This window comes from Haliotis rufescens, unplaced genomic scaffold (genome assembly GCF_023055435.1).
Source record: "Haliotis rufescens isolate VD_foot unplaced genomic scaffold, xgHalRufe1.0.p SCAF_9, whole genome shotgun sequence".
NCBI classification, from domain to species: Eukaryota; Metazoa; Mollusca; class Gastropoda; order Lepetellida; family Haliotidae; genus Haliotis; species Haliotis rufescens.
In genome coordinates, this window is record NW_025964383.1 from 16,306,514 (window position 1) to 16,594,871 (window position 288,358).

Genomic DNA, 288,358 nt, shown 5'->3' on the forward strand with positions numbered 1-288,358 from the left:
ACCAATAACCATAGACACTGAACCTCACAACACCACACCAATTCAAAACAAAACTAGGAAATGGAACAAAAGAATATCTCAGGAATATACTGCTGCTGTCAACACAGATGAAATCAATCACATCAACCAGCAACTTATAGAGGTAGGATTAGGTGTAAACAAAGAAAATAGCCTTAATGATATTGTGGATAAATTAAGTGAAATTTTCATCAAGGCAGCTAAAGATACATTTGGAACTAACACCATCAGGTAATCGAACACTGTAAAACATGTTAAATTAATTAAACCATGGTTTGGCAAAGAGTCCAAATTAGCACGAGGGAAGTACCACAAGGCCAGGACATTCTTTAATAAAGATAAAACAACACAAAATAAAATGAGGCTCGTAAATGCAAGCAGAACATATAAAACGACTCTCGTCAAATATAGTAGACTCCATAGAGATGTGTTGCAAAAGAAGATAGATAATCTGCAACAACATGATACTAAATCTTTCTGGAAATTGTTAAAACGTGGAACACGAAATGATAAATCACCACCTATTGATGAGCTTTTTGAATATTTTAGGGCACAGAATGAAAATAGTGAGATTGAAACAGATACGAACATTGACTTTAATACAGACTCTCATGATACTGTTCTGAATCAGCCAATAACAACACCTGAAATATTGCATGCTATACCACAGCTGAAACACAACAAGGCAAGTGGAATAGACAACATTATAAATGAATATATCACAAGTACACAACATATTATGCTTAAAACTTATGAACTTTTGTTTAACAAGATACTTGACAGTGGACATTTCCCCAAAACATGGCTAAAAGGAATCATAAAACCAATTTACAAAAACAAAGGAGACATTAATAATCCAGAAAATTACCGGCCCATAACATTAGTCAGTTGTCTGAGTAAACTATTCACCTCGGTTCTTAATAACAGACTTACCACATTTTTGGACTCAGTAGATGCTATATCAGAAGTGCAAGCAGGATTTAGGAAGGGATATTCGACAATGGATCACATATTTACTCTTTATAGCCTAATAAACAACTTGAAGAATCGAAAACAAAAATATTCTGTTGTTTTATAGACTTTGAAAAAGCATTTGACAATATTTGGAGAATTGGACTTGCGGGTAAACTTATTAAAGAAGGTATACACGGTAAATGTCTGCAAGTTATCCTCAATATGTATAAAGGAATTAAATCATGTGTGACTAACAAAGATGAAACCAGTCCAATGTTCTCATGTATTAAAGGTGTCAGACAGGGAGAGAACGTATCACCTCTTCTCTTCTCCATCTTCCTAAATGACCTTGAACCTTTTCTTATATCTCAAGACTGTGAAGGTATAACTGATACTAATGACTGCCAAGAATCAATTATAACTACATCAATAGTTCTTTTTGCATTATTATACGCCGATGACACAGTACTAATAGCAAACTGTAAGGAAGACCTACAGAAACTACTAGATGGATTCACACAATACTGTAAACACTGGAAATTGAAAATTAACGTTAAATAGTCCCAAGTAATATTTTTTGGAGGAATCAAGAAACACTACGAAACCAAATTCTCTCTGTGCAATAAACATTTAGAAAACGTTAAATCATACAAATACTCAGCTATTATATTTAATAAAAACTGTACATTTAATGTAAACAAGAAAGAACTGTGAGAGAAGGCAGCAAAGGCAGTCCATTTTATCTTAACAAAATCTAGATATTATAGTTTATCTATAAGTTGTCAGTTAAAACTATTTGATGCTACTGTTCTACTAATTTTAATATATGGATGTGAAGTATGGGGTTTTGAAAATTTATTTATGATTGAAAATGTACATTTATCTTTTTTAAGAAAACTAATTCCTGTAAAGAAAAGTACAGCTTTATATATGATATACGGCGAAACAGGACGAAAACCTCTGTATATTACTGTCATGACAAGAATCATTACTTTTTGGGGAAGAATGTTATCTGGAAAAGCCACCAAACTTTCTTTAATTGTGTATAAAAATTTGTATTATAACTAAACTGTAAATAATCAACACCAAAATTGGATAAAGTTTGTTAAACATATCCTTGTTATGACAGGTGATAACAATGTTTGGATAAATCAGTCATTTTCATCAGTTGATTGGCTTACATGTGTGATTAGAACTTGTCTGGAAGATCAGTTTATACAACGATGGAATTCTGATGTCACAAATTCAAGTACAGGAAATTTTTATAAAGTCATTAAAGATAATATCTCACTGGAAACATATCTGTGTAATTTACCAAAACGAGTGTACATACCTCTACTACTTTTCAGAACTTCTTGCCATTATTTACCGATTGAATGTGGAAGATTGAATCACACACCTTTATTAGATAGAAAGTGTACTGTTTGTAAAAGCCAAGACATTGCGGATGAATATCATTATATTTATAAATGTGAATATTTTAAAGAAGTAAGACAACTATACATACCAAAGACTCTTATTGTACATCCATCTATGTTTAAACTTCAACAGATGTTTCATTGTAAAAATAATATCTTCTTGAAAAAATTATCAAAATATTGTAAAATAGTAATGGCTATATTTAAATAACTATTATAGCTGCCATCACTTTCATACGTCACATCTCCTGTTAAACCTCAACATGCTACTTTTTGTAGCCTTGGGCGTAATAGTTCTGTTCTGTTCTGGTAGTTTAGGGCACTGGTTGCACGTACAGTGCCCAACACACTACGGCTGGTCACGCCATGGAAATTTCAGTTTTGAATATTTCCTTATATTGAACATAGTTATTATGGAAAACATAAGATTTTGAATACATTATAAATCTGCCCAGGGTCCTATGCCAGAAGGCATTGTTGACCTCTATTTAGAGAGAGAGAGAGAGAGAGAGAGAGAGAGAGAGAGAGAGAGTGAGAGAGAGACTGGGCGACAATGCGACAACGAGACATATTCTGACCTTGACAATGCCATAAATGGCCAAAATGTCGAGTTACCGCCTTGTCGCATTGGTTAATTTTGACCCGTTTTTCTTGTTCGTTTGTTGTTTTTTTTGTCAGGGCGACAGTGCGACAAAGCGTCAATGTCCCTTCTATAGGATTCCACAGTAATCCGTACAAATAAAACTGAGTTATGAAATAGAAGCCTAACATGCCAATTAAAAGATAAAATGTCAAATTGCACTTTTGCATATATCTTCAAGAAGGATTATCAATAATGGGATTGGGATGAGTTCAACTGCATGCCGATGTCAGAGTCTAAACCTTCTGATTAACCATAATTCTCAGAGTGAATACATCTTGCCAAATGTGTGATATGTATTATCTGTACGAACACATTATAGATCCCCGTCCATATCTTTGACGGACAAAATGTTTTTACAGGCTTGAACCACTTCGGGATTTTATCCCACATCAATCTGATACGCCATGATATAATTGAAATAATGTTCAAAGTGGGGTTTAATTCACTCACTGTATTATGTGTTACTGCAACTGTTAATATTATGTGTAGTGATGTTATGCAATATGTACAAGAAAGCATATTCAATTATCCAGTTGATCTTATTAGACTATACTTGCGTCAGTGTATTTTATTAACGCCCAAAACCGAGCCATGCGACGACGTTCCACTCCATTAAGGTTGTTACACTAATGAACACATACAAGTCAATTCTTATGATTTTGTATATCACTATTTTATACCTCGAGGGATGTAGCGCTAGATCTATACGTGTGACTTCTTGTTTACGCTGACAGCCACAAAACAGCAAGTTGTGTCGCGGAATAAAATAGTTCCCCAAAAAGAGAGGTTACACGAGCGTATATATGCTCAACTTGTTTTACGAGAACATCTGTTTCAGTTTGTTTACAACAAATGTCTTCTAATCATATTCTTATTTGATTGGAAAGGTCTGTTGAGAACTACATCGGTAAGCCCATCACAATGACAAAGCGTCGTATTACATTTACATAAAGAACAAGACGTCAAAATGGCCGGCACGATAAACGTGACGAGAAAGATTTCCGAAGTTATTAATGAACCTGTGTCTATTTCAAGTGTTAGTCATCACTGACCAGCTTGCCGGTCATTGGAAGGTGATTGTAAAGATGTGTCAAAAAGATACTAAGGTAAGTTCCTAGATTGCTGTATACTGTCATTGTTGTCTGTACACGGATCGAGTCGATACTACGATAGATGGACTTTCCTCAGTTTTGTTCTCTGGGATGGATTGTACCGAGGATATCCTTGAACGGGCATGCAATCAAACTCTCTGACTTATTCCGATCCAATGTATGCTAAAACGCTAAGTTCAAAATTAAAGTATCTAAATGATTAGAAACAACGCTTCTGTATTCTTTCGTGCTAAGGAATTCCCCAGGAATGTGAAAGTAGTCCGTCAATGTTCACCTCATTTCAGGAATACAGTCTCGTGAAATACGTATGGACGTCAAAATATGTCGTTCATACACTTATGAAATTCAATTTCGAGGTCATGAGACCGACCTCGCGTCCAATGGAAAAGCCGCATATCGTGTAAACTTCACATTAAAAAATAATTTACTGTTATACCCAAACTCATTGTCCGATAAAGGTAACTGTGAATAGCGGAGGGATATGTTATTTCAATAAACTACGTAACATGGTTTAGTTTGACTTCTTGGCGCGTGTCTGAATTCCATTAACAGATTTCATATCCTAAAACTGACATAACAGGTTTCATATCCTAAAACTGACTTTTCAGCGTCCCGTGAAGATCCGGGTTAGAATAGATCTTCAGCAACCCATGCTTGCCGTAAAAGGCGACTATGCTTGTACGTAAGAGGCGACTAACGGGATCGGGTGGTCAGGCTCGCTGACTTGGTTGGTGCATGTCATCGTATCCCGATTGCGTGGATCGATGATCACGTGATTGTCTGGTCCAAACTTGATTATTTGCAGACCGCCGTCGTAAAGCTGGAATATTGCTGAATGCAGCGTTTAACAAAAAACAAAAAAACAAAACAAAAAACATAAATCAGATATACCTCTTTATTTATGGATATGTATATGCAGACAATCAATGACGTGATCTCGGGCGTGCGTTGCTACCACCCATCCGTTAACTGCCGTTGTGCGAGTTGCTGAAAAACACGATAAGTCTAGTGTATTATATATCTATATCATTAATACATATATAAACTAGCCGGCAAAAGAAACGCCGCCAAACAAATAATGGTCGTCAGTTTTCAACACATTTGCCATACAGCACGATACCAGTTTGGAACACACAACTGGAATGCAACTTACCTATTCCCTGTGAACATGTGCACGTGTTTCACGTGATTTGCGAGAAAAGTGAATTAAATCACTGATAATGTAAAATGTGCACAAAGTTACCCGTATGAAATTCTAGTATAAAACATGAGCAGGATTTCTCTCTCTCATCACATTGAAACTGTCTAAAACAACGAACATGCATTGACTAACCGCAGAGCAGAGAGGGAGAGCCATCGGTATGTTGCAAATGGGAGCGACGCAGGAGCACGTTGCCAGGATCACGGGCTGCTTCAAGTGCATCATTGCGAGACTTGTCACGTGTCACAGGCAAACTGTCAGTACTGCAGACAGGCCGAGGAGTGGAAGACCCAAGGTCACGACCCCACAGGAAGACCTGTATTTACGGGTGCTTCACCTAAAGTCCAGATTCCTAACTGTGACGTCATCATCCGCAAACAGCCCTGGAGATCCAGTCTGCAGAATGACCGTTGCTTCACGACACCGCCTGTATGGTGTCCGTGCCTATCGACCTTTCAAGGGCATGACGTTAACGTTTCCACACCGACGTCGCAGGCTGAGATGGGCCAGGACTGCACAAATCTGGTCATCATCGACGGCAACCTCCCTGCTCGTCGTTACATTGATGAGGTTTTGCGGCCTATCGTACTGCCTTTCCTGCAACGACATCCGCTGTTCCAGCAGGACAACACCACCCCTCACACAGCTCGAGTCACTAGCGAATTTCTGAACGCCAACAACGTGACCGTATTACAGTGGCCAGCCAGATCACCGGACCTGGGACCAACTTTGACGCAAGATTCGGAAACGTCAACAGCCGCCATTGACTAGAGATGCCTTGGCAATTGTCCTGCAGGAACAATGGCGTAGGATCCCTAATCAGGATGTCAGGAGACTCGTGTACTCAGTTTCACGTTGTATTAGGGCCTGCGTCTATCCTGGAGGGAGGTCACATCCGATACTGAGCTATGTGTTTAGCACAGGACTTTAAAAGACATCAACGTCGATTCTGAGGGTGTCATCGAATACTGGACAGTGCACCCAGCATGATCTTGTCATTTTCAAATACCGTTTTGGAATAATTGTTTTTAAAATAAAACATCAACTGATACTAAATTTTGCTTCTGTTTTGTTTTAGACCAGAAATTTTTTTTTGCCCTTTAGTTTACTACTATAGCTTGGTTGTGGACAACGTTCGAATGACACGATGTCGGGTTCCAATCAAATTACACTCCATATGTCTCCAGCAACCCATGCTTGCAGTAAGAGGGGACTAACGGGGATCGGGTGGTCAGGTTTGCTGACTTGGTTGATGCATGTCACTTGATACAGCATCCGACCCATGCTTGTAAAAGACGGCTATGCTTTCAAATTCGTAAGAGGCGACTGACGGGATCGGGTGGATCGACTTGGTTGATGCACTATGCTTAATGACAGATGAAATCTGTTAGGGAATATTACCTAGGTTAGAATTGATCCTCATTCACATCGTTACCATGACTGCATGATTAGGGGATAACCAATCACTGTGTGCCGGGATATTTCAGTCTTTATTTGTAGGATGATTTTAGGATATCATCATAAATGTGAATACACGAAAGACGTCGACAGAGAGAAGGATTTCAAGTTTGAAACATATAGCTTGACATTTCGAACCTTTCTTTAATCAAATGTAACGTCATGAATTTTTATGCTTCCCATTGAGCAGTGATTTTCTTTAGGTTTGCTAACTGTTGGCGTAAGAAGTAGGTGTACTGTTCACTTCCAATGCCTGAGATATAAACATTTAACAATGAGCATTCAGTGCCTTACGTGTTTTTCGTTGATTCGGTAATTCATATTGACAACCTACTGAAAACAACGGGCTCATCCAATGCCGCATCACTAGCGTTTAATGGTAGATTTGAGATGTTTCCCTTAGATTAAAGCGTTAGGTTGGATTTGGAACAGACCATTCAGCTTTTAGTGCCGTAACAACATCAATTGGTAACATAGCTCTACATTGCAGATGTAGAATGTTTTTCTCCAAAGATAATTTAATATTTTCTGTGTTGGGGCTGGGATTTTAGAAAAAAAATAAGAAATGTCCAAGTTAATTTTTGAACCAATAATAATGCTTCAGGCTGTTGAAAAAAATATATTCAGGATCATAGTTTTTATTAATAAATATCTTGTGTTGCAGTGACAGCTGAAAAGAGTCTAATCTCGAGACAAAATCCCAGCCCCCAGCCACAGAATAGTAAACGGTCAGTCCCAGAATGAATGAGACTGAAAAGTGAATGACTATTTGTTTGAAACGTTACATACATTCTCGTGAAGTTCCTGGATAGATAAAACACTTCACTACGATAAAGTAATGATACCCAAACTTTGGGAATATTTTGTTTGAAAGTTGGATGATAATGATCAATATAATTGTTTAACTTACCGTTAATTTGGGGCCAGAGTGAAGGCACCTGAAATAAATAGTTGTATTCGTAAGTACTTTAAGCACATCAAACATCGAGTTTAGTGTGTGCCACAGACAGCAATATCACGGTGGCAAGTAACCAATCGAATTCCAGTATTAATTATTCGCTGAAACAGATTCCATTGGCGTCAGGGGCAATATGGCTGTGGAAATTATATGATAGGAGCACACAAAAAATCAGTGATGACACCAGGTGCTCGTAAACTTTAAAGATTTTGCTGCCTATAAGTAAAGAAAAACGTATAATAATATAAATATAATAAACGTTTAACCTATTCTTATTCTTAGGTACATGGAGAGGGGGGTATAGCTTGAATACTGCTGGGTGCGGCGTTAAACAACAAATAAACAAACAAACGTAAATCCTGCTGGAAACAGAAGCACCGTTAGTCCCAAAGCGAGGTGGCCTAGCTCTGTTCGTTTGTGTACTGGCTACCTACATTACCGTTTGAATTACTTACTTGAACAGCAGACCTGACCAGTTGGACACTGTCGAGCCTGAACGATTCCATCAGCGTTACAGACAATCGAAGGAACACATGAGAGTATCCCGGGTAAATCGCAAGCTGAAATGAGAGATATGTCAAAGCAAATATGTTCACGTATGTTTTGAATGTAAAGCGTGGGACTCTTTTGAAACAATTCTTTGTTTCTTACGTCTCACTCAGCAATATTCCAGCTTTATGACGACGGTATGTAAATAATCGAACCTGGACAATCCATTGGTTGACATCATGAGCATCGATCTACGCATTTGGGACACGATGACATGCATGAATCAAGTCAACGAACCTGACCACCCGATCCCATTAGTCGCCTCTTACGGCAAGCATGGGTCGTTGAAGATCTAATATCGCCACGGGCTTGAAACAAGACAAAGATGTATGCTATGTGAACGTTTCTAGTTACCGGAAACAAATTATATCCTTATGACACCGACTGACATAATACTCATTAACTGACTCGTATCTCTTGATCCTGATTTAACTTACGTGCCAAAGTCGTTGTTGCCATTGGTGTTATAGTAAAGAAATCTGAATGGAAAGAATGAGATTTATGAACATAAAATAAATTCTTTAATTCGTGCGGCATAATAAAGACGTTGGTGTGTATCTTTTAAAATACTTTAAAATATGCTGAGATAACTGCACGAACACTCTTACAATATAGGAAACGGGACTGCTTGTCATAAGAAAGTCTCAAAGAAAAAGTGTGTAATTATCGTTCGCGGCAAAATTTAACACATAGTTATCACTAAGGGGTGATCTCAGAGGTCGTATAATTACTTACTTGAACAGCACACCTGACCACTTGGACATTGTCGAGCCTGAACGATTCCATCAGGATCACAGGAACTCGAGGCGATACATGAAAGGATTCCGGGTAAATCGCATGCTGAAATTTGAGAATTGTTAACTGAATTTAATCATGTCTAATGCATTCACAACAGGTTCTATGTCCAAACACGACATTGAGAGTACCCATCTTTTAATGTGACTTCCATCCTATTGAAATGCACGCTCACCGTAATGTTAATCGCTTGTTGTGGCCAAAATTGGAGGCACCATGATCGCATTAACTGGATCCGGACTGAGGAGGTCAATGTACTTCTATTCAGAATCGGAATTCATGTTTTACCCTCCACATAGGCTTTAATGAATTAATCACAGTGACCTCACAATGACCTCTGCAGCAGAGAGTTGAATACCTAACAGTGCCTTTGCGGATCGACAAAGGTAAAGGTGCCTCCCTAACTTATTTCTTTATAACCCTTAATGTACATATTCTTGTAACTTACGTTGCAAAGCCGTTGTGGTCATAGGTTGTACTGAAACGATAACAAATACATCCTATTATTTTAGTGGCGCATTCCGCTATCCGTGATTCTAGCAAAAGGCGACTATGCTCGTGGCATGATGAGCCCAACGTCGTCTGGCTCGCTGGTTGATGCATGGTTGATGCATGGTTGACGCATGTCATGGCATCCTATTTGCGTGGATCGATGCTCATTATATCAATCACCGGATTGTATGGTCCAAACTCGAATATTGGCAATTTTTTGTTTGTTGTATAACCCCGCACTCAGCAATATTCCAGCTTTATGTCGTCAGTCTGTATATAATCGAGTCTGAATCAGACAATCCAGTGATTGATATTATGAGCACGATCCACGTAATTGGGATACGACGACACCCATCAACTAAATCAGCGAGCCTGACCACCGCACTCAGCAATATTCCAGTTATATGATTGCGGTCTGTAAATAATCGAGTCTGGACCAGACAATCCAGTGATTGATATCATCACGCAATTTTGGGATCGATGACATGCATCAACCAAGTCAGCGAGCCTGACCATCCGATCCCGTTTGTAGCCTTTTACGACAAGCATAGTTTGCCTCACAGCAAGCATGGGTTGCTGAAGACCTATTCAACCCCGGATGTATCATAAGCACGGATTTCTGACTCACTACGAAATAGTGATCATAAGAGTTTTTTGCTAAAAGGTTACGTTGCAACCATCACATACACATGAAAAGGCACTTGATCAAACAAGGAGGAATATTGTGTAAATCATAACTAAGTCAGAAACAAGTGAATTCAATCAGACATCTGATTTGTCACTGATGCTTCAAAGTTGGAAAATGTTCAGCGTGTGTCTACCGTGAAACTAATTCAGAGCCTTACTGAGTCCTTGATTGCTGTTGCTGTAATCAAACAACACTTGAGCTAGACCCGTATGCTGCTTTATGAAATCGTCGAAAAATGAGCAGGTTCGATCGTACCTAAAACGTTGTGATATGTCGACACCAAAGACGAGACCGGTTGCAATACAGCTCAACATACCATCCTTTTACGAAGAACTTTTCCCCAGTACGCCACAGCTGGTCCCACCACTAGGCATTCGGATTAAACCCCACATTACAGCTGCCAATATTGATGAAGATAATACTTCTCCTTTCAGGCTTCTGTCTTGGCAACTTATCAGACCGGAAGTAGATGTCGTATCGACCATTGGCGTTATACACATGAATATTTATTAAAAGGTGGAGATCCTCCATTCTGTATCCCTTGTGTTGAAAGAATCACAGTCGAGCATGTCTAGCTTAACTGTATTGATTTTTCCGCCACAAGGGATAATTATTTTCAGGTTTCATCCATCAAGGATCTTTTTAATCAGGTAAGTACTCATTTAATCTGGATTCTTTTAAAGAAATTGGGTTAATAGATAATAGAGATTTTGATAATATGTCTTGTAAAATGTAAGTGATTCGAATTTGGTAGAAAGATAATATAACTGTAATTGTAAGTGGCCGTACCTTCAAAGGGGGTTGAAGTAACGTAAAATAAATGTCCTTCTGAGAGGGAACGAAAGTCCCATTTCATTCAAAGTATTTTTAATTTTCCGTGATTTTAATCGCAGAATACTTGCTGGTTGTTACATGCTTTTGGCTTAAACTTTCTAACAATCACCAGTTGCCAGAGGGAGGGTGTAAATCCTGCTGGGGTATCACGTAGGAACCAGATGTACCGTATGTCACCGTGGTGCCTTTTACGGTGGCTTAACTTTAGTTACCGGTGATCTCTAGCCAATTTTTATAATATATTGTACTGAATAGTCAATTTTTAATAGTTACTTACTAGTTTTATGTCTATAGCTATGTTGGTCTAGTTCTTTAACTGTCCTTTGTCGACAGTTTCTTTAGTCTATATTCATGCGTTATTTCTGTACAACTTGATTTCGTCACGATATGGCTGAAATATTGCCGATGTAACTATAAATCTTAACTCACCAACTAATTTCATCTCTACAAACTTATCTCAGTATGAAACAGATGAGGCTGTGTCACGGGTCTCTTCTATTTCCAATTCACAAGGGTAAATACATATCCAAATACTACTATGTTGGTCTTATTTTAATAAACCTATTTTGGGGTTATGATTCCAAAGCATCATTTTTTCTTTGGAGCCCAATTACACTGTCGTCAACAACAGTTATTATCAGTTGAAACTGTTTTTTTGTTTTTTTTTATGAAGCACCTTCTCTAAATGCCTGTTTTTAAATTTCGCCAATCCGTGCAGAACTTCTGATTCCTATGCATAAAGCAACCGATCGGGAAGAAGAGGGGCTCAATCGGTGACCATAACCATGCCTACTTCCTGCCTGATTGTCGTATTTCCAAATTTAACATAGCTGGTGTCTACGAGGAAGGCCAATATTTCACAAAAATTGTTGTCTATGTCATCTTCAGATGACATTTCCTTCAAATAATATTCTAAAGCACACTAGTGAATACATATGTTAACACTCTTAATCTACCAACAGTATAATATATTCACCCGCAATCCCATTGTTATTCCCCCTGTTGCCAAACAACATTAAACTGTACATGTAACTGTAAGTACATCTAAAAACATTACCTGTTCAAAAAAAATTATTTCGAAGAACATTGGGGAATGTTCGTACACTTCATCCCTTCACTCAAACCTTTGAGGAATTATCTGGCCTGAAAGTTATTTTCGATTCATAATGAATACACAGTTTGTATCTCCACGGTAGGTTGTTTTTAACATTCAAACGCATGGCTGATTGTTTTTACGGAATCGGATATTATAAGCAAAACGTGCTTTTTTGTATTCCCTTATACTCCCCACTACATAAACATCAGTGAATTGTGTCAAGCAGCCCTTGAGCCATAATGGCTGACACGCTAAGGTTCATTGGTGCCAATAGCATCGTATGTTATGGTGTCACTGAGAACTGAGAAATGTATTTGTACGCAGTCCATGTATTTCTTTAATTGCCCTCAATGTAGATAGTCTTGGTACTTACGTGCCGTGGTCGTGGGTGGTGCTGAAATTGTAAGGAATGTGTTAAGATGTCACTCATGTCACGCATAGAAACATGTCAGATTCACCAGGGTTTCAATAATGGTGTACAAAGTTTATAAAAACCTTCTTTTTTAGACTGAAAAAAATTAGTTAACACAGTCTAGTGAATTGTGTCAAGCAGACATGGGGCCATAATGGCCGACTCGCTGAGGTTCGTGTGTTGCTGAAAGCATCACACTTTATAGTGTCACTAAGAATTGAGAAATGTATTTGTACGCAGTCCATGTATTTCTTTAATTGCCCTTAATGTAGATAGTCTTGTTACTTACGTGCCGTGGTCGTTGGTGGTGCTGAAATGGTAAAGAAGGTGTTAAGATGGTGCTCATTTCTTCAGTAATGGTCTACATAAAAGCAACAAACCATTTCTATATTCAGCAAATTATCTGCTAAAATGAAGGCCCAATGTACGCTTCCAACTATGTCAACAACATGTTTTTTAATCACTGTAGAATGTTGATGATATCAGGTGTTCGTTGAAAGGTGAGACTGTCCTGACCCAGCGCATCAGCCACACACACATGTAAAGGTTCATTAATTTAACAAATTCCTTTCCACACAAACCTGTATCATGTACAAATACTATGAAACTACTAACTGCATAATATATTCATTCAGAAACAGATTCTGTCAAAACAAAATCACCGTGATGATGAACTATTTTAATTATACAAATAATTTGCCAAATCCTTCTTTGCCCAAGTCTTGTGGATTTGTTTTGCCGTCTGAAGTGTTACTCATGAATCTTAAATATGAAACAGTTGAGGTGGTTTTACTTGTCGTTTTTATAAAACAATTTCTAGATCAGACAGGTAAATAAGTGTGAGGGAATTTGTCTTTTGAGCTCAGAATTGAGAAAAAATAAGTGTATATTTATCTAAGTCGTCTTGTAACTTACGTGGCGGGGACGTTGTGGTCGGTGGCGCTCCTAAAAGGGTAAAAAGGGCGTTAACATGTAACTCACTTCTTCAGTAGTGCTTTGAAGTTAGAAGCGACAAAACCCTGTCCGTAAACATGAGAAAGCTCTGCTAAAAGGAGAGTCTATTGTACGATTCCTTTTACGGGACTACATAATGAGCATGAGTAGTTGAATAGTAGCAAAATAGTTCTTATGCCAGATGTTCGCTAAAAGGTGAGTGTGTTCTGCCCACCGATTGCACCCAATACAAACACACTCAAAGGTAAGGCAAGTGTTCACCTTAACATACACGGAATATATGCCACAAGTCAAAATATGAATTTCCATCGGTCATCATTTTGGTCACTGGTGCGTCAAAATAGAAGTGTCCTTCATGAAAATTTTGAACGTTTTACTTAAGCATTGAATACAGCATCATCGATCACAAGTTTTTAGAATGAGTCATATGACACTCTTTGAAAGAGACCATGTTCGATTGTACCTCAAAAGATGATCAATAATAAAGGATAGAGTTGCTGCAATATTACTCGTCATGAAGGAAAGTTTACTGTTGAATCTTTATACACTGACCCAAATATGAAACAGATCAGGCAGCTTCACTGGTCTCTTTTATTTCTAGTTTATATAGGTAAATGAATAGGAAGGCATGTGTCTATGTAAACAATATCAGATGATCGACCTGAAGTTTAAGTTAAACTTGATTCATGTGTTTTGATATTCCCAACCCGAAATTCTTATGCATATAGAAACAGATCAGCAAAGAGGGGATCACACTTTTAGCTCTTGTCTAAATGTCTCCATCATCAAAGAATCATCGACAATTTCTTCTAAAAGTCCTCTGTGCGAATCCAAACCCCCACAACATTAAATAAAACACATAAATTAAGAATCATGCTTGATAATCGAAAGTACAAACACTTGTCACCATCAGCGAATTCGCTCTGTACTTGCGCGTGCAACCAGGTCATTGCACGCTTACAAGGCCATGAATAAGAAAACAATCACACATGCAAAGTACACATGGAACCAAGTCCTGGTGTCTCTTCTGTGAAAAGCGACTTTGTTGACGACCAAACCGTATAACCGTTACACAGATACATATTTTCAGCAAATACGGAAGAATAAGATGCTTCGGAAAAAATCCGTATTTCATCAGAGATTTTTTCTGTCACTGATGCGCCAAATTTGTAAATGTCTTGCATGTGTCTGCCATAAACATTTAAAAAGGTGACGCAATGAGTATATCAAAGGTGAAGTTATTCCTCTTGTCATACAATGTTAAGAATAGATTTTTTGTTACTCGGAATTTAATGCATAGATCTATACATAAAACAGATTCGCCGGTTAAACGGCTCTCGTTTATTTCAGCTTCATTTGGGTAAATGTGTTAAAGGGAATAAGTCTATCGAAGTTTAACTTGTACTTCTTATTGAAATTCAGGCGATTATGCTTGTCATAAGAGGCGACTAACGGGATCGGGTGGTCAGGCTCACTGACTTGGTTGATGCATGTCATCGATCCCAATTGCCTGCATCATTGCTCATGAAATTAATCACTGGATTGTCAGGTCCAGACTTGATTATTTACAGACCGCCGTCATATATATCTGGAATATTGCTGAGTGCAGCGTTTAACAACAAACCAACTAACCGATTATTCAAATTCCTGTGTTTTGGTTTTCTCAATCTGAGCAGAAATTCTTATTCATGTGCATAAAGAAACCTGTTCTGTAGTTTTGCCGAAATGTTGTTTTCCAAGAGTCTACAAAGATATGCTGATGAAGCCATGTAATTCATGTATTGTTTCATCAGTAAACGTGAGATGACATTGTTTGAATAATATTCTATTCCCAACAAACTTGTACAATACATAAACATACTGCAACAAACAAACAGAAAAACACATCACCCTGAAGCAGATTCTGTCAAGACGAAATCACACTGATGATGACCTATCAATTAGTGACAATTATACAGATCTTTACCTGAAAAGAATAGAGATGGGCAAATTTCCTTTCGTAAATAACTTTCCAGCAATGTCATTGGCTGGATAACATCTTATGTAACTTGAGTAAACTCCGCATCCTAGGAGGACTTACCGACACAGCACATTTGACCAGCTGGACACTGGAGACCAGGTACTGGGATAGTACAGGTACCACTGGCAACACACCCGATGCCAGGAAGATTGCATTCTGAAAATGAGGATTTTTATCAACAACAGAACTAAGTTGAATACTTCTAGTGGATGCATTAATATTAGAGCGATACGGAAAACGTAATCTTGACATCCCTTCTCTAAAATCTCATGGATTGTGATGAATTTTCAGTCCTGAAAGTTAGCTTGCATTCCTTCCAAATTTACAATTTTCCACTCCAAGATAGGATGTTATCATTATTATTGAATCAAAGAATGTTAACATATACTATTTCATGAATGTCCTTATTTGATCATCCCTTTATGTAGGCATTATAGAATTCATGTTATCAAGATCGACTCAAGGCAATTACTGAATACTTCCAAATGTTATTGAGGACTGTGAAATTTAAATGTACATATCCCATTTATTTTTTAATTGTCTTTTATGTAAATAGATTTGTAACGTACGTGGCAAGGTCATTGTTGTCGTTGGTGCTGAAATTGTAAAAATTCCTCTCCATAATCATGAGAAATTTCTGATTCCCACTATATCATAATCAGATGTCGTTGAAGCGCTATAGAATAATGACGATACTATGTGTTTGCTAGAAGGTTAGTTTTTCAGAACACACCGGTTGTCCACATCATTTACATAAGCAAAGACAAGTCAAGTGTTTACCTAAACAAATACGGGAACATATGGTATTCTCAAATTTGCATAGAAACATGTCAGATTCACCAGGGTTTCAATAATGGTGTACAAAGTTTATAAAAACCTTCTTTTTTAGACTGAAAAAAATTAGTTAACACAGTCTAGTGAATTGTGTCAAGCAGACATGGGGCCATAATGGCCGACTCGCTGAGGTTCGTATGTTGCTGAAAGCATCATACATTATAGTGTCACTAAGAATTGAGAAATGTATTTGTACGCAGTCCATGTATTTCTTTAATTGCCCTTAATGTAGATAGTCTTGTTACTTACGTGCCGTGGTCGTTGGTGGTGCTGAAATGGTAAAGAAGGTGTTAAGATGGTGCTCATTTCTTCAGTAATGGTCTACATAAAAGCAACAAACCATTTCTATATTCAGCAAATTATCTGCTAAAATGAAGGCCCAATGTACGCTTCCAACTGTGTCAACAACATGTTTTTTAATCACTGTAGAATGTTGATGATATCAGTAGTTCGTTGAAAGGTGAAACTGTCCTGACCCATCGCATCAGCCACACACACATGTAAAGGTTCATTAATTTAACAAATTCCTTTCCACACAAACCTGTATCATGAACAAATACTATGAAACTACTAACTGCATAATATATTCATTCAGAAACAGATTCTGTCAAAACAAAATCACCGTGATGATGACCTCTTTTAATTATACAAATAATTTGTCAAATCCTTCTTTGCCCAAGTCTTGTGGATTTGTTTTGCCGTCTGAAGTGTTACTCATGAATCTTAAATATGAAACAGTTGAGGTGGTTTTACTTGTCGTTTTTATAAAACAATATCTAGATCAGACAGGTAAATAAGTGTGAGGGAATTTGTCTTTTGAGCTCAGAATTGAGAAAAAATAAGTGCATATTTATCTAAATCGTCTTGTAACTTACGTGGCGGGGACGTTGTGGTCGGTGGCGCTCCTAAAAGGGTGAAAAGGGCGTTAACATGTAACTCACTTCTTCAGTAGTGCTTTGAAGTTAGAAGCGACAAAACCCTGTCCGTAAACATGAGAAAGCTCTGCTAAAAGGAGAGTCTATTGTACGATTCCTTTTACGGGAGTACATAATGAGCATGAGTAGTTGAATCACTATCAAAATAGTTCTTATGCCAGGTTTTCGCTAAAAGGTGAGTGTGTTCTGCCCACCGATTGCACCCAACACAAACACACTCAAAGGTAAGGCAAGTGTTCACCTTATCATACACGGAATATATGCCATAAGTCAAAATATGAATTTCCATCGGTCATCATTTTGGTCACTGGTGCGTCAAAATAGAAGTGTCCTTCATGAAAATTTTCAACGTTTTACTTAAGCATTGAATACTGCAACATCGATCACAAGTTTTGAGAATGAGTCATATGACACTCTTTCAAAAAGACCATGTTCGATTGTACCTCAAAAGATGATCAATAATAAGGGATGGAGTTGCTGCAATATTACTCGTCATGAAGGAAAGTTTACTGTTGAATCTTTATACACTGACCCAAATATGAAACAGATCAGGCAGCTTCACTGGTCTCTTTTATTTCTAGTTTATTTAGGTAAATGAATAGGAAGGCATGTGTCTATGTAAACAATATCAGATGATCGACCTGAAGTTTAAGTTAAACTTGATTCATGTGTTTTGGTTTTCCCAACCCGAAATTCTTATGCATATAGAAACAGATCAGCAAAGAGGGGATCACACTTTTAGCTCTTGTCTAAATGTCTCCATCATCAAAGAATCATCGACAATTTCTTCTAAAAGTCCTCTGTGCGAATCCAAACCCCCACAACATTAAATAAAACACATAAATTAAGAATCATGCTTGATAATCGAAAGTACAAACACTTGTCACCATCAGCGAATTCGCTCTGTACTTGCGCGTGCAACCAGGTCATTGCACGCTTACAAGGCCATGAATGAGAAAACAATCACACATGCAAAGTACACATGGAACCAAGTCCTGGTGTCTCTTCTGTGAAAAGCAACTTTGTTGACGACCAAACCGTATAACCGTTACACAGATACATATTTTCAGCAAATACGGAAGAATAAGATGCATCGGAAAAAATCCGTATTTCATCAGAGATCTTTTCTGTCACTGATGCGCCAAATTTGTAAATGTCTTGCATGTGTCTGCCATAAACATTTAAAAAGGTGACGCAATGAGTATATCAAAGGTGAAGTTATTCCTCTTGTCATACAATGTTAAGAATAGATTTTTTGTTACTCGGAATTTAATGCATAGATCTATATATAAAACAGATTCGCCAGTTTAACGGCTCTCGTTTATTTCTCTTCATTTGGGTATATGTGTTAAAGGGAATAAGTCTATTAATCGAAGTTTAACTTGTACTTCTTATTGAAATTCAGGCAATTATGCTTGTCATAAGAGGCGACTAACGGGATCGGGTGGTCAGGCTCACTGACTTGGTTGATGCATGTCATCGATCCCAATTGCCTGCATCGATGCTCATGAAATTAATCACTGGATTGTCTGGTCCAGACTTGATTATTTACAGACCGCCGTCATATATAGCTGGAATATTGCTGAGTGCAGCGTTTAACAACAAACCAACTAACCGATTATTCAAATTCCTGTGTTTCTTATTCGTGTGCAAAAATAAACCTGTTCTGTAGTTTTGCTGAAATGTGGTTTTTCAACAGTCTACAAAGATATGCTAATGAAGCCATGTATTTCATGTATTGTTTCATCAATAAACGTGAGATGACATTGTTTGAATAATATTCTATTCCCAACAAACTTGTACAATACATAAACATACTGCAACAAACAAACAGAAAAACACATCACCCTGAAGCAGATTCTGTCAAGACGAAATCATATTGATGATGACCTATCAATTAGTGACAAATATACAGATCTTTACCTGAAAAGAATAGAGATGGGCAAATTATCTTTTCGAAAATAACTTTCAAGCAATGTCATTGGCTGGATAACATCTTATATAACTTGAGTAAACTCCGCATCCTAGGAGTACTTACCGACACAGCACATTTGACCAGCTGGACACTGGAGACCAGGTACTGGGATAGTACAGGTACCACTGGCAACACACCCGACGCCAGGAAGATTGCATTCTGAAAATGAGGATTTTTATCAACAACAGAACTAAGTTGAATACTTCTAGTGGATGCATTAATATTAGAGCGATACGGAAAACGTAATCTTGACATCCTTTCTCTAAAATCTCATGGATTGTGATGAATTTTCAGTCCTGAAAGTTAGCTTGCATTCCTTCCAAATTTACAATTTTCCACTCCAAGATAGGATGTTATCATTATTATTGAATCAAAGAATGTTAACATATACTATTTCATGAATGTCCTTATTTGATCATCCCTTTATGTAGGCATTATAGAATTCATGTTATCAAGATCGACTCAAGGCAATTACTGAATACTTCCAAATGTTATTGAGGACTGTGAAATTTAAATGTACATATCCCATTTATTTTTTAATTGTCTTTTATGTAAATAGATTTGTAACGTACGTGGCAAGGTCATTGTTGTCGTTGGTGCTGAAATTGTAAGAATTCCTCTCGATAATCATGAGAAATTTCTGATTCCCACTATATCATAATCAGATGTCGTTGAAGCGCTATAGAATAATGACGATACTATGTGTTTGCTAGAAGGTTAGTTTATCAGAACATACCGGTTGTCCACATCATGTACACAAGCAAAGACAAGTCAAGTGTTTACCTAAACAAATACGGGAACATATGGTATTGTAAAAATTGCATACATGTCAGATTCACCAGGGTTTCAATAATGGTGTACAAAGTTAAAAAAACCTTTTTTAGACTGAAAAAAATTAGTTATCACAGTCTAGTGAATTGTGTCAAGCAGACATTGGGCAATAATGGCCGACTCGCTGAGGTTCGTATGTTGCTGAAAGCATCATACATTATAGTGTCACTAAGAATTGAGAAATGTATTTGTACGCAGTCCATGTATTTCTTTAATTGCCCTTAATGTAGATAGTCTTGTTACTTACGTGTCGTGGTCGTTGGTGGTGCTGAAATGGTAAAGAAGGTGTTAAGATGGTGCTCATTTCTTCAGTAATGGTCTACATAAAAGCAACAAACCATTTCTATATTCAGCAAATTATCTGCTTAAATGAAGGCCAAATGTACGCTTCCAACTATGCCAACATGTTTTTTAATCACTGTAGAATGTTGATGATATCAGGTGTTCGTTGAAAGGTGAGACTGTCCTGACCCATCGCATCAGCCACACACACATGTAAAGGTTCATTAATTTAACAAATTCTTGTCCACACAAACCTGTATCATGTACAAATACTATGAAACTACTAACTGCATAATATATTCATTCAGAAACAGATCTGTCAAAACAAAATCACCGTGATGATGACCTCTTTTAATTATACAAATAATTTGCCAAATGGATGAGAGATGAGGGGCCAATAAACCTTTCAATTTCATTCCTTCGAAAAACTGATGTTATATAACTTGGGTAAACTACGTATCTTAGGAGTACTTACAGACGCAGCAAACCTGACTACTTGGACATTGGCGATTAGGAATTGGGATAGTACAGCTACCAGTGCCAACACATGCGATGCCAATAAGATTGCAGGCTGAAAATGAGGATTCGTCTTATATATTGAATGAAGTTACTTTGGATTGATATGGACATTATGATTGACATTTTCCCTTTTCTCATCCTTTGAGCAACCAAAACAGACATATACAGTTTAAATACAGTTACCTATAATAGAAATGGATACATTGGATTGGAAAACGTAAAATAGGGATCAGATCAAGGAAATCTTATGGATTGTGATGAATTATCAGTCCCTTAAGTAAGTGGCCATTAATTCTAAAATTGACATATTTTATTGATTCGGGAAAACATTTCATATATTTTCTTATTCGCCCCTTATTATACATATAAAAACATTATTTCAAGCTCTGGGGCTATCATGTAATTGTCTGTAACCAATAGCTTAATATCTCATACAGTCACATATGAATTATAAGTGGATGTCCCCAATAAATTCTTAAATTGGCCTATATCAAGACAATCTTGTAACTTACGTGGTAAGGTCGTTGTTGTTGGTGGTGCTGAAATTGTACAAATTCCTTTCTAAAATCATATGAAATATCTCATTCCTACTATATCAAAACCATATGTTTTTGAATCACTGTAGAATAGTGATGATACTATGTTTTTGCGAGAAGGTGAGCGTTTCGGAACCAACCAGTGGTACACATCATAAACACATGCAATGGCAAGTCAAGTGTTTACCTGAACAAATACGGGAACATGTGGTATTGTCACAATTGCATAGAAACAATACAGAATTTCGGCAGACATCGAATGGTTTCACTGAAGCGTCAAATGAGGAATGTTATTCATTCACATGTCCACCATAAGAAGGTCTTCAAACCTTTCAGTTATCAGTATGACGCTCTTTGAAATCCTCTTAGAGAGGGCATGCACGATTGACCTCAAAAGATTTGAAATGTAGACGCCAAAGGTTGAGGGTTACTGGAATATTGCTTGACATAAAGGAACAATAATGACTATTGCAAAGTTGAAGTTATCCCAACTTGTTACATACTCTTGTGGAAACTTTTTTGTCCTTCTCCTCAAACATCAAAATATGATAAAACAAATGGTGTGGTTTGGAAGGTCTTGTTTGTTTTTTAGTTCAGACAAGTTAACATAAGTGAAAGAGAATTAATCTGTTTGACCATTATTGAATTATATCAGATCATTGAAGCTTAAGATACAAACCTTAAGCTATACAGCTGTCGTGTTTTGATTTTCCCTGTTCGTTCAGAAAGTCATAAGTCTTATGCATTAGGAAACAGATCAGGGAGAAATGGAGCACGATTTGTGAGTATTGGTATTCCTACTTCGTTTTTGACAAATTGTCCCGAACCTCTGAAGATAGGTATGCATCTATGGTCACCAGGGTTTCAAACAAAAGCCCTATGGATCAAGGAATGAAGTTTTCCCTTATGTTTGTCATGTGGAATAAGGGTATAGAAAGTAGAAAAAACAAATATTTTGGCAGAGTTGTACTTGGTTCTTTTTTAAAATTGCAAAATATCAAGCCAAATCCTTATTTCCTACAGTCTTGTTGATATTTTTTTTCCGTCTGAATTGTTACTCATAAATCTAAAATATGAAACAGTTGATGTGGTTTGGTTTTAAAGAACAATTCCTTGATCAAATAGGTAAAGAAGTGTAAGGCAATTGGGTTTTTTTACCATTATTCATTTATATCAGCGCTTTGAAGCTGAAGTTATGAACTTTGTCAAAGCTCCAGTGTTTTCGTTTCGTCAATCTGTGTAGAAATTCTTATTCCTATGCGTAAACAAGCCATCGGGAAGAAGAGTGTCACAATCAGTGACCTTAAGCATACCTATTTCTTGCCTGAATGTCGTATTTCCAAATTACACATAGTTGATGTCTAAGAAGAAGCCCGTTATTACACAAAATTACCATCATCTTCAGATGACATTTGCTTCGAACAATATTCTAATACACACACGTGAATGCATATGTTAATACTCTTAATCTACCCACAGTCCAACATATTCATCCGTAATCCGTTGGTATTCCCCCTTTTGCCAAGCAACATATAACTGATAATGAAGTATTAATACAGCTTATAACCCAGATGCAAGAGAGATGAGGGTGAATTATCTGTTCAATAATTGATTTATAACGAAGAACATTTGAGAAATATGGTACACTCAATCTTGTCATCCCTTCACTCAAACCTCATGGATTATGATGTATTATCGGGCCTAAAAGTTATTTTCAGTTTATAATATATACACAGTTTGTATTTCCACGGTACGTTATTAGAATTCAAACGCATGTTGGATTGTTTTCTTTGAATCGTATATTATTAGCAAACATACTTTTATTTATTTCCTTATTCTCCCCTTTATATAAAACATCAGTGATTTGTGTCAAGCAGCCCTTGAGCCATAATGTCCGACACGCTGAGGTTAATATGTTGCCAATAGCATCATATATTATAGTGTAACAGAGGATTGAGAAACGTATTTGTACACAGTCCATGTATTTTTTTAATTGCCCTAAATGTAGATAGTCTTGTTACTTACGTGGCGTGGTCGTTGGTGGTGCTGAAATGGTAAAGAAGTTGTTAAGATGGCGCTCATTTCTTCTTTAATGGTCTACATAAAAACAACAAACCATTTCTATATTCAGCATAGTCTCTGCTAAAAGGTGAGCCCAATGCACGCTTCCAACTGTGTCAACAACATGTATTTTTAATCAATGAGGAATGTTGATCACTTCAGGTGTTCGTTGAAAGGTGAGAGGTGGGAATTAGTTTATTTCACCATTATTGAATTCTAACAGATGACTGTAGCCTGAGATATACACCTGAAGTTATACAATTGCCGTGGTTTGATTGTGCCCGTCCGTGCAGAAAGTAATGAGTCCAACGCAAAAGGAAACAGATCAGGGAGAAGTGGAGCGCAAGTTGAGTTCACGGGGATGCCTACTTTGTTTTTTACAAATTGTCCTGAACCTCTGAATACAGATATGTATCTATGGTCACCGGAGTTTTAAACAAAGCACAATGTATCAAGGAATGAAGTTTTCCCTTAAGTTTGGCATGTGGAATAATGTGTACAACGTTGTAATAAAATGTTTTGACAGGGTTTTGAACTTGGTTCTCTTTCTGAGATTGCAAAAAAACAAGCCAAATCCTTATTTCCTACAGTCTTGAGGATATGCTTTTGTCCGTCTCAGTTATTACTCATTAATTAATAAAATGAAGCTGTTGAGGTGGTTTTATTTTTCGTTTCTTATATTTAAAAAAGGCCTCTGGACCAGACAGGTAAATAAATGTAAGGAAATTTGTCTTTTGACCTGAGGATTGAGAAAATATATTTATGCAGTTTTATATTTATGGAGAACGTCTTGTAACTCATGTGGCGGGGACGTTGTGGTCGGTGGCGTTCCTAAAAGGGTGTTAAAATGTAGCTCACTTCTTCAGTAGTCTTTTGCAGTTAAAAGCAACAAAACCCTGTCAGTAAACATGAGAAAGCTCTGCTAATAGGAGAGTACATTGTACGATTCCTTTTACGGGTGTACATAATCAGCATGAGTGCCTATTCCAGGTGCTTATGCCAGGTGTTCGCTGAAAGGTGAGTGTGTTCTTCCCACCGATTGCACCCAACACAAACACACGCAAAGGTAAGGCAAGAGGTCACCGTAACAAACACGGAATATATCCCACAAGTCAAAATAAGAATTTCCATCTGTCATCATTTTGGTAACCGATGTATAAAAATAGAGTGTCCTCCAAAAAACTTTTTCAACGTCTTACTTAAACTTTGAATACTCCAACACTGATCACAAGTTTTGAGAATGAGTCATGTGACACTCTTTGAAAAAGAGCATGTTCGATTGTGCCTCCAAAGATGATCAATATAGACACCAAAGGGTAGAGTTGCTGCAATATTTCTCGTGATGAAGGAAAGTTTACTGTTGAATCTTTATATACTGATCAAAATATGTCTTCAGGTAAATGAATGGTATTTCTCTATGTGATGCTTATTGAACAATATCAGATGATCGACATACCTGAAGTTTAAATTTAACTTAATTCATGTGTTTTTACTTTTCCCACCCGAAATTGATATGCATAATGAAGCAGATCAGAAAGGAGGGGATCACACTTTTAGCTTTCGCCTAAATGTCTCTATCATCAAATATGTTCAAACAATCACGTCTAAAAGTCCTTTGTACGAATCCTACTGCACCAATGGGAAAAATCCACTACACCATAAACCAACACACGAAAATCTGTATCATGTCCTCGTGGAACTAAGTTCTCTTGTTTTAACTGTGAAAAACAACTTTTGTCGACGACCAAACCTTGTAAACGTTATGCGACGTCTATCTGAAAATGAGCGGTTGCATGCCACTGGAATGCTTGAAACCAAAATTGCACAAAACGTTGGAACTAGGCATATCGGTTGTCATTAGCAATAGACTCGAAACACTAGGGAGTACAGTCCTACGTACAACCCCCTTAGCAGTGCTCGATCTGAGCACATCTAAGATCTCTGTTGCTGTCAACACCAATTTTCTGGTGGACAATTAATTAACACACTGGGGGGTTGGGGTGAGGTGCGGGAGAAATTCTCCAGCATCTGGATGGTTTAGGATTTCTTGCTAACTTGAATAAAGATAAACAATCTAATTTTAGCTACAGTTAATATTCCATGGTTCTCCCACTTCGATTTGTTTTACTCTCCTCAACAAGCTGTGTACACACGTGGACATAGAAATATCTTGTGAGAGAATACATTTTATCAGTGAAGTTAATATATTCATCACACAAAGTGCTACATTTATGAGCCTGGATACATCATGAAGTTGGGTGAGTAATGTTTTAAGTTATTCCTAGTGACTTCTGTAAATATATATTTATTTAGAGATGTATGTGTATTGAGAAATGATAACATACACACCAGTTACCATTTACTTTCGAGAAAAACAGTTGAAACGTAAATCCAAACAGAATTATCTAACCTAATTATAATTAATTGTATATTTGATAAACTAATTCCTTGATAATGTATACACTCTTTGAAACCATATTGAAACTTAATTTGGGTATGAAAAAACAGCATAATACCAGCAAGCAAACTTTTTCTTTTAGGCTTGCTTAACAAGGATGTTTGGGCTGAGCACAATACCGGTTTTAGTTGATAAGGAGAACAAATGGATCAACATTGAGGACTTCTGTAAATTTTTGAGGACTGAACACCATGAAGAAGACAGAATAAAGATAAAAAAAGAAAATATCCGAAGAGAAGTTGCTTCCTATCGCAATAATTATATCAAGACAGACGGAAATGCAATTTTTCTCAATACAGTTGCAATTGTAAAATACATATGTCACCACAGTGATGACTTTAGAATATGCTCAAAGATAACACAGAGCATTCACAGCAGTATATTTGGAGGCCAACAGAAAACAAACTCAAGAACATTATTTGACTTATATAAACAGATTGCAACATCACAATTTACACATGATATCAATGACCTTATTGATTGCACTGCCATTGAATCAGATGTTCCGAACTTGGAAATATTATACAAGAAGCATTTCACAGAGAAGGAGTGGTCTAACATTTGTTTGTTTGAGTTGCACTTTGCAAATGACATTGTAGCGAATGAGCGTGATAATACCACTGACAAAAAATGGGAATATTTTGGAACAGTTGCCAGTGCAAAACATCTTAGCAGTGCTATACTGAAAACTGCAAAATCCACAATCACAAGACGACTAGACAGATATAGTTCGCACATTGAAGCAGAAGGCATTGAGATATACGCAACATTTCGTCATCGCCCTCATATTGTAGAAAATCAAATATTAAATGATCTAACTAACATTTTCCCTGGAGAAATACTATCAGTCACCTGCGTGAGTTGCCATTGTGTTTCAACCAAAAATCATCAAGATCTTGTGGAGGTGTTTGTGGAATGTAACCCAGCAATTGAGGAAAGAAATGCTGAACTTCTACAAAGGATCATTACCAGTAGACTGAATCAAGAGCACTGCTTACAATGTCATCTTATTGTGTTGTTTCCACTTGGATCACTTGAACCATATTACCAAAAGAATGGCCAAATTGCAAGGTTAAGTCTTCATGATGACTTTCGCATGAAGAAACTTCAAAGTGAAAACTTTCTGCAGCTCAATGCTCTTTCACAAAATGAAGTTACAGAGATTTCCCTCGATTCCCGTGAAAAATGTCGATCTTGTTTCACAGCAAATCTACCGAAACCACTCTCTGTCTCTAACTTTGAAATCCTTAAGGAATGGACTTTGGATGTACCACTGGTTGTGCAAATCGTCTTGGATACATTCATCAACAAAGATACCATTCAGCAATCTAATAACACCCAAAAGACCATGAAGAAGAAATTGGAACGACTCTATACAGCTTATGACCTGCTATTGAATACTTACAACAAGAATTTTATCGGAGTTCTGCAGGAGGCAACAACTGATGAGCTTCTAATGAACTACCATAGCATAAGCAATGTCTTCTCAATAACAAGTGCTTCTGGAATAACAACATCTTTGTCTCTTGCTGAAAGAAATTTAACAAGCAAATCCATTGATGACACCTTGTACTTTGCAACCTATGTCAAGGAACATCCTCTCACATATAATACCTTAGCAGGTGAAGTGAAGGGCATGGTGAGCATGAGAGGATGCCACATAGTGCTGATGCTTGACAATCTTGTCCGCCTGAAGTATCACAGTGACCCAAGCCCAGGAGAACATCGTTCGAAACAGCTCTGCATGTTGCCAATAACACTGCAAGGCATGCCAAAGGATTCAGTTGAAACAGAATCTTGGCATGATGCAAACATATGCGACGGGACACTTGCATGCCAATGCAAACGACAAATATCACTGTCAAAACCTGAAGCTTTTGATGTCATTCTGAATCCTTCCACACAAGAAACAACCAGTATTGGAATATTTCACAAGATTTGCCGATGGGGAAGTACCCGATTGTGGAGACTACTAGATGGTAAGCATAGTTACTTTTGTACTTGTAATAAGTCTTTCCCATTTTACATAAATACTTGAAAAACCTATACTCTGTGATGAGCAGAAAACCAAATTCATTTGCCTATATACAGTTACCTTCATAGTTCTATTCAAAGTTAATAATGTTACATCCACAGAATTAAATGAAGATTGTTACACGTTTCAGATGGCTTGTGTACGAAAACAGCATGGCTACGGACATATTTCAAGGAAATGACACCTGAAAAAAATGAAGATCTTCAGGAAGGCTGTGATGTACAGACCCAGGACCAAATAGATGTTGGTGATTCTGTTGCTGCAGATGTCACCATGTATGATGTGGAATCTCCATTGCAGGTGCGTGTGAGTGTGAGTGTGTGTGTGTGTGTGCGAGTGTGTGTGAGTATGCGCGTGTGTGTGTGCGAGAATGTGTGTGTGTGTGTGAGTGCGTGTGAATGTGAGTGTGTGTGTGTGTGGGGGGGGGGTGAGTGTGAGTGTGCGAGTGTATGTGCATGTGAGTGTGTGTGTGCATGCATGTGAGTGTGTGTGTGAGTGCGTGTGCGAGTGTGTGTGAGTGTGTGTGTGTGTGCGTGAGTGTATGTGCATGTGAGTGTGCGTGCGTGTGAGTGTGTGCGCGTGTGTGAATCTGTGTGTGCGCGCGTGTGTGAATGTGTGTGTGTGTGAATGTGAGTGTGTGTGTGTGTGAGTGTGCGTGTATGTATGTATGTATGTATGTATGTATGTATGTATGTATGTATGTATGTATGTATGTATGTATGTTAAAACAATTATATATGAAAAACGCAACTAACACCCAAAAAGTGTGGTCATAATTCAAAAATGTTTTTCTCCTTTAGATTGCCCCATGTGACCTACCAGAATGCATTGAAGGCCAGTCTGATAGTGAGGAAGAGGACTACCTTATTGATATAATGACAGCTGTTGATGTCCTAGAAAAAGAAGTAGCTGGTGATGCCAACAGTGCAGACACAACCATGGATGGGATTGCCACAGGTTTAGATGACTCCCTGCTAGAAACCTCAATAGATCAGTTGACTTTAGATGATGACACACCAAGAGATGAAAACATCATGACTGCATTTGGCTTCCAGAAGTATTCACCCCCTCCTTTGCTTACCAGACATCCACCTCCAGCTTCTGGCAGAGATGATGACATAAACAAGCTTAGGGAGATCTTGGATGATATTCTGATCAAGACTGAGCTGGATGATAATCTTGGATACGATGTTTGCCTTGACAGGATACTTTTAGGACCAGACAACAAAATTGGTATGAATTTGTTGTCCTTGATTAAGGAAAACAAAAAGTATGCAAAGTTTTTGCCAGAGTTCCCCCTCTTACATCTGAGAAAGTCAAAGGTGAATACTTTGTTTAGTGCATACAAACATGCTGGCCTTGTGGAGCTGCTCATGGTTATGAGAGATCAAGATGTCACAGAATGGTCAAAGCTACTAACAGCTGATCACATCGACACAGCAACAAGACATGTTAGAAGAATTGCTCAGGCACTGCAAATGGCATTCTTACTGAAATTTATACAGTCTTTGGGTGATGATGATGCGAAGATAATCACATGGCACTTGATCACAGGAAAGTCAACTACTGCCTCTGAGACATGGGATGAACGAATGATGCAATTCATGGATAAAGGAAGGCAAATGAATGCTACTTTTGCCCTCCATTATGACATGATGACACACTGCAATGAAGTAGTTGCTATTTCAGTCTCAGAACGGCTCGGGGGCTCCAAAGGATACAGTCTCCTATTGGGAACTGTAAAGTCATCATTGAAGTTTTCTTTCTTGAATGGTGCTACCTCGTATGCTCCGTATTGTGCAAGGCTACTGGCTCATCACTATACAGCAGGCATCTTCCACCAGAAGCTAAAGGAGACACTGTACTCAACACCTATTGGGAACAGTACGGTAAATTTTGCTTGTGATACCAAGAGGGAGATGGACCACAAAGATGCACTGAAGGGATTTAGATCGGGCTCATCTCTTGAATCTGCTTCAAGAAGGATGTCGCTTATTGATGCATTCAATGATATCCATTCCACCAAGGAGAAGACCAAAGAAAAGGACGGAGTACAGTGGTTATTTTCAAACATAGATGCTGAGCACATTTTCAGGGTAGTGGAAGTCATTTTACGCCAGAATTCTTTGTCTTTGGAGGCCTGTACCACTCCATTCAATATGTATTCTGAAAAGAGGTCTTTACTGTCCAGAGAAATTCTTGATGATGACACCAGAGCAATTGGCGAATATCTGATACAAAAGTTCATTTGTCATGACCAACTGTTTGGTTTATCCTCTGCTGATGTTCCAAGCCTTATGACAGTGGAAGGTCCTAAACCACTGCTCAGCAGAGTGAAGAGATCCAAAGGTGTTACCATCAAGAGAACAATCAAAGCCACTAGACACGTCCAACAGTCTGAACGAGATGAGAAAGAACAAAAACGATCCAAGGCCATCAGACGGGAAGTTAAGCAAACGGATTGCCTTTCCTCGGAAATGAACATGTGCCAAGCACTAGTGAAACCAGACTGCAGCAAACCTAAGATCCAGAAATCAACTTCTATGAAGAATGCTCTCATGAAATGCATTGAAGATTGTCAGGCAGGAAACAGGCATGGTGTCATTGAGTCTGTTAAAGGACCCTTGCCAATATGGTTGACAAGTAATGTAAAGTTAGTTACCCTTGAATTTGCTGGAGTGAAATTTAAAAGTAAAGTTATCACAGGAAAGCAATATCTGCACTATGTACAAAATGCTATATTGCGTCCCCTACCGTCAAAAATGCCAAATTTGGAGAGAATAGTGCTGTGTGAAGAGAAGTATTCCTTCACTCCCGATCAGTTTAAGGCAGGCACAAGGCAACAGAGAAAAAAGGCCTGCAGTGTATCTTCTATTACCCATCTGAAACCAGCTGATGATGCCATTACACAGCAGCGATTTCAACGAGATGTCATAACTGGAACAACATTTGGGAAATCTCTCATTAGCAAGTATGTTGCAGCTAACGCTAAAGACCTGCTATTGCCACCAGGCATTACACTTGACATAGACAGTGAACTTGAAATGCACACCTGTACGTGTGATGGAGCTTGCACATGCAAACATTATGCAACGCCAATCCGTTGTACATTTGACAAAGAAAGTCAAAAACCAACCATTACAGCTCTGGTGGATGTTCAACAACGTAAAGGTGAAGCAGAAATGTCACAGGTAGACTGGCTAATAGCCAGCAGATCTGATCTCAAAGCAGGCGGAAGAGTTGTCAGTTTGATTACATCAGGTGACATTGATGCTGTCTGCATTCATCTCTATGCCATATCCAAGCACTGGCCTCGTCATGACAATGGCTCTTTTATAAATGAAGTTTTTGTGGTTCTGCAGAAGCCACATATGCTTCATGATATCTACAACATCACAGCCATCATTCAACTTTTTGAGGATAAATACCAAGATCCAGACATAGGAGTGAAGCTGGCATTGGGTCTCTGCATTGGAGGGAATGACTTCATCCCCAAATTCAAAGGTATCTCACATACCCAAATTTTGAAGACATACCTCTCCAGCAGTCACTTTAGGCAAAATCTTTTCCAGATTTTGAAAGGAACACAACCCTCAATTGACAAAGATATTTATGAAGATTTCGTAAAACATCTCTACTGTCCAAAAAATGTATCTCCAAATTCTGTTACCGTAGAAGAAGTAAGAACGGTGAGCATGAAACTGAAAAAGAAATCCGATGACAGCTTTATCTCCCAGCTTGAGCTCAGAAATGCCGAAACATGGATGCCACCAACCAGTGCACTCCATCGCCTAGCTGACCTGATCCAACTCCAGGTAGAGTACCTGGAGACAGCAGGATACCACGATGCTGATCTGCCGGATTTCATGGCTTCCTCATGCCTCAAAATAACAAAAACAGGAGAGGTCGAATATGACTTTGGACCGGAGGTCCATTTGAATGTACAAGACATCCAAACTAAAATTAAAGATGGCAAGAGAAAACAAGAAGATACACCACAGAAAGGACAAAGGAGGAAGAGACAACTTACATCCACACCCAGAAAGAAACCTTGAAAATATAGTCAGTACCTTAATTGACATCATCAGACTTCAGACAATGTTGATAAATATTTTGAGGAAGATGTTATACATACCAAAGTTGACAATGTGAACAACATAATTCAGCATTTTGTTAGTACTGCTTCCTTCAAAGAAGAAGAATTCAACACATTTCACAAACAGTTTCTATCACACAATCAGGACATGACAGTTAATTTCTTGTGGATAGTGAAAATGAAAAGTCATTTTATGCTCATATTCTCACAGTGTATTTCAATAGTCAGTATTTTGTAGATATTTGTGCCTTGTATTTGTAACATCTACAATATGGATAGATATGTATCTTCTCATGACCAATTTGTATAAAGTAGAACATGTTCATCAAAATCATACTGTCAGTTTGTGTTTGTACACAGCAATGTACAGACATTTAAATCAGCATATGTTATGGCCAGACAACAGGCAGTACATGGACATGTTTTCACTATGTTGTGGAAAGTGATACAGATGATACTGTCATGAACACTTTGTACCACCACACAGTCGTGTGAATTACCATTATTTTATGTACTTATTTTATGAACACTTAACGCTGTAACAGTACATGAACATGCCATTTTTGTCGATGATTGAAAACGGCAGACACATGTATGTCATAGTGCATCAATGTGCACTACATTATTCACGGCTCGGGAAGATCCGGTGTACAGCAACCCATGCTTGCCGTAAAAGGCGACTAACGGGGTCGGGTGGTCAGGCTCGCTGACTTGGTTGATGCATGTCATCCCAATTGCGTGGATCGATGCTCATGATGTCAATCACTGGATTGTCTGATCCGGACTTGATTATTCACAGACCACCGTCATATAGCTGGAATATTGCTGAGTGCGGCGTTAAACAACAAACAAACAAAACATAATTGACACATCATATCAATCCATGATCCAAATGGATTCTTTCATTGACTGTATGAAGTGCCTTATAATTTTTTTCTTTTCCAAAATCATAATTCACAACGATGTGTATATAAGTAAGTATATGTAAATAGTTAACCGAATCTGTTTACAATTAGTTTAGCATAGTTTTCATACAATACTATTTGATGCTGAATAACTTTCAGAAAATACATGCCAGAGCAAAGTCACTGATTCCCCGCATGCAAATCGTAAATTTGCTAAGTATATTTACATGTATTTGATAACAATGTTCTGAAAATGTTATGAATTTGATGTTATTAAATGAATCTTATGAAATGTTATCAGTTGAATGCTATGAAGTGATCACTGCTAATACAAATCAATGCTGTAAATACGTGTATTGTCATTTGTTTTATCCAAGATAGCGGATATAAACACAAACATATACAACGAACAACGGATATAATGAACTGATTTCTCTGGTCCCTTGTAGTTCGTTTTATCCATGTTCTACTGTACTCGGAAGTTCATGCTCAGCTGTGTGCGTTCTGTTTTAAATTCATTTGATGTTTGCTATTCAATACATATTTATTGAAAGAACAAACCCTACTCTTTGCCTGGAGGACGCACTTTAGGTTCTCCCCTATTTCATTTACATTACAAAATGTTCATGCAAAGAAAATTTGCATCTCCTCTCTAGGCCTTTTTAATATTTGTATTCAATGGTGTATGTCAACTTTCCGTTATAAGTAGAAGTATACACCCTGCTCCCTGTGGGTATTTTTGTACAATAAATCTTCTTCTAATGTATAAAATATTATTGAATAGTTGCAAATTTTAGTGTAACTGTAAATCACTCCAATTCAACATAAACCATCAGTTCAACATTATACTCATTAATTAATCAACCATGTAATAATAAATACATTCAACTTTTCATTCAACTTGCTGAAAACACAGGCTACACAGAATAGTAAAGAATTCTTCAAATGACACATCTGGAAGCAAGGTCGTAGCGCTAATGAGAAAAGTCAAGGAATGGGGTCAAGAAAGGTCGTATGTTAAGGCCTGTTGGCTGAATTTATTTTGACACTTTACAACAAATACAAGTGATAGCTTATCGGGGCAAAATGCTGAGGAGACTGGGTTATACGTAGGACTGAGTATATAACTTCACGTCGACAAGAAGATCATATCTGTAAGGTAACCTGCAAAATCGGTTTCAGAATGCACCCTTGACAACACGCAGCATTCTTGGCCTACTTCCGATTAGTGCAAGGAGTGTGGAGAATAGATTACTGAAGCATAACATCCGACCACAATGTCTGTACTCCTTATTTCATGCTAAGTGGTCATACTGCACGTCTGGCCTTTCCATGTTATTTGACTTGTCCTATTCACGGATAAGTGGAGGTTTCTCCTTGACAGCAGTGATGGCAGTCGGTGTGTTGATCGACGATGGAGGGAACGTTACGCGACGCGTGTGTAGTTCAACGTTCTGCATTCAGTGGTTGGAGCGTTATGGCACAGGGATGCATAACTGCTCATCACAGGCCCCCTTGAGATGTCTTCTTTGGCAATTTTACTTGTGTACGGTACAGTGACGAAGTTATCTTCAAGTACCCCCGTTGCTTCAGACCCACAAATGACACATCACATGATATCATTGCAGCAGTACAATGGACACCCTCATGTTGCACGTGTGGTCATAGATTTGATGGGACAACACAACACGCCAACACTCATCAAACGTGTGGCATGAAATGAAACGTTCAACTCAACCAGGGACGTTCGTCCGACTGCAACTGGCCTTGGTTCAGATTTGGGATGGCATCTCACAAGACATCCTCAATTATCTGCGTCAATAAGGCGCCATTGTGAAGCTTGTGTCGCTGCTAATGGTACTCAAACCTGATTTTAACTTGAGAAATGACAATTGACGCCATGCCACTTTCAGCTTTATCTGATGTTTATAGAGGACACGTGTTGACACTATCATGAATTCTTGTTTCATGGGCAACACTATATTGTCCAAAATCCTTTATAATGCACCGGTTCTTATTTTCAGCAAATAAGAAGAAGAAGAAGATACTAGTAGTTACTGCATCGGAACAAATCCGTATTTCATCAGACATCATATTAGTGACTGATGCGCCAAATTCGGAAATGTCTTGCATGTGTCTTGCATGTGTCTGCCATAAACATTTTGAAAGGTGACGCAATGAGTATTTCAAAGGTGAAGTTATTCTTCTTGTCATACAATCCTGTCGATAACGGGTCTCTTTTATTTCAAGTTCATTTGGGTAAATGTGTGAATGGGAAATTATTTTATCTGACCATTATGGAATGATATCCGATTATCGAAGTTCAACTTATACTCCTTTTTCCAATTCTTGTGTTTGGTTTTCCCAATCTGCGAAGAAATCCTTTTCATGTGTATGAATGTTCCGAAGGAGAGGAGCTTAATGGGTGTCCAGGGGGATGCCTTAGTTTTGCCTAAATGTTGTTTTCCCAGAGTCCTCAAAGATATGCTGATGAAGCCCTGTCTTTCAAATATTGTTTTGTCAGTAAACTTGAGATGGCATTGCGTGAATAATATTCTATTCCCCACAAACTTGTACAATATAAAAACACATTGCAACAAACAAACAGCAAAACATATTTACCCGAATCAGGTTTTGTCAAGAAGAAATCACATTGATGATGACAATTATACAGATTATTACCTAAATAGAATAGAGATTGTTGGCAAATAACATTTTCAAAAAAAATATCTCAGCAATGCCATTAGCTGGATAACATATCATGTAACTTGAGTAAACTATGCATCCTAGGAGTACTTACCGACACAGCACATTTGACCAGTTGGACACTGGAGACCAGGTACTGGAATTGTACAGGTACCACTGGCAACACACCCGACGCCAGGAAGATTGCATTCTGAAAATGAGGAGTTGTCAAAACAGACCTAAGTTGAATTTGGTTTAATATGAACTATATGAATAGCATTCTCTCTCATTTGGTTAGCATCAAAACTCAGTTATTGGTAATCATTTTCCCTTCTTTCAAAATTAGAATGTGAATTACCTGTACTAATTTACATTCGAGCGATATGGAAAACGTAATATTGACATCCTTTCACTAAAATCTCATAGATTGTGTTGATTATTCAGTCCTGAAAGTTATTTTGCACTCCCTCCAAATTTACAATTTTCCACTACAAGACAGGATGTCGTTGTTATTATTATTATTATTATTATTATTATTATTATTATTATTATTATTGAATCAAAGAATGTTAACTCATACTATTTCATAGATGTCATTATTTGATCATCCCTGTATATAGACATTATAGAATTCATGACATCATGGCATAATGCTAGCAGATCGATTCGAGGCAATTATTGAATACTTCTGAGTGTTTTTGAACACTGAAATTTAAATGTACATATCCCATGTATTTCTGTAATTGCCTTTTATGTAAATAGACTTGTTACGTACGTGGCGAGGTCGTTGTTGTCGGTGGTGCTGAAATTGTAAACATTCCTTTCCATAATCATGAGAAATTTCGGATTCCTACTATATCATAATCATATGTCTTCGTATTATTCACTGTTTGCTAGGTGAACGGTTCAGAACACACCGGTGGTACACATCATACACTCAAGCAAAGACAAGTCAAGTGTTTACCTGAACAAATACAGAAAAATATGGTTTTGTCAAAATAGGAATATTTTTTTACATAAAGAAGCAATAATGATTATTGCAAAGTTATCAAAACTTGTCACATACTCTTGTGGAAACAAATAACGTGGTTTGGCAGGTCTCTTATATTTTCTAGTTTAGACGGGTACATAAGTAAAAGAAAATAAGTCTGATTGACCATTATTGAATTATATCAGATCATTGAAGCTTAAGTTATACACCTTTAGTTATACAATTGCCAGGGTTTGCGGAAAGTAATAAGTCTTATGCATATAGAAACAGATCATGTAGACGTGGAGCGCAAATTGTGTTTACTTCGTTTTTGACAAATTGTCCTGAACCTCTGAAGATAGATATGCATTTATGGTCACCAGGGTTTCAAACAAAAGCCCATTAGATCAAGGAGTGAAGTTTTTCCCTAAGTTTGACATATACAATAATGGTGTACAAAGTCGAAAAAACCGAATGTTTTGACAGGGTTGAAATTGGTTTTTTTTCATGAGATTGTATTATTATTATTATTATTATTATTATTATTCATTTCTATCAGAGCATTCAAGCTTAAAGTTATGCACCTTGTCCAAATTCCAGTGTTTGGATTTCGACAGTCTGTGCAGAAATTCCTATTCCTATGCGTAAGCAAGCAATCCGGAAGACAAGGGGCACAATCGGTGACCATTACCATGCCTACATTTGCCTGAACGTATTTCCAAATTTCACATAGATGGTGTCTATGAGGAAGGCCGTTATTTCACAAAAATGTTGTCTACGTCACTCTCAGGTAACATTTGCTTCAAATAATATTCTAATGCACACACTTGAGTACGTATGTGAACACTCAAAATCTATCCAGAGTATAACATAGTCACCCGTAATCGCATTGGTATTCCCCCTGTTGCCAAGCAACATTAAACTGATAATGAAGTATCAATACAGCTTATAACCCAGATGCAAGAGAGATGAGGGTGAATTATCTGTTCAATAATTGATTTATTTCGAAGAACACTTGAGAAATATGATACACTTAATCTTGTCATCCCTTCACTTAAACCTCATGGATTATGATGTATTATCGGGCTTGAAAGTTATTTTCAGTTTATAATATATACACAGTTTGTATCTCCACGGTACGTTATTAAAATTCAAACGCATGTTTGATGGTGGTTTTTTTAATCGGATATTTTTCGCAAACATGCTTTTATTTAATTCCTTATACTCCCCTCTATATAAACATTAGTGAATTGTGTAAAGCAGCCCTTGAGCAATAATGGCTGACTCGCTGAAGTACATATGTTGCCAATGGCATCATATGTTATGGTCTTACTGAGCAATGAGAAATGTATTTGTATGCAGTCCATGTATGTCTTTAATTGATTGACCTTAATGTAGATAGTCTTATTACTTACGTGCCGTGGTCGTTGGTGGTGCTGAAATGGTAAAGAAGGTGTTAGGATGGCGCTCATTTCTTCAGAAATAGTCTACATCAAAGCAACAAACCATTTCTATATTCAGCAAAGTCTCTGCAAGAGGACAGCCCAAATGTACGCTTCCAACTGTGTCAACAACATGTATTTTTAATCAATGAGGAATGTTGATCACTTCAGGTGTTCGTTGAAAGGTGAGAGGTGGGAATTAGTTTATTTCAGCATTATTGAATTCTATCAGATGACTGTAGCCTGAGATATACACCTGAAGTTATATAATTGCCGTGGTTTGATTGTGCCCGTCCGTACAGAAAGTAATGAGTCCAACGCAAAAGGAAACAGATCAGGGAGAAGTGGAGCGCAAGTTGAGTTCACGGGGATGCCTACTTTGTTTTTTACAAATTGTCCTGAACCTCTGAACACAGATATGTATCTATGGTCACCGGAGTTTTAAACAAAACACAATGTATCAAGGAATGAAGTTTTCCCTTAAGTTTGGCATGTGGGATAATGTGTACAAAGTTGAACAAAAATGCTTTGACAGCGCTTTGAAGCTTTAGTTATGAACTTTGTCCAATTTCGTGTGTTTTCGTTTCGTAAATATGTGTAGAAATTCTTATTCCTATGCGTAAACAAGCCATCGGGAAGAAGAGTGTCACAATCGGTGACCATAAGCATACCTATTTCTTGCCTGAATGTCGTATTTCCAAATTACACATAGTTGATGTCTATGAAGAAGCCCGTTATTACACAAAATTACCATCATCTTCAGATGACATTTACTTCAAACAATATTCTAATACACACACGTGAATGCATATGTTAATACTCTTAATCTACCCACAGTCCAACATATTCATCCGTAATCGCATTGGTATTCCCCTTTTTGCCAAGCAACATTAAACTGATAATGAAGTATTAATACAGCTTATAACCCAGATGCAAGAGAGATGAGGGTGAATTATCTGTTCAATAATTGATTTATTTCGAAGAACATTTGAGAAATATGGTACTCTTAATCTTGTCATCCCTTCACTCAAACCTCATGGATTATGATGTATTATCGGGCCTAAAAGTTATTTTCAGTTTATAATATATACACAGTTTGTATTTCCACGGTACGTTATTAGAATTCAAACGCATGTTGGATTGTTTTCTTTGAATCGGATATTATTAGCAAACATACTTTTATTTATTTCCTTATTCTCCCCTTTATATAAAACATCAGTGATTTGTGTCAAGCAGCCCTTGAGCCATAATGTCCGACACGCTGAGGTTAATATGTTGCCAATAGCATCATATATTATAGTGTTACAGAGGATTGAGAAACGTATTTGTACACAGTCCATGTATTTTTTTAATTCCACTTAATGTAGATAGTCTTGTTACTTACGTGGCGTGGTCGTTGGTGGTGCTGAAATGGTAAAGAAGTTGTTAAGATGGCGCTCATTTCTTCAGTAATGGTCTACATAAAAACAACAAACCATTTCTATATTCAGCATAGTCTCTGCTAAAAGGTGAGCCCAATGCACGCTTCCAACTGTGTCAACAACATGTATTTTTAATCAATGAGGAATGTTGATCACTTCAGGTGTTCGTTGAAAGGTGAGAGGTGGGAATTAGTTTATTTCACCATTATTGAATTCTAACAGATGACTGTAGCCTGAGATATACACCTGAAGTTATACAATTGCCGTGGTTTGATTGTGCCCGTCCGTGCAGAAAGTAATGAGTCCAACGCAAAAGGAAACAGATCAGGAAGAAGTGGAGCGCAAGTTGAGTTCACGGGGATGCCTACTTTGTTTTTTAATTGTCCTGAACCTCTGAACACAGATATGTATCTATGGTCACCGGAGTTTTAAACAAAACACAATGTATCAAGGAATGAAGTTTTCCCTTAAGTTTGGCATGTGGAATAATGTGAACAGAGTTGAACAAAAATGTTTTGACAGGGTTTTGAACTTGGTTCTCTTTCCGAGATTGCAAAAAACAAGCCAAATCCTTATTTCCTACAGTCTTGAGGATATGCTTTTGTCCGTCTCAGTTATTACTCATTAATTAATAATATGAAGCAGTTGAGGTGGTTTTATTTTTCGTTTCTTATATAAAAAAAAAGGCCTCTGGACCAGACAGGTAAATAAGTGTAAGGAAATTTGTCTTTTGACCTGAGGATTGAGAAAATATATTTATGTAGTTTTATATTTATGGAGAACGTCTTGTAACTCATGTGGCGCGGACGTTGTGGTCGGTGGCGTTCCTAAAAGGGTAAAAAGGGTGTTAAAATGTAGCTCACTTCTTCAGTAGTCTTTTGCAGTTAAAAGCGACAAAACCCTGTCAGTAAACATGAGAAAGCTCTGCTAATAGGAGAGTACATTGTACGATTCCTTTTACGGGTGTACATAATCAGCATGAGTGCTTATGCCAGGTGCTTATGCCAGGTGTTCGCTAAAAGGTGAGTGTGTTCTTCCCACCGATTGCACCCAACACAAACACACGCAAAGGTAAGGCAAGAGGTCACCGTAACAAACACGGAATATATGCCACAAGTCAAAATAAGAATTTCCATCTGTCATCATTTTGGTAAACGATGTATAAAAATAGAGTGTCCTCCAAGAAACTTTTTCAACGTCTTACTTAAACTTTGAATACTCCAACACTGATCACAAGTTTTGAGAATGAGTCATGTGACACTCTTTGAAAGAGAGCATGTTCGATTGTGCCTCCGAAGATGATCAATATAGACACCAAAGGGTAGAGTTGCTGCAATATAACTCGTCATGAAGGAAGATTACTGTTGAATCTTTATACACTGATCAAAATATGAAACAGATTAGGCATCTTCACTGGTCTCTTTTTTCTAGTGTCTTCAGGTAAATGAATGGTATTTCTCTATGTGACGCTTATTGAACAATATCAGATGATCGACATACCTGAAGTTTAAATTTAACTTAAGTCATGTGTTTTTACTTTCCCTCCCACGAAATTGATATGCATAATGAAGCAGATCAGAAAGGAGGGGATCACACTTTTAGCTTTTGCCTAAATGTCTCCATCATCAAATATGTTCAAACAATCACGTCTAAAAGTCCTCTGTACGAATCCTAATGCACCAATGGAAAAAATCCACTACACCATAAAACAACACACGAAAATCTGTATCCTGTCCTCGTGAAACTAAGTTCTCGTGTTTTAACTGTGAAAAACAACTTTTCTCGACGACCAAACCTTGTAAACGTAATGCGACGTCTATCTGAAAATGAGCGGTTGCATGCCACTGGAATGCTTGAAACCAAAATTGCACAAAACGTTGGAACTAGGCATATCGGTTGTCATTAGCAATAGACTCGAAACACTAGGGAGTAGACCTCCTCGAATAACTTCACGTCGACAAGAAGATCATATCTGTAAGGTAACCTGCAAAATCGGTTTCAGAATGGACCCTTGACAACACGCAGCATTCTTGGCCTACTTCCGATTAGTGCAAGGAGTGTGGAGAATAGATTACTGAAGCATAACATCCGACCACAATGTCTGTATTTCATGCTAAGTGGTCATACTGCACGTCTGGCCTTTCCATGTTATTTGACTTGTCCTATTCACGGATTAGTGGAGGTTTCTCCTTGACAGCAGTGATGGCAGTCGGTGTGTTGATCGACGATGGAGGGAACGTTACGCGACGCGTGTGTAGTTCAACGTTCTGCATTCAGTGGTTGGAGCGTTATGGCACAGGGATGCATCACTGCTCATCACAGGCCCCCTTGAGATGTCTTCTTTGGCAATTTTACTTGTGTACGGTACAGTGACGAAGTTATCTTCAAGTACCCCCGTTGCTTCAGACCCACAAATGACACATCACATGATGTCATTGCAGCAGTACAATGCACACCCTCATGTTGCACGTGTGGTCATAGATTTGATGGGACAACACAACACGCTAACACTCATCAAACGTGTGGCATGAAATGAAACGTTCAACCCAACCAGGGGCGTCCGACTGCAACTGGCCTTGGTTAAGATTTGGGATGGCATCAAACAAGACATCCTCAATTATCTGCGTCAATGAGGCGCCATTGTGAAGCTTATGTCACTGCCAATGGTACTCAAACCTGATTTTAACTTGTGAAATGACAATTGACGCCATGCCACTTTCAGCTTTATCTGATGTTTATAGAGGACACGTGTTGACACTATCATGAATTCTTGTTTCATGGGCAACACTATATTGTCCAAAATCCTTTATAATGCACCGGTACTTATTTTCAGCAAATAATAAGATACTAGTAGTTACTGCATCGGAACAAATCCGTATTTCATCAGACATCATATTAGTGACTGATGCGCCAAATTCGGAAATGTCTTGCATGTGTCTTGCATGTGTCTGCCATAAACATTTTGAAAGGTGACGCAATGAGTATTTCAAAGGTGAAGTTATTCTTCTTGTCATACAATCCTGTCGATAACGGGTCTCTTTTATTTCAAGTTCATTTGGGTAAATGTGTGAATGGGAAATTATTTTATCTGACCATTATGGAATGATATCCGATTATCGAAGTTTAACTTATACTCCTTATTCCAATTCCTGTGTTTGGTTTTCCCAATCTGCGAAGAAATCCTTTTCATGTGCATGCATGTTCCAAAGGAGAAAAGCTTAATGGGTGTCCAGGGGGATGCCTTAGTTTTGCCTACATGTTGTTTTCCAAGAGTCCATAAAGATATGCTGATGAAGCCCTGTCCTTCAAATATTGTTTTGTCAGTAAACTTGAGATGGAATTGCGTGAATAATATTCTATTCCCCACAAACTTGTACAATATAAAAACACATTGCAACAAACAAACAGCAAAACATATTTACCCGAATCAGGTTTTGTCAAGACGAAATCACATTGATGATGACAATTATACAGATTATTACCTAAAAAGAATAGAGATTGTTGGCAAATAACGTTTTCAAAAAAATATCTCAGCAATGCCATTAGCTGGATAACATATCATGTAACTTGAGTAAACTACGCATCCTAGGAGTACTTACCGACACAGCACATTTGACCAGTTGGACACTGGAGACCAGGTACTGGAATAGTACAGGTACCACTGGCAACACACCCGACGCCAGGAAGATTGCATTCTGAAAATGAGGAGTTGTCAAAACAGACCTAAGTTGAATTTGGTTTAATATGAACTATATGAATAGCATTCTCTCTCAATTGGTAACAATCAAAACTCAGTTATTGGTAATCATTTTCCCTTCATTCAAAATTAGAATGTGAATTACCTGTACTAATTTACATTCGAGCGATATGGAAAACGTAATCTTGACATCATTTCACTAAAATCTCATAGATTGTGTTGATTATTCAGTCCTGAAAGTTATTTTGCATTCCTTCCAAATTTACAGTTTTCCAGTCCAAGACAGGATTTTGTTATTATTTTTATTATAAATTTGACCATTATTGAATTCTAGCAGATCATTGAAGCTTGAGATATACACCTTAGGTTATACAGTTGCCGTTGTGCAGAAAGTCATGAGTCTTATGCATAAAGAAACAGATCAGGGAGTAGTTTTGACAGGTTTGAACTTGGTTTTGTTTTGTCCCACTGTCTGATGGATGTGTTTTTGTCCGTCTCAATTGTTACTCATAAATCTTGAATATGAAACAGTTCAGATGGTTTTACGTGTTGTTTTTGTGAAACAAATCCTAGATCAGACAGGTAAATTAATGTAAGGGACTTTGTTTTTTGGGCTGAGGATTGAGACATATATGTGAACACTTATATAGATCATCTTGTTACTTACGTGGCGGGGGCGTTGTGGTCGGTGGCGTTCCTGAAAGAGTACAAAGGGCATTAATATGAAGCCCACTTCTTCAGTAGTGCTTTGAAAGCTCTGCTAAAAAAGGCCATTGTACGATTCCTTGTTCAGGAGAATATAATACGCATGAATATTTCAATTAATATTATAAAATAGTGCTTATGCAAGGTGTTCGCTGAAAGGTGAGTGTGTTCTGCCCAACGATTGCACCGATCACAAACACACGTTGGTAAGGCAAGAGGTCACCCTAACAATCACGCAATATATGCCACAAGTCAAAATATGAATTTGCATCGGTCATAATTTTGTTCACCGATGCTTCAAAATTAGAAGTGTCCTCCATTGGATACTGCAACATCGATCACAAGTTTTGAGGATGAGTCATATGATTCTCTTTGAAAGAGAGCATGTTCGATTGTACCTCAAAAGATCATCAATGTAGACACCAATGGATAGAGTTGTCATATTCACCCATGATGGCCCTGAAATTGCGCATGCAACAAGGTCACTGGATGCTTAAAAGGCCATGAATAAGAAAATCATCCCATATGCAAAGAACACATGGAACCAAGTCCTCGTGTCTTAACAATGAAAAGCACCTTTGTTGACGACCAAACCTTGTAAATGACAATAGACGCCATGCCACTTTCAGCTTTATCTGACGTTTACAAAGGACACGTGTTGACACCTTCATGAGTTTTTATCTCCAGGGAGTCACTATATTGTCCAAGATTGTTTTGAGTATGCACAGATACTTATTTTCCGCAAATATTGAAGAATAAGGTGCAAGAAATAACTGCATCGAACAAATCCGAATTTCATCAGACATCATTTTTTGGCACTGACGTGCATCTTCCTGAGGCAAGACAGTAAACTGACTTTAAAAGTCAAGTTTCCACCCTTGCCGAACTATGCCCGAATTCCTGGGGTCGATCGTAACGCAACCAGTGGTTATTATGAGTTAGGTTCCTTCTGAGTCTCTCCAATCGACCAACCGATTCCATTACTTGAATTTGTTTCAAACAAAATGGCGGCGACCAGTCAAGACGAATTGATCGATAACAAAGATCTATACACTGATAAAACGGGTCTTACATCGCCAGGTGCATCAAATCACGCGAGCAACTTGATTGAAAACAGGAGCAGGTTTGGAAAATATCTGTTGACAACGAGTTGGCGGTGCACATGTTTTGCAAATTCTGCAATCGACCGAAATCTGCACGACAGTTTACGAACCGGAATTCGATTTTGTTGTGTGATTTTGATTGGACTATGCATAGACTCGTTAATCCAGCCGAAATGTATTTCCATAATACCAGCCTAGTTCTGCAAGGGTGGAAATTGTCTGCCATAAACATTTTGAAAGGTGACGCAATGAGTATTTCAAAGGTGAAGTTATTCCTCTTGTCATACAAATCCTGTGAATAGATCTTGTGTTACATGAAATTTTATGCATATATATGTGGGGTTTAATGGGTATCTGTTATTTCAAGTGGATTTCTTGCATGTGTCTGCCATAAACATTTTGAAAGGTGACGCAAAGAGTATTCACATGTGAAGCTATTCCTCTTCTCATACAATCTTGTGGATACATCTTTTGTTACTCGGAATTTAATGAATAGATCTGTACATAAAACAGATTCGGTGCCTTAACAGGTCTCAATGGGTGCCCAGAGGGGTGCCTTAGTTTTGCCTACATGTTGTTTTCCAAGAGTCTACAAAGATATGCTGATGAAGCCCTGTATTTCATATATTGTTTTCCTAATAAACTTGTGATGACATTGCTTAAAAAATATTCTATTCCGCACAAACTTGTACAATATAGAACCACACTCCAACAAACAAACAGAAAATCACATCACCCTGAAGCAGATTCTCTTAAGACGATATCACACTGATGACGACCTATTAATTAATGACAGTTATACAGATTAATACCTAAATAGAACAGAGATGGTGGGCAAACTACCTTTTCGAAAATAACTTTCAAGCAGTGTCATTGGCTGGATAATATATCATATCACTTGAGTAAACTACGCATCCTAGGAGTACTTACCGACACAGCACATTTGCCCACCTGGACACTGGCGACCAGGTAATGGGATAACACAGAAGGTACCAGTGGCAAAACACCCGATGCCAGGAAGATTGCATTCTGAAAATGAGGAGTTGTCAAAACAGACCTTAGTTGAATTTGGTTTAATATGAACTGTATGATTGGCATTCTCCCTTATTTGGTAAGCATCAAAACTCATTGATTGGTAATAATTTTCCCTTCCTTCAAAATTAAAATGTGAATTACTTGTACTAATAGTGGATGCATTTACATTCGAGAGATATGGAAAACATAATCTTGACATCCTTTCACTAAAATCTCATAGATTGTGTTGATTATTCAGTCCTGAAAGTTATTTTGCATTCCTTCCAAATTAACAGTTTTCCACTCCAAGACAGGATGTTGTTATTATTATTATTATTATAAATTTGACCATTATTGAATTCTAGCAGATCATTGAAGCTTGAGATATACACCTTAGGTTATACAGTTGCCGTTGTTTGATTGTCCCCGTCCGTGCAGAAAGGCATGAGTCTTATGCATAAAGAAACAGATCAGGGAGTAGTGGAGCACAATTAGTGCTCATTGGGGTGCCTATTTTGTTCATGACAAATTGTCCTGTTAAGTTTGTCATGTGAAAAAATAGTGTACAAAGTTGAAAAAAATGTTTTGACAGGTTTGAACTTGGTTTTGTTTTGAGATTGCAAAAATTCAACTACATCCTTATTTGTCCCACTGTCTAATGGATGTGTTTGTGTCCGTCTCAATTGTTACTCATAAATCTTGAATATGAAACAGTTCAGATGGTTTTACGTGTTGTTTTTATGAAACAAATCCTAGATCAGACAGGTAAATTAATGTAAGGGACTTTGTTTTTTGGGCTGAGGATTGAGACATTTATGTGAACACTTATGTAGATCATCTTGTAACTTACGTGGCGGGGGCGTTGTGGTCGGTGGCGTTCCTGAAAGAGTACAAAGGGCATTAATATGAAGCTCACTTCTTCAGTAGTGCTTTGAAAGCTCTGCTAAAAAAGGCCATTGTACGATTCCTTGTACCGGAGTATATAATAAGCATGAATATTAAAATAGTGCTTATGCAAAGTGTCTGCTGAAAGGTGAGTGTGTTCTGCCCACCAATTGCACCGATCACAAACACACGTTGGTAAGGCAAGAGGTCGCCCTGACAAACACGCAATATATGCCACAAGTCAAAATTGTCATATTCACCCATGATGGCCCTGAAATTGTGCATGCAACAAGATCACTGGATGCTTAAAAGGCCATGAATAAGAAAATCATCCCATATGCAAAGTACACATGGAACCAAGTCCTCGTGTCTTAACAATGAAAAGCAACTTTGTTGACGACCAAACCTTGTAAACTTTATGTATACAAAACGTTGGTATAAGGCATTTCAATGGTCGTTAGCAATATACTGGAAACACCATGAAGTTAAGGTCCACGAGTAACTTCACGTCGGCAAGATGATCATATAAGTCTGGTAACCTGCATAATAGGTTTCAGAATGCACATTTGACAAAACGCAACATTCTTGGCCTACTTCCGATCAGTGCAAGGAGTGTGGGGAATAGATTACCGAAGCATAACATCCAACCATAACGTCCAGATGTACTCCTAATTTCCTGCGACGTCAACATACTGCATGTCTGGCCTTTCCAGACTAGTGGACTTGTCCTCCTCACGGATTAGTGGAGGTTTCTCTGAGACAGCAGTGATGGCAGTCTGCATTCGGTACTAGGAGCGTGAAATGACAATAGACGCCATGCCACTTTCAGCTTTATCTGACGTTTACAAAGGACACGTGTTGACACTTTCATGAGTTTTTATCTCCAGGGAATCACTATATTGTCCAAGATTGTTTTGAGTTTGCACAGATACTTATTTTCCGCAAATATTGAAGAATAAGGTACAAGAAATAACTGCATCGGAACAAATCCGAATTTCATCAGACATCATTTTTTGGCACTGACGTGCATCTTCCTGAGGCAAGACAGTAAACTGACTTTAAAAGTCAAGTTTCCACCCTTGCCGAACCATGCCCGAATTCCTGGGGTCGATCGTAGCGCCACCAGTGGTTATTATGAGTTAGGTTCCTTCTGAGTCTCTCCAATCGACCAACCGATTCCATTACTTGAATTTGTTTCAAACAAAATGGCGGCGACCAGTCAAGACGATCTGATCGATAACAAAGATCTATAGTGTGATAAAACGGGTCTTACATCGCCAGGTGCATCAAATCACGCGAGCAACTTGATTGAAAACAGGAGCAGGTTTGGAAAATATCTGTTGACAACGAGTTGGCGGTGCACATGTTTTGCAAATTCTGCAATCGACCGAAATCTGCACGACAGTTTACGAACCGGAATTCGATTTTGTTGTGTGATTTTGATTGGACTATGCATAGACTCGTTAATCCAGCCGAAATGTATTTCCATAATACCAGCCTAGTTCTGCAAGGGTGGAAATTGTCTGCCATAAACATTTTGAAAGGTGACGCAATGAGTATTTCAAAGGTGAAGTTATTCCTCTTGTCATACAATCCTGTGGATAGATCTTTTGTTACTCGGAATTTAATGAATAGATCTGTACATAAAACAGATTCGGTGGCTTAACGGGTCTCATTTTTCTTCAAGTTTATTTGGGTGAATGTGTGAAAAGGAATTTGTCTATTGGGCCATTATTGAAATATTTCCGATTATTGATGTTTAACTTATACTCCTTATCCAAATTCCTGAGTTTTGGTTTTCCCAATCTTCGCAGAAATTCTTATTCATCTGCATAAAGAAACCTGTTCCGAAGGAGAGGAGCTCAATGGTGCCCAGGGGGGTGCCTTAGTTTTGCCTACATGTTGTTTTCCAAGAGTCTACAAAGATATGCTGATGAAGCCCTGTATTTCATATATTGTTTTCCTAGTAAACTTGTGATGACATTGCTTAAAAAATATTCTATTCCGCACAAACTTGTACAATATAGAATTACACTCCAACAATCAAACAGCCAAACACATCACCCTGAAGCAGATTCTCTTAAGACGAAATCACACTGATGATGACCTATTAATTAATGACAGTTATACAGATTATTACCTAAATAGAATAGAGATGGTGGGCAAATTACCTTTTCGAAAATAACTGTCAAGCAGTGTCATTGGCTGGATAATATATCATATCACTTTAGTAAACTACGCATCCTAGGAGTACTTACCGACACAACACATTTGACCAGCTGGACACTGGCGACCAGGTAATGGGATAGCACAGGAGGTACCAGTGGGAAAACACCCGACGCCAGGAAGATTGCATTCTGCAAATGAGGATTTGTATCATAAAAAGACCTAAGTTGAATTTGGTTTCATATGAACAGTATGATTGACATTCTCTCTCGTTTCTTAAGCATAGAAACTCAGTGATAACTAATCATGTTCCCTTCATTCAAACTGAGAATCCGAATTATCTGTACTGATAGTGAATGCTTTGACATATGGAAGACCTGATCATGGAATCCTTTCACTAAAATCTCATAGATTGTGATTAATTTTCAGTCCTTAAAGTTGTCATGCATTCCTTCCAAATTTACAGTTTTCCACTCCAAGACAGGATGTTGTTGTTGTTGTTCTTATTATTATTATTATTATTATTATTATTATTATTATTATTATTATTATTCAATCAAAGGATGTTACCACACCATTTCATTAATGTCATTATTTGATCATACCTTTATGTAGACATTATAGGATTCATAACATAATGGCATAATGCCATCAAGATCGATATCAGGCAACTACTGAATACTTCTGAGTGTTTTTGTACACTGTAAAATAAAATTATAAACTTTCAAGTAAATATATTTGTAACGTACGTGGCGAGGTCGTTGTTGTCGGTGGTGCTGAAATTGTAATCATTCCTTTCCATAATCATAAGAATGTTCTGATTCCAACTATATAATAATCATATGTCTTTGAAAAACTATAGAATACTGATGATACCACGTGTTTGCTAGAAGGTAAGCATTTCAGAAAACACCTGTGGTACACATCATATACACAAGCAAAGACAAGTCAAGTGTTGTCCTGAACAAATACAGAAACATATGGTATTGTCAAAATTGCACAGAAACAATTCAGAAAATCAGCAGACATCATTTTTTTTCAATGAAGCGTCAATTGAGGAAAATGTCCTACACATATCCACCATAAAAAGGTCTTCAAACTTATCAGCCATCAGTATGACGCTCTTTAATATATTCGTGGAAAGGGCAGGCACGATACACCTCAAACATTATTAACTGTAGACGCCAAAGGTGGCTGCAGGAATATTCTTTGGCATTAAGAGGCAGTAATGAAATTGCAAAGTTGAAGTTATCTCAACTCGCCTGCTTCGTATTTTGACAAATTGTCCTGAGGGTTTCAAACAAATGCCCTATGGCTTAAGAAATGAAGTTTTCCCTTAAGTTTGCCATATGGACTAATGATGTACAAAGTCGAAAAATACAGTGTTTAACAGGGTTCAACTTGGTTCTTCTTTTAGATTGCAAAACATCAAGCCAAACCCTTATTTGTCTCACGGTCTTGTGCATATGTTTTTGTCCCACTAAATTGCTACTCAATAGAGACGCACAATCAGTGACCATAAGCATGCCTACTGCTTGCCTGAGTGTCGTATTTCCAAATTTCACATAGATTGTGTGTATGAGAAATGCTGTTATTTCACAAAATTTTCATCAACGTCATCTTCAGATGACATTTGCTTCAAATAATAGTCTAATGACCGCACTCTTAATCTAAACACAGTATAACATATTCCCCCTGAATCGCATAGCTACTCCCCCTCTTACCAAGCAACATAAACTTATTATGAAATATTAATACATCTTATAACCCAGATGAAATAGGAGATGAGGGTGAATTATCTGTTCTATAATTGATTTATTTTGAAGAACATGAGAGAATTATGGTACACTTAATATTATCATCCCTTCACTTAAACATCATGGATTATGATGAATTATCAGGCCTGGAGTTTTTTTTCAGTTCATAATAAATACACAGTTTGTATCTCCACGGTACGTTGTTATTAACATTCAAACTCATGTCTGATTGTTTTTATGGAATCGGATATTATTCTCAACATGCTTTCGTTAAATTCCTTATCCTCCCCTCTATATAAACATTAGTGAATTGTGTCAAGCAGCCTTGGAGTCATAATGGCGGACTCGCCGAGGTTCATATGTTGCCAATAGCATCATATATTATAGTGTCACAGAGAATTGAGAAACGTATTTGCATGCAGTCCATGTATTTCTTCAATCGCCCTTAATGAAGATAGTTTTGTTACTTACGTGGCGTGGTCGTTGGTGGTGCTGAAAAGGTAAAGAAGGTGTAAATATGGCGCTCATTTCTTCAATAATGATCTACATAAAAGCAACAATACATTTCCATACCCAGCAAAGTATCTGCTAAAAGGTGAGCCCCATGTACGCTTCCAACTGTGTCAACAACATGTATTTTTAATCAATGAGGAATGTTGACCATATGGAGTGTTCGTTGAAAGGTGAGAGGTGGGAATTAGTTTATTTAGACAATTATTGAAATCTAGCAGATCATTGAAGCTTGAGATATACACCTTAAGTTATACAACTGCAGTGGTTTGATTTTGCCCGTCCGTGCAGAAAGTCATTAGTCTCATGCATAAATAAACAGATCAGGGAGAAGTGGAGCACAATTTGTGTTCATTAGGATGCCTACTTCGATTTTGACAAATTGTCCTGGAGCCTTGAAGATAGATATGCATCTACGGTCACCAGGGTTTTAAACAAAAGCCCTATTGCTTAAGGAATGAAGTTTTCCCTTAAGTTTGCCATGTGGAATAATGGTGTACAAAGTCGAAAAATACAATCTTTTGACATGGTTGAACTTGGTTCTTTTCTCCGATTGCAAAAAATCAACCCAAATCCTTATTTGTTTCAGTCTTGTGAATATGTTTTTGTCCGTCTGTATTTGTTACTCAAAAATCTAAAATATGAAACAGTTGGGTTGGTTTCACTTGTTGTTTTTTTCAAACAATTTCTAGATCAAACAGGTAAATAAGTGAAAGGAAATTTGTCTTTTGACTGTTATTCATTAATTTCAGAGCATTGAAGCTTAAGTTATGCACCTTGTCCAAAATTCCAATATTTTCAATTCGGCAATCTGTGCAGAAATCCTTATTCCAATGCATAAAGTAACTGATCAGGAAGAAGTGGCGCACAATCGGTGACCATATGCATGCCTACTTCTTGCCTGAGTGTCGTTTTTCCAAATTTCACATAGATGGTGTGTATGAAAAAGGCTGTTATTTCAACAAAATTGTCATCTACGTCATCTTCAGATGACATTTGCTTCAAATAATATTCTAATGCCCACACGTGTAAACATGTTAACACTCTTAATCTATACACAGTATAACATATTTACCCTGAATCGCATAGCTATTCCCCCTGTTACCAAGCAACATAAACTTATTATGAAATATTAATACATCTTATAACCCAGATGAAATAGGAGATGAGGGTGAATTATCTGTTCTATAATTGATTTATTTTGAAGAACATGAGAGAATTATGGTACACTTAATATTATCATCCCTTCACTTAAACATCATGGATTATGATGAATTATCAGGCCTGGAGTTTTTTTTCAGTTCATAATAAATACACAGTTTGTATCTCCACGGTACGTTGTTATTAACATTCAAACTCATGTCTGATTGTTTTTATGGAATCGGATATTATTCTCAACATGCTTTCGTTAAATTCCTTATCCTCCCCTCTATATAAACATTAGTGAATTGTGTCAAGCAGCCTTGGAGTCATAATGGCGGACTCGCCGAGGTTCATATGTTGCCAATAGCATCATATATTATAGTGTCACAGAGAATTGAGAAACGTATTTGCATGCAGTCCATGTATTTCTTCAATCGCCCTTAATGAAGATAGTTTTGTTACTTACGTGGCGTGGTCGTTGGTGGTGCTGAAAAGGTAAAGAAGGTGTAAATATGGCGCTCATTTCTTCAATAATGATCTACATAAAAGCAACAATACATTTCCATACCCAGCAAAGTATCTGCTAAAAGGTGAGCCCCATGTACGCTTCCAACTGTGTCAACAACATGTATTTTTAATCAATGAGGAATGTTGACCATATGGAGTGTTCGTTGAAAGGTGAGAGGTGGGAATTAGTTTATTTAGACAATTATTGAAATCTAGCAGATCATTGAAGCTTGAGATATACACCTTAAGTTATACAACTGCAGTGGTTTGATTTTGCCCGTCCGTGCAGAAAGTCATTAGTCTCATGCATAAATAAACAGATCAGGGAGAAGTGGAGCACAATTTGTGTTCATTAGGATGCCTACTTCGATTTTGACAAATTGTCCTGGAGCCTTGAAGATAGATATGCATCTACGGTCACCAGGGTTTTAAACAAAAGCCCTATTGCTTAAGGAATGAAGTTTTCCCTTAAGTTTGCCATGTGGAATAATGGTGTACAAAGTCGAAAAATACAATCTTTTGACATGGTTGAACTTGGTTCTTTTCTCCGATTGCAAAAAATCAACCCAAATCCTTATTTGTTTCAGTCTTGTGAATATGTTTTTGTCCGTCTGTATTTGTTACTCAAAAATCTAAAATATGAAACAGTTGGATTGGTTTCACTTGTTGTTTTTTTCAAACAATTTCTAGATCAAACAGGTAAATAAGTGAAAGGAAATTTGTCTTTTGACTGTTATTCATTAATTTCAGAGCATTGAAGCTTAAGTTATGCACCTTGTCCAAAATTCCAATATTTTCAATTCGGCAATCTGTGCAGAAATCCTTATTCCAATGCATAAAGTAACTGATCAGGAAGAAGTGGCGCACAATCGGTGACCATATGCATGCCTACTTCTTGCCTGAGTGTCGTTTTTCCAAATTTCACATAGATGGTGTGTATGAAAAAGGCTGTTATTTCAACAAAATTGTCATCTACGTCATCTTCAGATGACATTTGCTTCAAATAATATTCTAATGCCCACACGTGTAAACATGTTAACACTCTTAATCTATACACAGTATAACATATTTACCCTGAATCGCATAGCTATTCCCCCTGTTACCAAGCAACATAAACTTATTATGAAATATTAATACATCTTATAACCCAGATGAAATAGGAGATGAGGGTGAATTATCTGTTCTATAATTGATTTATTTTGAAGAACATGAGAGAATTATGGTACACTTAATATTATCATCCCTTCACTTAAACATCATGGATTATGATGAATTATCAGGCCTGGAGTTTTTTTTCAGTTCATAATAAATACACAGTTTGTATCTCCACGGTACGTTGTTATTAACATTCAAACTCATGTCTGATTGTTTTTATGGAATCGGATATTATTCTCAACATGCTTTCGTTAAATTCCTTATCCTCCCCTCTATATAAACATTAGTGAATTGTGTCAAGCAGCCTTGGAGTCATACTGGCGGACTCGCCGAGGTTCATATGTTGCCAATAGCATCATATATTATAGTGTCACAGAGAATTGAGAAACGTATTTGCATGCAGTCCATGTATTTCTTAAATCGCCCTTAATGAAGATAGTTTTGTTACTTACGTGGCGTGGTCGTTGGTGGTGCTGAAAAGGTAAAGAAGGTGTAAATATGGCGCTCATTTCTTCAATAATGATCTACATAAAAGCAACAATACATTTCCATACCCAGCAAAGTCTCTGCTAAAAGGTGAGCCCCATGTACGCTTCCAACTGTGTCAACAACATGTATTTTTAATCAATGAGGAATGTTGACCATATGGAGTGGTCGTTGAAAGGTGAGAGGTGGGAATTAGTTTATTTAGACAATTATTGAATTCTAGCAGATCATGGAAGATAGAGATATACACCTTAAGTTATACAATTGTCGTGGTTTGATTTTGCCCGTCCGTGTAGAAAGTCATTAGTCTCATGCATAAATAAACAGATCAGGGAGAAGTGGAGCACAATTTGTGTTCATTAGGATGCCTACTTCGATTTTGACAAATTGTCCTGAAGCCTTGAAGATAGATATGCATCTACGGTCACCAGGGTTTTAAACAAAAGCCCTATTGCTCAAGGAATGTAGTTTTCCCTTAAGTTTGCTATGTGGAATAATGGTGTACAAAGTCGAAAATTACAATCTTTTGACAGGGTTGAACTTGGTTCTTTTCTCCGATTGCAAAATTCAACACAAATCCTTATTTGTTTCAGTCTTGTGAATATGTTTTTGTCCGTCTGTATTTGTTACTCAAAAATCTAAAATATGAAACAGTTGGGTTGGTTTCACTTGTTGTTTTTGTCAAACAATTTCTAGATCAAACAGGTGAATAAGTGAAAGGGAATTTGTCTTTTGACTGTTAGTCATTTATTTCAGAGCATTGAAGCTTAAGTTATACACCTTGTCCAAACTTCCAATGTTTTGAATCGGCAATCTGTGCAGAAATTCTTATTCTTATGCATAAAGTAACTGATCAGGAAGAAGTGGCACACAATCGCTGACCATATGCATGCCTACTTCTTGCCTGAGTGTCGTATTTCCAAATTTCACATAGATGGTGTGTATGAGAAAGGCTGTTATTTCATAAAATTGTCGTCTACGTCATCTTCAGATGACATTTGCTTCAAATATTATTCTAATTCCCACACGTGAAAACATGTTAACATTCTTAATCTACCCACAGTATAACATATTCCCCCTGAATCGCATAGATATTCCCCCTGTTACCAAGCAACATAAACTTATTATGAAATATTCATACATCTTATAACCCAGATGAAATAGGAGATGAGGGTGAATTATCTGTTCTATAATTGATTTATTTTGAAGAACATTATGGTACACTTAATATTATCTTCCCTTCACTTAAACATTATGGATTATGATGAATTATCAGGCCTCAAGGTTATTTTCAAGTTATAATTAATACACATTTTGTATCTCAATGGTAGTTCTATGGATGAACAACTTCTTTATTACAATTAGTCCGACGTTTCGGTGTAGATCCCAACACCTTTTTAAGCAAGTGATCGGGATGCTTGATAAAGGTGTTAGGATCTACACCGAAACGTCGCACTTACTGTAATAAAGAAGTTGTTCATCCATAGAACTCGTCTTACTTCATTCAAACGCATGTTTGATTGTTTTAATAGAATCGGATATTATTAGCAAACATGCTTTTAGTTATTTCCTTATTCTCCCCTCTATATGAATATCAGTGAATTGTGTCAAGCAGTCCCTGAGCCATAATGGCCGGCTGGCTGAGGTTCACATGTTGCCAATAGCATCACATGTTATGGTGTCATTGAGAATTGAGAAATGTATTTGTACGCAGTTCATGTATTTCTTAAATCACCCTTAATGTAGATAGTCTTGTTACTTACGTGGCGTGGTCGTTGGTGGTGCTGAAAAGGTAAAGAAGGTGTAAATATGGCGCTCATTTCTTCAATAATGATCTACATAAAAGCAACAATACATTTCCATACCCAGCAAAGTCTCTGCTAAAAGGTGAGCCCCATGTACGCTTCCAACTGTGTCAACAACATGTATTTTTAATAAATGTTGAATGTTTATCATATCAGATATTCGTTGAAAGGTGAGAGCTGGGAATTAGTTTATTTGACCATTATTGAATACTAGCAGATCATTGAAGCTTGAGATATACACCTTAAGTTATACAATTGCCATGTTTTCTTTTTACTCGTCCGTACAGAAAGTCACGAGTCTTATGCATAAAGAAACAGATCAGGGAGAAGTGGAGCACAATTAATGCTCATGGGGTTGCCTACTTTGTTTATGACAAATTGTCCTGAACCTACATATATACATATGCATCTACGGTCACCAGGGTTTCAAACAAAAGGCCTATGGATCAAGGAATGAAGTTTTCCCTTAAGTTTGTCATGTGGAATAATTGTGTAATGGTAAAGCACAAGATCGGGAAGGAAGAAGAGGCGCACAATCGTTGACCATAAGCATGCCTACATCTTGCTTGAATGTCGTATTTCCCAATTTCACATAGATGGTGTCTATGAGAAAGGCCGTCATTTCACAATATTGTTGCCTACGTCATCTTCAGATGACATTTGCTTCAAATAATATTCTAATGCACACACATTAGTACATATGTTAACAATCTAAATCGACCCACAGTATAACATATGCACCCGTAAACGCATTGGTATTCCCCCTGTTGCCAAGCAACATTATCTTATAATGAAATATTAATACAGCTAATGTAACACAGATGAAAGAGAGATGAGGGTGAATTATCTGTTCAATAATTGATTTATTTCGAAGAACATTTGAGAAATATGGTACACTCAATCTTGTCATCCCTTCACTCAAACCTCATGGATTATGATGTATTATCGGGCCTAAAAGTTATTTTCAGTTTATAATATATACACAGTTTGTATTTCCACGGTACGTTATTAGAATTCAAACGCATGTTGGATTGTTTTCTTTGAATCGTATATTATTAGCAAACATACTTTTATTTTATTTCCTTATTCTCCCCTTTATATAAAACATCAGTGATTTGTGTCAAGCAGCCCTTGAGCCATAATGTCCGGCTGGTATGGTACACTTAATTTTGTCATCTCTTCACTCAAACCTCATGGATTATGGTGTACTATCAGGCCTGAAAGTTATTTTCAATTCATAATAATTCCACAGTTTGTATCTCCACGGCTGGTTAATAACATTCGAACGCATGTTTGATTGTTTTTATTGAATCGGATATTATTCGCAAACATGCTTTTATTTATTTCCTTATTCTCCCCTCTATATAAGCATCAGTGATTGTGTCAAGCAGCCCTTGAGCCATAATGGCCGGCTGGCTGAGGTTCATATGTTGCCAATGGTATCATATGTTATGGTGTCATTGAGCATTGAGAAATGTATTTGTATGCTGTCCATGTATTTCTTTAATTGCCCATAATGTAGATGTCTTGTTACTTACGTGGCGTGGTCGTTGGTGGTGCTGAAATGGTAAAGAAGGTGTAAATATGGCGCTCATTTCTTCAATAATGAATAATGGTCTACATAAAAGCAACAATACATTTCCATACCCAGCAAAGTATCTGCTAAAAGGTGAGCCCGATGTACGCTTCCAACTGTGTCAACAACACGTATTTTTAATCTATTCGGTGGGAATTAGTTTATTTGACCATTATTGAATTCTAGGATATCATTGAAGCTTGAGATATACCCCTTGAATTATACAATTGCCGTGGTTTGATTTTGCCCGTCCGTGCAGAAAGCCATTAGTCTTATGCATAAAGAAACAGATCAGGGAGAAGTGGAGTGCAACTTGTGTTCACGGGGATGTCAACTTTGCGTTGACATACTGTTCTGAACCTCTGAAGATAGATATGTATCTATGGTCACCGGAGTTTTAAACAAAACACAATGGATCAAGGAATGAAGTTTTCGCTAAAGTTTGTCCTAAGAAAATGGTGTACCAAGTGGAAAAACAAATGTTTTAACCGGGTTTTGAACTTATTTGCTACAGTCTTGAGGATATGCTTTTGTCCGTCTCAACTGTTACTCATAAATTGACGATGTGAAGCATTTGAGGTGGTTTTATTTGTCGTGTTTATATAAAAAAGACCTCAGGACCAAACAGGTAAATAAGTGTAAGGAAATTTTATCTTTTGAGCTGAGGATTGAGAAAATATATTTATGTAGTTTTATATTTATCTAGAACGTCTTGTAACTTATGTGACGGGGACGTTGTGGTCGGTGGCGTTCCTAAAAGGGTAAAAAAGGGTGTTAAAATGTAGCTCACTTCTTCAGTAGTGTTTTGAAGTTAAAAGTGACAAAACCCTGTCTGTAAACATAAGAAAGCTCTGCTAAAAGGGGAGTCCATTTTACGATTCCTTTTACGGGACTACATAATGAGCATGAATAGTTGAATCACTATCAAAATAGTGCTTATGCCAGGTGTTCGCTAAAAGGTGAGTGTGTTCTTCCCACCGATTGCACCCAACACAAATACACGCAAAGGTAAGGCAAATGTTCACCTTAACATACACGGAATATATGCTACAAGTCAAACTATGAATTTAAATAGGTCATCGTTTTGGTCAACGATTTATTGAAATAGAAGTGTCCGCCATGAAATACTTTGAATGTTTTACTTAAGCCTTGAATACTGCAACACGGATAGCAAGTTTTGAGAATGAGTCATATGACACTCTTTGAATGAGAGCATGTTCGATTGTGCCTCCAAAGATGATCAATATAGACATCAAAGGAAAGAGTTGCTGCAATATTACTCATCATGAAGGAAAGTTAACTGTTGAATCTTTATACACTGATGCAAATATGAAACAGATTGTGCGTCTTCACTGGTCTGTTTGTTCAAGTTTCTTCAGGTAAATGAATGACATTTGTCTATGTGACCCTTATTGGACAATATCAGATGATCGACATACCTGAAGCTAAGTTTAACTTAATTCACGTATTTTGACTTTCCCAACCCGAAATTGATATGCATAAAGAAACAGATCAGAAAGGAGGGGATCACACTTTTAGCTTTTGCCTAAATGTCTCTATCATCAAATATGTTCAAACAATCACGTCTAAAAGTCCTCTGTACGAATCCTACTGCACCAATGGAAAACAAATCCACTACACCATAAAGCAACACACGAAAACCTGTATCATGTCCTCGTGGAACTATGTTCTCTTGTTTTAACTGTGAAAAACAATTTTTGTCGACGACCAAACCTTATAAACGTTATGCGACGTCTATCTGAAAATGAGCGGTTGCATGCAACTGGAATGATTGAAACCAGAATTACACAAAACGTTGGAACTAGGCATATCGGTTGTCGTTAGCAATAGACTCGAAACACTAGGGAGTAAACGTCCACGAATAACTTCACGTCGGCAAGATGATCATATCCGTCCGGTAACCCGCAAAATCGGTTTCAGAATGTGCCTTTGACAACACACAACATTATTGGCCTACTTCTGATTAGCGCAAAAGTGTGGGGAATAGATTACTGAAGCATAACATCCAACCACAATGTCTGTATTCCTTATTTCATGCTAAGTGGTCATACTGCACGTCTGGCCTTTCCATGTTATTTGACTTGTCCTATTCACGGATTAGTGGAGGTTTCTCCTTGACAGCAGTGATGGCAGTCGGTGTGTTGATCGACGATGGTGGGAACATTACGCGACGCGTGCGTAGTTCAACCTTCTGCATTCGGTGGGGGGAGCGTTATGGCACAGGGATGCATCACTGCTCATCAGAGGCCCCCTTGAGATGTCTTCGTTGGCAATTTTACTTGTGTACGGTACAGTGACGAAGTTATCTTCAAGTACCCCCGTTGCTTCAGACCAACAAATGCCACATTACATGATGTCATTGCAGCAGTACAATGCACACCCTCGTGTTCCACGTGTGTTCATAGATTTCATGGGACAACACAAAACACCAACACTCATCAAACGTGTGGCATGAAATGAAACATTCAACCCAACCAGGGACGTTTGTCCGGCTGCAACAGGCCTTGGTCCAGATTCGGGATGGCATCAAACAAGACATCCTCAATCATCTGCGTCAATGAGGCGCCATTGTGAAGCTTGTGTCACTGCAAATGGTACTCAAACCTGATTTAAACTTGTGAAATGACAATTGACGCCATGCCACTTTCAGCTTTATCTGATGTTTATAGAGGACACGTGTTGACATTATCATGAATTCTTGTTTCACCAGCGTAACTATATTGTCCAAAATTCTTTATAATGCACCGGTACTTATTTTAAGCAAATACGAAAGATTAAGATACAAGTAATAACTGCATCAGAACAAGTCCGTATTTCATCAGACATCATATTTGTCACTGATGCGCCAAATTCGGAAATGTCTTCCATATGTCTGCCATAAACATTTTGAAAGGTGACGCAATGACTATTTCAAAGGTGAAGTTATTCCTCTTGTCATACACTCCTGTGGATAGATATTGTGTTACATGAAATGTTTTGCTTATATATGTGCGGTTCAATGGGTATCTTTTATTTCAAGTTCATTTGGGTAAATGTGTGAATGGGAATAAGTCTATCTGACCATTATGGAATGATATCCAATTATCGAAGTTTAACTTATGCTCCTCATTCCAATTCCTGTGTTTGGTTTTCCCACTCTGCGAAGAAATTCTTTTTTACGTGCATGTATGTTCCAAAGCAGATGGGCTAAATGGGTGCCCAGGGGGATGCCTTAGTTTTGCCTAAATGTTGTTTCCCAAGAGTCCAAAAAGATATGCTGATAAAGCCCTGTCCTTCAAATATTGTCTTGTCAGTAAACTTGAGATGGCATTGCGTAAATAATAATATATCCTATACAAACCTGTACAATATAAAAACACATTGCAACAAACAAACAGTAAAACATATGAACCTGAATCAGGTTTTGTCAAGGCGAAATCAAATTGATCATGAGCATTATACAGTGTACCACCTAAATAATAGAGACTGTGGGCTGGATAACATATCATGTAACTTGAGTAAACTACGCATCCTAGGAGTACTTACCGACACAGCACATTTGGCCAGCTGGACACTGGAGACCAGGTACTGGGATATTACAGGTACCACTGGCAACACACCCGATGCCAGGAAGATTGCATTCTGAAAATGAGGAGTTGTCAAAACAGACCTTAGTTGAATTTGGTTTAATAAGAACTATATGAATGGCATTCTCCCTTATTTGGTAAGCATCAAAACTCATTGATTGGTAATAATTTTCCCTTCATTCAAAATTAGAATGTGAATAACCTGTACTAATAGTGGAAGCATTTACATTCGAGAGATATAGCAAACATAATCTTGACATCCTTTCACTAAAATCTCATAGATTGTGATGATTATTCAGTCCTAATTGTTATCTTGCATTCCTTCCAAATCTAACGTTTTCCACTCCAAGACAAAATGTTCTTATTATTATTATTATAAATTTGACCATTATTGAATTCTAGCAGATCATTGAAGCTTGAGATATACACCTTGGGTTATACAGTTGCAGTGGTTTGATTTTGCCCGTCAGTGCAGAAAGTCATGAGTCTTATGCATAAAGAAACAGATCAGGGAGTAGTGGAGCACAATTAGTGCTCATTGGGATGCCTACTTTGTTCATGACAAATTGTCCTGAACCTCTGAATATAGATATGTATCAATGGTCACCAGGGTTTCTAACAAAGGCCCTATGGATCAAAGAATGAAGTTTCCCCTTAAGTTTGTCATGTGGAATCATGGTGTACAAAGGTGAAAAAAATGTTTTGACAGGTTTGAACTTGGTTTTGTTTTGAGATTGCAAAAAATCAAGCTACATCCTTATTTGTCCCACTGTCTAGTTGATGTGTTTTTGTCCGTCTCAATGGTTACTCATAAATCCTAGATCAGACAGGTAAATTAGTGTAAGGGACTTTGTTTTTGAGCTGAGGATTGAGAAATTTATGTGAACACTTATGTAGATCATCTTGTAACTTACGTGGAGGGGGCGTTGTGGTCGGTGCTGTTCCTGAAAGAGTACAAAGGGCATTAATATGAAGCTCACTTCTTCAGTTGTGCTTTGAAAGCTCTGCTAAAAAAGGCTATTGTACAATTCCTTGTACCGGAGTATATAATAAGCATGAATATTTGAATTAATATTAAAATAGTGCTTATACAAGGTGGTTGATGAAAGGTGAGTGTGTTCTGCCCACCTATTGCACCCATCACAAACACACGTTGGTAAGGCAAGAGGTCACCCTAACAAACATGCAATATATGCTACAAGTCAAAATATGAATTTGCATCAGTCATCATTTTGTTCACCGGTGCTTCAAAATTAGAAGTGTCCTCCATGAAACTTTTTGAAAGTTTCACTAAAGCATTGGATACTGCAACATTGATCACAAGTTTTGAGGATGAGTCATATGATTCTCTTTGAAAGAGAGCATGTTCGATTGTACCTCAAAAGATCATCAATGTAGACACCAATGGATAGAGTTGTCATATTCACCCATGATGGCCCTGAAATTGCGCGTGCTACAAGATCATTGGATGCTTAAAAGGCCATGAATAAGAAAATCATCCCATATGCAAAGTACACATGGAACCAAGTCCTCGTGTCTTAACTATGAAAAGCAACTTTGTTGACGACCAAACCTTGTAAACGTTATGGGACGTCCATCACAAAACGTTGGTATAAGGCATTCAGTGGTCATTGGCACTGATGTGCCTCTTCCCGGGGCAAGACAGTAAACTGACTTTAAAAACAATGTGATTGAAAACAGGAACAGGTTTGGTAAATATCTGTTGACAGCGAGTTGGCGGTGCACATGTTTTGCAAATCCTGCAATCGACCGAAATCTGCAAGACAGTTTTCGAACCGGATTTCGATTTTGTTGTGTGATTTTGATAGGACTATATATAGACTCGTTAGTCCAGAACAAATGTAACTCCATAATACAAGCCTAGTTCGGCAAGGGTGGAAATTGGACTTTTATAGTCAGTTAACTCCCTTGCCTCGGGAAGATAAGTGCCAAATTTGGAAATGAGTATTTCAAAGGTGAAGTTATTCCTTTTGTCATACAATCCTATGGATAGATCTTGTGTTACATGGAATTTTATGCATATATGTGTGGGGTTTAATGGGTATCTTTTCTTTCAAGTACATTTCTTGCATGTGTCTGTCATAAACATTTTGAAAGGTGACGCAAAGAGTATTCAAATGTGAAGCTATTTCTCTTCTCATACAATCTTGTGGATAGATCTTTTATTACTCGGAATTTAATGCATAGATCTATACATAAAACAGATTCGGTGGCTCAAAAGGTCTCATTTATTTCAAGTTTATTTGGGTAAATGTGTGACAGGGAATTAGTCTATTGGGCCATTTTTTTTAAAAATATCCGATTATTGAAGTTTAACTTATACTCCTTATCCAAATTCCTGTGCTTTGGTTTTCCCAATCTTTGCAGAAATTCTTATTCATCTGCATAAAGAAACCTGTTCCGAAGGAGAGGAGCTCAAGTGGTGCCCAAGGGGATGCCTTAGGTTTGCCTACATGTTGTTTTCCAAGAGTCTACAAAGATATGCTGATGAAGCCCTGTATTTCATATATTGTTTTCCTAGTAAACTTGTGATGACATTGCTTAAATACTAGTCTATTCTACACAAACGTGTACAATATAGAACCACACTCCAACAATCAAACAGCAAAACACATCACCCTGAAGCAGATTCTCTTAAGACGAAATCACACTGATGACGACCTATTAATTAATGACAGTTATCCAGATTATTACCTAAATAGAACAGAGATGGTGGGCAAATTACCTATTCGAAAATAACTGTCAAGCAGTGTCATTGGCTAGATAATATATCATATCACTTGAGTAAACTACGCATACTATGAGTACTTACCGACACAACACATTTGACCAGCTGGACACTGGAGACCAGGTAATGGGACAGTACAGAAGGTACCAGTGGGAAAACATCCGACGCCAAGAAAATTGCATTCTGAAAATGAAGATTTGTATCATAAACAGAACTAAGTTGAACTTGGTTTCAAATGAACATTATGATTGACATTCTCTCTCGTTTCTTAAGCATAGAAACTCAGTGATAGCTAATCATTTTCCCTTCATTCAAAATGAGAATGCGAATTACATGTACTAATAGTGAATGTATTGACATTGGAGTGATATGGAAGACCTAATCAGGAAATCCTTTCACTAAAATCTCATAGATTGTGATTAATTTCCAGTCCTGAAAGTTATCATGCATTCCTTCCTAATTTACAGTTTTCCACTCCAAGACAGGATGTTGTTGTTCTTCTTCTTATTATTATTAATATTCAATCAAAGGATGTTACCACACACCATTTCATTAATGTCCTTATTTGATCATACCTTTATGTAGACATTATAGAATTCATGACATAATGGCATAATGCCATCAAGATCGATTTCAGGCAATTACTGAATACTTCTGAGTGTTTTTGAACACTGTGAAAATAAAATTATAAACTTTTATGTAAATAGACTTGTAACGTACGTGGCGAGGTAGTTGTTGTCGGTGGTGCTGAAATTGTAAACATTCCTTTCCATAATCATAAGAATTTTCTGATTCCAACTATATCATAATCATATGTCTTTGAAAAACTATAGAATAGTGATGATACCACGTGTTTGCTAGAAGGTAAGCGTTTCAGAAAACACCTGTGGTACACATCATATACACAAGCAAATACAAGTCAAGTGTTCTCCTGAATAAATACAGGAACATCAAATTGCATAGAAAAAATTCAGCAAATCGGCAGACAACATTTTTTTTCAACAAAACGTCAATTGAGGAAATGTCCTACTTATGTCCACCATAAAAGGTCTTCAAACTTGTCAGCCATCAGTATGACGCTCTTTAAGATATATTCTTGGAAAGGGCATGCACAATTCACCTCAAACATTATTCAATGCAGACGCCAAAGGTTGGGGCTGCAGGAATATTGCTTGGCATTAAGAGGCAGTTATGACAATTGCAAAGTTGAAGTCATCTCAACTCGCCTGCTTCGTATTTTGACAAATTGTCCTGAAGATAGATATGCATTTATGGTCACCAGGGTTTCAAACAAATGCCCTATGGATAAAAAAATGAAGTTTTCCCTTAAGTTTGCCATGTGGAATAACGCTGTACAAAGTCGAACAATAAAGTGTTTTGACAGGATTGAATTTGGTTCTTTTTTGAGAATGCAAAAATTCAAGACAAACCCTTATTTGTTTCAGTCTTCTGAATAAGTTTTTGTCCGTCTGAATTTGTTACTCATAAATCTAAAATATGAAACAGTTGGGGTGGTTTCACTTGGTTTTTTTTGTCAAACAATTTCTAGATCAAACAGGTAAATAAGTGAAAGGGAATATGTCTTTTGACTGAAATTCATTTATTTCAGAGCATTGAAGCTTAAGTTATGCACCTTGTCCAAAATTTCACTGTTTTGAATTCGGCAATCTGTGCAGAAATTCTTATTCCTATGCATAAAGGAACTAATCGGGAAGAAGTGGCGTGCAATCGGTGACCATAAGCGTGCCTACTTCTTGCCTGAGTGTCGTTTTTCCAAATTACACATAGATGGTGTGTATGAGAAAGGCTGTTATTTCACAAAATTGTCATCTACGTCATCTTCAGATGACATTTGCTTCAAATAATATTCTAATGCCCACACGTGAAAACATGTTAACACTCTTAATCTACCCACAGTATAACATATTCACCCTGAATCGCATAGCTATTCCCCCTGTTGCCAAGCAACATTAAACTGATAATGAAGTGTCAATACATCTTATAACCCAAATGAAATAGGAGATGAGGGGAATTATCTGTTCTATAATTAATTTATTTCGAAGAACATTGGAGAATTATGGTACACTTAATATTATCATCCCTTCACTTAAACATCATGGATTATGATGAATTATCAGGCCTGAAGGTTTTTTCAATTCATAATAAATACACAGTTGGTATCTCCACGTTAGGTTATTATTAACTACAAACGCATAACTTCTTTCAGTGGCATTTCAGTTGGTGTGATGAAGCAAGACGAGTTCTATGGATGAACAACTTCCTTATTACAAGTAGTGCGACGTTTCGGTGTGGATCCTTACACCTTTATCAAGCAAGTGATCGCGATGCTTGATAAAGGTGTTAGGATCTACACCGAAACGTCGCACCAATTGTAATAAAGTAGTTGTTCATCCACAGAACTCGTCATACTTCATTCAAACGCATGTTTGATTGTTTTAATGGAATCGGATATTATTAGCAAACATGTTTTTTTTATTTTCTAATCTCCCCTCTATATGAATATAAGTGAATTGTGCCAAGCAGCACTTAAGCCATAATGGCCGGCTGGCTGAGGTTATTATGTTGCCAATAGCATCATATGTTATGGTGTCATTGAGAATTGAGAAATGTGTTTGTGCGCAGTTGATGTATTTCTTTTAATTGACCTTAATGTAGACAGTCTTGTAACTTACGTGGCGTGGTCGTTGGTGGTGCTGAAATGGTAAAGAAGGTGCAAAGATGGCATTCATTTCTTCAATAATGGTCTACATAAAGCAAGAATACATTTCCATACCCAGCAAAGTATCTGCTAAAAGGTGAGCCCAATGTACGCTTCCAACTGTGTCAACAACATGTAGTTTTAATCAATGTGAATGTTGACCATATCAAGTGTTCGTTGAAAGGCGAGAGGGGGGAATTAATCTATTTGACCATTATTGAATTCTAGCAGATCATTGAAGCTTGAGATATACACCTTAAGTTATACAATTGTCGTGGTTTGATTTTGCCCGTCCGTGCAGAAAGCCATCAGTCTTATGCATAAAGAATCAGATCAGGGAGTAGTGGAGCACAATTTGTGTTCATGGGGATGCCTACTTCGATTTTGACAAATTGTCCTGAAGCCCTGCAGATAGATATGCATCTATGGTCACCAGGGTTTCAAACAAAAGCCCTATGGCTTAAGGAATGAAGTTTTCCCTTAATTTTGCCATTTGGAATAATGGTGTACAAAGTCGAAAAATACAATGTTTTGACAGGGTTGAACTTGGTTCTTTTCTCCGATTGCAAAAAATCAACCCAAATCCTTTTGGTTTCAGTTTTGTGAATATGTTTTTGTCCGTCTGAATTTGTTACTCAAAAATCTAAAATATGAAACAGTTGGGATGGTTTCACTTGTTGTTTTGTCAAACAATTTCTAGATCAAACAGGTAAATAAGTGAAAGGGAATTTGTCTTTTGACTGTTATTCATTTATTTCAGAGCATTGAAGCTTAAGTTATGCACCTTGTCCAAAATTTCACTGTTTTGAATTCGGCAATCTGTGCAGAAATTCTTATTCTTATGCATAAAGCAACTAATCGGGAAGAAGTGGCGCACAATCGGTGACCATAAGCATGCCTACTTCTTGCCTGAGTGTCGTATTTCCAAATTACACATAGATGGTGCGTATGAGAAAGGCTGTTATTTCACAAAATTGTCATCTACGTCATCTTCAGATGACATTTGCTTCAAATAATATTCTAATTCCCACACGTGAAAACATGTTAACGCTCTTAATCTACTCACAGTATAACATATTCACCCTGAATCGCATAGCTATTCCCCCTGTTGTCAAGCAACATTAAACTGATAATGAAGTATCATACATCTTATAACCCAAATGAAATAGGAGATGAGGGGAACTATCTGTTCTATAATTGATTTATTTCGAAGAACAATGGAGAATTATGGTACACTTAATATTATCATCCCTTCACTTAAAAATCATGGATTATGATGAATTATCAGGCCTGAAGGTTTTTTCAATTCATAATAAATACACAGTTGGTATCTCCACGTTAGGTTGTTATTAACTACAAACGCATAACTTCTTTCAGTGGCATTTCAGTTGGTGTGATGAAGCAAGACGAGTTCTATGGATGAACAACTTCCTTATTACAAGTAGTGCGACGTTTCGGTGTGGATCCTTACACCTTTATCAAGCAAGTGATCGCGATGCTTGATAAAGGTGTTAGGATCTACACCGAAACGTCGCACCAATTGTAATAAAGTAGTTGTTCATCCACAGAACTCGTCTTACTTCATTCAAACGCATGTTTGATTGTTTTAATGGAATCGGATATTATTAGCAAACATGCTTTTTTTATTTCCTTATTCTACCCTCTATATGAATATAAGTGAATTGTGCCAAGCAGCCCTTGAGCCATAATGGCCGGCTGGCTGAGGTTAACATGTTGCCAATAGCATCATATGTTATGGTGTCATTGAGAATTGAGAAATGTGTTTGTGCGCAGTCGATGTATTTCTTTTAATTGACCTTAATGTAGACAGTCTTGTAACTTACGTGGCGTGGTCGTTGGTGGTGCTGAAATGGTAAAGAAGGTGTAAAGATGGCAATCATTTCTTCAATAATGGTCCACATAAAAGCAAGAATACATTTCCATACCCAGCAAAGTATCTGCTAAAAGGTGAGCCCAATGTACGCTTCCAACTGTGTCAACAACATGTAGTTTTAATCAATGTGGAATGTTGACCATATCAAGTGTTCGTTGAACGGCGAGAGGTGGGAATTAATTTATTTGACCATTATTGATTTCTAGCAGATCATTGAAGCTTGAGATATACACCTTAAGTTATACAATTGTCGTGGTTTGATTTTGCCCGTCCGTGCAGAAAGCCATCAGTCTTATGCATAAGAGAAACAGATCAGGGAGTAGTGGAGCACAATTTGTGTTCATGGGGATGCCTACTTCGATTTTGACAAATTGTCCTGAAGCCCTGCAGATAGATATGCATCTATGGTCACCAGGGTTTCAAACAAAAGCCCTATGGCTTAAGGAATTAAGTTTTCCCTTAATTTTGCCATTTGCAAAAATTGTGTACAAAGTCGAAAAATACAATGTTTTGACAGGGTTGAACTTGGTTCTTTTCTCCGATTGCAAAAAATCAACCCAAATCCTTTTGGTTTCAGTTTTATGAATATGTTTTTGTCCGTCTGAATTCGTTACTCAAAAATCTAAAATATGAAACAGTTGGGATGGTTTCACTTGTTGTTTTTGTCAAACATCTTTCTAGATCAAACAGGTAAATAAGTGAAAGGGAATTTGTCTTTTGACTGTTATTCATTAATTTCAGAGAATTGAAGCTTAAGTTATGCACCTTGTCCAAAATTTCACTGTTTTGAATTCGGCAATCTTTGCAGAAATTCTTATTCCTATGCACAAAGCAACTAATCGGGAAGAAGTGGCGCATAATCGGTGATGCCTACTTTTCGCCTGAGTGTCGTTTTTCCAAATTTCACATAGATGGTGTGTATGAAAAAGGCTGTTATTTCAACAAAATTGTCGTCTACGTCATCTTCAGATGACATTTGCTTCAAATAATATTCTAATGCCCACACGTGTAAACATGTTAACGCTCTTAATCTACCCACAGTATAACATATTTACCCTGAATCGCATAGCTATTCCCCCTGTTACCAAGCAACATTAAACTCATTATAAAATATTAATACATCTTATAACCCAAATGAAATAGGAGATGAGGGGAATTATCTGTTCTATAATTGACTTATTTCGAAGAACATTGGAGAATACACAGTTTGTATTGCTACGGTAGGTTTTTATTAACATTCAAACGCATGTTTGATCGTTTTAATAGAATCCGATATATTAGCAAACATGCTTTTATATATTTCCTTATGCTCCCCTCTATATGCATATCAGTGAATTGTGTAAAGCAGCCATTGAGCCATAATGGCCGGCTGGCTGAGGTTCACATGTTGCCAGTAGCATCATATATTATGGTGCCATTGAGAATTGAGAAATGTATTTGTACGCAGTCCATGTATTTCTTAAATCGCCGTTAATGTAGATAGTCTTGTTACTTACGTGGCGTGGTCGTTGGTGGTGCTGAAATGGTAAAGAAGGTGTAAAGATGGCACTCATTTCTTCAATAATGGTCCACATAAAAGCAACAATACATGTCCATACCCAGCAAAGTATCTGCTAAAGGGTGAGCCTGATGTACGCTTCCAACTGTGTCAACAACCTCTGAATATACCTAGGCATCTATGGTCACCAGGGTTTCAAACAAAAGGCCTATGGATCAAGGAATGAAGTTTTCCCTTAAGTTTGTCATGTGGAATAATTGTGTAATGGTAAAGCACAAGATCGGGAAGGAAGAAGAGGGTCACAATCGTCGACCATAAGCATGCCCACATCTTGCTTGAATGTCGGATTTCCCAATTTCACATAGATGGTGTCTATGAGGAAGGCCGTCATTTCACAAAATTGTTGTCTACGTCATCTTCAGATGACATTTGCTTCAAATAGTATTTTAATGCACACACGTGAATACATATGTTAACAATCTAAATCTACCCACAGTATAGCATATGCACCCGTAATCGCATGGGTATTCCCCCTGTTGCCAAGCAACATTAAACTGATAATGAAGTATCAATACAGCTTATAACCCAGATGAAAGAGAGATGAGGGTGAATTATCTGTTCTATAATTGATTTATTTCGAAGAACATTGGAGAATTATGGTACACTTAATATTATCATCCCTTCACTTAAACATCATGGATTATGATGAATTATCAGGCCTGAAGGTTTTTTCATTAGAGAATTATGGTACATTTAATCTTGTCATCTCTTCACTCAAACCTCATGGATTATGATATACTATCAGGCCTGAAAGTTATTTTCAATTCATAATAAATACACAGTTTGTAACTACACTGTTGGTTAATAACATTCGAACGCATGTTTTTTTTTATGGAATCCGATATCATTAGCAAACATGCTTTTATTTATTTCCTTATTCTCCCCTTTATATAAGCATCAGTGAATTGTGTCAAGCATCCATTGAGCCATAATGGCCGGCTGGCTGAGGTTCATCTGTTGCCAATAGCATCATATGGTATGGTGTCAATGAGAATTGAGAAATTTATTTGCACATAGTCCATGTATTTCTTTAATTGCACTTAATGTAGATAGTCTTGTTACTTACGTGGCGTGGTCGTTGGTGGTGCTAAAATGGTAAAGAAGGTGTTCCTTCAGTAATGGTCTACATAAAAACAACAAACCATTTCTATATTCAGCAAAGTCTCTGCTAAAAGGACAGCCCAATGAATGCTTCCAACTGTATCAACAACATGGATTTGTAATCACTGTGGAATGTTGATCATTGCAGGTGTTCGTTGAAAGGCGAGAGGGGGGAATTAGTTTCTTTGACCATTATTGAATTCTAGCAGATGATTGGAGCTTGAGATATACATCTTGAGTTATACAATTGCCGTTGGTTGATTGTGACCGTCCGTGCAGAATGTCATGAGTCTTATGCATAAAGAAACAGATCAGGGAGAAGTGGAGCGCAAGTTGTGTTCACGGGGATGCCTACTTTGTGTTTGACATATTGTCCCGAACCTCTGAAGATAGATATGTATCTATGGTCACCGGAGTTTTTAACGAAACACAATGGATCAAGGAATGAAGTTTTCCCTTAAGTTTGCAATGTTGAATAATGGTGTACAAATTTGAAAAAATATTGTTTTGACAGGGTTCTGAACTTGGTTCTTTTTCTGAGATTGCAAAAAAAAAAGCCAAATCCTTATTTGCTATAGTCTTGAGGATATGCTTTTGTCCGTCTCAACTGTTTCTTATAAATAGATAATATGACGCATTTGAGGTGGCTTTATTTGTCGTGTTTATACAAAAAAAGACCTCAGGACCAAACAGGTAAATAAGTGTAAGGAAATTTGTCTTTTGAGCTGAGGATTGAGAAAATATATTTATGTAGTTTTATATTTATCTAGAACGTCTTGTAACTTATGTGGCGGGGACGTTGTGGTCGGTGGCGTTCCTAAAAGGGTAAAAAGGGTGTTAAAATGTAGCTCACTTCTTCGGTAGTGCTTTGAAGTTAAAAGCGACAAAACCCTGTCAGTAAACATGAGAAAGCTCCTCTAAAACGGGAGTCCATATTACGTTTCTTTTTACGGGACTACATAATGAGCATGAGTAGTTGAATCACTATTAAAATAGTCCTTATGCCAGGTGTTCGCAAAAAGGTGAGTGTTCTGCCCATCGATTGCACCCAACACAAACACACGCAAAGGTAAGGCAAATGTTCACCTTAACATACACGGAATAAATGCCACAAGTCAAAATATGAATTTCCATCGGTCATCGTTTTGATCACCGATGTATAAAAATAGAAGTGCCCTCCATAAAACATTTTGAATGTTTTACTTAAGCCTTGAATACTGCAACACGGATCACAAGTTTTGAGAATGAGTCATATGACACTCTTTGAAAAAAGCATGTTCGATTGTGCCTCCAAAAATGATCAATATAGACAACAAAGGATAGAGTTCCTGCAATATTACTCATCATGAAGGAAAGTTTATTGTTGAATCTTTATACACTGATCCAAATATGAAACAGATTAGGCGTCTTCACTGGTCTATTTGTTTTAGTCTCTTCTGGTAAATCAATGGCATTTGTCTATGTGACCCTTATTGAACAATATCAGATGATTGACATACCTGAAGTTTAAGTTTAACTTAATTCACGTATTTTGACTTTCCCAACCCGAAATTGATATGCATAAAGAAACAGATTAGAAAGGAGGGGATCACAATTTTAGCTTTTGCCTCATCAAATATGGTCAAACAATCACGTCTAAAAGTCCTCTGTACGAATCCTACTGCACCAACGGAAAAAAATCCACTACACCATAACACAACACACTAAAATCTGTATCATGTCCTCGTGGAACTAAGTTCTTGTGTTTTAGCTGTGAAAAACAACTTTTGTCGACGACCGAACCTTGTAAACGTTATGCGACGTCTATCTGAAAATGAGCGGTTGCATGCAACTGGAATGCTTGAAACCAGAATTGCACAAAAAGTTGGAACTAGGCATATCGGTTGTCGTTAGCAATAGACTGGAAACACTAGGGAGTAAACGTCCACGAATAACTTTACGTGATCATATCCGTCTGGTAACCTGCAAAATAAGTTTCAGAATGCACCTTTGACAACACACAACATCCTTGGCTTACTTCTGATTAGTGCAAGGAGTGTGGGGAATAGATTACTGAAGCATAACATCCAACCACAATGTTTGTACTCCTAATTTTTATACCACGTGGTCATACTGCACGTCTGGTCTTTCAAGTTATTTGATTTCTCCTATTCACGGATTAGTGGAGGTTTCTCCTTGACAGCAGTGATGGCATCTCACAAGACATCCTCAATTATCTGCGGCAATGAGGCGCCATTGTGAAGCTTGTGTCACTGCAAATGGTACTCAAACCTGATTTTAACTTGTGAAATGGCAATTGACGCCATGCCACTTTTAGCTTTATCTGATGTTTATAGAGGACACGCGTTGACATTATCATGAATTCTTGTTTCACCAGCATGACTATATTGTCCAAAATCCTTTATAATGCACCAGCACTTATTTTAAGCAAATACGAAAGAATAAGATACAAGTAATAACTGCATCGGAAAAAATCCGTATTTCATCAGACATCATATTTGTCACTGATGCGCCAAATTCGGGAAATGTCTTCCATAAACATTTTGAAAGGTGACGCAATGAGTATTTCAAAGGTGAAGTTATTCCTCTTGTCATACACTCCTGTGCATAGATCTTGTGTTGCATGAAATTTTATGCATATATATGTGCGGTTCAATGGGTATCTTTTATTTCAAGTTCATTTGGGTAAATGTGTGAATGGGAATAAGTCTATCTGACTATTATGGAATAATATTCAATTATCGAAGTTTAACTTATACATGTACTCCTCATTCCAATTCCTGTGTTTGGTTTTCCCAGTCTGCGAAGAAATTCTTTTTCATGTGCATGTATGTTCCAAAGGAAATGGGCTTAATGGGTGCCCAGGGGGATGCCTTAGTTTTGCCTAAATGTTGTTTCCCAAGAGTCCACAAAGATATGCTGATAAAGCCCTGTCCTTCAAATATTGTCTTGTCAGTAAACTTGAGATTGCATTGCGTAAATAGTATTATATCCTATACAAACCTGTACAATATAAAAACACATTGCAACAAACAAACAGTAAAACATATGAACCTGAATCAGGTTTTGTCAAGGCGAAATCAAATTAATCATGAGCATTATACAGTGTACCACCTAAATAATAGAGACTGTGGGCTGGATAACATATCATGTAACTTGAGTAAACTACGCATCCTAGGAGTACTTACCGACACAGCACATTTGGCCAGCTGGACACTGGAGACCAGGTACTGGGATATTACAGGTACCACTGGCAACACACCCGATGCCAGGAAGATTGCATTCTGAAAATGAGGAGTTGTCAAAACAGACCTTAGTTGAATTTGGTTTAATAAGAACTATATGAATGGCATTCTCCCTTATTTGGTAAGCATCAAAACTCATTGATTGGTAATAATTTTCCCTTCATTCAAAATTAGAATGTGAATAACCTGTACTAATAGTGGAAGCATTTACATTCGAGAGATATAGCAAACATAATCTTGACATCCTTTCACTAAAATCTCATAGATTGTGATGATTATTCAGTCCTAATTGTTATCTTGCATTCCTTCCAAATCTAACGTTTTCCACTCCAAGACAAAATGTTCTTATTATTATTATTATAAATTTGACCATTATTGAATTCTAGCAGATCATTGAAGCTTGAGATATACACCTTGGGTTATACAGTTGCAGTGGTTTGATTTTGCCCGTCAGTGCAGAAAGTCATGAGTCTTATGCATAAAGAAACAGATCAGGGAGTAGTGGAGCACAATTAGTGCTCATTGGGATGCCTACTTTGTTCATGACAAATTGTCCTGAACCTCTGAATATAGATATGTATCAATGGTCACCAGGGTTTCTAACAAAGGCCCTATGGATCAAAGAATGAAGTTTCCCCTTAAGTTTGTCATGTGGAATCATGGTGTACAAAGGTGAAAAAAATGTTTTGACAGGTTTGAACTTGGTTTTGTTTTGAGATTGCAAAAAATCAAGCTACATCCTTATTTGTCCCACTGTCTAGTTGATGTGTTTTTGTCCGTCTCAATGGTTACTCATAAATCCTAGATCAGACAGGTAAATTAGTGTAAGGGACTTTGTTTTTGAGCTGAGGATTGAGAAATTTATGTGAACACTTATGTAGATCATCTTGTAACTTACGTGGAGGGGGCGTTGTGGTCGGTGCTGTTCCTGAAAGAGTACAAAGGGCATTAATATGAAGCTCACTTCTTCAGTTGTGCTTTGAAAGCTCTGCTAAAAAAGGCTATTGTACAATTCCTTGTACCGGAGTATATAATAAGCATGAATATTTGAATTAATATTAAAATAGTGCTTATACAAGGTGGTTGATGAAAGGTGAGTGTGTTCTGCCCACCTATTGCACCCATCACAAACACACGTTGGTAAGGCAAGAGGTCACCCTAACAAACATGCAATATATGCTACAAGTCAAAATATGAATTTGCATCAGTCATCATTTTGTTCACCGGTGCTTCAAAATTAGAAGTGTCCTCCATGAAACTTTTTGAAAGTTTCACTAAAGCATTGGATACTGCAACATTGATCACAAGTTTTGAGGATGAGTCATATGATTCTCTTTGAAAGAGAGCATGTTCGATTGTACCTCAAAAGATCATCAATGTAGACACCAATGGATAGAGTTGTCATATTCACCCATGATGGCCCTGAAATTGCGCGTGCTACAAGATCATTGGATGCTTAAAAGGCCATGAATAAGAAAATCATCCCATATGCAAAGTACACATGGAACCAAGTCCTCGTGTCTTAACTATGAAAAGCAACTTTGTTGACGACCAAACCTTGTAAACGTTATGGGACGTCCATCACAAAACGTTGGTATAAGGCATTCAGTGGTCATTGGCACTGATGTGCCTCTTCCCGGGGCAAGACAGTAAACTGACTTTAAAAACAATGTGATTGAAAACAGGAACAGGTTTGGTAAATATCTGTTGACAGCGAGTTGGCGGTGCACATGTTTTGCAAATCCTGCAATCGACCGAAATCTGCAAGACAGTTTTCGAACCGGATTTCGATTTTGTTGTGTGATTTTGATAGGACTATATATAGACTCGTTAGTCCAGAACAAATGTAACTCCATAATACAAGCCTAGTTCGGCAAGGGTGGAAATTGGACTTTTATAGTCAGTTAACTCCCTTGCCTCGGGAAGATAAGTGCCAAATTTGGAAATGAGTATTTCAAAGGTGAAGTTATTCCTTTTGTCATACAATCCTATGGATAGATCTTGTGTTACATGGAATTTTATGCATATATGTGTGGGGTTTAATGGGTATCTTTTCTTTCAAGTACATTTCTTGCATGTGTCTGTCATAAACATTTTGAAAGGTGACGCAAAGAGTATTCAAATGTGAAGCTATTTCTCTTCTCATACAATCTTGTGGATAGATCTTTTATTACTCGGAATTTAATGCATAGATCTGTACATAAAACAGATTCGGTGGCTCAAAAGGTCTCATTTATTTCAAGTTTATTTGGGTAAATGTGTGATAGGGAATTAGTCTATTGGGCCATTTTTTTTAAATATATCCGATTATTGAAGTTTAACTTATACTCCTTATCCAAATTCCTGTGCTTTGGTTTTCCCAATCTTTGCAGAAATTCTTATTCATCTGCATAAAGAAACCTGTTCCGAAGGAGAGGAGCTCAAGTGGTGCCCAAGGGGATGCCTTAGGTTTGCCTACATGTTGTTTTCCAAGAGTCTACAAAGATATGCTGATGAAGCCCTGTATTTCATATATTGTTTTCCTAGTAAACTTGTGATGACATTGCTTAAATACTAGTCTATTCTACACAAACGTGTACAATATAGAACCACACTCCAACAATCAAACAGCAAAACACATCACCCTGAAGCAGATTCTCTTAAGACGAAATCACACTGATGACGACCTATTAATTAATGACAGTTATCCAGATTATTACCTAAATAGAACAGAGATGGTGGGCAAATTACCTTTTCGAAAATAACTGTCAAGCAGTGTCATTGGCTGGATAATATATCATATCACTTGAGTAAACTACGCATACTATGAGTACTTACCGACACAACACATTTGACCAGCTGGACACTGGAGACCAGGTAATGGGACAGTACAGAAGGTACCAGTGGGAAAACATCCGACGCCAAGAAAATTGCATTCTGAAAATGAAGATTTGTATCATAAACAGAACTAAGTTGAACTTGGTTTCAAATGAACATTATGATTGACATTCTCTCTCGTTTCTTAAGCATAGAAACTCAGTGATAGCTAATCATTTTCCCTTCATTCAAAATGAGAATGCGAATTACATGTACTAATAGTGAATGTATTGACATTGGAGTGATATGGAAGACCTAATCAGGAAATCCTTTCACTAAAATCTCATAGATTGTGATTAATTTCCAGTCCTGAAAGTTATCATGCATTCCTTCCTAATTTACAGTTTTCCACTCCAAGACAGGATGTTGTTGTTCTTCTTCTTATTATTATTAATATTCAATCAAAGGATGTTACCACACACCATTTCATTAATGTCCTTATTTGATCATACCTTTATGTAGACATTATAGAATTCATGACATAATGGCATAATGCCATCAAGATCGATTTCAGGCAATTACTGAATACTTCTGAGTGTTTTTGAACACTGTGAAAAAAAAATTATAAACTTTTATGTAAATAGACTTGTAACGTACGTGGCGAGGTAGTTGTTGTCGGTGGTGCTGAAATTGTAAACATTCCTTTCCATAATCATAAGAATTTTCTGATTCCAACTATATCATAATCATATGTCTTTGAAAAACTATAGAATAGTGATGATACCACGTGTTTGCTAGAAGGTAAGCGTTTCAGAAAACACCTGTGGTACACATCATATACACAAGCAAATACAAGTCAAGTGTTCTCCTGAATAAATACAGGAACATCAAATTGCATAGAAAAAATTCAGCAAATCGGCAGACAACATTTTTTTTCAACAAAACGTCAATTGAGGAAATGTCCTACTTATGTCCACCATAAAAGGTCTTCAAACTTGTCAGCCATCAGTATGACGCTCTTTAAGATATATTCTTGGAAAGGGCATGCACAATTCACCTCAAACATTATTCAATGCAGACGCCAAAGGTTGGGGCTGCAGGAATATTGCTTGGCATTAAGAGGCAGTTATGACAATTGCAAAATTGAAGTCATCTCAACTCGCCTGCTTCGTATTTTGACAAATTGTCCTGAAGATAGATATGCATTTATGGTCACCAGGGTTTCAAACAAATGCCCTATGGATAAAAAAATGAAGTTTTCCCTTAAGTTTGCCATGTGGGATAACGCTGTACAAAGTCGAACAATACAGTGTTTTGACAGGATTGAATTTGGTTCTTTTTTGAGAATGCAAAAATTCAAGACAAACCCTTATTTGTTTCAGTCTTCTGAATAAGTTTTTGTCCGTCTGAATTTGTTACTCATAAATCTAAAATATGAAACAGTTGGGGTGGTTTCACTTGGTTTTTTTTGTCAAACAATTTCTAGATCAAACAGGTAAATAAGTGAAAGGGAATATGTCTTTTGACTGAAATTCATTTATTTCAGAGCATTGAAGCTTAAGTTATGCACCTTGTCCAAAATTTCACTGTTTTGAATTCGGCAATCTGTGCAGAAATTCTTATTCCTATGCATAAAGGAACTAATCGGGAAGAAGTGGCGTGCAATCGGTGACCATAAGCGTGCCTACTTCTTGCCTGAGTGTCGTTTTTCCAAATTACACATAGATGGTGTGTATGAGAAAGGCTGTTATTTCACAAAATTGTCATCTACGTCATCTTCAGATGACATTTGCTTCAAATAATATTCTAATGCCCACACGTGAAAACATGTTAACACTCTTAATCTACCCACAGTATAACATATTCACCCTGAATCGCATAGCTATTCCCCCTGTTGCCAAGCAACATTAAACTGATAATGAAGTGTCAATACATCTTATAACCCAAATGAAATAGGAGATGAGGGGAATTATCTGTTCTATAATTGATTTATTTCGAAGAACATTGGAGAATTATGGTACACTTAATATTATCATCCCTTCACTTAAACATCATGGATTATGATGAATTATCAGGCCTGAAGGTTTTTTCAATTCATAATAAATACACAGTTGGTATCTCCACGTTAGGTTGTTATTAACTACAAACGCATAACTTCTTTCAGTGGCATTTCAGTTGGTGTGATGAAGCAAGACGAGTTCTATGGATGAACAACTTCCTTATTACAAGTAGTGCGACGTTTCGGTGTGGATCCTTACACCTTTATCAAGCAAGTGATCGCGATGCTTGATAAAGGTGTTAGGATCTACACCGAAACGTCGCACCAATTGTAATAAAGTAGTTGTTCATCCACAGAACTCGTCATACTTCATTCAAACGCATGTTTGATTGTTTTAATGGAATCGGATATTATTAGCAAACATGTTTTTTTTATATTCTAATCTCCCCTCTATATGAATATAAGTGAATTGTGCCAAGCAGCGCTTAAGCCATAATGGCCGGCTGGCTGAGGTTAACATGTTGCCAATAGCATCATATGTTATGGTGTCATTGAGAATTGAGAAATGTGTTTGTGCGCAGTCGATGTATTTCTTTTAATTGACCTTAATGTAGACAGTCTTGTAACTTACGTGGCGTGGTCGTTGGTGGTGCTGAAATGGTAAAGAAGGTGTAAAGATGGCAATCATTTCTTCAATAATGGTCCACATAAAAGCAAGAATACATTTCCATACCCAGCAAAGTATCTGCTAAAAGGTGAGCCCAATGTACGCTTCCAACTGTGTCAACAACATGTAGTTTTAATCAATGTGGAATGTTGACCATATCAAGTGTTCGTTGAACGGCGAGAGGTGGGAATTAATTTATTTGACCATTATTGATTTCTAGCAGATCATTGAAGCTTGAGATATACACCTTAAGTTATACAATTGTCGTGGTTTGATTTTGCCCGTCCGTGCAGAAAGCCATCAGTCTTATGCATAAGAGAAACAGATCAGGGAGTAGTGGAGCACAATTTGTGTTCATGGGGATGCCTACTTCGATTTTGACAAATTGTCCTGAAGCCCTGCAGATAGATATGCATCTATGGTCACCAGGGTTTCAAACAAAAGCCCTATGGCTTAAGGAATGAAGTTTTCCCTTAATTTTGCCATTTGGAATAATGGTGTACAAAGTCGAAAAATACAATGTTTTGACAGGGTTGAACTTGGTTCTTTTCTCCGATTGCAAAAAATCAACCCAAATCCTTTTGGTTTCAGTTTTGTGAATATGTTTTTGTCCGTCTGAATTTGTTACTCAAAAATCTAAAATATGAAACAGTTGGGATGGTTTCACTTGTTGTTTTGTCAAACAATTTCTAGATCAAACAGGTAAATAAGTGAAAGGGAATTTGTCTTTTGACTGTTATTCATTTATTTCAGAGCATTGAAGCTTAAGTTATGCACCTTGTCCAAAATTTCACTGTTTTGAATTCGGCAATCTGTGCAGAAATTCTTATTCTTATGCATAAAGCAACTAATCGGGAAGAAGTGGCGCGCAATCGGTGACCATAAGCATGCCTACTTCTTGCCTGAGTGTCGTATTTCCAAATTACACATAGATGGTGCGTATGAGAAAGGCTGTTATTTCACAAAATTGTCATCTACGTCATCTTCAGATGACATTTGCTTCAAATAATATTCTAATTCCCACACGTGAAAACATGTTAACGCTCTTAATCTACTCACAGTATAACATATTCACCCTGAATCGCATAGCTATTCCCCCTGTTGTCAAGCAACATTAAACTGATAATGAAGTATCATACATCTTATAACCCAAATGAAATAGGAGATGAGGGGAACTATCTGTTCTATAATTGATTTATTTCGAAGAACATTGGAGAATTATGGTACACTTAATATTATCATCCCTTCACTTAAAAATCATGGATTATGATGAATTATCAGGCCTGAAGGTTTTTTCAATTCATAATAAATACACAGTTGGTATCTCCACGTTAGGTTGTTATTAACTACAAACGCATAACTTCTTTCAGTGGCATTTCAGTTGGTGTGATGAAGCAAGACGAGTTCTATGGATGAACAACTTCCTTATTACAAGTAGTGCGACGTTTCGGTGTGGATCCTTACACCTTTATCAAGCAAGTGATCGCGATGCTTGATAAAGGTGTTAGGATCTACACCGAAACGTCGCACCAATTGTAATAAAGTAGTTGTTCATCCACAGAACTCGTCTTACTTCATTCAAACGCATGTTTGATTGTTTTAATGGAATCGGATATTATTAGCAAACATGCTTTTTTTATTTCCTTATTCTACCCTCTATATGAATATAAGTGAATTGTGCCAAGCAGCCCTTGAGCCATAATGGCCGGCTGGCTGAGGTTAACATGTTGCCAATAGCATCATATGTTATGGTGTCATTGAGAATTGAGAAATGTGTTTGTGCGCAGTCGATGTATTTCTTTTAATTGACCTTAATGTAGACAGTCTTGTAACTTAAGTGGCGTGGTCGTTGGTGGTGCTGAAATGGTAAAGAAGGTGTAAAGATGGCAATCATTTCTTCAATAATGGTCCACATAAAAGCAAGAATACATTTCCATACCCAGCAAAGTATCTGCTAAAAGGTGAGCCCAATGTACGCTTCCAACTGTGTCAACAACATGTAGTTTTAATCAATGTGGAATGTTGACCATATCAAGTGTTCGTTGAACGGCGAGAGGTGGGAATTAATTTATTTGACCATTATTGATTTCTAGCAGATCATTGAAGCTTGAGATATACACCTTAAGTTATACAATTGTCGTGGTTTGATTTTGCCCGTCCGTGCAGAAAGCCATCAGTCTTATGCATAAGAGAAACAGATCAGGGAGTAGTGGAGCACAATTTGTGTTCATGGGGATGCCTACTTCGATTTTGACAAATTGTCCTGAAGCCCTGCAGATAGATATGCATCTATGGTCACCAGGGTTTCAAACAAAAGCCCTATGGCTTAAGGAATGAAGTTTTCCCTTAATTTTGCCATTTGGAATAATGGTGTACAAAGTCGAAAAATACAATGTTTTGACAGGGTTGAACTTGGTTCTTTTCTCCGATTGCAAAAAATCAACCCAAATCCTTTTGGTTTCAGTTTTGTGAATATGTTTTTGTCCGTCTGAATTTGTTACTCAAAAATCTAAAATATGAAACAGTTGGGATGGTTTCACTTGTTGTTTTGTCAAACAATTTCTAGATCAAACAGGTAAATAAGTGAAAGGGAATTTGTCTTTTGACTGTTATTCATTTATTTCAGAGCATTGAAGCTTTAGTTATGCACCTTGTCCAAAATTTCACTGTTTTGAATTCGGCAATCTGTGCAGAAATTCTTATTCTTATGCATAAAGCAACTAATCGGGAAGAAGTGGCGCGCAATCGGTGACCATAAGCATGCCTACTTCTTGCCTGAGTGTCGTATTTCCAAATTACACATAGATGGTGCGTATGAGAAAGGCTGTTATTTCACAAAATTGTCATCTACGTCATCTTCAGATGACATTTGCTTCAAATAATATTCTAATTCCCACACGTGAAAACATGTTAACGCTCTTAATCTACTCACAGTATAACATATTCACCCTGAATCGCATAGCTATTCCCCCTGTTGTCAAGCAACATTAAACTGATAATGAAGTATCATACATCTTATAACCCAAATGAAATAGGAGATGAGGGGAACTATCTGTTCTATAATTGATTTATTTCGAAGAACATTGGAGAATTATGGTACACTTAATATTATCATCCCTTCACTTAAAAATCATGGATTATGATGAATTATCAGGCCTGAAGGTTTTTTCAATTCATAATAAATACACAGTTGGTATCTCCACGTTAGGTTGTTATTAACTACAAACGCATAACTTCTTTCAGTGGCATTTCAGTTGGTGTGATGAAGCAAGACGAGTTCTATGGATGAACAACTTCCTTATTACAAGTAGTGCGACGTTTCGGTGTGGATCCTTACACCTTTATCAAGCAAGTGATCGCGATGCTTGATAAAGGTGTTAGGATCTACACCGAAACGTCGCACCAATTGTAATAAAGTAGTTGTTCATCCACAGAACTCGTCTTACTTCATTCAAACGCATGTTTGATTGTTTTAATGGAATCGGATATTATTAGCAAACATGCTTTTTTTATTTCCTTATTCTACCCTCTATATGAATATAAGTGAATTGTGCCAAGCAGCCCTTGAGCCATAATGGCCGGCTGGCTGAGGTTAACATGTTGCCAATAGCATCATATGTTATGGTGTCATTGAGAATTGAGAAATGTGTTTGTGCGCAGTCGATGTATTTCTTTTAATTGACCTTAATGTAGACAGTCTTGTAACTTACGTGGCGTGGTCGTTGGTGGTGCTGAAATGGTAAAGAAGGTGTAAAGATGGCAATCATTTCTTCAATAATGGTCCACATAAAAGCAAGAATACATTTCCATACCCAGCAAAGTATCTGCTAAAAGGTGAGCCCAATGTACGCTTCCAACTGTGTCAACAACATGTAGTTTTAATCAATGTGGAATGTTGACCATATCAAGTGTTCGTTGAAAGGCGAGAGGTGGGAATTAATTTATTTGACCATTATTGATTTCTAGCAGATCATTGAAGCTTGAGATATACACCTTAAGTTATACAATTGTCGTGGTTTGATTTTGCCCGTCCGTGCAGAAAGCCATCAGTCTTATGCATAAGAGAAACAGATCAGGGAGTAGTGGAGCACAATTTGTGTTCATGGGGATGCCTACTTCGATTTTGACAAATTGTCCTGAAGCCCTGCAGATAGATATGCATCTATGGTCACCAGGGTTTCAAACAAAAGCCCTATGGCTTAAGGAATTAAGTTTTCCCTTAATTTTGCCATTTGCAAAAATTGTGTACAAAGTCGAAAAATACAATGTTTTGACAGGGTTGAACTTGGTTCTTTTCTCCGATTGCAAAAAATCAACCCAAATCCTTTTGGTTTCAGTTTTGTGAATATGTTTTTGTCCGTCTGAATTTGTTACTCAAAAATCTAAAATATGAAACAGTTGGGATGGTTTCACTTGTTGTTTTTGTCAAACATCTTTCTAGATCAAACAGGTAAATAAGTGAAAGGGAATTTGTCTTTTGACTGTTATTCATTAATTTCAGAGAATTGAAGCTTAAGTTATGCACCTTGTCCAAAATTTCACTGTTTTGAATTCGGCAATCTTTGCAGAAATTCTTATTCCTATGCACAAAGCAACTAATCGGGAAGAAGTGGCGCATAATCGGTGATGCCTACTTTTCGCCTGAGTGTCGTTTTTCCAAATTTCACATAGATGGTGTGTATGAAAAAGGCTGTTATTTCAACAAAATTGTCGTCTACGTCATCTTCAGATGACATTTGCTTCAAATAATATTCTAATGCCCACACGTGTAAACATGTTAACGCTCTTAATCTACCCACAGTATAACATATTTACCCTGAATCGCATAGCTATTCCCCCTGTTACCAAGCAACATTAAACTCATTATAAAATATTAATACATCTTATAACCCAAATGAAATAGGAGATGAGGGGAATTATCTGTTCTATAATTGACTTATTTCGAAGAACATTGGAGAATACACAGTTTGTATTGCTACGGTAGGTTTTTATTAACATTCAAACGCATGTTTGATCGTTTTAATAGAATCCGATATATTAGCAAACATGCTTTTATATATTTCCTTATGCTCCCCTCTATATGCATATCAGTGAATTGTGTAAAGCAGCCATTGAGCCATAATGGCCGGCTGGCTGAGGTTCACATGTTGCCAGTAGCATCATATATTATGGTGCCATTGAGAATTGAGAAATGTATTTGTACGCAGTCCATGTATTTCTTAAATCGCCGTTAATGTAGATAGTCTTGTTACTTACGTGGCGTGGTCGTTGGTGGTGCTGAAATGGTAAAGAAGGTGTAAAGATGGCACTCATTTCTTCAATAATGGTCCACATAAAAGCAACAATACATGTCCATACCCAGCAAAGTATCTGCTAAAGGGTAAGCCTGATGTACGCTTCCAACTGTGTCAACAACCTCTGAATATACCTAGGCATCTATGGTCACCAGGGTTTCAAACAAAAGGCCTATGGATCAAGGAATGAAGTTTTCCCTTAAGTTTGTCATGTGGAATAATTGTGTAATGGTAAAGCACAAGATCGGGAAGGAAGAAGAGGGTCACAATCGTCGACCATAAGCATGCCCACATCTTGCTTGAATGTCGGATTTCCCAATTTCACATAGATGGTGTCTATGAGGAAGGCCGTCATTTCACAAAATTGTTGTCTACGTCATCTTCAGATGACATTTGCTTCAAATAGTATTTTAATGCACACACGTGAATACATATGTTAACAATCTAAATCTACCCACAGTATAGCATATGCACCCGTAATCGCATGGGTATTCCCCCTGTTGCCAAGCAACATTAAACTGATAATGAAGTATCAATACAGCTTATAACCCAGATGAAAGAGAGATGAGGGTGAATTATCTGTTCTATGATTGATTTATTTCGAAGAACATTGGAGAATTATGGTACACTTAATATTATCATCCCTTCACTTAAACATCATGGATTATGATGAATTATCAGGCCTGAAGGTTTTTTCATTAGAGAATTATGGTACATTTAATCTTGTCATCTCTTCACTCAAACCTCATGGATTATGATATACTATCAGGCCTGAAAGTTATTTTCAATTCATAATAAATACACAGTTTGTAACTACACTGTTGGTTAATAACATTCGAACGCATGTTTTTTTTATGGAATCCGATATCATTAGCAAACATGCTTTTATTTATTTCCTTATTCTCCCCTTTATATAAGCATCAGTGAATTGTGTCAAGCATCCATTGAGCCATAATGGCCGGCTGGCTGAGGTTCATCTGTTGCCAATAGCATCATATGGTATGGTGTCAATGAGAATTGAGAAATTTATTTGCACATAGTCCATGTATTTCTTTAATTGCACTTAATGTAGATAGTCTTGTTACTTACGTGGCGTGGTCGTTGGTGGTGCTAAAATGGTAAAGAAGGTGTTCCTTCAGTAATGGTCTACATAAAAACAACAAACCATTTCTATATTCAGCAAAGTCTCTGCTAAAAGGACAGCCCAATGAATGCTTCCAACTGTATCAACAACATGGATTTGTAATCACTGTGGAATGTTGATCATTGCAGGTGTTCGTTGAAAGGCGAGAGGGGGGAATTAGTTTCTTTGACCATTATTGAATTCTAGCAGATGATTGGAGCTTGAGATATACATCTTGAGTTATACAATTGCCGTTGGTTGATTGTGACCGTCCGTGCAGAATGTCATGAGTCTTATGCATAAAGAAACAGATCAGGGAGAAGTGGAGCGCAAGTTGTGTTCACGGGGATGCCTACTTTGTGTTTGACATATTGTCCCGAACCTCTGAAGATAGATATGTATCTATGGTCACCGGAGTTTTTAACAAAACACAATGGATCAAGGAATGAAGTTTTCCCTTAAGTTTGCAATGTTGAATAATGGTGTACAAATTTGAAAAAATATTGTTTTGACAGGGTTCTGAACTTGGTTCTTTTTCTGAGATTGCAAAAAAAAAAGCCAAATCCTTATTTGCTATAGTCTTGAGGATATGCTTTTGTCCGTCTCAACTGTTTCTTATAAATAGATAATATGACGCATTTGAGGTGGCTTTATTTGTCGTGTTTATACAAAAAAAGACCTCAGGACCAAACAGGTAAATAAGTGTAAGGAAATTTGTCTTTTGAGCTGAGGATTGAGAAAATATATTTATGTAGTTTTATATTTATCTAGAACGTCTTGTAACTTATGTGGCGGGGACGTTGTGGTCGGTGGCGTTCCTAAAAGGGTAAAAAGGGTGTTAAAATGTAGCTCACTTCTTCGGTAGTGCTTTGAAGTTAAAAGCGACAAAACCCTGTCAGTAAACATGAGAAAGCTCCTCTAAAACGGGAGTCCATATTACGTTTCTTTTTACGGGACTACATAATGAGCATGAGTAGTTGAATCACTATTAAAATAGTCCTTATGCCAGGTGTTCGCAAAAAGGTGAGTGTTCTGCCCATCGATTGCACCCAACACAAACACACGCAAAGGTAAGGCAAATGTTCACCTTAACATACACGGAATAAATGCCACAAGTCAAAATATGAATTTCCATCGGTCATCGTTTTGATCACCGATGTATAAAAATAGAAGTGCCCTCCATAAAACATTTTGAATGTTTTACTTAAGCCTTGAATACTGCAACACGGATCACAAGTTTTGAGAATGAGTCATATGACACTCTTTGAAAAAAGCATGTTCGATTGTGCCTCCAAAAATGATCAATATAGACAACAAAGGATAGAGTTCCTGCAATATTACTCATCATGAAGGAAAGTTTATTGTTGAATCTTTATACACTGATCCAAATATGAAACAGATTAGGCGTCTTCACTGGTCTATTTGTTTTAGTCTCTTCTGGTAAATCAATTGCATTTGTCTATGTGACCCTTATTGAACAATATCAGATGATTGACATACCTGAAGTTTAAGTTTAACTTAATTCACGTATTTTGACTTTCCCAACCCGAAATTGATATGCATAAAGAAACAGATTAGAAAGGAGGGGATCACAATTTTAGCTTTTGCCTCATCAAATATGGTCAAACAATCACGTCTAAAAGTCCTCTGTACGAATCCTACTGCACCAACGGAAAAAAATCCACTACACCATAACACAACACACTAAAATCTGTATCATGTCCTCGTGGAACTAAGTTCTTGTGTTTTAGCTGTGAAAAACAACTTTTGTCGACGACCGAACCTTGTAAACGTTATGCGACGTCTATCTGAAAATGAGCGGTTGCATGCAACTGGAATGCTTGAAACCAGAATTGCACAAAAAGTTGGAACTAGGCATATCGGTTGTCGTTAGCAATAGACTGGAAACACTAGGGAGTAAACGTCCACGAATAACTTTACGTGATCATATCCGTCTGGTAACCTGCAAAATCGGTTTCAGAATGCACCTTTGACAACACACAACATCCTTGGCTTACTTCTGATTAGTGCAAGGAGTGTGGGGAATAGATTACTGAAGCATAACATCCAACCACAATGTTTGTACTCCTAATTTTTATACCACGTGGTCATACTGCACGTCTGGTCTTTCAAGTTATTTGATTTCTCCTATTCAAGGATTAGTGGAGGTTTCTCCTTGACAGCAGTGATGGCATCTCACAAGACATCCTCAATTATCTGCGGCAATGAGGCGCCATTGTGAAGCTTGTGTCACTGCAAATGGTACTCAAACCTGATTTTAACTTGTGAAATGGCAATTGACGCCATGCCACTTTTAGCTTTATCTGATGTTTATAGAGGACACGCGTTGACATTATCATGAATTCTTGTTTCACCAGCATGACTATATTGTCCAAAATCCTTTATAATGCACCAGCACTTATTTTAAGCAAATACGAAAGAATAAGATACAAGTAATAACTGCATCGGAAAAAATCCGTATTTCATCAGACATCATATTTGTCACTGATGCGCCAAATTCGGGAAATGTCTTCCATAAACATTTTGAAAGGTGACGCAATGAGTATTTCAAAGGTGAAGTTATTCCTCTTGTCATACACTCCTGTGCATAGATCTTGTGTTGCATGAAATTTTATGCATATATATGTGCGGTTCAATGGGTATCTTTTATTTCAAGTTCATTTGGGTAAATGTGTGAATGGGAATAAGTCTATCTGACTATTATGGAATAATATTCAATTATCGAAGTTTAACTTATACATGTACTCCTCATTCCAATTCCTGTGTTTGGTTTTCCCAGTCTGCGAAGAAATTCTTTTTCATGTGCATGTATGTTCCAAAGGAAATGGGCTTAATGGGTGCCCAGGGGGATGCCTTAGTTTTGCCTAAATGTTGTTTCCCAAGAGTCCACAAAGATATGCTGATAAAGCCCTGTCCTTCAAATATTGTCTTGTCAGTAAACTTGAGATTGCATTGCGTAAATAGTATTATATCCTATACAAACCTGTACAATATAAAAACACATTGCAACAAACAAACAGTAAAACATATGAACCTGAATCAGGTTTTGTCAAGGCGAAATCAAATTAATCATGAGCATTATACAGTGTACCACCTAAATAATAGAGACTGTGGGCTGGATAACATATCATGTAACTTGAGTAAACTACGCATCCTAGGAGTACTTACCGACACAGCACATTTGGCCAGCTGGACACTGGAGACCAGGTACTGGGATATTACAGGTACCACTGGCAACACACCCGATGCCAGGAAGATTGCATTCTGAAAATGAGGAGTTGTCAAAACAGACCTTAGTTGAATTTGGTTTAATAAGAACTATATGAATGGCATTCTCCCTTATTTGGTAAGCATCAAAACTCATTGATTGGTAATAATTTTCCCTTCATTCAAAATTAGAATGTGAATAACCTGTACTAATAGTGGAAGCATTTACATTCGAGAGATATAGCAAACATAATCTTGACATCCTTTCACTAAAATCTCATAGATTGTGATGATTATTCAGTCCTAATTGTTATCTTGCATTCCTTCCAAATCTAACGTTTTCCACTCCAAGACAAAATGTTCTTATTATTATTATTATAAATTTGACCATTATTGAATTCTAGCAGATCATTGAAGCTTGAGATATACACCTTGGGTTATACAGTTGCAGTGGTTTGATTTTGCCCGTCAGTGCAGAAAGTCATGAGTCTTATGCATAAAGAAACAGATCAGGGAGTAGTGGAGCACAATTAGTGCTCATTGGGATGCCTACTTTGTTCATGACAAATTGTCCTGAACCTCTGAATATAGATATGTATCAATGGTCACCAGGGTTTCTAACAAAGGCCCTATGGATCAAAGAATGAAGTTTCCCCTTAAGTTTGTCATGTGGAATCATGGTGTACAAAGGTGAAAAAAATGTTTTGACAGGTTTGAACTTGGTTTTGTTTTGAGATTGCAAAAAATCAAGCTACATCCTTATTTGTCCCACTGTCTAGTTGATGTGTTTTTGTCCGTCTCAATGGTTACTCATAAATCCTAGATCAGACAGGTAAATTAGTGTAAGGGACTTTGTTTTTGAGCTGAGGATTGAGAAATTTATGTGAACACTTATGTAGATCATCTTGTAACTTACGTGGAGGGGGCGTTGTGGTCGGTGCTGTTCCTGAAAGAGTACAAAGGGCATTAATATGAAGCTCACTTCTTCAGTTGTGCTTTGAAAGCTCTGCTAAAAAAGGCTATTGTACAATTCCTTGTACCGGAGTATATAATAAGCATGAATATTTGAATTAATATTAAAATAGTGCTTATACAAGGTGGTTGATGAAAGGTGAGTGTGTTCTGCCCACCTATTGCACCCATCACAAACACACGTTGGTAAGGCAAGAGGTCACCCTAACAAACATGCAATATATGCTACAAGTCAAAATATGAATTTGCATCAGTCATCATTTTGTTCACCGGTGCTTCCAAATTAGAAGTGTCCTCCATGAAACTTTTTGAAAGTTTCACTAAAGCATTGGATACTGCAACATTGATCACAAGTTTTGAGGATGAGTCATATGATTCTCTTTGAAAGAGAGCATGTTCGATTGTACCTCAAAAGATCATCAATGTAGACACCAATGGATAGAGTTGTCATATTCACCCATGATGGCCCTGAAATTGCGCGTGCTACAAGATCATTGGATGCTTAAAAGGCCATGAATAAGAAAATCATCCCATATGCAAAGTACACATGGAACCAAGTCCTCGTGTCTTAACTATGAAAAGCAACTTTGTTGACGACCAAACCTTGTAAACGTTATGGGACGTCCATCACAAAACGTTGGTATAAGGCATTCAGTGGTCATTGGCACTGATGTGCCTCTTCCCGGGGCAAGACAGTAAACTGACTTTAAAAACAATGTGATTGAAAACAGGAACAGGTTTGGTAAATATCTGTTGACAGCGAGTTGGCGGTGCACATGTTTTGCAAATCCTGCAATCGACCGAAATCTGCAAGACAGTTTTCGAACCGGATTTCGATTTTGTTGTGTGATTTTGATAGGACTATATATAGACTCGTTAGTCCAGAACAAATGTAACTCCATAATACAAGCCTAGTTCGGCAAGGGTGGAAATTGGACTTTTATAGTCAGTTAACTCCCTTGCCTCGGGAAGATAAGTGCCAAATTTGGAAATGAGTATTTCAAAGGTGAAGTTATTCCTTTTGTCATACAATCCTATGGATAGATCTTGTGTTACATGGAATTTTATGCATATATGTGTGGGGTTTAATGGGTATCTTTTCTTTCAAGTACATTTCTTGCATGTGTCTGTCATAAACATTTTGAAAGGTGACGCAAAGAGTATTCAAATGTGAAGCTATTTCTCTTCTCATACAATCTTGTGGATAGATCTTTTATTACTCGGAATTTAATGCATAGATCTGTACATAAAACAGATTCGGTGGCTCAAAAGGTCTCATTTATTTCAAGTTTATTTGGGTAAATGTGTGATAGGGAATTAGTCTATTGGGCCATTTTTTTTAAAAATATCCGATTATTGAAGTTTAACTTATACTCCTTATCCAAATTCCTGTGCTTTGGTTTTCCCAATCTTTGCAGAAATTCTTATTCATCTGCATAAAGAAACCTGTTCCGAAGGAGAGGAGCTCAAGTGGTGCCCAAGGGGATGCCTTAGGTTTGCCTACATGTTGTTTTCCAAGAGTCTACAAAGATATGCTGATGAAGCCCTGTATTTCATATATTGTTTTCCTAGTAAACTTGTGATGACATTGCTTAAATACTAGTCTATTCTACACAAACGTGTACAATATAGAACCACACTCCAACAATCAAACAGCAAAACACATCACCCTGAAGCAGATTCTCTTAAGACGAAATCACACTGATGACGACCTATTAATTAGTGACAGTTATCCAGATTATTACCTAAATAGAACAGAGATGGTGGGCAAATTACCTTTTCGAAAATAACTGTCAAGCAGTGTCATTGGCTGGATAATATATCATATCACTTGAGTAAACTACGCATACTATGAGTACTTACCGACACAACACATTTGACCAGCTGGACACTGGAGACCAGGTAATGGGACAGTACAGAAGGTACCAGTGGGAAAACATCCGACGCCAAGAAAATTGCATTCTGAAAATGAAGATTTGTATCATAAACAGAACTAAGTTGAACTTGGTTTCAAATGAACATTATGATTGACATTCTCTCTCGTTTCTTAAGCATAGAAACTCAGTGATAGCTAATCATTTTCCCTTCATTCAAAATGAGAATGCGAATTACATGTACTAATAGTGAATGTATTGACATTGGAGTGATATGGAAGACCTAATCAGGAAATCCTTTCACTAAAATCTCATAGATTGTGATTAATTTCCAGTCCTGAAAGTTATCATGCATTCCTTCCTAATTTACAGTTTTCCACTCCAAGACAGGATGTTGTTGTTCTTCTTCTTATTATTATTAATATTCAATCAAAGGATGTTACCACACACCATTTCATTAATGTCCTTATTTGATCATACCTTTATGTAGACATTATAGAATTCATGACATAATGGCATAATGCCATCAAGATCGATTTCAGGCAATTACTGAATACTTCTGAGTGTTTTTGAACACTGTGAAAAAAAAATTATAAACTTTTATGTAAATAGACTTGTAACGTACGTGGCGAGGTAGTTGTTGTCGGTGGTGCTGAAATTGTAAACATTCCTTTCCATAATCATAAGAATTTTCTGATTCCAACTATATCATAATCATATGTCTTTGAAAAACTATAGAATAGTGATGATACCACGTGTTTGCTAGAAGGTAAGCGTTTCAGAAAACACCTGTGGTACACATCATATACACAAGCAAATACAAGTCAAGTATTCTCCTGAATAAATACAGGAACATCAAATTGCATAGAAAAAATTCAGCAAATCGGCAGACAACATTTTTTTTCAACAAAACGTCAATTGAGGAAATGTCCTACTTATGTCCACCATAAAAGGTCTTCAAACTTGTCAGCCATCAGTATGACGCTCTTTAAGATATATTCTTGGAAAGGGCATGCACAATTCACCTAAAACATTATTCAATGCAGACGCCAAAGGTTGGGGCTGCAGGAATATTGCTTGGCATTAAGAGGCAGTTATGACAATTGCAAAGTTGAAGTCATCTCAACTCGCCTGCTTCGTATTTTGACAAATTGTCCTGAAGATAGATATGCATTTATGGTCACCAGGGTTTCAAACAAATGCCCTATGGATAAAAAAATGAAGTTTTCCCTTAAGTTTGCCATGTGGAATAACGCTGTACAAAGTCGAACAATACAGTGTTTTGACAGGATTGAATTTGGTTCTTTTTTGAGAATGCAAAAATTCAAGACAAACCCTTATTTGTTTCAGTCTTCTGAATAAGTTTTTGTCCGTCTGAATTTGTTACTCATAAATCTAAAATATGAAAAAGTTGGGGTGGTTTCACTTGGTTTTTTTTGTCAAACAATTTCTAGATCAAACAGGTAAATAAGTGAAAGGGAATATGTCTTTTGACTGAAATTCATTTATTTCAGAGCATTGAAGCTTAAGTTATGCACCTTGTCCAAAATTTCACTGTTTTGAATTCGGCAATCTGTGCAGAAATTCTTATTCCTATGCATAAAGGAACTAATCGGGAAGAAGTGGCGTGCAATCGGTGACCATAAGCGTGCCTACTTCTTGCCTGAGTGTCGTTTTTCCAAATTACACATAGATGGTGTGTATGAGAAAGGCTGTTATTTCACAAAATTGTCATCTACGTCATCTTCAGATGACATTTGCTTCAAATAATATTCTAATGCCCACACGTGAAAACATGTTAACACTCTTAATCTACCCACAGTATAACATATTCACCCTGAATCGCATAGCTATTCCCCCTGTTGTCAAGCAACATTAAACTGATAATGAAGTATCATACATCTTATAACCCAAATGAAATAGGAGATGAGGGGAACTATCTGTTCTATAATTGATTTATTTCGAAGAACATTGGAGAATTATGGTACACTTAGTATTATCATCCCTTCACTTAAAAATCATGGATTATGATGAATTATCAGGCCTGAAGGTTTTTTCAATTCATAATAAATACACAGTTGGTATCTCCACGTTAGGTTGTTATTAACTACAAACGCATAACTTCTTTCAGTGGCATTTCAGTTGGTGTGATGAAGCAAGACGAGTTCTATGGATGAACAACTTCCTTATTACAAGTAGTGCGACGTTTCGGTGTGGATCCTTACACCTTTATCAAGCAAGTGATCGCGATGCTTGATAAAGGTGTTAGGATCTACACCGAAACGTCGCACCAATTGTAATAAAGTAGTTGTTCATCCACAGAACTCGTCTTACTTCATTCAAACGCATGTTTGATTGTTTTAATGGAATCGGATATTATTAGCAAACATGCTTTTTTTATTTCCTTATTCTACCCTCTATATGAATATAAGTGAATTGTGCCAAGCAGCCCTTGAGCCATAATGGCCGGCTGGCTGAGGTTAACATGTTGCCAATAGCATCATATGTTATGGTGTCATTGAGAATTGAGAAATGTGTTTGTGCGCAGTCGATGTATTTCTTTTAATTGACCTTAATGTAGACAGTCTTGTAACTTACGTGGCGTGGTCGTTGGTGGTGCTGAAATGGTAAAGAAGGTGTAAAGATGGCAATCATTTCTTCAATAATGGTCCACATAAAAGCAAGAATACATTTCCATACCCAGCAAAGTATCTGCAAAAAGGTGAGCCCAATGTACGCTTCCAACTGTGTCAACAACATGTAGTTTTAATCAATGTGGAATGTTGACCATATCAAGTGTTCGTTGAACGGCGAGAGGTGGGAATTAATTTATTTGACCATTATTGATTTCTAGCAGATCATTGAAGCTTGAGATATACACCTTAAGTTATACAATTGTCGTGGTTTGATTTTGCCCGTCCGTGCAGAAAGCCATCAGTCTTATGCATAAGAGAAACAGATCAGGGAGTAGTGGAGCACAATTTGTGTTCATGGGGATGCCTACTTCGATTTTGACAAATTGTCCTGAAGCCCTGCAGATAGATATGCATCTATGGTCACCAGGGTTTCAAACAAAAGCCCTATGGCTTAAGGAATGAAGTTTTCCCTTAATTTTGCCATTTGGAATAATGGTGTACAAAGTCGAAAAATACAATGTTTTGACAGGGTTGAACTTGGTTCTTTTCTCCGATTGCAAAAAATCAACCCAAATCCTTTTGGTTTCAGTTTTGTGAATATGTTTTTGTCCGTCTGAATTTGTTACTCAAAAATCTAAAATATGAAACAGTTGGGATGGTTTCACTTGTTGTTTTGTCAAACAATTTCTAGATCAAACAGGTAAATAAGTGAAAGGGAATTTGTCTTTTGACTGTTATTCATTTATTTCAGAGCATTGAAGCTTTAGTTATGCACCTTGTCCAAAATTTCACTGTTTTGAATTCGGCAATCTGTGCAGAAATTCTTATTCTTATGCATAAAGCAACTAATCGGGAAGAAGTGGCGCGCAATCGGTGACCATAAGCATGCCTACTTCTTGCCTGAGTGTCGTATTTCCAAATTACACATAGATGGTGCGTATGAGAAAGGCTGTTATTTCACAAAATTGTCATCTACGTCATCTTCAGATGACATTTGCTTCAAATAATATTCTAATTCCCACACGTGAAAACATGTTAACGCTCTTAATCTACTCACAGTATAACATATTCACCCTGAATCGCATAGCTATTCCCCCTGTTGTCAAGCAACATTAAACTGATAATGAAGTATCATACATCTTATAACCCAAATGAAATAGGAGATGAGGGGAACTATCTGTTCTATAATTGATTTATTTCGAAGAACATTGGAGAATTATGGTACACTTAATATTATCATCCCTTCACTTAAAAATCATGGATTATGATGAATTATCAGGCCTGAAGGTTTTTTCAATTCATAATAAATACACAGTTGGTATCTCCACGTTAGGTTGTTATTAACTACAAACGCATAACTTCTTTCAGTGGCATTTCAGTTGGTGTGATGAAGCAAGACGAGTTCTATGGATGAACAACTTCCTTATTACAAGTAGTGCGACGTTTCGGTGTGGATCCTTACACCTTTATCAAGCAAGTGATCGCGATGCTTGATAAAGGTGTTAGGATCTACACCGAAACGTCGCACCAATTGTAATAAAGTAGTTGTTCATCCACAGAACTCGTCTTACTTCATTCAAACGCATGTTTGATTGTTTTAATGGAATCGGATATTATTAGCAAACATGCTTTTTTTATTTCCTTATTCTACCCTCTATATGAATATAAGTGAATTGTGCCAAGCAGCCCTTGAGCCATAATGGCCGGCTGGCTGAGGTTAACATGTTGCCAATAGCATCATATGTTATGGTGTCATTGAGAATTGAGAAATGTGTTTGTGCGCAGTCGATGTATTTCTTTTAATTGACCTTAATGTAGACAGTCTTGTAACTTACGTGGCGTGGTCGTTGGTGGTGCTGAAATGGTAAAGAAGGTGTAAAGATGGCAATCATTTCTTCAATAATGGTCCACATAAAAGCAAGAATACATTTCCATACCCAGCAAAGTATCTGCTAAAAGGTGAGCCCAATGTACGCTTCCAACTGTGTCAACAACATGTAGTTTTAATCAATGTGGAATGTTGACCATATCAAGTGTTCGTTGAACGGCGAGAGGTGGGAATTAATTTATTTGACCATTATTGATTTCTAGCAGATCATTGAAGCTTGAGATATACACCTTAAGTTATACAATTGTCGTGGTTTGATTTTGCCCGTCCGTGCAGAAAGCCATCAGTCTTATGCATAAGAGAAACAGATCAGGGAGTAGTGGAGCACAATTTGTGTTCATGGGGATGCCTACTTCGATTTTGACAAATTGTCCTGAAGCCCTGCAGATAGATATGCATCTATGGTCACCAGGGTTTCAAACAAAAGCCCTATGGCTTAAGGAATGAAGTTTTCCCTTAATTTTGCCATTTGGAATAATGGTGTACAAAGTCGAAAAATACAATGTTTTGACAGGGTTGAACTTGGTTCTTTTCTCCGATTGCAAAAAATCAACCCAAATCCTTTTGGTTTCAGTTTTGTGAATATGTTTTTGTCCGTCTGAATTTGTTACTCAAAAATCTAAAATATGAAACAGTTGGGATGGTTTCACTTGTTGTTTTGTCAAACAATTTCTAGATCAAACAGGTAAATAAGTGAAAGGGAATTTGTCTTTTGACTGTTATTCATTTATTTCAGAGCATTGAAGCTTAAGTTATGCACCTTGTCCAAAATTTCACTGTTTTGAATTCGGCAATCTGTGCAGAAATTCTTATTCTTATGCATAAAGCAACTAATCGGGAAGAAGTGGCGCGCAATCGGTGACCATAAGCATGCCTACTTCTTGCCTGAGTGTCGTATTTCCAAATTACACATAGATGGTGCGTATGAGAAAGGCTGTTATTTCACAAAATTGTCATCTACGTCATCTTCAGATGACATTTGCTTCAAATAATATTCTAATTCCCACACGTGAAAACATGTTAACGCTCTTAATCTACTCACAGTATAACATATTCACCCTGAATCGCATAGCTATTCCCCCTGTTGTCAAGCAACATTAAACTGATAATGAAGTATCATACATCTTATAACCCAAATGAAATAGGAGATGAGGGGAACTATCTGTTCTATAATTGATTTATTTCGAAGAACATTGGAGAATTATGGTACACTTAATATTATCATCCCTTCACTTAAAAATCATGGATTATGATGAATTATCAGGCCTGAAGGTTTTTTCAATTCATAATAAATACACAGTTGGTATCTCCACGTTAGGTTGTTATTAACTACAAACGCATAACTTCTTTCAGTGGCATTTCAGTTGGTGTGATGAAGCAAGACGAGTTCTATGGATGAACAACTTCCTTATTACAAGTAGTGCGACGTTTCGGTGTGGATCCTTACACCTTTATCAAGCAAGTGATCGCGATGCTTGATAAAGGTGTTAGGATCTACACCGAAACGTCGCACCAATTGTAATAAAGTAGTTGTTCATCCACAGAACTCGTCTTACTTCATTCAAACGCATGTTTGATTGTTTTAATGGAATCGGATATTATTAGCAAACATGCTTTTTTTATTTCCTTATTCTACCCTCTATATGAATATAAGTGAATTGTGCCAAGCAGCCCTTGAGCCATAATGGCCGGCTGGCTGAGGTTAACATGTTGCCAATAGCATCATATGTTATGGTGTCATTGAGAATTGAGAAATGTGTTTGTGCGCAGTCGATGTATTTCTTTTAATTGACCTTAATGTAGACAGTCTTGTAACTTACGTGGCGTGGTCGTTGGTGGTGCTGAAATGGTAAAGAAGGTGTAAAGATGGCAATCATTTCTTCAATAATGGTCCACATAAAAGCAAGAATACATTTCCATACCCAGCAAAGTATCTGCAAAAAGGTGAGCCCAATGTACGCTTCCAACTGTGTCAACAACATGTAGTTTTAATCAATGTGGAATGTTGACCATATCAAGTGTTCGTTGAACGGCGAGAGGTGGGAATTAATTTATTTGACCATTATTGATTTCTAGCAGATCATTGAAGCTTGAGATATACACCTTAAGTTATACAATTGTCGTGGTTTGATTTTGCCCGTCCGTGCAGAAAGCCATCAGTCTTATGCATAAGAGAAACAGATCAGGGAGTAGTGGAGCACAATTTGTGTTCATGGGGATGCCTACTTCGATTTTGACAAATTGTCCTGAAGCCCTGCAGATAGATATGCATCTATGGTCACCAGGGTTTCAAACAAAAGCCCTATGGCTTAAGGAATGAAGTTTTCCCTTAATTTTGCCATTTGGAATAATGGTGTACAAAGTCGAAAAATACAATGTTTTGACAGGGTTGAACTTGGTTCTTTTCTCCGATTGCAAAAAATCAACCCAAATCCTTTTGGTTTCAGTTTTGTGAATATGTTTTTGTCCGTCTGAATTTGTTACTCAAAAATCTAAAATATGAAACAGTTGGGATGGTTTCACTTGTTGTTTTGTCAAACAATTTCTAGATCAAACAGGTAAATAAGTGAAAGGGAATTTGTCTTTTGACTGTTATTCATTTATTTCAGAGCATTGAAGCTTAAGTTATGCACCTTGTCCAAAATTTCACTGTTTTGAATTCGGCAATCTGTGCAGAAATTCTTATTCTTATGCATAAAGCAACTAATCGGGAAGAAGTGGCGCGCAATCGGTGACCATAAGCATGCCTACTTCTTGCCTGAGTGTCGTATTTCCAAATTACACATAGATGGTGCGTATGAGAAAGGCTGTTATTTCACAAAATTGTCATCTACGTCATCTTCAGATGACATTTGCTTCAAATAATATTCTAATTCCCACACGTGAAAACATGTTAACGCTCTTAATCTACTCACAGTATAACATATTCACCCTGAATCGCATAGCTATTCCCCCTGTTGTCAAGCAACATTAAACTGATAATGAAGTATCATACATCTTATAACCCAAATGAAATAGGAGATGAGGGGAACTATCTGTTCTATAATTGATTTATTTCGAAGAACATTGGAGAATTATGGTACACTTAATATTATCATCCCTTCACTTAAAAATCATGGATTATGATGAATTATCAGGCCTGAAGGTTTTTTCAATTCATAATAAATACACAGTTGGTATCTCCACGTTAGGTTGTTATTAACTACAAACGCATAACTTCTTTCAGTGGCATTTCAGTTGGTGTGATGAAGCAAGACGAGTTCTATGGATGAACAACTTCCTTATTACAAGTAGTGCGACGTTTCGGTGTGGATCCTTACACCTTTATCAAGCAAGTGATCGCGATGCTTGATAAAGGTGTTAGGATCTACACCGAAACGTCGCACCAATTGTAATAAAGTAGTTGTTCATCCACGGAACTCGTCTTACTTCATTCAAACGCATGTTTGATTGTTTTAATGGAATCGGATATTATTAGCAAACATGCTTTTTTTATTTCCTTATTCTACCCTCTATATGAATATAAGTGAATTGTGCCAAGCAGCCCTTGAGCCATAATGGCCGGCTGGCTGAGGTTAACATGTTGCCAATAGCATCATATGTTATGGTGTCATTGAGAATTGAGAAATGTGTTTGTGCGCAGTCGATGTATTTCTTTTAATTGACCTTAATGTAGACAGTCTTGTAACTTACGTGGCGTGGTCGTTGGTGGTGCTGAAATGGTAAAGAAGGTGTAAAGATGGCAATCATTTCTTCAATAATGGTCCACATAAAAGCAAGAATACATTTCCATACCCAGCAAAGTATCTGCTAAAAGGTGAGCCCAATGTACGCTTCCAACTGTGTCAACAACATGTAGTTTTAATCAATGTGGAATGTTGACCATATCAAGTGTTCGTTGAACGGCGAGAGGTGGGAATTAATTTATTTGACCATTATTGATTTCTAGCAGATCATTGAAGCTTGAGATATACACCTTAAGTTATACAATTGTCGTGGTTTGATTTTGCCCGTCCGTGCAGAAAGCCATCAGTCTTATGCATAAGAGAAACAGATCAGGGAGTAGTGGAGCACAATTTGTGTTCATGGGGATGCCTACTTCGATTTTGACAAATTGTCCTGAAGCCCTGCAGATAGATATGCATCTATGGTCACCAGGGTTTCAAACAAAAGCCCTATGGCTTAAGGAATGAAGTTTTCCCTTAATTTTGCCATTTGGAATAATGGTGTACAAAGTCGAAAAATACAATGTTTTGACAGGGTTGAACTTGGTTCTTTTCTCCGATTGCAAAAAATCAACCCAAATCCTTTTGGTTTCAGTTTTGTGAATATGTTTTTGTCCGTCTGAATTTGTTACTCAAAAATCTAAAATATGAAACAGTTGGGATGGTTTCACTTGTTGTTTTGTCAAACAATTTCTAGATCAAACAGGTAAATAAGTGAAAGGGAATTTGTCTTTTGACTGTTATTCATTTATTTCAGAGCATTGAAGCTTAAGTTATGCACCTTGTCCAAAATTTCACTGTTTTGAATTCGGCAATCTGTGCAGAAATTCTTATTCTTATGCATAAAGCAACTAATCGGGAAGAAGTTGCGTGCAATCGGTGACCATAAGCATGCCTACTTCTTGCCTGAGTGTCGTATTTCCAAATTACACATAGATGGTGCGTATGAGAAAGGCTGTTATTTCACAAAATTGTCATCTACGTCATCTTCAGATGACATTTGCTTCAAATAATATTCTAATTCCCACACGTGAAAACATGTTAACGCTCTTAATCTACTCACAGTATAACATATTCACCCTGAATCGCATAGCTATTCCCCCTGTTGTCAAGCAACATTAAACTGATAATGAAGTATCATACATCTTATAACCCAAATGAAATAGGAGATGAGGGGAACTATCTGTTCTATAATTGATTTATTTCGAAGAACATTGGAGAATTATGGTACACTTAATATTATCATCCCTTCACTTAAAAATCATGGATTATGATGAATTATCAGGCCTGAAGGTTTTTTCAATTCATAATAAATACACAGTTGGTATCTCCACGTTAGGTTGTTATTAACTACAAACGCATAACTTCTTTCAGTGGCATTTCAGTTGGTGTGATGAAGCAAGACGAGTTCTATGGATGAACAACTTCCTTATTACAAGTAGTGCGACGTTTCGGTGTGGATCCTTACACCTTTATCAAGCAAGTGATCGCGATGCTTGATAAAGGTGTTAGGATCTACACCGAAACGTCGCACCAATTGTAATAAAGTAGTTGTTCATCCACAGAACTCGTCTTACTTCATTCAAACGCATGTTTGATTGTTTTAATGGAATCGGATATTATTAGCAAACATGCTTTTTTTATTTCCTTATTCTACCCTCTATATGAATATAAGTGAATTGTGCCAAGCAGCCCTTGAGCCATAATGGCCGGCTGGCTGAGGTTAACATGTTGCCAATAGCATCATATGTTATGGTGTCATTGAGAATTGAGAAATGTGTTTGTGCGCAGTCGATGTATTTCTTTTAATTGACCTTAATGTAGACAGTCTTGTAACTTACGTGGCGTGGTCGTTGGTGGTGCTGAAATGGTAAAGAAGGTGTAAAGATGGCAATCATTTCTTCAATAATGGTCCACATAAAAGCAAGAATACATTTCCATACCCAGCAAAGTATCTGCTAAAAGGTGAGCCCAATGTACGCTTCCAACTGTGTCAACAACATGTAGTTTTAATCAATGTGGAATGTTGACCATATCAAGTGTTCGTTGAACGGCGAGAGGTGGGAATTAATTTATTTGACCATTATTGATTTCTAGCAGATCATTGAAGCTTGAGATATACACCTTAAGTTATACAATTGTCGTGGTTTGATTTTGCCCGTCCGTGCAGAAAGCCATCAGTCTTATGCATAAGAGAAACAGATCAGGGAGTAGTGGAGCACAATTTGTGTTCATGGGGATGCCTACTTCGATTTTGACAAATTGTCCTGAAGCCCTGCAGATAGATATGCATCTATGGTCACCAGGGTTTCAAACAAAAGCCCTATGGCTTAAGGAATTAAGTTTTCCCTTAATTTTGCCATTTGCAAAAATTGTGTACAAAGTCGAAAAATACAATGTTTTGACAGGGTTGAACTTGGTTCTTTTCTCCGATTGCAAAAAATCAACCCAAATCCTTTTGGTTTCAGTTTTGTGAATATGTTTTTGTCCGTCTGAATTTGTTACTCAAAAATCTAAAATATGAAACAGTTGGGATGGTTTCACTTGTTGTTTTTGTCAAACATCTTTCTAGATCAAACAGGTAAATAAGTGAAAGGGAATTTGTCTTTTGACTGTTATTCATTAATTTCAGAGAATTGAAGCTTAAGTTATGCACCTTGTCCAAAATTTCACTGTTTTGAATTCGGCAATCTTTGCAGAAATTCTTTTTCCTATGCACAAAGCAACTAATCGGGAAGAAGTGGCGCATAATCGGTGATGCCTACTTTTCGCCTGAGTGTCGTTTTTCCAAATTTCACATAGATGGTGTGTATGAAAAAGGCTGTTATTTCAACAAAATTGTCGTCTACGTCATCTTCAGATGACATTTGCTTCAAATAATATTCTAATGCCCACACGTGTAAACATGTTAACGCTCTTAATCTACCCACAGTATAACATATTTACCCTGAATCGCATAGCTATTCCCCCTGTTACCAAGCAACATTAAACTCATTATAAAATATTAATACATCTTATAACCCAAATGAAATAGGAGATGAGGGGAATTATCTGTTCTATAATTGACTTATTTCGAAGAACATTGGAGAATACACAGTTTGTATTGCTACGGTAGGTTTTTATTAACATTCAAACGCATGTTTGATCGTTTTAATAGAATCCGATATATTAGCAAACATGCTTTTATATATTTCCTTATGCTCCCCTCTATATGCATATCAGTGAATTGTGTAAAGCAGCCATTGAGCCATAATGGCCGGCTGGCTGAGGTTCACATGTTGCCAGTAGCATCATATATTATGGTGCCATTGAGAATTGAGAAATGTATTTGTACGCAGTCCATGTATTTCTTAAATCGCCGTTAATGTAGATAGTCTTGTTACTTACGTGGCGTGGTCGTTGGTGGTGCTGAAATGGTACAGAAGGTGTAAAGATGGCACTCATTTCTTCAATAATGGTCCACATAAAAGCAACAATACATGTCCATACCCAGCAAAGTATCTGCTAAAGGGTAAGCCTGATGTACGCTTCCAACTGTGTCAACAACCTCTGAATATACCTAGGCATCTATGGTCACCAGGGTTTCAAACAAAAGGCCTATGGATCAAGGAATGAAGTTTTCCCTTAAGTTTGTCATGTGGAATAATTGTGTAATGGTAAAGCACAAGATCGGGAAGGAAGAAGAGGGTCACAATCGTCGACCATAAGCATGCCCACATCTTGCTTGAATGTCGGATTTCCCAATTTCACATAGATGGTGTCTATGAGGAAGGCCGTCATTTCACAAAATTGTTGTCTACGTCATCTTCAGATGACATTTGCTTCAAATAGTATTTTAATGCACACACGCGAATACATATGTTAACAATCTCAATCTACCCACAGTATAGCATATGCACCCGTAATCGCATGGGTATTCCCCCTGTTGCCAAGCAACATTAAACTGATAATGAAGTATCAATACAGCTTATAACCCAGATGAAAGAGAGATGAGGGTGAATTATCTGTTCTATAATTGATTTATTTCGAAGAACATTGGAGAATTATGGTACACTTAATATTATCATCCCTTCACTTAAACATCATGGATTATGATGAATTATCAGGCCTGAAGGTTTTTTCATTAGAGAATTATGGTACATTTAATCTTGTCATCTCTTCACTCAAACCTCATGGATTATGAGGCCTGAAAGTTATTTTCAATTCATAATAAATACACAGTTTGTAACTACACTGTTGGTTAATAACATTCGAACGCATGTTTTTTTTATGGAATCCGATATCATTAGCAAACATGCTTTTATTTATTTCCTTATTCTCCCCTTTATATAAGCATCAGTGAATTGTGTCAAGCATCCATTGAGCCATAATGGCCGGCTGGCTGAGGTTCATCTGTTGCCAATAGCATCATATGGTATGGTGTCAATGAGAATTGAGAAATTTATTTGCACATAGTCCATGTATTTCTTTAATTGCACTTAATGTAGATAGTCTTGTTACTTACGTGGCGTGGTCGTTGGTGGTGCTAAAATGGTAAAGAAGGTGTTCCTTCAGTAATGGTCTACATAAAAACAACAAACCATTTCTATATTCAGCAAAGTCTCTGCTAAAAGGACAGCCCAATGAATGCTTCCAACTGTATCAACAACATGGATTTGTAATCACTGTGGAATGTTGATCATTGCAGGTGTTCGTTGAAAGGCGAGAGGGGGGAATTAGTTTCTTTGACCATTATTGAATTCTAGCAGATGATTGGAGCTTGAGATATACATCTTGAGTTATACAATTGCCGTTGGTTGATTGTGACCGTCCGTGCAGAATGTCATGAGTCTTATGCATAAAGAAACAGATCAGGGAGAAGTGGAGCACAAGTTGTGTTCACGGGGATGCCTACTTTGTGTTTGACATATTGTCCCGAACCTCTGAAGATAGATATGTATCTATGGTCACCGGAGTTTTTAACAAAACACAATGGATCAAGGAATGAAGTTTTCCCTTAAGTTTGCAATGTTGAATAATGGTGTACAAATTTGAAAAAATATTGTTTTGACAGGGTTCTGAACTTGGTTCTTTTTCTGAGATTGCAAAAAAAAAAGCCAAATCCTTATTTGCTATAGTCTTGAGGATATGCTTTTGTCCGTCTCAACTGTTTCTTATAAATAGATAATATGACGCATTTGAGGTGGCTTTATTTGTCGTGTTTATACAAAAAAAGACCTCAGGACCAAACAGGTAAATAAGTGTAAGGAAATTTGTCTTTTGAGCTGAGGATTGAGAAAATATATTTATGTAGTTTTATATTTATCTAGAACGTCTTGTAACTTATGTGGCGGGGACGTTGTGGTCGGTGGCGTTCCTAAAAGGGTAAAAAGGGTGTTAAAATGTAGCTCACTTCTTCGGTAGTGCTTTGAAGTTAAAAGCGACAAAACCCTGTCAGTAAACATGAGAAAGCTCCGCTAAAACGGGAGTCCATATTACGTTTCTTTTTACGGGACTACATAATGAGCATGAGTAGTTGAATCACTATTAAAATAGTCCTTATGCCAGGTGTTCGCAAAAAGGTGAGTGTTCTGCCCATCGATTGCACCCAACACAAACACACGCAAAGGTAAGGCAAATGTTCACCTTAACATACACGGAATAAATGCCACAAGTCAAAATATGAATTTCCATCGGTCATCGTTTTGATCACCGATGTATAAAAATAGAAGTGCCCTCCATAAAACATTTTGAATGTTTTACTTAAGCCTTGAATACTGCAACACGGATCACAAGTTTTGAGAATGAGTCATATGACACTCTTTGAAAAAAGCATGTTCGATTGTGCCTCCAAAAATGATCAATATAGACAACAAAGGATAGAGTTCCTGCAATATTACTCATCATGAAGGAAAGTTTATTGTTGAATCTTTATACACTGATCCAAATATGAAACAGATTAGGCGTCTTCACTGGTCTATTTGTTTTAGTCTCTTCTGGTAAATCAATGGCATTTGTCTATGTGACCCTTATTGAACAATATCAGATGATTGACATACCTGACGTTTAAGTTTAACTTAATTCACGTATTTTGACTTTCCCAACCCGAAATTGATATGCATAAAGAAACAGATTAGAAAGGAGGGGATCACAATTTTAGCTTTTGCCTCATCAAATATGGTCAAACAATCACGTCTAAAAGTCCTCTGTACGAATCCTACTGCACCAACGGAAAAAAATCCACTACACCATAACACAACACACTAAAATCTGTATCATGTCCTCGTGGAACTAAGTTCTCGTGTTTTAGCTGTGAAAAACAACTTTTGTCGACGACCGAACCTTGTAAACGTTATGCGACGTCTATCTGAAAATGAGCGGTTGCATGCAACTGGAATGCTTGAAACCAGAATTGCACAAAAAGTTGGAACTAGGCATATCGGTTGTCGTTAGCAATAGACTGGAAACACTAGGGAGTAAACGTCCACGAATAACTTTACGTGATCATATCCGTCTGGTAACCTGCAAAATAAGTTTCAGAATGCACCTTTGACAACACACAACATCCTTGGCTTACTTCTGATTAGTGCAAGGAGTGTGGGGAATAGATTACTGAAGCATAACATCCAACCACAATGTTTGTACTCCTAATTTTTATACCACATGGTCATACTGCTCGTCTGGTCTTTCAAGTTATTTGATTTCTCCTATTCACGGATTAGTGGAGGTTTCTCCTTGACAGCAGTGATGGCATCTCACAAGACATCCTCAATTATCTGCGGCAATGAGGCGCCATTGTGAAGCTTGTGTCACTGCAAATGGTACTCAAACCTGATTTTAACTTGTGAAATGGCAATTGACGCCATGCCACTTTTAGCTTTATCTGATGTTTATAGAGGACACGCGTTGACATTATCATGAATTCTTGTTTCACCAGCATGACTATATTGTCCAAAATCCTTTATAATGCACCAGCACTTATTTTAAGCAAATACGAAAGAATAAGATACAAGTAATAACTGCATCGGAAAAAATCCGTATTTCATCAGACATCATATTTGTCACTGATGCGCCAAATTCGGGAAATGTCTTCCATAAACATTTTGAAAGGTGACGCAATGAGTATTTCAAAGGTGAAGTTATTCCTCTTGTCATACACTCCTGTGCATAGATCTTGTGTTGCATGAAATTTTATGCATATATATGTGCGGTTCAATGGGTATCTTTTATTTCAAGTTCATTTGGGTAAATGTGTGAATGGGAATAAGTCTATCTGACTATTATGGAATAATATTCAATTATCGAAGTTTAACTTATACATGTACTCCTCATTCCAATTCCTGTGTTTGGTTTTCCCAGTCTGCGAAGAAATTCTTTTTCATGTGCATGTATGTTCCAAAGGAAATGGGCTTAATGGGTGCCCAGGGGGATGCCTTAGTTTTGCCTAAATGTTGTTTCCCAAGAGTCCACAAAGATATGCTAATAAAGCCCTGTCCTTCAAATATTGTCTTGTCAGTAAACTTGAGATTGCATTGCGTAAATAGTATTATATCCTATACAAACCTGTACAATATAAAAACACATTGCAACAAACAAACAGTAAAATATATGAACCTGAATCAGGTTTTGTCAAGGCGAAATCAAATTGATCATGAGCATTATACAGTGTACTACCTAAATAATAGAGATTGTGGGCTGGATAACCCATCATGTAACTTGAGTAAACTACGCATCCTAGGAGTACTTACCAACACAGCACATTTGACCAGCTGGACACTGGAGACCAGATACTGGGATATTACAGGTACCACTGGCAACACACCCGATGCCAGGAAGATTGCATTCTGAAAATGAGGAGTTGTCAAAACAGACCTTAGTTGAATTTGGTTTAATAAGAACTATATGAATGGCATTCTCCCTTATTTGGTAAGCATCAAAACTCATTGATTGGTAATAATTTTCCCTTCATTCAAAATTAGAATGTGAATTACCTGTACTAATAGTGGATGCATTTACATTCGAGAGATATGGAAAACATAATCTTGACATCCTTTCACTAAAATCTCATAGATTGTGATGATTATTCAGTCCTGAAAGTTATCTTGCATTCCTTCCAAATTTAACGTTTTCCACTCCAAGACAGGATGTTGTTATTATTATTATAAATTTGACCATTATTGAATTCTAGCAGATCAATGAAGCTTGAGATATACACCTTGGGTTATACAGTTGCAGTGGTTTGATTTTGCCCGTCCGAGCAGAAAGTCATGGGTCTTAGGCATAAAGAAACAGATCAGGGAGTAGTGGAGCACAATTAGTGCTCATGGGGATGCCTACTTTTTTCATGACAAATTGTCCTGAACCTCTGAATATAGATATGTATCAATGGTCACCAGGGTTTCCAACAAAGGCCCTATGGATCAAGGAATGAAGTTTCCCCTTAAGTTTGTCATGTGGAATCATGGTGTACAAAGGTGGAAAAAATGTTTTGACAGGTTTGAACCTTGTTTTGTTTTGAGATTGCAAAAAATCAAGCTAATCCTTATTTGTCCCACTGTCTAGTGGATGTGTTTTTGTCCGTCTCAATTGTTACTCATAAATCCTAGATCAGACAGGTAAATTAGTGTAAGGGACTTTGTTTTTTGAGCTGAGGATTGAGAAATTTATGTGAACACTAATGTAGATCATCTTGTAACTTACGTGGCGGGGGCGTTGTGGTCGGTGGCGTTCCTGAAAGAGTACAAAGGGCATTAATATGAAGCTCACTTCTTCAGTAGTACTTTGAAAGCTCTGCTAAAAAAGGCTATTGTACAATTCCTTGTACCGGAGTATATAATAAGCATGAATATTTGAATTAATATTAAAATAGTGCTTATACAAGGTGGTTGATGAAAGGTGAGTGTGTTCTGCCCACCTATTGCACCCATCACACACACACGTTGGTACGGCAAGAGGTCACCCTAACAAACACGCAATATATGCCACAAGTCAAAATATGAATTTGCATCCGTCATCATTTTGTTCACCGGTGCTTCAAAATTAGAAGTGTACTCCATGAAACTTTTTGAAAGTTTCACTAAAGCATTGGATACTGCAACATCGATCACAAGTTTTGAGGATGAGTCATATGACTCTCTTTGAAAGAGAGCATGTTCGATTGTACCTCAAAAGATCATCAATGTAGACACCAATGGATAGAGTTGTCATATTCACCCATGATGGCCCTGAAATTGCGCGTGCTACAAGATCATTGGATGCTTAAAAGGCCATGAATAAGAAAATCATCCCATATGCAAAGTACACATGGAACCAAGTCCTCGTGTCTTAACTATGAAAAGCAACTTTGTTGACGACCAAACCTTGTAAACGTTATGGGACGTCCATCACAAAACGTTGGTATAAGGCATTTCTGTGGTCGTTTGGCACTGATGTGCCTCTTCCCGAGGCAAGACAGTAAACTGACTTTAAAAGTCAAGTTTCCACTCTTGCCGAACTATGCTGGAATTCCTGGGGTCGATCGTAGCGCCACCAGTGGTTATTATGAGTTATGATCCTTCTGAGCCTCTCCAATCGACCAACCGATTCCATTACTTGAATTTGTTTCAAACAAAATGGCGGCGACCAGTCAAGACGATCTGATCGATTACAAAGATCTATAGTGTTATAAAACGGGTCTTACATCGCCAAGTGCATCAAATCACGCGAGCAACTTGATTGAAAACAGGAACAGGTTTGGAAAATATCTGTTGACAACGAGTTGGCGTCGCACAAATTTTGCAAATCCTGCAATCGACCAAAATCTGCACGAAAGTTTTCGAACCGGAATTCGATTTTGTTGTGTGATTTTGATTGGACTATATATAGACTCGTTAGTCCAGACCAAATGTAACTCCATAATAACAGCCTAGTTCGGCAAGGGTGGGGTTAAATGGGTATCTTTTATTTCAAGTGCATTTCTTGCATGTGTCTACCATAAACATTTTGAAAGGTGACGCAATGAGTATTTCAAAGGTGAAGTTATTCCTCTTGCCATACACTCCTGTGGATAGATCTTGTGTTGCATGAAATTTTATGCATATATATGTGCGGTTCAATGGGTATCTTTTATTTCAAGTTCATTTGGGTAAATGTGTGAATGGGAATAAGTCTATCTGACTATTATGGCATAATATCCAATTATCGAAGTTTAACTTATACATGTACTCCTCATTCAAATTCCTGTGTTTGGTTTGCCCAGTCTGCGAAGAAATTCTTTTTCATGTGCATGTATATTCCAAAGGAGATGGGCTTAATGGGTGCCCAGGGGGGATGCCTTAGTTTTGCCTAAATGTTGTTTCCCAAGAGTCCACAAAGATATGCTGATAAAGCCCTGTCCTTCAAATATTGTCTTGTCAGTAAACTTGAGATTGCATTGCGTAAATAATATTATATCCTATACAAACCTGTACAATATAAAAACACATTGCAACAAACAAACAGTAAAACATATGAACCTGAATCAGGTTTTGTCAAGGCGAAATCAAATTGATCATGAGCATTATACAGTGTACTACCTAAATAATAGAGATTGTTGGCTGGATAACACATCATGTAACTTGAGTAAAATACGCATCCTAGGAGTACTTACCAACACAGCACATTTGACCAGCTGGACACTGGAGACCAGATACTGGGATATCACAGGTACCACTGGCAACACACCCGATGCCAGGAAGATTACATTCTGAAAATGAGGAGTTGTCAAAACAGACCTTAGTTGAATTTGGTTTAATAAGAACTATATGAATGGCATTCTCCCTTATTTGGTAAGCATCAAAACTCACTGATTGGTAATAATTTTCCCTTCATTCAAAATTAGAATGTGAATTACCTGTACTAATAGTGGATGCATTTACATTCGAGAGATATGGAAAACATAATCTTGACATCCTTTCACTAAATTCTCATAGATTGTGTTGATTATTCAGTCCTGAAAGTTATCTTGCATTCCTTCCAAATTTAACGTTTTCCACTCCAAGACAGGATGTTGTTATTATTATTATTATAAATTTGACCATTATTGAATTCTAGCAGATCAATGAAGCTTGAGATATACACCTTGGGTTATACAGTTGCAATGGTTTGATTTTGCCCGTCCGAGCAGAAAGTCATGGGTCTTAGGCATAAAGAAACAGATCAGGGAGTAGTGGAGCACAATTAGTGCTCATGGGGGTGCCTACTTTGTTCATGACAAATTGTCCTGAACCTCTGAATATAGACATGTATCAATGGTCACCAGGGTTTCAAACAAAAGCCCTATGGCTTAAGGAATGAAGTTTCCCCTTAAGTTTGTCATGTGGAATCAGGGTGTACAAAGGTGGAAAAAATGTTTTGACAGGTTTGAACCTGGTTTTGTTTTGAGATTGCAAAAAATCAAGCTAATCCTTATTTGTCCCACTGTCTAGTGGATGTGTTTTTGTCCGTCTCAATTGTTACTCATAAATCCTAGATCAGACAGGTAAATTAGTGTAAGGGACTTTGTTTTTTGAGCTGAGGATTGAGAAATTTATGTGAACACTTATGTAGATCATCTTGTAACTTACGTGGCGGGGGCGTTGTGGTCGGTGGCGTTCCTGAAAGAGTACAAAGGGCATTAATATGAAGCTCACTTCTTCAGTAGTGCTTTGAAAGCTCTGCTAAAAAAGGCCATTGTACGATTCCTTGTACCGGAGTATATAATAAGCATGAATATTTGAATTAATATTAAAATAGTGCTTATACAAGGTGGTTGATGAAAGGTGAGTGTGTTCTGCCCACCTATTGCACCCATCACACACACACGTTGGTACGGCAAGAGGTCACCCTAACAAACACGCAATATATGCCACAAGTCAAAATATGAATTTGCATCCGTCATCATTTTGTTCACCGGTGCTTCAAAATTAGAAGTGTACTCCATGAAACTTTTTGAAAGTTTCACTAAAGCATTGGATACTGCAACATCGATCACAAGTTTTGAGGATGAGTCATATGACTCTCTTTGAAAGAGAGCATGTTCGATTGTACCTCAAAAGATCATCAATGTAGACACCAATGGATAGAGTTGTCATATTCACCCATGATGGCCCTGAAATTGCGCGTGCTACAAGATCATTGGATGCTTAAAAGGCCATGAATAAGAAAATCATCCCATATGCAAAGTACACATGGAACCAAGTCCTCGTGTCTTAACTATGAAAAGCAACTTTGTTGACGACCAAACCTTGTAAACGTTATGGGACGTCCATCACAAAACGTTGGTATAAGGCATTTCTGTGGTCGTTTGGCACTGATGTGCCTCTTCCCGAGGCAAGACAGTAAACTGACTTTAAAAGTCAAGTTTCCACTCTTGCCGAACTATGCTGGAATTCCATGGGTCGATCGTAGCGCCACCAGTGGTTATTATGAGTTATGATCCTTCTGAGCCTCTCCAATCGACCAACCGATTCCATTACTTGAATTTGTTTCAAACAAAATGGCGGCGACCAGTCAAGACGATCTGATCGATTACAAAGATCTATAGTGTGATAAAACGGGTCTTACATCGCCAAGTGCATCAAATCACGCGAGCAACTTGATTGAAAACAGGAACAGGTTTGGAAAATATCTGTTGACAACGAGTTGGCGTCGCACAAATTTTGCAAATCCTGCAATCGACCAAAATCTGCACGAAAGTTTTCGAACCGGAATTCGATTTTGTTGTGTGATTTTGATTGGACTATATATAGACTCGTTAGTCCAGACCAAATGTAACTCCATAATAACAGCCTAGTTCGGCAAGGGTGGGGTTAAATGGGTATCTTTTATTTCAAGTGCATTTCTTGCATGTGTCTACCATAAACATTTTGAAAGGTGACGCAATGAGTATTTCAAAGGTGAAGTTATTCCTCTTGCCATACACTCCTGTGGATAGATCTTGTGTTGCATGAAATTTTATGCATATATATGTGCGGTTCAATGGGTATCTTTTATTTCAAGTTCATTTGGGTAAATGTGTGAATGGGAATAAGTCTATCTGACTATTATGGCATAATATCCAATTATCGAAGTTTAACTTATACATGTACTCCTCATTCAAATTCCTGTGTTTGGTTTGCCCAGTCTGCGAAGAAATTCTTTTTCATGTGCATGTATATTCCAAAGGAGATGGGTTTAATGGGTGCCCAGGGGGGATGCCTTAGTTTTGCCTAAATGTTGTTTCCCAAGAGTCCACAAAGATATGCTGATAAAGCCCTGTCCTTCAAATATTGTCTTGTCAGTAAACTTGAGATTGCATTGCGTAAATAATATTATATCCTATACAAACCTGTACAATATAAAAACACATTGCAACAAACAAACAGTAAAACATATGAACCTGAATCAGGTTTTGTCAAGGCGAAATCAAATTGATCATGAGCATTATACAGTGTACTACCTAAATAATAGAGATTGTTGGCTGGATAACACATCATGTAACTTGAGTAAAATACGCATCCTAGGAGTACTTACCAACACAGCACATTTGACCAGCTGGACACTGGAGACCAGATACTGGGATATCACAGGTACCACTGGCAACACACCCGATGCCAGGAAGATTGCATTCTGAAAATGAGGAGTTGTCAAAACAGACCTTAGTTGAATTTGGTTTAATAAGAACTATATGAATGGCATTCTCCCTTATTTGGTAAGCATCAAAACTCATTGATTGGTAATAATTTTCCCTTCATTCAAAATTAGAATGTGAATTACCTGTACTAATAGTGGATGCATTTACATTCGAGAGATATGGAAAACATAATCTTGACATCCTTTCACTAAATTCTCATAGATTGTGTTGATTATTCAGTCCTGAAAGTTATCTTGCATTCCTTCCAAATTTAACGTTTTCCACTCCAAGACAGGATGTTGTTATTATTATTATTATAAATTTGACCATTATTGAATTCTAGCAGATCAATGAAGCTTGAGATATACACCTTGGGTTATACAGTTGCAATGGTTTGATTTTGCCCGTCCGAGCAGAAAGTCATGGGTCTTAGGCATAAAGAAACAGATCAGGGAGTAGTGGAGCACAATTAGTGCTCATGGGGGTGCCTACTTTGTTCATGACAAATTGTCCTGAACCTCTGAATATAGACATGTATCAATGGTCACCAGGGTTTCAAACAAAAGCCCTATGGCTTAAGGAATGAAGTTTCCCCTTAAGTTTGTCATGTGGAATCAGGGTGTACAAAGGTGGAAAAAATGTTTTGACAGGTTTGAACCTGGTTTTGTTTTGAGATTGCAAAAAATCAAGCTAATCCTTATTTGTCCCACTGTCTAGTGGATGTGTTTTTGTCCGTCTCAATTGTTACTCATAAATCCTAGATCAGACAGGTAAATTAGTGTAAGGGACTTTGTTTTTTGAGCTGAGGATTGAGAAATTTATGTGAACACTTATGTAGATCATCTTGTAACTTACGTGGCGGGGGCGTTGTGGTCGGTGGCGTTCCTGAAAGAGTACAAAGGGCATTAATATGAAGCTCACTTCTTCAGTAGTGCTTTGAAAGCTCTGCTAAAAAAGGCCATTGTACGATTCCTTGTACCGGAGTATATAATAAGCATGAATATTTGAATTAATATTAAAATAGTGCTTATACAAGGTGGTTGATGAAAGGTGAGTGTGTTCTGCCCACCTATTGCACCCATCACAAACACACGTTGGTAAGGCAAGAGGTCACCCTAACAAACACGCAATATATGCCACAAGTCAAAATATGAATTTGCATCGGTCATCATTTTGTTCACCGGTGCTTCAAAATTAGAAGTGTACTCCATGAAACTTTTTGAAAGTTTCACTAAAGCATTGGATACCGCAACATCGATCACAAGTTTTGAGGATGAGTCATATGACTCTCTTTGAAAGAGAGCATGTTCGATTGTACCTCAAAAGATCATCAATGTAGACACCAATGGATAGAGTTGTCATATTCACCCATGATGGCCCTGAAATTGCGCGTGCTACAAGATCATTGGATGCTTAAAAGGCCATGAATAAGAAAATCATCCCATATGCAAAGTACACATGGAACCAAGTCCTCGTGTCTTAACTATGAAAAGCAACTTTGTTGACGACCAAACCTTGTAAACGTTATGGGACGTCCATCACAAAACGTTGGTATAAGGCATTTCAGTGGTCGTTTGGCACTGTGCGTCTTCCCGAGGCGAGGCAGTAAACTGACTTTAAAAGTCAAGTTTCCACCCTTGCCGAACTATGCTGGAATTCCTGGGGTCGATCGTAGCGCCACCAGTGGTTATTATGAGTTATGTTCCTTCTGAGCCTCTCCAATCGACCAACCAATTCCATAACTTGAATTTGTTTCAAACAAAATGGCGGCGACCAGTCAAGACGATCTGATCGATTACACAGATCTCTAGTGTGATACAACGGGTCTTACATCGCCAAGTGCATCAAATCACGCGAGGAACGTGATTGAAAACAGGAACAGGTTTGGAAAATATCTGTTGACAACGAGTTGGCGGTGCACATGTTTTGCAAATCCTGCAATCGACCGAAATCTGCACGACAGTTTTCGAACCGGAATTCGATTTTGTTGTGTGATTTTGATTGGACTATATATAGACTCGTTAGTCCAGACCAAATGTAACCATAATACCAGCCTAGTTCGGCAAGGGTGGACTTTGGACTTTTATAGTCAGTTAACTCCATTGCCTCGGGAAGATGCTGATGTGCCAAATTCGGAAATGTCTTGCATGTGTCTACCATAAACATTTTGAAAGGTGACGCAATGAGTATTTCAAAGGTGAAGTTATTCCTTTTGTCATACAATCCTATGGATAGATCTTGTGTTACATGGAGTTTTATACATATATATGTGGGGTTTAATGGGTATCTTTTATTTCAAGTGCATTTCTTGCACGTGTCTGCCATAAACATTTTGAAAGGTGACGCAAAGAGTATTCAATTGTGAAGCTATTTCTCTTCTCATACAATCTTTTGGATAGATCTTTATTACTCGGAATTTAATGCATAGATCTGTGCCTAAAACAGATTCAGTGGCTCAACAGGTTTCACTTATTTCAAGTTTATTTGGGTAAATGTGTGAAAGGGAATAAGTCTATTGGGCAATTATTGAAATATATCTGATTATTGAAGTTTAACTTATACTCCTTATCCAAATTCCCGTGTTTTGGTTTTCCCAATCTTTGCAGAAATTCTTATTCATCTGCATAAAAAAAACCTGTTCCGAAGGAGAGGAGCTCAATTGATGCCCAAGGGGATGCCTTTGTGATGCCTACATGTTGTTTTCCAAGAGTCTACAAAGATATGCTGATGAAGCCCTGTATTTCATATATTGTTTTCCCAGTAAACTTGTGATGACATTGCTTAAATAATATTCTATTCCACACAAACTTGTACAATATAGAACCACACTCCAACAAACAAGACGAAATCACACTGATGATGACCTATCGATTAATGACAGTTATACAGATTATTACCTAAATAGAACAGAGATGGTGGGCAAATTACCTTTTCGAAAATAACTTTCAAGCACTGTCATTGGCTGGATAATATATCATGTCACTTGAGTAAACTACGCATACTAGGAGTACTAACCAACACAGCAAATTTGACCAGCTGGACACTGGAGACCAGGTAATGGGACAGCACAGGAGGTTCCAGTGGCAAAACATCCGACGCCAAGAAAATTGCATTCTGAAAATGAAGATTTGTATCATAAACATAACTAAGTTGAATTTGGTTTCATATCAACAGTATGATTGACATTCTCTCTCGTTTCTCAAGCATAGAACTCAGTGATAGCTAATCGTTTTCCCTTCATTCAAAATGAGAATGCGAATTACATGTACTAATAGTGAATGTATTGACATTGGAGTGATATGGAAGACCTAATCAGGAAATCCTTTCACTAAATTCTCATAGATTGTGGTTAATTTTCAGTCCTGAAAGTTATCATGCATTCCTTCCTAATTTACAGTTTTCCACTCCAAGACAGGATGTTGTTGTTATTATCATTATTATTATTATTATTATTATTATTATTATTATTATCATTATTAAATCAAAGGATGTTACCACACACCATTTCATCAATGTCCTTATTTGATCATACCTTTATGTAGACATTATAGAATTCATGACATCGATTTCATCAAGATCGATTTCAGGCAATTACTGAATACTTCTGAGTGTTTTTGAACACTGTGAAAATATATTTATAAACTTTTATGCAAATAGACTTGTAACGTACGTGGCGATGTAGTTGTTGTTGATGGTGCTGAAATTGTAAACATTTCTTTCCATAATCATAAGAATTTTCTGATTCCAACTATATCATAATCATATGTCTTTGAAAAACTATAGAATAGTGATGATACCACGTGTTTGCTAGAAGGTAAGCGTTTCAGAACACACCTGTGGTACACATCATATACACAAGCAAATACAAGTCAAGTGTTGTCCTGAACAAATACAGGAATATCAAATTGCATAGAAACAATTCAGAAAATCGGCAGACATCATTTTGTTTCAACGAAGCGTCAATTGAGGAAATGTCCTACACATGTCCACCATAAAAGGTCTTCAAACTTGTCAGCCATCAGTATGACGCTCTTTAATATATTCGTGGAAAGAGCATGCACGATCACCTAAAACATTATTAAATGCAAACGCCAAAGGTTGGGGCTGCAGGAATATTGCTTGGCATTAAGAGGCAGTTATGACAATTGCAAAGTTGAAGTCATATCAACTCGCCTGCTTCGTATTTTGACAAATTGTCCTGAAGATAGATATGCATTTATGGTCACCAGGGTTTCAAACAAATGCCCTATGGATCAAGGAATGAAGTTTTCCCTCAAGTTTGCCATGTGGAATGATGGTGTACAAAGTCGAAAAATACAATGTTTTGACAGGATTAAACTTGGTTCTTTTTTGAGAATGTAAAAAATCAAGCCAAACCCTTATTTGTTTCAGTCTTGTGAATATGTTTTTGTCCGTCTGAATGTGTTCCTCATTAATCTAAAATATCAAACAGTTGGGGTGGTTTCACTTGTTGTTTTTGTCAATCAATTTCTAGATCAAACAGGTAAATAAGTGAAAGGGAATTTGTCTTTTGACTGTTGGTCATTTATTTCAGAGCATTGAGGCTTAAGTTATGCACCTTGTCCAAAATTTCACTGTTTTGAATTCGGCAATCTGTGCAGAAATTCTTATTCCTATGCATAAAGCAACTAATCTGGAAGATGTGGCGCACAATCGGTGACCATAAGCATGCCTACTTCTTGCCTGAGTGTCGTATTTCCAATTTTCACATAGATGGTGTGTATGAGAAAGGCTGTTATTTCACAAAATTGTCGTCTACGTCATCTTCAGAGGACATTTGCTTCAAATAATATACTAATGCACACACGTGAAAACATGTTAACACTCTTAATCTACCCACAGTATAACATATTCACCCTGAATCGCATAGCTATTCCCCCTGTTACCAAGCAGCATTAAACCGATTATGAAATATTAATACATCTTATAACCCAAATGAAATAGGAGATGAGGGGAATTATCTGTTCTATAATTGATTTATTTGGAAGAACATTGGAGCATTATCGTACGCTTAATATTATCATCCCTTCACTTAAACATTATGGATTATGATGAATTATCAGGCCTGAAGGTTTTTCAATTCATCATAAATACACAGTTTCTATCGTCACGGTAGGTTGTTATCAACATTCAAACGCATGTTTGATTGTTTTAATGGAATCGGAAATTATTAGCAAACATGCTTTTATATATTTCCTTATTCTCCCCTCTGTATGAATATCAGCGAATTGTGTCAAGCATCCTTTGAGCCATAATGGCCGGCTGGCTGAGGTTCACATCTTGTCAGTAGCATCATATGTTATGGTGTCATTGAAAATTGAGAAATGTGTTTGACCGCAGTCCATGTATTTCTTTTAATTGACCTTAACGTTGATAGTCTTGTTACTTACGTGGCGTGGTCGTTGGTGGTGCTGAAATGGTACAGAAGGTGTAAATATGGCGCATTTTCTTCAATAATGGTCTACATAAAAGCAACAATACATTTCCATACCCAGCAAAGTATCTGCTAAAAGGTGAGCCCAATGTACGCTTCCAACTGTGTCAACAACATGAATGTTTAATCAATGTGGAATGTTGACCATATCAAGTGTTCGTTGAAAGGTGAGAGGTGGGAATTAATTTATTTGACCATTATTGAATTCTAGCTGATCATTGAAGCTTGAGATATACACCTTAGGTTATACAATTGCCGTGGTTTGATTTTGCCCGTCCGTGCAGAAAGCCATTAGTCTTATGCATAAAAAAACAGATCAGGGAGTAGTGGAGCACAATTTGTGTTCATGGGGATGCCTACTTCGATTTTGACAAATTGTCCTTAAGCCCTGAAGATAGATATGCATCTATGGTCACCAGGGTTTCAAACAAAAGCCCTATGGCTTAAGGAATGATGTTTTCCCTTAAGTTTGCCATTTGGAAAAATGGTGTACAAAGTCGAAAAATACAATGTTTTCATAGGGTTGAACTTGGTTCTTTTCTCCGATTGCAAAAAAATCAACCCAAATTCTTTTGTGTTTGAGTTTTGTGAATATGTTTTTGTCCGTCTGAATTTGTTACACAAAAATCTAAACTATGAAACAGTTGGGGTGGTTTCACTTGTTGTTTTGTCAATCAACTTCTAGATCAAACAGGTAAATAAGTGAAAGAGAATTTGTCTTTTGAGTGTTAGTCATTTATTTCAGAGCATTGAAGCTTAAGTTATGCACCTTGTCCAAAATTTCACTGTTTTGAATTCGGCAATCTGTGCAGAAATTCTTATTCTTATGCATAAAGCAACTAATCGGGAAGAAGTGGCGCACAATCGGTGACCATAAGCATGCCTACTTCTTGCCTGAGTGTCGTATTTCCAAATTTCACATAGATGGTGTGTATGAGAAAGGCTGTTATTTCACAAAATTGTCGTCTACGTCATCTTCAGAGGACATTTGCTTCAAATAATATACTAATGCACACACGTGAAAACATGTTAACACTCTTAATCTACCCACAGTATAACATATTCACCCTGAATCGCATAGCTATTCCCCCTGTTACCAAGCAACATTAAACCGATTATGAAATATTAATACATCTTATAACCCAAATGAAATAGGAGATGAGGGGAATTATCTGTTCTATAATTGATTTATTTCGAGGAAATATTGGAGAATTATCGTACGGTTAATATTATCATCCCTTCACTTTAACATTATGAATTATGATGAATTATCAGGCCTGATGGCTATTTTCAATTCATAATAAATACACAGTTTCTATCGTCACGGTAGGTTGTTATCAACATTCAAACGCATGTTTGATTGTTTTAATGGAATCGGAAATTATTAGCAAACATGCTTTTATATATTTCCTTATTCTCCCCTCTATATGAATATCAGCGAATTGTGTCAAGCATCCCTTGAGCCATAATGGCCGGCTGGCTGAGGTTCACATCTTGTCAGTAGCATCATATGTTATGGTGTCATTGAAAATTGAGAAATGTGTTTGACCGCAGTCCATGTATTTCTTTTAATTGACCTTAACGTTGATAGTCTTGTTACTTACGTGGCGTGGTCGTTGGTGGTGCTGAAATGGTACAGAAGGTGTAAATATGGCGCATTTTCTTCAATAATGGTCTACATAAAAGCAACAATACATTTCCATACCCAGCAAAGTATCTGCTAAAAGGTGAGTCCAATGTACGCTTCCAACATGAATGTTTAATCAATGTGGAATGTTGACCATATCAAGTGTTCGTTGAAAGGTGAGAGGTGGGAATTAATTTATTTGACCATTATTGAATTCTAGCTGATCATTGAAGCTTGAGATATACACCTTAGGTTATACAATTGCCGTGGTTTGATTTTGCCCGTCAGTGCAGAAAGCCATTAGTCTTATGCATAAAGAAACAGATCAGGGAGTAGTGGAGCACAATTTGTGTTCATGGGGATGCCTACTTCGATTTTGACAAATTGTCCTGAAGCTCTGAAGATAGATATGCATCTATGGTCACCAGGGTTTCAAACAAATGCCCTATGGCTTAAGGAATGATGTTTTCCCTTAAGTTTGCCATTTGGAATAATGGTGTACAAAGTCGAAAAATACGTTTTGACAGGGTTGAACTTGGTTCTTTTCTCCGATTGCAATAAATCAACCCAAATTATTTTGTGTTCAGTTTTGTGAATATGTTTTTGTCCGTCTGAATTTGTTACTCAAAAATCTATACTATGAAACAGTTGGGGTGGTTTCACTTGTTGTTTTTGTCAATCCATTTCTAGATCAAACAGGTAAATAAGTGAAAGGGAATTTGTCTTTTGAGTGTTATTCATTTATTTCAGAGCATTGAAGCTTAAGTTATGCACCTTGTCCAAAATTTCACTGTTTTGAATTCGGCAATCTGTGCAGAAATTCTTATTCTTATGCATAAAGCAACAAATCTGGAAGATGTGGCGCACAATCGGTGACCATAAGCATGCCTACTTCTTGCCTGAGTGTCGTATTTCCAATTTTCACATAGATGGTGTGTATGAGAAAGGCTGTTATTTCACAAAATTGTCGTCTACGTCATCTTCAGAGGACATTTGCTTCAAATAATATACAAATGCCCAAACGTGAAAACATGTTAACACTCTTAATCTACCCACAGTATAACATATTCACCCTGAATCGCATAGCTATTCCCCCTGTTACCAAGCAACATTTAACCGATTATGAAATATTAATACATCTTATAACCCAAATGAAATAGGAGATGAGGGGAATTATCTGTTCTATAATTGATTTATTTCGAGGAAATATTGGAGAATTATCGTACGGTTAATATTATCATCCCTTCACTTTAACATTATGAATTATGATGAATTATCAGGCCTGATGGCTATTTTCAATTCATAATAAATACACAGTTTCTATCGTCACGGTAGGTTGTTATCAACATTCAAACGCATGTTTGATTGTTTTAATGGAAACGGATATTATTAGCAAACATGCTTTTATATATTTCCTTATTCTCCCCTCTATACGAATATCAGCGAATTGTGTCAAGCATCCTTTGAGCCAAAATGGCCGGCTGGCTGAGGTTCACATCTTGTCAGTAGCATCATATGTTATGGTGTCATTGAAAATTGAGAAATGTGTTTGACCGCAGTCCATGTATTTCTTTTAATTGACCTTAACGTTGATAGTCTTGTTACTTACGTGGCGTGGTCGTTGGTGGTGCTGAAATGGTACAGAAGGTGTAAATATGGCGCATTTTCTTCAATAATGGTCTACATAAAAGCAACAATACATTTCCATACCCAGCAAAGTATCTGCTAAAAGGTGAGCCCAATGTACGCTTCCAACATGAATGTTTAATCAATGTGGAATGTTGACCATATCAAGTGTTCGTTGAAAGGTGAGAGGTGGGAATTAATTTATTTGACCATTATTGAATTCTAGCAGATCATTGAAGCTTGAGATATACACCTTAGGTTATACAATTGCCGTGGTTTGATTTTGCCCGTCAGTGCAGAAAGCCATTAGTCTTATGCATAAAGAAACAGATCAGGGAGTAGTGGAGCACAATTTGTGTTCATGGGGATGCCTACTTCGATTTTGACAAATTGTCCTGAAGCTCTGAAGATAGATATGCATCTATGGTCACCAGGGTTTCAAACAAATGCCCTATGGCTTAAGGAATGATGTTTTCCCTTAAGTTTGCCATTTGGAATAATGGTGTACAAAGTCGAAAAATACGTTTTGACAGGGTTGAACTTGGTTCTTTTCTCCGATTGCAATAAATCAACCCAAATTATTTTGTGTTCAGTTTTGTGAATATGTTTTTGTCCGTCTGAATTTGTTCCTCATTAATCTAAAATATCAAACATTTGGGGTGGTTTCACTTGTTGTTTTTGTCAATCCATTTCTAGATCAAACAGGTAAATAAGTGAAAGGGAATTTGTCTTTTGAGTGTTATTCATTTATTTCAGAGCATTGAAGCTTAAGTTATGCACCTTGTCCAAAATTTCACTGTTTTGAATTCGGCAATCTGTGCAGAAATTCTTATTCTTATGCATAAAGCAACAAATCTGGAAGATGTGGCGCACAATCGGTGACCATAAGCATGCCTACTTCTTGCCTGAGTGTCGTATTTCCAATTTTCACATAGATGGTGTGTATGAGAAAGGCTGTTATTTCACAAAATTGTCGTCTACGTCATCTTCAGATGACATTTGCTTCAAATAATATACAAATGCCCAAACGTGAAAACATGTTAACACTCTTAATCTACCCACAGTATAACATATTCACCCTGAATCGCATAGCTATTCCCCCTGTTACCAAGCAACATTTAACCGATTATGAAATATTAATACATCTTATAACCCAAATGAAATAGGAGATGAGGGGAATTATCTGTTCTATAATTGATTTATTTCGAGGAAATATTGGAGAATTATCGTACGGTTAATATTATCATCCCTTCACTTTAACATTATGAATTATGATGAATTATCAGGCCTGATGGCTATTTTCAATTCATAATAAATACACAGTTTCTATCGTCACGGTAGGTTGTTATCAACATTCAAACGCATGTTTGATTGTTTTAATGGAATCGGAAATTATTAGCAAACATGCTTTTATATATTTCCTTATTCTCCCCTCTATATGAATATCAGCGAATTGTGTCAAGCATCCCTTGAGCCAAAATGGCCGGCTGGCTGAGGTTCACATCTTGTCAGTAGCATCATATGTTATGGTGTCATTGAAAATTGAGAAATGTATTTGTACGCAGTCCATGTATTTCTTAAATCGCCCTTAATGTAGATAGTCTTGTTACTTACGTGGCGTGGTCGTTGGTGGTGCTGAAATTGTAAAGAAGGTGTAAAGATAGCGCTCATTTCTTCAGTAATGGTGTACATAAAAGCAAGAAAATATTTCTATATTCAGCAAAATCTCTGCTTAAAGGTTAGCCCAATGTACGCTTCCAACTGTGTCAACAACATGGATTTGTAATCACTGTGGATTGTTGATCATTGTAGCTGTTCGTTGAAAGGTCAGAGGAGGGAATTAGTTTCTTTGACCATTATTGAATTCTAGCAGATTATTGGAGCTTGAGATATACATCTTGAGATATAACATTGCCGTGGGTTGATTGTGACCGTCCGTGCAGAATGTCATGAGTCTTATGCATAAAGAAACAGATCAGGGAGAAGTGGAGCACAAGTTGTGTTCACGGGGATGCCTACTTTGTGTTTGACATATTGTCCCGAACCTCTGAGATAGATATGTATCTATGGTCACCGGAGTTTTAAACAAAACACAATGGATCAAGGAATGAAGTTTTCCCTTAAGTTTGCCATGTGGAATAATGGTACACAAAGTTGAAAACAAATGTTTTGACAGGGTTTTGAACTTGGTTCTTTTTCTGAGATTGCAAAAAAACAAGCCAAATCCTTATTTGCTATAGTCTTGAGGATATGCTTTTGGCCGTCTCAACTGTTTCTCATAAATTGATGATATGAGGCATTTGAGGTGGCTTTATTTGTCGTGTTTTTAAAAAAAAGACCTCAGGACCAAACAGGTAAATAAGTGTAAGGAAATTTGTCTTTTGAGCTGAGGATTGAGAAAATATATTTAGGTAGTTTTATATTTATGTATAACGTCTTGTAACGTATGTGGCGGGGACGTTGTGGTCGGTGGCGTTCCTAAAAGGGTAAAAAGGGTGTTAAAAATGTAGCTCACTTCTTCAGTAGTGCTTTGAAGTTAAAAGCGACAAAACCCTGTCAGTAAACATGAGAAAGCTCTGCTAAAAGGGGAGTCCATTTTACGATTTCTTTTACGGGACTACTTAATGAGCATTAGTAGTTGAATCACTATTAAAATAGTGCTTATGTCAGGTGTTCACGAAAAGGTGAGTGTTCTGCCCACCGATTGCACCCGACACAAACAAACACAAAGGTAAGGATTCACGTATTTTGACTTTCCCAACCCGAAATTGATATGAAACAGATCAGAGGGGAGGGGATTACACTTTTAGCTTTTGCCTCATCAAATATGTTCAAACAATCACGTCTAAAAGTCCTCTGTACGAATCCTACTGCACCAACGGAAAACAAATCCACTACACCATAAAACAACACCCGAAAATCTGTATCATGTCCTCGTGGAACTAAGTTCTCGTGTTTTAACTGTGAAAAACAACTTTTGTCGACGACCAAACCTTGTAAACGTAATGCGACGTCTATCTGAAAATGAGCGGTTGCCTACAACTGGAAGGCTTGATACCAGAATTGCAAAAAACGTTGGAACTAGGCATATCGGTTGTCGTTAGCAATAGACTGGAAACACTAGGGAGTAAACGTCCACGAATAACATAACGTCGACAAGATGATCATATCCGTCTGGCAACCTGCAAAATCGGTTTCAGAATGCACCTTTGACAACACACAACATTCTTGGCCTACTTCTAATTAGTGCAAGGAGTGTGGGGAATAGATTACTGAAGCATAACATCCAACCACAATGTTTGTACTCCTAATGTCATACCACGTGGCCATACTGCACGTCTGGCCTTTCAATGTCATTTGACTTGTCCTCTTCACGGATTAGTGGAGGTTTCTCCTTGACAGCAGTGATGGCAGTCGGTGTGTTGATCGACGATGGAGGGAACGTTACGCGACGCGTGTGTACTTCAACGTCCTGCATTCTGTGGTTAGAGCGTCAGGGCACAGGGGGGCATCACTGCTCATCACATGCCCCCTTAAAATGTCTTCGTTGGCAATTTTACTTGTGTACGCTACAGTGACGAAGTTATCTTCAAGTACACCCGTTCCTTCAGACCCACAAATGACACATCACATGATGTCATTGCAGCAGTAAAATGCACACCCTCACGTAGGACAACACAACACACCAACACTCATCAAACGTGTGGAATACATTGAAACGTTCAACCCAACCTGGGACGTTGGTTCGACTCCAACAGGCCTTGGTCCAGATTTGGGATGGCATCTCACAAGACATCCTCAATAATCTACGTCAGTGAGGCGACATTGTGAAGCTTGGGTCACTGCCAATGGTACTCAAACCTGATTTTAACTTGTGAAATGGCAATTGACGCCATGCCACTTTCAGCTTTATTTGACGTTTATAGAGGACACGTGTTGACATTATCATGAATTCTTGTTTCACCGGCATAAATATATTGTCCAAAATCCTTAATAATGCACCGGTACTTATTTTAAGCAAATACGAAAGAATAAGATACAAGTAATAACTGCTGCAGAACAAATCCGCATTTCATCAGACATCATATGTGTCACTGATGCGCCAAATTCGGAAATGTCTTCCATGTGTCTGCCATAAACATTTTGTAAGGTGACGCAATGAGTATTTCAAAGGTGAAGTTATTCCTCTTGTCATACAATCCTGTGGATAGTTCTTTTGTTACGTGACATTTTATGCATATATATGTGCGGTTTAATGGGTATCTTTTATTTCAAGTTCATTTGGGTAAATGTGTGAATGGGAATTAGTCTATCTGACCATTATGGAATGATATCCAATTATCGAAGTTTAACTTATACTCCTTATTCCAATTCCTGTATTTGGTTTTCCCACTCTGCGAAGAAATTCTTTTTCATGTGCATGTATGTTCCAAAGGAGAGGGGCTTAATGGGTGCCCAGGGGAATGCCTTAGTTTTGCCTAAATGTTGTTTCCCAAGAGTCCACAAAGATATGATAATTAAGCCCTGTCCTTCAAATATTGTCTTGTCAGTAAACTTAAGATGGCATTGCGTAAATAATATTATATCTTATACAAACCTGTACAATATAAAAACACATTGCAACAAACACACAGCAAAACATATTAACCTGAATCAGGTTTTGTCAAGACGAAATCAAATTGATCATGAGCATTATACAGTGTACCACCTAAATAATAGAGATTGTGGGCTGGATAACATATGTAACTTGAGTAAACTACGCATCCTAGGAGTACTTACCGACACAGCACATTTGACCAGCTGGACACTGGAGACCAGGTACTGGGATATCACAGGTACCACTGACAACACACCCGATGCCAGGAAGATTACATTCTGAAAATGAGGAGTTGTCAAAACAGACCTTAGTTGAATTTGGTTTAATAAGAACTATATGAATGGCATTCTCCCTTATTTGGTAAGCATCAAAACTCATTGATTGGTAATAATTTTCCCTTCATTCAAAATTAGAATGTGAATTACCTGTACTAATAGTGGTTGCATTTACATTCGAGAGATATGGAAAACATAATCTTGACATCCTTTCACTAAATTCTCATAGATTGTGTTGATTATTCAGTCCTGAAAGTTATCTTGCTTTTCTTCAAAATTTACAGTTTTCGACTCCAAGACAGGATGTTGTGAAAATTATTATAAATTTGACCATTATTGAACTCTAGCAGATCATTGAAGCTTGAGATATTCACCTTAAGTTATACAGTTACCGTGTTTTGATTTTGCCCGTCCGTGCATAAAGTCATGAGTCTTAGGCATAAAAAAACAGATCAGGGAGTAGTGGAGCACAATCAGTGCTCATGGGGGTGCCTTCTATGTTTATGACAAATTGTCCTGAACCTCTGAATATAGATATGTATCTATGGTCACCAGGGTTTCAAACAAAAGCCCTATGGATCAAGGAATGAAGTTTCCCCTTAACTTTGTCATCTGGAATAATGGTGTACAAAGGTGAAAAAAATGTTTTGACAGGTTTGAACTTGGTTCTTTTTTGAGATTGCAAAAAAACAAGCTACATCCTTATTTGTCCCACTATCTTGTGGATGTGTTTTTGTCTGTCTCAATTGTTACTCATAAATCTTAAATATGAAACAGTTCAGATGGTTTTACATATTGTTTTTATAAAACAAATTCTAGATCAGACAGGTAAATTAGAGTGAGGGTTTTTTGAGCTGAGGATTGAGAAATTAATGTGAACACTTATGTAGATCTTCTTTTAACTTACGTGGCGATGGCGTTGTGGTCGGTGGCGTTCCTGAAAGAGTACAAGGGCATAAATATGAAGCTCACTTCTTCAGTAGTTTCTGTAAGCTCTGGTTAAAAAGTCCATTGTACGATTCCTTGTACCGGAGTATATAATAAGCATGAATATTTGAATTACTATTAAAATAGTGTTTTATGCAAGGTGTTCGCTGAAAGGTGGGTGTGTTCTCCCCACCGATTGCACCGATCACAAACACACGCAGGTAAGGCAAGAGGTCTCCCTAACAAACACGCAATATATGCCACAAGTCAAAATATGAATTTGCATCGGTCATCATTTTGTATACCGGTGCTTCAAAATTAGAAGTGTCCTCCATGAAACAAGGAGTGTGGGGAATAGATTACCGAAGCATAACATCCAACCACAACAAACAGATGTACTCCTAATTTCCTGCGACATCATCATACTGCATGTCTGGCCTTTCCAGGTTAGTCCTATTCACGGATTAGTGGAGGTTTCTCCGAGACAGCAGTGATGGCAGTCTGCGTTCAGTACTAGTAGCGTGAAATGACAATAGACGCCATGCCACGAAGGACACTGTGTTGACACTTTCATGAGTTCTTGTTTCATGGGCATCACTATATTGTCCAAAATTGTTTCTGATACACAGATACTTATTTTCCGCAAATAGGGAAGAATAAGGTACAAGTAAAAACTGCATCAGAACAAATATCTGTTGACAGCGAGTTGGCGGTGCACATGTTTTGCAAATCCTGCAATCAACTGAAATCTGCACGACAGTTTACGAACCGGATTTCGATTTTGTTGTTAGATTTTGATTGGATTATGCATAGATTCGTTAGTCCAGACCAAATGTAACTCCATAATACCAGCCTAGTTCGGCAAGGGTGGAAATGGGACTTTTATAGTCAGTTAACTCCCTTGCCTCGGGAAGATGCTGATGTGCCAAATTTGGAAATGTCTTGCATGTGTCTACCATAAACATTTTGAAAGGTAACGCAGAGTATTCAAAGGTGAAGCTTTTCCTCTTCTCATACATGTTTTCCAAGAGTCTACACAGATATGCTGATGAAGCCCTGTATTTCATATATTGACCTATCAATTAATGACAGTTATACAGATTATTACCTAAATAGAATAGAGATGGTGGGCAAATTACCTTTTCAAAAATAACTTTCAAGCACTGTCATTGGCTGGATAATATATCATGTCTCTTGAGTAAACTACGCATACTAGGAGTACTTACCGACACAGCACATTTGACCAGCTGGACACTGGAGAGTAGGTAATGGGACAGTACAGGAGGTACCAGTGGCAAAACACCCGACGCCAAGAAAATTGCATTCTGAAAATGAGGATTTGTATCATCAACAGAACTAAGTTGAATTTGGTTTCATATGAACATTATGATTGACATTCTCTACCGTTTCTTAAGCATAGAAACTCAGTGATAGCTAATCATTTTCCCTTCATTCAAAATGATAATGCGAATTACCTGTACTTATAGTGAATGTATTGACATATGGAGGACCTAATCATGGATTCCTTTCACTAAAATCTCATAGATTGGGATTGATTTTTAAGTCCTGAAAGTGACCATGCATTCCTTCCTAATTTACAGTTTTCCACTCCAAGACAGGATGTTCTTCTTCTTATTATTATGATTATTATTTTTATTTTTATTTTTATTGTTAAATAAAAGAATGTTACCAGAAACCATTTCATTAATGTCCTTTTTTGATCAAACCTCTATGTAGACATTATAGAATTCATGACATAATGGCATCATGCCATCAAGATCGATTCCAGGCAATTACTGAATACTTCTGAGTGTTTTTGAACACTGTGAAAATAAAATGTATATATCCCATGTATTTCTGACATTGCCTTTTATGTGAATAGACTTGTAACGTACGTGGCGAGGTCGTTGTTGTCGGTTGTGCTGAAATTGTAAACATTCCTTCCATAATCATAAGAATTTTCTGATTCAAACTATATCATAATCATATGTCTTTGAAAAACTATAGAGTAGTGATGATACCACGTGTTTGCTAGAAGGTAAGCGTTTCAGAACACACCTGTGGTACACATCATATACACAAGCAAATACAAGTCAGGTGTTGTCCTGAACAAATACAGGAACATATGGTATTGTCAAAATTGCATAGAAACAATTCAGAAAATCGGCAGACATCATTTTTTTCAATGAAGCGTCCATTGAGGAAATGTCCTACACATGTCCACCATAAAAAGGTATTCAAACTTGTCAGCCATCAGTATGACCCTCTTTAACATATTCGTGGAAAGGGCATGCACGATTCACCTAAAACATTATTAAATGTAGACGCCAAAGGTTGAGGCTGCAGGAATATTGATTGGCATTAACAGGCAGTTTTGACAATTGCAAAGTTGAAGTCATCTCAACTCGCCTGCTTCGTTTCTGACAAATTGTCCTGAACCTCTGAAGATAGGTATGCATTTATGGTCACCAGGGTTTCAAACAAATGCCCTATGGATCAAGGAATGAAGTTTTCCCTTAAGTTTGCCATGTGGAATAATGTTGTACAAAGTCGAAAAATACGATGTTTTGACAGGGTTTAACTTGGTTCTTTTTGGAGAATTCAAAACATCAAGCCAAACCCTTATTTGTCTCACAGGCTTGTGGATATGTTTTTGTCCCTCTTAATTGTTACTCATTCATCTAAAATATGAAACAGTTGGGGTGGTTTCACTTGTTGTTTTTGTCAAACAATTCCTAGATCAAACAGGTAAATAAGTGAAAGGGAATTTGTCTTTTGACTGTTATTCATTTATTTCAGAGCATTGAAGCTTAAGTTATGCACCTTGTCCAAAATTTCACTGTTTTGAATTCGGCAATCTGTGCAGAAATTCTTATTCCAATGCAGAAAGCAACTAATCGGGAAGAAGTGGCGCACAATCGGTGACCATAAGCATGCCTACTTCTTGCCTGAGTGTCGTATTTCCAAATTTCACATAGATGGTGTGTATGAGAAAGGCTGTTATTTCACAAAATTGTCGTCTACGTCATCTTCAGAGGACATTTGCTTCAAATAATATACTAATGCCCAAACGTGAAAACATGTTAACACTCTTAATCTACCCACAGTATAACATATTTACCCTGAATCGCATAGCTCTTCCCCCTGTCACCAAGCAACATTAAACTGATCATGAAATATTAATACATCTTATAACCCAGATGAAAAAGGAAATGAGGGGAATTTTCTGTTCTATAATTGATTTATTTTGAAGAACATTGGAGAATTATGGTACACTTAATATTATCATCCCTTCACTTAAACATCATAGATTATGATGAATTATCAGGCCTGAAGGTTATTGTCAATTCATAATAAATACACTGTTTGTATCTCCACGGTAGGTTGTTCTTACATTTGAACGCATGTTTGATTGTTTTAATTGAATCTGATATTATTAGCAAACATGCTTTTATATATTTCCTTATTCTCCCCTCTATATGAATATCAGTGAATTGCCTCAAACAGCCCTTGAGCCATAATGGCCGGCTGGCTGAGGTTCACATCTTGTCAATAGCATCATATGTTATGGTGTCATTGAGAATTGAGAAATGTATTTGTACGCAGTCCATGTATTTCTTAAATCGCCCTTAATGTAGATAGTCTTGTACTTACGTGGCGTGGTCGTTGGTGTTGCTGAAATTGTAAAGAAGGTGTAAAGATGGCGCTCATTTCTTCAGTTATGGTCTACATTAAAGCGACAAAATATTCCTATATTCAGCAAAGTCTCTGCTTAAAGGAGAGCCCAATGTTCGCTTCCAACTGTGTCAACAACATGTATTTTTAAACACTGTGGAATGTTTATCATATCAGGTATTCGTTGAAAGGTGAGAGGTGGGAATTAGTTTATTTGACCATTATTGAATACTAGCAGATCATTGAAGCTTGAGTTATACACCTTAAGTTATACAATTGCCATGTTTTGATTTCACCCGTCCGTGAAGAAAGTCATGAATATTATGCATAAAGAAACAGGTCAGGGAGAAGTAGAGCACAATTAGTGCTCATTGGGTTGCCTACTGTGTTTATGACAAATTGTCCTGAACCTCTGAGTATAGATATGCATCTATGGTCACCAGGGTTTCAAACAAAAGCCTTATGGATCAAGGAATGAAGATTTCCCTTAAGTTTGTCACGTGGAATGGTGTAATGGTAAAGCACAAGATCGGGAAGGAAGAAGAGGCGCACAATCGCTGACCATAAGCATGCCTACTTCTTGCCTGAATGTCGTATTTCCAAATTTCACATAGATGGTGTCTTTGAGGAAGGCCGTCTTTTCACAAAATTGTTGTCTACGTCATTTTCAGATCACATTTGCCTCAAATAATATTCTAATGCACACACGTGAATACATATGTTAACAATCTATATCTACCCACAGTATAGCATATTCACCCGTAATCGCATTGGTATTCCTCCTGTTGCGAAGCAACATTAAACTGATAATGAAATATTAATACAGCTTATGTAACACAGATGAAAGGGAGATGAGGGTAAATTATCTATTCAATAATTGATTTATTTCGAAGAACATTGGAGAATTATGGTACACTTAATTTTCTCATCCCTTCACTCAAACCTCATAGATTATGATGTATTATCTGGCCTGAATGTTATTTTCAATTCATAATAAATACACAGTTTATATTTACACTGTTGGTTAATAACATTCGAACGCATGTTTGATTGTTTTTATGGAATCGGATATTATTAGCAAACATGCTTTTATTTATTTCCTTATTCTCCCCTCTATATGAATATCAGCGAATTGTGTCAAGCAGCCCTTGAGCCATAATGGCCGACTGGCTGAGGTTCACATGTTGCCAATAGCATCATATGGTATGGTGTCATTGAGAATTGAGAAACGTATTTCCATGCAGTCCGTGTATTTCTTTGTTGCCCTTAATGTAGATAGTCTTGTTACTTACGTGGCATGGTCGTTGGTGGTGCTGAAATGGTAAAGAAGATATTAAAATGTCACTAATTTCTTCAGTAATGGTCTACATAAGCAATACATTTCTATACTCAGCAAAGTCTCTGCTAAAAGGGGGCGGTCGGGTAGCCTTGTGGTTAAAGCGTTCGCTCGTCACGCCGAAGACCCGGGTTCGATTCCCGACATGGGTACAGTGTGTGAAGCCCCTTTCTGGTGTCCCCCGCCGAATATTGTTAAAAGCGGCGTAAAACCATACTCACTCACACTGCTAAAAGGTGAGCCCAATGTGTCCAACTGTGTCAACAACATGTAGTTTTAATCACTGTAGAATGTTGATGATACCTGGTGTTCGTTGAAAGATGACAGTGTCCTGCCCAAACGCATCAGCCACATACACATGTCAAGAGTATTTGATTAAAAGAATTCTCGTCCCCACAAACCTGTATGATCTACAAACACTAGGAAATCACTAACAGCAAAATATATTCATTCTGAAACATGATGACCTATCAATTATACAGATTATTACCCAAATGGATGAGAGATGGCGGCCAATGAGCTTTTCATTTCATTCGAAAAACTTACCACTTTCAACTGGATAAATAATATGTCATGTAACTTGAGTAAACTCCGTGTGTCACGAGTACTTACAGATGCAGCACACCTGACCGCTTGGACACTGGCGACCAGTAACTGGGATAGAACAGCTACCACTGCTGACACAAGCGACGCCATTAAAATTGCAGGCTGAAAATAATGATTCGAATTATATATTGAATTAAGTTACATTGGATTAATATGGACTCTGAAGCATTGACATTCTCTCTCATTTGGTAAGCCTAAATCTCTGGAGACCAGATACTGGTATAGAACAGGTACTACTACCAACACACTGGGTGCCATTGACACTGCATACTGAAGATGTGGATTCGTATCATAACCATAATTAAGTTACATAAGAATAATGTGGGCAATGTACAATAAAAGCGACAAACCCAGGACAAAATGCAAGACAGGTTGTTATCAACACTAAAATGGTTGTTTGGCTGGGGTTTTTTTTATAGAATTGGAGAATATTAACACGCATGCTCTTATTGACTACCTTATTCACCCCTCTATATAATAATTTCTCAAGCCCTGGAGGCACCAGGGGCTTCTTGCTGAACACCTAATAGTGTCATTGAGTAATGATAAATGTAAAGCTTCCACTCCCAACACACTACCAACACACGCGATGCCATTTAGATTGCAGGGTGAAAATGAGGATTCGTATAATATATCGAATTCAGTTTCATCGGGGTATATGGACACTGTGTGTTTGACAATATCTCTCATTCATAGCTGTTCATTTTCCTTACATTTTGAACTTGTCATTTTCCAATGTTTCCTAAAGTGGCTGTTTATTTCCAGATTCACTCCATTAATGAATTATGTCAAGCTCTGGACCACGGTATCTCATTATCAAGATCGTGTTTAGCCAATTGTGGACCGATTCTCTCATTTACCCTTACACTTTTCGCGAACACATGGTGTGACAATTTACAAATATTGAATCACCCTTTATATAGCTATTCTTTGTTACTTACGTGGCGTGGTCGTTGTTGGAACAGACGTGGCCGTTGCTGAAACATGGTGTTAAAATGTAGCTCACTTTGTATTTACCATCATTTTGGGCATTGAAACGATGAGGATTGATTAACTTTCCGATGATTCTTTATCTTTGGAAAAACTGATCACATACCATCAATGTGATTTGCGGAATATTTTGTAAAATGGTAAAAGGGTGTTAACATGTAGTTCACTTCTTCATGCTTTGACGGTAAAAAGTAGGGCAACTGTTCATCTTATCCAACACGAGAACATACGCTACAAGTTAAAATAGGAAATTGTATCAGTCATCATGTTGGTCACCGATGCAACAAAATTTGTTATGTCCTCCATTAATTTTTTGAAAGCCTTTGAAGCCCTTTGAATACCGCAACACTGGGCACACGTCATATGGCGCTCTTTGATTTCTTCCAAAATAGGGCATGTTCGATTGCATCTCACAAAAGTTGTGAAATATATGCAAAACTACGCTTGAACTGCTAAAATTTTGCTCGACATGTCAGAAACGTCACTGTTATACCTTTATACACTTAACTAAATATGAAAAAAAGACAAGACTAAGCTATATCAGTTCGTGTGGGTAAATGTGTTCCTACCATGATGTTGCATATCCATCATACTTCATATATTTGTGTCAGTAAACATGAGATGACATTTGCTTATAAAATAGTCTAGTCCACACAAACCTGTAATATTTAAAAATATTCTGAAAATATCAATTACAAAATATATCCACATTGAAACAGATTTTTTCAAGACAAACTCACCCTTTTGGTGCCCTAATAGTTATACAGATTATTACCCAAATGGAAGAGAGATAGGGGCAAATAAGCTTTTTTATTTTATTCTTTCGAAAAAAAGTATCATTTTTTAACAAATCGATTAGCTGCATTATGTAACTTGAGTAAACTACGCATACTAGGAGTACTTACCGACACAGCACATTTGACCAACTGGACACTGGGGACCAGGTACTTGGATAGTACAGGTACCACTGGCAACACACCCGATGCCAGGAAGATTGCATTCTGAAAACGAGGATATGTCAAAACAGAACTAAGTTGAATTTTGTTTAATATGAACAATATGAATGACATTTGGTAAGCATTCAAACTCAGTGGTAGGTAATCATTTCCCCTTCATTCAAAATTAGAATGTGAATTACCTTACTAATAGTCGATACATTTACATTGGAGTGATATGGAAAACATAATCTTGACATCTTGTTGCTAAAATCACATAGATTGTGATGAATTTTCAGTCCTGAAAGTTATCTTGCATTCCTTCCAAAATTACACTTTTTGTTCACTCCAAGACAGGATGTTGTTATTATTATTATTGAATCAAAGAATGTTAACATATACTATTTCATTTATGGCCTTGTTTGATCATCCTTCTATGTAGACATTACAGAATTAATGACATCATGCTATCAAGGTCGACTCGAGGCAATTACTGAATACTTCCTAGTGTTATTGAGGACTGTGAATTTAAATGTACATATCCTGTGTATTTCTGTAATTTTCTTTTATGGAAATAGACTTGTAACGTACGTGACACGGCCGTTGTTGTCGGTGGTGCTGAAATTGTAAAAATTCCTTTCCATAATCATAAGAAATTTCTGATTCCTACTATATCATAATCATATTACAGGAACCACACAAGATTGCAGACTGAAAATGAGGGTGTTTGTCATAAACGGAACTAAATTACATTGAAATAATATGAACATGCTTGACATCCCTGCTCTTATTCCTTCAGCACAGAACATAGTGATAGCTGTTATTGTCCCTTCATTTTAAAAAGGGCTTTGTTTATTTGTTGTTTGACGCCGCACTCAGCAATATTCCAATTATATCGCTTCTTACAAGCATTGGCTGCTGAAGACCTATTCTAGCCCGGATCTTCACGGTTAAAAGGCGACTATGTTTGTTGTTAGAGGCGACTAACGGGATTGGGTGGTCAGACTCGCTGAAGTGGTTGATGCATGTCACCGTATCCCAATTCCGTAGATCGATGCTCATGATGTCATTCATTGGTTTATCTTGACTCGATTATTTACAAACCGCCGTCATTCAGCTGGAATATTGCTGAGTACAGCGTTAAACAGCCAACCAACAAACAAACATTTTTTTTTTGGTTACACTATAAAATCAATTTGAGTTTTGCCACTTTGATTGGCCTCACTCAAGAATCAGTCATATTATGAAACTGATAAAATGTTTTATTATATGTTCTGCTCCTTTACTATTGTTCGCAATAAACTTGAAGAAATAAATATGATCATATCGATAAATTGTCTAATTTTCTTGCGTTTAAAAACACAAAGCATTTGATACAAATTTGTTTTCGGTACAAAATCACAGGGCCTACATACACTCTCCATCCAGTCGCCATGTACCTAGTTTCAACGGTTCTGAGGACGGTAGAAAAGTTTTCAACAACATCTATTCTACAATATATATTTTTGGTCCCTTTTTGCAATGATAGACCAATAACAATATTATGTTGTTATTATTATGTCATATCAATATGTTATATCGCTCTCCGAAGCCGCCATCGAGAGTGGAATAGATACATTACAATATCGGATTTAGACTTCAAACATTTGATGTTACGCACCGGAGGCAATCGCGAAAAGATATAAGACATAGGAGTGAAAACTGCTACCCAGCTCAATACATTGGAAACAGGTGACGATAGATTTTTAACTATGTTATTTCTTTTTTATTTGAATCTACTTCGGAATTTTGTCGACGACAGTTGATCAATTTTTGCATAGTTTGCCTCGATGTGTGATGTGCGGTACGTGCTTCCGGCTTTAGCAATGATAAATAAAATTGCAACTGTTTCTATTGTTATAGATAATCTGCATTATTTTTCTCCTGATTTGTTTACCTAGAATGTATATATGTTTAGATTTTGTGTATCATCAAACATTTTTAATTAATCGCAGCGTCTGTTTACTTTGTTCAAGGTAAACAAATTGCGAGTTAGAGCACGCCCAAACGAGTCACTTACGTTTGTCTGATTGTCAACAGCAGGTCAATGTCCAAACGTTTATCAAACGGAATCATTTCCAAACTCGATAAAAATGAGATATTTGATTTTCCAAAGATTTATTAATCTGTATAAATAATTCCAGAAAACAATGTAACACCATCACGTACATGTGGATTTGTTTGTTTACCGCCGTTGCCATGATCGTACATTTTTATCCAATCGAGGATGTTACGATTCAGATTGTTTTTAGCCTGGTTCCCTTGGTATGCTGCGCTGGCGCTACACTTGCCCAGGCGATGACTGCACTATGGCGGCCTCCATTAGTCAAACCAACATGGAGGACACGACATGTTTTTACTACAGAAAAACGCTAGAACGGGTGATTGTTTTTCTTAGCATTTTCACCAATACTGTTGCAATGTATACGTCACGAGAATAACGTGTTTTGTTACTTTAAGTGAAGGAAAACATTATATGAGCTGTCTCGAGACTCGAAAGGAGTCGTCAATCGGTGAAATGTAAATAATGATACACACCATTTTCAACGCTGATATGTGCGTTAATATTTCGTGTCATCTAGATATTGTCACGACATCGTATACATAATACATGGAATTGAACAACCACATTAATGAAATATCGTTTAAATCTTTGCTTCAGCAAATTTGATGACGCAAATGTCGCCGATTATCCCCAGTTTTTCTCCCATTGTTAAATGGAGTTTAGAGGAATTATTGAATGCCCAGTGTAAAATAACTAGAAAAAAGAGACACTTTTGATCCATAATAATGTTGTTTAACGATAGGGTGTGTCGTTGGTCCTGGTATTTGGCGTCTTGATTTTATTCACATGAAAGGCATTTATTTGGCAATTATTTGATTACATAATGAAATTAGTTTTGTTTGCTTGTTGTTTGTGTGTTGTTTAATTAGTTGTACTAAATACATTGTGTTATCTGTTTTGACAAATCAACTCGTAGAGCTGACAGTGTATATATTAATAACGTAATGACAAATAGGTTGTGAGGAATTAAAATGTTACGTCGTGAAACATGTCACCATCCAGTTGAAATACGTCAAGAATTGTATATGTATTTTCTGTAACTAGGAACTTAATACATAGATTTTATATGGTTATGCAGGATCCTAGAATGTCAACGAGTATGTTTTTATTTCCACCATACAGGGCTGAGTACACTTGTTGTTAAAGCTTTTACCAAAAAGGACCAACGACACGGGTTCGAAAGTATTTTGTACGCATTAGTATTATTGCGGGAATACTGCTAAAGTAGCGTCAAATCTCCCCACTTTGTAGTCCCATCTTCGCCCATGCATACATTTGTGAACATAGCATACCTGTACCTACATTACCCGTCGCAAATAGTCGTATTCCTCACATTTGCATGGAATATAACTTTGCATAGACTTATCTTTACGTATATTTATAAAAACAAACATTTATTACCCTTTTCGCGAACTTCTGATGTCAACACTGATTTTCAGTAGTCCATTTATATTATTTCCACAGCTAGTTTGGCTTTTACGCCAAATAGAATCTGGTTATTCTTTTGCATTGACAACTTATATTTCTTCAATATACTTCCTCACAGATAACAGTATATATGTACGTATTACCCCTGAATCAGAGTTACATGAACATAATTACTCAGATAATCTCTCTTTTCCAATATTTTTGTAATGGTCTTAATCATGAACATATTATTGAGAATGTCGATGAATGTATCCATTTTGAAAACTATTATCAATCCATTCCAAAACGAACGTTTTCCACTCCACAACAAAATGTTTGTAACATTCCAGCATAAAACGTCAACGCCAAGGAATAGTCAGTCTCGTTCATTTGCCGAAATAGATACCATTTGGCGTAAAAGGCGAAATAGTAAATATACCCATTTGACAAAACCCATTTGGCACAAGAAATCTATGCTAAAAGCCAAATCGAATGTACGATTCAGACTGTATAATTAGTATGTTTTTATGAAACACTATCAAAATGTGATAATGCCAGGTGCTCGCGAAAAGATGAGCGTATTCTGCCGCACTGGTGGCAGCCGTCACAACGCAAGCGTTGACGTATCTGGACAACAGACACAGCAAAGAAATTGAACAAAGTAGCCTGGACTGAACTCAGATATGCAGTTTCTCACTCACCAGTCGAAGTCGTTATCGGGGCGGATGTTGAAGTAAAGACAGCTGAAATGATTGAAAATGTAATTTGTGGTCATGTTTCAACAAAAGGGTGTGAGTGAGTGAGTTAAAAGTTAACGTCACATCGGCAATATTTCAGCCACAACGTGACGAGAACTTAGACATTTATAACAATAATAAGACCAGTCAGCGATGGACAGTATAATAACTAGAGTATCACAGTTTCGATTTTAAAACTAGTTGGAACATTTAAAAGAATATATTATTATTCAACAATACAACATAAAAACGGCCTGTAGATCACCTGTAACCACAGTTAGGCCACCGTGCGAGGGATCGTGAGGAGTTACGATACTTCTGCTACATGCACGGTTCCCCAGCAGGATTTATACCACCCTTCATCTGCTAGTGATGGTACGCAATTTAGCCATCGGTTGAAATAGACAAATATACTACATATAAAACTGTGGTTTGAATAAACGTACATCAAATGATGATGTCTTAAACATCCTCGGGGTCATTGACACACATATTCTACATACAAAAGGGGATAAAACAAGGACTGTTCCGTTGGGAGTCAGCATATTGTGTCTGAGTGGGGGATCCATGTTAAGCTCTGTATCTCAATGGGCTGGCACTATTAAAACCGACGTACGTCAGGACGATAACAAGAAGCCAGCCAACCATACACATACATACGTGCGTGCAAGCACGTCGCTAAGTGAACTAATTTTGAACACGACGATCACAGAAACACCAGGTGTTGTCGAAAATGGTAAGCACCTCCGCACCAGCCACGCAAGTGTCATTAGGGGGGTAAGTACCAGTGATCAAGGAGCTGCAAGAACTCCATTTAAAGGCCATATCATTTGATATCAGCCAAGATCATGTTGACAAGTGACATGTTAACATGAACCCTGATTCGGAATAGCTTAGTTGTAAGCAATATGTATCTGTTTTTACATATATATGAAATGGTGTCATAATTAACATAAAAAACGTGCAGGTTACATATCCGCTGGTAACTTATTAGTATCCCGACAGAGTGGTTAGATTACTTACTCGCACAGCACACCTGGCCACTTGGACACATTCCATTTGTTCTTCCTATGGGGTTGCAGTTACTGTCGAGAATACACACGACTCCAGGTCCAGAACATACTGAAAATACATTTATTTGTGAAAATAAGATAGCGACGCAATAAATCGCAAAGAACAATGAATAACGAAGGGTGGTTTGTTGAAGGATTCACTAGAATTGTTTCGGTTCATTGAGATATGAATCGAAAAACTTATGTGCAAACGGTGTGAATCCTGTGCTACGTGGATTCATACCGTTTTCACATCGGTTTTTCGAGTCATACCTCAATGAACCCACAACAATCCACAGCCAATCCTTATAATTGAATTCGAAAACGAAAGCATGTGTTATCAAAATAGTTTAACCAAAAAACAGTTATATATACCAAAGCAGACCAAAAAGATTGATAAACATTCCTGGTGTAGGAATACATACTGTGGGGTGACATGAATCACGTGATTGCTTAATTCATGCACATAACTTGACACGCCAACAAAGACAGCAGCCACTCAACGTAGAGTAGGATCAAAACAAAGTTCACTGGGCCTGTGAATCAAGGCATGAGGCGAGAAGAACTGCAACAGTCAGACTGTGACGAACCGGAACAAATATGTCCGGGAGAAGGCGGCTGTTTCAAATGACATAGTCCATAACCGCCAGATTCAAACGTTAGTTCTCTAAGAACGGGAAGACACAGTTGGAAAAATGCAGGTTAGAATTTAAACCCGAAGACATGAAGTTTGTTGAACCCAGGCGAGCGGGGGAAAAAACAAGCGGGTGAGCCTGCACGTTTGCTTATTCTTTCATTTTCGGCCTTATTTCTCAAACAGTAGTTTGGACAATGAATATGTATAAATATTTATAAATACCCTGTGCATGACAATACACGTGAACAGAAAGGGAATTCCCTCCACTGTAAGATTGGTATTCCCCGACATTCTGTCGTAACAAAAGTAGTCCGCTTCGGTGGGCGTAGCTTAATTTGTTAGATTCATGGGGAAATGAATGCAATAACATGTAACTAATTCAGCTAATCAGAATGCAGGAATTACAATGAACACAACGAAAAGTTAATCACTACACGTTAAACAACTCGCACTGGTCGTTTTTTTAGTAACGACAAATAGTCAAAGGTTTAGGTTTAGTCAAGGTACTAAGTGGCTGCTTTCCAAAAAGATTCACGATATATGGTCCTATCTGACTTGTACCCAGGACTTGACGACAATCATGTACAAGTAGAGAGCTTATCACATTGGTATGTGCAGCGATATTTGTGAAAAGGTCACTATTTCAAGGGTAAGTGCAGGCTTATACCTCTTTCTTCGCTTTTTCTGCTCCCTATTGTTTAGGATTTTCTTTTCAACGTCCAAAGTTTGGACGCGAATATATTGAGTCCTTAACCTCGATATTTGCAGGAAGTCTTCACGTGTTATCGTATGTATACATTCGTGACCAAAGGGAATCCGTGAAGATCCGGGTTAGAATAGGTCTTCAACAATCCCTCTTTCCGTAAAAGTTTACTGGGCTTGTCGTAAAAGGCGATTAACAGGATCAGGTCGTCATGCTCGCATGTTGATGTATGTCATCGTTTCCCAATATTGTGGAATGATGCTCATGATATCCATCAATGGAGTGCCTGGTTCAAACTCGATTACTTACAGACCACAGTCATATTGCTCGAATATTGCTGACTGCGGCGTTAAACAGCAAAGAAACAAATCGTGAACAGGGCATCATTGAACCAACAAATTCCTGCTGTAAATATCCGTATTCATGAAGAATGTCGGTATGCGTAACTGCATGTATCAGGTCATTTATTATTGTTTATGGTAAATGAAAACTCAGTTCGATTCGTCAATACCGTATTCGACGTAATAAGCGCCCCGCTCTAATAAGCGCCGACGGCGACATTTGCAAAGATATTGACTAGTGAACAATCCCGATTAGTACCCCTTCCGATTGATCAATGTACACAAAACGTATTTATTCGCGTATAATACGCACTCGTGTGTTATATGCATCCTTAACTATGGGCAATTAAATTCTGGGGGAAAAAACAGTATCTATCTGTCGTACATAAACATTTCAGGTTGTCAGCATAAACCATAAAATTTATCTTTCAACTCTTATGAGAGACCCTTATTTCTAATTTTGAGAGCTCCCTGGGCGCTTATTACGTCGAATACGGTAGTTAAACCTTACGCCCATGTGCTGCTTCGCAAATAACAGTATATGGATACAACGTTAAAGTAAAGGACCCAATTGTCACCACTCTCTCAGTCTTAGATTTCCTATACACTGTTAATGCTTCAAAACATACACTCTTTAGAAGGCCCCTGATATGTTCTATGAGAGCTTCTGTTATGTAACTCTCATTGTTATCATTCTTTTACTCCAAAGAAATTATACTCTAAAATGAATTGCAGTTAATTTGAAATAATAATAATAATTATACTACGGATTTCGCTAAAGAATAGCGTACACGCCCGCTTGGAAACGACAAACAATATATAGTACTGACGTTATTGTCTAAGAATTACATCGCCTGACCACATGGACAGGTTCAGCATGTCCGCTTGTTTCACAGCTCCTAGTTTTTTATGCACTCGATATCATTATCAACGGAGGTTGAAATAAAAATTAAACTAACCGACCATAAATAAAACCCGTTCTAATGGAATGATGGAAAGGTAATTTTGACGTTCTATTTCTGGATTGAGGAGAATTATCGAAGACATTCTAAAAAACACACCTTACAGTTAAAAGACATAATTCCTCAAGTTCTAAAGGCACCATTGACATGCTTATAAATCGGGAAATTGGGAAAAAGCCGAGGCTTCATTACCTTGACCATCCGCTTGAGAGAGGAATAGTATCAGAAGAAGGCAGCCTGCTTGCACAACCGCCATTTAGAGTTTAGGTGTATTTCCCCTTCTTAACAACTCCGGAGCGCCGTCTGCTGTGACTGGTGTCGGTTGCCTGGCTCAGGATAAATGGTACATAAAACTTATAAAAGGGTTTTTATTGCCCAGAAAACGTATATTTACCCGAGGCGCAGTATGACTGTAATCATATTTGCGACTGATTACCCTTAGTGCCACAAAGATTACTGCCTCCTCTCGGGGCTGCGAGTAAAAAACACATTTCTTGATATCTTTTCGGTGAGATGATTTTGATGATAATGATGAAATACCACAAATGACTTCTACATAAATATATTTTGGCAACTTACATTAGGGGACGACTACACATTGTGGCATTGTAGCTCATGTTTTTGTATATGTATTCTACCTGAATAGGTTTATTTAAACATTGATGGTTGGTATTTCCAAATGTGAAGCAATAGTGACAACACTTTTGTCCGATACAACTTGCACAGTGTGTTCCCGTGTTTTGTCGGAGATCATTCGTGTTTGATTGTGGCAGGGTGAAACAGACAGACACACAGACACACATCCATGGTTCTTGGCATAAAGAACGTTGTTTTTTCACAACCTACTCCTCCGTCAAATCCGGGTTAGTCGCCTCTTGCAACTTGGATGCTATGCTAACTTGGCCCCTTAATTGCAAAAAAACACTATGAGGATTACAAACATTCCAGTTAAAAATAACACATTTCAGGTGCATGGGAACCCTATCTTCCAACCTGATTATTATGTCTGAATAATTTTGCATTGTTCCTCACCATCACTCTATGATATAAACTAAATACTGTTCAATGACAACAATTGGTTCATATGCTGGTGCGGTATTAAACTATTTTCCAAATTCAGAGAAATGAATCAGCTTCAGTTTCTTAAACACAATTCACATAGTAAGCAATTTTTCTTATAGAATGAAATATCTTCAGGTAGAATGGAGCCAGAATATACCTTTCAGGAGAATAATTAAATTCCAGAAGGTAATCGGTTGCTTTTGTCTGAATCCATCTGAAACAATTATAAAATATTCTGATGACTTTCCCCAATACAGTATGACTTTTGAAGTTTATTAAGATAGGTTGAATCAGATGTCGCAATAATCATCCATACGGGTTTATCAATTGGAGCAGGTGCGTTGTGCCCTTAAACCTACAATGGTCTTCAGTGTACAGTGGGAACAGATTGTGTGATCACGTGACACTATCTTCCGCAAAACTAGTTGACGTCAAACGAATTCACATTTATTTATGAAACATTCAGCAAATAACAAAATGAAATGAAATACATGAACAGTAATAATATTTTCCCTTAATCCCAATATTACTAGATGAGCATCCAGTTAGACATCAATAAAAACGACTAACAATGATTAATATCGTGAGCATCGATCCACACAATTGGGATCGATGACATGCATCAACCAAGTCAGCGAGTTGGTATCTATTTGTGCATGAAGATGTGTTACAGTATTATGACCATTGAGTTTATATAGCAATGCTTTATTTCTTACTTTTCCTGTATGTCATAAACCTCATGGTTATTGAACCTGTATTTTGTGTTTGTGTTTGCAGTAAGTAAATCATTAGAACTGCACAGAATCGCAAATGAAATATATGGGTTGATACATGTCATCGTATATCAATTGCGTGGATCGATGCTCATGATGTCAATCCCTGGATTGTCTGGTCCAGACTCGATTATTTTACAGACCGTCGTCAGAAAGCAGCAATATTGCTGAGTGCGGCGAAAAACAACAAACAAACTGATTCTGAAGAAAAACTGTTTTGCGTAAAACAATTCGCGATGGTGGGATGTTATATTAAAGAAGTCATGAATTAAAGTGTCAAAAGACTTGTAACCATGCCTTCGGGTGTCATTTGTAAACGTTGCATGTATATAATTGCTGACTTTGCAAAAAAAGAATCTATCCTCACAACAGCAAAAAAGCAATTCACTCAAATTCTCGTGGGATTTTGTATGGCGGCTTGGTATTTGATGAGCTGCAGCTGCAATCCCAGATGGTGTTTTGACTAAAACTGTGCGTCTGTATATTTTGGAACACTGTATTAGTGTCAAAACAATTTAAGTAGCACAAAACAAATGTCGGAAGTAATAGTTTTGGTAACAAATCAACCTGACAAGACGTGATATAACAGAATTACTGTTTATCACGGAGTTAAGCCCGAATATCTTGTGACGTCAATGATTTTCAGTGATCCATTTATATAATTTCTATCACAAGTTTGCCTCTTCTGCACTATATAATCTGTTTGGCCCGATATTAAAAGGCGTCTCCCTTTAACAGGAAGTAATGCTTCAGGGTAAGGACGAACAGCACTCAGTTGAGATAATAATAATATCCACCTCATCTGACAAAGGATCAGCTGAATCATCCCACTCACATGGCATCATGATGCCGATCTGGCATGTGCCAATATGCTTGAAGGAACTATCCGACTTCTCTCATCTTATATTTGCCGCTTGAAATTTATGATTTAGTTACAGTGATGAGACATCTGCATCGCCCTCACTATCAGACCCACTGTCATAAGACATACGACGATACGAAAACAAACAACAAGATGGGTATATCAATTGAAAAGTATGTGTTGACAAATTTTCACTATGTGAATGATATTAGTAAACTTCTGTTGATGTTCACGATAATCAACCACTATCACTTGTGACATGGGCAGATCGTTACTGCAAATACATCGCGACCACCCTACTCCATTCAAAATAGCAGTAATACATACGGGAGGCAAACATGGTATCCTTGTATCCAAATTGGAGAGACACGGAGCACCAACCCAATTAGCTCAGATCATTGATCATGTTTGTTTGTTTGTTTGTTCAACGCCGAACTCAGCAATATTCCAGCTATATGACGGCGGTCTGTAAATAATCGTGTCTGGACCAGACAATCCAGTGATTGACAACATGAGCATTGATCCACGCAATTGGGATCGATGAGATGCATCAACCTAGTCAGCGAGCCTGACCTTCCGATCCCGTTAGTCGCCTCTTACGACAAGCATGGTAGAGCATGATCAACCATAATGGTAATCAATAACAACCACTGACTCTTTAAGGCACACATTCTGAATCCCACAGCTGTTACATGCTGCATGACGCTGACACTAAATTGCTGATTATCTTTGTGGGGGTTAAAACTTAATATACAGACATAATTTGACATTCATGTGTATGCGTATTAATGTGTTCCATTACTTTATCAGAAAGCGTTTCATGACTTCTTACTATCTTCACTCACAATAGTTAATGGCGGCATCACCAAATGAATTACTAATCTGTTTTTATGATACTCTAAGAATATTCTTTTCAATAACGTACTATTAACTTTGATTTTCCAAAAAATCCGTCTCAATAAACAACAACGTTCCCTTCCTGACAATTGCCAAGTGGTATGAGTGGAAGCAATTTTCTCGACTCCAAAGTTCAGTCACCTCTGACATTTCTGATGTACTTTACGTATTGGAGATTTAAGGTTTTGAGATCGGAGCACTGATTTTGTCATCGCCTAAGCGCATATGACTTGAAGTGTTTGGCTCAATGACAGGTTAATGGTATCTCTAAACCTCATTTAACATAATTGTCCGTTAATGTACGGATGATGCTATGAAATGTTTGATACAACCGAATTTAATTGTACAGCAGCTGATGGAGGTATACTGACACGTTGACGTATCATTAAAGATGGAAACAGCCGAGTCTCTGTTACGGATCACAACAGCATTAGACCCGTGAAGATCTGGGTCAGGATAGGTCTTCAGCAAACCATGCTTGCAGTAAAAAGCGACTTGCTTGTCATAAGAGGCGACTAACGGGATCGGGTGGTCAGGCTCGCTGACTTGATGCATGTCATCGTATCCCAATTGCGTGGAACGATGCCCGATGCTAGATTGTCTGGTCCAGACTAAATTATTTATAGACCGCCATCATACAGCTGGAATATTGCTGAGTGCGGCGTTAAACAACAAACAAACACAACATCATTATATATTTATCTCGTCAGTCAAAAGCATCAATAATTACACATAAATGTATACAAGAAACAAAAGAGTTATGTCGCTTTTAATTATTATGTTGTAGAATTGTTGAAGATGTGAGGTAAAATGGGGTTTAATGTTGCCTTCAAAAATAATGTGTGTGTGTGTGTGTGTGTGTGTGTGTGTGTGTGTGTGTGTGTGGTCCGGACTAATGCCGATTTTAATGTGGGAGCAGTTTAACATGAATACCTCACTCAGACACAGTATACTGACTCCCAACCGACCAGCGGCGGTGGGGTATCCTAGTGGTGAAAGCGTTCGCTCGTCACGCCGAAGGCCCGGGTTCGATTCCCAACATGAGTACAATGTGTTGAGCCCATTTCTGCCGTGGTATTGCTGGAATATTGCTAAAAGCGGCCCAAAACCATACTCACTCACTCACACACTACGAACCTACCAGTCCTTGTTTAAGCCCCTAATGCCGAGCGCCTGGCAGGGTATAAAATACCAACTTTTCGTATGACGCAGCCGGGGATCGAAGCCCCGACATTCCGTCTTCCGGCCAAACGCTCTTCACCTAGACCACGGAGGCGGTCAGATTTGTTGAAGGCTAAAAAATTGTGCGTTGTTCTCCACAAGTCAAAATACATAATTCATTAAACCTTATTCATATTCATTAAAGTAAATTCGCAACCATCTCTCCAATTGGACTAATAATTAAGAATGCTCTTTCATTTGAGTATAAAGGTTCATACGCCAATCAACTAAAATAAGTGAAAGGTATTTCATATAATCTTTATATCCCTATTTCATATCTCCTAGGATCTCTACACCATTTCATTCAAGTAATTCCTCAAAGCGAGAGATGAAATGAGCGTATGTGCCCTGCAGCAACATCCATTGTAGATTAGTTATATAAAAAATATTTTATCGTTAGATGAACAAGTCTTTGAAAGAAAAGCGTCAGTCATTCTGTCACAGGGGCAGTGCACCCTAAGAGCTCACTTCAAATACGCACCTAAAAAACCTTCTGATACTTACCCACTTTGCCCCGTGTCCGGAAATATTTCTAAATCTTCCTAAAAAAAATTTGCGGGTGCAGTTTGTTCAATTAAGTGTGAAACACAAGGCATAAAAGTCATAGAAAAATGAAGACTGCAAAAGGTACCCGATGGTATGCAGATGCAAATTTTCTTCAAATTTTGTTTCTGGTAAATAATGTTAGTCTTGGCTCATGAGATGCCTGTGGTTATAATCTGTGTCATTGTAGTTCTAAATATCCTTTGGAAGCTGCTATCTCTGGGCATGTGCTTTCCGAGAAGACTTTTTACAAATCCAACTGTTGGGCAACACGGTGGTATATTGCTACCTTTGTGCGACATTACCATATATAACAAGCATACATAACCACACTATTTCTTTACAGTTATACACAAAGTTGATACATAACTATAAACAAGTGACCTAACCTTGTAAATATAAGCAAATAAAAAATATATTTTTGATGTTGCCCATACCCTGTCGCCAAAAGGTAAAGTGTACAGTGTACATATATATATTAGACCATTAGGCTACTGTCGCCAAAAGGTTGCTTATCTAATATATAGTATATATGTCACCCAATGGGGTATATATACATTTGCGACGTTAGGGAACATTTTCGCAACCCTAGGTGAGACGTATCACCCATAGGATATATTTCTGTCGCCTAAATATCTACACCCTACAACTATGTTATTATCCCGTAACAGCCTCTCCAAAGTGTTTATTTGGATAGAAGGTCTGCACAGGACGTTCAGAAATGGTTCTTTGGGATTTTATTAATAATGTAATACATTTTTGTATTGATAAAATATTAAGTATTATAAGTATTGCGAATTTCACACCTGAGACCTGGATATATGTTCTCTGGTAACAAAATGATAAATAATGGTACAGGTACAATGTATATCTAATGAGGTTTTGGTCAGGTTTTCCTAATATACATCTCAGAACGTCTCGACTTTCGCTGAACTTTACCGAGACTGTAAATGTGAAACTCGGAAACGGTAAAGTCGAATTTAGCACTTGCTTATAATTCACTAATGTATGTAGGTAATGTTGAAGTTGACATATGATACTTCAGTCAAAGTAAGGCTGTAAAAGATAAAAGACATAATATGGCAGCACAAAGTTATTGGAAACATATGGTTTGTATCGTGATTAGTCTCTCTTTTTGAAAATAAATTATTGTATTAACAGTGAAGCTTGTCTCATATCCTGCTCCCAAGACACGCATCGCTTCAAGATTTCTTACATGAACGAAATAGTCGGTTTATTTCCATTTGAACTTGATTGTGCTCATATGGCCTTCTCGTTCTAGATTACGTTTTTCGTCTTCATCGTTGATGTACATGCACACAGATTATCTCGACGCAGACTGTTCATTCCAGTTTTAGATGCACATCTAGTCGACCAGCGGATAGGAAGACAGACTGAACGAGTAGTGAATTTACCACTTCGGATCACACTGCAAACACAAAACGTCGTTTTTTCCCGTATATGGTCATTGGACGGAAAAACGACGTCATTTGGACGCTTTCAAACCATCGTTTTTCCGTCCAAATAACGTCGTTATTTGACATCGGAATTTACTGGGAGAGAACGATATCATCAAGCTCCTCCCTTTCTTGATCGACATCGTCAATCAAGCAACAGCGTCTACCGGTATTCCTACTTCTCAGATTTCATTGGTCAGTTCTCGCGTGTTAGATTACAGGCCCGAGTTTGACGCTGTACTCTAAGCGCTTAGCGGAAGTACTGAAGTCAATCGTTCTGCGCATGCGGATTGCTTAATGCCTTGTCCAAATTGTCCGTTCTGTGGAATCCCGTTAATACATTCATGCGCGGCATTCTCTTCCTTAAGAATATCATAATTAACATATTTATCCAACTCGAACTACCATCCCGCTCAAGATGAATGTTTTATGTAATATCCAACAGACCTACATTTACACACACACTCTCTCTCTCTCTCTCTCTCTCTCTCTCTCTCTCTCTCTCTCTCTCTCTCTCTCTCTCTCTCACACACACACACACACACACACACACGTGCATGAACATCGCTATAAAAGTGCAATAATCGTGGACGCGACGTTAAACCCCATTTCACCTCACCTCACTGTGCAACTTGTAATTGCGGCCACCATGTTCCAATCGTCTCAGTGATCGAACGATTGGGAAGTAATTGTAACTTGTGTAAACTGCCGGGCAAAAGTAAGTATACACCGATGTTTGATGGTGGTTAAAAATGAAACAAATAAGAAATTGTTATTCGATGGAGATATATTTGCTTCGGGCATCTTAGGCGATACTATCAATGCAGTGTCTCACAACAGGTGACGTGCACATGACGTCTTAAGGAACACGGGGTTCGCAATTTCACAGTACACAGGAGTGACATTAGAAGGGCAGGCATTTTCTTTTGCCCGGTTGTGTATATATATCCTGGGAATATAATTTTAAACAGTTTGAGAATTGGTGTCGTTATTTTCTTTTACTGTTCTAATATATGTGATACTGTACAGCAGTAATGAATAGTTTCCTAAGAAAGCATGATCTATGAAACGGTTTCTGGTAGTTCTCAGCACTCTTTGGACGACATCCACCTCGCGTCTGCAATCCGACTATCCCCACTCCCTGTAAGTTACATCATGTCAAGAAGTCTTTGTGTGTCAAGGACGTAAGAAAATCAGCTGATGCCCGAAGCTGAAGAACCGTCCAAGCTGACCGACTTGGTATTTTTCTGCACTGACAGAAACTGGATATACTGACACACAGCTATTCTGGACATTTAAATAGCCCCTGATCAAATTGATGCCCTTCGTGAATCTCTGTGTGGAGTACCGTTTATACCTGTAATAACGATACCGGTGGCGATGCTGATGCTGATGGTGGTGGTGATGATAATGATGGTGACGATGATGATGATGATGGTGATGGTGATGATATGCTGATATCCTTGCATTTTACAGTGGTGATAAACATTATCTGTGATTGCAAACTTTAACATTTGAAAAATGAAAACACATATAGATGATCATATGATCAAGGCCGCTGGCGTTGCCTCGTGGTAAAAGCGTTCGCTCCTCGTGCCGAAAGTCCAGGTTCGATTCTCTGCATATCATAGGCACAATGTGGGAATCCCCCGCCGTGATATTGCCTGAATATTGCTAAGGCGGCGTAAAATCCGACTCACTCACAAACTCTCATAATTCACTGTGCCATTGCTCACCAAGGTTCTGCAGATGGCACCGGAGTATGTCAAGATTCAATTCTCGGTTGGTCTTCTTCCATTATATCTCACTAGGTGGCGCTACTGGCCTCGCTAGGTCGTTCATTCATCCACAGGGCTGTGTACATGAAAGGCGGCACTTTCTTAAAGCGGTTGTCAAGTAGGCGTTTATGTCATGGGAAGTTCACCTCAACCGATTCCAGCAGTCCTGCTTTTATCTGATCCATTGACCTAAGTTTGTGGCTCTGTGACAACTAGTAACAAATGAAAGTTTGTGTACAGGAGATGCAATGGGCTATTCATACGGATTGTGAACCGGCCTCGCGTCCAATCCGTTGTCCTCGTATAAATATTAACATATCTTCGAGATCTGTCTGAATGAATGGCGTGACAACATTCAAGAAGTACGTTAACGGTTATGTGAAATATTATAATGATTCCACCTCAGAAGGTTCCTGAATACATTAATCGAGATTACGCTATCCGCATAGATGACCTATTCCTGCATAGATCTAGATCTGTGACGCTGAGCCGGTGACCCGTACCCAGATCCGGACATGACAGTGGCACTCACTCACTCACTCACTCACTCACTCACTCACGCATTCACGCACTCACTCACTCACTCACTCACTCACTCAACTTCATAAAACAATACATATAAATCAATATTACAAGTAAATCAATCAATAAAACAACTCAATCAAACAATTTAATAAAACCACTCAATCAAACAATTTAATAAAACAACTCAATCAATCAACCAATCAATTAACACGAACAATCTATCAATCAAACAATCAATCGTGCTTTCTAAATGCAAGAAAATGGAAATCGAGTGACGAATGCTTGACTCATTGTAAGTCTTTGTACGCCATTGTATCGTTGCTAGTGGTACCAGTTATCAGTTTGGGCAAGACGAAGCATTGACGAAGCAAAGAGTTTAATCAGACGTCTCCTTGAGGGAGATTGGTATGACATCTGTGATCCCTGGCGATAAGAAATATGGCATTGCATACCAGCCCAGCAGCCAGACGTATCAACGTATAATCATAAATTCTCCCCAGCGTAATATAAATCTTGTACGTGTGTAAACAGGGTGTGTTCGGTAACTTGAGTAGGAAGCACATGTGCACGAAGGGATGTAATTTCAGATGACAAAAGAAAGAAGGCAGAATGATTGTGACGTAAATTTAATGACTGGTGGCCGTGTTGGTTTTCATCATTCGCCAACACACACACACACACACACACACACACACACACACACACACACACACACACACACACACATATTTATTGGCTTTCTTGACAACAAATGTTATAATTGGGATAACACTTTAGAAGTAAAGTACAGATGTTCGTACGTTTTGGGGTTGAGTCCCGTCCGGGATTTGAACCTACACTGTGAGTAAGGCACCCAATTACCAGCACACAAAGTCAGCGATCTAATCCAGCCACCGATGCTTCCACCAAAAATAAAAAACAGACAACTGTTAGTCCAGATCACGTACTTTGTGTACCCCTCTGACAAGTGAAAAATGGCACGGCTCCCATGGCCGAAAGCTTCGAACACACAATGCCATTAAGGACGTGGTCAAATGTGACAAATGTTATATTTGGATAACACTTTCTCAGTGAAGTACAGATTCTCGTACTTTTTAGGGTTGAAATAATAGACGTTGATGGTTGATTATCAATAGACACATTAAAGCCAAAACTTATCTTATGAATTATTGGTAATGGGTAATGGACAATGGGCAAACGGTAGGCCGGGGTTATTAGCGCCAATTACCTGTTGGCTTCCCTTGTTACGTTTCCTCCTTTGCTATCTTTTTACTTTTGATGTTCTTACAGGTACATATTATATATGTTCTCTGCCTCATAGCGTTAATTCACCTGATGAAGGAGTAAGTATATACTCCGAAACGTTGTGTTCCTCATAATAAAGACGTTGACATCCATACATTTTCTTCCTTGTGTGTATCACTTCTTAATGCCTTCAAAGCCTCAATCTAGCTTTGTTAAAATGTGGAGATATTTGCGTGGAATATAATATGGTCATGCCTATAAACATTTGGGTCTTTGTCTACATGAGCATTTGGACATAAATTTTATAGCTAAGGAAATTGCTAAATATGCAGGGATGAAGTACACTTTATAGCAAGCTGTGATCTTTATTCACACTTTAGATATTCGTAATGGAGATCTGTAACTGAAGTTGATCGTAATTTTCCGCTCTCACCTCCTGACCAGCTAAACGTCTTAGTGTATTCTGATGCCATTGTGAAATTCCAGGCTGCCCTTCTTTCTGTGATGTTTTGACGAATGAAATCTATTGCGTTATAATACTCTCTGTTTGCTGATATTTCATATGTACATATTGTAAAATATTTACGATATTTTAAACGTGTAATTCGATGCCTGCAATGCAATGTGAACATGAGTGCGGATGCACGAAGGCGGTTATAGTTATAGTTATAGTGCGATGGATATAGGGGAATGGTAGGAGGGTGAATGTATGTAAGCACGAATACCGATACATGAGGGCGGATATAGTTATTGTTCGATTGATGTTGGGGATTGGTGGGAGGATGGATTATGTATGTAAGCATGCGCATGTATCCATGATGGCTGTCGTAGACATAATGAGATGGTTGTAGGGATAAAGGGGAGAGATAAAATGCGTTGTGTGTGCGCGTGCGTGCGTGCCTGCGTGCTTTCGTTGTGATACGAGGGTTGGCGAACATGTTGTGAGATGATTGTGTAAGTAAGTTAAGTGGTTGAGGATGTGGCAGGTATGAGTATTGATACATGCAGACTTGGGGCTGGGGGATTGGGTGTGCCTGTCTTTTGTTTCACTCACTTATAGTGTTTTCTTTTACTCAATAAATGTTTTACGCATTTTAATGACTGAAAATGTGGTGTCTCAAAGATCATACTGGCCGGGCATTCTACATATCTACTCGAACTACAATTATTTTTATTCACACACGCACGCACGCACGTGCATGAACATCACTATAAAAGTGCAATAATCGTGGACGCGACGTTAAACCCCATTTCACCTCACCTCACTGTGCAATTTGTAATTGCGGCCACCATGTTCCAATCGTCTCAGTGGAGATGGAAATGATTAATTGTTATATTAAATGTATCCCCGAAAGTCAGTAAGAAACTAGAAATAACTGCCTTTGTTCTGTAAATCTCACCAAGTTTCAGCTTTCGCCTCTTCCTTTGTGGAATGAGGTTTCACATTTGTAAAATGATCTCTGTTATCTGTCTGTACCATCAACTTAACTGCCCTCACCCCCTGAAGTTTTCCCGTCCCATATTGCCAAGCAGGTGACCCACAAGGAGGAATACGGCCTTCCCTTAGTCCAGAATCATGAGATATACTGTGCCTAGCACAATATGTTTTGAATACGTAGCCTTGCTGTGGCCAAACATTTTGTAACAATTTGGCAAACTTTGATATGTAAACAGCACATATAATTCAGTTTTATTTCATCTTAATATATCAGTTGAATCCCACTTGATCGTTGAAGACCCAGGGTAGCGTAGCTCTTCAGCAACCCATGCTTGCCGTTATAGGCGACTATGCTTGTCGTAAGAGACGACTAATGGGATCGGTTGGTCAGGCTCACTGACTTGATTGATGCATGTCACCCTATATCAGTTGCGTGGATCGATGCTCGTGATATCAATCACTGGATTGTCTGGTCCAGACTCGATTATTTACAGACAACCGTCATGTAGCTGGAATATTGCTGCGTGCGGCGTTAAACAAAGAACAACAAAAACGGAAAAACCCTGATCCTACTTATTTTGTGGATACCATAACAATAAATAAAACCAATAGATCATTTGAGCTAACTAAATATAAAATATAGTCGATAGTCATAATTCCCGCTGTTGGTCCCACGTGAAATGTTCTTCATGAATACTGTAAATCATGAAATTAAGGCAATAATGCGAGATTAGAACCCTGGCCCAAAATGCGTCATGACATTTATGAGAGTAGCCTTGCAAAAATCATTGTAGACTCACAATTTAATAATGTAGTATTGGCTGATAGACGTTCGACCGAATAATATCATTTGATAACTTCAACTGTTCATCTAATTTCTATTGATGCATGTTACATAGATAATATGTTCATGGGTTTCTTCACTGAACGTATAGTGTTGAGGACTACTTCAGTTGAGGATAAGTAACATAAATAATGATGATATTATTATGATATTATTGTCATTAGTATTCCTTCAGATTATTAAAAAGAGTTATTATGTTTTCATATTAAACATAGAGAAAGAGGTATGGATATCGTGGAGATTACTTTTTAGCATCGGCATTGTTAATATAATTATTAAAGATATTATGTTTTGTTTATCGTCTAATGCCGCACTCAGCAACTTAAGGATATTATAACATACATACATTTGGTTCAGGTGTATTATTAAATTTGTTTTATTTTGCAAATGTTACAGAGACCTGATAAAGTGATATAAAATGTATAGTCGCTATTCTTAAAAGTAAGCATATGTTAGATTTATCAATCAGAAATATTGCACACCAAAGGATAATTATATATCAAGACACTATTCTATGTCGAAATCAACTATATTTGTGTATGCTATTGCAACATGATTGGTTATGACAAGAATACGTCATGATAAAGCAATGAGAAATTGACATTTGATGATATAAGATAGCTACGCGATAAATCGAAAAGAACAAAGAAGAAGGAAGCAATATTAATTTCACGATAAAACATTGTTCGATCATGACGTCATTTATGGAGATTCGAACATGCACTCGCAACTTGAGGACGTCGTTAATTTGACGTTGTTTGTGAGAGGGAAGTGTGTAGTGAGTTGTTCCGAATAGATGTAGCTGGAGAAGGTAGATAATTGCAATGCCCGAACAATCGCATCCGAAAGTGAAAGCGAAATGACAATCGGTATTGGGAGAAAAGGTACAGATAATCGACGAGAAAATTGTGAGAATATGCGGGAAAGACCAAATTCAAACCCTCCTGTTCATAAAATGGATTTATCGGGCATTGCCGCGGTCGGATTCTATTCAGGGAGTCATCATTATTTAAGTACGGGTAAATATTTTTAAAGCGTGTACTTTTTCCTAATTTAACAACTTTAAATAGGCTGTACGCAATGTTGATATCTCATATAAGAAATAAACGATTCGTGGTCGTTGTTAATCGTACAAAAAACAACACCCACTCACGGTTTGTGACCATATACACTGACATTATATCTCATGTTTATCAGTTGACAAACACGACATAGGCCGTTCCATCATCATAAGAAACCCTTGCCAAAAGTAGCGCCAACTGCACGATTCCGACTACACCGAGAGCATGTGTCATTATTCACCATAAAAGATTATGACACTGGGTGCTCGCAAAAAAGGCGAGCTCATCCCGATCAACTAGTGGCACCCGCCACAAACACATGCAAAGACTAGCCAAGTGTTCACCTGAAAAGGCACGGAAACACACGGTACAAGTCAAAATAGAGAATTGCACCAGATATCATTTTGGTCATTGATACGTCAAACCTGGAAATGCCATCTACACGTCAAACACAAAGCCCAAGGACCCGAATCCTTTAAACCCACCCTAACAACCCACTGAGCACGAAGCTTGCCGAAATCCAAAGTTCTGTTAATTACATACATTATCCCCTAACCTAAAGTAATCTATACTAGTTCTGAAGTAAATCGTGTTTACCCGCATGAATCCCCTTATGTCATTTATTGCCGATAAACAGAATATGCACACTTTCTGACAGTAAGGTGTGATAAGTCACGGACCAAACCTATACTCTCGATATACAGGTTGCTCTTACTTAAAACACTATAGGGGCTAACATGATACGTATATTAAAGTGCCATGCTTTCTTGATGTGCTATCATTCTAATTTGAAATAATGACATAAATAGTTACCACTCATCCTTCATTGTTTTTCAAGGTCGGGTTAATCACAAACATATTTGAATATATACAACAGCTATACTTACTTATCTTTATACTTAAAAGCATTAGGTTTGTCTGTCATACAGACCCCGAAACAAATATGTCCAATACAGCCCAAAATTTGGCAAAATGAAGAAAGTCTCTCGGCTCCTTTTTGTTATATTTTATAACTATTGTTTAACAGCTGGTTTTTTTCTGTCAAATAATTTCATTTCAGACATTAGATGTTATTCTAGCATCAGGTCTGTGGTACGTTCAGTGCATCAGCGTTGGCTTAAAAACGATATTTACATATATAAATACATACAGAAGAAATGCTTAGCATTTATCTTTCAAGGAAGAATACGGGACTTGCTTAATACATATGTATGTAGACATATATGTATGGACATTTGGATGAATATAGATATACCTCCTCATAGATAGTGATCGTAGATGATTGTAGAACGTGCATGAAGAAAATGGAATAATTGTGTGAGTAATCGGGTAAATACCACGTTCAGCAATATTCAGCCAAATTGCGATATTGGTTTCCACCATACAAGACGGACCATGAAATTATGACTTGAATTTGGACCTGGCTTTCTGGTGTGATGTAACACCCATTAATCTCCTGTAGAGATTGAGCTAAAAGCACGAATAAAGATCACGAGATGATACTGATGTATACATCTGGACATATATTTGCGTAGCATTACTACGTTAATTCATCAGTATATATGTATTTTCGCAAAATGTTATTGTAGGATTGACGCTGACATGCGCATATAACCTATTCACCAGTGCTGTAATATTTAATTCATTTGTCTTTCGATACATATCGATAGGAACATGAAGAGTCCGTCTGAAGAAATATAGACATGCATGGGATCTTTTGGAAAGTTGTACTTCACGGTTAGACTAACGCTTAGTCTCTGAAAATATATTATTTTGGTTAAAACGAGAAACTATATTTAAATTTAAAAGGAGCCCCAGTGAGATGGAAATTTCAGCCTGAACCTGTTGAACATCTAGGCTTGCATTGCAGTAAGACCTAGGCGGAAGGGAAAATCATATGGTTCAGGGACTGTGAGACAAACTACTTCACGGTCTGTATCGCCGTCGTGATCTTTAGAGCTACGAAATTAGAGCCATCTGAGACAGCGACTCGACACCTGTTTGCACCCATCAGATACCAGTCACTATTGTCACTACTTCTCTCTCGAAACGAACAGAAAAACGATAAATGTCGGAAGTGTATATATTTAATCCTTCTAATTTACTATTTAGATATACCATTTAACTTTAAAGTAATTATATGTATCTCATGTTCAAAAATTATTATAGGTATCTGTGATGGTGGTACCGTTTTGTCACCATTGTGTAGCTTTTGTGGAGTTATTGTGAATATCAGATACATGTCTTGAAATATAGACTTGTAAAAGAGTTCATCATTGAACAATATGCAGTCTAACCCATTTAATTGGCTTGTATGGATATATTATCTATTTACTTTTACACACTTATTATGGACATATACAGAATTTCATTGTACCTTATTATTAAAAAGAATAACCGTGAAGATCCGGGTTAGAATAGGCCTTCAACAACCCATGCTTGTACGAAGGCGACTAACATGATCGGGTGGTCAGACTCGCTGACTTGGTTGATGCATGTCATCGTATCCCAATTGCGTAGATCGGTGCTCTTGGTGTCAATAACTGGATTGTCTGGCCCAGACTGGATTATTTACAAACCGCCGTCATATAGCTGGTATATTGTTGAGTGCGGCGTTTAACAACAATCAAACAAAAACTATTATTAAACACCTTCCAACAATAAGAAATTAAACTTTTATTTTCTATATATTTAATTTTATTTATAAAATAATTTGATTCATAATTTAATCATTGCGTTGCTTTCTTATCTGTTATTCAATGCACATGTTCAAACCCCTAAACTTTTAATATTTGATTTTTCACAAATGGTTACGTTAGTGAGTTGCCTCGATCTTTCGTTACCTACTGTCACGAACAGATTGAAATAACTTGTTTGTACTATCATATTTCAATTTATTTCATACATAATACGAAATTAATAATTTATTTATCACAGTATAGATCATATTCGTTTATATCACTATCTGATGTTAAGGTTTTATTGCAGAAATTATAATGAATTGAAAATGTAGAAATATTAGTCGATTAGTCACATTTTTCAGATATGCCCTTCAGTAGTAGTATTTTATATCTCCAGATAGATGTTTACATTGTAGTTCTCATTATTTGTGGATAATTCAAAAAGCAACAGAAAATTCATGTACATATTCTACCATATGTACATATAACTCGCAAGTGTTCAAAAAGAGATTTAAAATCACAATAACATATCTGATATAAACAGAGGTGGTGATGCTTTTCTCTGCATTGTGCCCTTGTTCGTGAGTCCTTGTTCTATTCAGCAAACAGCCCAAACACGAACTCCACAATATATCCGATAACACTGACCCACACTGGCCCCAGCTGGATTCTCTCAAACGTCAGTTCTCCATGCGATATTGACACCCTTGTACATCTCCCAGGCCATAGCGAATAAGGAATCCAGCTCAATTCTAGAATGATTTGGCAAGCCCAGATTGCCTCAATTCTATCCATGGAAGTAAGCATTATTAAACAATATTGTTCTTGGCTCCTTTAGATTATATTTTGTAGATACATATTTTTAACTACGAAAATTTTACTGAGACTGGTACTGTCCCCGGTGAAGCTATTTATAGCTCGAATAAGCATTTCGAATTATCGTCCATTATTCGATGTCAATACATCGATGACAAGTGACGATATCATATAATAATCGCTGATGCCGCGCTACACTATGATAAAACTTATAATCAGGTTGACTAGTATGTACATTACTACAGTGATCATGTACCTGATCATGCCCTTCGTAATATCAGAGACCATATAATAGATCTATTATATGGTCTCTGGTAATATCAAATACTAATATGTTATTGTGTGATGAATTTAACTGGATAATTGGTGACATGTGATACTAATATTCAATCAATTTCTTTCCTGGTTGGTCTATCCATGTCTACAAAATAAAAATAATAAAATTAAAAAAGGAGGACAGACCAATTCTTAATTTCAGGCTAGAGCTGTGGAAATCTAGACTTTCCCAACCATAGTAGCCTTGCGTTGGCCTCATGTTTTACTTTATTCTCTTAGGTCTACGTCACAGCTCATACCACACAATAACAAGACCAGTTTGCCCCCTGCCGGAGCTCCTGGATTTTAGTGGTATCATCTAACATGGCCAACTCTGCTCTTAAGTAAACAAGAACTTAATCAGTGAGGGTCCTTAATCATCCCTATTTGACTGCATATAAAAATCTGATATCTCTCCTCACAGCTGGTTGATATATACTTTTGCTGCTGAATATTTGAAACAGAGTGACTGAGTTGGTACTACACATGTATACAGTTCTATTTTAAATGACTGCAGTGCTCCATTATGAAAACAAATTGTTTTAACGCCCGTCTCAGCAGTATTCCAGTGATATATGACGGCGGTCTGTTCTATATGAAATAAATGCAAATTGAATCTTGAATCCTGAAAGTTGTAACTTTTCAGCAAATCAGTATCACATGCAGTATACAGCATATCAACTGCAATATCCTCTAAACGACATACTGAAAACTGTGTAGCGAGCTCCGCTATTGGCTGGAGCACACATTTCCTACCCCTCTCAATTCGGCAAACACCAACGAAGTAATGAGGTTACAGGTCAGGCTTGCACTCGTCAGTTGTCTTATTGGATCAAGAGTAAGATCTTCCGGAAGGTCATTGCACTGGAGGTATGTGGTATGTTGATTAGGTACAATGTGTTTGGAATTGGGAGTTGAACACAAAGCACTTTTTGAGAAGAGCTCACAGTAAAACATTATGGACTTGTAAAATATAGAAAAAGATTATTCAAAAAGCGACAATGCAACAACGTGACAATGTGACAAATGGCAAAAATGTTGCGTTGTCGAATTGTTGCGCTTTGGTTAATTTTGACACGTTTTGCTTATTTTTGCAAGGGCGTCAATGCGACAATACAATACGTGTCGATATATGCAAATAAAACTAAGTTATGTAATAGAAGTCTAACATGCCAATTAAAAGATAAAGTATAAAAATGTGCTATAGCAGTTTCTGATTTCATAGCTCTTCAAGAACGATTATCAATAATGGGATGGGTGATGAGTTCATCTGAATGCCAAGTCTATACGCTGTGATTAGCAATAATGCTCTGAGTCAATACATTTTGTCAAATGTATGACATGTATTACCTGTACAAACATATTGTTTATACCCGTCCATGTTTTTGACGGACAATATAATTTACATGCTCGGTGTGTGTTTCAGTGCTTTGTTCAGGTGAACATTTGACTTGTCCTTGCATGTCTTTGTGACAGGTGCCACCTGTGTGGCAGGATACGCTCACCTCTTCACGAACACTCGTTGGATGGCCTGAACCACTTTGGATTTTTATCCCACATTAGTCTGATACAACATGATATGACTGAAATACTGTTCAAAGTGGTGTTTAATGCGATCACCGTAGTGTGTGACTGCAACTGTCCAAATTTTTTGTAGTGATGTTATGTAATATGTAAAATTAAGCATATTCTATTATCCAATTGATTTGATTAGAATATACTTGCGTCAGTGTATTTTATTAACGCCCAAAACCGTATTTGTTAAACACATATAATAACAGATGATATACACGCATTGTGCCTTGACTTATTATAGCTTTAATAGGCCATTTCGGAATACAATAATTCCCCAAAAGCGAGGAACATCTGTTTTAGTTTGTTTACATCAAATGTATTCCAAACAATATCTTCATTAGATGAGAAGGTCTGTTAAGAACTACCTCATTAAGTCAATTACAATGACAGAGCGTCGTAATACATTTACATCAAGTACAAGATATCAAAAAGGCCGGAACGATAAACGTGACGGGGGTTCTTTCTGAAGTTGTTAATGAACCAGTGGCGATTTCAAGCCTTTGTCATCACTGATAAATTGGCCAATCATTGAAAGGTTATTGTAAAGATGTGTCAAATATATTCAAAGGTAAATTCATAGATTGCTGAAGATTGTCACTACGATAGTTTGGATTTTTTTTGTTGTTGTTATTTTTCTCTAGGATGGGTTGTAGCAAGGGTATCCTTGAACGAGTATGCAACCAAACTCTATGACTTATCCCAGAGCACGCTAAGACGCTACATTCAAAATTTAAGGGTGTAAATGATGAGAAACAATGCTGTATGTTTGAATTAGTACTAGGGTACTAGTACTTGGGCATCATGTGCGTCAGGGGACCAGCGCCATATGACTGGCCATTAACAGTTGTACAAGGCGGAGCAAAAAGCATCGTTTTTTCTGTCAATTTTACGCTTGAAAAACTCGACGCTTTTCCGGATACTTTCTAGACGCTAACCTATTAATCAATTTTAATGAATTTCTAATCGTTTTTCCGTCCAATGAACATTTACGGGGGAAAACGACGTTTTCGTGTTAGCAGTGTGTTTCAACAATTTCTTTTGCCTGTTTGTAAGTTTAACTGGTTCTGGTTCAAGTGTTATTTTAGGGGTCTGAGATTCAACATTTGTTATGTGTTACAGATGAAGGTGGCACAGCTGGGTTTTGGATTGAAGCAGTTGGAAGTGGCTGAACAGACTTGACCCATGTCTGGCAGTCGATAGAAGCAGTAGTGACAGTTGGATGAGAGACAGCAGCAGAGTAGGAGATGGTGCAGTCTTCCTGCAGTCTGTGGCATCGTGCTTGTCACCTAAGTAGTAACAAACAACGGAGGCATGGCAGGACTTGGATCCATGTCCAAACGCTTGGCAGGTGTAACAACGGAGTGGATTGGGGATATACGCCTCCACACCGATGTTACAGTTACTAGCTTTGATACATTGAGGGATGGACGTTCATGCAAAAGTGAAGAGGTAGGTGTTGATCGGTTGAACCACACCATCCTTCTTGAAGGCTAAACGTTTGACAGCTGTGACCAACTGTTTCAAGTTCCTTGGCTATATTGTCTTTCAGACATGCCGGACAGGCAGCGAGCTCTGTCATGGACAATGCCCTTACACGAGTTCAGTGTCTTGTGACAACAACATTGATAGTGACAAACTCGTTCAATTTGAGAAGATTGACAGATTGATGTATCCGTACACACCCGCCATGGAGTGCACGTGTCAACAAGGACAGTCTCATGCGGCAGCGGATCTCCAAGCTGCAAAGACCAGGGATAAAGGGGTGTTATACTCCAGCAAATTTGACGCCATAACCATCTACCGAAATAAAGGATCAGGCGTGGGCCCCGCCCATGACAATCAATTGGCGACATACAGAATTCGGAGATCAGCATCACCAGATTGGCCCATGAGCCACCACCTTCTGGGCACAGGACACTAAGCAATTTTATAGATTCATACATTTAGAATAGACATTTTGAATAAATTTGTTTTTAAGTACCAAACGTTTGTGCAAAAGAGTATACACAGGGCATGACATGACCAGCAGATTGATAGAATCAGACCCATTCTAAATAAGGAGCACTATTGCTGGCTCCGTCGCCCTCAACCACCAGAATCCCTTCCTCTGCAGACACAGGGTCGCAGCCCATGGCAAACAGACTGCCCAGTCTTTTACAACCAGCATTGGGGTGCTGAGGACACATTCTTGTTTATCTTCCCCGGGTCCCCATGGGGAGGGGGCCAAATAGGGGTAATTTGGCTATATTGCTTTAAGCGACTTCTCTGGAATTAAGAGTTATATGGCATTTCTAGGTTGTTGGGATTCAAAATTGTACAAATGGAGGGGCTGACTCCCCAAACGGCTGAGGGCCGGGGCCAAATAGGGGTAATTTGGTTATATTGCTTCAAGCGACTTCTTCTCCGGAAGTAAGTCTTTCCCATCAAGTAATGTTGAAATTCTGACATACAATCTCTGTTAACCATTAATCTTTTGGGAGTTAGTGGATAACTGTTATGGTCTATGTGTAACTCTGTTGATTATTCTAAGTCAACTTCTAGTTTGTACCCTTTATTAGAATCTGTGGGAATTTAATTCACATCGATATTGTTTACACACTCAAAACCACTTGTGGGTAAGGGATGACTCGTAGCTCATCGATACACATTGTTAGCATCAAGAAATAATATGTGCGTAGTAGGTTTACTCGAATCATATCCCTTGATTAATTTATCCTTGGCCTTAGAATACCTTTTCGCTGTCATTCATATACCACCTCTTAATCCTTTCTCAACAAACAAATTCATATCATAATCGGTGAGTAATTTTAGTTCTACACCGGACTCCTTCAACAATGCATCCCACGAGAGTCCGGGACAGGAATAGTATTGTCTTAAATAGTGTCTAAATATCTTAAATATATCGGCGAGTAACAGCACATCGGTTTTAAGTACAGATTATGATAATCGCCTAAATTCTTACAACCAAATTTATCTCATACATTAAGAGCGTGTTTATAATCAGCATCGAGTATTTTAGATTCTGTTAACATACTATAGTATGATTCAACAGATTGGGATTTAGTTTCATTGAATTAAGACAAACCATCCATAGATTCGCAGGGATATACACCTTTTTCTTAGCAACAAATGCCGAGTTAACCGATCAGAAAATTGATTTGTTACAGCAAAGTCATTGGGATTGCTTGTATTAGCTTAATTGTCCAGGGAAGATAACAGAAACAGTACACTATCTATGAATCTGTGTCCATTACTTTGTTTTTTTCTCGCTTTCCCTTCCTTGTCCTTAGTCAACGAGAATGATGTATATCTTTCCATATTATTAGGAATTATAACTAAACCACCATCAGTCTTTGAGATAGCTTGCATGTTTAGATGAGAATCACATCCTCAAGGTTTTGAAACTCAACAGAGATTGGTATTGTTTGAGAATTCAATTCAAGTTTTAAGTGACACTGGTTAATGCGCAGCTCCTCTGTAATTACACGTGACGTGACAATGATCCCTTACAGAATCCCCATTCAGTGGTTTATTACAATCGTGACTCGTTGATTTCTTATAGGTCCTCCAGACACCCCTCGTCATACACATGGATTTCTTAGTGATAAATTTTCCCTGATTATTCTCTCTTCATCTTCAGATTCTAGGATGTTTTTTTCCACTGCATTGGGACCTCTGTAAATCACGAGTGCATTTGTTTTTCCCATCATACCTAACAACTATATATCCAAACCCACAAGGAATATGTTCTTGAGTTTTGTATGTAAAACTATATTTAGTACTGTGTTTGGTTTTTTCTATCCCTTTTATAAGTGCTTTGAAGTAAGCATAAATCATGTATGGTGCTGGTAGTTGATTACAATAATGTCAAAACTTTGATATATTTTTTTCTTCTTCAGGCATATAGATCTTGATAGCAGTCTGCCCAACACCTCTGCAGTCTCTTCTTTATTGCTCCTAAAAGTTCCTCTGCTGTATCCATACAGACATCTTTTGCAGAAATATTTATTTTCCTTTAGGGTTGTTTAATCGTATAATAGCCTGTTTACGCTCATTATCCATGTATAGTGATGTTTACCATCTTTTTCGACCAGAAATGAAGTGATTCTGGGAATTCTGGGGCGGAGCTCAACCTGTGAACAAAAGTTCCTTTAGAATGGCCGAAAACATTTATAACTAAATTATTTTGCTTTTCCACCTTATCAATTTGCGAGATTGGTGCAGGTTCATCTATACCCTCAAAGTTGAGTCTAGATTTTGGGGATAGCTCGAAGGTCTATCCGAAAGTTTGTTTGTGGGAAACAAGGCAGGTCTTAACATCCATCTTAAACAGTTATCATCATTATTTTTACATTAATTATGGTTTTTCTTCTTATAATATGAGGGTAAATCTATATTAAATCCACTTTCAAAGGCATATAATTTGCTATATCGAAATATAAAGAATCGATTCTATCCACACCCCAACATGACTGTCCATTAGTCCTTGTATGTGCTGATTAGATGCATCTAATGATGCACTTATAGAATCAGATTAGGTTATAACTTGTTGTTTGCCACTGAAATAAGGTTCGGTATAGTCAACGCAGTTACTGAATGACATACCTGCTCTGACAACACAAACACAGCAATGAGCGGACCTTCCGGCTCAGGAATACAATAGGTGAGCGGAGCTCCAGCTCAACCACAGGACGTTTCCTACGAGCTGCACATCCTGCTTGAGTCGTCCCTACACCAGCACTCGGGATACCAAGCTGACTAACATCAAACACATAACACATACATAGAAACGAACAACAATGGGCAGACAAAGAGGCAATGACGTTGCTCTGGACAATGGACATGATGAACCGGCACAGTACAGAGGAAGGTTAATTAAGGCAATAACCGTCACACTAAGTGATATGGTAGCCAAGGTTGGCTGACAGTCAATATACAATGAAATGTTGGTGAGGATTAACAACGGGGATTAGTGTCTTATAAAGAATGCCAACTAAGTTATGGAGACATATACATGTCATGGCTACAGGATAATTAGCCTTTGGAATCAAACGTTCTGCAGACAATAGTTGTCCCAAATCAGTCGCTATAACAGACTTACTTAGTTTGTTGCGATTGTCACTATTAGATACTCCACAGCATGTTGTGGCGCACAATATAGAAAAGGTTTGCTGGTTTTGCCAGAACTGCATTGGATTGGAGAACCAATCATGTACTGTTTTAATGTTTGTTGCTGTGATCCTGTAATTTCTAAAGATGTAAGGGAATTGAGTTTTAAACCGAGCACAGGAGACATTGTTGGGTGTGTAAGGTCTGTTGCTTCAATACTACTTTCGGTTTAACACCTCCGATATTTAGGTTATACTATAGTATCTTTTTAAAATTAATATGTATGTAACATTCCCGCGAATAACAAATGGCCAGTCTTTTCAACTACTTCATGCTACTTACAACTCAGCGTGGCAACTTGAAGCTGCTCTCTGCGATATAAAGTATTAGCTACGGTGGACCAATATTAGTACTACGAGAGGTAATAATATGTTATTTCTTCATAGGGACCGTCGCACTATATCTGATGGATATTACAGTGTATGCTCACTCAATGGTGAAATTTTAAGCCTTTGGGGGGTAATCTCGCACTAAATGTGTCAAATGAGGTGCTGATTTTATGCCGTGGAACACATTCGATAAAACTTGACAGCGACTTAGCAAATACACTTGTATTTATAAGAAGAGAAATGGGACCCATATAGTTCCCGATATAGTTCCCAATCAAGAGTTGTGCATCCATCTTGAACAGATTAGTACAATGGATAATATTCAATGCAAAAGTCCTTAAACTCTACTGAGAGCTATTCCAGTATAAGATACAATAGTGGTAGAACAGAATCGGTCTGATCATTACAGTATAAGTTAATGTGGGGCATTATTTCAAAGGTCAAAATTTCTGTATTAGATGTAAAACATCGACCTGTAGATATAGGATATTTGAGTGTGTCACTCCATATTATAAATAATGGTTGATTCTTCAGGTCCTAAAGTGCATAACCTTAGACAATGTAATACATTTGCTCTTTCCGATCTTGGAGACACAGATGGCTTTCATAAAACCGGTATAGAGGGCAAATTAAATGCTTCACACTTACAAGTGTGTACAAGCAGAAAGGAGTTTTACGTTCACAGCACCTAATGCTCCAGCACCTAATTTAGGGGATTTAAATGATGTCAACTTTAATAGACTCCATAAAAACACTTTAAGCTATCTTGTTTGCGTTGATAACAATAAATGGATCATGCTCAAAACAAAAATCAAATGGCTACTGAATATCGTATTTGTCCCAACCATATGTGAGAACGGATAAGGCACATCAGTTAACTAAGATACTGATTAGTGGGATCATACTTGAGGCTTATATTCCCTTGGAACGAAAGAGTTTGTAAGTCGCTCCCCTGCCAGATGACACAGGCCGTATGTTATTGAGTCATCCAGCATTAAAAGATGTTAACTTAACTTTGGTTACTGAATTCAATTATATATTATATAACTTGAATGCTATACCCCGAAACGCTACACTTCTTATGGAATTCTTGATGGGGGATGCGCCAATCATAGCCTCATGATATTACCAGGTCTATTAAATGGTTTAAAAGACATAAACGTCAACGTTGGAGTATTATTTTTGGTGCGAGAAACAATCTCATTACTTCAACCCTTAACATATAAAAAAGTATCACAGAGCTGTGAATGTTCTTGATGGAGTTGACACTGCACTTGTAACGACTAGCAGGGGAGTTTGTGTAGCGGGTGTTGGTTTATTATCATACAAATTGCCATGCCTACTGTACTTGGCATGGAAGTAGTAGCCAGAGTCTCTGGACTGGCAGGAATAGCTCTTAAATATATTTCTTGTAAGTTGCAAAAGAAAGCATTAAAACATGAAAGTATTCATGTATTTTGACTGAAGAAAAGTTAAATAGCATTGGGGATCATATTTCAACTACACTGGGTGATTGCAAGATATCTGAGGAGGAGTTCCATTTAGCGTGTAGGAACTCACCAAATACAACGCAATGAAGCAGGACATTGAACAAATTCTCATAAGACAAGACCCATGGGATTGATAAAGACGAGAGAAAAACGTTCATAGTGCAGGGGAGACAACAAGCACACCAAGCATTCTGTGCCAAAACCAAAGAACTGGTTGGAGATTAAGAGTAAATTGTTTCCTCGATATGCATCTTGTTTTCTGATGATCTTTGGATTGCATCGCATAATTTGCATAAAAATACCTCTCTAGTAGCATTGATGGTATATGAATCTGGTCTAGGTGGCAGTGGTCCAGAACCCCCATTCACTATACTACTAATTCATGCAAAAGAAAAATGCAAACACTGAGCGTTAAAGGAGCACTTCCCTGACTTCTTCTGGGGTGTCTAACACTGCCTGCTGGTCGTTATCAATACGCATTTCTAAACATTGATTTGATACCTCTGATCTATGAAGATTCTGATAGTACAAAGGGCGCATGTTTATTAATTTCTTCAAACCTAAACAAACCGACAAAAAGAATGGTGATGGCTCACAAGATGCCATTGTATGGAAATACTCTTGATGGTTTTAGTTAACAAAAATATATCCCTGCAGTGAAAATATTTTTGGATTGTGTACAACTGCTACTCCCTTGTTCTCATCCATGTATCCTGGTATAAGCCTACACCTGTGATTTTATCACCGTTCACTTTAGATTAATTTATTGCAAGTATAATTAGTGGTAGCTTCACTCAGATTACCTGACAGGTTCCCATTTGGCCTTTCTTGTGTCTGGGGTAATTATTCAATCTAAATCCGGGTTTGAAGTGGGCTGAAATGTATGTAATGTTATATGCATGCCCGGTACAGTGAAGCAAGGGAAGAATGATCACCTGAGTTAACAAATATCCATAAAATGATTAACCGAAAATATGTTGATTGATTAATCACTGTTATTTTGCAAAGTGAATTTGTCAAAATTAAGCGTTTACTTGTGCAGATTTACTAAATCAGAAGGAATACACCCATATCTGGGCAAGAAGTGCCTATATAAAAACAACATACTTTGTTCAAAGGATTCGCCCATAATACGTTGATTGATTGCTCATTGTTATAAAACTCAAAGAATTAAATTCAAGGGCTGTGGACATCAAGAAAATGCTGTCACGTGTGCTATCTCAGCTGACCAATCAGACTTGCGCCTATATGTGAAACAGCAGAAACAAACGTAAGTGATCAGTTGTGTCTGACTGTCCCTTACTGTTCCACCCATTTTGAATTCATTGTTTATTGTTTGTTATTTTTTGGACTTGACATCCTCAAACTATTGGAACTTCAAGATTATGTGCACACCCTAACATGTTTTACAGCAATATTCATGTAAATATATTTTGTCATCAGACATCTGAGATGTACTTATTCAGTTTATTTATCAATGTTTCATCTTTGGTAAATTTATGGGACAAGAGTACATGAGACAAATTTTAATTTGTCTGGTGCAACTAGGATCTCATGTCAGCATGCACCTGGAGCAAGTTAAAGTTAAGTTCCTTAACACCTATCTGGTTACCCTTCCTTGGTATGAAGGTTTGCTCAGGCCTTAGAGGCCAGAGGATATGGTAAACATTTGATGCATAGTGTCCGTTTCTCACAATATGAATATGAATCTGTATTGATGATCCAAATTATCTTTTATATTTCTAAAACCCATTTTTTAACTGATATGATGTTCAAGTAATTTTTCTTTTCCCTCAACAGTTGTCTTCTGGCTGTTATGTCCTAAATGATTTGAGATTTAATATTGTCTCAAAACTGTTTTCAGCTTTTAGCATACCTGATGTTGACTGGTATATTTGCATTTCTTGTAGAAGAAACAGAAACCCGCACATCTAAAGTGGCATCCTGACCAGCTGATCTGAAGTCCGCTGTTTGCAGTGTATGATCGACCACCCTCCTTTTCCCTAACTACCCTCGACCGCCTTGAAGAAGTTGTGGTACTTGGACACGAAATTTAGTACATTAGTCCAACCCCTCTCCCATTTAAGGCCCAACTGTTGAGTTAACCTTTCGCCTGCTGAATTATTTTCAGACTTCTTACAACTGCCTGCTGGATTAATTTTAGCATAAGGCGCTCTAGAGAGGGTGGGTGATTTCAAACGGTTGGTGCCTCATGAAACAAGGGCCAATTGAAGAAATATTTTGCTCATTTATTCCTGTTAGAAAACTATACAGTACTATTTAAAAATATCCCCATGTTTTCAATCATACCAAGGTTTAGACCAAAGCGAACACAAAATTTGTAAATTTTCTTGAACTTACCTGAATTGCGTTATTGAAGGTGGTTTGCATTTCATGCTAGGAACCTTTTAATATGGTAACATTTGTGCAAAATTATTTCAATAATCATATCTCGGATATCTTTATTTTAATTGAGGAAAACTTCGGGGGGTTTTATCGGCAAATAACAGCGCGATTGTAAATTATGAACCATTTAAGTACATGTCTTATCTAAACGTTAAACAGAAAAAAAATTAATTTTCGAGGTCATCATGTCGGTTGCAGAAATACGAATATTCGGGTTAATCTAACGTATCATGTTATGAAATTTGCAGGAAACAATTGATGACTTATAAATATTCACTAATCCTAATTTCAAGCGATATACAATAATAAACAACCCGTGTCATGATGCTAGCAGACGTCCTAAAATCAAACATGGCGCGCTTCGCCCGACCTTCGCATAACTTACTGATATTTTAATATCAACAAAGTTTACATTGCCTTTATAAATATCACTTGGCATAAGTTGATGATCTGCTCAATCGAAGACTGTTTAATTCGGCATATTCCGATTAATATGACGAAAGAGAAACAAAATTAAAGATCGTGACTTCTGACAGCACTATTTCAATAAGTGCAAAGGTCACCGGATGTGATGTCACTAACAGTGGTAGTCTGCTGATAATCTTTTGTAAGAAATCAATTACTGTAAATTTTGAAATATTTCGCCTATCACGAACAGCAAAAATCTAAGTCGATACACGGTATCAGTAATCACCACTAACATGAAATAAAAATGTGACTTTGACGATATAATTCGCGTATTAGTTAATCCGTTTGACCTTACATGCACCCGTGACCCGGAAACGGTAGACGATAAATCAACATGCCACATGCAAGTTTCTCGGTATCTTTTATTTGAACTTCTGATCATATTAAAAAATCACCATTAAATGTTACGGTGAATATAAATGGGACATGATTCATATTTCTGCGATGTACACGCTGATAAGTTAAAAACTTCACATTTTTAAAAGTAATCCCATATATGATATACAACGGACAAATGTATCAGAGAAGGTAATTTTTAATCATTAATGTCCAAAGAAGGATTTTAATTAACGATGGTAACCATAATTTGTTCCAAGCACCTACGGTATTCGGTAATAAGATCAACAGTCCAAAGCTCGAGAATCTGATGGCACACAAGTTCAGTAGCGTGTATGGCCACCATGTGCGTTGACAACTGCCACACAACGCCTCCGCATGGACCTTGTGATGCTTGTGAACACATGATTGGGAAGACGACGCCATTATTGCTGCAAAATGGTGCCCAGATCTTGCAAATTCTTTGGTTGGTTCTGGAGAGTGCGCAGTCTTCTGCCAAGAGCATCCCAGACATGTTCGATGGGATTGAGGTCGGGAGACCTTGACGGCCAGTCCTTGACGTTGACTCCCGCATTCTGAAGGAAATTCCTTGTCAAAATTGCTGTGTGGGGTCTGGCATTGTCATACTGGAAGATCAAACCGGGTCCTTGTGCTACCATAAAAGGCAGAAGTTCTGGGGCCAGTACCTGGTCGCGGTAAGCAGCAGCGTTGAGATTGCCACGGATGACAAGAAGCCTGAAACGTGCATTGCCACGGAAAGCACCCCACACCATGACACTTCCGCCTCGAAATCTGGCACCTGCTGTACACAACACTGGGCGTAACGTTCATGACGGCGCCACCACACCCTCGCCCTACCATCAGCAAATCGAAGATTAAATCGGGATTTATCACTGAAGACGACTTGAATCCAATTCCTCTGAGTCCATCGTAAGTTTCGCTGTGCCCACAATTGGCGTTGACGTCTGTGTAATTGAGTCAGAATCGGCCCGCAGTATGGCCGTCGTGCTTGAAGGTGTGCAGTTCTCAGACGGTTTCGAACAGTTTGCGCACTCAGTCTACCCCTAAACAGTTCATTTCTGGTTAATGTAGCCGTCAAAAATCGGTTACGGAGGTGACGTCTGACGATCCTCTGCATGTGACGTCACACGTGGTCGACCTGGCCGATGGCGATCAGCGGTGGTACCCGTTTGCTTTAGACGCGTCCTTGCGACTTCAGCTATGGACGTTTCCGTCTGCAACATGCCGATGGCACGTTTACGTTGCACATTTGAAAGGCGTGGCATGACAAATGGCCGTAAAGACTTTTATTTTCTTGTATTTTTCTTTTTTTGTTAATGACTGCTAACAAGTACGCCACATGACCAGTTGCACGTGAAAAAACACTTTTGCCACTATAGTGCTGTGCACATGATTTTGATCGATTCACCTGCACAAAAACGGGTGTTATCTGAAGACAATACGTGGCCATCACTATTAAAATACACAATAAGGGCCGACAAGAATAACTGGTCAAAATGTTAAAATTTTAGGATTGTGAAGTTTTTAATTTGGTTCAGTATATTTTCGGTGTTTGTTCGACATTACATTTAGGATAGTTTTCCTTTCGGGAATACATTCATAGATTCTAGCATTTTTTTAGAACAGTTTCACGAAGGATTTCTAAATATATTCAAAAAATATGAAGACCACCATGATTGCGTATTGATGATAGATTTGTAATTGTTTAATTATTTACAGCTGTTTACAGGTTTTCTAATTTTAAGTTATATTTAGTTGGGGTTTTTTTCTGCAATGATTGTGTGTGTGGACAGTAAATATTGGTCTTTGCACCAGCACAGTGTAACTGATCAAACATCAATTATTATTTTTAGTTTAAACATATTTTTTCACCAATTATTATCTTTCACTCTGAAAATCAACTATGTGAATAAGTAACTCTCTGATGTCATCATTTTAATTTTAGTATTCTATGTATAATGAATAAATTAATCAGATCCTAAACATATACATACTAAACTCATATGGACATTAATCTTGTGCATTAAGTGGTTTGTTTCCAAATAAAACAATTCAGAAATATAATTCAATAGGAATATTATACATTAATTACAGTAACAGTACTTGTAACAGTACATGCCATTTTTGTTTGTTTAATCCCAAGAACGATTTTGGCACATAAGCTCGTAAATTAGCCGCATGTCTCTAAGAAAATGCTATCTCAGTCTTCTGGTTGGAATGAAAACAAACGTGCCTGTGTACATGTTTACCCTTTTTCCAGTCAGCCAATCCATTACTTTTGTTCACCTTTTGTTGTCTATTATATACATTCAGGTACTGCTTCCAACCTGTTTTTTCTTTGTATGCAATCACAGTATCACACCTTCCTCAGCTGGTGTGTATAAAAGTTCCCCTGTCATCATGAAAAAAGAATTATAAAGGAAAGTCATATTTTCATTCAAAAACATATCTGTCTTTCCTTGAATACTCTAAGTGCAAGAAATGGCAGTGTCATAAAATAAATAAAAAAGACCATTTATAAGGACTTTTCTTAGAAATCAAACTATGTGACAAGTTAGGGAGAATTATAACTTTATAAGCCCTCATTTCTGAGGTGTCCATATTTTTCACATTTTTACATATTTTAAGGACAAAATGTGATCCGTGTAGATCCGCCTGTTTTGTTATGTAAAACAAATTCTTGTCTTAAAATGAGAAAACGAATCATTCAGGCGAATTTTTTTATCCCATTTATTCACAAAAACCAGTTGTAATGTACAGTGGTGACTTTTGTACCCAAAATTTCTAGTGATTTGGTACCCAAATGGGTATGTGATTTTGTAGATCTACCTATCTCAAAGAGATGCATTAATTTTGGTGTCTTAAACTTAACATAATATCACTTTCCTATGAAAACCATACATTCTAACTTTGGTTTAACCAACTTTACTGGCCTCTTCTTCAGTGATAAGACGTCAATTTTCTCTCAAAACTAAACAATCAATTTCAAGGATCACAGTCATAATCATATTACGAACTTGATGAAATATTTTTTATGTGTTCTGTTCATCTACATGAAAACATAAATATAATTATAGATCTATTGTCTTATTTCCTTAGGTACAAATTCACAAAGTATTGTGGGTACAATTTATTTTGTTTTGGGTACACATATAGGAGCCTAGAATCTATATATATACTGAACAGCATTGGAAACGCACCAGTAATGAAAGTTCTGACGTTTGAAAATAGATGCAAGCAGGCAATGAAGGTTTCTTAAATATCGATAGAAGGAAAAACAACAAAAACCATAAACAAACTGGAATCCATAGTCTTCTAACAGGTTTAATTTATCTGTGTATGAAAGACACAGGGGGTCGAAATGAAAAGTCAGTAACGTGTATGACCACCATTTGCAGCAACACAAGCCATGCAACTTCGCATTGACCCGATCAGCCTTCGAATAATGTTCTGGGGGATCGCATTCCATTCATGTTGCAGGTCGTTTTCCAGTTCTCTCAGGTTGTTAATCTGTGGGCGACGTGAAATGCGTTGACCGAGGTAATCCCACATATGCTCGATGTGAGACAAATCTGGTGACAGTGCTGGCCATGGGAGCAGTGGTATGTTGTTGTTGGCAAGATACTGTGTTGAGGCACGAGCTGTGTGAGCCCTGGCGTTGTCTTGTTGGAACGTGTGCAGATCCAGATGCATACGGAAGACGGGCATGGCGTGATTCTGCAAGATGTTGTCACGGTAATAAAGGGCATTAACTCTTCCACAGCACACATGCAGATCGGTCCTGTGATGATAACTGATGCCACCCTGTTACAACGTAAATTGTAATAAAAAGGTAAATTGTAATACTTGCAGCAAATTGTAATAATTTTGACGTAAATTGTAATAACAACGTAAATTGTAATAAAATTTGACGTAAATTGTAATACGCAAATTGTAATAAAAATTGACGTAAATTGTAATAATCTCAACTTGCGGTAAAATGTAATAACTTTTTACGTAAATTGTAATAACCTTATAAGTTTAGTGTCAAAGGCGTTAAATGACTAGAACCTATCCTTGTCAGGGTTGGTACAGGGTTTATCGTACAATTGTCATTAAAGTATGGGTGTGGGGGAGGATTGAGGTCGTTATCGTGCATTGTTGTATAATTATATGTATATATAAACGCATTGGATTTTCATTTCTATGGTTGTCCAGAAGAGGATTAATAACTAGAATGAACTTAGTTTTCTTATTTATTTGAGAAATACTCTGTGTGTTTTGTATTATATTTTGACGAAGAATTCAAATACATCAAGTGAGTGACAGATCTCCCGTGCAATGTCAAATGAAAAAAAACAGTCGTCAGCAGATGCAGCATAGATTTCCCATGCATGGGAAAGGAGAATACTTAATACATAACATTATATACAATGTTTTTAATAATATCAAAAGAGGGGCGTTGATATTCTTTACCTACATTGCATATACTATTAGATATTGTGTATTCTCGATCTCTGTGAACTTCTCACAGATAAAGAAATAATAATAAATAAATGCAAACCATGTTAACTTATGCAATATTTGTAGCAATGTATGATTTACATATGGATAATTAATATAACATAAAATATTTCCTTTCATAACAAGAAGTATATTTAATGAAATAAATGAATAAATGTAACTGTGTGGATTCCTTTCATATGTCATGAAGAACTAACAACAGCTTACTGACAACTTTTGCTGGGATAATAACTCCTTGCCCCAACAACAAAAACAGAATCCATCATGATAACGGCACGAAATCATAATTCAAAGCATACACAAATAATATCCGGTATCTTCGGGCATGTCTTGTTGAGTTTCAAAGAGCATCAGAATGTATAATAAATTTGTTGCAATCAATTATTGCTGAAATAATCTGTTTTGATCAAAATTGAAAGGATGGAAAATCTATAATGAAAAGGGTTTTGTCACTAACGTAAATATTCTCTTTGACCTTATACGAAGAGTATTCTAAGATCATTAAACTCGACAATCGTTGATTGATTGCGCCAAGCAACCTTGATACCAACTTTGGTACCTCACGTATAATGCGGTACATAATTTTCGAAACAGATAATTACGTTTTTCATAAGTTATCACTAATTTGTGACATATATACGGACAAAAATTACCTCAGGGGATAATCTTCTCTGGGGGTTTAAGAGGATTAAAATAATTCCAGCTAACATCAAGCACTGTAATAAAATATTGAAATTATAGCATACCATCTTAACATTCCAATGAAAAGAATAGTGACTAACTAAGAAACCAAATTATATTTATCTCCGATACTATGCCCTCATCAGTATACACACACACACATACATACACACATACATACAAACACATACACACATAGGTATGTATGTATGTGTGTGTTTGTGTATGTGTTTATCCATGTATGTATGTATGTATGTATGTATGTATGTATGTATGTATGTATGTATGTATGTATGCCAGTAAATACGACCTCTATATGTCATTGGTATCAGATCTATGACTGCACTTCTACATATAGTTCCAAGTGAAAGATGAGTGACACCTCTTTTGTGAGAGGTCCCACAAAAATGCTGATATGAGCAATTAAAGGTTATGCAAAATGTAACAAATTAACAAAGTAAGATATTTTAAAAGATAAAATAGAAACACAAACCTGTAGATATACGAATTAGAATGTAGCAAATACATTTATTAGATAAACGTATCTTCTACGTAGATAAAAGTATGTCCAACGAAGAAATAAATATATTCTTCGTAGATAATACGTTTTTCATTTTTTATTACTAATTTGAGACGGACAATAATCCCCTGAAAGTATAACCTCCTCTGGGGGTTCAAGAGGATTAAAGTAATTCCAACAAACAACAAGCACTGTAATGAAATTACAACATACTTTGTTAAAATTCTGATGAAAAGACTAGTAACTATCTATGAAACCTCAGATTGGGCCTCATCAGCATAGACACACAAACACAAACACACACGCACACGCACGCACGCACACACACACATACATTCACACATACACACACACACACACACACATACAGACACCAACACGTGTTGCACACACTACATACCCATACAAAAACACACACACACACAAACATTATAAGTGTGTATGTATGTTTGCACGCATGCATGCATGCATGTGTGTGTAAGTAAGTAAGTACGTACGTACGTACGTACGTACGTATGTACGTATGTATGTATGTATGTGTGTGTGTGCGCGCATGTAGGTGTGTATGTAATGACAGTAAATGTGAGCTCTATGTCATTGGTATCACATATATGACTGCACTTCTACATACTCTAGATGACAGTATCATGTACGTAGATGAAAGTATGTAAGTGGACGACAGTATCTAGATGGCATACTATCATCTACGTAGATGAGAGTATCTTCTACGTAGATGATAGTATCTTCTACGTAGATGATAGTATTTTCTACGCAGATGGTAGTATCTTCTACGTAGACGATAGCATGCCACAAACATTACATCACTTCCAATAAATGTCTTTCACTATGTTGACACCACCCTTTAATGACGATTGTTCGATAAAGCCTATACCAACCATCCCTAACTTAACAGTTTTGTACGTTTGTCATCATACACAGTATTTCTCGAATTGTACATGTGAAACACAAGCTCAACTGACAAAGATCATTTCTAGTCAATTGGCGTCTTGGACACTACGGTAGTAAGGTTATTACAATTTACGTAAGAATTTATTACATTTTACCGCAAGTAGAGATTATTACAATTTACGTCCATTTTTATTACAATTTGCGTATTACAATTTACGTCAAATATTATTACAATTTACGTTGTTATTACAATTTACGTCAAAATTATTACAATTTGCTGCAAGTGTTACAATTTACCTTTTTATTACAATTTACGTCGTAACACACCCCACACCATGACACTGCCTCCACCCCATCGATCAGTCTGAACAACACAGTCTGGATGATAACGTTCTCCACATCTACGCCATACTCTCAACCGACCATCAGCATTACGAAGATGAAAACGAGACACATCGGAGCACAAGACACCATGCCATCGCTGTAATCTCCAATGACGATGACGTTCAGCCTAACGCTGCCGTTCATTTCGATGTCTATCAGTCAGGATGGTTCGAGCACACAACCCAACAGCACGAAGACGACATTGCAGAGTGTCTGCACTGATGACCCCTCGTCGACCGTGGACAGTTGCTGCAGTCCTGGCAGCTGGCAACGTTCTTTCACGAAGATGTCTCCGAACAATATGGCGATCTTGACGTGGCGTCGTGACACGTCGTTGGCCAGGACGTGGACGATCCCTGGTGGTTCCTGTTTGCTGATGTCTTTCTTGTAGTCGAACGATTGTCGAATGGTGGCATCCAAATCGTTGTGCGATAACTCTACTGGAAATACCGACTTGAATCATGCCCAAGGCACGTTCACGTTCCTCAGCTGTCAACCTTTGCAAAACGTTTTAACGTTCTTCTTTGTGTATTCAGCGTAAATGAAAGTGGCTTTGTTCAGAACATCTCTTATACTGTCTGTCAGCATGATTTAAGCATGCACATTGAGCTTTTCAAACAATGCATGCAGTTTGTTGCGTTTAGGAGATTCGTCCAGTGGTGCGTTCTGTCAATCTGTTTTTGGTCGCTTTAACATCAGTATGCATGATCTGCAATGTTGTCAGCATAATATTCTATGTTATTTTCTATCTACAGATAAATGCCATTGAAATTTTCATCATTTCTACTGGTGCGTTTCCAATGCTGTTCAGTATATTTACACTACCTCCATACAGACGTCGTGTACCAAAATTTTAATCGGTTCACAGGACGAGAGGTTCTCAGAAAGTCATCAACAACATCTTTAATATTTTAAATTGTTCTTTTTGAAATGTTAGACCAATAACAATATTATGTTGTTATTAATATGGCATATCAATACGTTATATCGCTCTCTGTTGCGGTACCGGTACGTGCTTCCGGTTTCAGAAATGATAGCTAAAATTGCAAGTACTTTGATTATTTCTCGTAAACTGCATTATTTTGCTATTGAATGGTTTACCTAGAATGTATACCAGTTCAGATTTTGCGTATCTTCCAATATTTGTCATTTTCCGCAGTGTTTGTTGACTTAGTTCAACTCAATAAATCGCTAGTTAGGCCACGCCCAAACGTGTCACTGACGTTTGTTAGCTTGTCAATGTGTCCGAAAGTTTACCATACGAATCATTTGCAAACTCTTTAAAAATGATTTTTTTTTTCAAAGATTTATACATGCGTGTCAATAATTCTAGAAAATTAAGTTACATGTTACAAAATGATTGTAAATATCTAACGGGATAACTATGCATGTGGAGATGTTTGTTTACCGCCGTTGCCATGATCATACAAGTTCCATCCAATCGATGATTTTACGATTCAGATTGTTTTTGTTTACAATAAGTTACACCTAAAGTAAAAGCCTTCTTGGTAAATAGATATGGCGAGTTTTATTTTGGGGTGTCGTTATGCTATCCGCCTGTCGAATGGGTTCGACATCAGATGCACGGGAAGTGACACCTCTGTTGAATGGGTTCGACGTTAGCGTGCAGAGCTTTAAATCATGAGGTCACCCTCATACAATAGAATTTCTGGTTCTAATTCACCTAATAAAGAATGTGACATTGATCTACTTTACTTAATTATCTGCCCTGTTTTGTAAAATGCATTGTATATTTCTGTCCCCTACAGGTTCTACTACACCAAATCAGAACCAGTTGTGACTGCGCTTTTCATAGGCAGCCGATCGAGAGATATCTGCAGGCTGTGATTGGATGATTTTGTGTAAGATTTTAAATGTACTTGCATCCAGTAAATAAAACCGACAATGTTTTTCTATATTAAGTACTGTATTTTGTAACATGATGACTAATGCTGAATGTGACCACAGATATTTTCAAGGAGGTGTCATTTGGTGCGGAAGTAGGGGTGGTGTGTTAAGTTTCCTGTACTCAGAAAAGGAACTAGCTTGTTTTTATTGCTGCTCTAATGCCAAACTGTGCACACGTACATGTAATAATTGTTGAATGCTTAATTATTCTTTTTTTAAATATAACGTCACCAAAGAAGTCGTGTAGTTGGTTGTGTGTAACCTGAAGGATGGGTGCACATTTCCGACATTGATACTTTATAGGCTTTCCTGTTTATATTGATATGGATATGGATACATATTGGCATGAATGTGGAGGCGAATTTAGAAGTAATGACAGTGAAGTTGGGGACAGTTTGGGTTGAATGGAGCAGTTGGATGGCCTGGAAATGAATGTTGTTTTGCATTGAGGTCGAACTCGGCACGAGCCCCCGAGGCTAGCCCTGGCCCCTTGCGTTCTGAATTTGTTGAAACTGACGAAGATGACAACAAGTTAGGATAAAGTCACCACTGCCACAAAAAATCTGTCTCTGTGTTAATTACCTGCCGGTCTAGTTATGCGATGCTGGTATCTTGAGTGTGATACATGTACACTGCTGACAGCAGAACATGTCACAAATTACCTTATTTAATGTAAACATCGTAGCACACCATCAGAAGATATCAGCAAAGAAAGGCAAACAACAGACCCTACTAAATTTTAAATATGTATTGTTACTGGCTATGAGGTTTAAAGATTTGTTCATTTGTTTTAGTTGAAAAAATATTTTAGGGTGATATGTTCTATGCAGCCTTAACCATGTATTGAATTGACCCTTTTCTTTCATGTAATATTAATTGATTTCCATGGTCAGTGTATGAAGGTAGAAACGTCTTTTTTTAATACAGAAATACATTTTGTAAACTATTGATTATAGCGGTAACCCGCTAGAGACGCACACGCACGTGCAACTCGCAGTAAACACAAAATTCAAAGTTCGAGGATTTATTCAGATGCATGTCAAATACGGGAGCCATCACACATCAAACAACATATATAGTTACTCAAATACACATCGTAGACTCTGTGAACACCATGGTTCCTCTTCATTTATATCGAACATCGCAGTTTTCCGAAATTCTCAACCACGTGCTTTCATAACAACAAATTGTTTTTTCTACTAAGGGAGATAATTCTATAAACAGATGTTCTGTGCATACCACTAAGAATATCTCATTACATCGCTTTCTCCTACCACTACACTCCCCCTAAAAATTAGGAAAAATTTATTTTAAAACGTCTAACATCATCGTCACATAATACTTCATCACATTTCACATCAACTTTGATTATTGCAACACAACCCTTACAATAAAGTAAGACCTCATATCAACTTGAATCTCAATATCAACATGATCAAATTATAACAAAATGTTATCAAATAATTTCTTAAAAGATCAGTTCAACTAGAACTGAACACAAACTGTTCAAGGCAACTGTTCAATTCAGTTGTTTTTTTACACTCCAGGAGAAGTATTAACTTCTGAATCGGACGTTCAAGATAGACAATGGGTGCTTGCCGTCTTCCTTTAGTGTCCAATGTTTGATCTGCAATTTGCAGCTTTACTTTACGAACATGTCCATCTTTACTTGGAAATGTCTCAACAACTTTCCCAAGCTGCCATTGGTTTCTCGGCATAAAGTCATTCTTGATGATCATAATATCTCCAACATGAACGTCTCTACAACGGCGAGTCCATTTTTGTCGGGTCTGCAGATTTTGAAGCACTTCCTTCTTCCATCTGGACCAAAACTCATTTGCATAGTACTGCACTCGACGCCATTGCTTACAAGCATACAAGTCAGTCTTCTGGAAGTTTCCAGGAGGAGGTATTATCCGACTCTTCATTGTCAACAAGTGATTTGCTGTCAGAGGTTACAATGAAGAAGGATCATCCAACGATTCTGTTGACAGTGGACGACTATTTACAATGGCTGTAGCCTCACACATCAAAGTTCTGAGAGATTCATCATTTAGCTGTTGACTGGCTCGATCAATTAGGGCAACGAGCAGTGAACGTACATACCGAATCTGTCGCTCCCATATACCACCCATGTGGCTAGCAGCAGGTACATTCATCTTGAATTCCACCACGTCACAGTTAGATTTCAGGAGGAAATCTCTTACTGTATCATTCTCCAAACAGTCCCTCAATTCATTCGAGGCACCAACAAAGTTTGTTCCTTTATCACATCGCAGTTCTCGCACTGGTCCCCTTATAGCCTGAAACCCTCTCAAGGCATTGATGAAAGAATCAGTGGAGAGTGAGGATGCAACTTCTAAATGTATGGCACGGCAGGCTAAACATGTAAAGTGAACTCAATAAGGCTTTAGAGTGTTCCGACCACCTTTAACCAGAAAGGGTCCAAAGCAATCCACTCTGCAGTAGGTGAATGGTGGTGATTGGTTGACTCTTTCGGATGGAAGATCTGCCATTTTCTGCTGCTGGACCTGACTGCGAAGCTTTCTGTATTTCACACATTTGATTATGTGAGTAGACACTGCCGAGATATATCCGACTATCCAATAACCATTAGACCGTATCTCGTTCGTTGTCATTCCACGTCCTTGGTGACATGTCGTCTCATGACAATAACGAATAAGAAGGTGGGTCACGTGATGCCCTTTTGGTAATATCACTGGATGTTTCTCACTGCAAGTGATGGACGACCATCTGATTCGACCTCCCACACAAAGTACACTGGCGTTATCCAAGAAAGGATCAAGGCGGTACAGGGAACTTGTTCTCTTCAGTTCTTTGGATGCACAAGGATTTTTCTTCAAAGACCTCAACAATCTAATCTCATCTCCATATGTATTTTGTTGAACAAGTTTCACAATCTCACATTCTGCTTCCTCCATGTCCATCACAGTGACATTAGTACATGGTCCAACACTTTCCCTAGTTTCACAGACCTCATCACTCTTCTGTTTCAAATTGATTCTCAGTTTTCTCTTTAGTTTCAAGCACATCGCAACAACATGCTTTAATTTGAACCAATCTGAGAAATGCTCAAATTGTTCTACATCAAATCCCACAGATCCAGTTGTCATCGCAAGACTCTTGACACACCTCACTTCTGGATCAGCTGCTGTCAGCGAAATACATTCTACTTTTCTGTGCTGCTCAGGTACATCCTTGTTCCAGAGGAAGAGGGGTCCCTTAAACCAGTAAGATTTGGTCATCAAGATTTGAGGTGTCTGACCCCTAGATGCATCTCATCTTCTCACTCTCAATGTACTTCCACTGAGACGGTTCAGTTATCTCACGGATCTGTGATACTCGATTGGCTACGAACACATGGAATCGCTTAGAGTCATTGTTTATGTAGCCCATGACTACTTTGCTATCAGTCCAGAATACTTGTTGCACATCTTCATACTCTAGTTCTCTGGATAAATAAAAGTACTGATTCTAACTGACACAAGCGCTGCTGTAAGTTTGAGTCGAGGTATGGTCACTTGTTTTAGAGGGGAGACTCTTGGTTTTCCCCATCAAGAATGAAACGTGTACCTTCCCATCATCATCAGTCAATCAGATATAAGAACACTGACCATATCCCAGGTTACTTTCATCAGAGAAATGTTGAAACTCCACAGTTGTCACTTTGCCAAACTGTTGTGGTTTAAAGCATCTGTCCACATGGAAATTTGTAAGTTCTAGAATCTCGGTTATCCACTTCTCCCATTGGGGTCTTAAAGATTCAAGAACAGGATCATCCCAGTCAGCATGATCACGACACATACTTTGCAGTATAGTCTTTCCAACCATGACAATGGGCGCAATAAATCCAAACAGGTCATACACAGAACTGACTGTCGATAGCACACCTCACCCGAAGAGGTGTGCTATCTTCCAACGTATCTCTGATTGAGAGTGAGTGAGTGAGTTATATTTAAAGTCACATTGGCAATATTGCAGCCATATCGTGACTAACAAGGTTATATGTTTATAAATACAATTAAACTTATATAAAAACCTGCCAACGAAGGACAGTAAAACGTACTAGACTTATCACAGAAAAAGATTTTAAAACTAGTATGGGATCATAAATAAGGATAGCAATTATACATAACAATAACATGATAAAAACGGGCTATTGATCGCCAGCCCCTGAAGGGAGATCACCATACTGGGGACCATGGGGACTTATAGTACCTTAGCTACCTGCATGGACCCCAGCAGGATTTACATCATCCCTTCAAGTGTTGGCGATTATTGGCAGAGTTAGCCTAACATCTTAAAATGACACATATGCTACGATTAAAAACACGGTAGTTCTAAATTTACCTTGAAAGGAGTGGAACTTATGTACCCTCTCAGGAGGACAATAATTTTACAGTACTTTAACCCCTCTCGAGGATACAGCCACTATCATTCTCAGTTGCTAATTTAATCTACCAATCATAAAATAGTTATATTTTACAAAACACAATCAAAATTTTGCACACAACTCTATTTCTTTTAAAAAACCAATGAATAAACGAGAATCGATACTGCTAAAAAGATCCTTAATAGATGACGATTTGAAATATTTATCCCTTTTGATGGAAAAATCAATGCAGTCAAGCAGGACATGCTTGACCGTGATTCTTTCATCACAAGGGATACAAAACGGAGGATCCTCACCTTTCAATAAATATTCCTGCGTATATCTGGAATGGCCAATACGACATCGTCGCATAATGACCTCTTCAAATCTGGACTGACAGCCCAAGTAGGTGTAACCGATATGAGGTTTAATTTCATGTAATTTATTAGTACCTACCTGGCTGTCCCACTTCTTTTGCATAATAGCACGGATGTAAGATCTGATTACAGGTTTATAATCAGTATATGGGATGAGAAGTGGTGTCACAGATTTGTTGAGTGCTTCTTTTGCAGCAGCATCGGCCACTGTGTTACCAAAGATACCAACATGGCTGGGTAACCAACAAAAGACGATGTCATATTGGCCAGTAGCAAGATCATTAAATAATTCTATAATTTCGTGTAAAAGTGGATGTTCATATGAAATATTCTTAATGGCTTGAAGACAAGAAAGGGAATCAGAAAATATGATGAAGTTATTATGTTTGGACTGAGTATTTATATATTTGAGAGCTGTTAATATAGCCTGGGATTCTGCTGTAAAAATGGAACTTTCATTTGGTAATCTGGATGATATGGTTCTGGATCCAATGACGGTGGCGCAAGCAACTGCGTCACCATCCTTGGATCCATCTGTAAATATAGACTTGTAAGTATTGTACGTGCTTCTTAATTGATTATATTCTTGCTGATACATGAGTTGATTGGTATCTGATTTCTATAGTGCCGTTAATGAAAGATCTACCTGTGGCTTCACTAGTTGCCACGGAGGAGACGAGAGTATTTGAGTCGGAGATATGATTGTTAGATCAATATTTGCAGCAGAAATGTCAGGTTGTATTCTTATTCCAAGGGGTGGAACAAGCGACGGTTTCTTATGATAGAGGTCTACATGATGAGGATGAAAAACGCAGTCATATGCAGGATTGGATTGATTTGAATATAGTTTTGTGATGTATTGTAAAGATAATTTTAGGCGACGGTCTTTAAGGGATGGCTCATCAGCTTCAACATACAGACTAGATACAGGAGATGTTCGGAAGGCACCCAGGCAAAGCCTGAGTCCTTGATGGTGGATGGAATCAAGCAGTTTTAAGTTACTTTGGAGCGTATGAGAGCCCTGTACAGGTGAAGGAGAGTTTTCTGATCCCCTCCCCACTTTGCGTTGGAGACAACTTTCAACAGGTCAAGTGCCTTCAGGCATTTATTCTTTACATATTTGATATGTGGCAAAAAGGTTAAATTTGGTCAAAAATAATGCCTAAGAACTTGGCCTCCTTTACAACTTTAATAGGAGTGCCATCTAAAACTAGATCTGGGTCCTTGTGAGGCTTGTACTGTCTACAAAAATGTATACAATTAGTTTTAGATTTTTAGATCTAAAACCATTTTCTAATGACCACTTTTGGATTTTGTTTAGGCATAATTGTAGTTGCCTTTCAATAGTATTCATATTTTTACCATGACAGGAAATATTAAAATCATCCACGAATAAAGATCCATCAATGGAATCGTTTAAAACCTTAGACAGGCTATTTATTTTTATACTAAACAGTGTGTCAGACAAAATACTGCCTTGTGGGACACCCTGATCCTGAGTATAATGATCAGACAGGGTAGAACCCACGCGGACCTGAAATTGTCTGTCAGATAAAAACTTGGATATAAATTGAGGCAAATGGCCTCGCAATCCAAAGTCATGTAAATCTTTTAAAATGCCATGTTTCCATGTAGTGTCATATGCTTTTTCCAGATCGAAAAAGATAAACACTGCATGCTGTTTGTTAACAATGGCATTCTTAACGAATGACTCCAATCTAACTAAATGGTCAATGGTACTGCGATTTTTACGGAATCCACATTGAATATTTGTAATTAATTTATTGGATTCTAAGTACCATGTTAATCTATTATTGACCATGCGTTCCATGGTTTTGCAAACGCAACTAGTCAATGAAATTGGTCTATAATTTGATGGATCGGTATGATCCCGTCCAGGTTTCGGTATAGGAACAACAATGGCATCACGCCACGAAGAAGGAAATTTTCCAGATGTCCATATATCATCAAATAGGAAAAGTAAAGTTTCCAAACATGATTCTGGTAAATGTTTCAGGAGTTGATAATGTATGTTATCAGCCCCTGAAGCAGTATCATGAGCTTGCCCAAGGGCAGTATGGAGCTCATGAATGGAAAAGACTTCATTATAATCTTCCCCGTTATCTGAATTAAAATTAATAGGTTTCTTTTCCTGCTGCTTTTTATATTTTTGAAATTTAGGTACATAGTTAGACGAGGAGGAATGCTCAGCTTTCACCCAGTTTGTTTGCAATATCAGATTTATCAGTTAACAATTGATCGCCATTTTTAAGATGATGTATGCTTGATTTATTACCCTTACCTTTAATTTTCTGAATCATGTTCCACACCTTGGACATCGGCGTACGTGAATTAATTTTGGACACATAATTTTTCCAAGATTGGCGTTTGTTTTGTTTAAAAGTACGCCTGGTTTTAGCATTGACAATTTTGAATTTATTTAGATTATGGACCATAGGATGGCGTCGGAAGTACTTTTCAGCCTTTTTCCTTGCCTTCCTAGCTTGTTTGCAGTCGTTGGTAAACCATGGTTTACGAATGTGAGGATTTGTGGAGGACTTCGGGATACATTCTTCAGCTATTTTATTCAGTTCGTCAGAAAAAAGTTGTAGAGGGTCAGGGACATTGAGAAACTTTTCAGGTTTTAGTGTGGTAGTACAAAGTATTTCATAGGAAGCCCAGTTGGCCTTAGTAAAATTCCTTCTCGATGACGGAGGTACATCAGATGGTGTCACAGATTTTAAGACGGTAGGAAAATGGTCACTTCCACAAAGGTCATCGTGGACTGACCATTCAAATTCACTTAGTAAATCAGAATCGACAACTGACAAGTCCAGACAAGAATACTTTCCAGTTGCAGGATGGAGATACGTTTCAGAACCATCATTGAAAATACATAAGTCGTTATTAATGAAAAAATCCTCCAATAATTTACCTTTTGAATTGCTGTCATTACTACCCCAAAGTGGGTTATGGCCATTCAAATCTCCCATGATAACACAGGGCTTAGGGAGTTGGTCATACAGAGCCTGAAGATCAGCCTGTCGGAGAGAGTACGATGGTGGTACATACAAAGAACACAAAGTAAAAACAATATTCAATGTTACACGTACTGCAACAGCCTGAAGAGGGGTATCGAGAGGAACAGGGCTGTGAAGAACGCCCTGCCTCACCATCCTGCCTCACCATAACAGAAGAACCTCCTGAAGCTCTATCCCCTGGAGGGGAAAAGCAATGGTAAGAACTGTAATGTCTTAAATCAAAATTATCAGTGGTCTCGAGGAAGGTTTCCTGTAGACAAAAAGCAGATGGCTTGAAATCTTGAATTAAAAGCTGAAGATCATTAAAATTAGTCCGTAGTCCTCTACAATTCCATTGTATTACAGTGGTTGAGCAACTCATGGAGGCTCAATTGGAGATCGTGAGCGGGGAGAAGGTCCTCTATGCTGTAATTGGCAGCGATGGAGTGACCTCCATAGCTAGAGGCTCAAAGGGGTTTTGAACCTCCAGAGGGACTGGCAATGCCGAAGGCATCACAACATGTTTAAGGGCCTTTTTAAGGGCCTTGGATTCTTCTTTTCTTTGTTGTTTCCTTTCTTTTCCGGTAAGTAGGGCACTGCTGTCTACTTCATGTACTGGCTCAGGATGAGTTTCAGGAATATGTATAGTGGCTGAGTGAACTTCAGTTTCTGGGAGAGGTTCAGTTTGTGAAGTTGAAAAAGTTGACTTGGATAAAGTGCTGGTGTCGTCTGCATCAATTGGATAGAGTGTTTTCTGCTCATTTGATACCCAGGTTATAGCTGTTTGGCATCCTGTATCAACTGTGACAGACGAGGAGACTGCAGCAGAGTATGTCACAGAAGAGGTGGGAGTGGTTGATTGACTTTTAAACAGTGTCTTAGCTTCTCAGAACGAGATGTCATTAGTGTATTTGATTTTTAGGATTTTTGTCTGAGTCACAAAAGAGGGGCAGGATTTCGAGGAGGACATGTGGTCACCGCTGCAGTTTGCACATTTGATGTTATCTGTGCAGTCAGTGTCATCATGCTGCTTACTGCAGCGGGAACAAATTGCAGAATTACGACAGGACTTAGCCCCGTGCCCGAATTGCTGACATTTAAAACAACGGAGTGGATTTGGTATGTACACATCCACTCCGATGTTGAAATATCCAGCTTTTATGGATGAAGGCACTTTGGTCAAAGCAAATGTAAACAGGTAAGACAGGTAAGTTTGGGTTTTAATAAGTTTCTCACCATCTCCTCTCATAAATCGTTTCACAGATGTTACGCCTTGAGGCTTTAGCTCTGCTGCAATCTCATCTTCGGACATGTCTGAAAGGCATTTGGCACGGTCGCGTACAATGCCTCGACATGAATTTAGAGTTTTGTGCACTGAGACAACAATCTCAGTATTTGCGAAATGATCTGCTTGGAGAAGATTTAGAGATTGTTGTTTCCTTGCACATTCTACAAGCAGAGAACCGGACCGGAGACGAGTTACGTTCTTGACAGAACCACATATTCCTTGAATAGATTTGGAAATGACGAAGGGGTTGATTTTGAGGGGGTCTCCATCAACGCCTTCAACGACCAGAAATCGTGGCCAAGATTCAACACTGAGTATAGATTCCTCATCAGAAGACACAACAATGTCTGTATCAATATGTCTTCGCTTTGATTTGGCTCGAGAACCAGTGAACTGTGAGGTAGCCATAATGAAAGGAAATTTATTCAACAACCCTGCTCCCCACTCACCATGGAGTGTCAACAAGGACGGTGTCACAGTGGAAGCCAGGCTGCAACACCAGGGTTACAGGGGTGTTATACTCCAGAAATAAAGACATGAATAGCTGTCGTTAATAAAAGGAATAATGTCAGGCTGGTTCGGCCCATGGCATTTTCCCATAAAAACACAGAATTCAGCGGTCCGTATCACCAGATTGGCCCATGAGCCACCGCCTTCTGGCATAGGACTCTAGGCAAAACGTATTCAACACAATCAAGGTCATCATATATTTGGATCAAAACCTGTGTGATGAGAAACGTCTAAATTATCAAGTATTCCATGCACATGGCGTGACCAGCCGATTGATAGAATCGGGCCCATTCTACCACCCGTCTAGGTGAAGTTAGGGTCAAGGTGGTGTGTTGGGCAAAAGGAACACTGTTCCTGGCTCCAGTGCCCTCAACCACCAGAATCCCTTCCTCCACCGACACAGGGGCGCAAACCCACGGCAAACGGGTTGCCCAATTCGGTCGCCTTTTACGACCAGCAATGGGGTGCTGTGGACAAATTCTACCCAGAGTCCACACGGGGGAAGAGCTATTAGCGCTACCCAGCACTCACCACGAGGAGGTTGCTCTTCACGAGTGCCTCTGATTGAGAGTGTTTCAGTCTCTACACACCAATAGATTCCTAAAGGCTTTTCCACAGTGTCTATGTCCTTAAGCAGCTGCAACGCCTTTGAGTTGGCACAATCTTCTGGTGGGACTGTGGCTAGAACCTCTTTGGAGTTTGACACAAATTTGTGTAATCTAATGCCACCCTTGGCACAAAGCTCTTTGCTCGCACTGACAAGTTTGACAGCTACCTGAACTGTCTGAACTGACTTCAAACAATCATCGACATAAAAATTGTTTCTCAGAAAATCAGCTGCATCATGTCCAACATCTGATTCATAGTCATTTGCACATTGTCGCAAGCCATAGTTCGAACATCCCGGGGAGGATGAAGCACCAAACAAGTGTTCCTTCATGCGGTACTCCAATGGCTCAAAGTTAAAGTCACCTTGATCAAACCACAGGAATCGCAGATAATCTCTTTGTCTCTCATCAACTCTAAACTGGAAGAACATCTGTTCTATATCACAGGTGACTGCAATCTGTACTTCACGGAATCTGTTGAGGACCCTGATCAGGGTATTTGTCATGTCAGGTCCCTGAAGGAGGTGATCATTCGGGGATTGGCCATGAAATCGAGCACTCAGTCAAAAACAACCCTTATTTTGTTGGGTTTTCTTGGGTGGTAAACCCCATGGTGTGGAATATACCAAACTGTCTACTCACCATTCTCAACTCCTTCTATTGCAGGGGCTCTTTCGACATGGCCATTTTGGATAATCTTGTGGAATTTGACATCCCTTTTAAATCTTGATGACAACTGTTGCAAACAATGATTTGCTTGAACTTTGTTGTTAGGTAACTTCGGTTCAGGGAGACGAATAGGAAGGTGCATTTGATAATGATTGACTGAGGTTTGATGAATTCCTTCCTTCATAATCTTCAGAAATCTTGTATCATCACAGGACATCACTTTATCTCTGGTCTCATGTTCAATAAAGTCTTGCTCGAGCGATCAGGCAACATGAGATGTAAGTACAGCTTCTCTCACAGTAGTCTGCAAGGATATCATCACTCTGTTCAAATTGTCACATGTCTCTTTAGCCTCACATCTTGAACATAACTCTGGTGGGACATCATATGTGAGGGTTCGAAGGCTTGTTCCTATAGGATCTCCATCTGCAGCCTCTGGATCCATTACAGCAACCACACTCCATCCAAGATCTGTCCTCACTGCAAAGGGTCCACCTCAATCAGAAGGAATTACATCTCTGGGTGCAAGAGGCCTGGGGCAATTGTACCCAATCAGGATACCCACTTCTCAATCTATCAGTTGGTTCGCAATGCCAGCTAGATGTGACCATTGAGATACATTCTAATGGGTAGGAATGTGATCACGATTTGCAGGCATTATACATCTGGTATACGATGTTGGCAAGGGTATTTTCAGAGAACTGTTGTATCCTCTCACTGTCAGATGTCTTATCTTCTGGCATTCAATAGTCTCATCTTCAGCATGCCTTGTGGATAACATCAACTGAACCTTAGGTCCACTCACTTTCAGTTTATCACATGTGTCCTTCATAATGAAGGTTGCGTCCGATTGTGTGTCTAATAATGCATAACTCAGTATCTCCGAATCTGGATTGTCTTCGTGGGTAGCCACATTGGTACGATCATTGCACACTAGTTGCCATGAGTAGTGTCATTCAGATGGCTCACAGCAACTTTTCCATTGATAGATTACACACGTGTCTCTTCACCCACTCTTTGTGGCTCTGACTTTCTGTCACCTTTCACCTCACCATGATCACCATGAAACACAGAAAGGTGTTTCCTGGAACAAACTTGACAAGTTTTACTAGCTGGACAATCCTTGGGTGGTGACCCCAGAGCAGACAACCGAAACATATTCCTCTTCGCATAACAAACTCCTTCCCGTCATTCATGCATTTCTTCAGGAAAACATCACAATGTTCAAGATCGTGATCCTTGCTGCATAGGAGACACGACTTCTTCTTGAGTTCTGTTGACAGAGATACAGCCGGTCTCTTATATGCTGTCTGCATATCTCTGACCTTATCTCTGTGTGAGGAGGGCTCTTTCATCTTGTCCTGCTTCATAATAAGGGCACCCGTCACTGGTTCACATGCAATATTTGCTTCATCAGCAACAAACTTCACAAACTCAGCAAATAATGCATATTCGTTGCTTGACCTTCGTTTCACAACTACTCGACTCCATCTTTGGATCAAGGCTTCTGGCAATTTAGAAACTAGCATCATATTCTCCTTTTCAAAATCAAGGGCCTTCAGACTTGGAATATTTCTTGATGCTATTGAACATTGTTTCAAAAAGTCAGCATACTTTCTCAATGCAGTCCCACTTTTTCAACTCAGTTTCGGCCATGTATCTAGTTTGTCTCTGAAAGCATCTCCTAAAATGACTTGATTTCCATATCTTCATCAAGCAACTGTTTTGCTTCATCATAGACTTCGGGAGTTCTCATGAGAAAATATCCTTCAAGGGTCATCTTTCACACTGCCACCAACATATTCCTTTAAGTAATAAAGTTTCTCTAGAGGCTGAATTTCACGAGTTTCAATCAAGGTTTCAAAGGCAGTCTTCCATGAAGGATAGAAGAGAGGATTGCCATTAAATATACCAGGTTCAGGAAGAGGTAATCGACTCAAACTGAACTGCTCTGCAAAGGTTCTTGTCATATTGGCAATCTCATTTGCTGCTGCCAAAACACTGTTCATGTCCTCATTTTCTGGCCTCCGACCCCTAGGAATATAATCAGGTGTAAACGTAGGCGTAAATTCCTCTGCACCAATGTTCAGTTTTGTAGAAGCAAAGGGTTGCCTATCACAGGCACTGTTCATATGTGTTTGTGTTTCTTTCATTGGAACAGGTGTAGAATCAAATATTGATTGGCCTCCATAATCAGGTAAATTATCATGACCATGTTTAACAGGTTGCTTATCAGCATTGGCCAGTGACTGAATATAGTCCTTTATTGTTTTCATCTTGAATGTTCACTGGTTTAAGTTCAGTTTGTTCACTATAATCAGGGGGAACTTTATCAGGACTAGCACCATAAAGCAATGTGTCACTCAGATCAAATTTCTCAAATACATGCACCTTTGCTTGTTCCATGTCATATTTCTTCTGTAATTCAAGCTTCGACAGTTCACTACGATTTCTCTCTTCCTTGTCAATATATATATATATATATATATATATATATATCTATATATATCTGCACACGATACTCTGTGGCTTTCGCTTCGGCTTCCATTCTCGAGTCACGTGACCTTGCAGACACGAGAGCTTTTCGACAAACCACTTATCACTAAATATTTCTCCATTACATCTTCCTGTTTATCGTTCATCATGTGATAATATACTCACACACATCAAAAGTTCCAGTTATCTACGAGTTGCACACAAAGGGTTTGGTGTTCACTATAGCGGTACCCCGCTAGGAACGCACACGCACGTGCAACTCGCAGTAAACACAAAATTCAAGGATTTATTCAGATGCATGTCAAATACGGGAGCCATCACACAACAAATATAGTTACTCAAATACACATCGTAGACTCTGTGAACACCATGGTTCCTCTTCATTTACATCGCAGTTTTCCCCAATTCTCTACCACGTGCTTTCATAACAACAAATCGTTTTTTTTCTACTAAGGGAGATAATTCTATAAACACTTGTTCTGTGCATACCACTCAGAATATCTCGTTACATCGCTTTCTCCTACCGCTACATTGATGGAGTATACATCATTAAACTCTTACAACTCTTTCGATGTATCAAAACTATGTATTCTGGTGCCATATAGACATGCTGGGGAGGAACATGTAGTGAAGTTTAATCCAAACTCTATATATACAATACATATATCACAGATTTGCCGAGTGCAGGTGTTTTCTGATTTGTCTACAAGCCCATAAGTTATTGGAGAAAAATACTCTTTTAAGCTGGTGTTGCCAAACACTGTTAATTGTGAATACAGATACCAACTTTTGTGTCGGGTTAACCTGTATACTACCTAAGTAATGTGTAATTATTGCTTTGTCTCCTTCAAACTGACAAATAATTGAAATTGACATGTTAAGCAACCTACAAACATTAAACAGAAAATGTTTTAGATTTTCTGGAAGTATTTCAAAGTCTTCAGTAAATGAATCATTTAACTAAAGTGTTATTTTTTTTCGTGTTGTTTTCAAGCGTTTTCTTTTACTTGAGGGGGTAACAGCCCTTTATCGGCTTTGCTAGACAGTGTGGTAAAAATCCACCCCTTTGAATAATGTTTTCAATGTGTACCTATGACACCAGGTTTTATCATAGGTGCTTCTACTTTTGATTTTGGGAGTAAAAGAAAGCATAAGCATTCGTGTTAGCCCTTCTATAGATGATTTACTAAATGGGGGCAGTCGTTTTGTGCTTGATAGTAGAAACAATGCAGTGATGTAAACTCGAGGAATCTCGAAAAATCTCAATCATATCATGTCATGACTGTCAAAACCATATTCCATGAATGTTGTAGACACTGCTATTATCGGTTGATATCAGCACAGGGAGGTAAACAACTGACATTAATGAATTAGAAATATGTATTTTTATTGGTGCTGAGGTTTAAAGTTTTGTTTATTATTTACAGTTTAAAATATGTTTTAGGGTGAAATGAGTGAGTGAGTTACGATTTAACGTCACATCGACAGCCATTACGTGACGAGAAGTACATTATTAATACACATACTTAGACTAAATAAAAAACCTGTCAACGATGGACAGTAAATAAGTAGATTTATCCCAGATTATATCTAAAACTAGTAATTAGCCATAAAAATATAACACCATACGTAACAATACAAGATAAAAACGAGCTATAGATCGCCAGCCACTGAAGAGAGATCACAATGCTGGGTTCCATGGGGACTTACAGTACAGTACAGTACTTACATGGCGGTCTGTAAATAATCGCGTCTGGACCAGACAATCCAGTGATTAATATCATGAGCATCGATCCACGCAATTGGGATCGATGACATGTATCAACCAAGTCAGCGAGCCTGACCAGCTGATCCCGTTAGTCGCCTTTTACGACAAGCATAGTCACCTTTAAAAATAACGGCAAGTATGGGTTGCTGAAGACCTATTCTACCCCGGCGTCTTCACGGGAACAGATTTCATTGAGAGCCTTTTTGAATCGTCTGGCAGCTGTGATTTGATGATTTCAAGGTTTTTGTAATGTACTTCCATCCAGTAATTCAATCTGACAATGCTTTTCTATATTTAGTGTTTTTCAACATGATGACTTACGTTGAATGTGACCACAGATAATTTCAAGCAAGTGACATTTGGTGCAGAACTCGGGGTAGTTTGTTTAGCTTCTTGCACTCAGAAAAGGATCTGGCTAAGCTAGTCAATTCTTTCTGTTTTAAGTGCTACTTTATGGCCAAACTGTGCACACATGTGCATTTATTAAATGGCTGCTGAATGCTCAGTTATGTAAAAAATATATAACGTTACTATAGAAGTCTATAGGAAAGCATTTGTCTGTGTGCAATCTCATTAAAACCAGACCTTAGTTCTCGCTACCGCTAAACAAAGATCTGAAGACATCCCATTAGGGGTCACGTCAGAACGACCTTTCATCCGACCAATCAGAACGTCACTTCCCAGATCATGAAAGTGACAGTCGGAATGTGATTTTTAATCATACAACCTCGAAAACTTTAACTTTAACATTCTGAACGATAGTTACGGGTTTAACGACTTAATCCATACAATCTAGACCATCTATTAGCCATTCCAGAATGTTTTTTGTTTTAGGTTATATTGCATTGTCATACTTTGGCTTTGGTGTTTTCACCAAAAGAAATTTGCGAAGACTACCTTTTGGAATATTGAGGGAGTCTGATAGAAGAGGACAAGGAAAATGAGTTGCTAGAGCAAAGGAAGGGTGCTACGTGTTCTGTTTCACATTTAAAGAAGGAAAACAAAATATTTGCCGTTTTTTTCGCATTTTTATGTGTCTCAAAAGGAGGGGTAGGTTTCGTTTCCGGAGCACAACTTGAAAACTGTTAAAGGCTTACAGGTACATGTATTAACAAAGGGCTGAAATGGTGCCTTTTGTTATTTAGGAATTTTCTTAGTATGGGTTTGAATCCCGGTCGGGACTCAACCCAAAAAAGTACTAGAATCTGTACTTTACTAAGAAAGTGTTATCCCAAATATAACATTCGTTACATTTGACCACTTTCTAAATGGCATTGTGTATTCATAGCTTTCGGCCATGGGAGCAGTGCCAATTTACACTTGTCAGAGGGGTGCTCAAAGTACGTTATCTAGACTACTAGTTGTCGGACTTTCATTTTTGTAGAAGTATGGGTGGCTGAGTGGGTAAGATCGCTGACTTTTTGTGCTGGCGATTAGGTGCCGCACTCTGGCAAGTGTGGGTTCGAATCCCGGACGGGACTCAACCCAAAAAAATACTAGATTCTGCACTTTACTAAGAAAGTGTTATCCCAAATATAACATTTGTTACATTTGACCACTTTCTAAATGGCATTGTGTATTCACTGTTTGTGATAGTTGTCCCAAAGGCTTACTTTCCATGGTATGTTTTATTGATAATTTCACATTCAAAACACTGTGGTTTAATAAATTATATTTTAATGATTGTTTGTTATTGTTCCTAGCTTTCTTTCGTTTTTTTGTGGGCTTTGTTAAAAATAACAATTATAAGGCCGTGAATGTTGCACTATTTGTCCACACCGCAAGGGCATGCTCAAAGTGCACACAAACTGCAAGACTATCACATGCAGTTAACTCTGAAAGGGCTTATCAATCAGATCTGCGGAGTCAATGGGAATAGTGCTGGAAGTTTTACACCCTGACTTGGGGGAGTGAAGTGTTGGTCCTGGTTTTAGTGTGAGAGTGAGTGGGTTCCACAAAGAAGCAACAAGAACGCTTTACGATCTGGGGCCAAAGGTCTTTACGTCTGATTTTGGAACCCGCAGCCGGAATTGTTTATATTATCATACCTAGTGCTGACTGTTAATTCCAATCATCGGAGTGGCCAGTCTATGTGCATCTTTTTGTGAAAATTAACCGCTGGCACAGCAGAACTATAAATTGTTATACTGTGAAGTTGCACACATCAATCTCACAGTCCCTGAACCATATTATTTGCCCTTCTGCACCGCCCTTTCTGTAATGCAAAAGCACTTAATGAACCAAGTCCAGATTTGTGTCCCCCCCCCCCCCCCCCCCTCAGCAATATTCCAGCTATATGTCAGCGGTCTGTAAATAATCGAGTCTGGACCAGACAATCCAGTGATTGATATCATGAGCATCACTCCACGCTATAGGGATCGATGACCTGTATCAACCAAGTCAGCGAGCCTGACAACCCGATCCCATTAGTCGCCTCTTAGTAGAGGTGGAGCATAGCGTGAGTTGGTTTATCGCCGCTTTGAAACACCATTTCAGCCAACTCCTGAGTAGTAGACGACATTTACAGTTTTCTAGTTCAGAAGCTATAAATATTATACAATATATGTCATCTCTGAGCTTTATCCTAACGTCAGTTACATTGTACAGGTCTTTCATAAGTGCTTCATATCAAAATTACTTCTAAATCCATGAGTAAGTGTGTTTGTTTGTTGTTTTACGCCGAATTCAGCAATAGTCCAGCTATGTGACTTTAACGGCGAATTCAGCAATAGTACAGTTATATGACGCCGGTCTGTGAATAGTCGAGTCTGAATCAGACAAACCAATGAATTACATCGATCCACGCAATTGGGATACGATGACATTCATCAACAAAGTCAGTGAGCCTGAACATCCGATCCCGACAAGCATAGTCACCGGCTCCGGCAAGCATGGGTTGCTGAAGACCTATTCTACCCTGAATGTTAACGGTAACGACCCGTGAAGATTCCGGGTTCAAATAGGTCTTCAGCAACCCATGTTTGCCGTAAAATGTGACTATGCTTGTCGTAAAAAGCGACTAACGGGATCGGGTGGTCAGGCTCGCTGACTTGGTTGATGCATGTCGTCGATCCCAATTGCGTGGATTGATGCTCATGATTTCAATCACTTGATTGTCTGGTCCAGACTCGATTATTTACAGACCGCCTTCACATAGCTAGAATATTGGTGAGTGCGGTGTTAAACAACAAACCAACAAACCAACTTAACGGTAACCCTACATTTTGCGTCAGCCGACAACATTGCTGCAGCTCACATCAGACAAGGTTTAGCAGAAATCCGTGTTAGTATTGGCTAAACAGTGGGTGGTTCGAGACTGAGGCCGTATTCTCAAATTGCTGACGTGACATACTTCTATGACGGATAGGCTGTACTGCCGCCCAAGGCCTTTGTGACATCACTCGGTAATCGACTATATCTCAGTCGTTGTGTCTTACTGAACAAGGCATTGTAGAGTTACCTTTTTATTCACATGAGTGTTTATACAGACAATGACGTGTTATCTCAGGCTTCGTACTCTGTGTCTGTTAAATCTCATCCTTTGAGTTCTTCTGAAAAGAAAAAAAATGACTGTCAGTTCGAAAGGTAAGTAGGCACAGACAGATAGGTTTTTCTCTTTATTTACAAGCGGCATTGTCTTAATGACACTCGATTGTTGGTGGGGGGCAAGGGTGATGAACCGTTAATACACAAACCATGGCACACGCAAAAAAAAACGTGCATTAGAGGATTCCTCAAATGAGGAGAATGCAACCCTGAAGACTTCGTCTATTTGTTGGTCTCGAGTTTTAGTAGTTTCTGCCACTGATGGTACTCCATTGAAGTTGAACCCATTTGCAATTTTTAAAGCACTTTGTGGCATAGTTGGAGATGTGCAGGATGTTAAAAGAATCCCTTCTGGTTTGCTGCTCGTTGAATGTAAAGCTCCTAAGCAATCAACAACACTACAAGCTGTTACACATTGATTTCTACTCCTGTTTTGATTGTGCCACACAAGACCCTAAATTTCAAGCAAAGGCATTAACAGAGATAGAGACCTATCTCTCTGACATGTCCAAAATTGAAATAGCTGATGAATTGAAAGATCAAGGAGTTACAAACGTCAAATGTTTCACCTACAAACGAGATGAAGCAATCATTAAATCAAATACTTATCTCACGACTTTTTCTAAACCAACTCCTCCAAGAATTATTAAAGCGGGCTACTTTAACATCGAAGTGGATAAATATAATCCCAATTCACTTAGATGCTACAAATGCCAACAGTTTGGGCATGAGGCACAATCATGCCACAATCAAAAGATCTGTTATCAATGTGGAGAAGGTGACCACAATACTGATGATAAATGTAGCAAAACCCCTCACTGCGCTAACTGTTCTGGAGATCATGCGGCTTCCTCGAAGTCATGTCCCAAGTTCCAAATTCAGCTTCAGATAGTCAAATTGAAACATGAAAGAAACATAACCTTCCCTGAAGCGAAGCGTTTGGTCATGTCTACTGTCTCCACCTCCACATCTGTGTCATACGCAGCAGCTGTGACACGCATAACTTCCAAGTCAGTTACCTCCGTACAATGTCAGACAGATATTACTTGGGTTAACACTGATAACTTTTCCATGGTACAATCAAGTCCTCATTCCCAAACAGAAGATACGCCACCATCAACACAAGTGGCAGCTGTGGCGTCAGCACAAAAACCATCACCTATTGTTACAAATGCCAGCAAAAAAGTTGATTATTCTAGAAATTCAGATCGTGTACCGAAGTGTCACCGTGACCCTATACAAATATATAAGGGGTTTCAAACCTTGGAGGACATGGATGTCTCTACTCATCCAAATGGGTGCAATAGAAGTAAGTCGCCTCGAAATGGGAGACGTAGATCTCCTGTTCATCCACCAGTAACATAAATATTATGAATCCACTGATTCAGTGGAATTGCAGAGGTCTTAGGAGTAATGTTAATGAATTACATTTATTAATTCGAGATTTTAACCCATCGGCAATCTGTCTCCAAGAGACATATCTCAAACAGACTGACAACTTTGATTTGCGTCGGTTAGGTTCTTACCTTTCTTTTACACCACCAGGTGTTGAAGCTACTGGATGATCGCCTGTTTTGGTGAGACAGGGTGTGATCCACAGCCCTGTAACAACCTCAAACCAATCTCCAAGCTGTCACAGTATGCCTGACTTTGCACATAACATTTACACTGTGCTCTCTATAGACTTCCCCTTCTTCTGCGCTTCAGCGATCAGAACTTAAGTCACTATATGACCAGCTCCCTAGGCCCTGCGTGTTCATGGGTGATTTAAACGGCCATAACCTATGGGGAAGTGTTGTCGTTAATCCTAAAGGAAAAGTCCTGGAAGATTTTATTTCCGACAGCAACTTGTGCATTTTCAAGGATGGATCAAGTACATATTCATCCTGCAACTGGAACCTATTCTGCCTTAAATTTGTCACGAACAGATTCCAATCTCTTAAACGAATTTACGTGGTCGGTCCATGATGACTTCCTTGGAAGCAATCATTTCTCTTCAATCCTAACAGTACATAATCCATCTGATGTTCCACCCACATCAAGGTGGAACTTTACCAAATCCAACTGGACTTCCTTTCAGGAACTCTGTATTGATCAGTTGAAGCCTGATGTGTTCAGGGATGTTACTGCTCCTGTTCAGCTGTTTTCCAATGTCCTCTGCAAATCCACCGATTCGAAAACTACGGTTTCATAATGAGTGCAAACAGGTTAGGAAGAGAAGGAAAAAGGCTGAGAAATATTTATGCCGACATCCAACTGTTCATAATTTGAATCATGTGAAAATTACAAGTGCCAAGGCACGCCGTACCTTCAAGCAAAATAAACTTATGTCTTGGAGGAATTATGTCTCTAAAATTAATTCTCGCACACCAATATCCAAGGTGTGGAACATGATTTCAAAAGGTAAAGGCAAAGGTTCGAAATCGAGTGTCCATCATCTCAAGGAAGGTGATCATCTGTTCATCTGTTCACAGATAAATTGGACATTGCCAATTAACTGGTCGAAAAGCTGGCCAAACACTCTTCATCATCGAAGTACGATCCCAAGATTCAAACATATCAGAAACAACAGGAAAAGAAGAGGGTTGATTTTACTTCTCAAAATGGAGAAGATTATAATGAGGTATTTTCGCTCCATGAGCTAAATACTGCTTTAGGTGAAGCGCACGATACTGCAACGGGAGCTGATAATATTCACTATCAGCTCCTGAAGCATTTGCCTGATTCATGTTCAGAGACGCTTCTCCATATATTTGATCAGATCTGGACGTAAGGAAATTTTCCTCCTTCATGGCGTAATGCAATAGTTGTTCCCATACCTAAACCTAGTAGGGACCATACTGATGCATCTAATTATCGGCCAATACAATACTTGGAAACTAACACTCTTATAAGCAACATTCAATGTGGTGTCCATCAAAACAGAAGTACCATTGACCATCTGGTACGTTTAGAATCTTTTGTCAAAAATGCAATTGTAAATAACCAGTATGCAGTATCAATCTTTTTTTATTTAGAAAAGGCGTATGATACCACATGGAAGCATGGTATTTTAAAAGAGCTACATGATTAAGGGTTAAGAGTGAGTGAGCGAGTTAAAATTTAACGTAACTTCGTCATTATTTCAGCCATATAGCAACGAGACCAAGTTAACATATTTACAATTAAGTCATTAATGCAAAGTTTTGTTTTAAAACAAGTTGTAAAACATATTTGAGCATACTATATTTAGAAACAATTCATGAAACATATTTGAGCATAACAATATTATATATACAGTTTTAAAACACAGGCTATAGGCCACCAGTAACCAAAGCTAGGCCTACTCACTGGGGATCATGGGGACTTACAGTACCTCTGCTTCCTGCATGATACCCCAGCTGAATTTACGTCATCGCTTTAGCCACTGGTGGTTGTGCACAATGCTAGCCAATATTAAGAAATACTCATCAATGAGTTGGCTTAAAACACTGGTTGATGATAGTTACACTGATTATGATAGGATTACCTGTCACACAGGGGGGCAATATTTTTACGGTACTTTAACCTCCTGGACAGAGCCTTCAATAATGTTTGTTAATAGTAGCATCACACCAAATTTTAAAACAAGCATTTCATTATTCACATACATATTTAAAATTTATTATACAGACCAATTTCTTTCAAATAATTTATGATGAGATGCCCGCTGACACGGGAAAAGAGATCTTTTAGATTTACACTTTGATAATGTGAATCCCTTGCGATTGCAAAGTCCACACAATCAAGCAATATATGCTTGACGATGAACCTTTCATCACAAGGGATACACTTAGGAGGTTCGTCCTCATTTGTCTTAAGCAGATATTCGTGTCTAAACCGACTGTGGCCAATACAACATTGTCGTAAAATGATCTCGTCATGTCTTGACTGACAACCCCAGTAAGTATGACCGCTTGTTGGTTTCAATTCGTGTAGTTTATTGCTTCCTACTTGGGTGTCCCACCTCTTTGGCATGATATTCCGAGTATAAGATTTGATGGTTGGTTTGAAATCACTGTACTGGATAAGAAGTGGAGATAACGGTTTGTCAAGAGCTGCTTTAGCTGCAGCATCGGCTTTTGAGTTATGCCTACATGACTTGGTAACCAGCAAAAGACGATGTCACATTGGCCAGTGGAAAGATCATTATAGAGTTCTAAAATGCCAAGGATAATAGGGTGATATGATGAGACACTTTTCAGTGCCTGAAGGCAAGATAACCAATCAGAGAAGATAATGATTTTTTTAGATTGGTTTTGTTGTTGAATATAGGTCAAAGCTGTTAGGAAAGCTTTGGCCTCAGCAGTAAAAATTGAACTAAAATCGGGGATTCTTGAGGAGACAGTTCTGGATCCAATGATGGTGGCACTTGCAACTTTGCCACCATCCTTGGACCCGTCTGTAAAAATTGACCTGTGAGAATTATATTTGGAGCGTAATTGATTAAATGATAGTTGATATAGCAAAGGATTAGTATCCGACTTTTTTAGATTGGTTAGAGTGAGGTCTACTGAGGCCAGGGAGGAGAAGACAGAAGACGGTTAGGTGATATTTAAATCTATTTTAGCTGCAGTGATGTGTGGTTGAATTCTGATTCCAAGTGGTGGAACCAGGTTTGATTGATTTTGAAACAGGTTTTCATATTGAGGGTGGAAAACACAATTTTATGCTGGATTACATTTATTTGAGTGCAATTTAGTTATGTATTGCATTGAAAGCTTAATTCGGCACAGTTCGAGTGAAGGTTCATCTGCCTCCACAGGAGAGATCCTAAAAGCTCCAAGACAGAGTCTTAGGCCTTGATGGTGTATAGTGTCCAATTTTTCTAAATTGCTTTTGCAGGCTGCACCAAAGACAATGGAAGCATAGTCCAGTTTGGAGCGTATTAACGATCTGTACAAGTGAAGGAGGGTGGTCTGATCCCCTCCCCACTCGGAATTTGAAACGACTTTTAACAAGTCGAGTGCCTTCATGCACTTTGCCTTAAGATATTCAATGTGTGGTAAAAATGTGAGATGACGGTCAAATATGAGGCCCAGGAATTTGGCCTCCTCTACTACCTTGATAGGAGTACCATCTAACAATAAATCTGGATCCTTGTGAGGTTTGTATTTACGACAAAAGTGAATGCAGTGTGTTTTGGATTTAGAAAATTTGAAGCCATTTTCGTTGGCCCATTTTTGTATTTTGTTAAGACAGAGCTGTAGCTGTCTTTCTATTGTATTCATATTCTTACCACGACAAGAAATGTTGAAATCGTCCACAAAATGTGAACCATCAACGCTATTGTTTAATACATTAGTGAGACTATTAATTTTGATGCTGAAAAGGGTGACTCATAGTATGCTGCCTTGAGGGACGCCCTGATCTTGATCGAAACGATCAGACAGGGTAGATACCGCTCGTACTTGAAATTGTCTGTTGTTTAAAAATTGAGATATGAACTGAGGTAATCTGCCCCTCAATCCAAATTCATGAAAATCTTTTAGAATACCATATTCCCACGTTGTATCATATGCTTTTTCTAGATCGAAAAAGAATGATGCAGTGTGTTGTTTGTTGACAATAGAATTGTTAATAAACGATTCTAAATGCACCAAATGGTCAATGGTACTTCTGTTTTTTCGGAAACCACACTGGATGTCACTCAGGAGGTTGGTTATTGGTCTCCAGGTACCAGACTAATCGATTGTTGACCATGCGCTCCATGGTTTTACAAACACAGCTAGTTAATGATATTGGAGGGTAGTTGGATGGATCTGTATGATCCCGTCCTGGCTTTGGAATAGGAATAATAATAGCATTGTGCCACGAAGAAGGGAAATTTCCGGTTGTCCATATTTAATCAAATATACAAAGTAATGTTTCCAAACATGAATCGGGCAAGTGTTTCAGGAGCTGATAGTAGATGTTGTCGGCTCCTGCTGCTGTGTCGTGAGATTGAGGGCAGTATATAATTCATGGAGTGAGAATGTTTCATTATAGTCCTCACCATTATCAGAGTTAAAATTGACTTTTTTCTTTTCCTGCTGTTTTTGAAACCTCTGAAATTGAGGATTATAGTTTGATGAGGAGGAATGGTTTGCCAAAGTGTCACCAAGTTTGTTGGCAATTTCGGATTTAGTAGTATTACCGTCTCTGAGATGGTGAACTCCAGATTTGGATCCTTTGCCCTTAATCTTTTGAATCATGGTTTAAACATATTTTTATTTCAAAAGAAATCTGGATCGGTAAACAAGCAAAACTTGCTTATGTAAATACCTCTCCAGGTAATAACTTTACAACAGCTGGTTATATATCAGATTATATTTAAGATAGTGCTAAACATAAACATACTAAATGCACAAATGAAATATATGAAGCCAATACAAGTGGTGTCTGTGAAATAAGATATAGCAGTTTTCCATTACTACATGCATAATCCCCGTGGGGACCCGGGGAAGATAAACAAGAATGTGTCCTCAGCACCCCATTGCTGGTCGTAAAAGGCGACCAAAGTGGGCAGCCTGTTTGCCGTGGGCTGCGACCCTGTGTCGGCAGAGGAAGGGATTCTGGTGGTTGAGGGCGACGGAGCCGGCAATAGTGCTCCTTAGTCCAACACACCACTTCGACCCTAACTTTGCCTAGACAGGAGGTAGAATGGGCCCGATTCTATCAATCGGCTGGTCATGTCATGCCCTGTGCATAAAATATTTCATGCACACTTTTGGTATTTAAAAATAAATCTATTCCACCTGTCTATATCATATCTATCAATGTATAAAACTTGCTTAGAGCCCTATGCCCAGAAGGCGGTGGCTCATGGGCCAATCTGGTGATGCTGACCTCCGAATTCTGTACTTCTCCAATTGATTGTCAAGGGCCGAACCAGCCTGACCTTTAATTTGGTAGAATGCTATAGCTCTTCGTGTCAAATTTGCTGGAGTATACCACCCTTTTATCCCCGGTCTTTGCAGTTTGGAGATCCGCTGCAGCATAAGACTGTCCTTGTAGACACTCCATGGTGGGTAGGGAAAAGGGGTGCTGAATTATTTTCCTTTCGACATGGCTTCCCATCACCCTGGTTCAAAAAGACGACATATAGAGACTGTTGAAAATACTACGCCCACTCGATCCGATTATTGGCCACGTTTCTTGGTTATAGAAGCTTTAGACAAAGAACCAATCAAACTGAATCCATTTGCTATCTCCAAAGGTATCATTGGTATCTGCGGAGAGGTTACAAATGTCACAAAGCTTCGTTCTGGCTCTCTCCTTGTAGAATGTGCACGGAGACAACAATCTATCAATCTTCTCGATTTAAATGAGTTTGTCAATATCAAAGTTGTTGTCTCAGTGCACAAAACACTGAACTCGTGTAAGGGCATTGTCCGTGACAGAGCTCGCTGCCTGTCCGACATGTCCGAAGACGATATAGCCAAGGAACTTGACCAACAGTCCGTCACAGCTGTCAAACGATTCACTGTAAAGAGGGATGGTGTGGTCCAACTGACCAACACCTACCTCTTCACTTTCGCCCGAACTACTATCCCTGAATCTATCAAAGCTGGTTATTGTAACATCGGAGTGGAGGTGTATATCCCAAATCCACTCCGGTGCTACACCTGCCAAGCGTTTGGACATGGATCCAAGTCCTGCCATGCCTCCGCTGTTTGTTACCGCTGCGGAGACAAACACGAGGCCACTGACTGCAGGAAGGATGTGAAGTGTGCAAACTGCGGTGGGAACCATATGGCTTCTGCAAAATCCTGTCCTGTGTGGAAACGCGAGTCCCAAATTATTAAAGTCAAGACAGAACAAAATGTCTCGTACCACGAAGCTAAGAAGAGGGTTGTGGGTCTTCCCTCAACCACTTCCACTCTCTCTTACTCTGCTGCTGTCTCCCATCCTCCTGTCACTACTGCCTCTATCGACTGCCAGACTGATCTCACATGGGTCAAGTCTGTTCAGCCACTTCCGACTGCTTCACTCCATAAACCAGCTGTGACACCCTCGTCTGTGACTCCTCCCAAAAACAAAACTGTAAAAAATGTTGAGTCTCAGACTCCTAAACCAACACATGAACCCGAAACAGAACCAGAACCAGAAATTACCAAACTTACAAACAGGGAAAAGAAATTATTGAAAAAGAAGCAGCAAAAACAGCTGCAAACACCAAAGGCCACCTCTCCTTCAGAGGTCCCAGTAGAGGTCCATAACTCCTTTGGTCCTCTGGACATGGAGGTAACTCCATCTCCACATGATACCGATAGGAGTACTACAAAGTCTTCCTCACGTTCGCGTGACATTTCTCCTGTGGAAGCCCCATCATGAATCCACAACACATTGTACAATGGAATTGCAGAGGTCTTAGGAAGAATTTTAATGAAATTCAACTTTTGATCCAAGATTTTAAACCGTCAGCTTTTTGTCTCCAAGAAACATATCTGAAACACACAGATTTATTTGATATCCGTCAGTACAGTTCCTACCACTCGTTTTCCCCTCCTGGTGATAAAGCTACAGGAGGTTCTTCTATCCTGGTGAAGCAGAGCATAATCCATAGCCCTGTTCCACTCAACACTACTCTTCAAGCTGTTGCTGTCCGTGTTACTTTGAACATAGTGTTTACACTCTGTTCACTGTATCTTCCACCTTCCTCAACTATCCGTCAATCAGATCTTCAGACTTTGTACGATCAGCTCCCGAAGCCCTGTATCATCATGGGCGATTTAAACGGTCATAATCCCCTATGGGGGAGTACTGACATAAATATTAAGGGAAAAGTCCTTGAAGATTTTATCTCAAACAATGATTTATGTATCTTCAATGATGGTAATACCACATATCTTCATCCCGCCACTGGCACATACTCTGCCCTTGACCTTTCACTGACAGATTCAAACATTTTAAATGAATTCGAATGGTCGGTCCATGATGACCTTTGTGGAAGTGACCATTTTCCAACAATACTTACAACTATAAATCCGTCTGACGAACCACCTTCAACAAGGTGGAACTTTACAAGGGCCGATTGGTCTTTATTCCAAACACTATGTTCTGAAAAACTAAAACCCGAAAGTTTCAGGAATGTTCCTGATCCTATACAACTTTTTTCAGATATATTGAATGCTATTGGAGACGAAAGCATTCCTAAGTCCTCTGCAAACCCTCATATACGTAAACCATGGTTCGATAATAATTGTAAACAAGCTAGAAAAAATAGGAAGAAAGCTGAAAAATATTTCCGACGACATCCAACTGTCCACAATTTGAATAATGTTAAAATCACAGGCGCTAAAGCGAGACGTACCTTTAAACAGAATAAACGTGAATCCTGGAGGAACTATGTTTCAAAAATTAATTCCCGAACACCTATGTCCAAGGTGTGGAACATGGTTCAAAAGATTAAGGGCAAAGGATCTAAATCTGGAGTTCACCATCTTAAAGATGGTAATACCCTTTTAACTACTAAATCCGAAATTGCCAACAAACTTGGTGACACTTTGGCAAATCATTCCTCATCATCAAACTATAATCCTCAATTTCAGAGGTTTCAAAAACAGCAGGAAATGAAAAAAGTCAATTTTAACTCTGATAATGGTGAGGACTATAATGAAACATTTTCACTCCATGAATTATATACTGCCCTAGGGCAATCTCATGACACTGCAGCAGGAGCCGACAACATCCACTATCAGCTCCTGAAACACTTGCCCGATTCATGTTTGGAAACGTTACTTAGTATATTTGATGAAATATGGACAACCGGAAATTTCCCTTCTTCGTGGCACAATGCTATTATTATTCCTATTCCAAAGCCAGGACGGGATCATACAGATCCATCCAACTACCGTCCAATATCATTAACTAGCTGTGTTTGTAAAACCATGGAGCGCATGGTCAACAATCGATTAGTCTGGTACCTGGAGACCAATAACCTCCTGAGTGACATCCAGTGTGGTTTCCGAAAAAACAGAAGTACCATTGACCATTTGGTGCGTTTAGAATCGTTTATAAAAAATTCCATTGTCAACAAACAACATACTGTATCAATCTTTTTCGATCTAGAGAAAGCATATGATACAACGTGGAAACATGGTATTTTAAAGGATTTGCATGAATTTGGATTGAGGGGCAGATTACCTCAGTTCATATCTCAATTTTTAAACAACAGACAATTTCAAGTACGAGTGGGCTCTACCCTGTCTGATCATTTTGATCAAGATCAGGGCGTCCCTCAAGGCAGCATACTATCAGTCACCCTTTTCAGCATCAAAATAAATAGTCTCACTAAAGTATTAAACAATAGCATTGATGGTTCACTTTTTGTGGACGATTTCAACATTTCTTGTCGTGGTAAGAATATGAATACAATAGAAAGACAGCTACAGCTCTGTCTTAACAAAATTCAAAAATGGGCAAACGAAAACGGCTTCAAATTTTCTAAATCCAAAACAAACTGTATTCACTTTTGTCGTAAATACAAACCTCACAAGGATCCAGATTTATTTTTAGATGGTACTCCTATCAAGGTAGTAGAGGAGGCCAAATTCCTGGGCCTCATATTTGACCGTCATCTCACATTCTTACCACACATTAAATATCTCAAGGCAAAGTGCCTGAAGGCTCTCGACTTGTTGAAAGTCGTTTCAAATTCCGAGTGGGGAGGGGATCAGACCACCCTCCTTCACTTGTACAGATCATTAATACGCTCCAAACTGGACTATGGTTCCATTGTCTATGGTGGAGCCTGCAAAAGCAATTTAGAAAAATTGGACACTATACACCATCAAGGCCTAAGACTTTGTCTTGGAGCTTTTAGGACCTCTCCCGTGGACAGTTTGTATGTGGAGGCCGACGAACCTTCACTCGAAGTGCGCCGCATTAAACTTTCACTGCAATATATCACTAAATTGCACTCAAATAAATCTAATCCAGCGTTCAATTGTGTTTTCCACCCTCAATATGAAAACCTGTTTCGAAATCTATCAAAATTGGTTCCACCACTTGGGATCAGAATTCAACCACACATCACTGCAGCTAAAATAGACTTAAATATTATATCACCCCATCGTCTTCTGTCTTCTCCTCCCTGGCAGATGGTGAAGCCAGAAGTAGACCTCACTCTAACCAATCTAAAAAAGTCGGCTACCAATCCTTTGGTATATCAACAATCATATAACCAATTACGCTCCAAATATAATTCTCACAGGTCAATTTTTACAGACGGGTCCAAGGATGGTGGCAAAGTTGCAAGTGCCACCATCGTTGGATCCAGAACTGTCTCCTCAAGAATCCCAGATTTTAGTTCAATTTTTACTGCTGAGGCCAAAGCTATCCTAACAGCTTTGACCTATATTAAACAACAAAACCAATCTAAAAATTTCATCATCTTCTCTGATTCGTTATCTTGCCTTCAGGCACTTAAAAGTGTCTCACCATATCACCCTATTATCCTTGACATTTTAGATCTCTATAATGATCTTTCCACTGGCCAATGTGACATCGTCTTTTGCTGGTTGCCAAGTCATGTAGGCATAACAGGTAACTCAAAAGCCGATGCTGCTGCTAAAGCAGCTCTTGACAAACCGTTATCTCCACTTCGTATCCCGTACAGTGATTTCAAACCTACCATCAAATCTTATACTCGGGATCTTATGCAAAAGAGGTGGGACACCCAAGTAGGAAGCAATAAACTCCACGAATTGAAACCAACAATCGGTCATACCTACTTGGGTTGTCAGTCAAGACATGACGAGGTCGTTTTACGACGGTGTCGTATTGGCCACAGTCGGTTTACACACGAATATCTGCTTAAGACAGATGAGGACGAACCTCCTAAGTGTATCCCTTGTGATGAAAGGTTCACCGTTAAGCATATATTGCTTGACTGTGTGGACTTTGCAATCGCAAGGGATTCACATTATCAAAGTGTAAATCTAAAAGATCTCTTTTCCCGTATCAGCGGGCATCTCATCATAAATTACTTGAAAGAAATTGGTCTGTATAATAAATTTTAATATGTAAATATGTATGTGAATAATTAAATGCTTGTTTTTAAATTTGGTGTGATGCTATTAGCAACTGACATTATTAAAGGCTCTGTCCAGGAGGTTAACGTAGCGTAAAAATATTGTCCCCCTGTGTGACACGTAATCCTATAGTAATTGATGTAACTATCATCAACCAGTGTTTTAAGCCAACTCATTGATGAGTATTTTTTAATATTGGCTAGTATTGTGCACAACCACCAGTGGCTAAAGTGATGACGTAAATCCTGCTAGGGTATCATGCAGGAAGCAGAAGTACTGTAAGTCCCCATGATCCCCAGCGAGGTGGACTAGCTTTGGTTACTGGTGGCCTATAGCCTGTTTTTTAAACTGTATTAATGATATTGTAATGCTCATATGTTTCATCAATTGTTTTTAAATATAGTATGCTCCAATATGTTTGATAAAGTGTTTTTAAATATGTCATTGCATAAATGACTTAATTGTATATATATTAGCTTGGTCTCGTCGCTATATGGCTGAGATAATGCCGATGCGACGTTAAATTTTGACTCACTCACTCACTCACATGCATAAAATTAAGCTACGCGAATCTTTTGCTTTTGAATCATGCTCCACACCTTGGACATAGGTGTGTGGGAATTAATTTTTGAAACACAGTTCCTCCAGGATTTACGTTTATTCTGTTTAAAGGTACGTCTCGTTTTAGCGCCCGTGATTTTAACGTTATTTAAATTGTGGACAGTTTGATGTCGTCGGAAATATTTTTCAGCTTTCTTTGTAAAGTGGTTTGTCAGACGGATAAATAGTTGCAAATATCGTTGGAAAATGGTCGCTTCCTCAAAGGTCATCATGGACCGACCATTCGAATTCATTATAAATATTTGAATCTGTCAGTGAAAGGTCGAGGGAAGAATATGTGCCAGTGGCAGGATGAAGATATGTGGTATTTCTATCATTGAAGATGCATAAATCATTGTTTGAGATAAAATCTTCAAGGGCTTTCCCTTTTGATTTCCCCCATAGGGGACTACACAAGGGAAAATTCCAATATATACAAAATATACAATTTTGTATATTTGGTATTTCCAAAACATACAAGTTTGTATAGTTGGTATATCCCAAAATATACAATTTTGTATATATGGACAGATTTTACCACTGCTTCATTGATTTTCTTCAGTCCGTAAATAGGTATTTTGGGGGGTTTGAAAATATTAGTAATGTTGTCGAACAGTATTATTGCACGTGACAATAATATGTTTATACTTTTTTCATTATGGCAACTATATTTGGAGTGTTATGAAATAATTTGAATTTCTTTATGTTGACAGCATTTTACGTAAGAAATAGAACATTTGTTCAGATTTTAGTAACAGATCAATAATATAAGTAATACCGCTGTCTTAACTAGATTGCGGTTAGAAAAAGCAGTTTGTATAGCGAAAGACTGATGCTGTCTTAACTAAATCGGGGTTAGAAAAAACAGTTTGTATAGCGAAAGACTGATGCTGTCTTAACTAAATCGGGGTTAGAAAAGCCCTGTTTTTATAACGAGAGGCTGTCGCTCCCTAAACTAGAATAACCAATAAACGGAATAGCAAGAGAGTAGCCTTTTCGCGATTGTCACGATCATTGCAAAATAATAGATAAAAAGTCCATTAATTTAAAATTGTACAAGGAAACATATATATTGGAAACACTTTGTTGTAATAAATTCCTATTATTATATGTTCACGACATTAGTTCTGGACTTTTCAAAGTAAAATTTAATATAAATGTTTCTGTGATTTCATGTCATGGTGATTCTAAATAAAAAATATTGGTTGATATTGTTTGACAAACAGTTGTATACGCTGTCCATTGTGATACTTCTACCTAAGGATGTTTGTTTAGTCAATTGACATGCGTTCACTGTAAACAAGGATCATTAGTGTGAAAGGATTACTTAGTTTGTCATCCAGTATAATACACTTCCTAGATTAGCATTAGAACAGAGTTTGTAATTAGTTACATCCGGACTCCAGTTAATTAAGGCAGCCACATCAGTTGGGCGGGTGAGCGACTGTAGAAGAGGCGAGCAACTCAATGTGATTTATGAATTAGTGGAATTTTAATAAATAAACAGACGCCTGTCGCAAAATGCATTCGAACATTGAACACAAACAATCGAAGATATTTTTATCGTACATTAGAGGGTGAACGTGAACGAAGCCGTGCAGGATGCCTTACAGCGATTTGTCTTCAGAACCCACAGTGAGCTCAGGTGAGTTTATTAATGATGATATTTTCATTCATTCATAGATATGGCAAACATGAGCGCTGACACTATATGTGTTCGCAATAGAACATTTGGAAGACCTGACACATATTGATTCACTATATGACAACATCAAATCCAGTATTTGTTTAATGCAACAGGTTTAAAGCATTCAAAATTGTGCATTATTACAAAATACAATGTGTGTCGCTTCGTCTTCCATGTCAAATACATTAATGATTTTTTAAAATATAATATAATATTACTATGACTTTTACATTATAACTAAAATTATGGAGTCTTGCATGTCGAGCCAACAAACTATTGTACATATTATTCACATTGGAATTTTTGTTTACTGTGTTTGCGGTGGGGTCCAGACAATTCCCCAAATGGACAATTCCAAATACAACTGCGTAAAATATTAATGCCGATTTGGGGAATATTACCAAATGGATGAAAGCAAGTAGAATTCAATCCAGAGAAAACAGAAACTTTTCTATTTCACGTTAAAGTCTTCCCAAATGCAAAACCTAATCTTAAAATGAAAGGAATTAATATTTCAGTCAGATTCTGATATTGACGATAGAGTTAAAAAGGAAAGCCATATGATTAATTGCCTTACAAGTCTTAGATACCTTTCTGGTGTCCACCGCCGTGAACCATACTCACTCAGTTAAATAACTCCTTCCACATAAATCGTTAGAAGTTATGTTCAAGCACATAATGCCCATATTTTGGATAATTGTACCAAGAACAAGAATTAATCCTAGAATGTTTTACACTATGATTCATTTCGGACGCTGAAATAATGCAGATGAGACGTTAAATTTTAACTTTTTTTATGGACTATTTGTCGGGCGATAATTTATAGAGAAAGCCATTACACCTTTAAACAAGATGGAAAACATCTTTGCTGTTAGTGATTACATTTATAGAAATCGAACCAAATAAAGGCTATATGTTGTAGAACAGAATGCTATGCCAAGTCATTCCTACCTGATACCATTAATAATTGGAATAGTCATCTGATATAGAGGATTATAAAACTCGGACAGTGTTACTTATATACAGTTAAGCCATGATACCAGATTTTGTCACATAATCCTTTATTGCCTCGGACTCCGTTGTAGTGATTTAAACTTCCATCGGCTTAAAAGACAATATATTAAGAAACGATTCGCCTTTCTATTGTAAAGGTTAAGTGAGTTTATATTCAGTGGTTTATGAGATACAATTTGTCAATTGCTATTTTGAAATCAGTCCATGTATATCCTACGTTCGGGTGGATTTGCACTAATGTTATAACTTAAGAATTAATTCTTATTTTAAGACACGTATTAAGTATTAAACAGTTAAATAGCTTTTCTTAGTAACTGAACACCTTTCCATCGACCGCACCAAACTGTTGACCAATCGTTTTTGTTCTGTTTTAATGTATATATGTATTTTGTAGGGGACTTTTGGGACAAAGAAATGAATACAGACTGCCATATTGTCTGAATTTCTTAACAATAACCGGGTGTGACCATGTAGACAGGATGTTAATCGGGTTTCTGATAATTACTCCATGAGCATACTGGGTATTTGTGCTTGGGGATATTAAATGTAATAGTTTGTTATCAGAGGTGATTGATAGTGAACTTTTAGTACCAGTTAGATATGATATCTATATGACTTCTTTCTGTTTCACAAAGGATTTAGGGTTTATGTGTGGGCAATCCTTTCACACTAATGGAAGAAAATCACTCAACCAGTTCATGTATTCTACGTCAAACAAGATCAGAACACGTGTATAATTACAACATCCTCAGGATACCAATAACAACGAAATGTACAAATTAACAAACATGACCAACATTATTATTTCATGTTAATTTAGGTGTCATGCATGTAATTATAGTTATATAAACATATGTTTAATTTTTCAGTTTGTGTTAAGTCGGCCATAAATACAAGAAACAGTTGATTCTGAAATTCTTTATTCATGTACTTTTAAGTATATTTTCCCAATATCATATTATCCCCAAAAGGGCAATTATATTCATGTTATATTTTTTTCAGTCAATTTTTGAATACGAATCACGTAACATTTATGTTACTTTGATTGTATAAGACCAATGTTGTTGTTTTAACAGACCCAGGGACTGACCAGGTTCATTACATGTCATAAAAGTGCCGGGACATAATGTGGTGCCAATACATTCTCTAATTAACACCTGTCACAAAGGGACGGGCCATTTGGGTTTGTCCTCAGGGAATGTGTTATGCAATTTGTGTATTCACGAAATAACATTCAACAAACAATGTACATGTACTTAGTCCGGTGATGTAGGATTGATGCATTCGTACTTCGTATGAATAAATGAATTACATTTTTTTCTTAATCGTCTGCGAAATACACATAATTTCGGAAAGCGCAAGTTAAATCCCTAAATACTGACTTCGTTCCTAAATAAATCACAACCCTCACTTATAATTGTATCACTGTGTAGATTATTTTCTATTTTAATGATGTAAATCAGGTACCTGTCACTTTTAATGTAGAATACGTCAGTCACTCAACCAGTTCCACTATTATTTTCCCAAAAGATCAAAGATTAAAAACAGTTATCAAGTTATTAATTTCCATATCTTAAGAAATACTTAATCTTAACATTGAAACTGCCATCTTGATGTATTATTCTGTATTGAATGACATTAGATATATGCTCCTATACCGCCGCTAGTGTCTTAATTTGCGAGAATTTAACATTTGGTTTGCATCCAACCATGCGCTGCCAAATAATACAGCGTCAAGCTTTCAGAGCGCCAACTAAGTTTTCCAAAGTAGAAATTAAGCAAAATGAATATTTATCAAGTTTCCTTTTGCTAGAACATATGCATGCTGTTGTGGTTTTTCAAAAACATCTTCGTTCTCTCCGTTGTTAACAATATTAAAACAACAAGTACTATAAAATATAATACGGAAATATATTACATATTATTTATGCATCCGGCTGCTCACAATACAATGATAGTAACCAATATTTGTGTCCCAGGGAGTGAATAGCAATTAGACCAAGCCAGCTCTACAGACACTGACTCTCTCAAAGACAGCAAGGTACATTATACAGTTAATAGAAAACTGTAATATCAAACATATCAAATGCTACTTCAACACTTGATCATATACTTAGCAGTTGAATATTCTGTACAATTGAAATTAATCCTCTATTAGTTTACAGTGACGATTCTTACAGGCTATATAACGCAGGCACGGCCCGTTATGTATCATTCAATCTTTATCTTTCTCACTTTCTTATAAAGGCATAATGATCGATAATCTCTTGTGTTGCAGAGGGGAATGTTAATTTATTGTGACTAAGGCTAATCCCTTTCTCCAGACATTGATCACTCACCAACAACTGAGAGGGGATTACTCCTCGTTAAGGCAGCACTAAGTGATACAGTTTACTGCAGGTTAACTAGATTAATTAACTAATTAAGGGTTAAATGAGATTGTTTACTTAGAGTGTGATTTAATCCGTTGGATGTCGAATTACAAAGAGAGAATCTTCAAAAAGGGTAAGCATACCCAACACTACCGGTAGCACCTGCCATTCACAAATAGTGTTCTTCTTATACATGAAGCTATAATACTGACACGTTGCTTAAGGGTTATCGGAATAAATTTGAATTAGATTTTCACATATTTTCCTTCTTTGCTCATGAGCATATACATGGATATACATGCATATGCATTATAAATTTGAAATGCAATTGTAAATAAAGTTGTTGTTTTTCATCGGAAGAGTCGTAACCGAGTCCTCGGGATACGCCATTGCGACCTTCCCGTCCAGAAGAAACCGAGGTTCGAGGACGCATTAAAGATAGCTTTGTTGATGTCCTCCGAGGAAAGTAACTATGACGAAGACGGCATAAAGATTTTTTACAGTACGACCAAAGAACTGCGAGTCGACGGAACTGCAGATGGCGAAGAAGCTGGACAGTACAGCAGCTTTCCCTAAGGCAAGACGTGTCCGTTGACCACCATCCAAAAACCCATTCCCTGACATGAAGAAGGATATGTCATGGGTCAATACCGAGTATGGAATCCCTTAGGTGTGGTTTGGTGTGGTGTGGTGTGTAACGTAATATATGTGGGTGGGTTAGTGACTGAATTTGCGGATGTGTCTGTTTGTGGTACTTCTATGTGGGTGTGTATTTTGTCTCGTAAGCCAAAATGGTTGGTTGTTTAAATAGTGACACTTTAATAAACTATTATTCTTCTTCTTCTTTTTGTTCATTGTCAAGATGCCGTGTATAACTTCCTAGACTGCTGACATGTGTTATCATTTTTTATCTTCTAATACCACGATGTGCCCACTGATACCGTCATTATGTTGATGGGCTTATTGTTAAGACCTATCAGTTGCGATATATCATATGATTGCTTTGTATAACATCGGCATGCTGTTCACTTTCATTGGGACTGGATTCTTTGCGCAATAGCCAGAGTGTCTCACTGTTGAATATTTTCTTATCATTTGCATTACATAAGTAAAGAAAATATCAATTTAATCTGAATTCGCAAATGTGTCAATTTCTTGTTCTAAAAAGTACAAGTATAAGAATTCATATTCGAATTCTTATCATTTGTATTTGTAAGAATTATTTTAATTTTCTTGCGCCTGTTGTACATTACATTTACGGTCGTAGTTTGTTGACTTTGCTAACGATATTAGGCTGAGCCCCCAGAACTGTTTTAAACATTTGATTGCATTTTAAGCAATTTCGTACCGTTTGGACAATATTCATACCAACAAATGTAAAACTGGCAAAAGTCAAATAAACAAAGATGGCGGATGCATTAAAATTTCGGAGTTAAATCAGTACTTTTACAAAATCGGTAATAGCTTCCGTGCACATTGGGTTCCAGCCACTAATGCCTACGTCCACTTTTGCCTACAGTTACCATTGCCTACAAAAACATAAAGCAGTGTGGAATAATGCCTACAAATGAAAACAACATACCCATGCTAGGAATGAACTCTTCCAATATTAGATTTCTTTGAAATCAGCAAATATCTACAGGTGTATACTATAAGAACTAATGCAATGATGCAGAAATCATAAATTATTTCTGTTAGTGTAATGGCAATGTGAAATAAAAAGTGACTTCAATACAATTTTCTGTCTTTTGTCGCCTATAGGCATTATTCCACTAAAGTGGACTTGTCCAGTTAGAGGTTGGGCTGCACTGGTGCATGACTTTGTTTATTGTAGACTGTAGGCATTAGCGGATGTAGGCATTAGTGGACGCCGCCGCCAACTGGGAGCAATACTGCCACAAACGTGCAATGTCCCTTTTCCCATGTTGAAGCACACTGAGAAAAGCTTACCTTGTACTTACTTACCTTTTGTAAAACATAAGACATTAATACAACATATATCCCCGTGTTATGGGTTTTCGGGCGCTGAATAAACATTCATAGTTTTTTCAAATGAACAACTGTAAAACATCTCATTCACTTATAAAAGACAACTTTATTATAAAAAAAGTCATCATTGGAGTATTAACAATTTCTGTGTGACGCCACACACCCCGTTATAGTGCAAGTATTCATAATAGAAAACGTATGATGTCCGGAAACTTAAGATCCCATGATTGTGTTATGAAAATTAATAAAGGCATGTTTGATGCTGAAGACTCTGAAAAAAGGACAATCCGCCACGGTTGGTCCGGCAACATGATATTTTCGGAGTATTTTTTAAAAAGAATCTTTGATTTTATTTTGAAGTGAATTTTTCCAAGAACTGCCGTTTTAAAAAACGCGATTGTCCGCGTTCCGCCGAGATTTGACATTATAACAATGTATACCCTACAATTAAACCAACAGCTCAGAAAATTCAACACTTTTAAGTAATGATACAATAGTTTTCATCCTCTGTGCAATCCACTCTGTTGGCTAATCTGCTATGTGCACGAGAGCATCTTACAAATCACATCGCGGCCTCCCCGTACAAACGAATCCAAGCTCAGCACAAATCGATTTCAACACTTTCAATACAGAAGTCACCGCCAATGCAATCACCCCCGACAGCTAATCCTCTCTGTGCATTTGACCATAACGTCTACTCACATACCAAGCACCGCGCCAGGAAAAGTACCAGACGCCTCAATCGCTTACCCGTCAATATCATTGCAAGGAGAGTATGTACTCCCGCTAACAGTCTTACCCGTCAATATCATTGCAAGAAGAGTATGTACTCCCGCTAACAGTGTGGAGTACTAAATAAACATTCCAGTGATGTTACACGCCACTATATCACTTTTTTGGAACTTGCTAATACTATTTTACACATACAAAACAATTATAGAACAATACATAGCAATTATCCCCCCTTTACCAACATACACAAAGAAACACAGTGTTCAACTTAAAACACTTCATTTTGCACATATATAATAATTATACACGAATACATAACAATTATCTCACTTTACCAAAATATACAAAGAAAACAAATTTGGATACATTATATATATAAAATTGTATATTTTTGTATATGTCATATATACAAACTTGTATATTTTTGTATATATCATCATTCCAATCTTGTATATGCTTTGGAAATAGCATCATTCCAAAGCATATACAAGCTTGTACAGATGGATTTTTTTTGCAGTGAATTATGATCGTTTAAATCGTCCATGATGATACAGGGTTTCGGGATCTGATTGACGGATAGTTGAGGAAGATGGAAGATACAGTGAACACAATGTAAACACTGTGTTCAAAGTAACACTGACAGCAACAGCTTGAAGAGTCGTGTTGAGTGGAACAGGGCTATGGATAATGCCCTGCTTCACCAGGATAGAAGAACCTCCCGTAGCTTTATCACCAGGAGGGGAATACAAGTGGTAAGAACTGTACCGACGGATATCAAATAGATCTGTGTTTTTTAGATATGTTTCTTGGAGACAAAAATCTGACGGTTTAAAATCTTGGATTAAAAGTTGTATTTCATTAAAATTCTTCTGAAGACCTCTGCAATTCCATTGTATTATGTTTTGTGGATTCATGGTGGTGCTTCCACGGGAGAAATGTCACGCGAATGTGAGGAAGACTTTGTAGTACTCCTATCGGTATCATGCGGACATGGAGTTACCTCCATGTCCAGAGGACCAAAAGAGTTATGGACCTCTACTGGGACCTCTGAAGGAGAGGCGGCCTTTGGTGTTTGCAGCTGTTCTCACAGCTGCTTCTTTTTCAAAAATTTCGTTTCCCTGTTTGTAAGTTTAGCTGGCTCTGGTTCAGGTGTTACTTTAGGAGTCTGAGACTCAACATTTTTGTCGATTTTTGGTTTTGGGGATGTTACAGATGAAGGTAGCATAGCTGGATTTTGGATTGAAGCAGTTGGAAGAGGCTGAACAGACTTGACCCATGTCAGATCAGTCTGGCAGGTGATAGAGGCAGTAGTGACAGCAGAAGAGTTGGAGATGGTGGAAGTGCTTGTTGTGAGCCCTTCAACCCTTTTCTTGGCTTCGTGGTAGGAGACATTTTGTTCAGTCTTAATTCTCATGATTTGGGACTCGCATTTCCACACAGGGCAGGATTGTGAAGAAGCCATATGGTTCCCACCGCAGTTTGAACACTTCACATCCTTCCTGCAGTCAGTGGCCTCTTGCTTGTCACCGCAGCGGTAACAAACAGCGGAGGCATGGCAGGACTTGGATCCATGTCCAAATGCTTTGCAGGTGTAGCACCGGACTGGATTGGGGATATACACCTCCACTCCGACGTTACAGTAACCAGCTTTGATAAATTGAGGGATAAACGTTCGGGCGAAAGTGAGGAGGTAGGTGTTGGTTGGTTTGACCACACCATCCTTCTTGAAAGTAAACCGTCTTACAGCTGTGACCTACTGTCATTCAAGTTCCTTGGCTATATCGTCTTCGGACATGCCGGACAGGCAGCGAGCTCTGTCATGGACAATGCCCTTACACGAGTTCAGTGTGCACTGAGACAACAACATTGATATTGACAAACTCATTTACTTTGAGAAGATTGACAGATTGAGGTTTCCGTGCACATTCTACAAGGGGAGAGCCAGAACGAAGCTTTGTAACATTTGTAACCTCTCCACAGGTACCAATGATACCTTTGATACCAAATGGATTGAGTTTGATTGTTTTTTTGTCTAAAGCTTCTATAACCAAGAAACGTGGCCAATAGTCGGATCGAGAAGGCGTAGTATTTTCGTCAGTCTCTATGTGTCTTCTTTTTGAACCAGGGTGTTGGGAAGCCATGTCGAAAGGGAAATAATTCTGCACCCCTTTTCCCAACCCACCATGGAGTGTCTACAAGGACAGTCTTATGCTGCAGCGGATCTCGAAGCTGCAAAGACCGGGGATAAAGGGGTGGTATACTCCAGCCAATTTGACGCGAAAAGCTATAACTATCTACCGAATTAAGGGTTCGGCCCATGACAATTTATTGGAGACGTACAGAATTCGGAGGTCAGCATCACCAGATTAGCCCATGAGCCACTGCTTTCTGGGCATTGGGTTCTATGCAAGTTTATAGATTCATACATTTAGAATAGATATTTTGAATAAATTTATGTTTAAGTACCAAACGTTTGTGCGAAAAAGTATGCACAGGGCATGATATGACCAGAATCGGGCCATTCTACCGCCCGTCTAGGCAAAGTTAGGGTCAAAGTGGTGTGTTGGACTAAGGAGCACTATTGCCGGCTCCGTTGCCCTCAACCACCAGAATCCCTTCCTCTGCCGACACAGGGTCTCAGCACACGGCAAACAGGCTGCCCACTTCGGTTGCCTTTTACGACCAGCAATGGGGTGCTGAGGACACATTCTTGATTATCTTCCCCGGGTCCCGACGGGGATGGTGCTAAGAGGCCGTTTGCCTCAGTGTATATCCCAATTTCTAACAGACCGAGAATTTCAGGTTCGTGTTGGTTCCACCCTTTCTGACCATTATGATCAGGATCAAGGTGTCCCGCAGGGCAGCATTTTGTCTTTGACTTTGTTTAGTATAAAGATTGATAGTCTGTCAAAGGTTTTAAATGATCCCATTGATGGTTCCCTTTTTGTGGACGATTTTAACATTTCATGTTGTGGCAAAAAAATGCATACCATCGAGAGACAGTTGCAGCTATGTCTTAACAAAATCCAAAAAGGGTGTCTCGTCAATGGTTTTAAGTTTTCGAAACCTAAGATCAATTGTATTCATTTTTGCAGGAAATGCAAGCACCACAAATATCCAGACCTATTGTTACATGGCACTCCTATCAAGGTTGTAGAAGAGGCCAAGTTCCTGGATCTCATTTTCGATCACCATTTAACTTTTAAGCCACATATTAATTACCTCAAAACTAAATGCCTGAAGGCTCTAGATTTGTTGAAAGGTGTTGCCAATACAAAGTTGGGAGGTGATAAAACAACCCTCCCCCACTTGTATAGTAGGTCTCTGATCTGCTCTAAATTAGATCATGGCTCCATCGTTTATGGTTCCTGTAAGATCAATTTACAAAAAATAGATTCAATTCACCATCAGGGCCTAAGAGCTGATGAACCCCATCTTTGAAGCAACGGCGTATCAAATTATCGCTTCAACACATTAAAAAAATTACATTCTAACCCGTTAAACCCTGCATATAACTGTATATTTCAACCCCTTTATGCAGAACTTTTTATAGTAAGCCGAAGCAGGTCCCACCACTAGGCATTCGGATTAAACCACACATTACAGCTGCAAATATTGATTTAGATAATATTTCTCCTTTCAGGCTTTTGTCCTCTCTCCTTGGCAACTTATCCGACCCGAGGTGAACTTTACTCTTACACTTTAAAAAAAAATCAGACACAAATCAATTAATATACCAACAAGAATACATAGAAGTTAGAACTAAATATGAATCCCACCGTTTCATTTTTACAGATGGATCCAAGGACGGTAGCACAGTCGCCAGTGCTGCTGTCATTGGATCAAAAACCGTATCATCCCGCTTACCAGACCATAGCTCAATTTTCACCACTGAAGCAAAAGCCATATTAACGGTTTTGGAATATATATAGCAGCAAACGGTTCATCATCTTCTCAGATTCACTTTCCTTCCTACAGGCAATAAAATCGAGCTCTTCAAGTCATCCATTCATTTTAGATATTTTAGAACTATACAATGACCTACTGGCAAATACGACATCGTCTTTTGTTGGTTGCCCAGTCATGTGGGCATAAAAGGCAACACAATGGCTGATGCTGCAGCAAAAGCCGCTCTCAACAAATCTGTGACACCACTTCTTCTACCATACAGTGACTACAAACCTTTAATTAGATGATATAGCAAAGACCTTATGCAAAAGAAGTGGGACACCCAAGTAGGTACCAATTAATTGGATGCAATAAAACCAACTATCCGTAACACCTTCTTGGGTTGTTAGTCCAGATTTGAAGAGGTCATTATGCGACGATGTCGTATTGGCCATTCGCGCTATACCGATGAATATTTATTAAAAGGTGAAGATCCTCCATTTTGTGTCCCTTGTGATTAAAGAATCACGGTCAAGCATGTCCTGCTTGACTGTATTGATTTTTCCATCACAAGTGATAATTATTTCCAGATTTCATCCATCAAGGATCTTTTTCATCAGTTAAGTTCATTTAATTATTGTTTTTTTTAAAGAAAATGAATTAATAAATTTTGAGAAAATGTATTGTAAAAAGTATGTGATTTTAAGTTGGCAAAATGATTATATAACTGGGATTGTTAGTGGCTGTACCTCCAAAGGGGGTTAAAGTAAAGTAAAATAATTGTCCCCCTGAGAGGGTATGAAGTCCCATTTCATTCAAAGTTTTTTTTCATTTTCCAAGTTTTTAATCGTAGAATAAATGCTTTGGCTAAAATTTTATAACAATCACCTGTAGCCAGAGGGATGGTGTAAATCCTGCTTGGGTACCATGCAGGAAGCAGATGTACCGTAAGTCCCCATGGTCCCTTTTATGGTGGCCTAACTTTGGTTGCTGGTTATCACCAGCCAATTTTTATGATGTATTGTTCCAAATAGTCAAAGTTTTCTGGTTACTTACTGGTTTTATATCTATATCTGTGAAACTCTAGTTCTTTTACTGTCCTTTGTCGACAGATTTTATAGTCAATATGTATGTATTATTACTGTACAACTTGATTTAGTCACGATATGGCTGAAATATTGCCGATGTGACGTTAAATCTTAATTCACTCACTCACTCAATTATTTACAAACGAACGTGGCAAAAACTAGACTACTGTGATCATAAACATATCAATATTAAATTAAAATAATATTGCACTGCATTCCCCCATAGGTTTTGTTTGGTGTTGGAGTATTACTATGGTCAACAATAGCTGTTATTTTATTTTATACCATTGGATATTGTCACTGAACAGGACCCAAGCATTCCATGCTAGTCACAACAGCCAACGTAAATAAGGCATCGGGTGGGAAGAATGTGTACCGTATGTCATCATATTCTAATGACTGGGATATTTGCTCATGATATCTGTCATATATGTGCAATATATTTGCGATTATGAGCAGGTTGTAGCTGGATACTCGCAACAGGAACCTTGTTGCATGTGCCATGTGGTAATATGACGACCTCACCAATATTACCAGGGTGGTTTGAATATTTACCTATTTATTTCAGTATGTTAGTATTCTGAAGAAATGATAAAGCACAGTCCTGGAGTAGGATATCTTACATTCTCTGAAACTACCTGTCTCACATAGGCTTTAGTGTGTCGCAATAATAATTTGCACTCGGGTTTTACCAAAATGTGAAGCTAATATTCATGCTGAAAATAATTGTTTTGGTCACAAGAACAGTTTTTTACTCTTTCAGTGAACAAACATGTCTTGATGTGCTGACTAAAATATATCCGTGAAGAAACGAAACCTCCACGTTCCCACAACCCAGAACATTAAATCGTTGGTCTTAAAGACATAACAACTCTTCTGTATCGCGACTTAAAATGTTACTTAGCAAGCGTTTTTGTTGTACAACCATACTGCCAATCATGTGAACGTTATCTCTACAAAATGTACATATATTTTTCTGAAGCTAATATTTTTCCATCTTAAGCATGGTTCTCTGTGATTTATGTTTCTCTTATTCAGATAACTCAAAATAATCCTTATCACAAACACTGTCTTTGTGGGATAACCCTTATCACAAACTCTGTTCACTCTGAATAATGCTTATCACAAACACTGTCATCTCAGAATTATGCTTATCATAAACACTGACCACTCAGACAAATTCTTATCACAAACTCTGATAACTCAGAATTATGTTTTCACAAACACTGTTAACTCTGAATAATGCTTATCGCGAACACTGTTAACTCTAAATAATGCTTATCACTAACTCTGTCATCTCAGAATAATGCTTGTCACGAACACTGTTAACTCAGAATAATGCTTATCACGAACACTGTTAACTCTGAATAATGCTTGTCACAAACACTGTTAACTCTGAATAACGCTTGTCACAAACACTGTTAACTCTTAATAATGCTTGTATCTCTTACGGTTATGTATTTTCATCACAATCAGTGTGGTTCTATAGTGACTTTATGAAGATTCTTTTTTCAATGATCAAGAACAAATCAAATAGGAAACACGAATTCTACTTTCTGTTATAATTTTCAACATGTCAAACCTATTTATTCAAATTTACGTAATAGTTTCATTCGCAAAACAGTATATCAGATCCTTGCCAAATGTGGTAATGTCAGTGTTATTTAGCTACTATTTCAAGAATGACTCATTTTCTCTTAACCCTGTGGGTACTGATTCCAACATCTGAACTTATGACCTTTAATTTTAGAAGGGTGTTGGGCATGTGTGTTTAGCTTTAACACATCACACAGCACCTTGCCTCGATGAAAGGCTGACCATATCCAGATGCTTCACTATAACAGAACCCATGAAAGTTAAATAAATATATTTTACTTACATTAAGTGACCAAAGAACCTGAAAAGAAAAAAATGATGTTATTAAAACACGGAGCAAATAGATTAGGTTGTTTGATTTTGTAAGCGTATTTCAACAAGCCTACAAGTACACATCTTGGTTTTCCATTGGTTTGTTTGTCTGTTTAGCCAAAGCAAATGTCTTTATGTTGACTCCATCAAACCTGTGTAAACACTAACAATTTCTATGTTAATGCATATAACAGAACAGAAGAGAACGCACAAACACATCATGTACAGAGAAAATGACCTCTTCCTCTAACTAATGGTTAAAATATTTCCTCGTTATGCTGGAAGATCACCTTTGATCCCCCTTTTTGTTTTGTCAGTCTGAGGATCTTACTATTCATAAGATCAGTTTGGCAATTTCAGCTGAAAACCAGTTCTGTATTATATGTATTGAAAAACGGTTGTACCCTCGTTACACGCGTTGCAAGTGTCATCGAATGTTTATACATTCTGACCCTAACCACTTGAACATTACAAACCTGTATTGTTGTTGTGTTATAGGTATAACAAAGCATTATACACACGTTTTAGTTTTATAAGGACGGATTACTTACTGACACAGCACACCTGTCCACTTGGACACTCTCTTGCATTTATGACTGCTGCGGAAGGACATCTACTTGTGCCAACACACGAGATGCCAGTTACAGTGCACGCTGAAATGGAGCGTTTTCATAAAAGACAATTCATTTTGTGAAGCTAAATGGGAAATGTAATCTTAATATATCGCTTAAACTACACAACAATTAATTTCAATCCCATGTTGAAGGATAAAACATGTTGAAGGATAAAAAGTAATGTTCATGGTTTTGATCATTACAATTGAAATACCCCCGCTGCTCGAGCGAAATTAGTTATGGTTGGTTGGTTTGATGTTTAACTCCGCACTCAGCAATATTCAAGCTATATGACGGTAGTCTGTAAATAATCGAGTCTGGACCAGACAATCCAGTGATTGACATCGTGAGCATCGATCCACGCTATTGGGACACGATGACATGCATCAACCAAGTCAGTGCGCCTTACCACCCGATCCTGTTAGTTGCCTCTAACGACAAGCATAGTCGCCTTTTACGTTAAGCATCGGTTGCTGATGTCCTATTAGAGCGCCCTGCTCACTATTTGACTTGTTTCTTCTGTGTTTATGTTGTTCACTTGTTTGCATGTTTTCTGCAGATTGATGCAGCTTTATTTCAGTGATTTGGCAACACCAGCTGTAGAACAATGTTGATATTGGAGATATAGTGGTTGTTGGTTGGTTTGTTGTTCAACGCCGCACTCAGCAATATTCCAGCAATATGACGGCGGTCTGTAAATAATCGAGTCTGGACCAGACAATCCAGTGATTAATATCATGAACATCGATCCAAGCAATTGGGATCGATGACATGTATCAACCAAGTCAGCGAGTCTGACCACCCGATCCCGATAGTTACCTTTTACGAAAAGCATAGTCGCCTTTTACGGCAAGTATGGGTTGCAGAAGACCTATTCTACCCCGGAATCTTCACGGGTCGGAGATATATTGATTCCTAAATGATGGAGCCTGTACTCCTAAGAGGCACCAAAATATAACATAGTAATGGCATGTTTGAAGATCGTAGGTCGGGGGTATAAAAATAACAGTTCAAAATATAAAAAATACATATATCAAAATCAAACTTTGCACTGCACCTCTCCTATTAGTATAGGAAGTATTCCTTTAAATTTGAAAACAATCCATGTAGTGGTTCTTAGTTTCTGGGTTGCACCAATGTTGAAGTAAAAAACCTATTTTAAGTTCAAGACATTTAAAAAATCATATTTTCTCAGAAAATCCACATATCAAGTAAGACCCGTGAAGATTCCGGGGTAGAATAGGTCTTCAGCAACCCATGTTTGCCGTAAAAGGCGACTGTGCTTGTCGTAAAAGGCGACTAACAGGATCGGGTGGTCAGGCTCGCTGACTTGGTTGATACATGTCATCGGTCCCAATTGCGTGGATCGATGTTCATGATATTAATCACTGGATTGTCTGATCCAGACTAGATTATTTACAGACCGCCGTCATATTGCGGGAATATTGCTGAGTGCGGCGTTAAACAACAAACCAAACAACCAACATATCAAGTAAAACAAAGAAACAGCTGTATTTATTTCAGAAAATCAAAAAATTGAAATCAAACTTTTCACTGCATATCTCCTAATGATAAAGAAAGTGTTAATCAAGTTTGACTACAACCTATGCAGTAGAACCGGAAGAACGGATTGAAAGACGGACGGACGGACGGAATTCCTTGGTATAACTATATAACCCCGCCCTTTTAGGTCGGAGGTATAATAATACAAGAGGACAGTTACACAAACACACCGAAGACGAATACTGCTACAGGATCAGCGCGATGAAAAACAACAAAATGTTGTGTCAATCCTGATACACAGCAAAACGTGTGTAATCTTCATAGATACAGGGGCGTTAGAAAATACTTTTGATGAGGATCTGTATATACAGTTCGGTAGTCCCAAAATGGATACAAGAAAGCGAGTTGACTTCTCTTCATATGGATCCAACGGTACCTTAAACACTTCAGCGCAGTTGACGTTACCGTGAAGACAAGCACTAGCATACAGCGTCAAACGTTTCAAAAACATGTGATTCCATCCACATCTCACTACTGTTTATACAAGTCGAATACAATCATGTTAGTTCAACTGCATTTAACGCAATTAGATGGCTGGTATGTATTCTCTAATATCCTCATTTTTATGCAAAGGATTAAGTGATTTTCAGAATTAAAGTGTAAATTGACACAAATTGAATCATTTTTCTTTTGCCTGATGAATCATGGCTCATATCGATAATTTCTCATGTTTTTTTCCACGAATATTAAATCAACATACGTTACATTCAATACCATACATTACGTATTTATATAACATGGTAGTTTTTCAAGGGTTCATGTAGTAGTATTTCAGCTGTAAAGTCAGATTTGAAAGTAAAACAACTTCTCACAATTGAACAAATCATACATCTTGTTGGTGTTCAAAGAACAAATACCTCATTCAAAGTGATAAATATAATATGACTGAGTGGATCCAGAAAATGAATCAAGACGACTATGTTTGTCACATGCAGGTAACAGAATCCGGTTGTCAGACTTGCTGACCTGGGTGATGCATTTCAGCGTGTCCCAATTGCGTGAATCTATGTTCAGGATATCAATAACTGTATTGTCACGTCCAGACTCGATTATTTACATAACCTCCGTCATGCAGCTGGATAATTGCTGAGTCTTGCGTTAAACAAGAAACAAACAAATATTATATTTTTGTGCATTCAGCCGAAAACGTTCTATATTCGGTAGGCAATTAAAATTATATGCAATGGTTCAAACCATTTACTGATTATGACAACCATTTCCGAATTACTACAGTTTATATTTTCTGGATTGTTTAAGTAACAATTGCATGTCAAGTTACCCGAGAAATATGTCCATCTACTGTGACCGAGCAGATCCTGAGAATGAATCAAGTTAACACAATATTTCATCAAAAGAAAATCTCTATTGGGTTGGTTGGTTTGTTGGTTTGTTGGGAAAAGACATGCGAAGATCCGGGATGGAATAGGTCTTCAGCAACCAATGCTTGCCGAAAAAGGTGACTATACTTCTTGTAAAGGCCACTAATAGGATCGGGTGGTCAGGCTCACTGACTTGGTTGATGTATATCATCGATCCGAATCGCATGGATCGATGCTCATGATGTCAGTCACTGGATTGTCATGTCCAGACTCGATTATTTACATTGGGAAATACATGCGGACAAGTTCAGAACCGCCTCCTTTTACTACTTAAACATAGTCGGTGGACTTGAGCATAGTCGACTGTATCTTAATTCATTCTACTTACGTTGAAGTGTTGTTGTTGCTATGGTCGTTGTTGCTAAGGTCGTTGTTGCTAAGGTCGTTGTTGCTAAAGTAAGGGCATCTGAAACAGAACAATTGATGTCATGAAAATACAGCTCTATTGAAGAAATAAAGTTTGCTCTATCCCCATGTACAGTTTAATATGAATAGGTTTGGCGTGTACTTTTACATTTGAAGCACCAGTGCACTTACGCCCGAGTGCTTTGACGCCATAATAGCTCAAGGCAAAACTATTCTTTTTTACAATATACAAAGGGGTAGAGCAAACTTTATTATGTTTCTAAGATGCTGAAATTAAGCCTCATCTTGCGTTTTATTAGAGATGGGTTTAAAAAGAATCCTGTAATGAGCGGCGCCCTAAAATCCACGAACAGGGCTAACTGACGGGCTGTTTCATCTAATTGCCTGCACCCTTACGTCAAGAGGCATATTTACGTTTTAAGCACAACACAACACCACTAAAATAGGTTTTTTATTTTTCAAATAGGTCCCACTTCATTATTCATTCAATGGGTGATTATCCATAAACCCATGCAGCAATAAAAAAAAAAATTAAGTTTTTATATTAATTTTCTTCAATTTTATCATGTGACTCGAACCATTCTACAAGTGCATTGTATGGTCGAGCTATCACGTAAACATAGCCGAAGTTCAGTGTTGCTGTTTATTCGGAGCAGAGGTGTTTTGTACAAGTGTCAACATTGTTTCCGCCACTATTGTTAGCAGAGTGCAGCAACTGCAAACAATGAAATAGTGTGCTTACCGAGCTGCTTGTGCTATATGATAACGTAACGTGTAAACCAACGTGAATTGACGACCAGTGTCAGCATAGGACGAACATTGCATAGGAAGAGCAACAGTAGCCGTTTTGTTTAACTGGTGTATATTGCTAAATGTCGTATGCTGAGCAACAAGTGTACATGTGGTTATGAATCTTTTTAAGGATTGCTTATTCCTTTGTCCTGAGAGGCATACATAATTTGTAGGGCACGAAAACTCGCCTCAGACATGTCTTTCACTCTTAAATTAAAAAACATACCAGCTGACACATAACCTATGCTTAGAATGCACAATACGGCCAACAGAAGTAACGAAGAACGAAGTAAGGATAAGAATTTATGGATGAACAACTTCTTTATTACAATTTAAGAGCCACGTTTCGGTGTAGGTTCTAACACCGTTATCAAGCAAGTGAACCTTCACCGAAAGTCGCTCTTAAATTGTAATAAAGAAGTTGTTCATCCAAAAATTCTTATCCTTACTTAGTACTCCAACTTCGAAATGACTATCAAAGAAGTTAAAACAAAGAACAAATATAGACAGGTTTATACATACAAACTAGAAATATGGCAAATTTCATTATATTTTAAAACAAATTACTGTATAATGACAATCAGTCTTTGGAAGTTCTCAAAATGACTTCCTTGACAGTTCGAACACTAAGGAGCAGGTATTCACAGGTATTCTACATATTTGTATAGATCGTTTAGCTTTCCTATCAAATTATTCACAATACCTTAATCACAGGATCATAAAAAAAACAAATCTCATAATGGAAATTCAATTCCTACATCTATTTCTTCTCACCATCAACCTTCCTTTGCGTTGAATAGAAAATAGATCATGCCCTGGGAAGAATGCCCATGTTTTGAGGTCAAACAAGGTCAGAATACTCACCGACACAGCAAACCTGACCACTTGGACACTGGCGACCAGAAATAATTCCAAAGGAGTTACAGTTACTAGTGACAATACATGAGATTCCGGTATCAGTGCAGGCTGAAAGAAAATGTTCATCAATGGAAATAGATCTGTTTTCTCGTTCTTTGGCGGAAATGTCCTTTTCATATTTTCTCACTAATGTGTTAAGAATGTACACTTTTTCACAAATCAAGACATTAAATCATCTGTCCTTAAGTTTATGGATGACTCCCTTTTCAAAAAGTGCCATCACTACAACAGGCTTAATAATGAATGTCAGTATGAACCTTCTTTGGAATGTGAGGAAAAAGACAAAAGCCCTGTATTTTTATATGCACTACCGTGCCTGAAGAATGCTCATCAAAACTTTTGTAAGATTCATGGGACTTTCATTTTCATGCTGGGTTTTATTATTATGTTTTTCAACATAACAAGACCCGAGCCGGAATAGTTCTTCAGCAACCCATGCTTGTCGTAAAAGATGACTATGCTTGTTGTAAGAGGCGACTAAAAGGATCCAGTGACCAGGCTCGCTGACTTGGTTGAATCATGTCATTGTGTCCAAATTGCATGGGTTGATGCTCACGACATCAATCACTGGATTGTCACGTCCAGACTCGATTATTTACAGACCGCCGTCGTATAGCTGGTATATTGCTGAGTGCCGAGTTAAACAAGAAACAAAACAAATCTATTGGGAAATACATGCTGACAAATTCAGAAGCGCCTGAATTTCCTACTTAAACATAGTCGACTGCATATTAATTCATACCACTTACGTTGAAGTGTTGTTGTTGCTAAAGTCGTTGTTGCTAAGGTCGTTGTTGCTAAAGTAAGGGCATCTGAAACAGAACAATTGATGTCATGAAAATACAGCTCTATTGAAGAAATAAAGTTTGCTCTATCCCCATGTACAGTTTAATATGAGTAGGTTTGGCGTGTACTTTTACATTTGAAGCACCAGTGCACTTACGCCCGAGTGCTTTGACGCCATAATAGCTCAAGGCAAAACTATTCTTTTTTACAATATACAAAGGGGTAGAGCAAACTTTATTATGTTTCTAAGATGCTGAAATTAAGCCTCATCTTGTGTTTTATTAGAGATGGGTTTAAAAAGAATCCTGTAATGAGCGGCGCCCTAAAATCCACGAACAGGGCTTACTGACGGGCTGTTTCATCTAAATGCCTGCACCCTTACGTCAAGAGGCATATTTACGTTTTAAGCACAACACAACACCGCTAAAATAGTTTTTTTATTATTGAAATAGGTCCCACTTCATTATTCATTCAATGTGTGATTATCCATAAACCCATGCAGCAATAAAAAAAATAATTAAGTTTTTATATTAATTTGCTTCAATTTTATCATGTGACTCGAACCATTCTACAAGTGCATTGTATGGTCGAGCTATCACGTAAACATAGCTGAAGTTCAGTGTTGCGTTTTATTCGGAGCAGAGGTGTTTGGTACAAGTGTCAACATTGTTTCCGCCACTAATGTTAGCAGAGTGCAGCAACTGTAAACAATGAAATAGTGTGCTTACCGAGCTGCTTGTTCTACATGATAACGTAACGTGTAAACCAACGTGAATTGACGACCAGTGTCAGCATAGGACGAACATTGCATAGGAAGAGCAACAGTAGCCATTTTGTTTAACTGGTGTATATATGTTAAATGTCGTATGCTGAGCAACAAGTGTACATGTGGTTATGAATCTTTTTAAGGATTGCTTATTCCTTTGTCCTGAGAGGCATACATAATTTGTAGGGCACGAAAACTCACCTCAGACATGTCTTTCACTCTTAAATTAAAAAACATACCAGCTGACACATAACCTATGCTTAGAATCCACAATACGGCCAACATAAAGAACGAAGTAAGGATAAGAATTTATGGATGAACAACTTCTTTATTACAATTTAAGAGCGACGTTTCGGTGTAGGTTCTAACACCGTTATCAAGCAAGTGAACCTTCACCGAAAACGTCGCTCTTAAATTGTAATAAAGAAGTTGTTCATCCAAAAATTCTTATCCTTACTTAGTACTCCAACTTCGAAATGACTATCAAAGAAGTTAAAACAAAGAACAAATATAGACAGGTTTATACATACAAACTAGAAATATGGCAAATTTCATTATATTTTAAAACAAATTACTGTATAATGACAATCAGTCTTTGGAAGTTCTCAAAATGACTTCCTTGACAGTTCGAACACTAAGGAGCAGGTATTCACAGGTATTCTACATATTTGTATAGATCGTTTAGCTTTCCTGTCAAATTATTCACAATACCTTAATCACAGGATCAAAAAAAAAAAAAACTAATAATGGAAATTCAATTCCTACATCTATTTCTTCTCACCATCAACCTTCCTTTGCGTTGAATAGAAAATAGATCATGCCCTGGGAAGAATGCCCATGTTGAGGTCAAACAAGGTCAGAATACTCACCGACACAGCAAACCTGACCACTTGGACACTGGCGACCAGAAATAATTCCAAAGGAGTTACAGTTACTAGTGACAATACATGAGATTCCGGTATCAGTGCAGGCTGAAAGAAAATGTTCATCAATGGAAATAGATCTGTTTTCTCGTTCTTTGGCGGAAATGTCCTTTTCATATTTTCTCACTAATGTGTTAAGAATGTACACTTTTTCACAAAACAAGACATTAAATCATCTGTTCTTAAGGTTATGGATGACTCCCTTTTCAAAAAGTGCCATCACTACAACAGGCTTAATAATGAATGTCAGTATGAACCTTCTTGGGAATGTGAGGAAAAAGACAAAAGCCCTGTATTTTTATATGCACTACCGTGCCTGAAGAATGCTCATCAAAACTTTTGTAAGATTCATGGGACTTTCATTTTCATGCTGGGTTTTATTATTATGTTTTTCAACATAACAAGACCCGGGCCGGAATAGTTCTTCAGCAACCCATGCTTGTCGTAAAAGATGACTATGCTTGTTGTAAGAGGCGACTAAAAGGATCCAGTGACCAGGCTCGCTGACTTGGTTGAATCATGTCATTGTGTCCAAATTGCGTGGGTTGATGCTCACGACATCAATCACTGGATTGTCACGTCCAGACTCGATTATTTACAGACCGCCGGCGTATAGCTGGTATATTGCTGAGTGCCGCGTTAAACAAGAAACAAAACAAATCTATTGGGAAATACATGCTGACAAATTCAGAAGCGCCTGAATTTCCTACTTAAACATAGTCGGTGGACTTGACCATAGTCGACTGCATATTAATTCATACCACTTACGTTGAAGTGTTGTTGTTGCTAAAGTGGTTGTTGCTAAGGTCGTTGTTGCTAAGGTCGTTGTTGCTAAAGTAAGGGCATCTGAAACAGAACAATTGATGTCATGAAAATACAGCTCTATTGAAGAAATAAAGTTTGCTCTATCCCCATGTACAGTTTAATATGAATAGGTTTGGCGTGTACTTTTACATTTGAAGCACCAGTGCACTTACGCCCGAGTGCTTTGACGCCATAATAGCTCAAGGCAAAACTATTCTTTTTTACAATATACAAAGGGGTAGAGCAAACTTTATTATGTTTCTAAGATGCTGAAATTAAGCCTCATCTTGTGTTTTATTAGAGATGGGTTTAAAAAGAATCCTGTAATGAGCGGCGCCCTAAAATCCACGAACAGGGCTAACTGACGGGCTGTTTCATCTAAATGCCTGCACCCTTACGTCAAGAGGCATATTTACGTTTTAAGCACAACACAACACCGCTAAAATAGTTTTTTTATTATTGAAATAGGTCCCACTTCATTATTCATTCAATGTGTGATTATCCATAAACCCATGCAGCAATAAAAAAAATAATTAAGTTTTTATATTAATTTGCTTCAATTTTATCATGTGACTCGAACCATTCTACAAGTGCATTGTATGGTCGAGCTATCACGTAAACATAGCCGAAGTTCAGTGTTGCTGTTTATTCGGAGCAGAGGTGTTTTGTACAAGTGTCAACATTGTTTCCGCCACTATTGTTAGCAGAGTGCAGCAACTGTAAACAATGAAATAGTGTGCTTACCGAGCTGCTTGTGCTACATGATAACGTAACGTGTAAACCAACGTGAATTGACGACCAGTGTCAGCATAGGACGAACATTGCATAGGAAGAGCAACAGTAGCCGTTTTGTTTAACTGGTGTATATTGCTAAATGTCGTATGCTGAGCAACAAGTGTACATGTGGTTATGAATCTTTTTAAGGATTGCTTATTCCTTTGTCCTGAGAGGCATACATAATTTGTAGGGCACGAAAACTCGCCTCAGACATGTCTTTCACTCTTAAATTAAAAAACATACCAGCTGACACATAACCTATGCTTAGAATCCACAATACGGCCAACATAAAGAACGAAGTAAGGATAAGAATTTATGGATGAACAACTTCTTTATTACAATTTAAGAGCGACGTTTCAGTGTAGGTTCTAACACCGTTATCAAGCAAGTGAACCTTCACCGAAAACGTCGCTCTTAAATTGTAATAAAGAAGTTGTTCATCCAAAAATTCTTATCCTTACTTAGTACTCCAACTTCGAAATGACTATCAAAGAAGTTAAAACAAAGAACAAATATAGACAGGTTTATACATACAAACTAGAAATATGGCAAATTTCATTATATTTTAAAACAAATTACTGTATAATGACAATCAGTCTTTGGAAGTTCTCAAAATGACTTCCTTGACAGTTCGAACACTAAGGAGCAGGTATTCACAGGTATTCTACATATTTGTATAGATCGTTTAGCTTTCCTATCAAATTATTCACAATACCTTAATCACAGGATCATAAAAAAAACAAACTAATAATGGAAATTCAATTCCTACATCTATTTCTTCTCACCATCAAACTTCCTTTGCGTTGAATAGAAAATAGATCATGCCCTGGGAAGAATGCCCATGTTTTGAGGTCAAACAAGGTCAGAATACTCACCGGCACAGCAAACCTGACCACTTGGACACTGGCGACCAGAAATAATTCCAAAGGAGTTACAGTTACTAGTGACAATACATGAGATTCCGGTATCAGTGCAGGCTGAAAGAAAATGTTCATCAATGGAAATAGATCTGTTTTCTCGTTCTTTGGCGGAAATGTCCTTTTCATATTTTCTCACTAATGTGTTAAGAATGTACACTTTTTCACAAAACAAGACATTAAATCATCTGTTCTTAAGTTTACGGATGACTCCCTTTTCAAAAAGTGCCATCACTACAACAGGCTTAATAATGAATGTCAGTATGAACCTTCTTGGGAATGTGAGGAAAAAGACAAAAGCCCTGTATTTTTATATGCACTACCGTGCCTGAAGAATGCTCATCAAAACTTTTGTAAGATTCATGGGACTTTCATTTTCATGCTGGGTTTTATTATTGTGTTTTTCAACATAACAAGACCCGGGCCGGAATAGTTCTTCAGCAACCCATGCTTGTCGTAAAAGATGACTATGCTTGTTGTAAGAGGCGACTAAAAGGATCCAGTGACCAGGCTCGCTGACTTGGTTGAATCATGTCATTGTGTCCAAATTGCGTGGGTTGATGCTCACGACATCTATCACTGGATTGTCATGTCCAGACTCGATTATTTACAGACCGCCGTCGTATAGCTGGTATATTGCTGAGTGCCGCGTTAAACAACAAACCAACCAACCAACCAATTGTGTGGATCGATGCTCATGATATCAATCACTGGATTGTCTGGTACTGAATATTGCTGAGTGTGGCGTTAAACAACAAACAAAACAAAGCTATTGGGAAATACATGCTGACAAATTCAGAAGCACTTAAATTTCCTACTTAAACATTGTTGGTTAACTTTACCATAGTCGACTGCATATTAATTCATACCACTTACGTTGAAGTGTTGTTGTTGCTAAAGTGGTTGTTGCTAAGGTGGTTGTTGCTAAGGTCGTTGTTGCTAAAGTAAGGGCATCTGAAACAGAACAATTGATGTCATGAAAATACAGCTCTATTGAAGAAATAAAGTTTGCTCTATCCCCATGTACAGTTTAATATGAATTGTTTTACCATGTACTATTACAGTTTAAGCACGAGTGAAATTGTGGCCGAGTGCTTTGACGTTATAATAGCTCAGGGAAAAACTATTCTTTCTTACAATATACAAGGGGGTACAGCAAACTGGATTACTTTTCTTACGTGCTGAAATTAAGGCTTTCCTTCTGTTTCATTAGAGATGGGTTTAAAAAGAATCCTGTAATGAGCGGCGCCCTAAAATCCAAGAACGGGGCTAACTGACGGGCTGATCCATCTAATTGCCTGCACCCTTACGTCAAGAGGCATATTTACGTTTCAAACACAACACAACGCCACTAAAATGGGTTGTTTATGTTGGGTTCTCGAATAAAGACATCAGTCTTCTTAGGCTTCATGATACTTTAATGTTGACAAGCGTCGGCATTGCATGTACAGATCTCTACACGTCCTCCAGCCAAGGCAGCTAATTCACTCTCACCCAGTTGCATACCGCTAAATACATATACGCCAAATAAGCTAACTCCACACCCCTCCTTTCTGAGCTATTAAAGTCCTTGGTAAGCCTATTGTTACAAACCAGAAAATAACTTGTGAATCTGAATGACATATTAGAGTATTGCTAAACTAAGTTAACAATTTCATCTGTCAAATATTCATTCTCACAAACAATACTTTTGACAAAAGAGTCTTTTCTAAAGAGCAAATGAATAAAGGTCAATGATTCAACATAACTGTTTAACCTTGTTACATTCACATTGTTGAACACTAAACTAAAACAATAAAACTGGATTGATCAACACCTCAACATTTCACTACAAAGTCTCATCAGAGATCAAGTCTCTTGGGAGGTCTGGAAATTCTTCCAACTCTGGTTTTAGTGTCTGTTTGTCTGTTTGGTGTTCCTGGTGGACAGTGGGGTGTGATGTTGCAGTCCGTATTTCGGTTGACCTCAGAGTCACAAACTTTGTCTCGTGAGGTTTCCGGTGTTGGAATCTTGCATGGATCTGATCGGTTTCTCCGTACTTCCCCATTTGGTGTGTTCACGATGTAGGATCTGGGGGTATCTGCTTTCCGAACAACTTTGCTCTCGGATTTGTTCAACCAGACAGAGTCGCCTGGATTCAACTGTGGGAGTGTTTTCACTCTGTGACGTAGATCATGGTTGTGTTTTGTCGCCAACTTCTGTTTTGAGTCGAGGTCTTTAAAGTGCTCGTGGTGAACTCTTGTCGGCTGTAACTGAATCGGATGTTTCGGCAGAGAAGGGTTGTTCTATATTCCAACATAGCAAGATGAGGGTCTTCAGCTTTCTGCAAAATGTTTTTACATGATTGCACCGCACGCTGTGCGTACAACGGACTGCTGGTCACGTGACTGAAGTTGTACTTGCTGGCGAACTCTCAAAATTCTACTGATGCATACTGAGGCCCGTTGTCAGAAATAACTGTTTCCGGTATTCCATGTTTTGAGAATATCGACTTCAGATTGTTGATGATGCTAGTTGAGGTTGTCGAGGACAGCTTAGCTATTTCAGCATATCTGGAGAAGTAATCGACCACAATCCGATACATGGTTTTGTTCAGTTCGAACAAATCGGTCCCTACTTTCTGCCAAGGCCTTTCAGGTAAGGATGTGGGCAGCAGAGGCTCTTTCCGGTTTGGTCTGTATTTCGGACATACCTTGCAATTCTCAACGACCGACTTTAACTCAGTGCTCAGTCCTGGCCACCACAACGATGTCTGTGCTCGTTCCCTGCACTTTCGTATCCCTTGACGAGCTGCGTGGATTTGTTCCATCATTTCCTTGAGAAGTAAGCCGTTCACTACTGTCAGGTTGTTCCGAAACCTGTATAACCTCTTTTCCTCCCCCTGTAGAGAGTGATATGCAAGCCATCCATTTTGGACGAAACTGAAGATCCTAGAATATTCAAAATGCTGCTCTGTTGCGATTTGATGCAGTTTTGCATCTGAAGCTGGTAAGTGACTGATAACCATTTCCACATACATTTCAGTTTCCTCTTCCAGTTTATTTTCTGTTCTCAGTGGTATTTCCTCCACTGGAGCTCTGGAGAGGGTGTCAGCTACAGTCAAGTTCTTCCAGGGGTGTGAAAAACTATGTAGCTGTATCTCATCAGTCGCATCCTAAACCGCTGTAGTCTAGGTAGTTGAGGCACTTGGATCCCTGGATTGCCACTAATGGCTTGTGATTCGTTTCCACTTGAAAGTGTTTGCCGAGAACAAAGTCATTGAAGCGTTCTGTTGCCCAGGTTATGGCCAATGCTTCTTTTTCAATCTGGGCATATCGCTGTTCTGTCTCCGACAGCGATCTTGAAGCAAACATCACAGGACGCCATGACTCATCTTCCTGTTGCTGCTTTAGCTCAGCTCCTATGCCATAGCTTGATGCATCCGCTGAAATGCTTGTTTCTTTCACAGGGTCATACATCGCCAATGTAGGAGATTGACATAGCTGTGACTTAATCCTGTCAAACGATATCTGTTGAGCTTCTCCCCACAGGAAAGCACTGTCCTTGTGCAGGAGGTCCCTCAGAGGCTTTGTGTTCTCTGCCAGAGAACTTGAGAATTTGGACATCTGGTTTACCATGCCAAGGAATCTCCTCAACTCAATTAGATCATTTGGTGGTTTCATGTTGTCGATCGCACTAAGCTTCTGAGGATCTGCTTCGACGCCTTTTTCACTGATGATCTGTCCCAGGAAACGAAGTTTGGTTTTACCAAATTAACATTTGGCCTTGTTTAGGGTGATCCCGTTGTCAGAGATCCTTTTCAGCACGTTGATCAGACGTTCATCATGTTCTTGTTGTGTTGTGGCGTAGATGAGAATATCATCAATCAGGCAGATGACACCTGGCAAGCCTTCAAGTATTTGTGACATCTTGCGTTGGAATATTTCTGGAGCACTCGATATTCCAAACGGCATCCTGTGGAATCTAAAGCGTCCGAATGGAGTAAAGAAGGTTGTTAGTTCTGACGATTTTTCAGACAACTTGATTTGATAGAATCCGGAATTTGCATCAAGACGAGAGAAGAGCTTTGCATCCTTAATCTGCCTCAAGATGTGATCTACTGATGGCATAGCAAATATTTCCATTTTGACACTGTTATTCAGCTGTGTAAGGTCTAAACATATGCGCACACCAGTTTTTTCCTTGGGTACCACAACCATTCCCGAGCACCAGTCGGTTGGTTCTGTGACAGGCTCAATGACAGCTGCATCCTGCATTTTCTGAAGTTCTTGTTTAACGTTTTCAAGTAGCGGGATTGCAACACGTCTTGGTGCGTTTAGTGAAAAGGCTCAGCATCCTCTTTCAACTGGATGTCATACTCACCAGGGATCTCACCAAGTCCTTCAAATATTTTGGGAAATTGTCCAACCACATCTTCAGTTGTGACTGTGTCAACGAACTTGATAAGTTCTAATGCGTTGATTGCAGGTCGTTCGAGGAGAGGGCGTTCTAGACCTTTCACAACGTAGATATCCTGGGTGGTAAGTTTCTCACCTTTCCTTAACTGCGAGCTGAAAACTCCTAACACTCCCAGTCTGGATCTCGCTGGGCCTAACAAACGTTTGTTGGTATGTTTCAAGGTTGCCTCTTTCAGCTGATAATACGATTGTTCCGGAATGGCAGTTACATCGGCCCCACAATCTACTTTCAGCCTAAGTAAAGTTCCGTTAACGGAAATGTTTGTCATCCATGGTCCATTTTTCGACGCAGGCTCATCCAATTCACCCACGAAACATTCTTCAACATCATCGCCATCAATGTTGAAATCCGTCACACATTCATCTACCTTTTTACTATTAAGGCAGACTGAACAATAGTGTCCTTTTTTCTTGCACTTATGGCACTCTGCATCACGTGCTGGACATTCATTCCATTTGTGAGATGGTTTAGCACCACATTTCATGCAATAAGGTCTTTTAGGCCGCCATGGTCGTTCATTTGTCCTTTTCTTGTAGGAGTTCTGAGTTCTTGAGACCTGGTATCTAATAGACTTGTTTTGCTTCGAAAACTTGCGGGGCATGATAGCATCTACAGACGCATTTGACATCTTTGATTTCCTGAGCTCTGACTGCTGATTAGTGATCATTTCCTTCTGACGAGCTAACATGACAGCTTTAGCTAAAGTCAGTTTATTGTCACTCTGCAATTTAGCACTTAGTGATGTATCTCTGATCCCAACTACAATGCGATCTCGGATGAGGTCATCATGCAAGTCACCGTATTCACAATGGCGGGCCAATACGTGAAGAGAGTTAATAAAGGAATCTGCTGTTTCACCTTCTTCTTGAACTCTTCTATTGAAGACTGCACGTTCATATATCACATTTCGAGAGATTACAAAATGACTCTCAAATTTATCCAGCACAGTCTGATATGACTTAGATTCTTCAACAGTTAAGTGAAGTGCCGATAAAATGTCATCACCTTCATCCCCCATGTGATAGATAAGAATTTACTTGGACCTGAAACGCTCGTTTGTCTGAAACGCTCGAACCTTCTTGACCATTTCGCCGACGTTTCTGGTTTAGTAAAATCAAACTGTTCGGGAGGAGAAACCCTATACGTCACTACAGGAACTTGTAACTGAGCTAGTCCTTGCCCTTCGTTATTAATTCCAACCTCAGCCATTTTACGCCAGTTTCAAACTTTCGGTTCATACGAGTCTAGATCAGTCTTGGTAATCAAACGTACATACTTTTGCTATTCGAGTTCATAGTGGGCTATCCGTGAGGAAAACATCCCACTTCTGACACCATGTCGGGTTCTCGAATAAAGACATCAGTCTTCTTAGGCTTCATGATACTTTAATGTTGACAAGCGTCGGCATTGCATGAACAGATCTCTACACGTGCTCCAGCCAAGGGAGCTAATTCACTCTCACCCAGTTGCATACCGCTAAATACATATACGCCAAATAAGCTAACTCCACAGTTTATTATTGAAATAGGTCCCACTTCATTATTCATTCTATGTGTGGTTACCCATAAACCCATGCAGCAATAAGACTACTTTTAAATTTAAGATTTTATATTAATTTTCTTCAATTTTGTCATGTGACTCGAACCATTCAGCAAGTGCATTGTGTGGTAGAGCTAACATGTAAACATAGCCGAAGTTCGGTGTTTCTTGTTATTTTGAGCAGAGGTGTTTTGTACAAGTGTCAACATTGTTTCTGCCACTACCGTTAGCAGACTGCAGCAAAGTGCAAGCGATGAAATAGTGTGCTTACCGAGCTGCTTGTGCTACATTATACCGTGACGCATAAACCAACGTGAATCTACGAACAGTGGCTCGTGATATGGTGTCGTTATGGGACGAACATGGCACAGGAAGACCAACAGTATGCGTTTTGTGTGACTGGTGTATATTGATAAATGCCAAACACCCGCCTCTTGCATGTCTTTCACTCTTAAATTGAAAAAAAACATACCAGCTTACACATAACCTATGCTTAGGATCCACAAAATGGCCAACCCAAAGAACAAATATAGACAGGTTTATACATACAAACCAGAAATATGGCAAATTTCATTAGATTCCAAAACAGTTACTGTATAATGACAATCAGTCTTTGGAAGTTCTCAAACTGACTTCCTTGGCAGTAAGAACACTAAGAAGCAGGTATTAACAAGTTATCTACCTGTTTGTATGGATCGTTTAGCTTTCCTCTACAATTATTCACAATTCCTTGATCACAGGATCACAAAATCAATTCTGAAAATGGAAATGGAATTCCTACATTTATTTCTTCTCATCATGAACCTTCCTTTGCGTTTAATAGAAAATAGTTCACGCCCTGGGAAGAATGCCCATGTTTTGAGGTCAAACGAGGTCAGAATACTCACCGGCACAGCAAACCTGACCACTTGGACACTGGCGACCAGGAATAATTCCAATGGAGTTACAGCTACTCATGACAATACATGAGATTCCGGCATCAGTGCAGGCTGAAAGAAAACGTTCATCAGTGGAAATAGATCTGTTTTCTCATTCTTTGGCGGAAATGTCCTTTTCATATTTTGTCACAATTGACCTAATTACGTGGATCGATGCTCATGATGTCAATCACTGGACTGTCTGGTCCAGACAAGATTATTTACAGACTGCCGTCATGTAGCTGGAATATTGCTGAGTGCGGCGTTAAACAACAAACCAACCAACCAATTGTGTGGATCGATGCTCATGATATCAATCACTGGATTGTCTGGTCCAGACTCCATTATTTACAGACCTCCGTCATATAGCTGGAATATTGCTGAGTGCGGCGTTAAACAACAAACAAAACAAAGCTATTGGGAAATACATGCTGACAAATTCAGAAGCACCTGAATTTCCTACTTAAACATTGTCCGTTAACTTTACCATAGTCGACTGCATATTAATTCATACCACTTACGTTGAAGTGTTGTTGTTACTAAGGTCGTTGTTGCTAAAGTGGTTGTTCCTAAGGTGGTTGTTGCTAAGGTCGTTGTTGTTGCTAAAGTAAGGGCATCTGAAATAGTACAATTGATGTCATGAAAATACAGCTTTATTTAAGAAATAAAGTTTGCTCTATCCCCATGTACAGTTTAATATGAATAGTATTACCATGTACTATTACAGTTAAAGCACGAGTGAAATTGTGGCCGAGTGCTTTGACGTTATAATAGCTCAGGGCAAAACTATTCTTTATTACAATATACAAGGGGGTACAGCAAACTGGATTACTTTTCTAATATGCTGAAATTAAGACTTTCCTTCTGTTTTATTAGAGATGGGTTTAAAAAGAATCCTGTAATGAGCGGCGCCTTAAATTCCACAAACGGGGCTAACTGACGGGCTGGTCCATCTAATTGCCTGCACCCTTACTTCAAGAGGCATATTCACGTTTGAAAAAAAAAACACAACGCCACTAAAATGGGTTGTTTATAATTGAAATAGGTCCCACTTCATTATCCATTCTATGTGTGGTTACCCATAAACCCATGCAGCAATAAGACTTTTTTTTTAAATTTAAGATTTTATATTAATTTGCTTCAATTTTGTCACGTGACTCGAACCATTCAGCAAGTGCATTGTGTGGTAGAGCTAACATGTAAACATAGCCGAAGTTCAGTGTTGCTTGTTATTTTGAGCAGAGGTGTTTTGTACAAGTGTCAACATTGTTTCTGCCACTACCGTTAGCAGACTGCAACAACTGCAAGCGATGAAATAGTGTGCTTACCGAGCTGCTTGTGCTACATGATACCATGACGCGTAAACCAACGTGAATCTACGCACAGTGGCTCGTGATATGGTGTCGTTATGGGACGAACATGGCACAGGAAGACCAACAGTATGCGTTTTGTGTGATTGGTGTATATTGATAAATGCCGTATGCTGAGCAACAAGGGTACATGTGGTTATGAAACTTTTCAAGGATTGCTTATTCCTTTGTCCTGTGAGGCATACATAATTCTTAGGGCACAAACACCAGCCTCTTGCATGTCTTTCACTCTTAAATTGAAAAAACATACCAGCTGACACATAACCTATGCTTAGGATCCACAAAATGGCCAACACAAAGAACAAATATAGACAGGTTTATACATACAAACCAGAAATATGGCAAATTTCATTACATTTCAAAACAATTACTGTATAAAGACAATCAGTCTTTGGAAGTTCTCAAAATGCCTTCCTTGGCAGTTGGAACACTAAGAAGCAGGTATTAACAAGTTATCTACATGTTTGTATGGATCGTTTAGCTTTCCTCTACAATTATTCACAATTCCTTGATCACAGGATCACAAAATCAATTCTGAAAATGGAAATGGAATTCCTACATTTATTTCTTCTCATCATGAACCTTCCTTTGCGTTTAATAGAAAATAGTTCACGCCCTGGGAAGAATGCCCATGTTTTGAGGTCAAACGAGGTCAGAATACTCACCGGCACAGCAAACCTGACCACTTGGACACTGGCGACCAGGAATAATTCCAATGGAGTTACAGCTACTCATGACAATACATGAGATTCCGGCATCAGTGCAGGCTGAAAGAAAACGTTCATCAGTGGAAATAGATCTGTTTTCTCATTCTTTGGCGGAAATGTCCTTTTCATATTTTGTCACAATTGACCTAATTACGTGGATCGATGCTCATGATGTCAATCACTGGACTGTCTGGTCCAGACAAGATTATTTACAGACTGCCGTCATGTAGCTGGAATATTGCTGAGTGCGGCGTTAAACAACAAACCAACCAACCAACCAATTGTGTGGATCGATGCTCATGATATCAATCACTGGATTGTCTGGTCCAGACTCCATTATTTACAGACCTCCGTCATATAGCTGGAATATTGCTGAGTGCGGCGTTAAACAACAAACAAAACAAAGCTATTGGGAAATACATGCTGACAAATTCAGAAGCACCTGAATTTCCTACTTAAACATTGTCCGTTAACTTTACCATAGTCGACTGCATATTAATTCATACCACTTACGTTGAAGTGTTGTTGTTACTAAGGTCGTTGTTGCTAAAGTGGTTGTTCCTAAGGTGGTTGTTGCTAAGGTCGTTGTTGTTGCTAAAGTAAGGGCATCTGAAATAGTACAATTGATGTCATGAAAATACAGCTTTATTTAAGAAATAAAGTTTGCTCTATCCCCATGTACAGTTTAATATGAATAGTATTACCATGTACTATTACAGTTAAAGCACGAGTGAAATTGTGGCCGAGTGCTTTGACGTTATAATAGCTCAGGGCAAAACTATTCTTTATTACAATATACAAGGGGGTACAGCAAACTGGATTACTTTTCTAATATGCTGAAATTAAGACTTTCCTTCTGTTTTATTAGAGATGGGTTTAAAAAGAATCCTGTAATGAGCGGCGCCTTAAATTCCACAAACAGGGCTAACTGACGGGCTGGTCCATCTAATTGCCTGCACCCTTACTTCAAGAGGCATATTCACGTTTGAAAAAAAAAACACAACGCCACTAAAATGGGTTGTTTATAATTGAAATAGGTCCCACTTCATTATCCATTCTATGTGTGGTTACCCATAAACCCATGCAGCAATAAGACTTTTTTTTTAAATTTAAGATTTTATATTAATTTGCTTCAATTTTGTCACGTGACTCGAACCATTCAGCAAGTGCATTGTGTGGTAGAGCTAACATGTAAACATAGCCGAAGTTCAGTGTTGCTTGTTATTTTGAGCAGAGGTGTTTTGTACAAGTGTCAACATTGTTTCTGCCACTACCGTTAGCAGACTGCAACAACTGCAAGCGATGAAATAGTGTGCTTACCGAGCTGCTTGTGCTACATGATACCATGACGCGTAAACCAACGTGAATCTACGCACAGTGGCTCGTGATATGGTGTCGTTATGGGACGAACATGGCACAGGAAGACCAACAGTATGCGTTTTGTGTGATTGGTGTATATTGATAAATGCCGTATGCTGAGCAACAAGGGTACATGTGGTTATGAAACTTTTCAAGGATTGCTTATTCCTTTGTCCTGTGAGGCATACATAATTCTTAGGGCACAAACACCCGCCTCTTGCATGTCTTTCACTCTTAAATTGAAAAAACATACCAGCTGACACATAACCTATGCTTAGGATCCACAAAATGGCCAACACAAAGAACAAATATAGACAGGTTTATACATACAAACCAGAAATATGGCAAATTTCATTACATTTCAAAACAATTACTGTATAAAGACAATCAGTCTTTGGAAGTTCTCAAAATGCCTTCCTTGGCAGTTGGAACACTAAGAAGCAGGTATTAACAAGTTATCTACATGTTTGTATGGATCGTTTAGCTTTCCTCTACAATTATTCACAATTCCTTGATCACAGGATCACAAAATCAATTCTGAAAATGGAAATGGAATTCCTACATTTATTTCTTCTCATCATGAACCTTCCTTTGCGTTTAATAGAAAATAGTTCACGCCCTGGGAAGAATACCCATGTTTTGAGGTCAAACGAGGTCAGAATACTCACCGGCACAGCAAACCTGACCACTTGGACACTGGCGACCAGGAATAATTCCAATGGAGTTACAGCTACTCATGACAATACATGAGATTCCGGCATCAGTGCAGGCTGAAAGAAAACGTTCATCAGTGGAAATAGATCTGTTTTCTCATTCTTTGGCGGAAATGTCCTTTTCATATTTTGTCACAATTGACCTAATTACGTGGATCGATGCTTATGATGTCAATCACTGGACTGTCTGGTCCAGACTCAATTATTTACAGACTGCCGTCATGTAGCTGGAATATTGCTGAGTGCCGTGTTAAACAAGAAACAAACAAATAATATATTTATGTGCATTCAGCAAAAAAAGTGGTGTGTTCCGAAGGCAATTAAAATGATATGTACAGATTGAAACCATTTACTGAAAATGAAAACCATTTCCGAATTACTACAGTTAGTATTTTCTGGATTGTTTAAGTGACAATTGCATGTCAAGTTACCCGAGAAATATGTCCATCTACCATGACCGAGTAGATCCTGAAAATGAATCAAGTTAACTCTAATATTTCATCAAAAGAAGATCTCTATTGGGAAAAGACCCATGAAGATCTGGGATAGAATAGGTCCTCAGCACCTATGCTTGCCGCAAAAGGTGACTATGCTTGTTGTACGAGGTGACAAACAGGATCAGGTTGTCAGGCTCGCTGACTTGGTTGATGCATGTCACCGATCCAAATTGCGTGGATGGATGCTCATGATTTCAATCACTGGATTGTCTGGTCCAGACAAGATTATTTACAGACCGCCATCATATAGCTAGAATATTGCTGAGTGCGGCGTTAAACAACAAACCAACCAACCAACCAATTGTATGGATCGATGCTCATGATATCAATCACTGGATTGTCTGGTCCAGACTCCATTATTTACAGACCTCCGTCATATAGCTGGAATATTGCTGAGTGCGGCGTTAAACAACAAACAAAACAAAGCTATTGGGAAATACATGCTGACAAATTCAGAAGCACCTGAATTTCCTGCTTAAACATTGTCCGTTAACTTTACCATAGTCGACTGCATATTAATTCATACCACTTACGTTGAAGTGTTGTTGTTGCTAAGGTCGTTGTTGCTAAGGTGGTTGTTGATAAGGTCGTTGTTGTTGCTAAAGTAAGGGCATCTGAAATAGTACAATTGATGTCATGAAAATACAGCTTTATTTAAGAAATAAAGTTTGCTCTATCCCCATGTACAGTTTAATATGAATAGTATTACCATGTACTATTACAGTTAAAGCACGAGTGAAATTGCGGCCGAGTGCTTTGACGTTATAATAGCTCAGGGCAAAACTATTCTTTATTACAATATACAAGGGGGTACAGCAAACTGGATTACTTTTCTAATATGCTGAAATTAAGACTTTCCTTCTGTTTTATTAGAGATGGGTTTAAAAAGAATCCTGTAATGAGCGGCGCCTTAAATTCCACAAACGGGGCTAACAGACGGGCTGGTCCATCTAATTGCCTACACCCTTACGTCAAGAGGCTGAATTACGTTTCAAACACAACACAACGCCACTAAAATGGGTTGTTTATTATTGAAATAGGTCCCACTTCATTATCCATTCAATGTGTGGTTACCCATAAACCCATGCAGCAATAAGACTTTTTTTAAATTTAAGATTTTATATTAATTTGCTTCAATTTTGTCACGTGACTCAAACCATTCAGCAAGTGCATTGTGTGGTAGAGCTTACATGTAAACATAGCCGAAGTTCAGTGTTGCTTGTTATTTTGAGCAGAGGTGTTTTGTACAAGTGTCAACATTGTTTCTGCCACTACCGTTAGCAGACTGCAACAACTGCAAGCGATGAAATAGTGTGCTTACCGAGCTGCTTGTGCTACATGATACCATGACGCGTAAACCAACGTGAATCTACGCACAGTGGCTCGTGATATGGTGTCGTTATGGGACGAACATGGCACAGGAAGACCAACAGTAGGCGTTTTGTGTGATTGGTGTATATTGATAAATGCCGTATGCTGAGCAACAAGTGTACATGTGGTTATGAAACTTTTCAAGGATTGCTTATTCCTTTGTCCTGTGAGGCATACATAATTCTTAGGGCACAAACACCCGCCTCTTGCATGTCTTTCACTCTTAAATTGAAAAAACATACCAGCTGACACATAACCTATGCTTAGGATCCACAAAATGGCCAACACAAAGAACAAATATAGACAGGTTTATACATACAAACCAGAAATATGGCAAATTTCATTACATTTCAAAACAATTACTGTATAAAGACAATCAGTCTTTGGAAGTTCTCAAAATGCCTTCCTTGGCAGTTGGAACACTAAGAAGCAGGTATTAACAAGTTATCTACATGTTTGTATGGATCGTTTAGCTTTCCTCTACAATTATTCACAATTCCTTGATCACAGGATCACAAAATCAATTCTGAAAATGGAAATGGAATTCCTACATTTATTTCTTCTCATCATGAACCTTCCTTTGCGTTTAATAGAAAATAGTTCACGCCCTGGGAAGAATACCCATGTTTTGAGGTCAAACGAGGTCAGAATACTCACCGGCACAGCAAACCTGACCACTTGGACACTGGCGACCAGGAATAATTCCAATGGAGTTACAGCTACTCATGACAATACATGAGATTCCGGCATCAGTGCAGGCTGAAAGAAAACGTTCATCAGTGGAAATAGATCTGTTTTCTCATTCTTTGGCGGAAATGTCCTTTTCATATTTTGTCACAATTGACCTAATTACGTGGATCGATGCTCATGATGTCAATCACTGGACTGTCTGGTCCAGACAAGATTATTTACAGACTGCCGTCATGTAGCTGGAATATTGCTGAGTGCGGCGTTAAACAACAAACCAACCAACCAACCAATTGTGTGGATCGATGCTCATGATATCAATCACTGGATTGTCTGGTCCAGACTCCATTATTTACAGACCTCCGTCATATAGCTGGAATATTGCTGAGTGCAGCGTTAAACAACAAACAAAACAAAGCTATTGGGAAATACATGCTGACAAATTAAGAAGCACCTGAATTTCCTGCTTAAACATTGTCCGTTAACTTTACCATAGTCGACTGCATATTAATTCATACCACTTACGTTGAAGTGTTGTTGTTACTAAGGTCGTTGTTGCTAAAGTGGTTGTTCCTAAGGTGGTTGTTGATAAGGTCGTTGTTGTTGCTAAAGTAAGGGCATCTGAAATAGTACAATTGATGTCATGAAAATACAGCTTTATTTAAGAAATAAAGTTTGCTCTATCCCCATGTACAGTTTAATATGAATAGTATTACCATGTACTATTACAGTTAAAGCACGAGTGAAATTGCGGCCGAGTGCTTTGACGTTATAATAGCTCAGGGCAAAACTATTCTTTATTACAATATACAAGGGGGTACAGCAAACTGGATTACTTTTCTAATATGCTGAAATTAAGACTTTCCTTCTGTTTTATTAGAGATGGGTTTAAAAAGAATCCTGTAATGAGCGGCGCCTTAAATTCCACAAACAGGGCTAACTGACGGGCTGGTCCATCTAATTGCCTGCACCCTTACTTCAAGAGGCATATTCACGTTTAAAAAAAAAACCACAACGCCACTAAAATGGGTTGTTTATAATTGAAATAGGTCCCACTTCATTATCCATTCTATGTGTGGTTACCCATAAACCCATGCAGCAATAAGACTTTTTTTTTAAATTTAAGATTTTATATTAATTTGCTTCAATTTTGTCACGTGACTCGAACCATTCAGCAAGTGCATTGTGTGGTAGAGCTAACATGTAAACATAGCCGAAGTTCAGTGTTGCTTGTTATTTTGAGCAGAGGTGTTTTGTACAAGTGTCAACATTGTTTCTGCCACTACCGTTAGCAGACTGCAACAACTGCAAGGGATGAAGTAGTGTGCTTACCGAGCTGCTTGTGCTACATGATACCATGACGCATAAACCAACGTGAATCTACGAACAGTGGCTCGTGATATGGTGTCGTTATGGGACGAACATGGCACAGGAAGACCAACAGTATGCGTTTTGTGTGATTGGTGTATATTGATAAATGCCGTATGCTGAGCAACAAGGGTACATGTGGTTATGAAACTTTTCAAGGATTGCTTATTCCTTTGTCCTGTGAGGCATACATAATTCTTAGGGCACAAACACCCGCCTCTTGCATGTCTTTCACTCTTAAATTGAAAAAACATACCAGCTGACACATAACCTATGCTTAGGATCCACAAAATGGCCAACACATAGAACAAATATAGACAGGTTTATACATACAAACCAGAAATATGGCAAATTTCATTAGATTCCAAAACAGTTTCTGTATAATGACAATCAGTCTTTGGAAGTTCTCAAACTGACTTCCTTGGCAGTAAGAACACTAAGAAGCAGGTATTAACAAGTTATCTACATGTTTGTATGGATCGTTTAGCTTTCCTCTACAATTATTCACAATTCCTTGATCACAGGATCACAAAATCAATTCTGAAAATGGAAATGGAATTCCTACATTTATTTCTTCTCATCATGAACCTTCCTTTGCGTTTAATAGAAAATAGTTCACGCCCTGGGAAGAATGCCCATGTTTTGAGGTCAAACGAGGTCAGAATACTCACCGGCACAGCAAACCTGACCACTTGGACACTGGCGACCAGGAATAATTCCAATGGAGTTACAGCTACTCATGACAATACATGAGATTCCGGCATCAGTGCAGGCTGAAAGAAAACGTTCATCAGTGGAAATAGATCTGTTTTCTCATTCTTTGGCGGAAATGTCCTTTTCATATTTTGTCACAATTGACCTAATTACGTGGATCGATGCTCATGATGTCAATCACTGGACTGTCTGGTCCAGACAAGATTATTTACAGACTGCCGTCATGTAGCTGGAATATTGCTGAGTGCGGCGTTAAACAACAAACCAACCAACCAACCAATTGTGTGGATCGATGCTCATGATATCAATCACTGGATTGTCTGGTCCAGACTCCATTATTTACAGACCTCCGTCATATAGCTGGAATATTGCTGAGTGCGGCGTTAAACAACAAACAAAACAAAGCTATTGGGAAATACATGCTGACAAATTCAGAAGCACCTGAATTTCCTACTTAAACATTGTCCGTTAACTTAACCATAGTCGACTGCATATTAATTCATACCACTTACGTTGAAGTGTTGTTGTTACTAAGGTCGTTGTTGCTAAAGTGGTTGTTCCTAAGGTGGTTGTTGCTAAGGTCGTTGTTGTTGCTAAAGTAAGGGCATCTGAAATAGTACAATTGATGTCATGAAAATACAGCTTTATTTAAGAAATAAAGTTTGCTCTATCCCCATGTACAGTTTAATATGAATAGTATTACCATGTACTATTACAGTTAAAGCACGAGTGAAATTGTGGCCGAGTGCTTTGACGTTATAATAGCTCAGGGCAAAACTATTCTTTATTACAATATACAAGGGGGTACAGCAAACTGGATTACTTTTCTAATATGCTGAAATTAAGACTTTCCTTCTGTTTTATTAGAGATGGGTTTAAAAAGAATCCTGTAATGAGCGGCGCCTTAAATTCCACAAACAGGGCTAACTGACGGGCTGGTCCATCTAATTGCCTGCACCCTTACTTCAAGAGGCATATTCACGTTTGAAAAAAAAAACACAACGCCACTAAAATGGGTTGTTTATAATTGAAATAGGTCCCACTTCATTATCCATTCTATGTGTGGTTACCCATAAACCCATGCAGCAATAAGACTTTTTTTTTAAATTTAAGATTTTATATTAATTTGCTTCAATTTTGTCACGTGACTCGAACCATTCAGCAAGTGCATTGTGTGGTAGAGCTAACATGTAAACATAGCCGAAGTTCAGTGTTGCTTGTTATTTTGAGCAGAGGTGTTTTGTACAAGTGTCAACATTGTTTCTGCCACTACCGTTAGCAGACTGCAACAACTGCAAGCGATGAAATAGTGTGCTTACCGAGCTGCTTGTGCTACATGATACCATGACGCGTAAACCAACGTGAATCTACGAACAGTGGCTCGTGATATGGTGTCGTTATGGGACGAACATGGCACAGGAAGACCAACAGTATGCGTTTTGTGTGATTGGTGTATATTGATAAATGCCGTATGCTGAGCAACAAGTGTACATGTGGTTATGAAACTTTTCAAGGATTGCTTATTCCTTTGTCCTGTGAGGCATACATAATTCTTAGGGCACAAACACCCGCCTCTTGCATGTCTTTCACTCTTAAATTGAAAAAACATACCAGCTGACACATAACCTATGCTTAGGATCCACAAAATGGCCAACACAAAGAACAAATATAGACAGGTTTATACATACAAACCAGAAATATGGCAAATTTCATTACATTTCAAAACAATTACTGTATAAAGACAATCAGTCTTTGGAAGTTCTCAAAATGCCTTCCTTGGCAGTTGGAACACTAAGAAGCAGGTATTAACAAGTTATCTACATGTTTGTATGGATCGTTTAGCTTTCCTCTACAATTATTCACAATTCCTTGATCACAGGATCACAAAATCAATTCTGAAAATGGAAATGGAATTCCTACATTTATTTCTTCTCATCATGAACCTTCCTTTGCGTTTAATAGAAAATAGTTCACGCCCTGGGAAGAATACCCATGTTTTGAGGTCAAACGAGGTCAGAATACTCACCGGCACAGCAAACCTGACCACTTGGACACTGGCGACCAGGAATAATTCCAATGGAGTTACAGCTACTCATGACAATACATGAGATTCCGGCATCAGTGCAGGCTGAAAGAAAACGTTCATCAGTGGAAATAGATCTGTTTTCTCATTCTTTGGCGGAAATGTCCTTTTCATATTTTGTCACAATTGACCTAATTACGTGGATCGATGCTTATGATGTCAATCACTGGACTGTCTGGTCCAGACAAGATTATTTACAGACTGCCGTCATGTAGCTGGAATATTGCTGAGTGCGGCGTTAAACAACAAACCAACCAACCAACCAATTGTGTGGATCGATGCTCATGATATCAATCACTGGATTGTCTGGTCCAGACTCCATTATTTACAGACCTCCGTCATATAGCTGGAATATTGCTGAGTGCGGCGTTAAACAACAAACAAAACAAAGCTATTGGGAAATACATGCTGACAAATTCAGAAGCACCTGAATTTCCTGCTTAAACATTGTCCGTTAACTTTACCATAGTCGACTGCATATTAATTCATACCACTTACGTTGAAGTGTTGTTGTTACTAAGGTCGTTGTTGCTAAAGTGGTTGTTCCTAAGGTGGTTGTTGATAAGGTCGTTGTTGTTGCTAAAGTAAGGGCATCTGAAATAGTACAATTGATGTCATGAAAATACAGCTTTATTTAAGAAATAAAGTTTGCTCTATCCCCATGTACAGTTTAATATGAATAGTATTACCATGTACTATTACAGTTAAAGCACGAGTGAAATTGCGGCCGAGTGCTTTGACGTTATAATAGCTCAGGGCAAAACTATTCTTTATTACAATATACAAGGGGGTACAGCAAACTGGATTACTTTTCTAATATGCTGAAATTAAGACTTTCCTTCTGTTTTATTAGAGATGGGTTTAAAAAGAATCCTGTAATGAGCGGCGCCTTAAATTCCACAAACGGGGCTAACTGACGGGCTGGTCCATCTAATTGCCTGCACCCTTACTTCAAGAGGCATATTCACGTTTGAAAAAAAAAACACAACGCCACTAAAATGGGTTGTTTATAATTGAAATAGGTCCCACTTCATTATCCATTCTATGTGTGGTTACCCATAAACCCATGCAGCAATAAGACTTTTTTTTTAAATTTAAGATTTTATATTAATTTGCTTCAATTTTGTCACGTGACTCGAACCATTCAGCAAGTGCATTGTGTGGTAGAGCTAACATGTAAACATAGCCGAAGTTCAGTGTTGCTTGTTATTTTGAGCAGAGGTGTTTTGTACAAGTGTCAACATTGTTTCTGCCACTACCGTAAGCAGACTGCAACAACTGCAAGCGATGAAGTAGTGTGCTTACCGAGCTGCTTGTGCTACATGATACCATGACGCGTAAACCAACGTGAATCTACGAACAGTGGCTCGTGATATGGTGTCGTTATGGGACGAACATGGCACAGGAAGACCAACAGTATGCGTTTTGTGTGATTGGTGTATATTGATAAATGCCGTATGCTGAGCAACAAGGGTACATGTGGTTATGAAACTTTTCAAGGATTGCTTATTCCTTTGTCCTGTGAGGCATACATAATTCTTAGGGCACAAACACCCGCCTCTTGCATGTCTTTCACTCTTAAATTGAAAAAACATACCAGCTGACACATAACCTATGCTTAGGATCCACAAAATGGCCAACACATAGAACAAATATAGACAGGTTTATACATACAAACCAGAAATATGGCAAATTTCATTAGATTCCAAAACAGTTTCTGTATAATGACAATCAGTCTTTGGAAGTTCTCAAACTGACTTCCTTGGCAGTAAGAACACTAAGAAGCAGGTATTAACAAGTTATCTACCTGTTTGTATGGATCGTTTAGCTTTCCTCTACAATTATTCACAATTCCTTGATCACAGGATCACAAAATCAATTCTGAAAATGGAAATGGAATTCCTACATTTATTTCTTCTCATCATGAACCTTCCTTTGCGTTTAATAGAAAATAGTTCACGCCCTGGGAAGAATACCCATGTTTTGAGGTCAAACGAGGTCAGAATACTCACCGGCACAGCAAACCTGACCACTTGGACACTGGCGACCAGGAATAATTCCAATGGAGTTACAGCTACTCATGACAATACATGAGATTCCGGCATCAGTGCAGGCTGAAAGAAAACGTTCATCAGTGGAAATAGATCTGTTTTCTCATTCTTTGGCGGAAATGTCCTTTTCATATTTTGTCACAATTGACCTAATTACGTGGATCGATGCTTATGATGTCAATCACTGGACTGTCTGGTCCAGACTCAATTATTTACAGACTGCCGTCATGTAGCTGGAATATTGCTGAGTGCCGTGTTAAACAAGAAACAAACAAATAATATATTTATGTGCATTCAGCAAAAAAAGTGGTGTGTTCCGAAGGCAATTAAAATGATATGTACAGATTGAAACCATTTACTGACAATGAAAACCATTTCCGAATTACTACAGTTAGTATTTTCTGGATTGTTTAAGTGACAATTGCATGTCAAGTTACCCGAGAAATATGTCCATCTACCATGACCGAGTAGATCCTGAAAATGAATCAAGTTAACTCTAATATTTCATCAAAAGAAGATCTCTATTGGGAAAAGACCCATGAAGATCTGGGATAGAATAGGTCCTCAGCACCTATGCTTGCCGCAAAAGGTGACTATGCTTGTTGTACGAGTTGACAAACAGGATCAGGTTGTCAGGCTCGCTGACTTGGTTGATGCATGTCACCGATCCAAATTGCGTGGATGGATGCTCATGATTTCAATCACTGGATTGTCTGGTCCAGACAAGATTATTTACAGACCGCCATCATATAGCTGGAATATTGCTGAGTGCGGCGTTAAACAACAAACAAAACAAAGCTATTGGGAAATACATGCTGACAAATTCAGAAGCACCTGAATTTCCTGCTTAAACATTGTCCGTTAACTTTACCATAGTCGACTGCATATTAATTCATACCACTTACGTTGAAGTGTTGTTGTTGCTAAGGTCGTTGTTGCTAAGGTGGTTGTTGCTAAGGTCGTTGTTGTTGCTAAAGTAAGGGCATCTGAAATAGTACAATTGATGTCATGAAAATACAGCTTTATTTAAGAAATAAAGTTTGCTCTATCCCCATGTACAGTTTAATATGAATAGTTTTACCATGTACTATTACAGTTAAAGCACGAGTGAAATTGCGGCCGAGTGCTTTGATGTTATAATAGCTCAGGGCAAAACTATTCTTTATTACAATATACAAGGGGGTACAGCAAACTGGATTACTTTTCTAATATGCTGAAATTAAGACTTTCCTTCTGTTTTATTAGAGATGGGTTTAAAAAGAATCCTGTAATGAGCGGCGCCTTAAATTCCACAAACGGGGCTAACTGACGGGCTGGTCCATCTAATTGCCTACACCCTTACGTCAAGAGGCTGAATTACGTTTCAAACACAACACAACGCCACTAAAATGGGTTGTTTATTATTGAAATAGGTCCCACTTCATTATCCATTCAATGTGTGGTTACCCATAAACCCATACAGCAATAAGACTTTTTTTAAATTTAAGATTTTATATTAATTTGCTTCAATTTTGTCACATGACTCAAACCATTCAGCAAGTGCATTGTGTGGTAGAGCTTACATGTAAACATAGCCGAAGTTCAGTGTTGCTTGTTATTTTGAGCAGAGGTGTTTTGTACAAGTGTCAACATTGTTTCTGCCACTACCGTTAGCAGACTGCAACAACTGCAAGCGATGAAATAGTGTGCTTACCGAGCTGCTTGTGCTACATGATACCATGACGCGTAAACCAACGTGAATCTACGAACAGTGGCTCGTGATATGGTGTCGTTATGGGACGAACATGGCACAGGAAGACCAACAGTAGGCGTTTTGTGTGATTGGTGTATATTGATAAATGCCGTATGCTGAGCAACAAGTGTACATGTGGTTATGAAACTTTTCAAGGATTGCTTATTCCTTTGTCCTGTGAGGCATACATAATTCTTAGGGCACAAACACCCGCCTCTTGCATGTCTTTCACTCTTAAATTGAAAAAACATACCAGCTGACACATAACCTATGCTTAGGATCCACAAAATGGCCAACACAAAGAACAAATATAGACAGGTTTATACATACAAACCAGAAATATGGCAAATTTCATTACATTTCAAAACAATTACTGTATAAAGACAATCAGTCTTTGGAAGTTCTCAAAATGCCTTCCTTGGCAGTTGGAACACTAAGAAGCAGGTATTAACAAGTTATCTACATGTTTGTATGGATCGTTTAGCTTTCCTCTACAATTATTCACAATTCCTTGATCACAGGATCACAAAATCAATTCTGAAAATGGAAATGGAATTCCTACATTTATTTCTTCTCATCATGAACCTTCCTTTGCGTTTAATAGAAAATAGTTCACGCCCTGGGAAGAATGCCCATGTTTTGAGGTCAAACCAGGTCAGAATACTCACCGGCACAGCAAACCTGACCACTTGGACACTGGCGACCAGGAATAATTCCAATGGAGTTACAGCTACTCATGACAATACATGAGATTCCGGCATCAGTGCAGGCTGAAAGAAAACGTTCATCAGTGGAAATAGATCTGTTTTCTCATTCTTTGGCGGAAATGTCCTTTTCATATTTTGTCACAATTGACCTAATTACGTGGATCGATGCTCATGATGTCAATCACTGGACTGTCTGGTCCAGACAAGATTATTTACAGACTGCCGTCATGTAGCTGGAATATTGCTGAGTGCGGCGTTAAACAACAAACCAACCAACCAACCAATTGTGTGGATCGATGCTCATGATATCAATCACTGGATTGTCTGGTCCAGACTCCATTATTTACAGACCTCCGTCATATAGCTGGAATATTGCTGAGTGCGGCGTTAAACAACAAACAAAACAAAGCTATTGGGAAATACATGCTGACAAATTCAGAAGCACCTGAATTTCCTGCTTAAACATTGTCCGTTAACTTTACCATAGTCGACTGCATATTAATTCATACCACTTACGTTGAAGTGTTGTTGTTACTAAGGTCGTTGTTGCTAAAGTGGTTGTTCCTAAGGTGGTTGTTGATAAGGTCGTTGTTGTTGCTAAAGTAAGGGCATCTGAAATAGTACAATTGATGTCATGAAAATACAGCTTTATTTAAGAAATAAAGTTTGCTCTATCCCCATGTACAGTTTAATATGAATAGTATTACCATGTACTATTACAGTTAAAGCACGAGTGAAATTGCGGCCGAGTGCTTTGACGTTATAATAGCTCAGGGCAAAACTATTCTTTATTACAATATACAAGGGGGTACAGCAAACTGGATTACTTTTCTAATATGCTGAAATTAAGACTTTCCTTCTGTTTTATTAGAGATGGGTTTAAAAAGAATCCTGTAATGAGCGGCGCCTTAAATTCCACAAACGGGGCTAACTGACGGGCTGGTCCATCTAATTGCCTGCACCCTTACTTCAAGAGGCATATTCACGTTTGAAAAAAAAAACACAACGCCACTAAAATGGGTTGTTTATAATTGAAATAGGTCCCACTTCATTATCCATTCTATGTGTGGTTACCCATAAACCCATGCAGCAATAAGACTTTTTTTTTAAATTTAAGATTTTATATTAATTTGCTTCAATTTTGTCACGTGACTCGAACCATTCAGCAAGTGCATTGTGTGGTAGAGCTAACATGTAAACATAGCCGAAGTTCAGTGTTGCTTGTTATTTTGAGCAGAGGTGTTTTGTACAAGTGTCAACATTGTTTCTGCCACTACCGTAAGCAGACTGCAACAACTGCAAGCGATGAAGTAGTGTGCTTACCGAGCTGCTTGTGCTACATGATACCATGACGCGTAAACCAACGTGAATCTACGAACAGTGGCTCGTGATATGGTGTCGTTATGGGACGAACATGGCACAGGAAGACCAACAGTAGGCGTTTTGTGTGATTGGTGTATATTGATAAATGCCGTATGCTGAGCAACAAGGGTACATGTGGTTATGAAACTTTTCAAGGATTGCTTATTCCTTTGTCCTGTGAGGCATACATAATTCTTAGGGCACAAACACCCGCCTCTTGCATGTCTTTCACTCTTAAATTGAAAAAACATACCAGCTGACACATAACCTATGCTTAGGATCCACAAAATGGCCAACACATAGAACAAATATAGACAGGTTTATACATACAAACCAGAAATATGGCAAATTTCATTAGATTCCAAAACAGTTTCTGTATAATGACAATCAGTCTTTGGAAGTTCTCAAACTGACTTCCTTGGCAGTAAGAACACTAAGAAGCAGGTATTAACAAGTTATCTACCTGTTTGTATGGATCGTTTAGCTTTCCTCTACAATTATTCACAATTCCTTGATCACAGGATCACAAAATCAATTCTGAAAATGGAAATGGAATTCCTACATTTATTTCTTCTCATCATGAACCTTCCTTTGCGTTTAATAGAAAATAGTTCACGCCCTGGGAAGAATGCCCATGTTTTGAGGTCAAACCAGGTCAGAATACTCACCGGCACAGCAAACCTGACCACTTGGACACTGGCGACCAGGAATAATTCCAATGGAGTTACAGCTACTCATGACAATACATGAGATTCCGGCATCAGTGCAGGCTGAAAGAAAACGTTCATCAGTGGAAATAGATCTGTTTTCTCATTCTTTGGCGGAAATGTCCTTTTCATATTTTGTCACAATTGACCTAATTACGTGGATCGATGCTCATGATGTCAATCACTGGACTGTCTGGTCCAGACAAGATTATTTACAGACTGCCGTCATGTAGCTGGAATATTGCTGAGTGCGGCGTTAAACAACAAACCAACCAACCAACCAATTGTGTGGATCGATGCTCATGATATCAATCACTGGATTGTCTGGTCCAGACTCCATTATTTACAGACCTCCGTCATATAGCTGGAATATTGCTGAGTGCGGCGTTAAACAACAAACAAAACAAAGCTATTGGGAAATACATGCTGACAAATTCAGAAGCACCTGAATTTCCTACTTAAACATTGTCCGTTAACTTTACCATAGTCGACTGCATATTAATTCATACCACTTACGTTGAAGTGTTGTTGTTACTAAGGTCGTTGTTGCTAAAGTGGTTGTTCCTAAGGTGGTTGTTGATAAGGTCGTTGTTGTTGCTAAAGTAAGGGCATCTGAAATAGTACAATTGATTTCATGAAAATACAGCTTTATTTAAGAAATAAAGTTTGCTCTATCCCCATGTACAGTTTAATATGAATAGTATTACCATGTACTATTACAGTTAAAGCACGAGTGAAATTGCGGCCGAGTGCTTTGACGTTATAATAGCTCAGGGCAAAACTATTCTTTATTACAATATACAAGGGGGTACAGCAAACTGGATTACTTTTCTAATATGCTGAAATTAAGACTTTCCTTCTGTTTTATTAGAGATGGGTTTAAAAAGAATCCTGTAATGAGCGGCGCCTTAAATTCCACAAACGGGGCTAACTGACGGGCTGGTCCATCTAATTGCCTGCACCCTTACTTCAAGAGGCATATTCACGTTTGAAAAAAAAAACACAACGCCACTAAAATGGGTTGTTTATAATTGAAATAGGTCCCACTTCATTATCCATTCTATGTGTGGTTACCCATAAACCCATGCAGCAATAAGACTTTTTTTTCAAATTTAAGATTTTATATTAATTTGCTTCAATTTTGTCACGTGACTCGAACCATTCAGCAAGTGCATTGTGTGGTAGAGCTAACATGTAAACATAGCCGAAGTTCAGTGTTGCTTGTTATTTTGAGCAGAGGTGTTTTGTACAAGTGTCAACATTGTTTCTGCCACTACCGTTAGCAGACTGCAACAACTGCAAGCGATGAAATAGTGTGCTTACCGAGCTGCTTGTGCTACATGATACAATGACGCGTAAACCAACGTGAATCTACGCACAGTGGCTCATGATATGGTGTCGTTATGGGACGAACATGGCACAGGAAGACCAACAGTATGCGTTTTGTGTGATTGGTGTATATTGATAAATGCCGTATGCTGAGCAACAAGGGTACATGTGGTTATGAAACTTTTCAAGGATTGCTTATTCCTTTGTCCTGTGAGGCATACATAATTCTTAGGGCACAAACACCCGCCTCTTGCATGTCTTTCACTCTTAAATTGAAAAAACATACCAGCTGACACATAACCTATGCTTAGGATCCACAAAATGGCCAACACAAAGAACAAATATAGACAGGTTTATACATACAAACCAGAAATATGGCAAATTTCATTACATTTCAAAACAATTACTGTATAAAGACAATCAGTCTTTGGAAGTTCTCAAAATGCCTTCCTTGGCAGTTGGAACACTAAGAAGCAGGTATTTACAAGTTATCTACATGTTTGTATGGTTCGTTTAGCTTTCCTCTACAATTATTCACAATTCCTTGATCACAGGATCACAAAATCAATTCTGAAAATGGAAATGGAATTCCTACATTTATTTCTTCTCATCATGAACCTTCCTTTGCGTTTAATAGAAAATAGTTCACGCCCTGGGAAGAATACCCATGTTTTGAGGTCAAACGAGGTCAGAATACTCACCGGCACAGCAAACCTGACCACTTGGACACTGGCGACCAGGAATAATTCCAATGGAGTTACAGCTACTCATGACAATACATGAGATTCCGGCATCAGTGCAGGCTGAAAGAAAACGTTCATCAGTGGAAATAGATCTGTTTTCTCATTCTTTGGCGGAAATGTCCTTTTCATATTTTGTCACAATTGACCTAATTACGTGGATCGATGCTTATGATGTCAATCACTGGACTGTCTGGTCCAGACTCAATTATTTACAGACTGCCGTCATGTAGCTGGAATATTGCTGAGTGCCGTGTTAAACAAGAAACAAACAAATAATATATTTATGTGCATTCAGCAAAAAAAGTGGTGTGTTCCGAAGGCAATTAAAATGATATGTACAGATTGAAACCATTTACTGACAATGAAAACCATTTCCGAATTACTACAGTTAGTATTTTCTGGATTGTTTAAGTGACAATTGCATGTCAAGTTACCCGAGAAATATGTCCATCTACCATGACCGAGTAGATCCTGAAAATGAATCAAGTTAACTCTAATATTTCATCAAAAGAAGATCTCTATTGGGAAAAGACCCATGAAGATCTGGGATAGAATAGGTCCTCAGCACCTATGCTTGCCGCAAAAGGTGACTATGCTTGTTGTACGAGTTGACAAACAGGATCAGGTTGTCAGGCTCGCTGACTTGGTTGATGCATGTCACCGATCCAAATTGCGTGGATGGATGCTCATGATTTCAATCACTGGATTGTCTGGTCCAGACAAGATTATTTACAGACCGCATTCATATAGCTGGAATATTGCTGAGTGCGGCGTTAAACAACAAACCAACCAACCAACCAATTGTATGGATCGATGCTCATGATATCAATCACTGGATTGTCTGGTCCAGACTCCATTATTTACAGACCTCCGTCATATAGCTGGAATATTGCTGAGTGCGGCGTTAAACAACAAACAAAACAAAGCTATTGGGAAATACATGCTGACAAATTCAGAAGCACCTGAATTTCCTGCTTAAACATTGTCCGTTAACTTTACCATAGTCGACTGCATATTAATTCATACCACTTACGTTGAAGTGTTGTTGTTGCTAAGGTCGTTGTTGCTAAGGTGGTTGTTGCTAAGGTCGTTGTTGTTGCTAAAGTAAGGGCATCTGAAATAGTACAATTGATGTCATGAAAATACAGCTTTATTTAAGAAATAAAGTTTGCTCTATCCCCATGTACAGTTTAATATGAATAGTTTTACCATGTACTATTACAGTTAAAGCACAAGTGAAATTGCGGCCGAGTGCTTTGACGTTATAATAGCTCAGGGCAAAACTATTCTTTATTACAATATACAAGGGGGTACAGCAAACTGGATTACTTTTCTAATATGCTGAAATTAAGACTTTCCTTCTGTTTTATTAGAGATGGGTTTAAAAAGAATCCTGTAATGAGCGGCGCCTTAAATTCCACAAACGGGGCTAACTGACGGGCTGGTCCATCTAATTGCCTACACCCTTACGTCAAGAGGCTGAATTACGTTTCAAACACAACACAACGCCACTAAAATGGGTTGTTTATTATTGAAATAGGTCCCACTTCATTATCCATTCAATGTGTGGTTACCCATAAACCCATGCAGCAATAAGACTTTTTTTAAATTTAAGATTTTATATTAATTTGCTTCAATTTTGTCACGTGACTCAAACCATTCAGCAAGTGCATTGTGTGGTAGAGCTTACATGTAAACATAGCCGAAGTTCAGTGTTGCTTGTTATTTTGAGCAGAGGTGTTTTGTACAAGTGTCAACATTGTTTCTGCCACTACCGTTAGCAGACTGCAACAACTGCAAGCGATGAAATAGTGTGCTTACCGAGCTGCTTGTGCTACATGATACCATGACGCGTAAACCAACGTGAATCTACGAACAGTGGCTCGTGATATGGTGTCGTTATGGGACGAACATGGCACAGGAAGACCAACAGTAGGCGTTTTGTGTGATTGGTGTATATTGATAAATGCCGTATGCTGAGCAACAAGTGTACATGTGGTTATGAAACTTTTCAAGGATTGCTTATTCCTTTGTCCTGTGAGGCATACATAATTCTTAGGGCACAAACACCCGCCTCTTGCATGTCTTTCACTCTTAAATTGAAAAAACATACCAGCTGACACATAACCTATGCTTAGGATCCACAAAATGGCCAACACAAAGAACAAATATAGACAGGTTTATACATACAAACCAGAAATATGGCAAATTTCATTACATTTCAAAACAATTACTGTATAAAGACAATCAGTCTTTGGAAGTTCTCAAAATGCCTTCCTTGGCAGTTGGAACACTAAGAAGCAGGTATTAACAAGTTATCTACATGTTTGTATGGATCGTTTAGCTTTCCTCTACAATTATTCACAATTCCTTGATCACAGGATCACAAAATCAATTCTGAAAATGGAAATGGAATTCCTACATTTATTTCTTCTCATCATGAACCTTCCTTTGCGTTTAATAGAAAATAGTTCACGCCCTGGGAAGAATGCCCATGTTTTGAGGTCAAACCAGGTCAGAATACTCACCGGCACAGCAAACCTGACCACTTGGACACTGGCGACCAGGAATAATTCCAATGGAGTTACAGCTACTCATGACAATACATGAGATTCCGGCATCAGTGCAGGCTGAAAGAAAACGTTCATCAGTGGAAATAGATCTGTTTTCTCATTCTTTGGCGGAAATGTCCTTTTCATATTTTGTCACAATTGACCTAATTACGTGGATCGATGCTCATGATGTCAATCACTGGACTGTCTGGTCCAGACAAGATTATTTACAGACTGCCGTCATGTAGCTGGAATATTGCTGAGTGCGGCGTTAAACAACAAACCAACCAACCAACCAATTGTGTGGATCGATGCTCATGATATCAATCACTGGATTGTCTGGTCCAGACTCCATTATTTACAGACCTCCGTCATATAGCTGGAATATTGCTGAGTGCGGCGTTAAACAACAAACAAAACAAAGCTATTGGGAAATACATGCTGACAAATTCAGAAGCACCTGAATTTCCTGCTTAAACATTGTCCGTTAACTTTACCATAGTCGACTGCATATTAATTCATACCACTTACGTTGAAGTGTTGTTGTTGCTAAGGTCGTTGTTGCTAAGGTGGTTGTTGCTAAGGTCGTTGTTGTTGCTAAAGTAAGGGCATCTGAAATAGTACAATTGATGTCATGAAAATACAGCTTTATTTAAGAAATAAAGTTTGCTCTATCCCCATGTACAGTTTAATATGAATAGTATTACCATGTACTATTACAGTTAAAGCACGAGTGAAATTGCGGCGGAGTGCTTTGACGTTATAATAGCTCAGGGCAAAACTATTCTTTATTACAATATACAAGGGGGTACAGCAAACTGGATTACTTTTCTAATATGCTGAAATTAAGACTTTCCTTCTGTTTTATTAGAGATGGGTTTAAAAAGAATCCTGTAATGAGCGGCGCCTTAAATTCCACAAACGGGGCTAACTGACGGGCTGGTCCATCTAATTGCCTGCACCCTTACTTCAAGAGGCATATTCACGTTTGAAAAAAAAACCACAACGCCACTAAAATGGGTTGTTTATAATTGAAATAGGTCCCACTTCATTATCCATTCTATGTGTGGTTACCCATAAACCCATGCAGCAATAAGACTTTTTTTTTAAATTTAAGATTTTATATTAATTTGCTTCAATTTTGTCACGTGACTCGAACCATTCAGCAAGTGCATTGTGTGGTAGAGCTAACATGTAAACATAGCCGAAGTTCAGTGTTGCTTGTTATTTTGAGCAGAGGTGTTTTGTACAAGTGTCAACATTGTTTCTGCCACTACCGTTAGCAGACTGCAACAACTGCAAGCGATGAAATAGTGTGCTTACCGAGCTGCTTGTGCTACATGATACCATGACGCGTAAACCAACGTGAATCTACGAACAGTGGCTCGTGATATGGTGTCGTTATGGGACGAACATGGCACAGGAAGACCAACAGTAGGCGTTTTGTGTGATTGGTGTATATTGATAAATGCCGTATGCTGAGCAACAAGGGTACATGTGGTTATGAAACTTTTCAAGGATTGCTTATTCCTTTGTCCTGTGAGGCATACATAATTCTTAGGGCACAAACACCCGCCTCTTGCATGTCTTTCACTCTTAAATTGAAAAAACATACCAGCTGACACATAACCTATCCTTAGGATCCACAAAATGGCCAACACATAGAACAAATATAGACAGGTTTATACATACAAACCAGAAATATGGCAAATTTCATTACATTTCAAAACAATTACTGTATAAAGACAATCAGTCTTTGGAAGTTCTCAAAATGCCTTCCTTGGCAGTTGGAACACTAAGAAGCAGGTATTAACAAGTTATCTACATGTTTGTATGGATCGTTTAGCTTTCCTCTACAATTATTCACAATTCCTTGATCACAGGATCACAAAATCAATTCTGAAAATGGAAATGGAATTCCTACATTTATTTCTTCTCATCTTGAACCTTCCTTTGCGTTTAATAGAAAATAGTTCACGCCCTGGGAAGAATACCCATGTTTTGAGGTCAAACGAGGTCAGAATACTCACCGGCACAGCAAACCTGACCACTTGGACACTGGCGACCAGGAATAATTCCAATGGAGTTACAGCTACTCATGACAATACATGAGATTCCGGCATCAGTGCAGGCTGAAAGAAAACGTTCATCAGTGGAAATAGATCCGTTCTCTCATTCTTTGGCGGAAATGTCCTTTTCATATTTTGTCACAATTGACCTAATTACGTGGATCGATGCTCATGATGTCAATCACTGGACTGTCTGGTCCAGACTCAATTATTTACAGACTGCCGTCATGTAGCTGGAATATTGCTGAGTGCCGTGTTAAACAAGAAACAAACAAATAATATATTTATGTGCATTCAGCAAAAAAAGTGGTGTGTTCCGAAGGCAATTAAAATGATATGCACAGATTGAAACCATTTACTGAAAATGAAAACCATTTCCGAATTACTACAGTTAGTATTTTCTGGATTGTTTAAGTGACAATTGCATGTCAAGTTACCCGAGAAATATGTCCATCTACTATGACCGATTAGATCCTGAAAATGAATCAAGTTAACTCTAATATTTCATCAAAAGAAGATCTCTATTGGGAAAAGACCCTTGAAGATCTGGGATAGAATAGGTCCTCAGCACCTATGCTTGCCGCAAAAGGTGACTATGCTTGTTGTACGAGTTGACAAACAGGATCAGGTGGTCAGGCTCGCTGACTTGGTTGATGCATGTCACCGATCCAAATTGCGTGGATGGATGCTCATGATTTCAATCACTGGATTGTCTGGTCCAGACAAGATTATTTACAGACCGCCATCATATAGCTGGAATATTGCTGAGTGCGGCGTTAAACAACAAACCAACCAACCAACCAATTGTGTGGATCGATGCTCATGATATCAATCACTGGATTGTCTGGTCCAGACTCCATTATTTACAGACCTCCGTCATATAGCTGGAATATTGCTGAGTGCGGCGTTAAACAACAAACAAAACAAAGCTATTGGGAAATACATGCTGACAAATTCAGAAGCACTTAACTTTCCTACTTAAACATTGTTGGTTAACTTTACCATAGTCGACTGCATATTAATTCATACCACTTACGTTGAAGTGTTGTTGTTGCTAAGGTCGTTGTTGCTAAGGTGGTTGTTGCTAAGGTCGTTGTTGTTGCTAAAGTAAGGGCATCTGAAATAGTACAATTGATTTCATGAAAATACAGCTTTATTTAAGAAATAAAGTTTGCTCTATCCCCATGTACAGTTTAATATGAATAGTTTTACCATGTACTATTACAGTTAAAGCACGAGTGAAATTGCGGCGGAGTGCTTTGACGTTATAATAGCTCAGGGCAAAACTATTCTTTATTACAATATACAAAGGGGTACAGCAAACTGGATTACGTTTCTAATATGCTGAATTTAAGAATTTCCTTCTGTTTTATGAGAGATGGGTTTAAAAAGAATCCTGTAATGAGCGGCGCCTTAAATTCCACAAACGGGGCTAACTGACGGGCTGGTCCATCTAATTGCCTACACCCTTACGTCAAGAGGCTGAATTACGTTTCAAACAAAACACAACGCCACTAAAATGGGTTGTTTATTATTGAAATAGGTCCCACTTCATTACCCATTATATGTGTTGTTACCCATAAACCCATGCAGCAATAAGACTTTTTTTAAATTTAAGATTTTATATTAATTTGCTTCAATTTTGTCACGTGACTCGAACCATTCAGCAAGTGCATTGTGTGGTAGAGCTTACATGTAAACATAGCCGAAGTTCAGTGTTGCTTGTTATTTTGAGCAGAGGTGTTTTGTACAAGTGTCAACATTGTTTCTGCCACTACCGTTAGCAGACTGCAACAACTGCAAGCGATGAAATAGTGTGCTTACCGAGCTGCTTGTGCTACATGATACCATGACGCGTAAACCAACGTGAATCTACGAACAGTGGCTCGTGATATGGTGTCGTTATGGGACGAACATGGCACAGGAAGACCAACAGTAGGCGTTTTGTGTGATTGGTGTATATTGATAAATGCCGTATGCTGAGCAACAAGTGTACATGTGGTTATGAAACTTTTCAAGGATTGCTTATTCCTTTGTCCTGTGAGGCATACATAATTCGTACGGTACAAACACCCGCCTCTGGCATGTCTTTCACTCTTTAATTGAAAAACATACCAGCTAACACATAACCTATCCTTAGGATTCACAATATGGCCAACACAAAGAACAAATATAGACAGGTTTATACATACAAACTAGAAATATGGCAAATTTCATTATATTTCAAAACAATACTGTATAATGACAATCAGTCTTTGGAAGTTCTCAAAATGACTTCCTTGACAGTAAGAACACTAAGAAGCAGGTATTGACAAGTTATCTACATGTTTGTATGGATCGTTTAGTTTTCCTCTAAAATTATTCATATTTCCTTGATCACAGGATCACAAAAAAACAAATCTGAAAATGGAAATGGAATTCCTACATCTATGTCTTCTCACCATCAACCCTTCTTTGCGTTTAATAGAAAATAGTTCACGCCCTTGGAAGAATACCCATGTTTTGAGGTCAAACGAGGTCAGAATACTCACCGGCACAGCAAACCTGACCACTTGGACACTGGCGACTAGTAATAATTCCAAAGGAGTTACAGTTACTTGTAGCAATACATGAGATTCCGGCATCAGTGCAGGCTGAAAGAAAATGTTCATCAATTGAAATAGATCTGTTTTCTCGTTCTTTGGCGGAAATGTCCTTTTCATATTTTGTCACAATTCTCCGAATTGCTTGGATTGATGCTCATGATGTCAATCACTGGACTGTCTGGTCCAGACTCAATAATTTACAGGCCGCCGTCATATAGCTTGAATATTGCTTATTGCCGCGTTAAACAAGAAACAAACAATTATCATATTATTGTGCATTCAGGCAAAAATGTGGTGTATTCGGAGGGCAATTAAAATGATATGCACAGATTGAAACCATTTACTGATAATGATAACCATTTCCGTATTACTACAGTTAATATTTTCTGGATTGTTTAAGTGACAATTGCATGTCAAGTTATCCCAGAAATATGTCCATCTACTTTGACCGAGCAGATCCTGAAAATGAATCAAGTTAACTCAAATATTTCATCAAAAGAAGATCTCTATTGGGAAAAGACCCATGAAGATCTGGGATAGAATATGTCTTCAGCACCCATGCTTGCCCTTAAAGGTGACTATGCTTGTTGTACGAGGTGACAAACAGAATCGGGTGGTCAGGCTTACTGACTTGTTTGATGCATGTCATTGATTCAAATCACGTGGATTGATGCTCATGATGTAAATAACTGGATTGTCTCGCCCAGACTCCATTATTTACAGACAGCCGTCATATAGATGGAATTTTGCTGTGTGTGGCGTTTAACAACAAACAAAACAAATCTAGTTGGAAATACATGCTGACAAATTCAGAAGCACCTGTGTTTCCTACTAAACATTGTCGGTGGACTTTACCAAAGTCGACTGCATATTAATTCATACCACCTACGTTGAAGTGTTGTTGTTGCTAGGGTCGTAGTTGATAAGGTCGTTGCTGCTAAGGTCGTTGTTGCTAAGATTGTTGTTGCTACGGTAGTTGTTGCTAAGGTCGTTGTTGTTGCTAAAGTAAGGGCATCTGAAACAATACAATTAATGTCATGAAAATACAGCTCTATTAAAGAAATAAAGTTTGCTCTATCCCCATGTACAGTTTAATATGAATAGTTTTGCCATGTACTATTACAGTTGAAGCACGAGTGCACCTGTGCCCTAGTGCTTTGACGTTATAATAGCTCAGGGCAAAACTTTTCTTTATTACAATATACAAGGAGGTAGAGCAAACTTTATTACTTTTCTAAGACGCTGAAATTAAGACTCATCTTTTGTTTTATTAGAGATGGGTTTAAAAAGAATCCTGTAATGAGCGGCGCCCTAAAATCCACGAACAGGGCTAACTGACGGGCTGTTTCATTTGATAGCCTGCACCCTTACGTCAAGAGGCATATTTACGTTTTAAACACAACACAACACAACACCACTAAAATGGGATGTTTATTATTGAAAAAGGTCCCACTTTATTATCCACTCAATGTGTGCTTATCCATCAACCCAAGCAGCAATAAGACTTTTTTAAATTTTAGTTTTTATATTAATTTGCTTCAATTTTATCATGGGACTTAAAGCATTCTACAAGTGCATCGTGTGGTCAAGCTGACATGTTAACATCGCCGAAGCTCGGTGTTGCTGTTTATTGTGAGCAGAGGTGTCTTGTACAAGCTGCAACTATGTTTCCGCCACTATTTTAGCAGACTGCAGCAACTGCAAGCCATGAAATAGTGTGCTTACCGAGCTGCTTGCACTACATAATACCGTAAAGTGTAAACCAACGTGAATCGACGACCAGTGGCTATTGACATCTTGTCACCATGGGACGAACATGGCATAGGAAGAGCAACAGTAGCCGTTTTGTTTGACTGGTGTATATTGCTAAATGCCATATGCTGAGCACCAAGTGTACATGTGGTTATGAAACTTTTTAAAAGGATGCTGATTCCTTTGTCCTGTGAGGCATACATAATTCGTAGGGCACGAACACCCGCCTCAGATATGTCTTTTACTCTTATAATGAAAAACATACCAGCTGACACATAACCTATCCTTAGGATTCACAATATGGCCAACACAAAGAACAAATATAGACAGGTTTATACATACAAACTAGAAATATGGCAAATTTCATTATATTTCAAAACAAATTACTGTATAATGACAATCAGTCTTTTGAAGTTCTCAAAATGACTTCCTTGACAGTTAGAACACTAAGAAGCAGGTATTCACAAGTTATCTACATGTTTGTATGGATCGTTTAGTTTTCCTCTAAAATTGTTCATAATTCCTTGATCACAGGATCACAAAAAACAAATCTGAAAATGGAAATGGAATTCCTACATCTATGTCTTCTCATCATCAACCCTTTTTTGCGTTTAACAGAAAATAGTTCACGCCCTTGGAAGAATGCCCATGTTTTGAGGTCAATCGAAGTCAGAATACTCACCGGCACAGCAAACCTGACCACTTGGACACTGGCGACTAGCAATAATTCCAAAGGAGTTACAGTTACTTGTAGCAATACATGAGATTCCGGCATCAGTGCAGGCTGAAAGAAAATGTTCATCAATGGAAATAGATCTGTTTTCTCGTTCTTTGGCGGAAATGTCCTTTTCATATTTTGTCATAATTGTCGGAACTGCGTGGATCGATGTTCATGATGTCAATCACTGGATTGTCTAGTTAAGACTCAATTATTCACAGACCGCCGTCATATAGCTGGAATATTGCTGAGTGCCGCGTTAAACTAGAAAACAAACAATTATCATATTATTGTGCATTCAGCTGAAAACGTGATGGATTCGGAAGGTAAAATGATAAGCACAGATTGAAACCATTTACAGATAATGATTACCATTTCTGAATAACTACAGTTTATATTTTCTGAATTATTTAAGTAACAATTGCTATGAAGTTACCCGAGAAATATGTCCATCTACTATGACCGAGCAGATCCTGAAAATGAATCAAGTTAACTCAAATATTTCATCAAAAAATGATCTCTATTGGGAAAAGACCCATGAAGATCCAGGATAGAATAGGTCTTCAGCAACCCATGCTTGCCGTAAAAGGCGACTATGCTTGTCAAAAAGACGACTAATGGGATCGGGTTGTCAGGCTCGCTGATTTGGTTGATCCATGTCATCGATCCCAATTGCGTGGATTGATGCTCATGATATTAATCACTGTATTGGATGGTCCAGACTCGATTATTTACAGACCGCCGTCATATAGCTGGAATATTGCTGAGTGCGGCGTTAAACAACAAACCAATGAGATGTAGTCATGGCAAAGCAATGCTCACACTGACACCAAGCGGTTCTACCACATCCCTCATCGCGATCCGGTCGACTGTCACCGTCGGTTTCACGATCTGACAACAGCATATTATCTCATAAACTTACGTGGAATGGTTGTTGTTGTTGTTGCTAGAGTAAAGTTGGTTGGTTTGTTGTTTTACGCCGCACTCAGTGATATTCCAGCTGTATGACGATGGTCTATATTTAAGCTAGTCTGGACCAAACAATCATCAGACATGCATCAGCCAAGTCAGCTAGCCTGACCTCCCGATCCCGTTAGTCGCCTTTTACGACAAGATTAGCAAGAACAACAAACAAAACAAATCTATTGGGAAATACATACTGACAAATTCAGAAGCACCTGAATGTCAAACTTAAAAATAGTTGGTGGACTTTACCATAATCGACTGCATATTAATTCATATCACTTACGTTGAAGGGTCGTTGTTGCTAAGGTCGTTGTTGTTGGTAATGTAAGGGCATCTGAAACAGTAAAATTGATGTTATAAAAATACACCTATATCATTAAATAATGGTTTACAATTAAAGGTATTTCTAATTGCTTACATTGAGCCAAGCAAATCTTGCATATTTAGCCTAAAACCTGTTCACAATAAATATGCATAAAGGGTGCTTATGTATAGATGATTTCTTTCAGATGGAATGTAGTTTCCTGAAGTCGTTGTTTGTGAGTTTACAATGTGTGAAGCCCATTTCTGGTGTCCCCCGCCGTGATATTGCTTGACTATTGCTAAAAGCGGCGTAATACCATACTCACTCACTCACTCACTTATTAAAAGTGTTTAAGCTTTTGAAAGGCATTTAGAAGTGATACACATGAAGAAGATGTCAACTTCTTAATTATGAGGAACACAACGTTTTGGACTATATGCTTGCTCCTTCATGAGGGGAATGCTATGAGGCAGAGAGCATATATATATGTGTACATGTAAGAACAACAAAAGTAATAACATAACAAAAGGTGGAAACTTAACAAGGGAGGCCAACATTTAATTGGCGCTGATAGGTGATTAGCAACAGACAATGGAAGTCAACACTTTACAGCAATTAGCGCTGATAGTTATGGACAACTGGAAGCCAGAACTTAAATTATCACTGATTGGTAATTGGCAATGGACAATGGGCAAACCGGAGGCCGGGGGTAAATAGCACTGATAGGTAAAAGAAAAGAAATAGCAATGAGCAAAAGGAAGCCAGATAGATGATTAGCAACGACAAATATCAAAGCAATAAGTCCATGGCTTCATGGCTAGCTGGTGTATCCTGCTGTCAATGGTTTCTTGTAGTTTTCTTTGCCCACCTAGTTTCCAAAACCATCCACAAGATCCTCCAGTGCCAACTGTAAAGTGTCTGCGTCCATTGTCTATTTCTAATCACCTATCAGCTCCAATTATATGTTGGCTTCCCTGAAGTTTCCACCTTTTGTTATCTCATTAATTTTGTTGTTCTTACAAACCTTTTCATTCAGTGAAGAACCGTATATGCATTCTGCATTGCAATACACCTGCAACATAATCTGTTCACGATTTCGACAGTGAATCATGGCAAAAAGTTCAGAACATTTCAAAACTTTGATTGGAAAAGTTCAGACATTCCAAATAAGAAAACATTTGTGAAAGACTAAGAACAGTAGATGCCTTGGGTGATTCATTTGGTTATCACCATTCATGCTACAATAATTGTACTGCAATTCCAAAAGAACACATCTCAACTGAAACAAGCCAATCATGTCTCTTACGATCTCAGTCAGACAGCAACATTATTCATACCAAAGGCATTTTTGGAAACACCTGCATATTTTGCAAACTTTTGACCAAGAGGTTTGGCAAGGTCAGAGAGCATGCAGGTAAATGTGAGCGTTTTGAAGCAGAGGAGAATATAAAAAATGCAGCACACATTCTTGATGACAGAAAGTTGCTTGCTGAAATTGGTGACATTGACTTCATTTCTAAAGAAGTAAAATATCATCACTGATGCAAACAACAGTACGTAAAAAAGCAGAAAAATTGTCATTCAATTACCGTGATGCTCAATTTCAAGTGATCCAGAAAAATAAACCTTCAGGTAGTGCATGACAAACGCTTCAAGCAGCTTTCGGGTTATATTTAAACAAATATCATTGAGCTGAATGGTGAAGAGAAGCTAACGTCATTACACAAGAATAACTTGCCTTTTCTAGGCCTCCAATTACAGGGCTGAGAAATTAGAAAGAAAGATTTTAAAACGTTTCAAAGATCACGTATGAATCACTAAACTTTCAAACAAAGTAGGGAAAATAGTTTATTGCAAGTCGCAAGTGTCGACGAGGCAGTGAAATATGCATACCAGCAGTCCACAAACAATGATGCTTGAGTTGTTGAAGCTACCCTTGTACTTAGAAAAGAAATCCTAAGACTCAAAACATCATCAAATGAACTCCCATTTCCCATTTCACCAAGCATTATTGCTGAGGCAACAACAAAACCAGCAGACACTTTGAGGTGTTTCTTCAGAACTCTCTATACTGAGTCTCCAATAAAATGTGATGATCATGTCAGGGCAGAGAAATATGTTCAATCTTCAGATGAGGATGCACTTTTAGAAACTCCAAGAGGGTTTATAAAGCCATCTAAACATCTTCGTCTTGCTTTAGGATTGAAAAGTATCACTGGAAGTCGCAAAGTCCTTGAGATCTTAAAACGCTTGGGCCACTTTGTTGGATATCATGTGACGGAAATGATTAAAACCGAATCTCCACTACCTTATGGACCGAAAAGCATAGCTGGATTATCAACGTGACTTGCATGGGATAACTGTACTCAACAACAAAAGTTCCTGTGACACCAATATTTTTGTGTATTTTTCAAACAAGTACAGTTTGGTTTTCAATATTGTAGTACATGTATGGAATCAAGTCACAAAAAACGCAACTGCTACAGAAAAGCATGCATTCCATGCAAAGGGTTGACTTTTATGCAAGCTCCATGCATTTCACTACAAGAATGGGTGTAAAAACATGTGCGTTAACGGGATTCCATATGCATTGTTGAGCATTGTGCTGACAACCACTCCGAAAAACAACAAATTTACGCAATTAATGAGCGTCTGCGAGCCATTGGTATGCTTGAAGCAGGATCGAGTCAACGTGACGTTACAAGACATTTTAACGTCCACAGAAACACCATTTGGTGTTTATGGCAACGTTGGCAACAGAAGAATGCAGTCAGAGACCATCTTGGAGTGGCAGGCCCTGCGTAAACAATAATCGACAAGACAACTGGATTCGAATAACACACCTATGAAATCGATTCCAGCCATCAACAGCGACTGCATGAAGCATCCCTGGCCTTCGACGAATATCTTCACAAACCGTACGTCGCCGCATTCGATATGCAGTGATTGTCGCAAGAAGACCCGCAAGACGTCCCATTTTGACAGGAAACCACCGTCAATCACGTCGACAGTGGTGCAGACAGCGTCTACGCTGGACGGCCATGCAGTGGGGACAAGTTCTATTCACTGACGAGTCTTTTTTTCACCTCAGCCACAGCAATGGACGGACTCGAGTGTACCGACGTCGAGGTGAACGTTACGTCAATCATTGTGTCATGGAGGAAGATCGGTTCGGGGGCGGCAGCGTTATGGTATGGGGTGGGATTACAGCAAGGCAGAGGACCTGTTTGATAGTGGTAGAGGGAAATCTCAATGGACAGCACTACCGCGACGAAATCATCGGCCCTGTTGTTCTACCGTTTTTGCGTTGTCATTGCCCAGGCATTGCCTTTCAACATGACAACGCCTGGCCTCATTTGTTCGACTTGTTCTTGATTCTCTTCAACAAAACAATGTGAATGTCATCCCCTGGCCGGCTCGCTCCCCTGATCTCTCACCAATCGAGCACATGTGGGCTGAGATGGATCGGCGCCTTCGACGTCAACCACGTGTTCCATAGACACTCCAGGAACTTCGAAACATGCTCCAGCAGATATGAACAGATATCCCACAGGACTTTGTGTGCGCCTGGTCAATTCAATGAGACGAAGATGTGGTCCTTGAATCGCAACCAGAGGTGGACACACACGCTATTGATTTGTAAATTGACATTTGGCATTTTCATGGTTTTTTTATGATATCACGCATTTTCTGAAGTCATCATGGCAAATTAAACCATTTGAACACTTACAGGAGTCTTTTATCTGTTGCAAACCGAAATTGTTTCAGATTTGGTAAAAAACATAACTTTGCATCAAATGTTATTCAATATCACAGGAACTTGTGTTGTTCAGTTTATGATGAAAACACTGACACTCTGTCAAGGAAAGGGTACACTGCATGATACTGCTTCCAAAATATTCCAATGGATGCTACTGTGAGTGGTACATGTTTGCCACCCACTGACAAAACCAATAGTGAACCAAAGAAATCAACAAGAAAACGTTCATGTCAAGATGAGCAAAATGAACTAGAACCTTCAGAAAGAAACCTAAAGTGGGACAGTTTCAATATGTTATCCGCAGCCAGGATGATCCTTAGAAATGCTATCAAGCTTGTGTACCGATGCCTTATGTATGATGGCATGTACATGGAATAATGCACAACTTGCAGAAGACAGTTTACCACAGCAACAAATAGAATATATGGAGAATCTGACACATCCCGCAACCCAGCTCAATGTTGTTCCTGAGACATTATGGATATCCAAGAAAGTAGCACAGCAATGTGGAGATCAATATACACTTGTATACATTTGCTCTGGAGCGTTCCACATATCCATGGCATACTTTGCTTGCCTGGGACACTTCATATAGATTGTTCATGGGGACTGTTCAGGAGTTATTGCCAGTGGCTCTTTGAAGGGCTTCATAAGTGGCAAACATATTAATAGGTGTAAACGCATACATCCTATTATGGCACTTTCCTTTTGGAAACTACATTTCCAAACATTTCTGATTCATAATTTGGATCTTGTTGACACTAAATTGAAAGAGACTGTGACAAATCTTTCAGCCAGTCCATCTCCTGAAAATCTGATGAATGCCCTCAAAGCAAAGGAGGTGACTCAACTGCTGCACAAATATGCGATTTTCATGAATGAAACCAGATCAAACAGCCAAGGGAAAACAGCCCAGTACTGGGTCATGTACATCGACATGGTGAACCTGTATTTATTGTTCAGCAGAGCATGCAGGACTAATGATCTCAGTCTATTCACATACTGTCTCAGGAAAATATGCCTTTTTTCTTGCCAGTGGACACAATTATGCACAATGGATGGCCAGGTATCACCTGAATCTCTTGAATATAGATGTCACCCATCCAGATGCAAGAAAGATGCTTGAAAACGGAGGGCTGTCAATCAAGAACATCAAAAGAGTTTTCCCGTGCTCCAGTTGACATGGGGTTGGCGCAGACTGTCAATGCTGATGCTACCTCAAGGCTCACTGGGGCGATCGGGTAGCCTAGTGGTTAAAGTGTTCGCTCGTCATGCCAAAGACGGTTTCGATTCCCGACATGGGTACAATGTGTGAAGCCCATTTCTGGTGTCACCCGCCGTGAAATTGCTGGAATATCATACTTACTCACTCACTCACTCAAGGCTATCTTCTTTCACCCAATCAGAGTCTGCAAGAAAGTGATGGATGATCACTCGATCAATGAGAAGTTTAGTTGTTGGATATTTGTTGAGGATGGCTGGACTGCAACCAAAGCAGGATGTCTTAAAAGCCAAAAGCAAAGCCTCCAGATAACAGCGAGATCAGCATGACGTAGATCAAGTAACAAATGATATTGAAAGCCTTTCAAGAAGAAAACATTGATTCTCAGCTGTCCTGTATCAGCACAGGGAAAGCTGTCTCACCTCCAATCGCACAAGATCTACACTCTAGTGTCTGGAAAAAGGTCAGGAATAGTACAATAACTTCAGGGACGGGTGTTTCATTGATCCAAGCCATTTTGAGAAACCAATTCCATGACAAAAGATCAAGAACTTTGCTGATGGAGCTCTGAAATTGAAAATCCACTCCAAAGACAAGAAAATACGAGAACTGCAATGCTCTTGTGACCTGTTACGGCAGCTACTATTCTTGGCCTCATCAACTAGCTCGGATTTGAAAGAAGTTTTCAAGTAGCCGTTGACACCAGTTCCACTTTGTCTAGGTCAGATAGATGGGTCTATTAACAAGACTGACAAATCAAAGTTATCCAAGTTTCTTGAAAGCAACATTGAATCATACTCATCACCTGACACAGTTGATGTGATAATTATCGATGGGATGCACCTTGTTCAGTCTCCCACAAACCTCCCTCTCCTGTAAAAGGATATTGCCAGACTTGTACTTAGTATCCAGTGTAGAAATGCTCCACGCATAGAATTTTTGTGTGACACATAGTCAAGCCCATCAATCAAGGACATTGAAAGACAGAAGCGTGGTGAAACTGTTATGGAAACAGTTCTTACTGGATCGATACAAACAAGACCTAAGGAATTCCATCAGGCTTTAAGATATCCGTCTTTTAAAACATCATTCCTTAAATTTCTTGCCAAGGAATGACTACAGTTCTATCCTGGGTGTTGCCATTGAAAACATTTGTTATGTGTATACAGCAAGTGGTGGAAACATTGTTAGAGCTGTAGTACCTCATCTAGCTTCCTCCCATGAAGAAGCTGACACCAGAATTATCTTCCATCTGTGTAATGTCTGTGAAGATCTTGACTCTCCAAACATATCTGTTAGGGCATCGGATACAGATGTACTTGTTTTGCTGCTTCATCACTTAAAACACCTGAAAGGGGGACATGTCTGGATGGATACAGGGAACAGCAGCAACAACACAAGACGCTACATCGACATCAATGCAGTTGCTTCTGTAGTTGGTGAAGACATGTGTCAAGTACATTCGTCTGTACACGCTTTCACAGGGTGCGACTATACAGCTGCATTCATCAGAAAGGGAAAGTGTCGACCCTTGCAAATAATCCAGTCATCAGAAGCCTTGAAGTCAACATTTAAATGTGTGGGGTTGTCACAGATACTATCACAAAACATTGTTTCTGGAATTGAGAAGTTTGTGTGCGCCTTATATTCCAGGCCAGAGATGTCAGGCATAAATGACATTCGATTTAGTGTTTTAAAACAGACGAATGCTCCTTCAACAAATTATGCTCCACTTGACAGGATTCGAGGGTGTGACCCATGTGTGTTTCCACCATCCTAGAGATCATTGGTTGAGAAGATCAAACGAACAAACTTTGTGTCAAGTGTTTGGTGAAATGCTCACACGTCAACTCCTGTTAAATATGCACCAGAAGGACATGTCTTAAAGCTAGTAGATGGAGCATGCCAAGCCGCATCACAAAGGAACTGAAAACCATCCCTGATGATTTAGATGTAGATGATGCTGATGCAAGCATGAGTCACGGTTCAGACAGCAGAAGTGACACAGACACAGATGAAGAAGATTTGTCTGGTAGATTTGTCATGCCTTGAAGATGTGAGATGGACATACACTTAGCTGTACGTAAATAGCTTAAATAACAATATGTGTCATACTAAACAAGATCATGACTCTTACTACAGGCAACAATCAAGTGGGTCAGTAACTGTTTGATTTATGGCTACTAGATATGCAAATTTGGATAGTTGAAATATATCTGAAATACATACGATCATGTGGTCATTTAGATTCATTAGAATAATTTCAAAACAAGATGCATATGAATTAGTTATCATTGTTCAGATATAACAACATGTATTGTGTGGGTCAAATAAGATATGGAACTTCTTATGCAGATATCCTCATTGCAAGTGCTATAACGTACGCCAAAGGATAATAATTGTAAACTGAAGCTGCTGTAAAAAAACTCTTTGGATTGAAATTTGGTGAGAAATGATTTTGTGCCCTCCTTTATAGATTCTAACCGATATCTGGTTTAACTGATGACCCATTAACTAATACATTTTATCCCAGGTGCTTTTATTTTCTTTAAAACGTATAAAAAAAAAAACTTTTATGAAAACCATTGCCAAGAGTTATCTCCCTTGTGTCAACGTTTAACATATGACCCCGGTCACAAATTTCGTAATAACCTTTTAATTACTTTTAATTAATTTCAACACATTTCTGTTACAGAAAATACAATGTTGCTCTTTAATGTGAAGGAAGGAAAAAGAACGAAATTGATTATTTTTGCACTTGTTATGCCAAACAATTATTGAAATATATTTGAACGCTTAAATGTTGTGTATGACTGTGTAGGTTGTTGTATTCTCTTTATTTTGACAACCAATTTTAAAAGAAAAACTATGATGAAAACATCCATTTACTTGTCAGAGGTATAATGCATAAAGAATTGCTGAGTCATGACTTCAGCGCCCCCTAGTGTGAAAATGGACCATCAGATTTTTGTAAGACAAACATTGTTTGAAAATTCAGCCTTTTTTGTCTTCGAAACAAGCAATAACTTGTACATGTATGGACCTCTTGGGTGAAATAAATCGCTCCCATCTCTTGGACTAGTACACTCAAGGTACCCTGACACAATTATCCTCGTTATACTTATAGCAAACAATCATATTGATATCATTCACTCAAGTAAAAGGTACTATGGTAAAAAGTATAAGGTTAAATCACATAATAGACTAACTTCTAATTATACCAAGGAGTATCATCAAACGTTAACTCCAAGGACATCAGAAACAAAGATTCATACACTATTTTTTACAATTCATTTCTCTTGGAGTGAAAAACACATTTGATAACTTGCTAACAGCGTATCTTCAGGATATGGCCAACATAATTTACTTATATCAAAGCTCAATGACAGATTTCAAAATTTCAACACCAATCACTGTATAATCGCAAACAGTATTTGTTAGTTTCCAAAATTACTTCCATGCCAGTTGGAACACTGAGGAGCAGGTATTCACAAATATCCTTCATGTTTGTGTAGACCATTTAGTTTTTCCACTATAATTATACACAATTCCTTGATCGCAGGATCATAAAAATAAAGTTAACACTCTGGAAAGAATGCCACTGTTTCAAGGTCAAAAGAGGTCAGACTACTTACCGACACAGCACACCTGACCACTTGGACACTGGCGAGCAGCAATAATTCCTATGGGGTTACAGTTACTACTGGCAACACATGCGATCCCGGCAATAGTGCAGGCTGAAAAAAACTTTCATCAAAGTATTCGGGAGGTAATTAAAACAAGTATCTGTGAAAACCAATGATAAGCATATTGGGAAATCATTTACTGATAATGATAAACCACTTGTTGACTTCATTTTACTGGATTGATTGAACAGCAATTTTATGTTACAAATATGTTGATCTGAGGATCCGACCACTTGATCTTGTTTGCGGGGATAAGGGTTTGCGAGGTCATTGGGATTTTATTGAAAAACATAAAATGTCCCGACAATTCTTGAGGGAAAAACCTATTCTTTACAAAGTTTGAAAAAATTAAATTGTCTGCCATACTTATCATATTGTTGAAATGTGTTTTTTAGAGACAAAAAATATACTTTGGCTTGTAGTTTAATAAAAAATAATAGCTGGCTTTGCACCTGTAGCTGAAAAATATATCTGGTCTCACTACAAAATCCCAGTCACCCCCCTCACCGATGGTCGGTCCCAGAAGAGGAATCCAGTCAAGTTATTTTTTTATTTAAGCTATTTACTTGAAGGACGAATTCAGAAGGGCTTACGTGGCATGGTCGTTGTTGGTATAATAAAGGGATCTGAAACAGTGCAATGGATGTTAGGATAATACAGCTCTTATATACAGACTTATGTTTTGAAGATATTGTTTTTGTTTATATTGTAATACATCTTTCTTATACACTCTTAAACATTGACTCCAGAAGCATATATTCCCCCTGAAAGAAAAGCATCTCTACATTAGAGTGAGTTAATATTTATAGTCACGTCGGCAATATTTCAGCCATATATTGACTATATAAAATCATACAAGACATACATTTAGAATATAAACCTGTCCACAAAGGACAGTAAAATAACAAGATTACCACAGATATAGGTGTAAAACTAGTAAATTACAATAAAACTTAAATATATATAACAATACAAAATATATAAAAAATAAAAATATAAAAGTGGGCTATGTATCACCAGCAACCAAATGTAGGCCTCCATACTGGGGACCATGGGGACTTACAGTACCTTTGCTACCTGCATGGACCCCAGCAGGATTGACGCCATCCCTTTAGTCACTGGTGATTATGGAGAAGGTTAGACAAAGATTAAAACAAACACACTTTCTACGATTAAAATACTGGTATATATATATATATATATATATATATATATATATATATATATATATATATATATATAATACTTTGAATGGCTTTTCAGGGGGACAATGATTTTACGCTTCTTCAACCCATGCCAATCAAGGGTACAGTCACTAACAATCTCAGTTCATAATCAAATACTACCAATTATGATCATGTATAACTTTCTACATTAAATTTTTTCAATTAATTCAATTTCTTATAAAAATCCAAGAATTAAATGAGAGCTTATGTTAAAAAGATCCTTGAGTGATAAAACTTTGAAATATTGATTTCTTGCGATGGAAAATTCAATACAGTCAAGCAGGACATGGATGACCGTGATTCTCTCATCACAGGGGATACAAAACGGAAGATCCTCACCTTTCAATGAATACTCGTGAGTGTATTGGGAATGGCCAACACGACATCGTCTTCAAATCTGGACTGACAGCCCAAGTAGGTGTAACCTATAGTTGGTTTAATTTCATGTAACTTATTGATACCTACTTGGGTGTCCCACGTCTTTTGCATTAGATCTCTGATGTAATATCGAATAGCAGGCTTATAATCACTATATGGGATTAGAAGAGGCGTCACAGATTTCTTGGGCGCTGCCTTTGCAGAAGCATCGGCCTTTGTGTTACCAATAGAACCAACATTGCCGGGTAACCAACAAAAGATGATGTCATATTGGCCAGTAGCAGATAAATTTGTTGATTTCAAAAATAAGTGAATGGTCACAGAAAATATTTTTAATGGCCCGAAGACAGGAAAGGGAATCAGAAAATATGATGAACTGTTTATGTTTAGAATGTGTATGTATATATTGGAGAGCTGCTAAAAAAATGCCTTTGATTCTGCTGTAAAATTGAACTGGCGTCTGGTATTCTTGATGATATGGTGACAGTGGCACTAGCAAATGCACAACCGTCTTCATAATAGATTTGTAAGGGTTATAGGTGCCTCTTAATTCATTATATTCTTGCTGATGAAGTAACTGATTTGTACCTGATTTATTTAGGGTGGTTAACGTCAGAGTGACCTGTGGCTTTATAAACTGCCAAGGAGGAGAAGACAAAATCTGAGAGTGAGATATAACTGTATGGTCAATGTTAGCATCAGAAATGGCAGGTTTTATTCTTATTCCAAGTGATGGAATGAGTGCTGTTTTGGGGTCATACAAATCCTCATACGAAGGGTAAAAAACCCACTCATATGCAGGATTAGATGGTTTGGAATAAAGTTTTGCAACATATCGCAATGCTAATTTTGAGCGACGGTGTTTCTGGGATGGCTCGTCAGCCTCAACATACAGACTATTAATGGGAGAAGTTCTGAAGGCACCAAGGCAAAACATCAGGCCTTGATAATGAATGATATCCAGTATTTTTAAATTACTTTTGCAGGCTCCACCATACACGATGGAGCCATAATCTCTATTAGACAGAATCAGTGATCGGTACAGGCGGAATAGAGTTTTCTTATCCCCACCCCACTAAGTTTGATGTGAGGTAAAAATGTCAAATGACTGTCAAAACTTATACCCGAGAACTTTGCTTCACTAACAACCTTAATAGGATTGGTTTTGGTTTGGTTTGGTTTGTT

The 288,358-nt window shown here is 38.0% G+C and overlaps 3 protein-coding genes across 6 annotated transcripts in view; 1 reads left to right on the plus strand and 2 right to left on the minus strand.

Annotated features, from left to right (window-relative positions):
* Positions 1–5,026: 5,026 nt before the first annotated feature.
* LOC124122011 (mucin-2-like) lies at positions 5,027–145,061 on the minus strand. Its single transcript, XM_048390337.1, has 78 exons — positions 144,924–145,061; positions 142,060–142,158; positions 141,001–141,042; positions 137,380–137,406; positions 136,759–136,854; positions 135,805–135,840; positions 134,870–134,965; positions 134,214–134,234; positions 132,901–132,921; positions 131,142–131,168; positions 130,473–130,571; positions 129,227–129,256; positions 128,227–128,322; positions 125,062–125,082; positions 123,431–123,451; positions 121,799–121,819; positions 118,410–118,436; positions 117,755–117,853; positions 115,595–115,624; positions 114,640–114,735; positions 112,713–112,742; positions 111,758–111,853; positions 109,831–109,860; positions 108,879–108,974; positions 105,656–105,676; positions 104,539–104,559; positions 102,993–103,013; positions 99,247–99,267; positions 93,528–93,554; positions 92,892–92,990; positions 90,973–91,002; positions 90,018–90,113; positions 86,795–86,815; positions 85,668–85,688; positions 84,122–84,142; positions 78,403–78,429; positions 77,767–77,865; positions 75,848–75,877; positions 74,893–74,988; positions 71,670–71,690; positions 70,542–70,562; positions 68,996–69,016; positions 65,153–65,179; positions 64,517–64,615; positions 62,598–62,627; positions 61,643–61,738; positions 58,059–58,079; positions 56,479–56,499; positions 54,682–54,702; positions 49,907–49,933; positions 49,250–49,348; positions 46,957–46,986; positions 46,023–46,121; positions 43,952–43,981; positions 43,187–43,282; positions 39,551–39,571; positions 38,140–38,160; positions 36,530–36,556; positions 35,870–35,965; positions 23,540–23,560; positions 21,491–21,517; positions 20,935–21,030; positions 20,425–20,445; positions 19,919–19,945; positions 19,410–19,505; positions 17,312–17,341; positions 16,686–16,706; positions 16,172–16,198; positions 15,663–15,758; positions 13,544–13,573; positions 12,918–12,938; positions 12,590–12,610; positions 9,555–9,584; positions 9,047–9,151; positions 8,749–8,790; positions 8,218–8,322; positions 7,715–7,742; positions 5,027–5,132 (listed from the first exon to the last, which is right to left on the minus strand). Exons 1-77 carry the CDS (start codon positions 144,985–144,987, stop codon positions 7,717–7,719), a joined length of 3,738 nt encoding a protein of 1,245 aa, XP_048246294.1. The 5' UTR covers positions 144,988–145,061; the 3' UTR covers positions 5,027–5,132; positions 7,715–7,716.
* Positions 145,062–201,525: 56,464 nt separating this feature from the next.
* The window catches only part of LOC124124834 (putative GPI-anchored protein pfl2), a 98,390-nt gene continuing 11,557 nt past the window's right edge, over positions 201,526–288,358 (minus strand). Inside the window, exons 3-42 of one of the 4 annotated variants that reach the window (XM_048390559.1) lie at positions 286,163–286,195; positions 285,519–285,620; positions 276,881–276,931; positions 275,596–275,697; positions 274,051–274,176; positions 273,108–273,209; positions 271,613–271,693; positions 270,538–270,639; positions 269,039–269,119; positions 268,484–268,585; positions 266,989–267,069; positions 265,914–266,015; positions 264,400–264,495; positions 263,845–263,946; positions 262,331–262,426; positions 261,776–261,877; positions 260,281–260,361; positions 259,337–259,438; positions 257,823–257,918; positions 257,268–257,369; positions 255,754–255,849; positions 255,199–255,300; positions 253,685–253,780; positions 253,130–253,231; positions 251,635–251,715; positions 250,560–250,661; positions 249,046–249,141; positions 248,491–248,592; positions 246,977–247,072; positions 246,426–246,527; positions 240,418–240,495; positions 239,500–239,601; positions 237,812–237,889; positions 236,990–237,091; positions 235,318–235,380; positions 234,515–234,616; positions 232,821–232,898; positions 229,488–229,589; positions 228,908–228,925; positions 201,526–201,628 (exon numbers count right to left, since the gene is read on the minus strand). In XM_048390559.1, the coding sequence (XP_048246516.1) occupies positions 228,909–228,925; positions 229,488–229,589; positions 232,821–232,898; positions 234,515–234,616; positions 235,318–235,380; positions 236,990–237,091; positions 237,812–237,889; positions 239,500–239,601; positions 240,418–240,495; positions 246,426–246,527; positions 246,977–247,072; positions 248,491–248,592; positions 249,046–249,141; positions 250,560–250,661; positions 251,635–251,715; positions 253,130–253,231; positions 253,685–253,780; positions 255,199–255,300; positions 255,754–255,849; positions 257,268–257,369; positions 257,823–257,918; positions 259,337–259,438; positions 260,281–260,361; positions 261,776–261,877; positions 262,331–262,426; positions 263,845–263,946; positions 264,400–264,495; positions 265,914–266,015; positions 266,989–267,069; positions 268,484–268,585; positions 269,039–269,119; positions 270,538–270,639; positions 271,613–271,693; positions 273,108–273,209; positions 274,051–274,176; positions 275,596–275,697; positions 276,881–276,931; positions 285,519–285,620; positions 286,163–286,195 (3,539 nt within the window). In that variant the 3' untranslated portion in view covers positions 201,526–201,628; position 228,908. The remainder of the gene's footprint in view (positions 201,629–228,907; positions 228,926–229,487; positions 229,590–232,820; positions 232,899–234,514; positions 234,617–235,317; positions 235,381–236,989; positions 237,092–237,811; positions 237,890–239,499; positions 239,602–240,417; positions 240,496–246,425; positions 246,528–246,976; positions 247,073–248,490; positions 248,593–249,045; positions 249,142–250,559; positions 250,662–251,634; positions 251,716–253,129; positions 253,232–253,684; positions 253,781–255,198; positions 255,301–255,753; positions 255,850–257,267; positions 257,370–257,822; positions 257,919–259,336; positions 259,439–260,280; positions 260,362–261,775; positions 261,878–262,330; positions 262,427–263,844; positions 263,947–264,399; positions 264,496–265,913; positions 266,016–266,988; positions 267,070–268,483; positions 268,586–269,038; positions 269,120–270,537; positions 270,640–271,612; positions 271,694–273,107; positions 273,210–274,050; positions 274,177–275,595; positions 275,698–276,880; positions 276,932–285,518; positions 285,621–286,162; positions 286,196–288,358) is intronic. The other 3 variants (XM_048390560.1, XM_048390562.1, XM_048390561.1) reach the window with 3 other exon arrangements.
* On the plus strand, positions 208,689–209,957 carry LOC125377313. Its single transcript, XM_048390338.1, has 2 exons — positions 208,689–209,364; positions 209,626–209,957. The coding sequence occupies exons 1-2, from the start codon at positions 208,689–208,691 to the stop codon at positions 209,955–209,957; spliced, it is 1,008 nt and encodes a 335-aa protein (XP_048246295.1).

Bases quoted from the DNA above. Each gene is read 5' to 3' on its own strand.
- LOC124122011 (XM_048390337.1), bottom strand. From the start codon at position 144,987: ATGGCGGTTGTGCAAGCAGGCTGCCTTCTTCTGATACTATTCCTCTCT. The intron at 134,235-134,869 runs GTAAGTACTCGT...TTACCATTTCAG, and splicing joins CGGTCAGGTGTGCTGCATCT to CACCACCAACGACCATGCCA. The intron at 9,585-12,589 runs GTAAGTACCAAG...TTATCGTTTCAG, and splicing joins ACCACCCACGACCACGGCAC to TACAACCTATGACCACAACG.
- LOC125377313 (XM_048390338.1), top strand. From the start codon at position 208,689: ATGGCTTCCCATCACCCTGGTTCAAAAAGACGACATATAGAGACTGTT. The intron at 209,365-209,625 runs GTGGGAACCATA...TCCATAAACCAG, and splicing joins TGTGAAGTGTGCAAACTGCG to CTGTGACACCCTCGTCTGTG.